This window comes from Poeciliopsis prolifica, unplaced genomic scaffold (assembly GCF_027474105.1).
Source record: "Poeciliopsis prolifica strain line A6 unplaced genomic scaffold, Auburn_PproV2 SCAFFOLD046, whole genome shotgun sequence".
NCBI lineage: Eukaryota > Metazoa > Chordata > Actinopteri > Cyprinodontiformes > Poeciliidae > Poeciliopsis > Poeciliopsis prolifica.
This window is the reverse complement of record NW_026562421.1, coordinates 2,618,336-2,843,938: the sequence shown is the minus strand read 5'-3', so window position 1 is coordinate 2,843,938 and position 225,603 is coordinate 2,618,336. Positions and strand designations below refer to the sequence as shown.

The 225,603-nt window shown below is 38.9% G+C and overlaps 12 protein-coding genes, 1 long non-coding RNA gene and 2 pseudogenes across 27 annotated transcripts; 8 read left to right on the top strand and 7 right to left on the bottom strand.

The window, feature by feature from the left end:
* Positions 1 to 274: 274 nt before the first annotated feature.
* On the top strand, positions 275 to 2,719 carry LOC129376970 (tripartite motif-containing protein 16-like; annotated as a pseudogene).
* Positions 2,720 to 3,374: 655 nt separating this feature from the next.
* Positions 3,375 to 5,338, top strand: LOC129377120 (tripartite motif-containing protein 16-like; annotated as a pseudogene).
* A 1,883-nt stretch (positions 5,339 to 7,221) lies between these two features.
* tspan31 (tetraspanin 31) lies at positions 7,222 to 12,809 on the bottom strand. Its single transcript, XM_055056865.1, has 6 exons — positions 12,664 to 12,809; positions 11,304 to 11,471; positions 10,536 to 10,616; positions 10,280 to 10,420; positions 9,728 to 9,838; positions 7,222 to 9,505 (listed from the first exon to the last, which is right to left on the bottom strand). Exons 1-6 carry the CDS (start codon positions 12,724 to 12,726, stop codon positions 9,431 to 9,433), a joined length of 639 nt encoding a protein of 212 aa, XP_054912840.1. The 5' UTR covers positions 12,727 to 12,809; the 3' UTR covers positions 7,222 to 9,430.
* Positions 12,810 to 14,285: 1,476 nt separating this feature from the next.
* Positions 14,286 to 60,633, top strand: agap2 (ArfGAP with GTPase domain, ankyrin repeat and PH domain 2). 5 transcript variants are annotated; one of them, XM_055056886.1, is made up of 19 exons: positions 14,286 to 14,601; positions 28,743 to 28,801; positions 31,069 to 31,156; positions 31,260 to 31,345; positions 32,503 to 32,638; positions 33,024 to 33,158; positions 33,234 to 33,352; positions 52,099 to 52,242; positions 52,358 to 52,432; positions 53,491 to 53,595; positions 54,199 to 54,379; positions 55,297 to 55,422; positions 55,508 to 55,630; positions 55,857 to 55,916; positions 56,123 to 56,274; positions 57,326 to 57,416; positions 58,098 to 58,320; positions 58,459 to 58,717; positions 59,373 to 60,633. In XM_055056886.1, the coding sequence occupies exons 1-19, from the start codon at positions 14,439 to 14,441 to the stop codon at positions 59,577 to 59,579; spliced, it is 2,532 nt and encodes an 843-aa protein (XP_054912861.1). In that variant the 5' UTR covers positions 14,286 to 14,438; the 3' UTR covers positions 59,580 to 60,633. The 5 variants fall into 5 exon arrangements, with proteins under 5 accessions (XP_054912861.1, XP_054912862.1, XP_054912858.1 ...); XM_055056883.1 differs by lacking the exon at positions 14,286 to 14,601 and adding an exon at positions 20,939 to 23,081; XM_055056887.1 differs by lacking the exon at positions 55,857 to 55,916.
* Positions 60,634 to 61,659: 1,026 nt separating this feature from the next.
* On the top strand, positions 61,660 to 68,676 carry LOC129377199 (zinc finger and BTB domain-containing protein 39). Its single transcript, XM_055056992.1, has 5 exons — positions 61,660 to 61,764; positions 62,695 to 63,278; positions 63,828 to 64,311; positions 64,694 to 65,047; positions 65,848 to 68,676. Exons 2-5 carry the CDS (start codon positions 62,728 to 62,730, stop codon positions 66,736 to 66,738), a joined length of 2,280 nt encoding a protein of 759 aa, XP_054912967.1. The 5' UTR covers positions 61,660 to 61,764; positions 62,695 to 62,727; the 3' UTR covers positions 66,739 to 68,676.
* Positions 68,677 to 70,223: 1,547 nt separating this feature from the next.
* Positions 70,224 to 74,222, bottom strand: gpr182 (G protein-coupled receptor 182). The gene is made up of 2 exons (XM_055056993.1): positions 74,108 to 74,222; positions 70,224 to 71,753 (listed from the first exon to the last, which is right to left on the bottom strand). The coding sequence occupies exon 2, from the start codon at positions 71,748 to 71,750 to the stop codon at positions 70,662 to 70,664; it is 1,089 nt and encodes a 362-aa protein (XP_054912968.1). The 5' UTR covers positions 71,751 to 71,753; positions 74,108 to 74,222; the 3' UTR covers positions 70,224 to 70,661.
* Positions 74,223 to 77,742: 3,520 nt separating this feature from the next.
* pip4k2ca (phosphatidylinositol-5-phosphate 4-kinase, type II, gamma a) lies at positions 77,743 to 90,752 on the bottom strand. Its single transcript, XM_055056926.1, has 10 exons — positions 90,291 to 90,752; positions 87,842 to 87,939; positions 87,663 to 87,759; positions 87,417 to 87,566; positions 83,765 to 83,911; positions 83,487 to 83,525; positions 83,298 to 83,411; positions 82,030 to 82,294; positions 80,752 to 80,855; positions 77,743 to 80,599 (listed from the first exon to the last, which is right to left on the bottom strand). The coding sequence occupies exons 1-10, from the start codon at positions 90,450 to 90,452 to the stop codon at positions 80,519 to 80,521; spliced, it is 1,257 nt and encodes a 418-aa protein (XP_054912901.1). The 5' UTR covers positions 90,453 to 90,752; the 3' UTR covers positions 77,743 to 80,518.
* A 996-nt stretch (positions 90,753 to 91,748) lies between these two features.
* igfbp6b (insulin-like growth factor binding protein 6b) lies at positions 91,749 to 98,964 on the bottom strand. 2 transcript variants are annotated; one of them, XM_055056782.1, is made up of 5 exons: positions 98,487 to 98,964; positions 96,546 to 97,053; positions 95,878 to 95,912; positions 95,181 to 95,300; positions 91,749 to 93,319 (listed from the first exon to the last, which is right to left on the bottom strand). In XM_055056782.1, exons 2-5 carry the CDS (start codon positions 96,880 to 96,882, stop codon positions 93,206 to 93,208), a joined length of 606 nt encoding a protein of 201 aa, XP_054912757.1. In that variant the 5' UTR covers positions 96,883 to 97,053; positions 98,487 to 98,964; the 3' UTR covers positions 91,749 to 93,205. The 2 variants fall into 2 exon arrangements, with proteins under 2 accessions (XP_054912757.1, XP_054912756.1); XM_055056781.1 differs by lacking the exon at positions 98,487 to 98,964 and having other exon boundaries at positions 96,546 to 97,169.
* A 165-nt stretch (positions 98,965 to 99,129) lies between these two features.
* Positions 99,130 to 144,414, top strand: spryd3 (SPRY domain containing 3). The gene is made up of 11 exons (XM_055056780.1): positions 99,130 to 99,218; positions 100,255 to 100,382; positions 102,118 to 102,193; positions 105,786 to 105,910; positions 107,576 to 107,711; positions 108,872 to 109,060; positions 120,448 to 120,597; positions 127,935 to 127,992; positions 134,736 to 134,861; positions 135,091 to 135,218; positions 140,909 to 144,414. Exons 2-11 carry the CDS (start codon positions 100,255 to 100,257, stop codon positions 141,041 to 141,043), a joined length of 1,251 nt encoding a protein of 416 aa, XP_054912755.1. The 5' UTR covers positions 99,130 to 99,218; the 3' UTR covers positions 141,044 to 144,414.
* On the bottom strand, positions 108,738 to 133,621 carry LOC129377067 (uncharacterized). Of its 2 annotated transcripts, XR_008607880.1 has the most exons (4): positions 133,458 to 133,621; positions 127,055 to 127,246; positions 125,820 to 125,872; positions 120,930 to 121,127 (listed from the first exon to the last, which is right to left on the bottom strand). It is a non-coding gene; the product is annotated as an uncharacterized LOC129377067 (long non-coding RNA). The 2 variants fall into 2 exon arrangements; XR_008607881.1 differs by lacking the exons at positions 120,930 to 121,127; positions 125,820 to 125,872 and adding an exon at positions 108,738 to 109,033.
* A 2,261-nt stretch (positions 144,415 to 146,675) lies between the features above and the next one.
* lima1a (LIM domain and actin binding 1a) lies at positions 146,676 to 173,091 on the bottom strand. Of its 5 annotated transcripts, XM_055056874.1 has the most exons (12): positions 172,964 to 173,091; positions 171,482 to 171,544; positions 166,293 to 166,443; positions 164,183 to 164,228; positions 158,779 to 159,141; positions 152,295 to 152,364; positions 150,877 to 150,950; positions 149,913 to 149,978; positions 149,429 to 149,480; positions 149,257 to 149,318; positions 149,028 to 149,161; positions 146,676 to 148,251 (listed from the first exon to the last, which is right to left on the bottom strand). In XM_055056874.1, exons 3-12 carry the CDS (start codon positions 166,415 to 166,417, stop codon positions 147,393 to 147,395), a joined length of 1,851 nt encoding a protein of 616 aa, XP_054912849.1. In that variant the 5' UTR covers positions 166,418 to 166,443; positions 171,482 to 171,544; positions 172,964 to 173,091; the 3' UTR covers positions 146,676 to 147,392. The 5 variants fall into 5 exon arrangements, with proteins under 5 accessions (XP_054912849.1, XP_054912848.1, XP_054912847.1 ...); XM_055056873.1 differs by lacking the exon at positions 171,482 to 171,544; XM_055056872.1 differs by lacking the exons at positions 171,482 to 171,544; positions 172,964 to 173,091 and adding an exon at positions 168,306 to 168,530.
* Positions 173,092 to 175,118: 2,027 nt separating this feature from the next.
* Positions 175,119 to 182,969, top strand: LOC129377147 (excitatory amino acid transporter 3-like). The gene is made up of 13 exons (XM_055056913.1): positions 175,119 to 175,254; positions 176,489 to 176,629; positions 176,901 to 176,993; positions 177,094 to 177,211; positions 177,528 to 177,570; positions 177,668 to 177,733; positions 178,436 to 178,623; positions 178,902 to 179,009; positions 179,539 to 179,661; positions 179,757 to 179,951; positions 180,114 to 180,248; positions 181,807 to 181,911; positions 182,812 to 182,969. The coding sequence occupies exons 1-13, from the start codon at positions 175,197 to 175,199 to the stop codon at positions 182,942 to 182,944; spliced, it is 1,506 nt and encodes a 501-aa protein (XP_054912888.1). The 5' UTR covers positions 175,119 to 175,196; the 3' UTR covers positions 182,945 to 182,969.
* An 819-nt stretch (positions 182,970 to 183,788) lies between these two features.
* LOC129377085 (excitatory amino acid transporter 3-like) lies at positions 183,789 to 203,483 on the top strand. The gene is made up of 13 exons (XM_055056808.1): positions 183,789 to 184,024; positions 186,410 to 186,550; positions 186,880 to 186,972; positions 187,078 to 187,189; positions 187,595 to 187,637; positions 187,720 to 187,791; positions 189,420 to 189,601; positions 189,707 to 189,814; positions 191,650 to 191,772; positions 191,864 to 192,058; positions 192,194 to 192,328; positions 192,971 to 193,075; positions 202,769 to 203,483. The coding sequence occupies exons 1-13, from the start codon at positions 183,976 to 183,978 to the stop codon at positions 202,884 to 202,886; spliced, it is 1,476 nt and encodes a 491-aa protein (XP_054912783.1). The 5' UTR covers positions 183,789 to 183,975; the 3' UTR covers positions 202,887 to 203,483.
* Positions 203,484 to 206,567: 3,084 nt separating this feature from the next.
* LOC129377082 (excitatory amino acid transporter 3-like) lies at positions 206,568 to 214,624 on the top strand. Of its 2 annotated transcripts, none has more exons than XM_055056802.1 (13): positions 206,568 to 206,721; positions 207,505 to 207,645; positions 207,957 to 208,049; positions 208,144 to 208,255; positions 208,447 to 208,489; positions 208,578 to 208,640; positions 209,503 to 209,684; positions 209,840 to 209,947; positions 211,046 to 211,114; positions 211,203 to 211,397; positions 211,988 to 212,122; positions 212,484 to 212,588; positions 214,275 to 214,624. In XM_055056802.1, the coding sequence occupies exons 1-13, from the start codon at positions 206,673 to 206,675 to the stop codon at positions 214,429 to 214,431; spliced, it is 1,452 nt and encodes a 483-aa protein (XP_054912777.1). In that variant the 5' UTR covers positions 206,568 to 206,672; the 3' UTR covers positions 214,432 to 214,624. The 2 variants fall into 2 exon arrangements, with proteins under 2 accessions (XP_054912777.1, XP_054912776.1); XM_055056801.1 differs by having other exon boundaries at positions 206,569 to 206,721; positions 210,992 to 211,114; positions 214,275 to 214,623.
* A 2,402-nt stretch (positions 214,625 to 217,026) lies between these two features.
* LOC129377086 (excitatory amino acid transporter 3-like) lies at positions 217,027 to 224,362 on the bottom strand. Of its 4 annotated transcripts, none has more exons than XM_055056810.1 (13): positions 223,815 to 224,360; positions 223,468 to 223,608; positions 223,126 to 223,218; positions 222,649 to 222,760; positions 222,105 to 222,147; positions 221,969 to 222,025; positions 220,878 to 221,059; positions 220,549 to 220,656; positions 219,346 to 219,414; positions 219,063 to 219,257; positions 218,339 to 218,473; positions 217,930 to 218,031; positions 217,027 to 217,292 (listed from the first exon to the last, which is right to left on the bottom strand). In XM_055056810.1, exons 1-13 carry the CDS (start codon positions 223,861 to 223,863, stop codon positions 217,166 to 217,168), a joined length of 1,413 nt encoding a protein of 470 aa, XP_054912785.1. In that variant the 5' UTR covers positions 223,864 to 224,360; the 3' UTR covers positions 217,027 to 217,165. The 4 variants fall into 4 exon arrangements, with proteins under 4 accessions (XP_054912785.1, XP_054912784.1, XP_054912786.1 ...); XM_055056809.1 differs by having other exon boundaries at positions 219,346 to 219,468; positions 223,815 to 224,358; XM_055056811.1 differs by lacking the exon at positions 223,126 to 223,218 and having other exon boundaries at positions 219,346 to 219,468; positions 223,815 to 224,362.
* Positions 224,363 to 225,603: the final 1,241 nt, after the last annotated feature.

Genomic DNA, 225,603 nt, shown 5'->3' with positions numbered 1-225,603 from the left:
ATGACGTTACATTTTCACACAAAATCAGTCAGCTAAAAGTGAAGGAGTCTAACTGAAATCAAATAAATCTGTGGTTCTGAATAGTTGACTGATTTGACAATTGTCTAAAACATTCTTAAAAAAACAAAAATGGTCAAAAATGGAAAACACACTTTTGCCATGTTTGTATCATCAAATAAAATCCTTTATTACGTTGCTGCATTGTTTACAAATATAATATTTTCTATGTATTTTGGAAATAGACTTATTTCTTCGAAAATGCGTTCCATTACATCATATCCCTGATATTCCTGTTCTACCTGCTCTGAAAAACACGTTGAATATGGGTGGATCCAGAATGTGCTGAAGGTGAGAGCTGATTGGCTGTGACCTCTCTGGACTGAGGTCAAGATAAGAGCATAAACCTGTTTCTGCTTTCAGGAAGTGAAACTCACAGTCAATCTGACTGAAGCAAAATATGGAGCAGAATCAGCTGGACAGAGAATCTACTGAAGGATCCGGTGACGACCACCTGTGGACACAGTTACTGTAAGAACTGTATTAAAACCCACTGGGATGCAGAGGATCAGAAGAGAATCCACAGCTGTCCTCAATGCAGGGAGACATTCACTACGAGACCTGTACTAAACAAGAACACCATCCTAGAAGATGTAGTGGAGCAACTGAAGAAGACTGGACTCCAAGCTGCTCCTGCTGATCACCGCTATGCTGGACCTGAAGAGGTGGCCTGTGATTTCTGCACTGGAAGAAAACTGAAAGCCATCAAGTCCTGTTTGGTCTGTCTGGCCTCTTATTGTGAGAAACACCTTCAGCCTCATTATGTTGTGGCTCCATTAAAGAAACACAAGCTGGTGGAGCCGAACAAGAACCTCCAGGAGAACATCTGCTCTCGTCACGATGAGGTGATGAAGATGTTCTGCCGCACGGATCAGAAGTGTATCTGTTATCTCTGCTCTGTGGATGAACATAAAGGTCATGACACAGTGTCAGCTGCAGCAGAAAGGACTGAGAGGCAGAGAGAGCTGGAGGAGAGACGAGGAAACATCCAGCAGATGATCCAGGACCAGGAGAAAGATGTGAAGCTGCTTCAACAGGAGGTGGAGGCCATCAATCGCTCTGCTGATAAAACAGTGGAGGACAGTGAGGAGATCTTCACGCAGCTGATCCGTCTCCTCCAGGAAAGAAGCTCTGAGGTGAAGCAGCAGATCAGATCCCAGCAGGAAACTGAAGTGAATCGAGTCAAAGATGTTGAGGAGAAGCTGCAGCAGGAGATCATTGAGCTGAAGAGGAAAGACGCTGAGCTGGAGCAGCTCTCACACACAGAGGATCACAACCAGTTTCTCCTCAACTACCCCTCACTGCCAGCACTCAGTGAGTCCACACACTCATCCAGCATCAACATCCGTCCTCTGAGACACTTTGAGGACGTGGCAGCAGCTGTGTCAGAGCTCAGAGACAAACTACAGGACGTCCTGAGAGACTCATGGACAAACAGATCACTGACGGTCACTGAGGTGGATGTTCTACTGTCAGAACCAGAACCAAAGACCAGAGCTGAATTCTTAAGATATTCATGTGAAATCACTCTGGATCCAAACACAGTAAACACACTGCTGGTTCTATCAGAGGAAAACAGGAAGGTAACAGGGATTTACAAACATCAGTCTTACTCTAGTCATCCAGACAGATTCACTGATCTGTTCCAGGTTCTGAGTAGAGAGAATCTGACTGGACGTTGTTACTGGGAGGTGGAACGGAGCGGGTTATGTGTTAATGTAGCAGTCGCTTACAAGAATATCAGCAGAGCAGGAAATACATGTAGGTTTGGATGTAATGACAAATCTTGGGCATTAGATTGTTACACGTCTGAGTTTGGTCACAACAACATCTGGACCTCAGTCTCAGGTCCGGTTTCCTCCAGAGTGGGAGTTTACCTGGATCACACAGCAGGTATTCTGTCCTTCTACAACGTCTCTGAAACCATGACTCTGATCCACAGAGTCCAGACCAGATTCACTGAACCGCTACTGGCTGGAGTTTGGGTTAGAAGTTTGTTTATTCCTGGAGATTCTGCCAAATTCTGTAAACCCAAATAGATTTTCACTCTGGTTGTTGATCAGGTTTATGGTTCTGATGTCTATGATATTCTTTTCTTTATTTTTCTGGTTTCATTGTATTTTATTGAGTTCCAGGAGCCATAATGGAAATTATTATTTATGTTTTCTTTCATTATTTTAACACAGAAATATTTCTCCACATTAAAATATAAACTTTTCTCGTCTCTAACAGGTTTTGCTTTAATATTAGTGTTTATGTATTTTGATTTAGTTGTGGTTCTTGTTTAAATCATTTGAGATTGAGGTGAACTGACATTTTTTTCCTTTAGTTTGATCCACATAGTTGTACAGAATCACCATCCAATCAGATCTGATGCTGTGGTTTTTCTAAACTCCTGAAACAGATCAGAAAAATGAATGTCTGCTGCTCCGTATCTTTGACTTTCTTCAATAAAGTAAATTATGACAAAGAAATTAGCAAAGTTTCCCTTCATTGAAATTATAAGTTGTGAGTTTTCTCATCTGAATTGCCAAAACATTTCCTTGGAAGCGTCTCATGTTGTGCTGGTTTAGGTCAGATGTTTGGTTTGTCCTCCATTCATCAGGAACTCTCTGCTTCCTCCACTGCAGAGAGATTACAGAAAGAAAGCCGAGCTGGAGATCCTGGCAGCAGGAATGAAGACGAGGATGAAGCTCCTCCACTGGCAGTTTGTCGAACGCTGAGATTTAAACCTGCCAGAAACCACAGAGACGTGTCTTAAAACGCAGAAGAGCTGCTCAGATGTTCAACCTTCAAATAAATGAACATGAAATGTAGAAGTAGACCTCTGACAGAAACGTTTGGTAGCAGAAGCTCTGTTTGCTGTGAGTTGAGTTAAAGTTTTACAGCTTTTATGAAACGATTCTTTATCAGCAACAGAGAAACTAAACAGATAAGCATATGATGTAAACTTTCTACTCTCTGTCCTGCTGCCATTACAGTTCAGTGAGGAAAAAGGCAACAGATTTTCCTGAGCAACCAAGATTTCCACACTGTGAAGAAATCAGATGTTAGAGATCTGAGTTTTGGTGACTCAGTCAGTTGTTTTGATCAGAAAACTGTTGAGAAAACCTTCAAGTGTTTTACGTTCAGATCCTCCTCTTCCTGTAATCTGATATCCCTCCCTCTTCTTCCTGGTTTCAAACACGCCTTAAAGCTGAAGGTGGAAGCTGATTGGCTGCAGCCTCTCTGCACTGACACCTGATTGGTAGATCAGAACTCAGCCTTGTTTCTCTGACGAGGAAACGAAACTAACACTCTCACTCTGACTGAGAGGAAAAATGGAGCAGCAGGCAGTTCAGCTGGACCCAGAAACTTTCTCCTGTTCCATCTGTCTGGATCTTCTGAAGGATCCGGTGGCGATTCCCTGTGGACACAGCTACTGTATGAACTGTATTACAAACTTCTGGGATGGAGGTGAGACCAAGAAAAGCTACCATTGTCCTCAGTGCAGGAGAAGCTTCACCCAGAGGCCTGACGTGGAGAAAAACACCATCCTAGCAGCTTTAGTGGAGCAGCTGAAGAAGACTGGACTCCAAGCTGCTCCTGCTGATCACCGCTATGCTGGACCTGAAGAGGTGGCCTGTGATTTCTGCACTGGAAGAAAACTGAAAGCCATCAAGTCCTGTTTGGTCTGTCTGGCCTCTTATTGTGAGAAACACCTTCAGCCTCATTATGTTGTGGCTCCATTAAAGAAACACAAGCTGGTGGAGCCCGAACAAGAACCTCCAGGAGAACACCTGCTCTCGTCACGATGAGGTGATGAAGATGTTCTGCCGCACTGATCAGAAGTGTATCTGTTATCTCTGCTCTGTGGATGAACATAAAGGCCATGACACAGTATCAGCTGCAGCAGAAAGGACTGAGAGGCAGAGAGAGCTGGAGGAGAGACAAAGAAACATCCAGCAGATGATCCAGGACCAGGAGAAAGATGTGAAGCTGCTTCAGCAGGAGGTGGAGGCCATCAATCGCTCTGCTGATAAAACAGTGGAGGACAGTGAGAAGATCTTCACCCAGCTGATCCGTCTCCTCCAGGACAGAAGCTCTGAGGTGAAGCAGCAGATCAGATCCCAGCAGGAAACTGAAGTGAGTCGAGTCAAAGATGTTGAGGAGAAGCTGCAGCAGGAGATCATTGAGCTGAAGAGGAAAGACGCTGAGCTGGAGCAGCTCTCACACACAGAGGATCACAACCAGTTTCTCCTCAACTACTCCTCACTGCCAGCACTCAGTGAGTCCACACACTCATCCAGCATCAACATCCGTCCTCTGAGACACTTTGAGGACGTGGCAGCAGCTGTGTCAGAGCTCAGAGACAAACTACAGGACGTCCTGAGAGACTCATGGACAAACAGATCACTGACGGTCACTGAGGTGGATGTTCTACTGTCAGAACCAGAACCAGAACCAATGACAAGGGCTGGATTCTTAAGATATTCATGTGAAATCACTCTGGATCCAAACACAGTAAATAAACAGCTGGTTCTATCAGAGGGGAACAAGAAGGTAACATATATGAATAAACCTCAGTCTTACTCTAGTCATCCAGACAGATTCACTGGTCAGTTTCAGGTTCTGAGTAGAGAGAATCTGACTGGACGTTGTTACTGGGAGGTGGAACGGAGCGGATCATATGTTTATGTAGCAGTCGCTTACAAGAATATCAGCAGAACAGGAAATACATGTGGGTTTGGATGTAATGACAAATCTTGGGCATTAGATTATTACACATCTGAGTTTGGTCACAACAACATCTGGACCTCAGTCTCAGGTCCGGTTTCCTCCAGAGTGGGAGTTTACCTGGATCACACAGCAGGTATTCTGTCCTTCTACAACGTCTCTGAAACCATGACTCTGATCCACAGAGTCCAGACCAGATTCACTGAACCGCTACTGGCTGGAGTTTGGCTTGGAGGTTGGCCCAGAGATTCTGCAGAGTTCTGTAAACCCAAATAGATTTCCACTCTGGTTGTTGATCTGGTTCATGGTTCTGATGTCTTTTCTGCTCTGCTCTTTATTTTTTAGTTTATAAGTAGTTCTGAAGTCCAGGATCAATAAAAAAGAATCTTTTTTCTTTCATTCATTTATGACAGAAATATTTCTCTACATGAAAATCAAAACTTTTTTGGGCTCTTAAATCTTTTGCTTCAATATCTGTATTATTGTCTTTCCGTGTTGTTGTAGTTTAAATCATTTGATATTGAAGTGAACTGATTATTTTCTGTTTTCCATATTATGATCCACATAAATAAACTGAATTCACCATCCAATTAGATCTCATTCTCTTTCTTTTTAAACAGACGAGGAAAAATAAGTATTTGCTGTTGTGTATCTCTGACTCAGTAAAATTACTGAATTACAGAGAAATTTCCAAAGATTCTCTTCATTTTTAGAATAAATTGTGAGTTTTATCCTGTGATGGACTGGCGGCCTCTCCACCGTGTACCCCACCTCTCGCCCTTTGACACCAGGAGGCACTGAGGGCTCTTGCATAAAGGAGGCGCAGTTTTCACACTAAACTTGGTGCACAGACAATCTATAAAAGTGTGACACACAGACCAATGCGTTACATCTTTATGGGACAAAAAAAGAGGAAAATTACTGCTTACCTTTGAGTGAGGTGTCAGGGTTAGGTTGACGTTACCTTACCTTGCCATAATTCTGAGATCAAAATCAAAATTTAGAGTTTCATATCAAAATTCTGACTTATTGAGATTGAAGTCAGTTTTTTTATATTAAAATCAACAGTTTGAGGGTGAAAAAAAGTAAATTCTGGGTTTAAAGTAAGAACTTTGTCTCAAAATTATCAGAATTTGAGATTTAAATCAGATATTTTTTTCCTCCAATGTCCCTAATCTACATCAGATGGAGCAGCTATTGATTAACTACATTTATCTGATCAGAGTGATCTATTTAAATGGTTTGTAAGAAACCCAAGCATTCATCAGATAACGTCCTGCTTGTGTTTTTTAATTCAGCCTCATGACAAGTGATGCATAATTAACGGCGCCCATGGAGGAAGCGGCCTATTTATGATATACGGGACCAAATGTTTTAAGATCCTGCCTTCCAGAGCCTGAGCTATATCGGTGAAAGAACAGATGGCCGTCCCTGTTGGTGCGGCTCTCCAAACTAATACACCCGGCATATGGGCCTGCATCACAAGGTGCGGACGGGCACTATGCTGACGGGACGGGGCCGCTCCATATCCGCCGGAAACGGTGCAGACTCTCAGATTTTAGCCGCCCGGGTGGATACAACGAATGAGGAAGATCGAAAGATCTTCTTCATTCAGAGCCACTTTGGTTGAAAGGTGTGGAGATCATTTCGATGTCTCCACTTGAGCTTTCCTTCTGTCTGCTCCACTCATTCCTGGATCCCTCCCAACTGAAAGGATTAGCAGACTTCAGAAAGACAAAGAAGAAAATCTCAGAGTGGATTAATTTCACACCTGGCAGGTCGATAATATCCACACCTGAGCTGGGATGATGGGAGGAGAGGAAGAAAAAGCACCTGAGCATCTAAAGCCTTTGTGTTTCTGCAGGTATTTAAGATACCCTCTACTGCCACCATGTGGCCAAACAGGGGGATAGTCAGCTGTTATTCTGCAGTTTTATCCAAATGGAATTGCAAGAATAGTTAAAATGAAGAATAATGTGGTAATAATGAGAATAAAGGCATAATTTTACCAGAATAAAGCTTGCACAATCGCATCAAAGTCACACAATTGGAATAAAGTCATCATTATGACTTAAGTCTTGAAATATATTAACATTAATAAAAATAAATTTACTCTCAGAATAAACTCAAAATAATAAAGCTGTATTACAAAAATAAAATCATATTCTGACTTTATTCTCGTAATACCATTACTTTACTCTCATATAAGAGTTCATTGTCATTCTTTTTTCATTATTTTTTCTTAGCCTGGTATTAATATTTAATCTCAAGTCATTTCATCTTTTAGTTTCACATCTTCACTCTTAAGCAAAATATTGAAATGGATCAAATCAGACAAAACATCTGATTTAAAGCTGGACTAAAAAATGTTTCCCAACAGATTTAAATGTTTTGCATTTTAATTAACATTTTTAAGTGTTTTTCAGCTTTAAGACAAAAAACAAACAGTTTTCCAGTTTAAAGTTTTATTATTTGGAAAATTAAGTCTCAAAAATTCATACATTTCAATAACAAGTGCACAGAAATTCAAAGTGGATACATGTAATATATGGCATTAGGGTCTGTCATAACATTTACACCAAGTCCAAATCAGCAGCAAGAAATCCACATCAGCAAAGATGACAGGTTCAAGTAAGACAATTCATTACAGCTCGCATTAGTCCTTTAAGTTAAAATCAAAAATAATAAAAACACATAAGCAGGAAATGTCACATACCGAGGAAAATTATAACAACATCTGCTTAATGTGCACTAAACTTAAATATTCTAAAAATATCCAACAGGCATTATTCTTATATTTTTACAAAGCATTTAACACTGATGAATGAAAAGACAGGCGGCAACAGAAAAAAAAAACACTAGTTGTATTTAGAGGGTTTTAAAATAGCAACAAAGAGCACATTATCACAATTAACACAATAAAATAAAATATTTGGCAAAATATGGAGAGTGAAGAGTGCCAAATTATAACCTGTTAAAACAACTTCCTGTGAATTTGTTTTAACTGAGTCAATATTTCCACTGGAAATGTCGAAATAATTTCAATAAAGTGTTGTAATGTATTTACTACAAACTCTGAGTGAACAACTCAAGCCTTTATATTTCTAGTTTGGGCTTAAAGGTAATATAATAATTTCACCAAATGTCTCACTGTGATGCTGCTACACACATTAGCGTCGCTAACACCAGCTAGCTTAACTTATTTCAGACCAAATGAGATAAAAGGGCTGGAGATGCTCATCCAGGAAGTTTTTAGTAAATAATTTATCAAAATTATTTATTCACTTTAAAATATTGACCCAGAATGAAGAAGTTGTCTTGACCACTTAGCCAATCAGACGTCAGGATTTCCACTAATCCCGCCCACTGAGTTTAATGAAATTTACGGTTTTAAATCATGATCAGCAGAAGAACATGACATAATTAGATATAGTTTTTAAAATAAAATCAATACAATTAATCGTGGTACATATAATCAATTCTGTATTTATTTTCAATTTTTAAAAATGAACATTTTAATAATTATTTCCATTTATTATTAATAACAATGGTAGTGGTATTATATTGTAGTAAACAGCATATTACTATTAATAACATTTTTTATTAATATTGTCATTAATAGAAATATTTACTATTACTGTTACAGCAATAATAGTTATTGCTATGACAATTGTTATTATTGTTGTTAGCAACAGTAGCATTGTTAATATCATTATTGCTGTTAATATTTTTGCCATTACTCTTTTCCGTATGTTTTATTGATCTGTTTTTTCCTTTCCATATTTTTAATGTTCACTGATCAGCACTTTGTCACAGCTGTTAATATTGTCATTAAAAATAACATCAATATAATTTTGTTGTTAATAATAATAAAAGATGTATTATTAATTGTAATTTGCCACTCTTTACTCTCCATCAAAAAAAAAGCCACTTCTCTTTTTTCTTATTTTCCTGAAATAAATGACATGAAACCGTTTTCGCTGTGATTTCCTACGGCTGCAGCGGGATCTAAACTACACGCCGCCGCTCAAACACAGGGATGCGACTACTTCTGCCGATCCACCGAGCGATTCAGTATTTTAAATAATAATAATATATGTACAACATGAAGGCTGCAGTCTGTGGCATGTGAATGTCGCTGACTGAAAGTTAGCTGGCTCAGTTACAGTTCACAAACATCTGAAACTAACCCAAAGGACGAGCAACTGCTACCTAAAGATCTACCTCCTAGGCTCCCCACCGACGCGTTTGGGGAGTGAAATAATTACACTACTTTACATCACCGCTTCAATGCCTCGTTTTTCCCCGTCGCATCGTTTGGCGCATTTCACCGACAGAGGGGAACGTTAGCCGTTATTACGCTAGAGACAGGAGGGACATTTCAAGGTGCACACAGGCTATTAGTGATGGAGTCGTTGGTTTGTGTGAGAGTGTGGGTCGGTTGGGACTTGGGGGGACATGCAGGACGTCTGGGACTCAAATCAAGGCTGAACCAGTAAGACTCACCAGCGTTACCAGTCATCCATTCATGCACGAGTATCCAGTTCTGAGTGGGTTGTTGTGCGCTCGTCCATTTTCTGTGTGTGTGTGTGTGTGTGTGTTGTACCAGTGTGTCTGCAGGGAAAACAAGTGCCTGCTGTGGGACGCGAGGGGCAGACTATAGGAAAGCACTCGGGTTTGCTCGAGGATCCTTCTGGTTCCGGTAGCGCACAGCGAGCCACACGCCAAGGATCTGAGGTCAGAGATGAGACACGTTAACGAGACGCAGCGTCCATCAGCAGGAGGACAAGATGGACAACGGGATAAGGCAGAAACTCTTAATATAACATAAACATTCACTATGGCGACATTTCCATGATGAACAGAGGGAAGGGGGATGGATGGAGCTAAATGCCACGTCTCTACTCAGAGAGGAAACGTAAGCAGCATCCGGCGTGTTGGGAATCAAACTCACCTCTGAGAAGCTGAAGAAAAGTCCGACGCCTCCGAGGATCTTCAGAACTTCTGTTGCATGATTCAACATCTTATCCCCGCAGCTCGGACAGGCTCCTTTACCTTTGCATGACTGGAGGGGAACAATACAGAAAAAAAAACACTTCAAATTGGTGTTTCTGACAGGAGGAGTCAGATTCTTAATCTGTATTTTTGTCTCATTTATTAAAAATTGAATTAAGCGGGTAAATTAAGTATTAAACACATAACTTTTCAAGAAAACTAGATACATAAGCCTGTCAAAATAAGCAATCAATTCCATAAGAAATGATCCTGGATATACTTCAACCTTTTGTAAATATTGGAATAAATGTTTGTCTCTTATTTCTACTTGTTTTATTTTTTCTAAACAGTATGGACTAGCCTTAATGGATTACTTTAGTTGTTACAAACACCAACAGCACCTTTAGAAATATAAAACTGTACATATTTTACCTGCAGTAGGTAGTAAGTATAAACAGTTTTCTTCTGCACTGCAGAGAATAAAACAGGAGAAATAACATTTCATACTTACAGCGTTACAGTTTCTCACGTCCTGTTCAAACTGTGAGCGGCTGTTGGAGACGTTCAGCAGGCCGCAGCAGTCCAGTTGCTTCTCCAAGTTTTCCTTGGTTTCATTGTGTAACATTCCCCAGGTGGAGTTCAGAAGAACCACCTGGAAATTTAAAAATGAACAAACAGAATCCGCGTTTGTCATCAGGGAAAAATACAGTTTGTTACGCATTCAACAAACTGTTACGCATTTAAACTCGGACAGGATGTTTGCTGACCTGCTGCCCGCGGTTCATCGCCAAGCAGGAACAGGAAACTCCAAACTGGAAGAGGAAAACGATGAAGAGGATGACCATGTACTGGGGGAAAAAGTCAAGAAAACAATGCAGATGCAAAAAAAAAAAAAAAAAAAAAAAGAAACTTACTGACCTACAAATGCCTGTCATAATAACAAATATTAATGCACAATGAACATATAAAGTTATCAGATTTTTTATAGGGAGGGGATGTGAAAATTACTGCATGTAAAAATTTAGGATTTTTTATGTTTGTAGGGCTGAAAAAATCAGATTAGTCATGATTATTTGTGAATGTGATGAATCAATCATTTAAATTGTCTACTAATTTAATAATCAATTCATCGTTATTGTGATGACAAATTTTTCTGGGGAATAATTTTTACAAGCAGTTATTACTATAAAAGATAATATTGTTATTTTGAAACCATTTTCAAGTGAAATAATGTGATAATAATCCAAGAACACATTTTCAATGTTGATTAAACTTTAATCAACATTTAACTTTAGAACTGGAAGACACCTTAAATATACAAAATAAACTAAACAAAAGAATTATGAAATCTCCATTAAACTGTAAAAAAAGCAGACTAGTAGCAGACTAAACACTTTTGCCATCCAGTTTTTGGTAGAAAGAAACAAAATGAAAAAATAATAAATCACACAAATGGAAATGATTGAGCTTGATTTAATTTATCATGCGATTAATTGATTTCTTGCTTATTGCATTTGAGTCCAGAGAAAGGATACAAAGAAGAGCATGACTTGGTGGTGGTGAATGGCTCCGACGAGGCCAACGATGGCGATGAGCAGCAGGAAGACGCCCACCGCTATGACGCCTCCGATGATGTGGATGCTGGACACCAAGCCGAAGCCTTTCCCCCAGACTGCCACTCCAATGAGCAGCAGCCCAACCAGCTGGAGGGACAGAAGGAGAGAAGTTAACCACGGTCAGCTGAGGCGCACCAGTATGACTAGAGTTCAGATCAAAGTGCTACAAGGATCTCACTGCTCACTCACAAGCAGCATTTCAAAGACACTTTTGCACCTCAAAACGTCTCAATTAAAGCTCTACATATGAGACTTATAAATTAAAAATAGTAATTAATCAATGATACTTACATTTTTGCTCAATGTAAGTAGCTGAAGTTGAATAAAATTAAAGTATGCGGCTTCTGCAGTCGTTAGGAGTGACTCAGTCAGAGATAAGCATCGTGACTCAGTGAACAACAATATGCCTGAGTGAAGCACATGTCTTGACTGTGTCAGGAGTTTTTAGGGAATGCAAGTTCAAATGGGGCATAAAGCTCCGTACGTACAGTTAAAACCTCCTCTACCTACACAGCTTTTAAAGTGTTATCAATATTTTAAGGTAATTTCACTACAATTTGTAATATTTTAATGTTTCACTACAAAAAGCAGCAATACCATCATAATACCATATTCTGCAATAAGAAAAATTGAATTAAGTACTGTAACAAGACAATTACATTATTTTTTATACCACCAAATGTAAGTCATGGATTAGAGATTGTTTGTTCTCTTGATGACTACATAATCTTTTCAAAGTAAACAGAGACATAAATCATCTGAAAATTGCCAGATTTAAACAGCAGTAGCTGTCAAAGATGTCACCGGTATTCCTTCACATTTCCCTTCGAGATTAAATCTGGGTGAGTCTGTTATGACACGAGTAGGTTAAATCAAATTAAGACTATCCTGGGTGACTGCTACCACAAAGATAACCAATTTAAACACGCCAGTCGCTCAGCTGACGGCCTAGCAGCTAAGGTAGCATTGGTTTGCATAACAGCTACGGCTAATATGCTAACGATAGCCGCTACTCTACGTTTCTACCCAGAAGCCAAAGCTATACACAAACTGGGAGTTTCAATAAATGAGCAGAATACATACCATTCATTTATGGACAAGAACCAGAGCGCATGCGAAGCAAAATGTTTACATAATCAGAACTTTCTTGAACGCTGCGAGCTAAAACAGGTAGCTAGCTCGCTTGCTAACTAGTTAGCTTTTCGTCAGCATTACGCCACTTCATTCAGCGGCTGCCGCTTCGTATCGAACCCAAAGTTATCATCTTGCCAGCACTCACCATGTAAACCACATTCAGGGAGCAGAGGGCGTTTTTCGAACAGGTGAAACCGCCACAAACCATATTAGAAACCGCTAAAGCCTTCAGAGGAGATGAACAATAACGGTTGCTATGCGGCTCTGAGCTGCGCCGACGTCTTCTGGACTCAAACAGCAGAGAGGGCGTGGCTGATTGCGTCAACTGACGTCTGACGTCAGATTCTGACGTCTCCCCAAATCTGTTTCTGTTTTTTCAAACGTCCTTCCGTGAGGTTCAGTGGATGTATCACTACAACCGAAAAGGTTTATCCGAGTTCCTCAACATGACATTAACTGACCTTTTCTACACGGAAGGCAGTTTTTCTATCTGTTTTTTCAGTCAAATGTTTCATTTTGAAACTTGGTTTATTTTTACTGCTCACTGATGGAAATCACACGGTATACCTAAGAGTTAGTGTTATTGTTACATTTCTGCAAATGAACATTGAAGTGTTAAGTGTTTATTTATTTATTGCATCTGTATTTTTTTAGTTGCTTAATTTTTACAGCTTCAAAGTAAACAGAGACATAAATCATCAGTTGCATCAGTTTCTTTTTTCAGACTTAAAGCAAACTTTCAGATTTGAACCAATAAAATAAGTGAAACAATTTTGGCAGATTATAATACACATATCTGAGTTGAAGTTCAATCAAATTCAAAAATACTTTATTCATCCCAAATGTAACTTAAATTTTGTTCAACGATCTTCACAAATTGTTGTGGAGGGCAATGCAGTAGCAGTCAGTCTCGCAACATATTTAAAGAAGCTTCTGATGAAATAATGTTGCTGTATGAGTTTCATTAATGTCATGATATGTCAGCAGGTCAGTTTCTGGACACCAGAAAAGATATTCAAAATGTTATTGGAATATTGATTTATGACAACATTTAGTCCATAAGTTGTTGTTTTTTTAATTCTAATAAAAATATAATAAAATTTGTTATCAAGAATGATGCTAAAATTCATTCGAATTTAACAATTCCTGAACATTATATTTGCAAAGCAATATTCTTTATTAAGCTATTAAATCATTTTAAAGGCCTCAATAGTTGTTTTATTTTCTTTTTACGCTAAAACAATCTAATCTCAAGAGACCTGTATAAACAAATATCTGCAGTGTGCTGGAGCTATATTTTGAAAACAAGTCAGGTAGAATTTCTTCAGAATGATAGGAGAGACTGATGAGGTCATAAGGTCATCAAGTGTTAGATCCTGTTATTATAATATGCCCTTTAGCAGCGAAACATCCCCAAATAATGACACCTCCACCTCCATGCTTCAGATTTGAAAAGACAAGAATGTTGGTTTTTGTTTATGTGAAACTGATTTGTTCTAAAATAATTCTGTCTATGTTCTCTCTGTCTTAGAGGGGGGAAAAAGGTTGCAAAGTTAAATTTACGATGCCTCTTTTAGTTGTCACATTCTGGATTTTGTACTTTCTGTTTTGCTACATTTCAGTTGCAGACTCAGTACATTTTCAGGGTTGGCGTGCAGAGGAGAGCACAGTTTGAAACAGGGAAGTGATTTCAGTTGGGCTCAAACCTGCAGAGGAAGCTGAACACGTTGTCATGATGTGACTTTTGTGGTTTTGAAAGAGAGAGAAAGAGCGAGAGAGCGACACCCTGAGTTGACTTCACCTCGTCTTCTGGTGCCTCTTGGTCTCAAGCTCGAGTTCTTCATGTGGAACCAGCAGCCGGGAGTTCAAATGGGCTGAAGCATCTCGCTGCTTCGGTTCACGACTTATCTGTGCGTGAGGATGACCAGCAACGTTAAATCAGCTTACTCCTCTGCGATAAAAGCGGAGATCAAGAGGTATGACTCCCTCCAGAGTGCAATCAACAGACTCTTCAAGCAGTTTGAGAGAGTGGAGAACCAAACTCTGCGCTCGGGCCTTAAAGTTTACCTCCACAGCATTCAAGGTGAGCTAACCTTTAATTAGCATTATGACTCAGTTTTAATCATCTCATTCTGCATGTTGAGGAACACAAAAAGCTGTTCTAACCTCATGAAAGTTCTCATTTCACATAACAACCATTGAAAAACGGCATGCATACATCAGCTTCGTTAGTTTTTTCATCAGCTTTCTTGCTGTGATGCAAGGAAATAAGACTGTGTGGGTGACTGATATCTTCTTTTCAGCTTCCTGTCACCGTCTGTGTGACTCGGTGTGTTTTCCTGAGGTGAAGGTGTTCGAGTTTGTGCTCAGTCCTCTCTTATTGTGAAAAAAATAAATCACCTCTTGATACCTGTTTTGCATCAGCATTAAGCATCAGTCGGCCTCTGGACATAGAGACTAAATGGCAACATCCTTTAGCAGCCATCGCCATAGTAGCAAGATGAAACCTGCTGTGTGGCCTACTTCCTGTCTGCCAATCTGCAACTGCCCTCAAAGCCACTTCCTCTCATGCGAGCAAGGCTTTTACTTGAAGCTGATTAGTTTTACATCACATCCTTGAGTCGCTACTTCCTACATTTCTTGTTAAAGTGACAAAATGTGACACATAGATTCTTTAGAAATGAACGTCACATTTTCTTTCTCCTGTTGTTTGTTGGGTTTGGCCTTCAGAGGAGGGAAGTTCTCAAATTGCACAGCTAAAAATGATAAAGGCTTATTGGAAAGATGAAAAACATTGTAGTTGCGGTATTTGTCTGTGATCTCGCTGACTAATGGAGCTCGATTTTGTTGCGAAATGCATTGTAACCTCTACATTTATTTGCAGTTTGAGTTAGCAGCAACTTTTAATCTTTTAGAAATGAACTGCAAACAGGCAAAATCAAGTTAGCTTGAGAACAAAAGTCCTCAAGGGATACATGTTTTTTTACTCAATTTAAATTGTGTCACTGTAAGATTATCTGGCTGAACTTTACATTGTACGCTACAGATTTAATCTTTCGCACTACCTTACGGTTCCTATGGAATTCTTCTCTTTTGTGTTTTTTTTGGTGCCAAAATTAAACATTTTAGATGCAAAATGCAGTTTTCAAATGAAATATTTAGATCTCACGTTCTTTGCAGAACTGTTTTACTTCATCACCGTCAGAGGTTTTATGGATGAATGGTCAAGTTGACTCCAAAGCAGACACAAAATCTAAACTTTGACTAGCCCAAAGTGCCTTAATTATCTTTATTTTTAAGCCATTTAAAGAAAGAATTTGAATGACTAGTAAGATTGTGCAAAAACACAAAATTTTACCAAGCACTTTTTGTAGTTTCTACTCCACATAAATTAAGAAAACTAATTTACAAGAAAATTTAGAGAAACATAAAGCAGACAGGCAGGACAAACAACCACGCACACACAAACTCAGGAGACTTTAGAGACCAATTAACCTAACAGTCATGTGTTTGGACTGTGGGAGGAAGCCGGAGTACCCAGTGAAAACCCACCATGCACAGGGAGAACATGCAAACTCCAGGCAGAAAAACCCCTGGCCGGGAATCGAACCCAGAACCAAGTGAAATTCAGCTTTCCCAAGGAACAAATAATCATAGCTATTTCATGATTTAACCAGATCTAAATGGACCAAATTAATTAGTCCAACAGCTGTTATAATAGTAATTAAAGTTAATATTATCCTGAAAGTTCATTGAGAGCTAAATAATTGCTGCTTTTAATTTTCAGAATAATATTGAATTTAATTACTGTTATAACAGCAATTAAAGAGACAAGCTAACCTTTAGCATTTGTTTAGAAGAGAGAAATCATGGCAAGTTAATCTAAGAGGATTATAAAGTTTCAGATTAGAAGAAAACATACATTGTACACACAAGTGATCATAACTAAAATACACAGAACTTGGAATAAGAAGATTTTATTTTGGGCAAGACTGCAGCCGGAGTTAGCGTCAACTTTTAAAATCTTTTAATATAAGCTTTTACAAAAAAACAGGAAAATAATTCTGCTGATAGGATATAGCTTATGGAAATATTTCAGATACTCTTCAAGTTTCAGAATAAACATTTGTTTGTTTTTTTAAGAGGGGAGAACAAATAAAGAAGTTAATATTTTAGCCAGTAACTGAAAAACACAGAAACTCAGTTTCTGTTTTGATCATTTCTTTATTGTTTATTTGTTTAGATATAATAATTTTAGTTTATTTTTTGTGTTCATTTATATTTCAAACTTGTTTCCCAAGATGAGTGTTTCTTTCTGATTTCTGTTCATGTCATTTTCAGATTTTTCCCTCAATTTCTCTCTGCTGTGTTTATATTTTGTTTCCTTCAGCCTGCCAGCTAATCACCACTCCAGTATTTAAATCGTCCTTTATTCAGTTAGTTTATTGCCAGATCTTCCTGTCAGCAGGAAGCTATTTGGAGTGCTTTTGAAAACAATCCAGATTTCCTCCAAGATGGATATTTAAGTTGTGCAGATGGACTCAAGGCACTTAATTTTCAAGGAGACATCATAAAAATAAAAACAAATTGGATGTCTTGTCAAGTCCAAAACAATTAGTAAGCAAATTAAATGATTCAGGTAACGAATATGGACATTTTCAACTCACGTAGGGCTGAAACGATTAATCGCCGATTTCTGTTATAGTCAATTAGTTAATGAATCGTTAACTGGACTGGAAATAGTGGTAGTTTTCTGAAAAATCAAATAGGGCAAGGCAGAAATTCAACTAAAAATGTACATAATATACATAAATTTTTACATTTAAGATGCATTATCCCTATAAAACACCTCTGTGTGTAAATATGAAAGACCCAAAACTTCTCAAATGGAATAGTTTGACTTCCACGTTGCTAAAATCCATTAAAATTCAGTACAGGAATGTCATGTTTTTGCATTTTTGTCAATAAAATATCCAATTTTATGTTCTGAAAATTAACTAAATTATGTGTTTATATTCTTCTTTTAATGCATTTCTGATATAGTATAAAAATGTCTAAGTAGTAAGAATGTGCCCATTTTTTTATCTAATTAATTAATTAATCATCAGTATAAATTATAGAATAATTGATTACTAAAATGAATGTTTTATGTACAAAGGGGATAACAGATAAAAAGCAAGTTTCTTTCTTTAATTGTCCTTTTCCAGATTCAGTCACAATATTCAAATCTTTGGTTTGAGTCTGAGGAAACTAAACGTGTCGCCGGTGAAATCAGAATATTTAGTTTATTTCTGAGGGCAGGTCTGGCTTTCATTGATGTGTTTTTAAGAACTGGATGATCTTCATACATTATGAAAGGTCTGACCTCCATATCATGAGTAGAAAACTGTTTTTGTATAATTAGTCTGCTTGAGTGTCAGCGCTTTAGCGCGGATCAAAGCTGGAGAATCCTCGCTGGGACCCGGCTCTAAAAACAGAGCCGGCGCTCTGGATGTAGTCGAGTGGCTGGAAGTCAAAGGAACCATGAAAAAAAGATGAAAATAGTAGATTTAAAAAATGAGGAGGTTCTCCTGGGAGCTATGGAAGCTGAAATGTCAAAAACTACTGCAATATTGAATAAAATAAAATATTTTCCAAATAAAAAAAATCTCTTTACATGTTAAACTGTGTGGAGATCTGAAATTTGTTACACAAAACCTGTTATCCGAATTATTACTGCATCACATTATTTTTATGCAGCTAATGAAATATTTCTTACATCGTATACTTTAAAATTTTATGATTAAGTGGAGTAGAAATTTGTCATAACAATGAATTAAAATTCTCATCACAAAGGCATTTTTGATGATATGTAAAAACGTACAATAAGTTCCCACCATGAGTAAAACAATTAGCTGAAAAAATGCAATAAGGTTTGATTATAATTGTTTATTTTCTTTCTATGACATTGTCCACAGTCAGAGAGACATACTGACAATATATGGGAAATATCATCATATATTTTCCAATTATTTGTTCACATGTTATATTATTACATATAATAAATGATCTTTATTCTTGTACATATATGTGTGTGTGTGCTGCTTACTGCAGCATGGAATGGAGAAATATGGCAGCAGCTCACAGTGAAGGAGAAATGAAAAATCACCCAGCATGACCACTGCCCTTGGCCACCGGCCAGCTGACAGCTCCCACCCAAATGTGCAAGTGGTGTGTCGGGGAGGCAGCGTCGTTTGGACGTGTGCATGCGTTATTCGGATAGATGTGTCACAATAAGGAGAATTTCACAGTGCAGCAATGCAACCTGCAGCATGCGCTGCATCTCGTTCAGACTGTGTTTTACATACAGCCAGAAAACACAGCTTCAGCTCTCTGTTTACTCTCTGTTTCCTCTGAGGATGTGTAGCTTCCCCTTGAGCCAAAGGCAGTTTTTCAGAGCTCCTTTGTATTCAGCATGAGTATTTAATGCCCTCTCGCTGACTGAGGCAGGGAGGGGGACCAGGCGGAGCAGGTGGACCTCCACATCCTGTATTATGAGGAGATGGCTGCTATGCACTGGTGTGTTAGGAAATATTTCACATCAAACTGTTTATTTTTTCCCGTCTCCCGGAGAATAATTAACATGAAATTGCAGCCGGTAATAACTCAAGCGATCGGTGTGTAATCCTGTTTGCTGCAGTGTGTCTGGTGTTGCTGCAGTTCATCTTGTATAATTGGTTTCAAAGACGTAGTTTACAAAAGGAAACCAGAATATTTATTTACTCCTTGAAAATAATCAGAACGTTGCTGCTTAATTACTGTCAAATATATTTTAATCATTTCTACCTACTGGGTAATTTTTCAAGCTCTGATGGCTTAAAGATTTTGTGCAAACCTGAGCAAATAACGACTAAGATATGCTGAATACAATCAGAACTCCTAAACTTCTCACTTATCTCATATTTTCTTCATGTTTTATTAGTTTATTCCTTATGTGAATGCGAAGTGGTGCATAATGGTTGTTTCAAAGTCCTGCTGCTGCTGATGATGATAATTTAATGGTGGAGTTTTAAAAGAGGAAGTATTTCCTTATTTGTCAAACTGTCAACAACATGAGGCTTCAGAAAGTGATCATCATTTCAACACAGCAGTAACTCAGCTTGGAGTTCTCATAAAACTTTATTCTGGAATTAATTCAACTTAAAAAATTTTATTTCTTTATTATTATAATATTCCAGTATTATTTCAACTTTATTCTAGTATTATTACGGTTTTATTCTACAACTATTACAAGATATATTGATGGAATTTCATTCTTGCAGTAATATAGCTTTATTGAGGTAATATAATGACTTTGTTATAATATTATTACACATTTAGTTTTGTTATTTTGAGTTTATACTCATTCTTACAACTTTACTTTGGTTTTATTGCAACCACTTCATTCTCATTTTATTACAATGTTTCCCTGCTATTATTACGACTCTACTCTTGTATTAATTCTGATTTTATTACATCTTTATTATCTCATTATTGATGTGATAATAAATGTGTCATTAATGTGTTATTCTGGAAATATTGTAATTGTATTATAGTATTATTACAAGTTTATTTTCATATTACGTTGAGTTTATTCTCGTATTATCATGACTTTATTCTTACGACTTCATACTCATATTATTATGACTTTTCCTGGTATTATTATAACTATTTTTGTATTACTTTGACTTTATTGTCATAATATTATGACTTTATTCTCGTGTTATTATTCTCATATGATTTTATCTTACCATAAGGACATTTTACCTCCTAAGTTGGTAGGATAAGTTTGTGTCTCTCTTGAATTGAGAAAATGACCCACTGGATTCACGTTGGATGACAAAATATGAAGAATATCAAAGCATATATTACTGTTTGCAAAGTAAAATGAATATTTTCATGACGTTTGCATTGTGTCTGTCTTCTATTGACGTCCAACATGCTGTCAATATCTCACGCTGGGAGCCAAGCGCTCACCCGCTTTGACTAATGAACACACACTAGTAGGAAATAGACTACAGATCAATAAACTCAGCAGAAATCTCTTTCATTCAGCACACTCACTCACAGATACAAACACCGTTTTTATACCCTGGGAGAAATTACGACACAGAGGATGGCAGAGGAGGAAGAGGATGAGGATGAGGAGGAGGGGATGATTGTGCCACCAGAGCCAGGAAGATTGTAACACCTTAGCAACAAATAAGCCAAGCCTCCCACTGAGGAGGAGCCACACACTTTTTCACACAAACACGGAGAGGCAGCTGAAGACCCATGAAGGATGGTGATGAAACCGAGGCAGCAGCACCAGTGATGCACAAAGAAAGAAAAACACAGAGAGAGAAAAAATCATTCCTCTTTGTTTCCTGTCTCCTTCTGTTTGTCATTGCTGTTTAACCTTGCCTGCTTGCCTCTCCCTGTCACTGATCTTTCCTCCTGCAGTGTCGCCTCGTTTAGCAGCTTTTTCAGCCACTGTGTGTGTGTGTGTGTGTGTGTGTGCGGGTGGGTGGGTGTGTGCACCGCTGGTTTACCACCAGCCGAAGGGGAGGGGATGGAGATGGGATGAGCAATAAAAAAGCAGGGACGGTCTCAGTGGTTGGGAAAGGAGAGGAGAAGAAGAAGAAACACGGATCTCTGCATTGTATGGATTCCATATTGGATCGAGGAGGGGCTTGGTGAGGGAGGGGCACCGGAGACTCCTGGTGAAACGCAGAGGAGGGAGGGTGTGATGCGCTCCGGACCCGCTGAACCCGAGTGACGGCGCTTCGGAGCGGAGACTCGCCTCAGCCTCCTCCGCGGTGCCATGCTCGGCAACATCGCCCGACGCGCTGGGAGGACAGAGGTGCTCCAGGAGTCGGAGACAGGAGCGTGATGGACATCTCCACATATCCACCCGGACTCCTGCTGGCTTCTCCTCCGGATCCCCTCCGGCACCTCCTCTTCAGCGAGGCTGCGCACTCTGCCAGACTCACCCATGGTGATGATCACGGTTCGGGTGTCCTGTGCCATGCTGCTAATGAATTTTCACCTGACCACTTAACAGCTGCTCTTCCTCTCGTTATTGATGACGTACACTGCAGGGCACTTGCTATTCTGATCTGAATCAAGTTTTTTTTTTATTGCTGCATGGACCGAACAGCCCTCCAGAATGGGTAAACAACTGCCATCAAGAAAAGGATCCATCGGGCATGATAATGAAGACGAGTGCCTGAGTGGCGGTTTGCATCTGCAGTGATTGGTTTTAATTGGCTGTTTCCAGGAACAAAAGAGCTGCTTGGGCTGAACTGGCAGAAAGGTGACAGAGTTTTTGCTCAGGGTGACGATCGGCAAAGAAATCTGTGACTGGAATCAAGAAACTTTGAAGCAGGAATTTGAGGGATGGATGAAACCAGTCGTCCTTCTGCAGTTGAGTCTTCCGAGGAGTTTTTTGTCTCCGCTGAGCCGTGGGAATCCTTCATACCTCAACAAACTGGCAAACTTGTTCACGGTCTTCTATCCGGTTTCATTCATTGACTGGAGATCCACCAAAGCCTGACCCCATGAGTGGAGGAGGCGCCCTGCAGCAACGCACCACCTACCTCATCTCCCTCACCTTGGTGAAGGTAGAGGCTGTGGAGGAGAATGGCGGGGAGGCCCAGAAAAGCACGCAGGAGAAGGAGGCAGAGGCCGACCAGGAAAGAAGTCCAGGGGAAGAGATTGGAGCTCCAACCGTGGCTGAGAATGGAGCTGGAGAGAGAAAACCTCGTAGTCCCGAGAGCGATACCGTAGATGCTGCAGGTAAAGCCCCCGAAAAGCCACCACGCAACCTCTCAATCCCCCTACCTGCTGAGAGAGGTACGATCCAGCAGACCAGGTCTGTAGACGCCGTTGAGTCAATGCAATGCTGGTCTCCGTCACTGATCACAACACCGCCAACGGAGCTGGTCGAACCGAGCCGAACTCCCACCAGGACCAGCTTCCCTATCCGGCCAGCGGGACAGCGGCCCGTGAGTCTGCTCAAGTCTCACAGCAGCGTGGCCACCCGAGGGCGCGACTCCAGGGAGGGTCGGGAACGCAGCCCTACCTCGGCCCAGAGCCTCGACCGGAAGGACTGCCGCGTGACGACGCGGTCACCGGGTCCCTGCCGGGCATCATGGGCCGAAGCAAGCCGACCGGAAGCCTGGAGGGACCTACGGGACGAGTCTCAAACTGGGATGTCTCTGGACATCGGAGGTGGTGTGGGCGCGGTGATGAGGGACATCCCCAGGAAGGACCGGCTGAAGACGGGCTCGGCCTCCCTACCTGCTCCGGCCAACCAGGTCCCCAAACCGGCGCGTAAGGGCAAAAGCCGCACGCTGGACAACAGCGACCTGAACAGCCTTTCCGAGGACCTGGGGCTGGCCAGGGACGCCCAGCAGGCGCAGCAGAGTCAACGGGGCTCTGCTAAAGACAGGAAGATGCTCAAATTCATCAGTGGCATTTTCACCAAGAGCAGCTCAGGGGCGGCAGGGCCAACATCCGCAGCTCCTCCAGTCTACATACAGAGAGACTCCAGCGAGGAGGAAGGTAGGAAGTCACAAGCACTGCAGGGCTGGAGATACGCTTAACATAAAATCTGTTCTCTGGTTTCGGTTCAAATTGATCTTGTTTTCTGTTAATATATTCTCAGAATTAGACAAAAATATCGTAGCCTGACCTAATGCGTAAAAAAGCTGCTATATGTTTTACAGAAAATAAAGAGGAAATCGATTAATCAGAAATTTTATTTGTAAGTCGTATCGCCCAGGCCTAACTAGCAAAACATGGGGCAACAGCGGCAGGTGTTGCCGGTTCGATACCCGCCCTGTTCTACACCAGGGCAGCTGCTGCTACTATATCTCATCTTAAGACATAAAGGACATTATAAATAAATTATTATCATTACTATGATAGTTATTACTACTACTAAACATACACTAGTTGTTTTCTGTACTTATTTTCCAAAAAGGGAATTAAATGACAGGAAATATTTTAATTTTGAGAAAATTGTCATAATATTAATAGAATGAATCAAAAATGAACTAGAAGGTCTTAAGTTATACTTTTGCATCAGTTTTACAGATTAGGAAATACTTAAAATTTGAACATAGTCAAATTATTTTCAGGACTTTGAAACGAAGAAAGAAGCTGGTCGCATTAGATATCATAAACGAGAAGCTTTTTTATACTGAAACGACGTTTTTCTCATAAAACGCTCAACATTCCTTATTTAAGTTTTGCTATTTTTCATGTCTGAGTTCCTATAAACTTATTATTTAAAGCTCTGGGAAATAGTATCCTGGTAATATTAACACTTTATTCTCGTGCTATTGGGTACTTTATTATGTACTACTACTATTGTATTCTTGGAATATGACTTTTTGCTAGGAATTAATGTTTTTAGAAGCTTTTTATTTATCTCAATTGTCCCTTCTGTGAGTTGTACATAACTAGAGTACTTAACTAGAATATAGTCATAATATTAGCTAAAAAAAAAAACAAATTTTACCAAAAGAATGTCTTAAAATAATGAGGAAAAGATTGTTTTAATGAGAAACGGCCTTGTATAATTAATTTCTTTGCTCTTTTTTTCGTGGCCAAGACTTTATTCAACTTCATACGTGTGTATTTTACTGTCATGGGACTGTATTCTCGTAAATAAAATAAAAATAATGATTAGTCTAACCTATATATTCCTGAGTGCAAAGTTTAAATAAATAGTTTTGATCAAACAAGATGGCAGCCTTGGGCGCTTGAATCAGTCTGAACCAGGAAACCCAAAGAGCACATTAGTTTAAAAACATCCAAGTTTTCTAAAAACTACATCTTCAAAAACCCAAAGATTTGACTAATTGATGAATAAATTGATTTATCGTAAAGCCCTACATCCCTCTGCAGCTCATGATCTTCGCTAAGCGTCTTTTCTGCAGAATTTTTTCTGAACGAGTCCTCTTCCTCTGTGCAGAGGCATCCATTTGAAATGAGTCAGGCTGCAATTGGGTGGGGTTGATCTTTTTTAGAGAAACCTCTCACAGGCTGTAATAAAGTCACGTGGCTTGGGAACATTTTCCTGCCGCCATGTGCATCTGGATCCCCAATGATACAGGAAACGAAAACTACCGCTTGGTGCGACGATTGCCAAAAGAATCGTCTTAATCTAATTCCCCTCAGAGCGGGGGCAGATTTCACATGGCTGCAGGGGTAATCGGCCCTCACACAACCTGACACTGACACCCCACACACTGGTGCACCTTGTTTTCTCCCAGTGTGGGTTTAAATCTCATAATGTCACCGGAGAATCTGTTTGGCGCCACAACCGATCGGGAACATTTCTAATCCCGTCTTTGATATTTTCCACCCACCGCACCTTCTGCAGCTGGAGATTCGTTTTCTCTCCCTCTCTTTCTCTCTTTGTTTCAGTCTGGTTTTATTTTAAATCACTAGGGGAGAAAACATGCGTAGCGTTTCAGGGATTTGAATAAAAATAGATTTAAAGATTTGTTACATCCAACAGAGCGTGCCCTTTTTTATTTCTTATTCGTTTTCTCATTGTGCATTCACGCCGTTTCACACACACCACACACACACACACACACACACACACACACACACACACACACACACACACACACACACACACACACAGACACGCACACACACACGCACACACACACGCACACAAACTAGCCTCTGTATGCACGGCACACACATGCACTGCACACACACACACACCACACACACACACACACACACACACACACATGCACGGCACAAGCTCAGGAGCAGGAGGAAGTGTTGCCATGGCAACCGTCAGACCCGTGCCGCCCGTGCTTCAGTGGCAAGCCGTCGTAACATAAAATCAATTTTCCCTCCCAAAAAATGTTTTTTGGGTTTGTTTCATTAAAATTTTAAAATGCTGCTAACTAGCTAACTAAAATTAGTTTGTCCTAATTGTAGATGTCATTCTGATTAGTCAGACTGTTAATTAAAAAGTGTATGGAAAGCCTTTTTAACATAAAATCGTTTTCCAGCGTAATTATGATGATGATTAGTTGGTTTATTCAACAGACTCATGGTCCACATAGACATAAAAACAAAGAGACATGACACACAATAACAGAAATGAATGCAAACTTATAAAACACATGCACACCTGTGTTCCCAAAATTATGACTGGTAGCATCATTACAATAAGACATTCTATATTCTAGATATCTATACATTCATTTTTGACTGTTCTAAACTGTAATTTAAGATATTTACATTCTGACTTGTAGGAATAACAATTCAAGATCTCTTCAATTACATTTTGACTTGAACATTTATTTCAAGATATTTTAAATGGCGTCACCAGGATTTGACATTTAATGAGTCAAACATCCATAATTACAATTTAAGATATCGCAAACGCAATTACGACTTATCAACATTTCACTTCCAGATAGCTGAACTAAAAATTATGCCTTTTTTGCTGTGCAATATCACAGACTTTGTGAACTTGAAGACTGCTTTTGAAATCTACAAAGAATTCCCAATTTGTCATTGATGCATTTTTAAAAATCTTTTGTCTTTTTTTTCTTCAATTTTTCATTTTTATTTAGCTTTCAAAATGCTACATAAATATGCAACGCTTTAACTAAACAAAATACTAATTCAAGATATCAGTAATAACTTTCTGAGTAGCTATAATGTTAATTAAAGATGTCTCAAATAGATAAGATATAAGATATTTCTTATTTAGCTTTGCCTCATCATTATTTGCTTTCAATATTTTTGCAACTTAGTTTGCACCAGCCGAAACTATCTAAAAATACATTTAAGGAATCTTGATTATGGTGTCGTTCAAGATCTTTCATTAGATCAGGATCTGAGATATCTTTAATGTACTTTGACTAGTCATAATTCAGTTGTTAATATTTGACATGTGTGTTTCTGATAGTAATTCATTGTAGATATTTTGAATTAAGGCTCCCATATTAATTAATTGTAAATCTAATGTCATTTATACTAACCTGTATGTAATTATCTCAAATATGCATTTTGTCCAGTCAAAATATTATTATAATTATATATATAAATCTTAATTTACTAATACGTCTGGTCAGAAACCAATTTCAGATATCTGAACTGTAAGTGTGGCGAAACCGATTTTCTGTTAAATCGACCTGCCATATTAATATTGCTGCTGTTACAGAGGCTGCAGCACCTGATGGAATGGAGAGAAGAAGAGGAAAACGAGATGTGAAAGAGGATGCAGTATGTTCGAGATAGATGGGAAGGTTTTAAGATTTAAGAGAAACAGAATATTGTTGAATATTTGAGTGTCCACACATGAACAGGATGGCTGAAGTGGAGGTAATTGGGATTCTGTGGAAATGTGTGCAGCGAAGCAGCTGAAGAACTTCACTGTCTGATCACTTCTGGCTCCATCACCGGGCCATAAAAAGGGCTTTCAGTCAGAAAGACACAATGAGACAGACTGTCAGTGTGTGTGCCTGTGTGTGTTTTGTGTGGTAGGGATTGCCCTTTTTGTGTCAGACTGCAGCAGCAGCTCGCATGAAAGCCCACTTTCACCAAGCATTCGTCTGCCACAGATTTAGTTTGTATTTGAAAGACACAAACAGCCACACCTTGTATCTGTTGCTCTCTTTACTATCAGTTAGAAATTATAAAACAAGTCAATTTGGGGAGGGGGGATTGAGAAAGTTCACTAGACCTTTGTGACTGTTGCCTTTTTTGGGAGTTGACTTGCAGAATTTGGATTCAACAAACCTGGAGTATTTTCACACCTAATAGTCCGGTAGACTTGTTTCGATTGGGAACCAAAATTCACCTGTGGGGGCGCCACACCAAGAACCGCTGAAGGAAACAATACAAAAACCACAGAAGAAGACAAGAGCCCGACTTCCTTCTCGTAGAAATGTAAACAAAACTGGAGTAGCGTCGTATTATCGCAGCTGTAGCATCTCTCTGTTGTCTTTGGCAGAAACTATTTCTCTAAATAGTGCTAGAGTAGCGAGTTTGTTTCTGTTATATTTACCCAGAATGCCCTGCGCCGTAACTCATTTCCGACTTCTGGAACTTTCTCTTCAAATGAACTAAACAGGCTTGGTGTAAATGCATCCCGACGTCTCGGTTTGGATAAAGAGAACTCTGGTACATTTCGAATGCATATGAACTCCAAGCAGACCAGAGACTGCTTCAAAAGCAGGAAGTGAGCTATAGAACAGGGTATTCTGGGTAATTTCAACCAGAACGATCAGTCTAGAGTTAGCAGGAGAAATGGCTCGTAGTCTTTTGCCAGAGGCAAAAAAAGAAATCCTACAACTAAAATCTGACGCCACTGTTTTAGTTTACATTTAGTAAAGAAGGACGTTGTGCTCAGGACTCTTTGAAGGTCCTTGTGTCGTTTCCTTCAGTGGTTCTTGGTGCAGCGCCATCACAGGCAAGGAGGGGAACAGGTTTCTCAAAGCGGTTGGTTTGTTTAACACAGTGCAAAGTGAACATGATTATGTAAAAATGTAACAACCAGGAGTATTCTGACCCCTAATCTAATCGCGTTTATCAGACTATCTGCTGCCAAGTTCTCCAGAATCCTAATCATGTCATTATTTAACTCAAGCATGCTGAAGGTGAACACAAATAAAGTTTTAGATGTCTTCAGCTGCATTTAAATCTGTCTTATCGTTTTGGCAGCAGAGGGACTTTCTGGCCTTTGCAGATCATTTTTCTGATGTGGGGAAGTACTTTCAAGCACTTTTTATAGTCTTTCACTTCTGCTTGCCTTGTTTGCAGTGACTCATTGTTATTCCTGTTAGGGGATCACTAAAATGATCGATTTTAGCTTTGTTTTCTACTTTGAGGAAGGAGACGGTGTGAAAAGCTAAAACATTTTTGAACAGCAGATGAATGAAACCATCTGGTTTCAAGCAACACACTGCTTTTAACACATGCTTTAAATAAAGGACAGCTAAGTGGATAAAGAGCAGCATGGTTGCAGCTTACTGGTTTCCCTGCTGTGAATTAAAGGTTATATTCATAACTGTGACCTGCAGGACCAGCCGTGCAACTCATATTGCAGATGTGTGATTTATCACCTCTTCCAACAGGCAGTTAAGATGGCTGCCCTCCTCTCTATGTAATCAACATGATGAATCCCCTCCCTGTGTCTGCAGCTCGCTGAACGTTTGTCTCTGCCTGTCTTTTTAGTAAATATCGCCAACAGTCAGGAGTGGATGCTGAGCCGATCCATCCCGGAGCTGAGAGTGGTGAGTTTCCATCACTGCAACTGATGGATCACACATTCAGCTCACAGTAAAAACTCATTCTGACTAATAAAACTGTAGGGAAACTGGGTTTTTTTTCTTGCACAGTTCAGCATAACGGGAAACATATTATAGTAGCTGATGTTTGGTTTTCTGCTGAGTTGCAGCAGTCACTTTTCATCCCAGTAAAATCCATTTTAGCATGAACTTCCCAAGTTGGAAGTTCCTAAAATATGTCATTATTTTACTAATCAAAATCACATTTACAGTAAACTAAACAAGTCATATTTCAATTAAACATATAAAATTGTCTCATTCCATTTTTTAGGAAGGGGCAGCTGTTGTATTTATTATATAATTTATCATTTATAGTGAAAAATCTTGATTTATTGTTATGATACGTTTCAGTTATTAGTGATAAACAAAAAAATAGCACTAACAGTTCAATATGAAATGTTAATTTTGCTTTTTTATTCACCATTTGTTTCATAAAAGCACCAATTTGAAAATATGATTAAATGCAGTTACTGTGTGCAGATTAGTGGCAAAAATAACTTTTTTAAGAAACAAAATAAGCCTTTTTCAAGCATAATATTTGTGCTTGAGACACTGTGAATGCTGTGCCATGCAGTCACAGCCATACAGTTACCTGAAATAAGCATACAATAGTTTTTTAAATCATAATATTTGCAGTTACCACAAAATATCATAATAAAATTCTAAGTCCATATTTGCAAATCATTTTACATCCAACACACGTTTGTGTTGCGAAAACAATTAATCAGATTAATCGTAATGAATCAAGTATTGAAATAATCGTCAACTAATTGAGTAACTGATTAATTGTTTAGTTTCACTCAGTTAATAAAATGTCATATTAACCACTTTTACTATTCATTTATTAATCAATCAATCAGAAAAATAATCACCAGATTTACCAGAGACTGTTGATAAATCGAGCACACATGATAAAGTCTCATGTTGACTTCAGCAGTCACAGCTTCTTATTAAAAATGTGGCTTTTGCAAACAGTACAAGGAGATAATGCATTCTGAGATCATTTACCAAAGTATTTTCTGACAACAGTTATAAAGATGTAAAGACAGCCTTAAAATATGCTTTTCTTTAATTAAAGCAGCATAGTCTCCCACTGAAAGAGAAATCCAACATTAATTTAAGAACATGTACTCTGCAGGGACTAAAATAGCACATTAAGAGATAATTAGTTATAAAAAATTCACTGGTGGTCTAATTGTTGCTGCAAACTCCTGATTTATACACTGATAAGCTCCAAGATTATCAGTGTATAAACGTTTGACACATTTTAACTGAAGTTAGACAAGAGATTTTTATAAATTAAAAATTATATATTTGTTAATTATAGCAAGAGTTTTGCACATTTGCCTTTAAATTTTGGGAAATCAATTGTTTTCTGTTCCTTGGATTTTCAGCTGCCTGTGCGACAATAACCTGATTTTTGATGCTCTTTACCCTGAAATGTTCAGTTTGTGTCTGTGATCTTGTTCTCTATTACAATAGATGCAAAACATTTGATTAATAACAGAAAAAATACTTTGTGTTTTATCTAAGTGTCTTCCAGCTGTCATTGTTTAAGCTCACTAAACCTGCAGCTACCAATTATTTTAATGATCAATTATTCCATAGATTATTATAGTAATTAATCGATTATTATGATGACTAAACAGATTTTAAAAATGCCATATTTGACAGATTTTTTATTTAACCACTTTAGCCTTTCTATACACAATATCTGAAACATTAAAATATGCAAATAACAATTTCTTTTTAAAAGAAATTGTTGTTTTCTTTTAGAAAAGAAAACAACAATTTTATGTCCGAAAATGCAAGAACGTAGTATTTCATTAATGAACACTTGACCATTTGTTGCAAAGGATGCGTCTGTTACTAAAAATACTACCTATTGAATTCATAAATGAACAGCAGGAAGGTGCTGAGTAGATTTTTTTTTTACTCCAGTTAACAATTAATTGATTACTAAATGTAATCAATTAAAGTTTCAGCCCTAATCTTATTTAGCGGCGATAGTTTTGGTGTTAGACTGTAAAGAACGCTGTTTACCCAGAGCTGTCACTGTTACAAATTCAGTCAGAGACGAAATCAGTAGGTGATAAAGGACCTGAAAGTCTGTATTAAGGTTTTAATTAAGTCTGACTGTTTGGTTTGAGATGTTCTCCATCACTGACCATGAAGAACTTCTTTTTAATGTATTTTCTTCCTCTTTCTCTCAGGGCATTCTAGGCAGCCTGAAAAGTGGAAAGTCTGCGCTGGTGAACAAATACATCACAGGCAGTTATGCTGCGATTGAGAAGCCTGATGGTAGAAACGGTTTTGTTTTAAATTAAAGAGTTACCTGATTGGCTGTTCTGCAGCTCAGTGGCCTGTTAAATTACCTTCCTGTTGCTTTTGTTGTTCCTGACAGGCGGAAGGTATAAAAAGGAAGTTCTGGTGGACAGTCAGAGTCACCTATTGCTGATTCGGGAGGAAGCTGGAGCTCCTGACGCACAGGTGTGTTTCACGTACACATGTAGGCCTGTAACACCTGAATCATCTGTTTGGAGCTACGCAATTCCTCTCAACTCTAATCCTGCTTCACTGTTCCATCTGCATTTCCTCCCATTGACTTGGATTACTCCGATAGAAGTTCAACTGGTCCAATCAGCAAACAGAAAGAAAAGTTGTGAACGATTATGTTGCTTTTCTGCGCTACTGTGGAATTGAAGTCTGCCTGTAGTTGCAGCAATGAAGGGAATGAAGCAGCTCAGTTCGCTTACAAATATCAACATTAGCAGCCATCTTGTTGGGCTCAGCACTTCTTTGTTCGCAGAAGATGATGGTTGTTTATGATCGGGCTATGTGATTCTTACCAGGCTAGCTTGGAGCTAATATTTGGTTCTTACCAGAGTAGCTTGGAGCTAATGTTTGGTTTTTACCAGGCTAGCTTGGAGCTAATGTTTGGTTTTTACCAGGCTAGCTTAGAGCTAATGTTTGGTTTTTACCAGGCTAGCTTGGAGCTAATGTTTGGTTCTTACCAGGCTAGCTCGGAGCTAATGTTTGGTTCTTACCAGACTAGATTGGAGCTAATGTTTTGCTCTTACCAGGCTAGATTGGAGCTAATGTTTGGTTCGTACCAGGCTAGTTTGGAGCTAATGTTTGGTTTTTACCAGGCTACCTTGGAGCTAATGTTTGGCTCTTACCAGGCTAGTTTGGAGCTAATGTTTGGTTTTTACCAGGCTAGCTTAGAGCTAATGTTTGGTTCTTACCAGGCTAGCTTGGAGCTAATGTTTGGTTCTTACCAGGCTAGCTCGGAGCTAATGTTTGGTTCTTACCAGACTAGATTGGAGCTAATGTTTTGCTCTTACCAGGCTAGATTGGAGCTAATGTTTGGTTCGTACCAGGCTAGTTTGGAGCTAATGTTTGGTTCTTACCAGGCTACCTTGGAGCTAATGTTTGGCTCTTACCAGGCTAGTTTGGAGCTAATGTTTGGTTTTTACCAGGCTAGCTTAGAGCTAATGTTTGGTTCTTACCAGGCTAGATTGGAGCTAATGTTTGGTTCTTACCAGGCTAGATTGGAGCTAATGTTTGGTTCTTACCAGGCTAGATTGGAGCTAATGTTTGGTTCTTACCAGGCTAGCTTGGAGCTAACACTTTGTTTTGTTTTCCAGTTCTGCAGCTGGGCCGATGCAGTGATCATGGTCTTCAGTCTGGAGAATGAAGCCAGTTTCCAGGAGCTTTACCAGCTCTACAGCCAGCTCAGTGCTCACCGCTCCGACATACCGGTCATCGTGGTGGGAACCCAAGGTAATCTCACAGATTACACCGGAGGATTTACTCATCCTGGGATTAAACTTGATTTGACGCACCAAAACAGATGAATGTGGGAAAAACTTTTGCATTAACAAACTGTTATTTAGTCAGAAAGACTGGATTGGATAGTTGGTCCAGCCTTACAGTAATCTTTTTCCCAACACCATAATTTAGCTAACACTAGAAAAAGTGTGAAATATTATAATTTCAATATTTTTTTTATAATTTTGACCAAAATAAAGTTAATAACTTTTAAATCATTTTAACCATTATTGTTATAATTTTCCAGTATTCATTTGTCATTTTGGAAAAAAACATTTGTATGTCATCAACAAATATTGTTACATAATAAATATATATTTTTATCTGGATTGATCAGATAAAATAAGCAGCACCAACCCCCGAGTGATCGAGGACCAGCGCGCCCGGCAGCTGTGCATCGACGTGAAACACTCGCTGTTTTATGAGACCTGCGCCACCTACGGGTTCAACGTGGACCGGGTCTTCTCCGAAGGTGAGCTCATTTCATCCTGACCGCCGTCTTAATCAGAGACGAAACATTTCAACCGGAGCTCTGTGTGGTTTTCAGCCGCCCAGAAGATCGTAGCGCAGAAGAAACAGGCGGCGCTGCTGGCGTGTAAATCTCTTCCCAACTCGCCGAGTCACTCTGGAGGATCCACACCTGGATCTGCTTCTCTGCCCGGACAGGTACCACCAGGGCGGTTTCTAACGTTATCGTCACTCCGTTACGTCACCGTATGGCTACATATGTGCTAGCAAGAGAGCTGGCACACTCGCTAGCATGAGAGTTAGCACACTCGCTAATGTTGACTGCTAGCAAACTAGCTAGCGTTATCTACTAGCACACTCGTTAGCTGCTAGCACACTCGCTAGTGTTAGCTGCTAGCATACTAGCTACTGTTAGCTTCTAGCACACTCGCTAACATTAGCTCCTATCACACTAGCTAGCCCTAGCTGGTAGCTCATTCGCTATTATTAGTGCTAGCACACTCGATTGCTTTAGCTGCTAGCATACTAGCTAACCTTAGCTGCTAGCTCACTCTCTAGCATTAGCTGCTAGCACACTCGCTAACGTTAGCTGCTAGCATACTAGCTCAAGTGTGTAATTTTCCTCCATCAAAAGGTTCACAAAGACCTTTTCAACGTTTTCTCTCTGCACAATGCAAATTATTGTTTGCCTTTGCATTAATATGAAACTGAATTTATTTACTTTCAGTATCACTCGCAGCTTCAAAGCTGAGTTGTTATTCTGTATATTAAAATATATTGACAAATATAGCACACAGTATTTAGGGAATTGACACTTTAATCTATCAGAAATAAAACTACTATTGGGTAATATGCTATAAAATTGTCATATTTTCCAGTACAATTTCCAATAAATATTTTGTGCTATGAATAAGTGTAATAGTGAATTATTAATCAATATCAGTTGATAAATAAAGCAGCATCTTTCATGTCATTAAATCACTTTGAAATAACATAAAAATCTAACATTTATGAGATGTAATATATGGCAACATGTTTTTAATGGCTTAAAAAATTCAAAAATATTTTTACTTTAGTTTCTAGTGCAAATATCTTGGTATAGTTGAAATGAGACAAAATAACCTGCAGATAAAATTTAATCCTTAATATTGTTAAAGTTCCAATTTCAGATTAAAGCTGCAAGCAGCCTCGAACGGCCCTCGCAGCCAAGCGCCGCTCCGGCCTATTGCCACCGCGGGGTACGAGCAACCGCCGCCTCACGCCAGCCACCACAGAACCTCTCACGCAGTTTTCAGCGCCTCCGCCCGCACCGCGGAAGCTGTTGCTCAGTTTAAACTTCTCCAACTCCGGTCCAACAGAGCCTTCTTGCTCAAAAGCGTGGTTCGGATTTGCAACTCCAAAATCCAAGCAAAATGTTGAGCGTAGTCCAGTTCTGTGGCTCCAAAAAGCAGGCAAAATGTTCAGGAAAATTTCGCAGCTCCAGCTGTCGCCAGCTGACTGTTATTACGTAGCGTCGATCTGTTTTCTCATTGATGGAGTACCACTGCCTCCTGCTGGGGCAATACTGGTATTGCACTAGCAGTACCAGTATATCGCCACAAGGTGCCAGTGGTACTCCATCAACACTGACCCCCGTGTGTTCTTACTTTGCTGAATGACTTTTGTTTGTATTATTTCTAGCAAAAATGAATGAATGTTTGTACTTTAACCCACAAAATAACTTATATATATATAAAAGTTATAATAATGTATATTTAAATAATTAATAACAACATAACCTATGGGCTGCTGTTTTCTAGGGGGCGCTATAGAGAAATTAGGCCACGCCCACCAAATATTGTGATGGATTCCTGTCGGGGAGTTGATGGGAATCCATCCTTGTGAGTTTGGAGCAGCTGGGCCCAAAAATGTGGAATTGAGAGCCAAACGTATGGCGATGGCGTTACAGGTCACTTCGCCACGCCGCCACGCCCACCTGCTCCATCGTAGCTGGTCGGGGTTGAAATCCTCAATACACCAACATGTCTTCGGTGTCTGGTCACAGTTTCATGTTGATGAGGTCAAAAGGTTCAGATAGCGACCGTTCACAGTAAAACATGACACTTCCTGTTCTCAGGGGGTGTGGCCTAAGTGATGTCATCACTCGACCATAGGATGTTGTAGGACACCCGATGATGTTCAATCACTGAAACTTTGGTGCCTTTGTGAGTTTCTGTGTAGGAGATATAGCAGTTTATTTTTTATGGGGAGTAGGTGAACTTTGACCCCTGCCAACCCCCATTCAGCATACTCAAAAACTCACCGTTTTGATAACTTTAGATGGGACATGCCTTATGAGCAGACTGACCGAGTTTGAAGCCGATCAATCAAAATCCCGGGGAGGAGTTCGATCAAATACGATAGCTGCAAACTGCAAAAATGGGTCAAAATCCGAACTTCAATCTAAAATGGCCGACTTCCTGTGGGGTTTAGACCATGGCTCCAAGAGACTTTTTTGTAAGTCCTGACAAGGTACACACGTGTACAAAGTTTCGTAATTGTAGGTTAAAGCATGGCTTGGGGCTGATCATTTAAAGTTTTCTAGGGGGCGCTATGAAGAAATTAGGCCACGCCCACCAAATATTGTGATGGATTCCTGTGGGGGAGTGGATGAGGATCCATCTTTGTGAAATTGGAGCAGCTGGGCCCAAAAATGTGGAATTGAGAGCCAAACGTATGGCGATGGCGTTAGGTAATTTCGCCACGCCGCCACGCCCACCTGCTCCATCGAAGCTGGTCGGGGTTGGAATCCTCAATACACCAACATGTTTTCTGTGTCTGGGCACAGTTCATGTTGATGAGGTCAAAGGGTCAGATAGCGACCATTCACAGTAAAACATGACACTTCCTGTTCTCAGGGGGCGTGGCCTAAGTGTTGTCATCATTCGACCATAGGGTATTGTAGGGCAGCCGATGATGATCAATTACAGAAACTTTGGTGCCTCTGTGAGTTTCTGTGTAGGAGATATAGCAGTTTATTTTTTATGGGGAGTAGGTGAAATTTGACCCCTGCTAACCCCCCTTCAGCATTCTCAAAAACTCACCGTTTTGATAACTTTAGATGGGACATGCCTTATGAGCAGACTGACCGAGTTTGAAGCCGATCAATCGAAATCCCTAGGAGGAGTTCGATCAAATAGGAAGGCTGTAAACGGCAACAATGGGGTCAAAATCTGAACTTCAATCTAAAATGGCCGTCTTCCTGTGGGTTTCGACCATGGCTCCAAGAGACTTTTTTGTAAGTCCTGACAAGGTACACATGTGTACAACGTTTCGTAAGTAGGTTAAAGCATGGCTTGGGGCTGATCATTTAAAGTTTTCTAGGGGGCGCTATAGAGAAATTAGGCCACGCCCACCAAATATTGTGATGGATTCCTGTAGGGGAGTAGATGAGGGACCATCCTTGTGAGTTTGGAGCAGCTGAGCCTGAAAATGTGGAATTGAGAGCCAAACGTATGGCGATGGCGTTACAGGTCACTTCGCCACGCCACCACGCCCACCTGCTCCATCAAAGCTGGTCGGGGTTGGAATCCTCAATACACCAACATGTTTTCTGTGTCTGGGCACAGTTTCATGTTGATGAGGTCAAAGGGGTCAGATAGTGAAAGTTCACAGTAAAACATTACACTTCCTGTTCTCAGGGGGCGTGGCCAAAGTGATGTCATTATTCGACCATAGGGTATTGTAGGACACCCAATGATGATCAATCATAGAAACTTTGGTGCCTCTGTGAGTTTCTGTGTAGGAGATATAGCAGTTTATTTTTACGGCGAGTAGGTGAACTTTGACCCCTGCTAACCCCCCTTCAGCATACTCAAAAACTCACCGTTTTGATAACTTAGATGGGACATGCCTTATGAACAGACTGACTGAGTTGAAGCCGGTCAATGGAAATCCCTAGGAGGAGTTCGATCAAATACGGAGGCTGTAAACGGCAAAAATGGGCTCAAAATTGGACCTTCAATCCAAAATGGCCGACTTCCTGTGATACTTGCACTATGACATTAATTGTAAATTTAGAGCATCTTGGGGAGCTCTACAAGTGTACCAAATTTCATGTCTCTAGGATAAAGTAAGTGAATAGCAAAGGGTCCTTTGAAAATTTGTAGGTGGCGCTATTGAGCCATTTCTTATGGGATTTTTGCGATGACCTTAAAATACAAAATTTTGAACCTCCCTCTACGCGTCCGCCAAGTTTGGTGAGTTTTTGAATATGATAAAGCCCCCAAAAAGGCCCCTCTTTAGGGGGGCAGAATAATAATTAAAGCTGCAAGCAGCCTCGAACGGCCCTCGCAGCCAAGCGCCGCTCCGGCCTATTGCCACCGCGGGGTACTAGCAACCGTCGCCTCACGTCAGCCACCACAGGCTCTCACGCAGTTTTCAGCTCCTGCGCCCGCACCGCGGAAGCTGTTGCTCAGTTTCCATCAACGCTGGCCACGTGCTAACACAGAAGTTGTTGCGCAGTTTCCACGCCCGTCCACCAGGCCGTACGCACTGATGCGTTTGGAGGCGCTCCTTGACGATGCAAAAAATGTGGTGCAGATTCATTGGTTTAGCGAGGAAATATAGCTGGCGGATTAATGTAGGACGCGCAGTGGAGCCAAAATATATATGGCGTCAGTCGGAAGATCCACGTCTAATTTACAGCCGATCATATGCACATGGCGAAGTACTACAGTTCGTCATTTTTCATCATTTTCAGCTGTGTTTCTAAAGCACTCTATTTCATTGTTAGAGTAAAACTTACTCAGAGTGGCGAATTACTGAAATGGTTTGTAAGAAGTAAGAAAACGCTACATTTACTGCATGATTTAATTCAACAAAAATTATCTGAGATATTTCTATCCTTTAGAAATTTCATGGCAACGCTCTCACAAAGTTTTCGCGCCCATCCGCCCATGGATCTGTCATTGGTGGAGGAACACTGACACCTACTGGCGAAATACTGATATTGTTCTTCATCCTGTTTATCTACTGTTTCATTTGTGGAGCAATACTGACCCCAAGTGGCGAATTACTGAAATGGTTTATAAACACCAAAAATAGGATCAAAATCTGAACTTCAATCTAAAATGGCCGACTTCCTCTGGGGTTTAGACCATGGCTCCAAGAGACTTTTTTGTAAGTCCTGACATGGTACACACGTGTACAAAGTTTCGTAATTGTAGGCTAAAGCATGGCTTGGGGCTGATCATTTAAAATTTTCTAGGGGGCGCTATAGAGAAATTAGGCCACACCCTCCAAATATTGTGATGGATTCCTGTCGGGGAGTGGATGAAGATCCATCCTTGTGAGTTTGGAGCAGCTGCGCCCAAAAATGTGGAATTGAGAGCCAAAAGTATGGCGATGGCGTTACAGGTCACTTCGTCACGCCGCCACGCCCAGCTGCTCCATCGAAGCTGGTCGGGGTTGGAATCTTCAACACACCAACATGTCTTCTGTGTCTGGGCACAGTTTCATGTTGATGAGGTCAAAGGGGTCAGATAGCGACCGTTCAGAGTAAAACATGACACTTCCTTTTCTCAGGGGGCGTGGCCTAAGTGATGTCATCATTCGACCATAGGGTATTGTAGGACACCCGATGATGATCAATCACAGTAACTTTGGTGCCTCTGTGAGTTCTGTGTAGGAAATATAGCAGTTTATGTTTTTATGGCGTGTAGGTGAACTTTGACCCCTGCTAACCCCCTTTCAGCATTCTCAAAAACTCACCGTTTTGATAACTTCAGATGGGACATGCCTTATTAACGGACTGACCGAGTTTGAAGACGATCAATCAAAATCCCTAGGAGGAGTTCGATCAAATACGGAGGCTGTAAACGGCAAAAATGGGGTCAAAATCTGAACTTCAATCTAAAATGGCCGACTTCCTGTGGGGTTTAGACCATGGCTCCAAGAGACTTTTTTGTAAGTCCTGACAAGGTACACATGTGTACAACGTTTCGTAATTGTAGGTTAAAGCATGGCTTGGGGCTGATCATTTAAAGTTTTCTAGGGGGCGCTATAGAGAAATTAGGCCACGCCCCACAAATATTGTGATGGATTCCTGTCGGGAGTTGATGGCGATCCATCCTTGTGAGTTTGGAGCAGCTGGGCCCGAAAATGTGGAATTGAGAGCCAAACGTATGGCGATGGCGTTAGAGGTCACTTTGCCACGCCGCCACGCCCACCTGCTCCATCAAATCTGGTCGGTTGGAATCCTCAACACACCAACATGTCTTCTGTGTCTGGGCACAGTTTCATGTTGATGAGGTCAAAGGGGTCAGATAGCGACCGTCCACAGTAAAACATGACACTTCCTGTTCTCATGGGGCGTGGCCTAAGTGATGTCATCATTCGACCATAGGGTATTGTAGGAGACCCGATAATGATCAATCACAGAAACTTTGGTGCCTCTGTGAGTTTCTGTGTAGGAGATATAGCAGTTTAGTTTTTTATGGCGAGTAGGTGAACTTTGACCCCTGCTAACCCCCCTTCAGCATACTCAAAAACTCACCGTTTTGATAACTTTAGATGGGACATGCCTTATGAACAGACTGACCGAGTTTGAAGCCGATCAATCGAAATCCCTAGGAGGAGTTCGATCAAATACGAAGGCTGTAAACGGCAAAAATGGGGTGAAAATTTGACCTTCAATCCAAAATGGCTGACTTCCTGTGATACTTGCACTATGACATTAATTGTAAATTTTGAGCGTCCTGGGGAGCTCTACAAGTGTACCAAATTTCATGTCTCTAGGATAAAGTAAGTGAATAGCAAAGGGTCCTTTGAAAATTTCTAGGTGGCGCTATTGAGCCATTTTTTATGGGATTTTTGCAATGACCTTAAAATACAAAATTTTGAAACTCCCATTACGCGTCCGCCAAGTTTGGTGAGTTTTTGAAAATGATAAAGCCCCCAAAAAGGCCCCTCTTTAGGGGGGCAGAATAATAATAATTAAAGCTGCAAGCAGCCTCGAGCGGCCCTCGCAGCCAAGCGCCGCTCCGGCCTATTGGCCACCGCAGAGTACTAGCAACCGCCGCCCGACGCCAGCCACCACAGAAACTCTCAGCAGTTTTCAGCACCTCCGCCCGCACCGCGGAAACTGTTGCTTCGTTTCCATCAACGCTCCCCACGTTCTAACACAGAAGTCGTTGCGCGGTTTCCGCGCCCGTCCACCAGGCGGTACGCATCGATGCGTTCGGCGGCACTTCCTGACGACGCACAAAAAATGTGGTGCAGATTCGTTGATATAGCGAGGAGATATAGCTGGCGTATTAATGTAGTTGGCGCAGTGGAGTCAAAATACATTTCAATGTTGTTGGGGTGTTTAGAGGTCAACAAAGGTCATACATATCCAATTTGGCGCCAGTCGGATGATCAACGTATCATTTAGAGCCTATCATATGCACATGGTGAAGAACTGCAGTTCGCCATTTCTACACCCCAATGCGGTTTGGTCAGCAGCCAGCATTCACAGAGTTCATCATCTTGTCGTTTTAAGTCAGTATTCACATGATGAAACAAATATATATGATAGAATAACAGTAAAACTCACAGGAGAAAAAACTGGTGATTGCCTTTGAAAAGTGGGCGGGGCTAGGGTGATTTCATCAAGTGACCATGGAAATGTGTTCAGGGCTGTTCAATAGAGAAACACAGGAAGTGTGATGCAGCTGTGATCTTGCATTTGGAAGTTTTTTAATGTTTATGTTTCATGGCAAATAGTGAAAGTTTTACACTAAGCCACACCCACATGCTTTGATGTTAACTGCAACTGAAATGCAGTGCAACTTTAACATTTTCCTAAAATGAGTCAGGAAAATGGTAAAGGTTAAGATGTATCAGTTTAATAAACCCTTCTGATCAGTAATAAACCAAGGGCAATGCACATTCAGAGAGCACAGTTAACTTTCAGTACATTAGAACAAAAGCACAGGTTTAATCTCTCTCAATAATTAGGTATTAATCACAGCAAGTGGTCCAAGTAAATATTACAACCCCAATGTATCAGTTTAAGAACCCAGAACGTTGTAAGATTGTCGCTCCCAACAATCGTAACCGATCATCCTGTAGTGTGTGGTGTGTTACGACCGATCGGGTCCAGTCGGTGGAACGTCGGGACCGCTTTGATCTAAAATCGGGGATATTGACTGTCTTTAATCATCTTTGCTCATTCATCCAATCTCTGTGGTGTTCCTCCGACTTTTTTTTTATCTTTTAATGAAAGATAATTATAAAATTATTGCACAGAGTACATCTGGTTGAGAAGCACATTCCAATCTTTGGTTGAAATGGCGCATTTGATTTTATTCTGCAGTCATAATACAATTTTAAACAATATAATAAGTTTCAATGAAAGGAGCTGGAATAGGCTACGTTAAGCTTTCGCGGTCAGTTGGGGAGAAAGGATAACTCCCATTTGATTTTCTAAAAACATTGAAAACAGTATTTTTTATGAAAAAAAAAAACTCACCTCCATGTTGCGATGCAACAAATATAATCCTTGCTTACGATATCTCCAGTTCTTAATCCAAGGCTTTGATTTTTGGTTACGTCTTTTTGGGTTAAAATAAGTCCGCAAACTAAAGTTACCAATTCAACGTCGTTGTCCATGTTTGTTTGTTTACTCCAAATTCAGCTGTGGTAGTGCAGAATTTTAATTTGAAGGTATTTCGTAGCTGGTATTAATGTGTTCGAGTGAAACCTCACACTCTTAGAACGAACCCGTTACACCTACGATTTTAAATAGGCTAGTGTGTGTTCTCTCACGTTTTCAGAATTGGCCGACTTTTCTAAAATCGTGTAGTGTGAACTGAGCTTCACTCACCGCATCTCCAGTTACCACTTTTAAGACGAACGGCAATAAAACTCCTCTCCAACAGACCGTTCCGGCTCATGAGCGTCATTCGGGTCTGCAGCTCCAAAACCGAAGCAAACGTTAGCGTGGTCCGGTTCTGTGGCTCCATAAACCAGGCATAATGTTCAGGAAAACTTAGCTGCTCCAACAGTTTAGCAAAAAAAATGTACAGTCCACAGCGTAATGCGCCGAACCTCAACCATCTACGGTCTCCTGCCGACTGCCAGTACTTACAGTAAGTATTAGCACAGCTACAGAACGTGCAGTCCTTCTCAACCAAATTGCTTAAATTTGTTTTTGCCCTTGACTGGCCATTAAGGCAGAGACGAGGGAAATGATGCATTTACTTGCGGTAGGAAATAACAGTCATTAACAAAACGCTACATTTACTCCGTGTTTTAAGCCAACAAAAATTATCTTAGGGCTTACATATAACATTTCAGGTTAAATGTAATCGCTGTCCTTTTGGAAATCTCACGGCAGACGCGCTGGAAACGTTTTCACGGCCGTCCGAAAAAACCGAACTTGATTTGTTTTCTCATTGATGGAGTACCAGTGACTCCTGCTGGCGCAATAATGGTATTGCGCCAGCAGTACCAGTATTGCGCCACCAGGGGCCAGTCGTACTCCATCAACACTGACCAGAATGTGTTACTCAGCGGAGCTGAGTAACACAATAAAGGTTTTGCTGAATGACGATGTTTGTATTATTTCTAGCCAAAATTAATGAATGTTTGTACTCTAACCCACAAAACAAAATTATTAAAAAAAATAAAACTTTAAAAATAAAATTGAGAGCCAAACGTATGGCAATGGCGTTACAGTCACTTCGCCACGCCGCCACGCCCACCTGCTCCATCGAAGCTGGTCGGGGTTGGAATCCTCAATACACCAACATGTCTTCTGTGACTGGGCACAGTTTCATGTTGATGAGGTCAAAGGGGTCAGATAGCGACCATTGACAGTAAAACATGACACTTCCTGTTCTCAGGGGGCGTGGCCTAAGTGATGTCATCATTTGACCATAGGGTAATGTAGGAGACCCGATGATGATCAATCACAGAAACTTTGGTGCCTCTGTGAGTTTCTGTGTAGGAGATATAGCAGTTTATGTTTTTATGGCGAGTAGGTGAACTTTGACCCCTGCTAACCCCCCTTCAGCATACTCAAAAACTCACCGTTTAGATAACTTTAGATGAGACATGCCTTATGAACAGACTGACCGAGTTTGAAGCCGATCAATCGAAATCCCTAGGAGGAGATAGATCAAATACGAAGGCTGTAAACGGCAAAAATGGGGTCAAAAACCGAACTTGAATCCAAAATGGCTGACTTCCTGTGGGGTTTAGACCATGGCTCCAAGAGACTTTTTTGTACGTCCTGACAAGGTACACATGTGTACAAAGTTTCGTATTTGTAGGTTAAAGCATGGCTTGGGGCTGATCATTTAAAGTTTTCTAGGGGGCGCTATAGAGAAATTAGGCTACGCCCACCAAATATTGTGATGGATTCCTGTTGGGGAGTGGATGAGGGTCCATCCTTATGAGTTTGCAGCAGCTGGGCCCGAAAATGTGGAATTGAGAGCCAAACGTATGGCGATGGCGTTACAGGTCACTTCGCCACGCCACCACGCCCACCTGCTCCATCGAAGCTGGTCTGGGTTAGAATCCTCAATACACCAACATGTTCTCTGTGTCTGGGCACAGTTTCATGTTGATGAGGTCAAAGGGGTCAGATAGCGAACGTTCACAGTAAAACATTACACTTCCTGTTCTCAGGGGGCGTGGCCTAAGTGATGTCATCATTCGACCATAGGGTATTGTAGACCCGATGATGATCAATCACAGAAACTTTGATGCTTCTGTGAGTTTCTGTGTAAGAGATATAGCAGTTTATTTTTTTATGGCGAGTAGGTGAACTTTGACCCCTGCTAACCCCCCTTCAGCATACTCAAAAACTCACCGTTTAGATAACTTTAGATGGGACATGCCTTATGAACAGACTGACCGAGTTTGAAGTCGATCAATCAAAATCCCTAGGAGGAGATAGATCAAATACAAAGGCTGTAACGGCAAAAATCGGCAAAAATGGGGTCAAAATGGGAACTTCAATCAAAAATGGCTGACTTCCTGTGATACTTGCACTATGACATTAATTGTAAATTTTGAGCGTCTTGGGGAGTTCTACAAGTGTACCAAATTTCATGTGTCTACGATAAAGTAAGTGAATAGCAGAGGGTAAAAAAGGGTGTTTTTCCAATTTCTAGGTGGCGCCGTAGAGACATTTCTGTTGCAATTTTTGCTACGACTTTAAAATACGTAAATTTTAAACAGGCTTAAGGCCTCCGCCAAGTTTGGTGAGTTTTTGAATATGATAAAGCCCCCAAAAAGCCAATTCATTTGGGTGGAAGAATAATAATAATAATAAACAATAGGAAAACAATAGGCCTTCGCAGCGCTTAGCTGCTCGGGCCTAATAAGAAACAGTACAGAAACAATAGGCCTTCGCAGCGCTTAGCTGCTCGGGCCTAATAAGAAACAGTAGGAAAACAATAGGCCTTCGCAGCGCTTAGCTGCTCGGGCCTAATTATGTGACTTATAAGATGAGAAAAATGTATTGTTATAAGTTAAATTAAAGCTGCAAGCAGCCTCGAGCGGCCCTCGCAGCCAAGCGCCGCTCCGGCCTATTGCCACCGGGGTACGAGGAACCGCCGCCTCACGTCAGCCACCACAGAAGCTCTCACGCAGTTTTCAGCTCCTCCGCCCGCACCGCGGAAGCTGTTGCTCAGTTTTCATCAAAGCTGCGCACGTGCTAAGACAGAAGTTGTTGCGCAGTTTCCGCGCCCGTCCACCAGGCGGTACGCATCTATGCGTTTCGGCGGCTATCCTTGACGATGCAAAAAAATGTGGTATAGATTCATTGCTTTAGCGAGGAAATATAGCTGGCGGATTAATGTAGGACGCGCAGTGGAGTCAAAATATATTTCAATGCTGTTGTTCTCTTTAGAGGTCAACAAAGGTCATACGTATCCAATTTGGCGTCAGTCGGATGATCCACGTGACATTTACAGCCGATCATATGCACATAGCGAAGTACTACAGTTCGTCATTTTTCATCATTTTCAGCTGTGTTTCTAAAGCACTCTATTTCATTGTTGGAGTAATACTTACTCAGAGTGGCGAATTACTGAAATGGTTTGTAAGAAGTAAGAAAACGCTACATTTACTGCATGATTTAATTCAACAAAAATTATCTGAGACATTTCTATCCTTTTAGAAATGTCATGGCAACACACTCACAAAGTTTTCATGCCCATCCGCCCGTGGATCTGTTTATCATCGGTGGAGGAACACTGACACCTACTGGGCGAAATACTGATATTGTTCTTCATCCTGATTATCTGCTGTTTCATTTGTGGAGCAATACTGACCCCAAGTGGCGAATTACTGAAATGGTTTATAAACGCCAAAAATGGGATCAAAATCTGAACTTCAATCTAAAATGGCCGACTTCCTCTGGGGTTTAGACCATGGCTCCAAGAGACTTTTTTGTAAGTCCTGACATGGTACACATGTGTACAAAGTTTCGTAATTGTAGGTTAAAGCATGGCTTGGGGCTGATCATTTTAAATTTTCTAGGGGCGCTATAGAGAAATTGGGCCACACCCTACAAATATTGTGATGGATTCCTGTCGGGGAGTGGATGAAGATCCATCCTTGTGAGGTTGGAGCAGCTGCGCCCAAAAATGTGGAATTGAGAGCCAAACGTATGGCGATGGCGTTACAGGACACTTCGCCACGCCGCCACGCCCAGCTGCTCCATCGTAGCTGGTCGGGATTAGAATCCTCAACACACCAACATGGCTTCTGTGTCTGGGCACAGTTTCATGTTGATGAGGTCAAAGGGGTCAGATAGCGACCTTTCACAGTAAAACATTACTTCCTGTTCTCAGGGGGCGTGACCTAAGTGATGTCATCATTCGACCATACGGTATTGTAGGACACCCGATGATGATCAATCACAGTAACTTTGGTGCCTCTGTGAGTTTCTGTGTAGGAAATATAGCAGTTTATGTTTTTTATGGCGAGTAGGTGAACTTTGACCCCTGCTAACCCTCCTTCAGCATTCTCAAAAACTCACCGTTTTGATAACTTTAGATGGGACATGCCTTATGAACAGACTGACCGAGTTTGAAGCCGATCAATCGAAATCCCTAGGAGGAGTTCGATCAAATACGGAGGCTGTAAACGGCAAAAATGGGGTCAAAATATGAACTTCAATCTAAAATGGCCGACTTCCTGTGGGGTTTAGACCATGGCTCCAAGAGACTTTTTTGTAAGTCCTGACAAGGTACACATGTGTACAACATTTCGTAATTGTAGGTTAAAGCATGGCTTGGGGCTGATCATTTAAAGTTTTCTAGGGGGCGCTATAGAGAAATTAGGCCACGCCCACCAAATATTGTGATGGATTCCTGTCAGGGAGTGGATGAAGATCCATCCTTGTGAGGTTGGAGCAGCTGGAACAGAAACTGTGGAATTGAGAGCAAAACGTATGGCGATGGCGTTACAGGTCACTTCGCCACGCCCAGCTGCTCCATCGAAGCTGGTCGGGGTTGGAATCCTCAACACACCAACATTTCTTCTGTGTCTGGGCACAGTTTCATGTTGATGAGGTCAAAGGGGTCAGATCGTGAAAGTTCACAGTAAAACATTACTCTTCCTTTTCTCAGGGGGCGTGGCCAAAGTGATGTCATCATTCGACCATAGGGTATTGTAGGACACCCAATGTTGATCAATCATAGAAACTTTGGTGCCTCTGTGAGTTTCTGTGTAGGAGATATAGCAGTTTTATTTTTTTACGGCGAGTAGGTGAACTTTGACCCCTGCTAACCCCCCTTCAGCATACTCAAAAACTCACAATTTTGATAACTTTAGATGGGACATGCCTTATGAACAGACTGACCGAGTTTGAAGCCGATCAATCGAAATCCCTAGGAGGAGTTCGATCAAATACGAAGGCTGTAAACGGCAAAAATGGCCTCAAAATTGGACCTTCAATCCAAAATGGCCGACTTCCTGTGATACTTGCACTATGACATTAATTGTAAATTTTGAGCGTCCTGGGGAGCTCTACAAGTGTACCAAATTTCATGTCTCTAGGATAAAGTAAGTGAATAGCAAAGGGTCCTTTGAAAATTTCTAGGTGGCGCTATTGAGCCATTTCTTGTGGGATTTTTGTGATGACCTTAAAAATCAAAATTTTTAACCAGGCTTAAGGCCTCCGCCAAGTTTGGTGAGTTTTCCAATATGATAAGGCCCCCAAAAAGCCCCCCAAAGAGGTGGGAAGAAAAATAATAATAATAATTAAAGCTGCAAGCAGCCTCGAACGGCCCTCGCAGCCAAGCGCCGCTCCGGCCTATTGCCACCGCGGGGTACGAGCAACCGCCGCCTCACGCCAGCCACCACAGAAGCTCTCACTCAGTTTTCAGTGCCTCCGCCCGCACCGCGGAAGCTGTTGCTCAGTTTCCATCAACGCTGCGCACGTGCTAAGACAGAAGTTGTTGCGCAGTTTCCGCGCCCGTCCACCAGGCGGTACGCATCGATGCGTTCGGCAGCTATCCTTCACGATGCAAAAAAATGTGGTATAGATTCATTGGTTTAGCGAGGAAATATAGCTGGCGGATTAATGTAGGGGCGCAGTGGAGTCAAAATACATTTCAATGCTGTTTTGCTCTTTAGAGGTCAACAAAGGTCATACGTATCCAATTTGGCGCCAGTCCGATGATCCACGTGTCATTTAGAGCCGATCATATGCACGTGGCGAAGAACTGCAGTTTGTCATTTGTACACCCCAATGCGGTTCGGTCAGCAGCCAGCATTCATAGAGTTCATCATGTTATCGTTTTTAGTCAGTATTCACATGATGAAACCCATATAAATTATAGAACAACAGTAAAATATACAGCAGAAAAAACATGTGACTGCCTCTTAAAAGTGGGCGGGGCAGTGAGGTCATCAAGTGACCATGGAAATGTGTTCAGGGCTGTTCTCTAGAAAGACAGGAAGTGTCATGCAGCTGTGATCTTGCATTTGGAAGTCATTTAATGTTGATGTTTCATGGTAAATAGTGAAAGTTTTACACTAAGCCACACCCACATGCTTGATGTTAACTACAACTGAGATCTAAATGCAGTGCAACTTTAACGTTATCGTGAAATGAGTCAGGAAAATGGTGAAGGTTAAGATGTATCAGTTTAATAAACCGCACTGTTCAGTAATAAACCAAGGGCAATGCACAATAACAGAGCACAGTTAACTTTCAGCACTTTAGAACAATAGCACAGGCTGAATCCCACCCATTAATTAGGTATTAATCACAGGAAGTGCTGCAACTAAATATTACAACCCCAATGGATGGGTAAAAAGATACTTAGCATTTTCTCAGAGCTCTTTGAAACGACATTTTAAACATCTTCTATACATAATAACAAGTCTGAATGTATGAAACTGGATGTATCACACACACTATTCAGTTTATTGAATTAGTAAAGCGCTTCCTTAGCATTAAAAACGTTGCAGGCCTCGGGCATTGGGTTAGCATCCTCCTCAGAATAACTGTTCCAAACATGACGGCTTCCAGAACCAGCAGGAAGGAATAAATTACTCACCGCACCGCGAGTTACGACTGTTTAAACGAACAGCAATGGGCTCTTTGCACCTGCCGCGCTGACGTCACAACTGTATACCCGAATGCGGCTCTTTTTTCCACTTTCAGAAACTATGACTGCTATAAAGACAAAGTCGTACTTAAGACACAAATAAAACAATACTATGTACTTTGTTTGAGTTTTCATGGATTTCCAAGCGATCCTCAATTAAGACAGCTTGTAAATATTCGTTGCTACAAGTTAAAGCTACCTCTTGAAGCTAACGCCGTACACACCACTCTAAACACCGTCTTAATGAGCCATTCACAACAAGCATGCAAAAGTAATAAAACAAAATAACACAGAAACCTTAAGCAGCACGGCCATATTTTTCTAAAAGTAATAACTCTGAATCTGAACAGTCAGCTGAACTAGAACTCCGATACCAGAGTAAGCTCTGTGCTCGTTTTTCTTCGTCATACTTCAAGCAAAAACTCTGAACTGTAATCTGCCCCCGCCCCCCTCCCCGCTGCTTTATTGTCGTTAACAATAAACACACGTAATATGCTTGAAAATAAGGCACAGTGTCCGTTAGAATGGCTGAGAAATCTTTAGATAATTAAATAGTAGATTTTTACTAGAAAGCTAGCAGGCTTGTGCTAGCAGTTTAAAGAAAATAAAACTCACCTTCATATCTGTGAATGTATAACGAGGCGAACATCTTAAAACCTTTCTTTGCCTTACTTGTTGGGGTTTCGGATCGATGTACATTATTAATTGTTACCTTGGAAAAACATTTCAGCCGTTATTCCCGAACGTGTAAGCTGAGGTGCAAAGAGCCCATTAAACTTCTCCAACTCCGGTCCAACAGAGCCTTCTTGCTCAAAAGCGTGGTTCGGATTTGCAACTCCAAAATCCAAGCAAAATGTTGAGCGTAGTCCAGTTCTGTGGCTCCAAAAAGCAAGCAAAATGTTCAGGAAAACTTCGCAGCTCCAGCTGTCGCCGGCTGACTGTTATTACATAGCGTCGATCTGTTTTCTCATTGATGGAGTACCACTGCCTCCTGCTGGCGCAATACTGGTATTGCACCAGCAGTACCAGTATATTGCCACAAGGTGCCAGTGGTACTCCATCAACACTGACCCCAGTGTGTTCTTACTTCGCTGTGTCATAAGTTTTGCTGAATGACTTTGTTTGTATTATTTCTAGCAAAAATGAATGAATGTTTGTACTTTAACCCACAAAATAAACTTATATATATATATATATAAAAAGTTATAATAATGTATATTTAAATAATTAATAACAACATAACCTATGGGCTGCTGTTTTCTAGGGGGCGCTATAGAGAAATTAGGCCACGCCCTACAAATATTGTGATGGATTCCTGTAAGGGAGTGTATTAGGATCCATCCTGTGAGTTTGCAGCAGCTGGGCCGAAAATGTGGAATTTAGAGCCAAACGTTATGGCGATGGCGTTACAGGTCACTTCGCCACGCCGCCACGCCCACCTGCTCCATCGAAGCTGGTCGGGATTAGAATCCTCAATACACCAACATGTCTTCTGTGTCTGGGCACAGTTTCATGTTGATGAGGTCAAAGGGGTCAGATAGCGACCATTGACAGTAAAACATGACACTTTCTGTTCTCAGGGGGCGTGGCCTAAGTCATGTCATCATTCGACCATAGGGTATTGTAGAAGACCCGATGATGATGAATCACAGAAACTTTGGTGCCTCTGTGAGTTTGTGTGTAGGAGATATAGCAGTTTATTTTTTTACAGCTAGTAGGTGAACTTTGACCCCTTGCAGCCCCACTTCAACATACTCAAAAACTCACCGTTTAGATAACTTTAGATGGGACATGCCTTATGAACAGACTGACCGAGTTTGAAGCCGATCAATCGAAATCCCTAGGAGGAGTTCGATCAAATACGAAGGCTGTAAACGGCAAAAATGGGGTCAAAAACCGAACTTGAATCCAAAATGGCCGACTTCCTGTGGGGTTTAGACCATGGCTCCAAGAGACTTTTTTGTACGTCCTGACAAGGTACACATGTGTACAAAGTTTCGTATTTGTAGGTTAAAGCATGGCTTGGGGCTGATCATTTAAAGTTTTCTAGGGGGCGCTATAGAGAAATTAGGCCACGCCCACCAAATATTGTGATGGATTCTTGTCGGGGAGTCGATGAGGATCCATCTTTGTGAATTTGGAGCAGCTGGGACCGAAAATGTGGAATTTAGAGCCAAACGTATGGCGATGGCGTTAGAGGTCACTTCGCCACGCCGCCACGCCCACCTCCTCTATTGTAGCTGGTCGGGGTTAGAATCCTCAATACACCAACATGTTTTCTGTGTCTGGGCACAGTTTCATGTTGATGAGGTCAAAGGGGTCAGATAGCGACCGTTCACAGTAAAACATTACACTTCCTGTTCTCAGGGGGCGTGGCCTAAGTGAGGTCATCATTCGACCATAGGGTATTGTAGAAGACCCGATGATGATCAATCACAGAAACTTTGGTGCTTCTGTGAGTTTCTGTGTAGGAGATATAGCAGTTTATTTTTTTACGGCGAGTAGGTGAACTTTGACCCCTGCTGACCCCCCTTCAACATACTCAAAAACTCACCGTTTAGATAACTTTAGATGGGACATGCCTTATGAACAGACTGACCGAGTTTGAAGTCGATCAATCAAAATCCCTAGGAGGAGATAGATCAAATACAAAGGCTGTAAACGGCAAAAATTGGCAAAAATGGGGTCAAAATGGGAACTTCAATCAAAAATGGCTGACTTCCTGTGATACTTGCACTATGACATTAATTGTAAATTTTGAGCGTTGGGGAGCTCTACAAGTGTACCAAATTTCATGTCTCTACGATAAAGTAAGTGAATAGCAGAGGGTAAAAAAGGGTGTTTTCCAATTTCTAGGTGGCGCCGTAGAGACATTTCTGTTGCAATTTTGCGACGACTTTAAAATACGTAAATTTTAAACAGGCTTAAGGCCTCTGCCAAGTTGGTGAGTTTTTGAATATGATAAAGCCCCCAAAAAGCCAATTCATTTGGGTGGAAGAATAATAATAATAAACAATATGAAAACAATAGGCCTTCGCAGCGCTTAGCTGCTCGGGCCTAATAATAATAATAATAATAAAAACAGTACAGATACAATAGGCCTTCGCAGCGCTTAGCTGCTCGGGCCTAATTAAATTATCTGCCCGGGTTACTAGATTTTATGTCTTTGCAGTGAACATAGATTTTAAATATAAATCAAGTCTTTAAAGTCTAATTTTACTCCACCTCAGACACGTTTTATCACCTCATCACTCACTCACATCATCCTCACTCTCTCCATCTCCTTCTTCTCATCTCCATTCCCATCTTGACCCTGTGACCTCTGGGCTCCCCCTCCCCTCTCAGGCCAGTAATGGCCCCAGCAGCGGCTACGCCTGCTCCCTCCCCTCCACCCCCGTGGTGGGTCACAGAGACCTGAGGGCGGCTCAGGTGGAGGGGGGCGGCAGCTCGCGTCTGAAGTCCATCCCCAGGCGACCTTCCCTGTTTAAGGTCAGTCCCCCTCCAACCGTTCCCTCTCCTGTCATGTCACTCTCATTTCCATCCAGCTCCCCCGTCGTTCATCTCTGTTGGGATTAAAAATTGCTTTCTACGGGGTTTGTTTCAGAACCGGGACCCGGACAAGAAAGCAGGCGATTCGAAGGGGGATCAGAGCGGTGTGCGAGGCGTCCCGCTCAAACAGGTTTGTGTTGTTCTTGCTAGCGCTGAAACGATTAATCGTATTAATTGTGATTAACCGATTGTTTTTTCTAAATGATCGATTCTCATAGAAAGGTTTTCCAGGAAAGTCCCTGTTGTGTCACAGCATTGGGTCAGATAGGGCTGAAATGATTAAACGTGATTAATCGATTTTCTTTTTTTTTAAATGAGCGATTCATAGAAGGAGTTTCCAGAAGGATCCCTCCTGTCTCACAGCTTTGTATCAAATAAGTTATTTATGATTAACTGACTATTAAAATAATTGTGAGCTAATCTAGTAATCGATTAATAATTGGATTTGCTGAAAGAACACCATAAAGTAGTAATTGAGCCAAGACTACACACAGTCTGCATGCATTTTGCATTTAAGATAATGAAAACTTTTTTGGTTGTGAATATTTTCTACCTAAAGCCCCTGAAATGGCAGGTTTAGCTTGACCTAGTTCAAATTATTTAAATAAATCTCGTATTAAACACCTTTTGCTATCCTATTATTAATTGGTTAATCCAAAAAATGCACTGCATTAATACCAAGTCTTTTCACACGTTGATGTTAGGAGTATTTTTTAGATGCAGATGTTTCCTTTGCAAAGCTTCTATTACATTTCAGGCAATACAATGTCTATTTTCTTATCTTCAAAAGGAAGATAAGAAATACTGTACATGAAAAACTTAAATGAAAAATCTGCAGTGAGGCAGTTTTTTTATCCAATTAATTTAGAATTGTTCATCAATTGATTTTTCTGATGGTTATTTGTTAGAATTATTGATTAATCGATGACTAGCTGTGACTGTATTCTTTACAAACAGAAATACAGAACTCAGAGGAACTAAACAATTTATTCCAGTTCCCTTTTCAGACAGGAGAAGGGAAGCAAAATGAATGTATCTGCTTTTCGCAGCAGCTTTCAGTTTCATCTTTTCTAACCTTTCCCCAGCGTGTTTCTATTAATACAGGAGCTCTGAGTTGCTTTGAAGGCACTAGTTAAATTTAGCCAGACTGTGTGTCATGCTAAATCTGCAATTGTCTGTTTTCATCAGGGCATCCTGTTCAAGAGGAGTGGCAACTCTCTGAACAAGGAGTGGAAGAAGAAATACGTCACCCTTTCCAACAATGGCACGCTGTCTTATCACTCCAGCTCCAGTGTAAGAAAAACAGCGTCCAGCCCTGATCGATACAGCCGTAAAGCACCAGCAGCGCCTCTGGAGAGCGCTTATCTGCAGATTTACAGTCGCAACGACACCTTAGACGACACATTCTCGTTTTGTGCAGCTCTAATTTGAACTCTTATTGATTTCATAGAAAGGATTCTATAAAAAAGGCTTCAAATTGTTTGTTGAATCGTTTCTATTTTATATATAAAATATTATATGTAGAAATCTGAGCAGATTTGACATCTAGAATCCCTGTTGGTTATGTTTAAATTGTAAATATAATTTTGAGGCTGTTGAGGCAGAACTGGAAGGGGAAAAATTAAGAGTTTGAAAAAATATCTGTTTCTAGACTTTATTATTTTTCTGAGATCTTGTAAACATGTAGCTGGGTCGTTACAAAAACAAATGTTTGGCATGTTGCTTAAAATAAATAATATTGTACACACATGGGAAAGGGCAGTGCAATACGGCTTGAAAGAAAAAAAATACTTTATTTGTTTAATTTTAACATTTGACTCGACAACTTTTTTCCTCCTCTAGAGTTTTATCATTTCACAGAACCGTAACATGTCACTAAACATGTCATCATCACAGGATTACACGCAGAACACCCATGGCAAGGAGATCGACCTGCTACGTGTGACGGTTAAAGTTCCTGGGAAACGCCCGCCGAGAGCCGTCGCGCCTGCCGGACCCTCAGCTGCTCCCCCGGCGTCTTTACCTGGAGTCAACGGGATCAGCAAGGAGCCGGCCGCAGCTGACGGCACCAGCACAGGTACGCTGAATCAGTTCGCCAATTCAGCTGGGCATTGAACAGATGCTTGTTATACTTTTAATTCATATTTATTGATATTAAGGCAGAATTTTGTAACTGAATAATTTGTTTAGTATTAAGTATTTCGTAACTCAACTCTCCATGTTTTCTCTTTTCTTAAATATTTTTTTCGAACGAAAGAAATAAACTATATTTTAGAAAAAGAAGCATAGTCTGGCAAACTTTTTTTCTATGGGAAAAAAACTAACAAACCAACAATAAGATTTTTTTCATAAGAGAAAAAAAAGGCAGATTCATTCATTCTCTAAAGTCATATTTTTGCCAAGTTTTTTCATTCATTTACAAATGTCACAGTTCAAAGCTAATTATTCAGTTAGCAGGCTAAATAGTTAGTTTACTAACCATATATTTTAGTTTTAGCAAAATATTCACCTTGCTAATTAAATATTTAGCTTGCTAATTAAATATTTAGCTTGCTAACTGAATATTTTGTTTGAAACTGACATTCATAAATGAATGAAAAACAATAGTAAGTACAATATATTGCCTCTATTGATGTTTCTGATGAGGCAAAATGAAACTCAGACCCTACAGAGGGCTGCTGTTTATGAAAAAGAACAATTTAAGACAAACTACTATTTCCACTGACAGATTATTTCACTTATAATATGACATTTTTTCCACATTATAAGTGAAATCATCTGCAAGTGGAACCAGTACTTTTTTTAAATCAATATCAAGAACATATTGACTGAAAACAAGCTAAAAAGTTGCTTTAAAGTTGTTTTGTTCTAAGATGTTTACACTGGAAACTAGACTAAAATACTTGGTATCATTTGATGTTTTTGCAGTGTATTCTCAGGTGAAATGTGTTATTCTTACTACATGATAAACAGAAAACCTTCACGTTCTCTCAGTTCCTCAGTTGTGTCCGCCCACTCTGTCTGTCGCCGACGAGCGGCCCGGCGCTTTGTCGCCACAAGGAGGCGAGAGAGGACTGCAGCGCTGCCCTTCATCGCTGTCCGCTAAAGCACAAAGTGTTGGCAAGTGTAACGCACAAGATTCAACCTCAAATGTCTGCCACCGCCGCAGCAGCTGATTATTCTCTTTTCTCCTTTTTAATGTCAGACGGCCTTGAAGGGTCGGCCGGAAAAGATCCGGGCCAAGCGTCTCCCATGAGTGACAGGAAGAAGAACAGGAGGAAGAAAAGCATGAATCAGAAAGGGGATGCAGCTGTTGGCCAAGCTGATGGTAAAGTCGCTTTTTCTGCGAAATGATCTGAACATTTTGGAAATCTTCCGCTATACTGCACTCTAAAGATTATTTTGTTTCACTACAAACAACTTATTCCTAACTGCCTGTCGTTCCAGTCTAAAAATGGATTATAAAATATCTGTTGAGATTTCTTGACAGCTTATTTCCCGTCTCTCTGTTTCTCTGTTTTTCCTTTCCCCTGTGCGTTTCTCTCGCTTTGCAGCCAAACGCAAAATGTGGAAATTAAAGAGCTTTGGTAGCTTGAGAAACATTAATAAGACAGGTAACACATGAGGGTGCAGTCTTTCCATCCCAACCATCCCAAGCATGTGTTCATCCAAATAACCCCGACATCTTTTGTTCTTCACCTCTCAGACTTTAAGCCATTTTGTGTTTGTTTTTGATAAATCTCCACAGATTATCCCACTATGACCATGTCCAGTGTGTGCAGATGTGACCAACAGTTGTATTGTTCTCGTGTACTTGCAGAGGAAGAGAATGCCGACTTTATTATAGTTTCCTCTACCGGCCAAATGTGGCACTTTGAGGCGCAGAGCCTGGAGGAGAGGGATTCCTGGGTGTCAGCAATAGAGAGCCAGATCCTGGCGAGCCTGCAGTCCTGTGAGAGCGGCAGAAATAAGGTAACAAAAAATAAACATTTTTTAAATAAATAATTCCCCAAAACACTGGAACATGTGCACTTTCTATAGAACAGAAAATCAGAGGTGTGACTCCTAAGATAGACTATAAATTGTACCAGAAGTTATTGTGAGACACGATAATATTGTTGTTTTGAGACCATTTTCACTGCAAAAGCACAAAACCTTACCAGGTAATTTTGGTCTGTTTTATTGTGAAAATATCTTAGTACCTAGCAACTCAGGCCCCGCCCTGTAGCCTAGCAATCAGCTGGAGTAGCCAGCCTTATTTGTATTTATTTAAAGTGACAGAGTCCCTAAACCAGCTCATTCTGAAAAAAGCTCAGTGAGGTTTTTTTGTTTTTCCCATTACAGAAAATGAATGCATCAGGCATCTTTTTGTAAATAGATATATTTTTTTCTTTGTTTAATTACCTAAAAACAGAAATAAAGTGGTGGTTCTATAAAAACAACCCACAAATTTCCTAGAATAAATATTTATCAGACGTCTTAACGTTGATTTTGTGGCTGTAATTGAGTTTAATTTAGCTGAACTGGGGCAAAAAATGTCTCTTTGGTTTGGAAATTTTCCCTGATATAAACAGAAGCTCCTCACCAGAGTTCGGGTGTTTTCATTTATTTATTTTGGATATTTAAGATATCTTCCAGTTGTATTGTTAAATGTTCATTAGAATTGAAAGTTTATTGTTTTGAGACTATTTCCAAGAAATGTGCTGATAATAATGCAAGCACATTCTCTCAAACAACAATATTGTCTTTTATAAAATTTATTAAATTTCTGGGGTAATTCATCATCCAGCAAAGTCTTGCTGGACTTGATGGAGCCTAAAGCTTTTGTCTTCATCTTGGACCCTGGTGGATGTCCAGTTGTCTTCCTGTGTGGCTGAACTTGTAGCTCTGCATCTGTAATTTAAATAAGTTTGCTCCAGATTAATAAATTTTTGCAGCAAAACAAGATCAGCTTCCCTGAGGTCAAATGTCGCCCAGTTTTGTGTATTGTTAGACTGAAAGGGTTGATGCTTTCTGTGGCCAGGCCCGGAGGAGCAGTCAGAGCGAGGCCGTGGCGCTGCAGGCCATCCGAAACACCAAAGGAAACAACCTGTGTGTGGACTGCGAAGCATCGAGTGAGTTCACGTTCTACACTGCAAAAACACTAAATATTACCAAGTATTTACAGAAAAAAGATCTTAGTGCATTTCAGAAAATACAAAACTAACGTACAAGTAACTTTTCAGCTAGTTATAGGACAGAGGTGTCCAAAGTGTGGCCCGCAGGCCATTTCCGGCCCTCTGGAGGATTTTTATGGCCCAAATGGAGCAAATCTGGCCTGCAACCATAGGTGGTTGGTGCAGATGGACACTTAGTAAAATGATTACAGGGTCATTTTACTAAGATCAAAATTGTTTAGTTTGTTGTTTTCATCTTCATTCCAGATGAAAGCAGGGCGTCTTCAGTCAGAGACATCTTCAGATTAGCTACAATACAGACTGCTACAGGAGATCTTTCCTGTTGACATCATCACTCTCTGTTTGAAGAATCTGAATTAATATTAATAACAACATTTAATTTCCCTTTGAGAAGTTCTACTTCCACTAATAGATTTGTTTTTACTTAAAACAAGACATTTTCTACATGTTTTAAGTGGAGTTAGCTTTTTATTTTTTATCAATATGAACAATTTAACCTAAAATAAGCTCCTCTAACATGATGAAAAGTTACTTGTCTGTAAAGTCGACCAAACGTACTTGCAGTGTTATGATTTTGCTTCAGTGCTGCAACCGGACTCAGCTCTCTTGTCCCTGCAGATCCCACCTGGGCCAGTCTGAACCTGGGCGCCCTCATCTGCATCGAGTGTTCTGGGATCCACCGGAACCTGGGGACCCACCTGTCTCGCGTTCGCTCGTTGGACCTGGACGACTGGCCGGGGGAACTCACGCAGGTTCTGGCTGCCATCGGAAACCACATGGCGAACAGCGTGTGGGAGAGCTGCCCCCAGGGCCGGACCAAACCCACGCCGAACGCAACACGGTGGGTTGAACCAAACCAACAACTAACCAACATGGTTTAGCTTCAGTTTAATAAATAAACCTTTTAAATGAACATGGAGGTTTCTCTACGTCGTTCGATGTTTTCATGTGCGCTCTTGTGATGTTTCCGTGTCACCAGAGAGGAACGAGAGTCCTGGATCCGGGCAAAGTATGAGCAACGCGCCTTCGTTGCTCCTCTGCGGCCGGCCTGTGAGGACAGCGTGCCGGCGTCGCTCCTGTCCGCGGTGACCGACCGGGATCTGCCCCGGCTGCTGCTGCTTCTGGCCCACTGCACCAAGGAGCAAATCAACGCACAGCTGGCCGCCGCGCCGTCGCGTACGGCTCTGCACGCCGCCTGCCAGCTGGGAGACGTGGTCATGACCCAGCTGCTCGTCTGGGTGGGTGTATTTCTGTTTTTACGTCCCGCGCTAGTCTGAAAGAATCCTTAGATGTCTGGTAACGTTTATTTTTAGAAGAACAAAAGAAGCTGCATATTTTCAAGGATTAAAACAACAGAAATGAACTAGAACGCTGCTGTTTTTTATGAGTAATCAAGTTTTGCAGAGAAGAAAAATAAAATGGAGAACTTCTTTTGTGGCACTTTTTGCTCTCTTAACAAAAGCTCCAGAAAATAAAGAGAAAAAAAGATTTTAATCCAATGGATTTTGCTTAATTTCTTATTCTATAGTAACTATTAAATCCTTAAAGGAACAATATTATCCAAAGTCGACTGTTTTTGGGCTTCATATCAGGTTATAATCTTATTCCCTCATTAAAACATGCAGAGTGTTGCCTTGATTCTTTCATGCATGTTTGAGAAAGCCTTTTATCTCCATGGCAACCATGGAATATGGGCGGAGTTTCAGAAAGAGCAGGAGTTTCTTAAAGAGACGGAGGCCCAATTTCAAGCTGTTAAATTACATAGTTACATTTCATATCTACATTTTTGCAATAACTGAAATGTTATAAAATGACTGTTTATGCCTGCAAAACACATAACACTGCCCCTTTAAGGAATTTTAAGTGTTTCCTCTTATATTTATTCTCTCACAGTATGGAATCGACGTGAAAGCGAAGGACAGCCAAGGTCAGACGCCCATGATGATCGCCAGAAAAACCGGGAGCAAAGGCTGCATGGATATTTTGCTCCAACACGGATGCTCCAACGAAGCGTCCCCCGCCGCCGCCACGCCGGTCCTCTCCCGTCGCTCCAGCACTGCCAGCCTGGGCCGGACCAGCTCCAGGAAGTGGGTGTCGTAGCCCGGACGTACCGGACGGACGCCCAGAAGTTCATGACGGGATGAAACAATGTAATGAGTAAAAAGACAGAAGAAAAAACAGTTACTGAAGACTGAACAACATATCAAACAACGTGAAAGCAATATTCATCTGGGGAGTCAATCACTGACGTATTGCTGAAATGCCGTCCTGTAGAGCCGTAGCCGTCTTCTGTCATTCTTAGCACAGCCAGCCAGTCTGTCCGCTTCAGTCCCACTTCCTCCTGATGAAGTGCAATAATCCAGCTGTGATGATGAAGAGCAACGGCTTTAAGTGTGAACTGCATCAGCCGACAGCGTGCTCATCATCCGAGGATTTTTCTTGTGACTGGACCAAATTTTTGTTTTTCTTTGGCTTTAAAAATGAAACCTGAAAACAAATCGGCGGAGAAAATACAGCTAGAAAACAAAATCTTTGTTCCAAGCAGAGAGCAAAATATATACAACACCTGCAAAGTTCAGCGAAAACGCACCCAAAGGGACTCAGCTTTGTAAAAAAAAAAAAAAAAAAAGTTTGTTGAAAATATGTTGGGTTTGTTTTTCATTGTCTTTTATAATTTCTTATTGCCGTACATTCCACGAAGCGCAGTGAGCAGATGTGAACATGCAGTATGTAACCATGTGTTGAAACATTTTATTCTGGATCGCAGAGACGACTACATGAAGATGCTACTCACATTTATATTACTGTTGTGTATTGATCTCATGGTTTTAAAAAGTCAAGTATGAAGAAGTTTGGGACACTTTGTGAATCATGTGAATTCCTCATGACTTAAATGAAAATAAAAACATTTTTTATTAGCAATAACGGGATTGTTTTGTTTGTCTTTCCTTTCACAGTTTGTAGTTTTGCCTTTCTGAAATGAATTTCCTTGTATGTTGGTCGTTTTTGTTTTTTATGGAGGCGGTTAGTGGTTTTATGGAGTTTATTGACAAAGATGTTATTCTTGACGCATTACTCTGGAAATCAAGTATGGAGCACGATTGTTGAGGCTCACTTTCTTTTCTAAAAAATAAATGACATATTCCTGAAAATATCTATAAACTGACTTTTCTCATTCCTTCTGTGAGCGTTAGAGCCAGGCCACAGACATTTTTTAATTGTTTAATTATGACAACATAATTATAATAATAGCAGAATAAAGACGCTATTTTATCACTTATGCTGGCCTTGATATTCCATTGCAGAGCTTCTCTGAATTCAAAGTCAAGATAAATAGATGCTTTATGGTGAGCTGTTTCTAATGGGGGAGTCTTAATGATAATAATAGTAATGACAGTAACAATGATGATGAAGCGTCAAACAAGATGGCTGCTTTGGATGCTGAGAACTTGAAGGAATGCATCAGTAAAAAACAAAACAAAACATTTTACAAAATTAAATCTTCAAAAGTAAAACAAAAACTTGACTAATTGATAAAATAAATTTATCACTCAGTCGTAGTCGAGGTCAGAAACTAAACCGGAGGGAGAGATGGCTGTTAGCAGATTATAATAATCAGAATGAGAGGACCATGTCTTGCCTTATAAAGGCTAAAACTAGAAAGGTTTTATCCCCTACATCCACTTGGATTTTACACACAGAATAGTGCAAAATCAAACTGTCTATAACTTGTGCTTCTATTTAGAAATGTATGCTTGATACATATCAGACTCTGTAGTTTGTTGCTGTTGTTCCCCCTGCTTAGTGAGGGACTTCCTTTTCCTGAGACACATCAACATTTTGTAAACAGTATGCACCTTTTTAAATATTCTGTTCATTTTTAACACATATTCACATGATGATGTCTGAGCTCATTTTGTATTCATTTGTGAAAAAATGATTTAATTGCACTTTACCTTATTTTAATTATAATCAAATATATATTATACATATATAACAAATATGTATTATAGTTGAGGAAAGAGTTGGGACATCCTATCCTGGTGTTATAGGGTGTCCTATAGCACCCTATAACAACAACTGCAAGTGTGTTGCGCTGCTTTGTTGTCTGCAGCGCGACCTCCAGACGGAAGAGGGCGACATCTCCGGTTCAATCTCAGCGTCATATGTCATAAATGTGCGACGGCTCGTCAAAACTGCGCTATAATTAACGTGGAGAGACGCCTGAGTCTGAAAACAAAGGAAAACAGGAGCTTTTTGTCTGCTTGGACGCCTTTTGTAATGGGTGAGTCTTCATGATAATAATAACAATAACGACAGTAACAATGATAATGATGTTTTATTGATGTAAATCGAGCGTTAGCGGCGGGTTTGAGGTGTTTGTGAGCGGAGATGTCTGGATGTCTCTGAGCTCCGTTAGTTTTATTCAAAGCAGCAGATCGAGTTCTGTAAAAGTTGATTTAAATCAGTGTATCTTTAAAAGTGAAGCTCACATATTCTATAGATTTAATTTAAGTATTAATTACTGGTTATTTTGTGTAGGTAAAGCTTGTTGCTGTAGCTGTTTTTGGTCCACTGTGTGTAATTTTAGAGCAGTTTCTCTTGTGAAAAGCTTTATGAAGGTTCTGGTTTCATTTGCGAGCAGTACTTGGGTCAGGAACCGATACTGGGCTGATTTATCATCGTGTCGCGGTCCTTGATGTCCAACTGGACGGACCTGAACCTCACTGAGACTCTGTGAGGTTTGATTATGTCAAGAGAAAGTCGCGCTGAAGAGCTACTTACTAATGAAGAAATCCGCTTCTCATCCAGACTGTTTAATTCATGCAAAAGGAGCCTTGACTAAGTGTAGCAGAGAGAAAAATGTGTTTGTGTATATATGATAAAATGATTGAATTTTGCACGAAATAATAACAATAGTAAAATTTATTTGTGGTGAGATTTTTTATCCTTAATTATCTTTGCATATTTGCTTTTATTGATCTTAAATGTAAAACCTTTTTATTTTTTTTACAGTTTTGGTTTAATGACTGCATTGAGTGTGTTCTTTCAGTATTTGGTAATTTCTTATCTTATATTCTACAGTTAACGATTAATCATTTACTAAATTAGCTGATGATTCTGTTTATAATTGATTAATTAACCCTGCATAATAAATCAGCTTCAGAGAAGAATTGCTGCAGTGATGAGCTAACCTGTGCGTTTTTCTCTCCAGGAGGTCAGTAGGAGGTCAGCGGCGGCAGCAGGGATGCGGATCCAGCTGAAGGCTCCCGGCCACGCCGCCACCCTACTGGCAGAGCTCAACCGCTGCCGGCTGACACGTCAGTATTGCGACGTGTTCCTGCAGGTTGGCAGCCGGACGTTTGCGGCGCACCGCGCGGTGCTGGCCTGCGCCGGCACGTACTTTCACAACCTGTTCAGCCGGGCGCCGACCACGATGTCGCCAGCATTTTCACTGGAGTTTGTCTCGCCGGCCAACTTCGAGAAGATCTTGACGTTCATCTATGCCGGGGAGATCCTGATCGACCTTATCGACGTCGGCGTGCTGTACGAGCTGGCGGAGAGGCTCGGTGTCGGAGAGCTGGTGCGGGCGTGCCACACCACCTTTCCGGACTTGCAGGTTTCTGCTAAAGTGGGTCGAGATGGAGATCTGCCGTTGGACTCGGGGTTGGTCAGCGGCGGTGTGACCTCTGATCCATCGTTGTGCTCCTCCGCAGCGTCCTGCTCTTCCCTCTCCTCATCGGTCGGTCAGTCTGCGGCGCCGACACCCGCGGCAGCTCCTTCACCTCTTTTCCAGAGGTAGGCAAAGAACACAAAAAATTGTATTTCAGTAAAAGTAAAAAATATCCAACCAAAAAATTACTTGAGTAAAAAAATTTGGTAAAAGGTCTACAGAAGTATTGAGTAACTGATCTAATGATCATTAATGTAATATTTAAAAATTACATCATCAGACAGAGCAAAATGTAAAGTTAAGTAGAAATTCTGGTATTTTAACAATAAAAATGACAATAATTCATGTGAGCAACAAAAAAATAAAATCAGGCAAAATAGTTTTTTTCTCAATAAGTTTCTTTCAAAAATAAAAGTGATGAAACTTTAACAGACTGCAGGTTGTTTCTGTGTCTGGTGAATTTTCTGGTTAAAACATGTTTGGTTTTCGTTCAGTGGGAAGAAAATCCAGAAATCTTACTCATGTAAGAGTAGAGATACTTCATAATGAAATTACTTGAGTACATGTAAAAAGTACAGTGTAATAAAAATACTCATAAAAATAACTTTATTCCAAAAAAACGTTACTCGAGTAAATGTAACTAGTTACTGCCTCTCTGCTCTTTTCCAACCAAGAACCGACAGGTTAGAAACCCAGGAAGCAGATCTGACTCTGGACCTGAAGGCCGAAGACTTCCAGTCCCACATCGGTTACGGACAGATGCCGAGCCGCCCGGCGCTGCAGCTGAAAACCGAGCAGAGCTGCGATGACTGTGTGACGCGTTGCAACCCTGCGCCCTCTGACCTCTGCTCCCTCCCGGACTCCTCCGCTCAGCTCGGACCCGAAGCTCCGACCTCCTCCTCGGGGGAGCCTCCGGCCGGCCTGCAGGGGGCGCCGGTGATGAGCAAACAGGGAGACTGTGTGCTGATGTTTGAGGAGGTTGAAACGAGGGAGAGTAAAGGTGAGATGGAGGAAGAGGAGTGGCGACAGCTGGCTGGAGAAATAATTGAGCTGAGCGACGATGAGACCTACATGGAGGAGGAAGATGAGGAAGATGATCTGGTGTATGTGGAGAACGGCGCAAGAGACGAAGGGAGCAGAAGCGGCCTGGTGGACACGGTTTGTTGCTTAGCAGCAGATTAGCATCACACTTATAATTAATCGGATTAAAGAAAAGATTAAAAAAACAAGGAAGTTTTGAGATTAATCTGACATTTTCTAGAAATTTTTTGGAGATTTCCAAGTTTGAAAAGATAAAAATGTACTAGAAAAATGTCTGGTATTAATTTCAAAAGTTCAGAAGTTTTGGAAAGTTTGAATTTGACTTTTGGACATTTTGTTAAGTTATAAAGTCGAAAAATGTCATTGTTTGAAAGTCACAAAAAAAGAATTCTATAAAATTTCAGAAATTAATCTACAAATTTCCAGGGTCTTTTTGGCATAAATGTACTTTTTTCTTTTTTTTTCTCTCTACATTGACCTTTGTGTTTTTCTCCTGCAGGTGAGCAGAAACCAGCTGTCGTGTAAAGCCTGCTCTGCGCCGCTCCCTGCAGACCCGGTCGCGGTGAAGCGGCACGCCGAGGCTCACCTGACGGAGCTGGGCCTCTGCCGGCTTTGCGGCGCCTCGTTCCCGGACCGGGCCGCCGCCGTGGCCCACTCCCTCTCCCACGTCAGCGTTCAGCTCTTCTCCTGCGAAATGTGTCGGCAGGAGTTCTGCAGGCAGAGCAAACTGCTGCACCACCACCACCAGACGGCCGCCACCTACAGCATCCCGCAGGGGGCGCTGATGAGCGGTGGACAGGGCTCGGAGCTGAAGTGTGCGGTGTGCACCAAAACCCTCAGCAAGGACTTCCAGGTAGATGTTAAAGATAGAGATGTGAATATATTAAAATTTAATGGGTTTTGTTGGAGTTTTTTGTGATAAAATAAAATAAAGTGGTAAATAATTGAGAAATATGTTCATAGGCGTTTACCTTGTTTTTTTCCCTCAACATCTGGAGACAAGCAGACTATTTATAAAAAGGATTTTTTCCCCATAAGAATAAATATAAAGACACAATCAGAATAAGATTTTTAAAATTGAATTTATCAAAAAAAAATTATTTATTAAAATTTTTAATTAAACAAAAATTTAGATACATTTTTTTACATGATTTGCAAAATTCTCATTTGCATGTTTTGTACTTTCATTTGGATTTGCCTGAACAGCCAGATGTTTTTTGGAGTCTGGAAATTAATTTAATTCAAAAATAAACAGAGTTTCCCCCGTTACTTAGCAACAGGAGCACGTTTGGTCAGCTGCTTTAACCACTGCATCTGATGTACAATGGCTGCTGGAAAAGACTAGTGTTTTGTTGACTTACCATCCTGAAACCAGTTGCTGCATCATTGTTGGTTGTGCAGGAGGCTCCACTTCTGCTCTTCAATTTGCAGTCATTTTAAACATTGAGTTGGGGGCGTGGCCAGAAGAATTTGGATTTAAAGTGACAAGACGTCATTCTGACTAAAATCTCTTTCTCTAAGAATGATTTGTGCAGGAAAAATGTAATAAACATGCTTTATGTTGCTCATAGACCTATCTTAACCTGATCAAGGAACCATAATGGGTCACCTTTAAAGCTTTCTGGGTATTTTTGTGTTTCTGTTTCTCCTCAGACGCTCAGAGACCACCTGCTGAGCCATGTGTGTCTGCAGACCCTGACCTGTGGGATCTGCCACCTGCCTCAGCTCTCCCTCTGCTCCCTGCTGTGGCACACACTCGCCCACCTCTCTCTGCCTGTCTTCACCTGCCCTCACTGCGCCTGCTGCTTCGTAGAGCGCCCCCTGCTGGACAGACACATGGCAGCTCATGCCGACGAGGCGGCTGCTAGGGAGAAGAAGCGCCTGGCGCACAAAGCGGAGGAGATGCATTGCTTCTTGTGTCGACAGACGTTCGTTTCCTCCTCTGCCTTCCAGCTCCACCTTGCAATGCACACCTCAGAGACCCTGAACGATGGCGCCGGCGGCAGTGGCTGCCTTGGCAAGCGGAAAGCCGACCATTCCCTGGACTGTCCTCCATCTTCCTCTTCCTCATCTCCCCGTGACGTCGGCGGCCTCTCGAAGATCAACCTGGGTTTGGGGACGGCAATCGGCTTCAGCGTGCCGGAGAAGCTCGGCTTCCCGTCTGCGGCGGGGCAGGACAGTACCGCCGTGGACGGGGCTGTCCGTGGGAAGTGGTACCGCTGTCGCTACTGCGGCAAACGCTTCGCCCACTCGGGGGAGTTCACCTACCACCTGCGGATCCACACCGGAGAGAAGCCGTACCAGTGCAAGGTGTGCCTGCGGTTCTTCAGGGGCCGATCCACCATAATCTGCCACCTGAAGACGCACGCCGGAGCCTTGATGTACCGCTGCACCGTCTGCGGACTCTACTTCTCCACCCTCAAGCTGGTGTCGTCGCACATGGAGCTACACAAAGGCCATCTGCCGGCCGACTTCAACATCGAGCAAACCTTCATGTACAACGACCACTCCAAGGAGCCGCTGCTGCCCGCCGCCGACGCCTGACACACCGAACAGAAGATTTAAGATTAATCTCAGAACTCATCAGCAAAACATGGAGATTTCTGAGCTTAAAAAGTCAAAAAGGTGATAGAAAAATCAGAAATGTTGATATTAATGTTAAGCAAACCTTTTTAGTTTGAAAGTCAAAAGTGTTTCTGAAATCAAGCTTGAAATGTTATTTTTCAGTGGAAGTTATTACTATTTTATTACTATTTTTTATTTATCATGGCCCGTCAGTTTATGTTCTTTATGCTTTCACCATTATTCAATCAGTTTTTCCAGTCAATAGATTCATTCGTTTGTCTCTTTAATCATTTGTTTGCTCAACAAAAACAAATCCAAACAAAAAATGTTGCAGCAAAAGAAAAAATGCCACAAATGGCAAAACAAAAACAACTGAAACTACAAAATGCCACAAAGCAGAAATGCTCCAGACCAGTAGGGGGCACCAACCACCAAATCAGACTGTAAGTAAAGATTTTATGATTTAAATTGGATCTCCAGAAGGAACTCAGAAAATGTGGATTTTATTTACGTTTATTTTTCATACACGCAGTTTTTTACCCTAATATAGAACAGCCACATATTTACGTAGGTAATGTAGCATACTCTAGACTCCCCCTAGTGGCTGGGATGATTCCTGTTTTGTGCAGCAAGTTTGCAACATTTTAAACTTGCTGTTTTTGCTATTTGCAGTATTTTCACTTTTCCCTCCACTTCCAGTGGTTGCACCATTTTTCTGTTGCATTTTTTTGTTGTTTGTGTGTTTTACAGTTTGCATCATTCATCCAAAAATTTTGCAAACATCTGACAAATTAATTTTTATTTTATTTTTTTCAAATATATATTTTAGAATGTTCTGGGAACTCTGGCAGAAATTTTGACTCGTAGTGAGAATTTTCAGCAATCAATTAGTAAAACTGTTTAAAAATTACGTTTTGATTTTTTTTTTTTTGTCCAAAAAATTTCACAGCAAAATTAGGAAACTGTCAGAAAACCTAAGCTATAATCAAACACTTTTTGCATTATGTGGAGGATCCATTGTCGTAGTTTTGTACTTCTGTGTTTGTTTGTGGAAGAAAGAAAAGTCAAGTTGCACTTTTAGGATCTGGTTGAGGTGAAAAGTCAACAACCAACTGGAATATCTCATTTCTCATGTGCCTGTTGAAGAACTAAACATGTTTTTATGTGTGTGAATAAATCCTCTATGTAAGACGTTGGTGAACATGTGTCCTTACAGAAGGCCAGTCAGGTTCAAACTGAAGCTTTTTATCTCTTGAAACACAGAAAGCTGTTGTCTTTATCAAAATTAATCTTTCTAAAAGTTGGGTTTTATTGTCAGTGCGTCATATTTACACTACAGTGTTATTAATACAGCTTGTCATTGTAGCATCCAGAACTAATGTTTTTCTTATTTTTTTGTTGGAGTCCTAAAGTAAAAAATTTTAAACTTTACAGTAAACTAAAGAGTCCATTCCTGATATATTTTTTCTGACTTTGCAGAAAGGAATTTGTTTAGAACAAGGAAGCCGTTCATACTGTAACCATCAACACGTTTCTGTGGTAAATGCCTGTCTTAAGTCATATTTATAGATATTTATTGTTTTTATGCCTTTATACTTTTCCATATCACTTTGTTTTAAAAACGAATAAAATTGATGCCTCTAGGAATATTGTTTCCTATGATTAATTGCCGTTCAGAGTGCCATAAAACCAATCTGTCATCAAATTTCTGCTGATGAACCTGTGGAAGAATGCCGCTGACCTTTGACCTCTTTGGAGCCTGGTCCTTTCCTGCTATTGTGCCGCCTGTGAACTGATGCTCCTCTTCCCCCTTTTCTTTCCTGCTTTCTTCTAAACTGTTGAAACATTCCAGAAATTGAAGTTAATGTTATAAAGATCAGTTGAATGGCTTGTGAAAATAAACACTAAGCTTCCTCACATGTTGCTCAGCATCTTTGATCTCTCCAATAACATTGAAAAAAGAGCAACGTTTTGCTTTCAGGCTCATATTGTACACCTCAAAACCTCTTTATTTTTCTGTAAACATTTATGTCTGATGAAAATAACAGCTAAATACATTTTCAAACCAAAGAAAAATTTTAATTTTAAAGGATCATTTCATACTTTTGATACCTAAAATTAGCCTGATTACAATACAACTTGTTGGTAATATTTGATTCTTGGCTAAATGCTAACATCAAGTGTTGAACTTGATGTTAGCATAGCTTGAAGTGTTAGCATACAAGTGTTGGGACATTATGCTATCTTTCACATAAAGATAGCATATTGCGCTTATCAAAGTGGATTTTTCGTAATAAAGGAACTAGACTGCTAAAGTTAGCATTTTAACTGCTAACAGAAGTTCCTTTAGCTTTAGCCTTGATCGTTAAAGTCATCCAAAATGTAATGTTCAGTACACGTGCTACATTTTATCTAACTATAAAACATACATTTCAGTTAGCAAAGTGGAAGAAGCTAATTCAGTTTAGCTAACATGCTACTGTTATTGCATGCTAACTTTTTGGCATTTTTGAGAGTATAAGAATTGAAATTAGAGTAAAGGAAAGTGCTACCTATTCAATTCAGTTAAGAAAAACAAATGTATTAATCCCAAATGGAAACTAAATGAAACTAAACGTCTTTAAGAGTTGTTGTGTCTAAGGGTTGTTATGTATGTTATTCTGTGGACAGGAAGGATTTCAGTCTTGGAACGAGTGTGAAAAACACAAAGACTGTAGGACATGTTATTAGCGCAGTACTGACAATGTTCCACAGCAACATGTCCTAAATGTTGTTAAAGCCAAGAAGAGACGCTGAAGTAGGGGATGTAATTGACGGGAGACAGTTTGAACTTCTTCCTTCACTCTGTTCCTTGGTCCTGCTCTGCATCCATGTATCTTCATTTGAAACTCCTTCAAGGTTAAAAACACTTTTTGCATCATAACTTAAGTTAGGCGGATATCAGCAAAAGCAAATTACCTAACTTCGTAGAATTTCTGAATGCTAAGTAGACGTTAGCTAACATGTTAGCTAATGGATAAAATGTTACTTGCCGCTAAAGTTATGTAATATGAATTCTATCTTATTCTGATATGTTTGCTAGTAAAACATTTACTAGCAAACATAGTGAAATGCTAACGTTCCAAGTAAGAAGTAAAATGCTAAATGATCAGTATTTTAAAATTGATCAGATTAAAACTAAGCAAGTTATTAAGAAATCTTTTAAAATGCATTTAAGTCACTTCAAAATAAAATGTTTGTTTACTGCAAAACCACATTTGAAAATCATCTGAATGTTGAAGTAGTCATTTTGATGGCTTTTCAAATTAAAGTTAACAGAGTCTTTTCTTAACAAAGGTGACTTATTATAAATCTATGGTCCAAATTTCTTAGTCTTTAGGCATGGACATTAAAACCTCATCTGCAGTTTTTCTAGTACATTGTTGATGGTGATTACAGTTTTTCCAATTTAAACAGAGACGGTCGATGTTTAAAGTGTTTTTTATTCCATATACACAGATCATTACCACATCAGAAATGTTAAATAACCATATAGTGATGTATGCCCTGATTTTATCTGCAAATAAACAGCTGTATTTTTTTGTTTTTCAGTTTAGAATCTCACAAGGTGTCTGACTCCTCAGATGTGTTGTTTACACACATTCCTGGTGTGGCAATATTCTTCCTCTTGTGTTGGAAGATTACAGACATTGGCTCAGGGTCCTGTGGGAGCTGAGCAGCTTTGCAGGAAAAACAAATATTTCCTGCCCTGCTCTACTTAAAACTGATGACATTCATGCACGGATAGTAAGCAGGAAGTGGGATATGAGAGGAAGTTGTGTCCATTAGTTGCCTCTGCTAAACGCCAAAGTCCAGATTTTGCTGAAATAACTCAAAATGTCTGACTCCTGATGATCTTTTTCTTATGACCCGACGTCAGACTGGCTGGTGCTCGCGTTACTCATCTTCCTCTGCCTCCCCGGGTCTTCTTTGCCCCCATTGGGAGTGTTGGGCTTCGGCCCCACTTCCACCTGTTTCGCCATTTCGTCTTTGGGGATGTAGCTTATGACGGTGTTGATCAGATTGCGGCGAAAGCTCTTGCTCAGGAAGTTGTAGAGGAGCGGATTGGCCACGCAGTGGAAAAGCGAGAGACCCTGCACCACAATGAAGGAGAAGTAGAGGGCTTCCACCACGTTGCAGCTGAACATGAAGGGGTCGAGATCGTCAATGATCATCAGCAACATGACCAGGTGGTAGGGCAACCAGCAGGCGACGAACACCAGCGAATACACGTGGACCAACCAGACGTCCCTCCGGCCCTCCACGTCCGGGGCGGTCCTGACCGCCCGGGCGATCAAGACGTTGCAGGTGATGATGATGGCCGCCGGGCCAATGAACTGGAAGATCGTACAGAGGAAGGCGACGGAGACGAACCACTCGGTGAAGTTGTGCTCAGGCAGCATGTAGCAGCCCGGTTCGTCCCACTCTAGGATATCCACATGGACGTTCTCCAACAGGGCCAATAGCAGCGACAGCAGCCACAGACCGGCGCAGATGAGCCACCGCTGGCGGCCGACGACGGGGAGCAGGGTGGGCAGCGATGGTCTGGTCAGCGCCAGGTAGCGCTCCAAGGTCATCAAGGCCAGGAAGAAGGAGCTGCTGTAGAAGTTGACCACGTAGATGAGGTTGGTGACTTTGCAGAGGAAGCTGCCCCACAGCCAGACCTTGTCCAGGGTCACCTCCATCATGAAGAATGGCTGGATAACGATCACCATCAGGTCCGACAGACTCACGTTGATTATGCAGAAGAGGACGCCGCTGGCGGAGTGGCGGCGCCGCCAGTTGACCCAGACGACCAGCAGGTTCTCCAGCAGGCCCACCATGAAGATGAACAGGTAGATGAGGAAGAGGGCGATGCGCCTGTAGTTGGCGTCCAGCTCGATGGTGCACTCATAGATGAACCACGGCGTGCCGTTCAGGAAGTCCAGCGAGTGGTTGTGGTCGAAGGTCATGATCTGAAGGGAGGGCAGAGGAGAAATGCTTTATATCTGGACTCAGTTTTGGTTTCGTCAGAGATAATCTGATTAAACGTTTCAGACGTTATGCAACCGCAGGCGCTGCAGGGGCAGCGGGCGTGCCAAGCAAAATGTTAGGAAAATACAGCAGGTTTAATAACGACCACATTCTGTAAAAACTCAAAACATCAACAAGTATTTTGGTCTAGTTTCTACTGCCGATACCTTTGAACAGTTTCAAAAAACACAAAACTAACTCACAAGTAACTTTTAAGCAAGATATAAAGTCAAAAATGTCTTAATATTCATAAAATATTAAGAAATTAATATTTTCTTAACCCTCCTGTTGTCCTCGGCTCATGTCGACCGAGGACAAGCCCTTAAAAAACATTTTTTTAATTGCAGCTGCATACAGCAACTTTAAATCTAACAGTCCTGCATCAGAACTACGGTGTTCACAACTCAGGTGGAATTTTATGCTGAAGCAATTCAAATGTGAACTTGACGAAAAAAATAAAATAACCAAAACCAGGCCTCGGGTCAAAATGACCCAAAGACTAAGGAAAATTTCAGCAGGAAAAACAAACAGTCTGGAATGGCATCATTGATCTCCATAAAACTGATATTTTTTCAAGTTTGTCCTCCCCTCCTTGGTCCTCAGGTCGACATGACCCGAGGACTAAGGTTGGGTAAGACATGGTTTCCATTTTATAAGTGAAATAATCAGCCAATGAAACTAGTACTTTTTAAATTAAACTAGTACTTTTTAAATTAAACTAGTACTTTTTAAATTAATCACAATTAATCAAATGCATTTGCACTAAAAATTAGGCAAAGATGCTTTGTCTAGCATTACTTTAAACTGAACACTTTAAAGTAATGCTAACTTCATGCAGTGTTGCAGGTTTACTGCAACCTGCAAACTCAACGTTTTCAGCAGTTTTCAGTTCACTGATGTTTTACAGTTAAAATGCAACTTTTGGTAGTTTTTTTCTAGTAAATCTGTCTGTAATTTTACGTTCCTGAAGCTTTAAACATCTCAAAGACTCGGTTCAATCCATCAACTGAACATAGAAAGAGTGTCAACCCCAACACTCTTGGGGTTGACTCCATTTTGTCTCCTCAGAGCAGAATTCATCTAAATTTGTCACTTCTCACATAATTCACCTAGCATGTATTTTAAAGGGTTTGCTTATTTCATAGCGACACAAAATAGTGAATAACACACATAAATATAAAAGGCAAATATGTGGAAGACACTGAAAACATTTAGTAGGGATGAAATCTATCCCTGAAAACTAATTTCACTCTATAAAGCATGGTGGTGGCAGCATCATGCTCTTGAGATTCTTTTCTTCACCAAGTAAGACGAACATAGCATGGCAAACAGTCAGAGCTAGTTTCGGTGACGGCAGAATGGCCTAGTCAAAGTAAAGGCTGGTCACATATGTTGTCACATTGAGCTTGATATACAAAAATAAAAAATAGAAAACATATCTAGATTCCACACCCAAAAAAACTTGCAGCAAAAATGGGATCCTCAGAGTTTTTGTTCAAGATATCGATTGCAAGAGCATGCCACACTTTTCAGATTTTTATCATTTTCTGTTATCACATAAAATCCATTTCCTGGAAATGGCTCACAGATGTGACCTTTTACACTGCGAGAACAAAATATTACTGAGTATTTTTGGTTCAGTTTATCATGCAAATATCTTAGAATACTTGAAATGATACAAAGTAACTTTTTGTGTGAGAAATAGTCGCTGGTTTTAAAAATATATTTTCTTAATATTGTTGAAAAATAAAGCTCAAGTCCCACTGGGAGATTATTTCACTTATAATAAAACATTATTTCCATGTTATAAGTGAAATAATTAACATTTTTGACCTAAAACACGCCGCTGTCTTGCTGAAACGCTACTTTGGAAGTCAGTACAAACAAAACTACAATATTTACACTAGAAATTAGACAAAAATACTTGGTAAGATTTTGGTTTTTTGCAGTGAACAGCTGACAACCAAATCTGCACAAAATCTTTTCATCTTAGTACATTTGAAATATGTCATAACTAACTTACAAGAACCATTTTAGAAAGAAATATTAGCTTTTTTTAAAGTAAACAATTCCTTAATATTGATGAAAACGCACTGGTTCTACTGGTAGATTATTTCAGTAATACAATGGGAAAAATGTCTTGTTAGAAAAACAATAATCTGCTGGTGGAAATATTACTTTTTAATCAATTTGAAAGAGTTATCCAGTGTTATGGTCAAATTTTAAGCATTTTAATGAACATAACAAAACCTTTTTATCCGACTGAAACATTTCCAAACATAAAACTTCATCCTACCTTTCTGTGGAAGCAGGTTTTATTGATTTGAACTCGTGTTTTGGTTTTCCTTCAGCAGGTTTGACTTTTCCTCCCTGCCTGGAGCCGATGCCTTCCAGCTCTGATGCTTCGGCAATCTGAGGGATCAAGCAGACGGGAGTCTCTGCCCTCCCACTTCCCAAGAACACACACACAGATAGCTGGCAGGACATCCTCAGCTAGCGATGAGAAGAGGGACTGAAGTCCAGGAAAACTCAATGAAACTAAGAAAATGTCTGTTTTGCCTTTTTTTCCCCTTCATTTTGTCTCCTCAGAGCAAAATTTATCCACATTTGTCACTTCTTACATAATCCACCTAGCATGTATTTTAAAAGGTTTGCTTGTTTTATAGCAACACAAAATAGTGAATAAAAAGAGAAAAATGTATAAGTTGATGTACATCTTCTGGTCACTCAGGTTCTGGACTTTGACTAAGCCATTCTATGACATGGATGTGCTTTTAATGAAACTCCTCAAAAGTAATTTTGGTCTAATTTCTAGTGGAAATATATTACTATACTTAAAATAAGATATACAACAAAATCACAAGTAACTTTTCAACATGATATAGGAGCTTGTTTTAAGTCAATGATTCCTTAATATTGATTAATTTAAAAAGTACGTTATTTCACTTCTAACAAGACATTTATAAGTGAAATAATCTGCCGATAAAAGAACACAGAGTTTCATTTAATTTCAATGGACAAATAAAAATAGCAGAAAATGTAAAATATCTTAAAAATATATCTGCAGAATTCACACAATCAGGTAACTTCTGAAAGTAATTATAATGGATTTTATTTAATGGCATCATCATTATGGGGACTGACACCACTCTTACTTTTTGAGTAATATTTAAAAAATATTTGATATTGAATATTGAAATATTTGAATAATATTCCTCCAAAATCAGTAAAAGTTTGTGGTTGTAAATTTGCAAAATCAGAAATAATTTTAGTGGTGCAGCTTTGCAGGATACAATAAAAGTAATAGAAAAATCATAAAGGCAAGAATAAAAACTACTGATGGGACTCGATTAAAATTTTTAATCAAGTTATTTTCAGGCTGTTATTAATCAAATTTTAATTGATGACCATCTATGGAAAAAATAAGCAACATTTTCAATGTAAAAACAGTGCAGCTGCTAAACTAGTGATTAAATAGACATATAAGCGCAACAGTAAAGATATTTATTGTTTTTTTATCATTATTGCATCAATAACTAATGCGATTAACTAATCTAAATTTATGCATTAAAGTCTCAAACCTAATGCAAACCAAACAGAATAACTAAGTCAGCTCTGATTTTATGGGAACGTGATTAATTTTCAACCATTTTGTCATTTTAATTTCACGTTGAAATGATTCAGAGGAATCAGGCAGAATGAAGGTGTTTCGGAAAGAAAACTGCATGTTTTTTTCATGACCTTGCAGGAATCTGAGGCACAAAGTCCTGACACAAGAGAACAATGCCAGGAAGCTGACAAGCTGAGAGCTTCAGCGGCCTGAAGGGGTCTTTAACCTCGAACCGGCTGATTTAAACTAAAGTTTCTCCTCTGATTGAAAACGGTGGAGCAGGTCCTCCTGACTGAGCGGAGGTGGAACCGCTGAGCTCAGCATCCCATGGAGATAACGCAGAAACATTTGTGTTGGCTGAGTCCCAGCCTGATTAACAGGAACGAGTCTCTCTGGTGTTCTCACTGGACCATAGATCAGGAGCTGACTGACCCCTCCAGCGATCCCCTGCGTCTGTTCCACGGTCATCCTGCCCGGAGGCCATTGAGCAACTCCACTCTGCCTTTTAGTGCAACAAGTAGGAACCTGTCAGCAGATCTGCTCTCCTTCGATGAAACGGGAAGGAAGCGGTCAGCAGAAACTGACATATCCCAGCAAACCTCGCTGAAGAGGTTTGGAAGAAAACCACAAAACTGTCCGGTGGGCGCCGGGCTGCAGAGGGCGCCACAGAGATGACAGAATAATTACTTCTGGACGGGGATCCAGAGAAAGGAGCAACGAAATGCATTGAATGGTAGCTTCCGGGCTACTTTAGAAGAATAACAGCACTGTCATTGTTATTTTACTGTTTTAATGTCTGGAGAAATGTGGCTAAGTCACATCTCTAGAAATGGGACTAATAATGCTTTTAAATATATTTTTTAAGTCAATTACATTTCTAAATTCGAAAGGACAAAAATTTGTTAGAATAAAAACTCAAATTTTCAGATTAATGTAAAACATTTGCTAGTAAAAACAAGGACATTTCTGAGTTTGAAACGATAAAGATTTGCTTGAAAAAACAAATTATGAGGTTAGTGTCAAAAACAAAAAAACATCTGTTTGAAGACAAAAATTTGCTAGAAAAACTCAAATTTAGATTAATGTAAAGAAATGCTATTAGATGGAAAACAAAAGGAAATTTCTGAATTTGAAAAGATAAAAATTTTTATAAATTTTGAGATTAATCTCTGAACATTTCTAGAAAAATATGAGTTTCAAACATTTTTCACTTTTCAAAATCAGAAAATTTTCAAAAGTTGACAAACTCAGAAATTTACTATTTTTTTCTCTCATAAAATTTCTCAGTAATTCTGACATTTTGGACTTTTTAGACTCAGAAATTTTCTTTTTTTCTTGAAGAAATTTGAGATCAATCTAAAAACGTGAGTTTTTGGGTGTAATTTTTTTATTTTAAATTATCTACAGTCAGCCTAATTAAGTTGTATTAACTTATAGAACTCATATTTTAACAGACATAATTCCAGTAATGCTGCATGAACTCACTACTAACTAAATGCCCCATGTGCAATAGGGGTCTCATTTATAAAACAGTCATATTTGTATAAATAAGCTTGAGGAATAATTTAAGAATAATTTGGTGAAAATTTAAACACATTTTGTGCCACTTTTCAAGACTCACCGTTACTTCTCTGAATATCTTGTTTATTCTAAAACAGCAAACTGCATGAGTCTGTACAGCCCATCGATTGTTAAATGAATTGATGATTATTTCCATAATTGATTAATCAAACTGTTTTAGGCAGTTTTATGTAACAGAAAACCAAATAATGTAGATTAATAATTAGCAAACCGTTAAGGCAGCTCACCATATTTCCATAAATGAATGTCTTTGGAAAAGAAACGTCAGACCTTCATCTTTAAAGCTAAAGATTATGACAGGCTGTTCACTTCTTCTGTTTGACAAGAAAATACACAAAAGGAGGATAAAATATTTAACTTCTGCATTTAATTTCAACATCTTGAAATAATTTTTAATTACCTGAAAGGAAACCTAAAGTGGCATTTTTTTTAACAGCTCCATAAAAATGCAAAATAGTAAACATTGTTTACCAATTCCATTATCCACCAACGAGTGTTTTCAGAAAACATGAATTTACCTTTCTGTGACTTAAGAGGAAAAATCGGGATCATAAGGGTTCCGTGTACAGGTTACACCGCCATCTAGTGGTTACAGACTGCAAATATCCTATTGTAACATCTGAAACGTGCAGAAAAACAAACTAATTTCAGCTGTGAAAAGCTGAAATCAGCTGCTTCACTGCACAAAATGTACAAAGCTGGAAGTTCAGATTCTAAATGTTCATTCAAGCACATTGAAATCAGAACAAAATGTTTATTTCACCTTAAATTCAAAGACAAAAATAAAATAAAATCACTATTTGCTTCACACAAAACTGACAGTTTTTAGTGTCAAAATAAAAGCAAAAACAAAGTTTACATGTTTTATACGTTTCCCCCTAAAAATAATTTTCTTACATGTAAAAGCTGACACTTGCACACTTTTACTTTAGCTTACAAAGTACATGAAAAACACATTATCCAAACAAAAAAGGAAGAAGTGAAAATTATGTTGAACAGATGATTCATTGGATAAAAGGAACGATGTCAGAGGAAACGTTTTACAACTACAACAAAAATCAACAACGTTCCTCTGGACATTTAAAAACTTGAGGTATTTCTAAGAGGAAAGTGTCACACGAAGTCGATTCACTCTAAAACCCACCAGCAGATCCAGAACTCATTTTCACCGGTCATCAAGCGCTCGCACACGTTTTCCAGGGAAATACGTTCCAATCTTTGTAAAATATAATTTGGTCCAAGAGCTAATTTGCAAAAAATACATCATGTGCAGCTAACGTTTTGACGAGGCATCGTACAGACGAAGTATCTGCATTCATTCTGCCTCACCTGCTGTCAGGAAAGCTCAAAAACCTCACTGTGTTAAGGCCAAGCTGATAAAATGTAGTGTGACCCTAGAAAGTTATCACCTAATTTTAACCTTAAATCAGAATAATAAAACACATTTGCCACTTAAACGCACAAACCACCACACTGTTCAATCAGAACCAGGATGGAGAATCGGCAGCCCAGAAACTGGACCAGTCTCCTCACAAACGAGCTCCTCATTAGTTCAGACGCTGAAACAACTGGAAGACATGTTCACAGGCTGAGATATGATTGCTTAGTTTCCGTCAATCTCTGACAATATGCTACAAATTTAGCTAAAAAATACAACCCCCCTTAAAACAAAAGAAAAAAAGGGCAGATTAATTGGCAAAATGTGAAAATCTGCTGTGATGAAGCTTTTGGCACTAAGAACTACAAATACTAGCTTCTATGGATGAATGTTTACTAAGAGATGCTTTATTCTAAATAACAAGTATATTACTCATTTAAAGATTTAGGTAATAATTCTGGAAAACTGCTTGTGTTTCCACAAACTAATCATTAATGTTTAGTTTAGCATAAAGACTGGAAGCTTCAAACAGCTCAGCTCTGTCCATAATTAACCAGTTCCGAGTATCTTTGACTCTTACAGGTTATTTTTGTTTTGGCGTCTGTTTTCAGTTAAAATATGCTGAGATTGGAGCTTTGAGACATTACTGGGAACAAAGACGCTCTTGTGCTTCTGTCTTTAAACTTCATGTTTGGCTCAGCTGTCAGAAATCCTTCAAGATTCAACCACAAGCGATTGATCGTACTTCACACAACGTAGGGCTTCGTTTCCACTGAGCAGTTCGTCTGTTATCTGTTGTAAATGAGAATTGAATTAAATCATTCCACAGTTGTATTATGCTTTGTTAAACAGGCTAGGATGGATCACAGAACATGTTACATTGCATTTTTTTTTTCCACAAAATCATTTTAGTCAGAATGAGCTGAAAATGGCTGCAAACAGATGCAGTCATACAACTGTAAATCTTTGAAAAGCAGAGGTGGAGCCTCCTGTACAACCAACAAGAATGCAACAAGTGGCTTCTGGATAAGTAAACAATCTTGTCTTTTTCAACAGCCATTGTACAGTGAATACAGTGATAAAACCAAACATCCTGGAACTTTGGATTGCAAGTCTTGCAATTCAAATCTTGATTGCCAGGTTTCCCTAATCCAAAAGGTATTATTCTATCATAACTTCCCAAATCAGATACTAATTTAGGATCAATAGTATTGATATTTTGGATATTATCACCGAACCACTCAGTGGACACGAAGCAAAAGAGAACATCCAACCAGACTCTCCAAACCAGAGCTGTTCTTTTTTTAAAAACCTAATGTAAATATTCATTGTGCATTGACTATTTATCATAACTTCATTTATTTACCGTATTTTTCAGACTATAAGCCACTACTTTTTTCCATGTTTTGAACCATGTGGTTTGTAGCCCCGTGCGGCTTTTCTGTGGACATTTCTTCAACCACCAGGGGTTGAAGGAAGTGAATCATTGGAAGTCAAAATTAGAAATCAAAGAAGAAATCGCTAATTTTCATTTAGAACAAGCACATGCTAGCAGCAGACACGACAGAGACATTTTTTCAAACTCATACCCCCTCATCATGGAACCCACACAAAGACGTTCATATGATGCAGCTGTTAAGTTGAGGGCGATCGATCTGGCAGGACAGGAGGGAAATGGAGCCACTGCAATGGCTACCTGCTCCGCTGGTAGTCATTGGAGCCCTGCGTCTCCAATGACTACCAGCAGCTTATAGCCCAGTACGGCTTACAATAAGTACGTTTTCAGTTTTTAATTTTTTAAAATAACTTTGGCTCATACTAAGGTACGCTCTATAGTCCGGAAAATACGGTAGTTTAATGTTTGAAAACCAAAATGGAAAAAAACCCCAAAACAAAATAAATCAAACCTCCATAAGTTCATGATCAAAAATGCTCCCATTCCCCACACACACTACTGTTCCCAACAGTGTTCAATACCTAAAGAAATATATATATATATCTTCAAAATAAATATATGCATCATAATGCTACAAGTTTTGACTTGTCACCTAATTTACATATTGATCCATGTGTGCATACTAGTGTTGATCTACAGTTGAAGGCTGGAATGACTTCTGGCAGCGTCCGCAGACGGAGGCTTAAGCGAAAATCTTCGAGATGAAGTCCCGAAAGCGTTTGGCGTACTGCTCAGGATGGACCGTGGAGATTTCAGCCCCGGCCTGCGGCGGACATAAACGGGTCAGAGTCAGAGCGAAGAGAAGAGCGATGTATGTTAATCAATTATATGTTACCGATTCGAGCATTTTCAGGGATTTCAAGGACCCATATGAACTGTATGAACATGAGTTTGTGAAGAGAACGACTGACTCACCCCGTGCTTGACCGTTTTTGCAGCGTGAGCGGCTTTCTTCTTGGTGTCGTATTGTGTGAGAACGTCTATCAGGCCCATGAAATAGACCTCCCTCTGCGGAGCGCCTGAGGTTAAAACGCAGAGAAAGTCACTTGGATGGACGTTAACTTCTGATTTAAGGGCTCAAAAGATTAGTCGCGATTAATCAGTTATGGAAATAATCGCCTAGTAATTTAGCAACTGATTAATCGTTAATTGGAATAGGCTCAAAACACGGCCATTTGCTGAAAGAACAGACTCAGAGCAACAACCAAGTCAAAACTGTTCATTTTATTTATATATATGTTGCATTCAGCACTTTTCATTTTACCCAAAACTCTTCAAGTGGAATCAAGTTTCAGCTTCACCTAGTTTGCTCCCATCTATTAATGTATTTCTAACATTGTTTAAGAAAGGCCTGATTGGTTAAAAGAAAAGCTGCAGAATGTGTCCAATTTTTATCTGATTAACCCATTAATCAATTACTAAGATAATCATTAAGTACAGACCTACAGGATTTAAATATCAGATGCTGGAGCTCAAGGAAAATATGATCAAGGAAAAAGAAAAAGAACCAGAAATTGGGGGTTTATTATAGAGCCACAATTAATTGATTAATCTACGGATTATTCAAGCGATTAATCCGGTAAAAAAATTGGCCGTTGTGCAAATATTTTAGGTTCTTCAGACGTTTTTACACATTATAAATATATTAGAAGATGCAAATAAGTCAATAAGAACTCTTGAACTCTTGATAATTTATAACAAAGGATGTGTTTTCAGTTTTAAAAAAAAGACCAACATAAACATGTGAAAGACTCATCAACACAGTAGAGTGCAGCACTACTCCAACAAAACAAAGGCCCAAAAATAATCTATGGATTATTTAATTTAGGATTAACTGATTAATACTTGGATAGCAAAAGATGTTTCATGACTTTTTTAACAGAAACTGTACCTGGTGAAGCTAAAACTATGCCACACGAGTTCGAGGTAAATATCTTTGAAAAACAAGCAGTTTTTTTTTGTTTTGAATCCGGTATATTTTGTACAGTTTTGGCTTAATTATTACTCTGAATAGTTGTTCTTTAAGTATAGTAGCTTTTTAAAGACTGCATTCTTCACTTAATCAGTCGATTAGGATATTAGCTAACAATTCTATCAATTATCACAATGAATCTGATTAATCGTTTCAGCCATTAAAGTCTGGACTAAAGCTTACTCCATCTAAACCTGCAGTTAACACGCCAACTTTTTTACCTGGGCAGCTCTGGAGGGCGTAAACATCCACGTAGGGGTCGAACTCGCCCGGCCCCAGAGGCTTGCAGGACGACATGTAACCAGCGATCCCTTCAGGAGACGTTCCGTAGGAACCTGCGGCGGGGCCCGGAGCCAGCCCGTTCTCCGACTCGGCTTCCTCCTCGTTGGACACCTCCCCGCTCTCCTCCTCCTCCCGCTCGGCTCGGCCGATGTCATGGATGCCGAGCAACAGGCTGTAGTCCATGATCTTCAGCTTCACCAGGAACTGGAAGAGAGGAAATAAAACGGCTTGCTCAGAGGATTTCACATAAAACATGAAGAAAGAGAAATGAAAGCAGAAACAGGCAGTTTTGGTATTGGATTGGGATCAAGGCATCACTAATCAATATCAGAGTCACTGGGACAGGGAGCTAATGTAATTTCTAAACTTAAATATAGAATATCCAAATAAAGTGAAGCCAGCAATTTTCAGAAACAGTAAAATTTTACCAACAAACCACAGAAATATATCAACATCCACATTAAAATCTTAATATTTATAAATCTGCTCTTACTTTTATACATTATTTTTAAAAATCTCATGTTTCAAACAGTAAAGTTACCGGTGGTTTGTTTTATTTTCTTAGAGAAATCCTTAAATCAAATTAAATAAACTATCTAAATTTAGAGCTCCATGTTTATGTTTCTGTGCTAATTAAGAGACTTTTGTGTAAATTTGCTTTGTTCCTCATTATTTTGCCTGAAACTGTCCCCAGTGCTGCCATCTGTAGGTCAGATAATAGCAAAGCAGTTGAATTCTCCTGTTGTGTAAAACATTTAATCACATACACAAAACCATGTCACTCAGACACACCTCTTAAAATTAAGATTATTTACCTTTTAAATCAAATCTCTATTATTCCAATGACAGTTTTATGTTTTTTTTTTATGTGTCATATTATTAAGAGCATTTCTGGTATGATAGAATTATGATTTGTGTTTTTTTTTTATTACTTACATCTTTTTATTCTAGTTCCTCAATATTTACCATGTTATCAGTAATAATTGTTGATTGTTTTACTCTGAAAACTGTTTTCTGTTTTTTCTCTATAAAAATTTCTTTGTAAATAGAAATTTAGTAAGATCATAGTTTCATTAGTTTAGTAAGATGTAAATTTCTCCGTTCAGCAGATAGCTTCAGATCTGACATCTTGATCCTGTAAAGCGGCAGTGCAGCTTCAGTTATTTTTCCTCCTTCTGCTGTAAAGTGGAGATAATTATCGGCTCACCTCAACATCTCTGTTGAGTTTCTCCATGAACTTCTCCTTCTCCTCGTCTGTAACGTAAACCTTCTGCATGTTGTTCCTGAAGTCCATGTCCTTAAAGGTTGGAAGCTCTTTTTCCTTCGCATCAAACAACACAGTTCAGACATTTTATACATAACTTTAGCATGAATCGATGCTAAAAGATATGCTTACCCTTTCTTTGTCACTTGCTTCACGATCAACCAGAGAGCCCTGTTGTTTACAACAGACAATTTTCTGTTATGAAAATGACATTTTAACCATTTATCTTTTAATTTCTTTAGTCAATGACATGCAAAACCTTTAGGCAGAGTATTTGAGACAGCAGGATGTCTTTTTATTATTTGTTTAAACCTTTTGTTAAATCAACAGCATACTTTGTTTTTTTCTGACTTCCTCTTGACTTTATAAACCGGTACGGTTTGAGCCAACGCCCAGCGGTTCTTCCTTACCTTCAGGTCGTACTTCCTGTGCACCACCAGTCTGTGGCTGAACATGTTTCTCATGACGATGAGGTATGCCTCCTCGCTGTCGACGCTCACCCGGTACATTCCCAGGAACTGGGGCAGCAGCGTGCTGCCGTGGCACTTCACGATGTGCTAAAGGCAGAAAGAGCAGCCATTTTAAACCATGTGCATTTAAGTCACTTTAACTGATTCAGCTCTCATTACACACACAGAAGGAAAATGATTTAAAAATGGAGCAAAATCAGGAAGATCAAGAGCATAAAATGTTATTCTAATTGAATTGGCAAATGCAGAACAAAATAAAGGCTGGACTTTACAAGTTTACACACAAAACATTTCCTTTATATTTGATAGAACTGAATATTTTCTAGCAAACTGCATCTCAACAGTTTGCTAGAATTCTGTTCCATTCCTCCTGTTTATTTCTTTAGCTCCACCCACTTTATGTCTTTGTTGTTTATTTGCATGTTAAGTATAAACGATAACATTTATAGTCTTAGCTTATTCGCAATGTAAGTCCCCCGATGGGCTTTTATCAGTATAAATCAAATAATTGTTTTTGTATCAATGTTTCCAAATGATATTCTTTGTGTATTTGTTGAAGTGCAACAGTTCCTCCAACTGTAAAACGTACCTCGTGCTTTTGTAACTTCAGTTTTAGCTACATAAGAAGGGAAATGTCTTTAATATTGCAACATTTGCTACATTTTCAGTTGATGCGCTTTTCTTTCATACTGCTCTATGTCAAACAAACCAGACCCTTTGGAAAACTTGTTCCCCTTCTCGCCTGTGGGGGCGCTGCACCAGAAACCATTGAAGGAAGCAACAAAAACATCTGAAGGAGACACCGAGCACAACTTCCTTCTCGAAAAATAGAGTAGCATCAGACTTCAGCGCTTGTAAAATTTCTCTTTCATCTTTAGTAAAAACTGAGCCATTTCTCCTGTTAGCACTTCTCCTGTGTTTGTTTTGTTGTTGGATTGCGCATTCACACCTCCTCAAAATAAACCAGACTTTCTAGACAAACGACCTGGAGTTTCATTATAGTAGACTAAACAGGGCTGGTGTGAATGCACCCTAAAAGTTATAGCAGTAGTAAACCAAGATTCATACAAATCAGAGAATACAACAAAAGTGAAAACAATAAAACAGTTCATAATTGGTTTGACTGTGGGAGAAAATTATAGTTTGGATGATGGAGGCTCAGTCGTTCCACACACAACAATGAGATCTACACATTGTTTCCGTTTCCCCAAGGAAGTTTGGTGTGAATGCACACATCCTCATTCTCCAACAAAACAAAGGCCCAAAAGCCAGATTCAAATGTTTCCACTTCACAGCCCGACTTAAAAAATCTGCAGGTCTCAAAAATCTGCAGCAAACAGAGAGCAAAGAGGGAAACCTTGATCATTTCCCTCTGACTTAAAAATAGACGAACATTTGAATATTTTCAAAATACCAACAATCGCACACAAGAGTATTTGTTGCTGGTCTAGTGACGCAAAGCCACAACATTCAGCCTGCAGAGGAGATTCAAATCTAACTTTAAAAGCCTGACACAATATCTAGCATTTAGAAATCTACATTTTCACAGCAATAATATGCAGCAGCATCTATAAATGATTCTATTTAGTTTGAGTAGAGCTGTAACAAATGTATAGGAAGAGTGAAAAAAAAGAAGAAAATGTCATTTAAAGCAACCATGAGTTCACAACACTGCACTCTAAAAAGCATGAGTGTCAATTTTGTGGAATGGTTTATAAATTAAAATTTAAGCCAAGTAATAATATTGCACAATTCAAGTAAAAAACTTAAATACCTAAATAAAAAAAGAACGAGATAAAATGACAAACGCTATTTCAATTTATGTTAGTTTATCTGTAAAGACATTTAATCTGAAAAAAAGCTCAAAAAAGGAAATAAAAGAAACAGACAAGGAACAAAGAAAAATCAAAAGAAGCTGATAAAGAAACAAAAAAGAAACAAAGAAAAAAGTATAACAGAGAAAGAAAGCCTGGTTAAGCCAATTGATGCAATAATTAAACTCTTGAGACAAAAAAAGACACAAAGATAAGAACAGAAAGACCCAAGATGTATGCATGGCTGCAGCTACGCTCTGCTTTCTGAGCCCTTGGAGGTTTTTAATTAAATTACTTTCTGTTTTCCTTCAAAACATGCATCAGCACACACTTACTAGATTACCAACTTCTACAATCACCCAGAGCAATAAAAACAGCATTCCTGAGTGTTTACTCATTGTCTGACACATAAACGAAGACTCCTAATTAAGGGGAGGAGGCAACTTTTGCACGTTTACCTTCAGCAGACATTCTTAACAACCAATTCTAAATTTGATTTGTAGGTTGAATCACAGCTGGTTCCACATCAGCTCAGCAGGCCTCACTGACTCTTACTGGAGAAAACCTCCTGCAGCATGCAGCAGTCCCAGGGGGAGGCGACAGATGACAGATGTGGCGCCTGCAGCCCTGGGATGGTGTGAAGCATTCAGATGCAATGCACTCAGCCGGCGTGGTTTTTATGAGCTGCTTTGAATTGCTTGTGAAAATAAGGAGAACCTATGCAAGTTCTTTTTTTAGAAAGGAAAAGAAAGATGCCTTGGGTTCTCCACGTAACTGCTGAGGTCAAAGGTTAACAGCAAGAGGTCAGATTGCCAAACTATGTATTTTCACTAATTTCAATGTCATGAGATGTTTCTAGAACTCGTCAGGTGTTTTATTGGCATTTATAGCATCAGGGCAGGGAAACTTTATGATTGATGTTCCCTCTAGGCCAGAGCTCAGCTAACACAAACACAAATAAAAAAGCAATATGCAAATTTGCTGCCTGAGAATTTTTTTATTTTTATGAAATTAACTGAGTAACATTGACTTGTTCAATTTTAGTCAGCGTTATTTAAGTGGAACATATATCCAGATTATTTTTCCGCAGTGCATTTATAAAATATTCAAATGAAAATCTGGAAAAGTTGAGATACTATAGGTGATGCAACTTGACACGTCATCATTGGCTGCCGTCTGCAAAGCAGCCAATCCAGAAGCGGCATAAATGTGCCGTGCCGCTGATTGGCTGACTGAAGACGATAGCTTCTGCTTTAGGTGCTAACATGGTTTCCACTGTGCGTACTGAGGTACATTCGGTGTCTGAACTTAAACTGCCCCTGGTTGCCATGGCTACCCGTATCCATCTTGCTGGCTGTGCGAGCTGAAAATAATTTTATTAGCAGAATTGTAAACAGCTTAAATAGTGATGATCAGTACAGTGGGTATCGACGTAGCGTGACATCAACAGATAATCCCTCTACAGATAAACCAATCACAGCAGGCTATTAGTCACCATGACTTTAATTGCGATTAAATTTGTTAGTTTATAAAACAATCTAAACCTTTTTCTGCATTTAAAAGAATTTTTTTGTTCATTTATACTTATCTGGAATAGTTTTGTGGCCTGAATACTTAATTTCATTTTTATGCAAATAGAGGCAGATATTGCAAGTTTATATTTGTTTCTACTCCTTTTCATTCATTGTTTCTTTGAGTTGTCAAATTAACTATTTATATTTATTATAGAGTGAATGAAATAAAAAATAAAATGAGGTGTATTTAAATGCTTCAGTTACCTGGTGATACTCTGACAGAATGTTGTGCATGTCTGCAACGTCTTCGCTGGAGATCTGCTTGATGACAAGAGTTCGGTCGTAGGAGTTGAGGAGGAGACTCTCTCCCTGATCATCTGCACTTCTCACCGGGGGGCTGCGGGTTAAAGACACCTGAAGAGAAAACGACAAACGGCACAAAGTCAGAAAATGAGGACATTTTCTGTATCGTATGGGAATAATAATAGTAAAAGATTAAAACATTCTCACCTGATAGTCCAGATCCTCGATACCAAAACGTTCTCTTAGATTTCGAAAGACCTGAGGACAGTATTCTTTAAACTTAAAATGTCCAGGAAGGTTTTCTCTGATGAAAGGAGAGGAGGTGGAAATGTTAGAACATTAATTCGCCTGATGGTCTTGAAGAAAAGTATAAGTGAGCGTCTCACTTGTTGAAGAAGTGGTTGTTGACTTTGACCTTAGTGTTGGCTTTGAAGTCATCAGGCAGGAGCATGACAGGAACAGGAACCTGGCTGAGATCATTGACCTTCACAAAGGACAGACATATATACAAATTAAAGGTTTGGGATTGCACAACATCTTATCATTCTTGAAGAAAAATGCTTCCGTCAGACCCTAGATACAGAGGCACAAGCAGCAATAGGATAGAAAAATTTTAGTTTCCAATGCAAAAGCTTTTTAAAAAACAACTATATGTGATTTGTATTGTTTTCAATTGTGTAGGATGTTGGGTGAAAGTTTTGTTGATAAAATATATACTGAAGAGGTAATTTAGCCATTTAAGACAATGTGTTGGAACAAGGACACATGTAAACCCAGCAGGATACCGAGCCTTAAGGACTAGAGTAGGAAAATTAGGTTATTCCAATATTTTCTAGATCAGGCTTGCTCTAAGGCTCTCTGAACCTTTCACAGTGGCTTTTGATATTTGGCAAAAATGGTGCAGAAACAACAACTCTTCTGAAATATAGACATTTTAATGCAGGTTTTAGCACCTTTTTAAAAAAAATCCAGAAATGAATTTCCAAGAAAAAAATTATAAGTATCAGCTGTTAGGTTTATTCTTCAAATAAACTCTGAAAGAATCACAATGGGTGCAACATGAACATTTCCTAAACCCACAATTACACTTCAACATCTGCCACTTCTGTTTTTTACTTACTTTTTAATGTTTTTAAAAATTTGCAATTTTTTTTTAAAGTTGTTGTTTCTCTCCTAAAGTTTTAAAATGTTATGGAGACATTTAAGAAATTACATTTAAAAGAAAAAACCCCACAGTAATAGCAATTCTTACTGGCAACCCTGTGAAAATGTGTAAAAAAAATACCCTGCTGCATCTTACATTAAATATTCTAAAACAAAATCCAAGTTTAATGAAAATAAATGTGGAATAATTCCTACAACTTAACCTTGTAGTCATTAAGGTAGACCAGGATTAGAGCTGCACAAAATCATCTAAACATGTTACTACAAAAGTATTTTGATGCTAATTTCACTGTTTTCCATTGTTTCTATAATCATAATCTGTCCAACACTCTCCGTGAGCGTAAGCATCACTGCTACTAAAAATATAGCCTCCCATAAGAACTTATTTTATGGATACACTGTCCTACAAATTTAATAAGAATCCTTATTGATATCCCGACCGCTTTGTGAAGAGAATAATCAGTGAGAACCGCAGCAAAAAGCAGCATCGGAGGCTCCAAAAATCTCATTAAAACAGTTTAACCCAGAGTTTAGCATGATTAAGCTGAAGAGGATAAGGCAAGAGCAGGAGTGTCCAACTGCAGTCCTTGGGGGCCAGTGTCCTACATGCTTCACATGTGTTCCTGTTCCTACACAGCTGATACAAATGGTGACATTACCTCTTCAACATTTTTCTCTTCATTTCTGGAGAATGTTTAATTTAAGTTTGCTGATCCAGGGAACAGTTTAAAAAACGTAGGTTGACCTTTGACATTGGATATGTGCTCCAATCTCGTGAGATGTTCCTGTCGTACTGGCAACAACAAATTTTACCAGAAAGAAACAAAACAAAAAAAGTGCTTCAGTTGTAGCAATAGTTTTTCCATGCAACTTAAAAAGAATTTATTTCACCGAGAATTGTTGCAATAGAAAAGAAAAGGCAAAGTGGAAAAAATGTGTTTTTAGTTACATTTTATATTAACAAGAACACTGTGATATCAGGCTTTTCCAACCCAGTGCAGCTCTTCAGAAGAGCTTCAAAGTCTGAAAACATAAAAGCTCTAGCCATGAAGTAAAAAAACACAATGATCAACCTCATGAATAAACAACTTTGCTTTAGTAGGGGAAGTACTGAGATCAGGAGCAGTGACCTTTAAAAAGCTGTAAAACTAAATATTTTTTAGGAGTTGGACTATTTATTGCGTCGCAGACAAGTTAGTTGTATGCATTTGCAATTAATAGTTTTGTATAAAATAATATAAAGGGTAAATAACAAAGAAATGATTAACATGTTGACATATTTTTCAAACTGCCAAGCGAGAAATCTGATGATAAATGTAAAATTAAGCCTACTCCTAACATACATATTTTAACACAAATAAAAGAAGGAATTTATGTTATTTAAACTGTAACTTAATGCTAAGTTCAAAATAAACACATTCTAAGTCCTATAACCGCCTGTGCAAACTAAAATAACAACCCACAGATCAGATCACTCCCTTTGTGCCATGAAGACATGTTGGTCATTATTTCTTTTAAAGATGACCAAATTTTATGTCACAGATTCTGCTGTCATCTCTCCGAAACGCTGAAAAAAGAGTGATCTAATGCTAACACCGAAGCTACACCGAGTTAGCACATTCCAACTGAGGTGATTAGCATGTAGTGAAACGTTAGCTTCCACCGACTCACCGAGTGATTCACGCCCCAGATGAACACGCTCACGACGGGCTCGCTGGCTCGAAACACCTTCACCTTCTGCTGAACAAAGTGCTTCTTCTTCGTCTTCGTCTTGGGCGCCAGAACCACCATCGGACTGGACGTAACAGTCCCCGAGTTACCGAGGGCAGCCATGGCCGCGGACCGTGTTCTGTCGTCCCCTGCCGAGAGAGAGAGAGCTCCGAGCGGGCGGTGACGCGTCTTCTTCTTCCTGATGATGGTTTAACGGCTCCTTCACGCGCCGCTGACTGTGACAGCTAAAGTTCACGCGCCTTGGCTCTGGTCACTCTAACCGACGCTGCTTCTTCCAGGGTTCAGCTTAACGTTTAAACTATCGACATGAATCAATACTCAGTCTCCCATAACCACAACAGAAGTGTTTTCTTAACCTCACTGACAGTTTACAGTCCACCACTGCCACCTCGAGCTCAACCGCGTTATTTTCAATTGACCGAGCGGTGAGTGTGTGATTGACAGCTGACAGGGACCAATCAAAATATATCTTTTGGAGTCAGGTGACCAAAATGTGGGCGGGAACTTACACTTTTTTTTTGGTCTGGTTTTTTTGGTTGTTCCGCGGAAATTTATGGAAGTCCAATCCTGCCACTTGAAGACATGACTACGGCATTCAAAACGGTCTTGTCATAGTTTTCGGATTTAATTTCAAGTTTCAATATAATTATTTCAACTTTCAAAGTCACTTTAAACACAATTTTCAATCTTAACATCATAACGTTGACTTGTAAAGTCATAATTTTTATATTTAACATAATAATTTCAGTTTTCAAAGTTATATGTTTGACTTTCAAAGACATACTTCCTGTCAAAATCATAATTTAGACTTTCAGTCAAAATGTTAATTTTTGATCATAATTTCAACTTTCAACATCATAAATATGACTTGCAAAGTTATAATTTTGAGATTTAAAGTTAGAATTTCAATTGTCAAAGTCATATGCTTAACTTCCAAAGTAATAATTTCTTTCAATATGATTTCAACTTTCAATATCATAATTCTGAATTTTCTCATAATAACTTCGAATTTTAGATTTACAAATTGTAAATAACTTAGGGCACAGACTAAAAACTTAGTGAAATTCTGGATTTCCAGTTCAGTGAAATTATTTTTTGTGGTAATATTTTGAGGGTCCCATAAACTGTTTATTTGGTATCAATATTACTGCATGTGACAGTAGTTGTATTATGCATGTAATTAAATAAAATTAAACAAATCTGTATCTGCAAAATTGAACAAATAATTGTTTCCGACCTTATCAGTACCCCATATTGATGCGAAGAAACTTTCAACAAACATTTTTTACAATATCACTGCAACTCTATTTCTACTGTAGTTTCTGTTAAGCTACAGTAGTGATGTTGTTTTATTTGCCTCAGCTTTGGTGAAAAGAAAGAAAACATTCGACACCAGGCTTTCTATTAATATATGTTTATTCTTCTCCATTTTTACTGTCATGTTTTATTTTTGAATTTGCAAACGTTTTACAGGTCCTCTGTGCAGAGACCTATCACAACAGCACACACACTGGCACAACAAGATTGGTCAGAAACAGCATTAATTTCATTTAGTAGCACACAGATTTTGGGGGACTTTTGCAAGGACACAGCAGAGACATACCATAACACTAACAAATCGTATTTATTTTTTCAGCTTTTTTCTCGTACTGAAATAAAAAATGATGTTTTGACTTGCCGAAATAAAACAAAGAATAATCATTCTCATTCTTAACCCCTTAAAAACATAACTAAAAAGAAAAAATTAAGAGATAAACATGAGTTAGAACCGTTACATGTCATGTACAGCAGTTTAATGGAGATCTAATGAATACATTGTGGCCGAAAAAGGCATCTTCACCCCGACATGAAATAAAATAATCTCTGTATTTAAATAAGAAACTGCTGACAATATAAAAATACATGGCATTGTATTGTAGCTTCATTAAATAAATCAACAATTCATATATATATTTATATATATATAAAATATTATACTGACGTGTAGAAAAATATGCCTTACAACTTTTTTTTTAAAGAGTAACAGCTGTAAGCTTTTTGTCTGCCACTTCACCACAAAAATGAAACATATGTACAAAGAAACAACTGACAGGCAGTCAGAATGAACCGATGCACTCTTAGAGATATTTTTTCTGACTTGACATGTATTTATATATCTATATATATTTGATACTATAAGATTCAAGCAGTAATTGATGGCAATACATACTCAAAAATAAGTTAATAATAAAAAAAGAAGTATTTTTTTGTCATTTATGGCGATATCAGTGTATCTTTGGAGAGCGGGAGAGAGAGGACGGTGAGGGAGACACGTTTTTAATTTTGAAAATTTTTTCCAGACGTTTTTGTGTCACATCACCTGCCTAACAGTATTTCAGCCCACTGAGATCAGAACAAACATAGGCAGTGTCAGCTATCCCTAAAAAGTGAAAAAGGAAGAAAAAGAAGAGAAAAGCCGGGACAAGAGTCAGGGAATACGGAGGCTCGTTTTGTTTTTCTGCTGAGACAGTTCACGGAGCGTTAACACAAGCAGGCAGCATGTCACAGAGACTAGGCAGAGGACGCTGCTGCAGCTGTTTGACATTCAGACAGATGTTACTGTTGCTGACGCTTGACCATAAAAGAGAGTATCTTGCTGCAAGAGACAAGAGACAGAGAGAAAGAGAGGGCATGAATGTGTATTTTTCCCATAAGGAGTGGTTTATCCCTGTTACCTCCTGTCCAGGCAGTGTCTAGCACATGCTAAAGCCACCCGCCCTCTCCTCCCTGTGCTCCAGCTCCTCCAGCTCCTCCACCCATCAACCACCACCACCTCCTCCTTCTCCAGGCTCAGAGCAGTCGGGCAGACGCGTCTCTCACTCCCCATCGCATGGTAAAGTGCCGTCCTCTCTGGCACGGGAAGGCAGGGGCGCGCCGAGCTCGTCTACGCACCAGCAGTGGCCACGCTGCATGCCCTTGGAGGAGCGGCACTACAAGGAGAGAGAAAGAAGTGGATACAAAAAATTTACTTTTTCATGTATTTTCTTTGGAATTTATAGGGCTTCTGAAGGTTACACCAACTCAGCTGTAAGACTTTTTAAGACCTTTATTAAGATCATTAGAAAATAAATTCAACGGTGGCTTCCTTTAACAGGTCTATCAGTTACAAGTTATACAAAACATTTGCCCTCTCATGTGAAAATGGCTGAAGAGAGAAGACCAATTATAGAACCCTCCATCTTTGAAAAGCTTTAGTAGAGCCTCCTGCACAACCAACAAAAATGTAGCTGGTGGTTTCAAAGTTGTTTCCAGCAGCCATTGTCCAGAGCATACAGCAGTTAAACCAGCTAACTAAGTGTGCTGGAGCTCAGATATGGTTGCTAGGTAATGGTGCAGTATGACTCAACAATCAGGAAGTTATTTTGAAATGGCTTGATTTCCATACTTCAAAAAAACATGAACTAAAACAAAAACGGCTGGATGACTCTTTTTGAGCTCCTGGACTATTTTCAAAAGCAGTGGAAAAGTACAAAAATCTGAATGTTGCATAAGCTTTAAGACTTCTGAATCACTACAGAAATGTACAAAAGAAAAAAAAATTACAAATAGATAAATCACATGGACCAGTAGATAAGACGAACATCGCCCAACCAACTGGCAATACATTCGCATTTAGCCATGATGGAGGTAAAGAAGCTAACTAACTTTTACACTTTCTAGCTAGCGGTAGCTGCTACTGCCTCAAGTCACAGAATGTAGTGAAAATGTTTGAACTACTCAAAGATTTGTGTAGTCGTGAAGACCCGCAAGGAAAAATAAATAAAACTACATAGAATATTTTAGATTAAATAGGCCTTCCACAACAACAATTAAGAGCTATGAATAACATATTTAAATCCATTTTTGTTCTCAATGAACTTAAAACAATTAAAGACTTTTTAAAATGAAACTTAATGATGATTTACCTGATGGACAAAAAAAAAATGGACAAAAAGCAATGGAAAACCTTAAAAGTGTGGCATGCAGTTGTGTTAAGCCTGTCTGAGTCAACACTTCGTATAATTGATACTGCAATGTTTCTTCTATTGTTGTTAGATGATTTTTGTTTTTCAAAGTGGAGCCACAAGAGGGGGCAAGATAAGCTCAGAAAGTTAAAGGGTCACCTATAATTTTTGAAATCATGAAGTCTAACCTGTATTTTAATTATAATTCTAAAATGTAAATTAAAATGACATGGAAATGTTATTTACATTTACATATCCTTCTGATTGACTCAAAATTAAGCTGCTTTGCTCTTCCAGTTAGCGTAGCAGCAAGATATGGAAAAGTTTCTGACAAAAGACAGGCAGAAGAAACAGTTCAGCAGTCCTGCTGTGGAGGACACCTCTGGAAAACCCTAATAACTCAGGGCCGACTAAAATCAGAAGGTATGAGGTAGCATCAAACAGAAAAATTGAAGTCAATTTAAATGTTCTGTAGTAGCATTGTCTGTGGATTTGCAAAGGGGATCTCCGGTTAGAAGTTAATGCAGTTTTGGAGGAAATTACATGAAAAGGTTTGGAACTTCTGGGTTGATACTCATTTTTAACACATTACCTCACTTGGATTTAGGTCTGGACTTTGACTGGACCATTTCCAAAACATGAATGTGGTTATTTCCATTATTTTAAGCAGTTCAGGATTTCCAGCGTTCCCCCACAGCATGATGCTGCAACTACTGTGTTTGCACACATGTAAATGGTTTTACTGGATTTTATTTAAGGTAAAAAGGAGTAAAACAACAAAAAAATCCTCCATGCACTCATGCAAATTGTGCAACACCAAACAGAGTAAAGACCTAGAAACCTCTACCTGCTTTTTCCTGTAGAAGCCCCGGGTGTCACAGTTGGGAATGTAGATGTCACGGTCAGACTGGAAGATCGTCAGCTCCAGACCCCTCAGGACGCTATTGAGCAGCTTGCGACAGGGTGCCTGGAAAAAAAGCAACGCAGAGGACGACTTTAAAAGCCCCAGGGAAGCAAAGACAGAAGCTGGGTGGCATTTAAAAGCTGCTGGCTCCACTCAGAAATCCCTCGTCAGTGTTAGATTAGCAGCTGTTTTGCATCGTAACAAGCAGGATCATTTATGTGTATCAGATGTCACATATTGTGTGACATTATATAACGTTTTGTTATACAATGCTTCAGCTTTTCAGGTCACAGAAATGACTGTGCATTTTTTGGGTGTGAAATGTGACTGTGTCATCTCTTTCAACAGCACACATACCACTTCTGAACATACAGATTTCTCTTCTGTTTGAAATAAATCTGTGGCTGCAGCAGCCAAGTCCAAACTTTCCCGATTCACATCATGCTCAATTAGTTCTGCCGCATAGCAGCACACACATCATGCACCATAATGCATGGCGTGTGAGCAGCGTGTGTACATGTCGCTGCAACACCCTGAACAGCAGCAGATCCGTGAGGAAATGAATTGCACTGCATCCTTATTTCTTTCTTCTTTTTTTTTTTTTACTTTGCAGAGATATAAAAGAAGGGCTTAAACTTACTTTTTCAAGGTCGCCAAAGTGTGAGGGATGTGGACCTGGGAGGAAAGGAAACGCCATGATGAGAATGTGACATTAAGACAACAGCGCTCTCCATTTATCAATTTGTTTTACAATTTGCGATGGACTGCTGCATCTTTACGCTAAACAAGTCCACTGAAGACCTCCTGCTGTGACTGAGGCACTGATTGCCATCAGTACGCTCCCTTTTTACATGCCAGTTAATCGCAGTATCTCAGTTTGAACAGCAGATGGTGATCACTGCAATAAATAGCAGCCTGATCAGGATGTAGGTGACACTGTGACAGTTTCACATTCCATCTGAATTCCCTGCGGAGAGGCTGACTTGTAGGACAAATCATTGTCATGAGCCTTAGCATGGCAATGGATGATACATCTGGATGTGTTACAGCTAAAAAGAACTAAAATCATTTAAATACATCTTTACAGGCAAACTGATGCTGAAACGGAACCAAAAGTGTAATAGTTTCTGCAAAGCAGCAGAATCATGAATGAGTTTCTGTCTATGGTGATCCCAGAGATGCTTCGGCTCTAACTGGTGACACAGCATCACATGCATGCAATAAAAGAGCGAGTCTGCAGTATTCATTGTAATATAACACCAAACGTCAAGCTGAGTTTGTATGTGATTTCATGCACTTGTGTCTTACCTGTGGGGTGGGGCCTCACGGTGGGACTAGTTCTGATGTGCTTGGCGCAAACGCCTCGTCCCTGCAACAGAGCCTGCAGGGGGCTGTGCTCCCTGGGTGGGGGCACGCAGCGGAGCCCCTTGGCACAGCTCAGGGTGTACACGCCACACGGCTCCCCCTGGGCCAAAACTGTCGTGCTGCCGGCGACGTCGTGGTCCCTCGGGGGCCGGCCTGCCCCCAGGGGGTCCTTGCAAGAGGGACAGACCTTGAAGGGCCCCCAGCGGCTTCCCCCGGCCCAAGATCCGCAGTGGGCGATCAGCAGCAACACAACGGCCGTTAAGTTAGAAAGGAGAGGCATCTTCTGTTCAGGTCTCAGGTTCTGCACACTGTCACTCCCTGTCAGTTAAATGTGGCCGATGCTATTTCTGGATGTATATCACTCTTGTCTTTTTTCCCCCCCTGCTTTCCTGCGTCCGTTTCTTGCTCCTAAAACAGTGGATTTCCTTGGCGGTTTGCCGGCTGAGTCCCCCTGCAGTGCCAGAGGACACAAATGGAGATTGAGAGAGACACAGCAAAGCGCCAGCTTTTAAAGATCTGAAAGGCGGTGATCGGGAGTGAGTGAGTGAGTGAGAGAGAGGGAGAGAGAGCACAGTTATGACACCTTCAGGGGCTGGGACTCAAAGAGAGAGAGAGGAAGAGAGAAAAAAAGAGAGAGAGAGAAGGAGGGGGGAGTAAAGGAAGGGTGGATTATATTCCTTTTAGAAATTATCAGGATCTCTCCACCCAATCACCATTCATGCTAATCTGCTCCTTCAACACGTCCAGAATCACTTGGTCAGTTCTGTGTACTTTAATTTCAGTGTCAAAGATCCATCTTGAAGGTTCGCCATGGTAACAAATATAAATGTTCAGCACATGGGCGTACACTGCAATGCTGTTCCCCCTCTGCAAAATGCATATCCAACTCGAAGTTCTTTTCCCGCGGTGGAATCCTCTGTTAGATTTCCTGTCTAAACATGTAACTGAGCTCCACAATTGTAATAATCCCTATAACAATCTTTATGTTTAGGACTTTACAGAACACTGATTTAACGACTCAGATGGTCACATACTGATATAAATTAACTCTTAAACTGTAATCGAGAAGATTAAATGCATCCTGAGGAGCAGTGAAGCTCTGCAAACCACTAACTGTAGCTTCAGAGTTTTAAACAGCAGTGTCCCCTGCAGCTGAAAGCAGAATTAAAAGGATTCAATGCTCTTTTATTTATATACTGCCAATTTACATCAGTTATAATCCCAGAGCACCATGCAAAACAAACAGATCTGATTCATATACAGCTACAGCTCTAAATATAATAGGAAAGCAGAGTCATTTCTGCAGAAATGTTCACGAGATAATTTTAAAACAATAACATGCAAAGCATTTCGTTTGGATTGTACACAGTTTTTAATGCAGATTCTTACCCTGCAGCGACTGATCCTGACTCTTTCATTTGCCACGCAGTTAAAGATCAACTGCATCAAAAATGACATATGGCAGGATTCGTATCAGATGCAGAAAGACACAAACTACTCTAGTTTAAATCTCTGCTTCACAATAAAGCAAGAAATTAATTGCGATTTTGTCAGAAAGATTTTGAGTAGAAAGATTTACACTATGACAGTTTGAAAAGCTTTACTGCTGCAGTAAAATGTTGAGGCTGGATTTCTAGCCCAGCCAAGAAATTTCTGTCTCAAATGTCCTTGTTACACGATAAAAGTTCTGCAGTTAAAAACATTAAAGTTATGATGCTCGAAAGGAAAAGTTGACAGAGTGGATCCTTTGGCAGTGACACCCTGTATTAAGCAGCTTTGCTGTGAAACAGCATGAAAATAAAACATTCTGAAAGTTAAGGGTTAGACTTGATGCCAGACGTTGGTCTTATGGATCCAGCAGAGCGCAGTGACTCAGTGACTGACCTGTTCCTGCTGAAACGCCGGGCTCCATGGGGATGAAATCTGCCTCGCCATCAGCCGCCTGGTGTCCGGATTATGTTTGGCACTGAGTGCACAAATCACCTGCCGCCTTGTGTTCCCATCAGCTCTCAAGCTTCTGCAGGGCTCATATCAGGAGAATGTTCCACGGTTCTTGCCAGACCAGCAGGGGCCTTCTTTTCCACTCTGCTTTGGACTGTTCTTTTTTCTTCCTTGCTCGGTGTCTCTGGTTCCAGTCTAACCCATCTGGCTCAAAAAGTATTTCTTGTCTCTGTTTTAAAAAACAACAACAAAAAAGCCCCACTACAACCATCTGGTTTAAAACAACCCCAATTACTGTTATAATTGCTTTATTAACAATGCATTTTAAGGTAACTAAACCTCAAGTGATCATAAAATGCTATTATTTAAGCAAACTGGTCGAAACAAAAACGTGGAGATGGAAATAATTAATAAGATAGTGATAAATATCAGGATTTTTTGTCTCCATCAGATGAAATCAGGATGAACCCAGAGGGTCGCACGCACACTCATCCGGGAGTCAGGATTGGTCAAACCCTTCACACCGTTTCTCAACTCATGCTCCTATTGGCTGTTGAAAAGAAGGAGACTGTGACGTCAGAGGGAAGCGCCGAACTCCAGTTTCCAAAGTTTAGAGTGATGCTAAGGTTAGCCGATGGACGGCAGTGAGTCTCTGTCCTCATTAACGGCGCACAGGTAAGCGAGACACTCACCGTTATCCGAACGCATGACTGTATGGAGAACTGATTCCTGTTGTGGATATGTTTTATCTGTAATTTTGGTTTCTTACGCGGAACCAGACCGCACCATGCTAACCGCTAACGATGCTAACCCGGATTTAGTTTCACTAAGTTCTCCATTCTTCCGCCACCGAGCAGCCGTTAGCTGTCTGTTTCAGATGCTATCCGGCTGAATAATGGTGATAAATGACGAAATATAAATTGTCGTGTTTTTATTTCTGATGGTCAGTTGGTAGAGGATGCTGGCTGTCGGATGTAAACAGAGACACGCCCCCTTCCCATCGTCAAATTTCACGTTTCCACTGTGATTGTTTGTGGAGGGTTTAAACTACGGAAGAGGATTAGGGCCACTGGAAAAAAAAACAATTAAATCAGACTTAATTGAAAAAAATCAAAATCAAAAATTTGAGAACAAAGCCAAATTTCTGAGATTACAATCCAAATTCTGAGGGGAATTTGGATTTTTTTTCTCTTTTTTTCCTCAAAATTTAGACTTTGGAGAGTCAGGACTTTCTTACTGCAACAACAGTTCTACTTGCTCTACAGTCCCATTTTCCTCCCCAGATTTTTGTTTTTTATAATTAATAAAAAGGGTGTTTTACAACATGTTTACACTATAAGTAAATTGATACACTAAAACAATTTTTTTTCATTAAGTTATAGAAGTGTACAATGTGCATTAGAGAATCTATATTTTGCCTAAGATATTATGTTCCTTCTTTGAATTGTTAAACAGTTGATTTTTAAAAGTGTTGTTTCAGTATTTGTATAACCTACAGATAATTAGATTCCACTACTATTCAGGCATGCTGAAAGTCACTACTTTGTAATAAAATGTCCAGACTTTGATTGAAATGCTGAAAAAAATCTAGAAATTTGAACTTGGAAAATTATGGAATAATATTAAGAAATATGAACCTTGTTGATATATTTGAAGCTAACTTCCTGACAGATTGTTTTCTCTTCTTTTTTCCCCTTTGGTCTTCATTTAGATGGATGACATCAATGTTTTACACCACAGATGCCTTCTCAATTTGAGGCGTAGAATTCGAGACATAGGAGATGGTCGCCCAGCACAAGATCGATGCATGAGGTTGCAGAAGGATGGAGACACACTTAGGTCAGCCTCTCTATAAAGATTTAATCATTCTTGGTCATTTAACCTCTCTTTTTAATGAACATTAATGATAGTAATTTGCATAAAAGTCAGAAAGTTAAGTGTTTTGATGATCAAAATTTGTTTCAAGAAACATTTAAAACGAGCTGACCTTATTTGGCCTATCAAAAGTATACACCACTCTTCCCATTTAGTCATGTTTAAGGAATTACTTTTTCCAAACTTTGGAGCCCATATTTTTACAAAAGATGGAGGCCATTGGATGGACCTATAATTTTATTGCTTTGCATTGGTAAATAAAACTGAAACCGTTTTTGAAGGATTGTGTAGTTATCCTTGGGCGTCCAAACATGGTGGGACAAAAAATAAACAAGAGAAACATAACACTTTTGGAAAGAGATCAGAAAGAACTGGCTGAATCTTCTGACTCCCATGTGTTCCTCCTTTTCTTCCTAAGGTTTATTTTATTTTATCCTGGTGCCACTGTAATTATTGTAAAATTATAAATCTTAGAAATTGTTGCTTTTCAACTTTTATTTTAAATCTTAGTAAAACACAGTTTCAATAAAGTTTTCCAACACAAAAAGCTTTGGTAGAAAAAGTGTAAAAGTTAGTTGCACTAACCCTAAAGCACTAATCATAACCATTAGTTTTGCTGATGCTAGCACAATACGAACATGCTACTTAGTGGAAGCTAATGCTAAAGCGCTAATTACTACCACAGTGATAATCTCCAGCTGTCAATGACACATGTGTTAAATTCACCCTCAACACGATCAAATATGTCATTTCAGAGCTATTTGAACTGCACTTCAGGAAGCGATTCTTTGGAGCAGATCAAAAGTTGTTGAGTTTTGCTGTCGCTAATTTTGGCTAATTGACAACGGTAGGCTTACGGACAGAAAGTACACAGGACATCAGTAGATTTTAAACTGCTGTGCATTCTAGGTACATAATAGATGTCATTTGCTGCACTGCATGATGGGTGGAGAATGTAAAGAGAGGAAAATTCTTCACCCACTTCAAAATAAGAGCATAAACATAAACAAATTCCTAAATGTCGGAACCAAAAGTTCAATGCAGACGTTAAACTTTATTCAGCTGAAATAAATTGACACTTTGGAATGCATTTGGAAAAATTTATCTAGGGAAAGCTAAGAGCATTAAAGTTTTGTCAAAGTTATCAAAAATGCTTAATTGCTTAACAAAAACATTGGAACAAGGGGCTGGTTATGAGCCGTTGTTGCTGCAAACAGTAACAATGACTATAAGATGAATGAAAACTCCCGTTTTAATAATTGTGTTTTATTCTTGAATCCTGTTGAAACACACCTTTCATGAATTTCTCTTAAAAAATAAACTCCAGCAGTCTCCAAAGTTTTCTGATTTGAGTGACTGAGGATCCTAACAGAGTCTCTGGAAACCTAAGAAGCTCTGAAATAGAAAAGTGGAAGTTTTATTCTGTATTGCTGTAATGTAATATTTGTTTACACGTTAAAATCAACAACAGTAGACCAGTAAATCCTAATATGCAAAAGAAATGCTTCAAACAGACTGTGAAAAATATGTGTTTGGCTATTATTTCAAATCAGCATCCTGGTGAATAATGGCTAGATCTATTTCTCATTACATCTCTAACATGTTGGTGAATGTACTTCGATCAAGGGTTTTCAGGGAGCTGATGTTTAGCTCAAACAGAAACTGGGCCTATTGTTAACCTGTAATTTCCTCCCTGTAGTTACCAAGGGAACTCCGAGGAAGTGGGTTGCTATGTGGCTGGCCATCCTTTATCAAAGGGAAATTGCTACTTTGAGGTGAGGCACCTTGACATGTTGCAACTGAGCTGCCAGATGTGAACTGATCACTTTAGTTTATATTTAATTTGCTGTAACTCTAATTGATGCATGGTAATGGTGAACCACATTCCCCACACCATCAGCCCTGGTTATACCCAGGAATGCTTTTCCATCCAACTAGCAATTTTAATCATTACAGTCCAATTTTTGGTATTTTTTCCTCGGCTTTATATTAAATTTAAAGTAGCCCCCCAGGAGTTTAAGCTCTCCATTGAAAAACCACTATCCCAAATTAAGCATGGGTGAGTGTGAGATTTATGTTTTATTGTAATTTGCTTAGTTAAAATTACTCATGCACACGCTCACTGACCATTTCGTGGCTCAAAAGGCATGTCATGTAATGTCTGAAATGTCTGGAGCATCATAGGAAATCCTGACTGGATCGACCTCCATTAACCCTCATGTCAACTTCAAGTTAAGCCGAAACGAGATTTATGTCTAGCCCTGAAACTGAAATCAGTCCTGTTACAGATAGAGATGCAAGTTGATTAATAAGTTAATCAATTAATAAGTTAATCGAAAGTTGATCAGTTAATCCACTAGATTATTATTATTCAAAAACTTGAGTTTATTTTTGTACAAAGAGGCCCGACCGTAATATATTTTCATACTATGCTGAATAATACTAATAAGAAAACATTACATTTTAAAATAGTTTCGTGTCAGCTGTATTAAACAGTGACAACAGAAACTTGTGGTTATCTCACATTAAGATGATGAAAGCATGGCCTCGTAGCAGCTGAATAGGAAAATAAAAGATTAAAATAGTACAATATATGAAACACTTACAGAGACGAAGCGTGTTTGGATGAGCGCTATTAATATGAAACTTAAGGAGCTTGTCGGTTTCAAAACAGAACCGCAGAAAGCGCATTTTCCACCCCACATTTTCTGTTTGGACCATTCTATTGCGTCAGCCATCTTGTATCAACTGGTTCTGCTTAATGATGACCAGCAGCGCCCTCTGCTGGATGGCAGCCAAACTGCAACATTAAGAGAAGGTCTAAAAGCGACATTAAAAGTTAGTCCATTGGAACTAATTTAATCTAGTAACCATTTATTGATGATTAATCAGAAGTTCATTAATTATTTGCATTCCTGTAATGTTTGGGTAAGAGAAAAGAAAAACTATTTACTGTGGATTCTTTGAACTTAAAATAGAGCTGAAATTGGCTCAGTAGTGGTAGTTGGACCAGTCGGATAACTCATGACTGGACATTGAGCATCTTTTCTCCACACTGCTCTTATTATGTCACATTTAACCTTTTTGTAGATTAAATATATGTCAAATTTCCCGCACAATAACGATGATAACAAACGACTGTCTCATTTTGAGCGTTGTGGATCTCCCTGACATTTAGAACAAGTAGATTTTACCTGGGTCGTAACCCAGAGGTTGTGCTACATTATTCTCTGTTCTGTGACGCACATGCTGTCAGTTTCCAAGATATCTCTTAAATTTGGGAGCATTTATTTTGCTAAAGGTCAGACTTCTGTCGACATATGCGTCACTGCTTCCCTCATTTCTCCTTGTTTTGCTTTCAGAAGGAATCCGTTTCACCCCGGCTGTCAGTACTCCTCTGGTTTTTTCAGGTCTTCAGGCTTTGATTCCTGCTGAACAGCTGCTCCATTTCGCTTGTTTTAATAGTTTTTTTCCGCCCTCATTTTAACCTAATGGCACATTACCAGCAAATTCCTTCACCGTATGTGATTGATTTTATGTTTTTGTGACTTTTATTTAAATCATACGGACAAAGGAAATGTTATGACAGGGTGTGCCGAATATTTTCTTTTAGGTCCCAAACTGAAAATAAAGAAGTGAAGAAAGCAAAGGTCCAAATATGTGATACATTTTTGAGATATTTTCCATAAAACCAAGGTTTCTCTCAAGGTGAACATGTGATATTAGTGTTTGGCTGTAAATCTGGGTAGCTGCTTGTTCATGTTGTTACTAATGAAATTAGCTTAGATACAATAACCACCAAACCTTTTGGTCCACGGTTTAGATATGTAAAAAACCTCAAACTCTTCGTTTGTTTTCTGAGAAAGTTTGGTTTGTTGCAAAATCAAACCAAAAAAAACGAACTGTGGTCCGCCAAACCTCAGTCTCGTTTCGATTCAAGTGAACGCTGGTGCTTGAATGTTAAGCGGACTGGTGACCACTCCAAAAGCTGGAAATGGACAATACCGCAAGGCATTCTGGGTGAATATAAGCAAAACAAATGTACTAGCCCAATGCTAGCAGGATCAATGGTATATGGTCTTTACCAAAGAAAAAGAAAAATCCTATGACTGACACCACTCCAGTTTTGTTTTCATTTTGTGAAGAAGGAAGTTGCACTCAGTGTCTTCTTAAGAAGTTTTTGTCATCTCTTTCAGTAGTTCTCGTTGCAGCGCCCCCGCAGGCGAAGAGCGGAACAATAGCTCAAAGGGTTTGGCTTGCTTGAAATAGTGCAGTATGAAAGTGAAAATGTTACAAAAGTTGCAACGTTGGTCCTCAATCGAAACGAGTCTATCAGACTATCAGATGTGAAAACACCCAGAGGACGAGTGAGAAACAGAAAAAATCAGCTAAGACTTCATGATCCCAAGATGCCACTTCTTTGTTTAGCTTAGATTAGAACTTTAATCTAAAATCTCACTGATTTTAGATTAAAGTTGCAACACAAAATTGTTGGGTTTTCTTTACATTTGACCATCAGAAAGCCACGATATTAGTCACATAGATAGTGTCTTGGCAGAGCTGAGAAGGTGTGACCGTTGAACTTTATTTAAGTACTGTGGATCTGTCAGGAATGTGCCAAAATTCTAGCAATCTACAATACACAGAGAAACTTGTTGAAAACAAGAAGTTTTTAAAACAATTGACACAGTGTAAAAGGTATTTCTACCATTTCTATAGAAATTGTTATGATGTAGATCTAAAACAAATAATCAGATTAATCATGATTAATCAGTTCTTGAAATAACTATCAGCTAATTCACTAGTTGATTAATTGTTAACTGGAGTAAATTAAAACTGCTAAAACTCACCTTTCGCTACTCAATTGTTAAACAGTTAATCCTAAAAAAACACTGAATTGATATTAAGTCAAGCAGAAAGGCCTGAACTTTTCATTCATTGATATTTTATATAAAGTATTTTTTTTTTTGCTGCAGATGCATCTTTTACTACAAATGATCAAGTTTTCAATAACACTGAAGGAATTTCTATGTCATTATATTTTAGACAATGAAATGCTCATTTTCTTATTTAAAAGTGGAATTTAATTATTTGTTTATTTGCATCTTTTTATGCATATCCAATATTGAATGAAAAATTCTTAAATGAGCAAATTTCTTTATCCGATTAATCAATAACTAAAATAAAATCCTTGCAGCTCTATTCTAATGTTTTACCAATGGAAATGGTTTGAGAAAGACGGAAGAGAACGGGTTTTGTGTCTGATCTGTATGTAAATATCCTTTTCCAACTATTTGCAAGCAAACCTAAATTGCATTTGTGAAATAAATCACCTTTAATTGGTGCCAACGTTTTGTGCATCTGTAGGTAACAATAGTGGACACAGGAGTGAGGGGAACCATCGCGGTGGGCCTGGTGCCTAAATTCTACAGGCTGGACCACCAGCCTGGCTGGCTGCCATACTCTGTAGCTTACCATGCTGACAACGGCAAGTAAGTCGACCACAGATCTCCTTACCCAGCGGAGAAGCATTTGGTTCCTGCATCAGCTTAGACAAACTCATTTTCCTGCTGTACATCCACAAAAATACACCAGTAATCCTTCAGCGCTTTGACGCTGTCATTCTAAACCGATGTTTCTCCATTATTTTCTGTCATGCCTCCCCAAGGGATCATAAATTGCAATACTGGCACCAGCACCATATGATCTGATTATTAAAACAGATTAATAAATTGAGCTGCAACAACTTAGACATTAAGTTATTGCAGATTGATTTATTGTTCTAAGTCAATCGATCAAGTGTATTTTTGTAGCACATTTCAGCAACAAGTGCATTACATCATAAAAACATAAAAATACAAAGTTATAGAACATACAGTTAACAACTGAATCATTATACTGAATCATTAAACAATTTCCAAATTCAGTTTTTAACTCTATTAGTAACATTCAATTAAAACTACTCAGTCTATGTGATTTTAAAGAGAAAAAGTGCAAATGATTCATAGTAAAACTTTTTAAAATTGTAAACAATTGAAACTTCTGAGCTTCTTATGCTTCTTCGTTTTCAGAAGGCATATAGTTTTTTTTTTTACAGTTTTTGTGCAAAATGTCCAAAAATATTGCATGTTGGAAGAGATTAAATATTTTGTATTCATTGTAAATAGACTTAGGGCCAGACTAAGGGCGTTTTTTGTTTGCTAGTTTTTTCTTAGTACGAGAATAAAATTGCAATTTTATGAGAATGCTACACCAAACTGTGTTAAAATGATGAATACTGAAACACATTTTGTGCCATTATAGTTGGTATTGGTTTTACAGCCAAGAAAACACTTAATCTTTCAACACATAAGGATTAAGTTATTATCTCTAGCGGGATTGTTTAAATGGTTGAGTCAATTTTGAGGAAAGAACCACAGACTTGATGCAGATTCATTCTTTGTTACAAATGACCAAGAGCTCGCTAAAGAAATGCCTTGTTGCTTTTTCGGCAAGAACAAAAGTTCATTTTCTTATTTTAAAAAGGAATTGAATTGTTTATTTGCATCTTTTATTGCATTTTGTGTATTGTATAAACAGGTAGAAGTGGTTAAATGAAAAATGTGCAGTATGTGACAATTTTATTTGTCATAATCGATTACTACAATAATCATCAGTTGCAGTTTTAGTGTTTTCTCCTTCTGTTGGATGCATACTAGTTTCATGACCCTGTTTGACCTCACAGAGACAAAACCTCTGTGGCCCACCAGCTGTTTGCAGTTTGAGGTGCTTCACAGTTTATTAGAGAGCTTAGTCAGATTCGTGATGCTAGCAGAGTTCAGTTGTGTAGAACTGAAAACTAAGCTTGTTTTTCTGAGGCAGACAGCTGTAGGGTGAAAAGCAGCTCCTTGTAATGATCTATGAGCAGTCTGTCCAGACAAGACAGAGGACATTGACTCATGACGGATCCTCCACATGCAACAGAAGATTATAGGAATACAGATGAAAGAGTACGCAATTGTTTTAAAACCTCCTTATCAGTCTGGCTCTGAACCCTCAATTATTTGCCGGCTTTCTTGTTTGTTTTTTGTCAGCTTTTACATGTAAAATGAGAACCAGAATTAGTTATCAGTTGTGTTATTAACTGGATTTATTTATTTAATGTGTTTGTGTTACAGGTTGTATAATGGTAACCCTGTTGGAAAGCAGTTTGGGCCAAAATGCGCTCGTGGTGACCGCATTGGCTGCGGCATACACTCAGAAAACACAGAAGCTGGTCTTACTACTGTTTTCTTCACCAAAAATGGCAGCGAGGTGAGTGAGGCTTTTAGTGTTTGAAATGTGTGCATGAAACAATGACCATTAAATCTTAGTCTTGGTATAAATAAATGCATTAAAGAGACGGTTCGACCTACTTTAGCTTATAACAACTATCTTTTAAAGAAGAATCTAGATTCTTTGCTCTTATCTTCCTGTTTTTGTTAGGTTATTTTCACAGCTGCCATTTTTAATCCACTTTAATCCGACTCTTGTTTGTTTGCCTAGAAAGTCAGATCGCATCAAACTCTGATGCGAACCAAAAAAGTGAACTCTGGTCCGCCTACAAACATAGATCTGGATTCAGTTGAAGTGAACTCTGATGCAGTTTGAATGTTTATGTGAATGGAAAATTGACTGGAGATTCCTCCAAAAGCAGGATGTGAACAATAGCGCAGGGCATTCTGGGTAAAAACAATCAAAACGAACACTAGTGTCTTTTAGCGCTAGTGGGAGAAATGTCTCGTGGTTTTGTGTCAATGACAACAGAGAAATTGTACAACCACTAATATCTGACTCTGCTCCATTTTGGTTTATATTTCATGGAAAAGAGATTTTTGCGTAATTTCCTTCAGTGGTTCTTGGTACAGCGCCACCACTGGTGAGGAGGGAAACAGATTTTTCAGAAGTTTGGTTTGATTGACAGATTGCAGTGAACCTCAGCAACTGAAAATGTAATAAATGTTGCAATTTTGTTTCCCAATCGAACTGAATCTATAGGACTGTAAGATATGAAAACACCAAATAGATTAAAAAAACAAGAATATACAGAGAGAGAAAGAATGATGGTAACGGACAGATAGCGAGATAGAAGGTATTTTTGCTTTAGGATTGTTTTTCTTTCACAAATGTAAATTGTTATCTCATTTAATTTCTGAAATAGAATTAAAATATGTTTTTAATATTTTAAAAACATATTTTAAAATATTAAAAACATTTGACTTTACAATAAAGTCAAATAAAATTGTCAGAATATTAAAAATAAAGCCAGACAATATAAATTCCATACAATTAAAATGAGAATTGATTTCAAAGACAACATTTAATGCTTAATTTTGAAAAATAAAACGGTAATATAAACAAGTTTGTTATACATCTGTTGTTTTTATTGATTTAACAGACATTTTGTAAGTTTATTTCCTGTATATCTTGTCCAGGTGGGTTCAATAGAGGTTCCTGTGTCGTCTGAGGGCCTTTACCCGGCTGTAGGTATGCACTCCATGGGGGAGGAGGTGAAGGTTGACCTGCGGGCGGAGTGGCTCTTAGAGGAGGATGATACCATGATGATGGTTGACAGCCATGAAGATGACTGGGGACGGCTCCATGATGTCAGAGTCAGCGGCATGGTAAGAAACAGAAAACGTCTTTGGTTGGACTTCTATTATTTATTTATGGATTTTAATCAATTCTGTCCAGCAGTGTGGCTCTGAATAATTATTGTCTAATTGTCAAAAGATTTACTTTCACAAGTGGAATCATTACTCCAGTATAATGCTCCATTTGATGCATAAATAAAAGTTCTAGACCTTTGATTCTGAGTCATAAACAAGTTATTTAACTAAATTAATGACATTTATTAATACCTTTTAGTGATTAAAATGAATTCTGACTTTAATCTCAGAAATCTGACTTTTTCTGAGAAGAAAGATCAGAATTGTGGGAAAAATACATATTTATGACATTAAAGTCAAAATTCTAAAATTAAAGTCAGAATTTTGAAAAAAGTTGAATTCTCAGAGAAAAAAAATTTAATTCTGAAATTAAAGACAGAGTTTTGAGATAAAAAGTAAAAATCCATAAATTAAAGTAAGAATTCTGAGAGAAAAAAGTCAGAATTCTGAAATTAAAATCAAAATTCTGAAATTAAAATCTTAATTCTAAAATTATAATCTGGATTCTGAAATTAAAATCTGAATTCTGAAAATAAAGCCAAAGTTCTGAGGAAAAAAGATTTTAATTCTGAGATTAAAGTCAGAATTTTGAGTAAAATGTAAAAATTCTCAAAGTCACAATTCCAATAAAGGTTAGAACTCTGAGAAAATGAGGTAAAAATCTGAAAGAAATAGGTGAGGATTCTAATATTAAAGTCAAAATTCTGAAGAAAAGCCAGAAGTCCGAAAAAAGTCGGAAGATATTCTTACATTTGCCAGAATTCGGAGACAAAAAACAAAATTCTGAAAAAGGGTAATAAACAATATTTACTGAAACAAATTAACTTTAAACAAATAAATAGCAACAATGAAATGTGAAGTAAATTTTGAAAAATGAGTAAAATGATACTTATTTTTTTATGTATATAAAAACCTGTTTTTATATACAACAAAAATTACCTATATACTAAACAAATGGAACATTACAATCCTGCTTTAAAATATTACATGAGTGTCATCAGATTGTTAAAATAGCAACATATTTATTTAGCTGTATAAAAACAAACTTTGTGTCTTATGTATATTCAGGCTAAATATGTGAACATATGATCATAACACTATACAGGTAAGGTTTGACAAGCTCTTTTGAGTTGAATATAAATTCAAAATTATTCTAAATGGGAATAAAGGAGCAGAGCCTCATCCTCGCTCGAAATTTTAGTAAGTATTTTTGCTTTGTTGTGTTCTTAGGGACTATGGAAACATTTTCCCATTTTGATTTGCGCATGTGCATGCAGCACTTTTCCAGTCTTTGTGGTTTCTGTGGAATTACCGATCTGTCGTTGGATTGCAGTAGATGTTTTGCACCTCTTAAGCTCCTCCTGTGATTTCACCCGCAGCGCCTCTTTAATCTTTGGCCTAAACCGTGGAAGAGTTTTTACACGTTCCTGTTTATGTAATCGCTGTTCCGTATAATGGCCATCTTTACAAATTAAGAAATGGGGAGCAAGTTGACGGGAAGATAAATAGCAAATCTAACTGGTATGCATTTGATGAGGCATCACTGACAAGTTCAAAGGCACAAAAAACACAGAGTAAAGTAGTGATGGTAGTGACTTGTCTACAGTTAAGTCTTTGCTTTTGTGAACATTTACATTACGATACAGAGGATGGACGCTCCTTTTTGGAGCCAAAATTCATCTGCATCTCTTCCTGCACTCAAAAACACCAAATCTTACCAAATATTTTTTGGTCTGATTTCTTCACTTGAAATAAGACAAAACTAACATACAGGTTCAACAAGATGTTAACCTTTGCAAGTATGTCACTTAATAATTTGAGGCAAGTGGTTACGATTGACATCTGCTGTCCATCACTGCCGTAACTTTACTCATTAAAAGTTATAAATATATATATATATATATATATATATATATATATATAGATAGATAGATATATTCTCTTTGTAAAACAAACTCATAGAAATTTTTGAATTTTCATTAATCCCACATTGCTGTGACTAATGATCCAGCTAAATGCAATTATTGTAATTTTAAAGTTAATGAAAGTTGATGAAAAATAACTCAATCACCAAAACTTAATTTGCACTGTGTTTCCAGTTCTGCCACAAAATGACCTTTCAGTAATCTCATTGAGCGCTCAGGGGGCAGACGCTAACGACAACAGGGCAGCTGGTACCACTCTGTCATTCTGACTGAATTAGTTGAGCAGAATGGCTGCTTAACATCATTCTACTTCATCTCTGCATCAAAAAGATCCTACAGACAAGAAAACCGATGCTTTTATTGCACCCAATTTAAATTTAGTATTGAAACGTTTGACTTTCCAGTTTTTTTCTTTGTTCTTCCAATAAAACGACTGTAATAACGCTTAATGAATCCAGTGGATTATTTGTAGACAAGCGCTTTATATTTGTTTGTAAATTGTTTTGGATTTATGTCAAATGAAATGGACAAGAATGTAAAAGAAAGAGGAAAAATAAAGTCAGCAAGTAGTGGGGTACAAACCTAAAATGAAAAAGAGAAATAAGAATAGAGGAGAAACAATTAAAGTGAATAAAAGAAAACACTCGTGACTCTGCTTCCAGGCCTGCAGAAAGAGAAAAACAAACCCGACAAACCACTTCTAGAAAGACATTTTCCTCACATTATAACTTCATTTATCTGCCAATGGAACAAGTACTTTTTCAATAATATGAAGGAATTATTTACTTAAAACAAGCACCCATTTCTTGATGGAAAGTTACTTTTAAGTAAGTTGTCTTCTTTCAAGTGTATTATGAAATTTTCTCTAGAAACTAAACTAAAATGACTTGGTGAGATTTTGTGTTTTTGTAGTGATAAACTTTTAAATTCCAATGAACATTTAACACTGGAACTGGAAGGCATTTAATATTTCCTAAATAAATAAATAAATAAATAAATAAAACAACATAAATAACAAAATGAATTAAGAAGTCAAAACAAAATTATCTATAAAAACTCTTCACCTGACCTTGTGTACCAAAAGACTTGTAGACAGACAGAAAACACATAAATTAAAAAGCCTCCTTTATTACACTTCTTTTCTAACAATGGAGGCCTCTCCCACTTCTCAAACCTTTGACTGATCTGTTTGGTTTAGGTTTTAAAGCTTCTCAGAGTTTACCACCAATCAATTAAGTGTGGTCTTGAATGTGATCGGCCTCTTTCGTTTCTTTAAGTTTACTCCTGCACACATGGATCCATGTATTTGTTTTCTACCTTCATCATGACTGCTCAAGACAAAGGTCTCCTATGCAAACACGACCTGTGTGTTTGGTCATAGTCCATCTGAATGAGGCTTTTCCAGCTCGCCACCCTGTTTGCTGTTTCACCGTTTCTCTTGAGAGGAAATATTTGGCTGGCGTTCCACTGCGTACGTGCGGCTCACTGCGAACACGAGCCTGCAGTCCCTCCGCCTCCTGTTGTCACAACGGTCTCCCTGCCCACCAACTTAATCCCGTCAGCTGCGGATGAGTGGGCCGATAAGCAAAGTGGACGCCATCTAAGGCTGTAGTTGTCCATTCCCCCAATCGTCCAGTCGTTGCTTTTTGAGCATCCGTTCCTCTGTGTGACTTCTTTACGCCGGTCATGTTGTTGTCTAGGAGGTCATCTGGTCTCTCATGAAAGGAAGAGATGTATCGATAATAAGGCAGGGTCTTCACCAGAGCATCAGCTGATCTGCCAACACCATCATCCATCCTTCGTTCCTTCTGTGTCTATCTTTCCTTTCATCCTTCTGTCTTTCATTTGTTTGTTTTTCTTTTGTTCTTCAATTCTCTTTTTCCTTCCTTTCTTCCTACATTCCTATTTTTCCTTCCTTTATAACCTCCATTCCTTCCCTCCTTGCACCCATTTTCTTCATCCTTTCTTATATTGTCAAAATCAGTTAGTCAGTTTTCACTGTTCCTTCCTTCTTTCCCTTCCACTTTCTCTCCATCTTTCCTTCTATATCACACATCTCCTATTGTGGGACATCTCAGGTCCTCCAGCTTTCAGGAACCATTTACTCTCAAACACAGACAAAAAACATTCTGCAGCTGCATCAGTATAAAAACTGAAAGTCAAGAGTCAAAAGTTAACTTCTAACTGCAGCGTGGTGCAATCCCAATATTGACCAATCTAGTCTCCCAAGACTCTCTTCAAATACCTTTTGAGCAGAGGTAAGTAGAGAACCCAAAGATTTTTGACATTTTGAGTTCTACTGGATCCCAATCTACTTCCTCTATCACCAGTAAAAACCTCATTAATGTTGTCAAGCTATATGTACTCAGGCAGTGATTTTCTGTTTCCCACAGGAGCTGTATTCACAGTATATTATGTCAATGCTTTGTTGTGGCATCAACCTGCACCTCTCCATCAGTAACAACATGAAAGCAATCAGCATCATTTTTGACATGGTAGCTGTCATTCTGATGTAATGGGTGCTGTGTGTCAAGACATGAACGCGGGACCTCTATGTATGTCCTGCGGTGTTTGGCACCGGTGCTGGCAGCGGCTGTTTGGGTTCTGTGGGTTAAGGCGTTGTTCTTGTGTGGCTTGTTCCAGCACATCCTGGAGATTATTTATTGTATTGAGATGCGGTTAGCTTGGAGGGTGGATTGGTGCTATTTGCAAGTTTGTCATGTTCTTCTAACGTGTCGTGAATAGCTTTTTTCAGTTACAACCCATTTGAGAAATTTTACGGCTTGTTTCCACTGTTTTCTGTCAATTCTTGTTCTGATTAAGTTGTCAAAGGTTTGATTATGCCCACTTTCCCTCCCATTAGAGTGAGCTCAGGTATTTTACGAGACACTGCTACATATTCCATCAAATTTTCTTGGTGCCTCTGATTATTTTCTTAAGCTGCCCTTTGAGGCTTGATTTGACTAAGCGTTGCAGTAAAGTTTGATTTATGGAAGACTCACCTCTGCAACTTGTTGGGCAGTCACTGTTTAACTTGTTCTGGCAAAGGAGATTCACTGACTGATGACATCTCATACAGAAGCTACTCCAAAAAAGTTTTTCTAAAACTGCACTCCAATGATTCCCAATCCTTATAATCTAATCTACATTTTTCTAATTATGTCAGAACAACTTATAAAGAACACAAATCTTTTGTTTAACTTGTGCACAACTGACAAGTGAAATAAATCAATTGTTTGTGAACCTCAGTACATTTTAGATTATGGATTTAAAACTATGGCACAGTTACCAGTCATTTGTCTGCTCTGCTAATTAGAAATGATGATTTGCAAGGTAAATATTACTTTAATTGTGCAGCATAGGATGAGTGAATCAGGAACAACTATCGGTGGCTACTTGATAAGTCATAAGTTAAATTACTTATGATGTTTAAACTTGGATTTGAGAAGGATGTTGGACCAGACATAACTGTAATTGATTTCTTCAGTAGCCAAGCTAACTGGTTTTGGCAATTTTATATGACCCGGAGTCCTGACAGTTTTCCTGATAGATGGGGAAAAGTCCTTCTGTTAATCTGATTCCCTTTGCATGTATTAACAAATTACATGCTGCAACCCTGTTCTGCCTGCACTTGTCTTTCTTTATCCCATTGCACAGTCTGTCATCTGGAGGTATTCCCTTGTATTCATAGTCAACACTGTGGTGGAAGTTCCAGTTTCAAATCTTCAGTTTGTTTGCTTTCCACTCTCTCCTACACAGGTGATTGTGAGCTATGTTTCCATAGAAGTGTTTGGAAATTAACCTTGTTTCATAACGATCTTGGCATTGATCAAAAATGTACTGGCTATGCTGCATAGTCAAAGACGTAGTAAAGAAAAACACACATGGCATTTGTATTTGTATTTACAAAACTTTAAATTTGAATGGATCCATTCCACTATTAATTTATTTTAGTCTCTACTAATGTGAATACTTAACATCTCTTTGGGGTTTTATTAATAAATATTAATTGAAAAGTATAAAAAACAGGATGAGATTTTGACAATAACTTTGTCTCTTCAAAAATGTAATAGAGCTTGGTCAGACAGTGAAGTCATTATTGAATTGTTTACCTTATTGTAGCTCCTTAAACAACTATGAAGGCAGTTTTAGGAAGCGAGGCATCATCAACATGTTTGAAAACTCAAACATGTTGATGATGTTTTAGTTTTGTTGACAACAATTTTAGTTTAAAAACTAAAATTAAAAACTAAAATTTTTAAACTAAAAACAACAGTTTTTTAGTTTAAAAACAAAACTAAAAATTGTTTTTAAACTAAACCAAAGCTGCATGTGAATAGGTAAAATCTGTAAATGCTTAGGACACCCTCTAGAAACTCTTAAATCTACCAACTAAGACCAAAAATACTTTAATTAGCATTAACTCACAATGGAAACTATCTTAGCACGACTACAGAAGCTAATATGTGAAGTCTGGGGTTGGGATTCAGCCAATCAGCACAAAGGAAAATAAATGGCGCTTCTAAACTTGCTATTTTTCAGATGCCAGTCAGTAGTGTGTCTAGTAGCACTGCATTTTTTTGTATTTCAGCTTCTTAACTCTTTAGGATATTTTAGATGAGCTCTGCAAAAAAAAAAAAAATTGGAATTGGGATATTTTCCACAAATAATTTAAAGTTAAGTTCCACATAAAAATACTGAACTGTGAATATACTGGCCTTAATTTGCATTTTGGATGTTTGATGCTTAATTATATTCATAGAAACAACTCTTTTCTGCTGTAGCTTCTTAAAGTTTTGAATCTTCTCTCAGTAACAACTGCCATTAAAGACTTTTTTTTCCCCCCCAGGACAAACTAATAACGTTAAAAAAACAGAAATAAAATCTGTTTTGCTTTTTTACTGGACACTCTGGTCAGCCTGAAAGTCGGTCACTTCAAGTCACCTTCTGGTTTAATTTTAGAGCATCCCTGAAGCTATCTTGCAGTAATTACTTGCATTTGGTCATGTTTCTATTAACATTTATGAATCCTTGTTTTATCATTGCAGTATTTTTTTTTTATTTAGTTGTCAAAATGCAGACAATCAAAATACTTTTTTTAGGGTTTACTGACTTTTTTCCATGACTTTTAATTATAACCAAAACATTTTTTGTCTTTTGGAGTGCCAGGTAAATGCAACAACAATAGAAATCGATAAAAAATATTACTTGTTGCTTAAGCGAAAGATTTTATTTCAGTGAAATCTTTCCAAAGGAGAATAATGTTAGTTTTGCCTTCCTTTAAGACTTTATAGGTGTGAGAGGAAACCAGCAGGACCACTCTCTGGGTGTTGCATCTGTCTCCCAGGTAGCAGCTCAACAAAACAAGGCCTTGCACATTACCATCACGATTCACACCTGTCAAAATTAAAGGAGCGAGACGGCAATAGAAAAGAGAGGGAGCGAGATTGTTGGCTATACCAGCGAGGCATGCTTCGCTCAAGGCTACATCTCTCTTTCAGCTCGCTGGTCTCGCTCTCTGTTACTCAGCAGCAAGAAGTAAAGAAGAAAGGTGTGACTAAGAGCTCACCACATTGAAACTCTTTTCTCCTCTCCCTAAAGAAAAACAGTTGTCCAGGCATGAAAGTACAGCGGGTTAAGGAGACACAAGGGTACACACGAAAGGGCAGTCTGCAACAAAAAAAGCAGAGGATAATGTTGAAACCTGTTTTGGCTCTGGGGAATGTGAAAAGATTAAATTTTTGTGCAGAGAAAATGATTAAAACATAATATTGTGAAACCTAGTTGGTTGCTGTGTTTTGGTTTTTCTTCCATCTTTATTATAATCTATTAAAAAAAGAGAATAAAATTTTCCTAAGATGTCTTTTTGTAAAAAAAAACAAAAACAAAAAAAAAAAACGGTTGCATTAATGCGCATAAATTACCTATTTTACTTTGTTGACATTTTGTATCTGTTTTGCACCAAGAGAGACAAGTTGTGGCCAATAGAGTTATGCTACTGTAGCCAAAGGCGTTATTATTATCATCATTATAAGGCGTAATTATCCTGTAAGGCCAAGTCACTTTACTGTATATGTATTTTCTACATAAGCTGTGATCATTTAAATGTCAAGGTTCTCTAACTGGTTTCCCCTTAGGGCTCAAATCATGTCAGAATATTTGTATGAAACACTTTGGTTTAAAAAAAAACGTGCAGCTAGGTTGGATAAATTAAAAAATGTAGAAATTACTCAGGTGTATGTGCATAAAACAGACTATTTGAAATAAGTTAGAAAAACTACAAGCTTTTTAACATTTATTGAGTTTGTTTGGCGCAAACTAAATAATAAATAATGGTTTTAAATAATCAAGTCTGCTGGGAGGAATAATCTTCTATAACGCTCCTTTGTTCACCAAGGATGGAGCAGGAAAGGAGCTCTCCATTATGCCAACTGGCGTCAGAGGATTTGAGAAAGGAAAGACCAAAGTTGGCTCATGCCGAGACTATAACCTCATTAAACCAGGTCACAGTGCTCCAAGTTACTTGTTTTATTGCTCTTAGCGGTGCAGCTGCATTACGCATCTCCTGCTGCGGATATAATTAAAAGGAAGCAGCTGAAATGAGCCATCCATGATCTTCACAACAGTAAATACAGTGCCATGATGACCAGGCTCTTTGCCAACAAAGATGCACCTGAGCTGGGTTTCCCAGCTGGGACAAGCACACATGCCTCTAATTTGCACAGATAGGCTGGTCGCTGGGAGACAGAGTGCAAGTTGTGAATTTTTAGTATGCCGTTTAAATGCTAAATATATCTTGTATTGTATTCAGTGATGAGAAGTATAAAGAGGATCTTATAAAATCGAAAATGCAATCTTATAAGAGTTGCAGTGACAAATAACTACTTCAGGCTTCAGAGCCTTGGTTTGGTCGCCTCACTTTAGTGAAAATCACATTTTGAATTTTGTGCGCATGATTCCTTTGACTGTGTGATTTTTACATTTCACTGTCCCATGTTAAACTTTTGGTTTTGTGTAGCGCTGTGCCCAAGAGCATTATTGTTTATTAATACTGCATTTCTAGCCAGTTTTTCAAAATAAAAGAAGCAGAATAATACATTTTATTCTAATGGAGACTAATCAAGGACCTTAAAATGACTTGGTGTGGATGTAGGTGTGAAATGGCCAGAGTGGTATTAGGAAGGGAGCCAATTCATTTGGGATACCCCAAGGTTTAATCCTGGGACTCCTACTACTTAATATAGTCCTTTTGGCTGAGATTATAACAAGTAATACAATCATTCATCATAACAGATGAAATACAGCCTACATTACAATGTTACCATGTGACACTGAACCCGTCCAAGCACTGAACAAATGTTTGAAACAAATCAGTGTGTATGGATGTTAAAACTTTATCCAAAACTGAAGTTATGAAGATTTATACATGATTCCTACCAGGAGATATGCGATTCAGACTTACATTTTCCCGCAGTCAGCAATGGGATTTCTTTTATTGCGAAGGTTTGGAGAGATCAGCCATGATTATGTTTGTACAATGAGAAAACGTTTCTTTTAGAGTGGTTTAACTGATGCTGGTACTTACAATTACTTGGCAAAGATTGCACAAAAGAAGGAAGTTGGTTTTCTCAGTAAAGGTTTTGTCAAACCTGGGACTTCTTTAACACAGATGATTAAACTCTTTCCATGGGGTGTGTCCGTTAAGTGTCTGGCTAGTGACAAGCACTCCCAGGTGGGGTTGCACACTCAGAAAGACAAAGGTGTAATATACCGGCGATTTTGTCCACCCCCCATCTCATCTGTCATCTCAGCCTTTCACCAGGGGCTGTTTTCATTTCTGGATACTCACTCTCAAATACCGATGTTGAATGGAAACATTTCTCAGCCTAAAGGCTTTGTGGTTGCTCAGCTGCCCTCCTGCTCATCCAAATCCTCACGTCTATAATAAAATAGATTAAAATAGCCTGGAAAGTAGTAGCATTAGGATATACATCCCTGTCCATACTTGTAGGTAAGTCACCGTGGGCGTTTTGGTGGGGATTTTACTGGGTTGGACGCTTCAATTTATCACAGTGCCCACTCATTTAGGAAGCACCTGCAAAAGCTAGCTCTGTGGGTAAATCCTCTGTGTCAGTCTGGTTCCCTTGGAGGAGGTAAGTCATGAAGTTCAAGTTTGATCAGGTGTGTTTTCCATTTAACCTGAACTCAGAGAATGAGTTGAATCTTAGGGATAGTCCTGTGTTCAAAACAAGGGAAAAAATTATACTTATTGCCATCACCACCTGGCTGCCTTGCCCTTTTGTTTCAACTGACACAATGCCATTGGAAAATAACACTCCTATTACCTTAAGTCGCTTTTGACGATGTAGCATACACTATTTGTTTAGCAAATAAGCCTAATTTCTTGGGGAAATTTTTGGACATGTTGACAAATGAACATATTAACAATTCTGCAGACCACACACATCCTGGACGCTAACTGTTCACGTTTTAACCTCCAGGTTAAAGTGCTACAGAGCGTGGTTTGCAGAAACCAGCCACCACAGAAAGCTTTAAAAAGGGAAATATTTGGTGTACACACTGCAAAAACACAAAATCTAGACCAAAAGTTTACTAGAAACTTTTGGTCTAGTTTCTAGTAAGACAAAATTAACAGTGACGCGTTAGTTGACGGGTTGTGAACAAGACTGGCAAGTGCCATGATTTACCGAATGACACATTATCACAACAGTGATAATGAATATTCATGCCTTACTCATGTTCATGACAGGTGTTATATCATGTTTATGACAGTGTCATGACAGTCTCATTCATGACCCATCAAATAAAGTGTTACCAAATTAACTTAAACATAACTTTTCACAAATAAATACATCTGCCAGTGAAAAAATAAAAAATTTCCCATATTATAAGTTAAGATGTCTTCTTCCATTGGCAGATTATTTCACTAATAACTAGTGCTTTTCCATAAATATTTAGGAATGTTTTACTTAAAATGAGCTAACAATAATATAGTTTAGTGTTGTCAAATTTCATTACATTTTCCCCAAGTTTTAAATGAAATAATCTGCTGATGGGATTGGAACTTTTTCTTGGATATTAAGTAATTATTGACTTAAAGCAAGTTTCTATATCTTGCTGAAAGGTTTCTGAAAGATAGTTTTGTCTGATTTGAAGTGTATTAAGATATTTTCTCCAGAATCTAGACCAAAATACTTGGTACGTTTTTGTGTTTTTGCAATGCATGATCCTTGGAAATAAAAACTCACAATCTCCAGACCAAGACCTTGTTTCTGGTTACTGAACTGGAAACACAGTAAATAATAACAACCTTTGTCGCATTAAATTGGTGCACCTGACTATGGAAAACTTAATAAAACCTTTTTTTTTCTTCTTTTCTCTGCAAATCTCTCTCAGCTCCTGGAATATGTTGGCAAAGGAAAGAGCATCATGGACGTTGGTTTGGCTCAGGCCCGCCAGCCGCTCTCCACCCGCTGCCACTACTATGAAGTGGAGATAGTTGATGCTGGGGAGAAGTGCTACATCGCCTTGGGCTTGGCAAGAAGGGTGAGCTGTCAAAGTAAATGCTTGGATAACTTCAGACACACCTGTGCTCAGAGGGGTACTCTCCGTACTCTCCTTTTCTTTAGCATTTGGCCATAACATTTTATTTCTACTTAGTGCAATAGAGTGACAACAGTGTAGCTAAGCGGAGGTTAGTTATGTAGATTTCTTCTTCCAACACTATAAAGTCTTCCTCAGACTCCGTTGTAGGAAATTTTTGCTTTCCATTTCTCAGAAATGGAAAGCAATTCTCTCCTTTCACATAAATAACAAGCTGATTTGATGGAGACAAGATGTTGATCATAAAACCTTTTTGCACTGAGGGCCAAAATCAGCACATTGAAAATACTCATAAAGCCTTATTCCTTATTTAAGTTAGTTTCTTTTTACAACTGCAAAATAATTTCAAATATTCTGATAAACAGAAAATGACAAATTATTGTAGGTGGGATAGCATTGAAGATGTTTACCTTAATACAAAGAAAGCTGCACTATTTCCTTACTTCTTTGGTTGAATATTTTGCTGGTCTTCACTGCAAAGACACAAAAGTTGTTTTAGTCCAAATATTTGAGTATACTTGAAGTAAGACAAAAAGTTATTTTTCAGCAATATATATTGCTTTATGTAAATGATTTCTTAATGTTGTTTCAACAAAAATACTAGATTCTTTTAGTTGTAGCCCAGAAAAAATGTCTTGTTTTAAGTGAAACAATTCGCTGAAGTATCTGGTACTTTCAACCAATATTAAAAACTTTTGACTTAAAACAAGCTCATATTTCTTGCTGGAAAGTTACTTGTAATTTGGTTTTGTCTTACTTCAAATGTTCTAAAATGTACACAAAAATAATTGGTAAGATTTTCTGTTTTCTGTGCAAAAATGACTGACATTTGCAGACATGAGGTCTGATGAGACAGAAATTGAACTCTTAGGTGTGGTGGTAAAGAGCAACTTCATTACATGCATATCGATATGCTATTTATGCTTTTTTTTAAAATCAAAACCACCAAGGCAACTACCCTTACAACCCAAAAGCATTATGCTGCCACCACCATACTTCACTGTAGAGATGGCTTTGACTTGGTGATGAGCTCTGCCTGATTTCTCAAACTTTTCATCTTATACATAATGAAATTAAACGAGATGAGTGCTTCTTATTAAAATATCTAGAATGTTGTAAAAAAAAAAAAAAGCAAAAATATTTCGAGACCTGAGTCTTTATTTATATATCTCGACTGAAAGCACTTAGTCTTAAAGTGAAGAATGCTTAGAAGCTGATAACTCGGACAAACAAACTGTGCCAATAGTAAACATTGATGTGAATAAGCAGCCACTTGAATTAAAGGAACAGTTCACTCTTTCTTAGAAGTCAGGCCAGACGTCTTTGTGTTTGATTCAAAGTCAAAGCTGCATAATTTCTACAAAGTTACCCAATTAATCACAGAAATGTCACTTTTTGTCATGTTCACAAATAACTTCTTTGTTCTTTGAAAGCTAAACATACACATTCACTCCTTGTATTTTAATGTTTACTTTAGGTTACCTGCAGCCATTCCTTCGAGCTCAGAGTTCAGCACTATTTTACTTTATTAATTCTCGTGGTCCTTTTCCTGCTGCATCTGGCTTCTATTATAAAGCCATCAAGGAAAAGTGGCGTGAAAGTTGCAAGACGGTTTCCAGGTTTTCCATGTAATCCGTTTCACACAGCATGCAAACAATACAGGCTGGAATATTAACACAAATCACTTTCCATTTAACCAGGAACTCCCTGCCGCTGTTTCTGCTGGACATGTTGACTTAAGGCTTTTTTTTCTCCCCCTTTTTTTATTTTGCTGGTTAACTTTCTGAATAGACATGGCCAGCTCAGCCTGTGGAAATATTGCAACAAAAGTTGACAGATAAATTTGTATCACACATTCATGTAGGAGTCATAGCAAACTCCAAACGATCCAGATTTTCCTACCAACTCCCCTGCACCCCTCACACCATTATCTTGTCAAATTGACAAATACCTGCTAACCTGAAGCCAGTTTCACTCATTAAGTCAAACAATGCCTATCCCAGTCCTCCACCCCAAAGCCTAATTACTCATGGACTCAACTGACAGCTCAAATGGCTTTGGTATGGTAAGGAGGAATTGGAAATAATTCAATGACCTGCCTTTCAAAAAAAACACCCTCTTCCATTTTATTTTCATATCTCCAGTTGCAATAAACTACATCCTAATGCTTTCTATGATTTGGCAGTGGGAATACCCTGAGCCCTCACATCCACAGCTTGGCGTTTGCTCACGCAGAAGTTCAGATTTCATCCAGATCTTGTTGAGAAGCAGCAGGAAGGCCCCGCTCTCCGCTATAAATAAATACCTCTTTGACACCTGTGTGAGAGCGAGGCTGCACATGAGGCAGAACAGGAAGATGAAGTGCCATGTGGAAATGGGTTTTGTTTACGCCACGTTAAGCGTTTCAAATGAGGCTGCAGACTTGGCACTGAGGTCACACTTGTTCAGCTGAAAGCAGATGTTTACATACACTTCCTCAGAATTTAGTAGCATTTAGTTAAACACAAAATCTCACCAAGTATTTTAGTCTAGTTTCTAGTGCAAATATCTTGGCTTTCTCTTATTTCAAGTGTACTAACTTAAAAGTTACTTTTCAGCAGTATATTGGAGCTTGTTTTAAGTCAAAAATTCCTTAGCATTGATGAAAAGGTACTTGTTCCATTGGCAGAGTAGGCTATTTCATTTTTAACAATATATTTTTCCGTTGTTACAAGTGAAATAATCCACCAGTGGAACTAATATTTTTTCATAAACATTAAGGAATTATTGACTTAATAGAAACGCCTATGTTTTATTTAAAAAGTTACTTTTGTCTCATTACAAGTATATTAAGATATTTAAACTAGATACTAACCCAACAAACTATACTACAATCCAGGAGCGCCATTTGCTTTTTTTGGGCACTGATTGACTGGAAAACTGTTGACGTTAGTAGTTCTTGGTACCACAGGATGGAAGGGATTGTTCAAAGAGTGGGTTGGTTTGACACAGAGGAGTGTGAAACAGAACCGCAGCAGCTGAAAATTTAACAAATATTGGAATTTTGGTCTCCAATTGAATTAGGTGTACTGGAATATTCGGTGCAAAAACATCCTGAGTGTTTCTTTCCTCTGCACCAGCAAAGACATGGTAATATGATGACATTGGCTGCACCAAAGTGCAACAAATAAGCAGTAGGCATGTCACAATGAGCAATAAATCCATTAATTGCACAATAAATTATAACAAGCTCAATAATTTCCATTTTCGCAATTTGTCAATTTTCAGTTTTCTCTCTTTCTACCAAAAACTGGATGATGAAAGTCTTTAGTCTGGTGCTTTGGTCTCTAATAGCCTGTTTTTGAATGGCAGTGTTGTTTACCGAGACTTCATAATGTATTTAATTTGGTGTTAGGTTTATTTAGTTTGGATATTGTCATGGAAAAGATTACAATAAGGTCACATCTGCTCGTCATGTCATATGAAATCTTAGTGAACTCTATCCTAAAGAACTATTTGGGTTACATGTACGAGGTTGAAAGCAACTGCGTCAGAATCAGACCGTCTTGTTCCTTGTGATTAATTCCTTATCATGGTATAAAACTCGTGTTAGCTCTGCCCGGCAGAGCTTGGCATCCAGACTTGCTTCATTACTGATTGTTTTATGAGCTCTCTGTATTGTGCACAATATATGAATAAACCTGATTGAATGATTCTATCTGAAATGTCTTTCAGTTCCAGTTAAATGGTCAGTAGCATTAGAAGTTTATTGATCTTTGACAATATGTTCTTGCATTATTATGCCATTATTACCATTATATTGCTTTAAAATGGTCTCAAAACAACAATATTGGCATTTATCGTAATAACTTCTCAATCCTCAGGATTGAGATAACTTTTTTAAAGCATTACAACAACGAGAAACATTGGTAGTATCCTTAGCATGAAGTTTGCTTTCATGTTTTCAACTGAGAGTACTCAGTGTTTGGACATGATGTTGTGTTTGAGCAATAGTTTGGATAAAATTACACAGCCTAATCTTCCCTATGATCATTATCAGCAATCCTGTCAGCAGCAGAGCAAATTAAGTAAGTTGTCTGTTTTTCTTTTTCCGCCCTACATCCATAAAACTTTAGGGAAACGCCAACACAGATGCTTACAGATCAGAGAGTCATTGTTGTGCTGTGGGGGCCTGGAGGTTTCAGCCCGATGACATGAGGCTAAACAAACAGACCTGCATTAGTTCTCCGCATGGTCCCTGCCCAACCCCTATAAGTCTGGCACGTACAAACAGAACCCACTGCTTCACCCTCCCATATAGTGTTCCTTCAGCACACACACAACATACTCTCACGTCTGTGGTAATACCTGGCTTAAGCTTTATATTTAGACCCCTCTGTGATATGTCAGTGTGATAGCTGCAGTTGATGATTTGTATCTCCTTTCACATGGTTTTCCTCTCAGCCCGCACCTTCACTGTCACAGGTTTTTCCCCTCGACCTGTTTACTCTTCCACAGAGTGGAAAGCTCAGATTCCACCTTGATGGGATGACCTGATATTGGTGGTCCTGCTCCACCAAGCTGTGGACGCCACCCAGGACTGCCATTTTTTTTTTTTTTTTGTATTTCTGCTAGCAAACAGGTGTCGGACTGGTGTCGGATAAATCATCTCCAGAACAAAAGCCAAAGCCTATGGGACAGTGTCATTATCCCTCGTGAGACGTGTTCTGTACCTACATGTCCCGAAAGGCCAGGTTACGCTTTCCAAATGCACACAGAGGAAAAAAACTTCATTTCTGGAGACATTTCCTTTACTTTGATGAAACTAAAGTGGAATTGTTTGGACATAACGACCATTGTTACATTTGGAGGAAAAACAAGGATCCTTCTATCATCCAAACTGTGATGCATGGTGGTGGCAGCATCTTATTGTGAGGCTGTTTTGCTCAAGGAGGAACTGGTGCACTTCATAAAATAGATGACACCATGAAGGAAGAACATTATGTGTAAATATTGAAGCAACATCTAAAGGAAGATTGGTCTTCCAAATGGACAACAACCCTCAGCTTCTGGCCAAAGTGGTTAAAAAGAGGCTTAAGGACAATAAAGCCAATGTTCTGGTGTGGCCATCACAAAGCCTTGTGGGAAATCGGAAAAGGTGTGTGTAAACGAGGCGGCCTACAAACCTGACCCAGCTCCACCGGTTCTGTCAGGAGGAATAGTCCAGAACTCCAGGAAACTATTGTGAGAAAGTTGTTGAAGAAAACCCAAAACATTTTATCCAATTCATATATTTGCTGAGGAGGTGTATGTAAACTTCTAAATCTGTAACATCTTCCTCTCATTTTTATGGCTTTTGGTAAATGGAAATAATTTTGGTGAATCTAAGTGACCTAAAGCAAGATTAAATTTCAAGTATTGAGAAAAAAAAGTGGATGTGTCTTTTTGTTCTGTTTATTTAAACTTTGGTTGTGTTGTTTGTTTTTTCTGCACCTATAGAGAGTTCTTATTTAATGTATAAAGCACACCAACACAGTAAAAGTGATGTTCACAACAGTTACTACAATGATGGAGATGAAAATAGACATTTAATAGCTGGTTAGAGTTCTGTGGTCTGAACAGAATCATCATCGGATTTTCTAAACTTTTTTTTTTAGTTTTTCTCAAGCCATTTCTCCAAATTGCACATCATATTGGTGTCTCAATCAGGAGGCAAACTCTTGAGACGTTGCTCTTCTCCACATGGAGATGCAACCCACATGTCAGCGAGCTGGAGGAATCGTCGGGCTTGTGGTTTAGAAGCAGCAGACTTGGTGGATGAAGAGGTTTCAGGTTTGCAGCTGCATTCCTGTGTCTTCTTGTCTTTGTCTACTGATGTCTTACTCTGTCCTCTGTCTTTCTTTCTTTCTTTTTCTCTTTGCATTTCCATTTCTTAACAGATTCCCTGCTGTGTTGTCAGATAAGATCTATGATGTTCCCTTGAAATGTTGGCAGTCTTAATTGTAGTTATTTAGTCACTCTTTTGGTGAATATCCATCCCAACACAAGTGCTAATAATAAAAATGTAATCTGCTTTCTTTGGTTTTGAGAAATTAGTCTGACTTCTCCAGCTTTTCCGGATGTTTGGTTAATTATTTTTCTTCCCTTTGGCCATCCACTGGGTCTGACTTATCATAACACAGAAATGAAAGGTCTTTTGTTGACCTCCTCTTTCTGCTAATAATAAAATAAGTGCAGTAGAGTTTACACAACAGTGAGAACAGAATGGAAAAAAGTAAGTAATCATTTCGAAAAAAGGGCCAAATGGAAGATGAAAGATCCTGAAGTCATTGCCCCGTTAATCTTTCCTCTTGTTCAGTGGTGTGTTTTTACAATAATAGAGGTGCAGCCTAGAAAACAGATAAAAATCGCTGGTAATTACCTCTGAGTCATCCCTTGATCTTATCCGCAAGTGGGCCGATGGTTATTTCTCTTAGGACAGAAGAAGCACTTATCCTGCATCTATCTGATGATGGAAACAGAGCAAGGCGATCTTGAGAGTCGGAGTAGCTACAGACCGAAATCAGTTTCCAAATGGTGAAGATGGTGTCCAACATCATTCCTCGAGGAGCATCTGCATCGACAAATTTTAGATGTTTAACATCTGAATTACATAAATTAAGTCAAGTTTATTTGCAATTCATATTTCAGCGTCAAGGCAATTAAAAGTGATTCACATCATAAAAACATCATTCAATCATAATTTATGAGACAAGCAATAAACAATACATTTCGTAAATGTTGTCATCCAAATCACCTAGAAAATATATATCAAATGTATTTATTAATGTTTCAGTTGCTATGAATCAAATTCAACTCGAAACAAGTAGGTTATTAGTCTTGATCTGAAGAAAGTCAGTGTTTCGGCTGTTTTTCAGTTTACTGGAAGTTAATCCAGATTAGTGAAGCTTAAAAACTGAAAGCTGCTTCTCCATGTTTGGTTCTGGGGATGTAGAGTTGACCAGAGCAAGAAGTTGATACAACCTTGAGGACATTAGTCCTTTAATCCTGGAAATGACCTTCAGGTGATAGAAGGCTGACTTTATAACTGTCTTTATGTGGCTATGAATGCTGAGAGTTAATAGTTTCAAACCCATAATCCCTTTGTCTATCAGACTGTCAGTAGATTACAGAAAAAGCAGGCATCAGATGTATTGATACAAGGATGATTTGAAATGGTGAAGGAGCCAAATGTCTGGCGCTCTTATGTCTTCTGAAGGTACAGAATCCTATAGCGACAATTTCTTTTGTTTTTCATTCAGGATTATCCCAAGAACAGACACCCTGGGTGGAGCCGAGGGTCCGTCGCCTATCATGCAGGTGAGACTTTCTCATGATTTAAGAGAAATTAATGAAGGATGCTTTTAGACTTTTTGCTGCCACCCAACCACAAATAAAAAATAAATTAGGACAAAACTACAACTTCTAAATCACAAGCTACTAACAAAACACAAAGGGATAATCCCTTCCAAGCTTTCTAGTTTACTGTTTACGTTGATGGTAAATAGAATCGGATCGACTCATTGACACCTATGTGCAGGCAAATATGTTTTTAGTTGCTGGAGTAAAACTTGGCTAAATACAGCAAGTGTTTTCAATTGAACACTGACCTTGTTTTCATCAAAAATGGCTTACATAGTTATTTTAAGAAGGTATCCAAAGACAATGAGAAATTTTGAATTTATCATCCCGTACCTCCACAAAAAACATATTAAAATAGACCATGCTTAGTTTGTTGTCAAGTAGGTAAAATAATAAGTTAAAAAACACATTTTTGGTGATTTTAGTTTTGAAATATTTTTTTGAGTACTTTCGAGGCAATAATTTTGGCCCACATGACAGAAGCTCCATTCACACTGCAGCCGGAAGTGACCCAAATCAGATTTTTTTTTTTTCCTTAATGCGACCCGTATCTGACCTTTCATGACACCCTGAACAACACAAATCAGGTTTTTTTTAAGGTTACATGTTAGATATGTGGTCCGTATCTAATACATGTCTCATCTTTTCAAATGTCAAAAGAGAAGCCAGGTCACATTCATCCGATCTCAACGTCATAGATACCCGACAAACGTCCCTATTCTGCCCCCCCTGATACACGCAGGCGGGGAAAAAACAGCCATGGCGGACCATAAAGGATTAAGTCGTTAATGTTCTGGTCCTTGTCGGACACAAGCTACGCTCCTCTATTAGCATCCACATTTACTTCTGCAATTGTAAGCACTTCTTCTTATTCTTCTTTTCTCAATGGCGGTTGGTAATACTTTGAGCATGCTCTCTAAGTGTGACTTTATTGCGCCGTATACTGCACATGCGAGACATTTTTAGCTTGTTTGCTGTTCACACAGGAAATTGCATACAAAAAATTCATATATATATATCACAAAAAAAAAAAGAAATTAAAGGCTGCAGTGTGAATGTAGCCAAAATGTTAGCACACAAATGCTTTCGATGGAAACCTATCAATGAACAACTTCACAGGAATGTTGAGGTCTCTAACACAAACAGCTGAAGAGAAAATAGAAAAGATATTGTCAGGTTGAGATGGTGATCATATCGGCGAAAGCTTGGAGTAAATAAAACCCGCCGTGAGTCATCTGTATTGTCAGAGTTTGTTTCCTGCAGATCGTTGAAGATTATCTCTGTAGGGATCTGAATAAAACATCCACAGCTTCCCATCCCAGGCTTCAGCACTCTTCACTATCTGAGCTGTGAGATGAGCTGCCCTGATACGGAAGCACCTCATAGACGGTTGTTATTATTCTGAACAAGATACCATTTATCTCACAATCAAAGGTGGGTAGAAAACCCAAAAATTATACTCAAGTAAGAGAATTACTACTTCAACATATTTGTACTCAAGTAAAAGTAAGAAGTCGCCATCCAAGATAATAAAACAAGTATTTAAGTAAAAAGTTTACTCAAGTTTTGAGTAAACTTTCATTTAATATTTAAAAATTACATAAGCTGACGGATCTAAATATAGTTAAGTGGAAATTTTTGTGTTTTAAGAGTGAAAATAATTCTTACAAGCAGCAAAAAAATGATAAAATTTTTTCCAAAGCAGTTTCTTTCCCAAAAACAAAGTTATGAAACTGCAAGTCTGTGCCCGATGAATTTTTGGTTAAAACATAATTGTTTTTCATTCAAGGGGTAGAGAATAGAGAAATTTTATGCAAGTAAGAGTAGCAATAAATTACTCATGTACTTCTATTACAGCGTAATAAAAGTATATTAAAAAAAAATCCTCAAATAAATGTAATTGAGTAAAAGTAACTAGTTACTGCCCAACTCTGCTCACAATGCATTGCCACATCATGTTTGTCCTTATCTGTCCAGAACATTTAGGAGACACCTGGACTTTATCTTTATTGTAAATTTTTGTAACTCTAAAAATGGCATAAAAGACACTTTCTGTTTGCTGGTTTTTGCCACGTTATTTTTGGAGGTCGCATCTGTTGTCGGGAGAAGCAATCAAGGAACATTTTCCCGTCCACTCTGCGCATTCCCGGCATGTTTTTAGTTCAAGTTTATGGTCTTAAATCCGTCGTATCCCACTGCAGATTGCAGTTATAGTTCCGGATGCATTAGTAGTAATAACAGTTGATGCTGGACGTCCTGCCGGAGTCTGCGGATGATGCCTTCGTGCCGAGTGACAGACAGGACCAGTCATTTAGAGGCTCACCGTGCCAGTGCCAGAGCTGCTGCACTGCGGTCCGTCTGGTTTGGCCGCTGCTTGCTGGACGCCACAGATATGCGCACGCCCCTGCAGAGCCACCATTAATCTTATTTGTTAGTGACTGAAAATGATCCGTGTGGTTTTCCATGCCGTGTGTAAGAGGTTTGTCTTCCCATGCTCGGGATACGGTGAGAGCTCCGGTCCAGCGGCTCCTTCCTCTCCTTCCTCTCCTCTCTGTTTACAGCCCAGCAACCTCAGGAATCGCATGTGGACATTATCTGGCAAGGGGGGGGGCAACAAATGCCTAATGCAAAAACAGCTTTATATGCACCGCAATGTGCCTTTTCACCACAGCATGCTTCAATAAGAGATTATTAAAACTTTAATTCCCTTATTTTCTGTCTGCTGTTGCTAAAAAACTCATGTGTTTGCATTTCACTCAGAAAATCTCACCAAGTATATCTGGTCTAGTCTCTAATACAAATCACTTAGCACACTTAAAAACAGACAAAACTAACTCATAAATAACTTTTTAGTAAAATATAGGAGCTTGTTTTAAGATTATTTATTGACTTGTTACATTTTCCCCATTTTATATGTGAAATAATCAGTCGGTGAAACTTTTGATTGATTTAAACGGACACCACAAATTATAGCTCACTTAAATAGACACAAGAAAAGACAAAATCTTACTAAAACTTTGTCTAAGAGTATGCAGTGTGTCTGATCTTAGCGTGTATATGTATTTAAGCAAATAATTTCTGGTATGTGTGTTTATTGTCAACCATTTGCTGCAAAAACAAAAGTATATTTCATTTAGTTTATGGCGCAAATATTAGGACACTTGAAATACTAACATATATATTGACAGCTATAAATCTTTAAATTGAAAGGACTCCCAATTTTACCAAGGCTGTCCAAATCTAGCTTACTTGGACTCCATGTAACGTTATGATGGCGTCCACACTGCATTAAAATGTGGCCTAAATCCATTTTCTTTCCCCTGATGTTGTTATTTTTTGTTCCTTATATAAATGGTTGTGATTTTGGTCCTTAAAATACCAACATTTCCACTTTACTTTACATTTTGGTCCATCTGGTGCTGTAATTTTAAAAAATGTTTCTTGATAAAGCCATGTGCCAAAAACATTTTTACTCCTATAACAAATATGTTGAAGCAGTGATTCTTTGACTTGAGCAAAACTTTTTGGTACTCTGCCCATCTCTGCCTGGTGCAGGTTAGCGGGTCATGGGGCCGTTAACCTTTTGAAAACCTCTCTTCTTAGACTCACTCGTGCTGTGACTCAACGCCCGCAGCTGAAGGTTTGGCCCGACCACCATCGCCCCCATGCAGCCGCAGATAAAGTGTTCAGTCTAACCTGTGTGCTCTCCATCAGTGACATGCTCTAATCTGATCTACGTCTCCAAAAACAGCTGTCCAATAGCAACATGTCATCAAAGAAGAATGATGCCTTCTTACCTAACAGGGCGTTAGGGGTTTGGATAACATACTTTTATAACAGTTAAAGGGGGCACTTTATCTGAATTGATCCCCATCTTTCAACAAGGTTGATGTCATAAAAACTTCTTCACCTCAGTGGAAAAGACATGCCGTCCATGTAATGTCTGCAGTTCTGATTTGGTAACCAGTTGATCACACCCTGGACTCTTTTATTGTCTTTTTAATGACCCACAATTAATCCAAATCAGGGTTTCTTTTCAGTCCACAAGACTCATTGATTAACTACAAATTTAAGAAAACAGCACTGAGGAATGTGGCTCTTAAGCTTGCAACTTGGAATTGAGTTGCACATAAACCAAAGAATTATGCTTTGAAGAGAAACTAAACTCCAAATCAACTCGTATGTTTCTGTGCAAACTGTGATATTTGTATGAATGCTTGATTCATTCTGCAGCATTTGTCTTAAACTTGTCATAATGCCGCCATCTTTGAGCCGATGGGCGTTCTTAGTGCCGTTCCAGTCAATTCTGAGGCTGTTTTCACACCTGTTGGCCCCGTAGACTTGGTTCAATAGGGAACAAAACTCCAACATTATTTTACATTTTAAGCTGCTGCAGTTCACTTTCACGCTGCACTGTGTTAAACAATCCAAACTAATTACTAAACTGTTTCCCTTCCTGCCTGTAGGGGCACTGCACCAAGAACAACTGAAGGAAATGACAAGAAAATCTCTAAAAAAGACACTGACATTATGTGAAGACGACTTTCTTCACATATGATCAACAGAATGCACTTCACTGTAGTCCATTTCCTGCTTTTGGAGCTGCCTTTGGTCCGCTATTTGATGCTTATGTCAACACATTGACATAGGCGTTCAAATCGCACTTCAACCAAACTGAGACCGAGGTTTTAAGACGAACCACAGTTCGCTTTTTTTAATCAATTGTGCATTCACACTTCCCCAAACAAACCAGACTTTCTAGAGTTCAATTAAAGCGGACTGAACAGGGCTGGTGTGAGTTCACCCTGAATCTTTTCTTTATGTTCCAGTGATATTGGTAGATAAATATCCAGTACTGAGCATTTAAATTCAGCTGATCAAGTTGTAAAACGTCCAAGGAAGCCCAGCCAATAGTATTGGATGCTTTTGGCAACTGCGGAGAAGAACCACTCCCTTTTAACCAGCAAAACTCCAGCAGAACCAACACCAGGCTCGGTTTTGATCAGCCATCTGCTTCGACTGGAATAGAGTTGAAAAACAAAAAGGAGAGACAGAAAACCCAAATGCACTGGGCTTTGAGTACTTTCTATGAGAAAGACAAACAGTTTTTGACCTGGAGACACACCTGAACACAGAATCCCCGGAACATGAGAAACAAAAATGAATCCAAAATAATCAAAATGGGACCAACAGAGACAGAAACAACCCTTCTAAACATGAGTGTTAGTAAAAAGGAACCTTATAGCCCCAAGTGGGGCATCAATAACATGAAAAAAGCATTTAAAATACTGATTAAACCTCTGTTCTGGGTGGTCTGATCCCAGAACACATCTCTTCTAATTATCCTTTTCTGATTCATCGAGTTTAAGAGGCAATTATTTCTTCTTCTGTGACATCTGATCATGTCTGCCTGCTCGTCCTACCTTTGCTGCCCCATTACTTCCCACCATCCAGGCCCAAACCTGGATCTCTGCATCCTCACTTCCAGTTTCAGTCCTTGTCGCGCTCCAAAAAGGCCTTGTATTTTTAGCCTGCTGGGCTGTGCCCCCTCTGTTTGCCTTGTGCGCTTTGTTGTTACAAGGGCCCACATGGGAGCTGTAATGATACAGTGTCTGTCTGGCTCCCAGTGCTCCGATAGAGGCTGTTTAAACAGTATCCTGAGCTGGGGATGGATCCCATGACAACTCCATAAATATTTACAAGCAGCAGCCATCCCGCTCTGCTTGAGGAGCACTTGTCTGCAGGCTATCTCTGCAGTGTTTTTCTTCTTCTTTTTGCCCTTTTGTTGTCTCTAACAACTGTAGGATGTGTTGTTTTGATGATTTTCTTTGGATGTTTTCGATATCTTTTTATTTTGGTTGTACTTGACTGTTTTAACAAGCCCTGCTTCTTCTGGCTTTTGCTCATCGCCTGAGTGGAATGTCGTGATGTTCTGGATGTCGGGTTCCTAGTGTGTTGAACCTCATGTGGAAAATTGCAAAACTCTGAACACGATTGTGAAAGAGTAAAATATGAAATATGCACAGTATCTTCCTTCTCAAGGTGTTTTTCTTTTTGTGTCATGCAAACATTTCTGCAGTTTTTGAGATTTACTTTGTCCTGCAAAAGTATTTATTCTTCAAGAATATTTTCACATTTTGCTACTACCAAAAAAGTTGGCAGAGCGTGTTTTATGTAATCGATCATTCTGATGATTAAATGATTTATCAGTTTTTAAAAATTAAATTGATTAAATTCTTCAGATTTTTCATTTAAACCACTTTTCATACACATTTTCTTACAACCAAGAAGTTGGCAAAGTGAGATTTTGGCACAGAGGTGCAACTAAAACTTTTCTTGCAATCAATTATTCTGATTAATTGATTAATCTGTTAAAAAATTGGCACATTGGCCAGATTTTTCATTTAACCACCTTTTTACACACTGATAGGAATACAATAAATGATGGAAATAAATAAATATTTCAATTATTTCTTTAAGATAAGAAAATAAAAATGTTATTTCCTAAAATGCAATACCATAACATTCCTTTAGTGTATGTTTGATGTATGTTATTGTCAAGTCATGTGAAGTCCAGATAAAATACATAGATCTTTATGGTAGAGATTTGACAAAATGTGGAAAGTTAATGGGGCGGAAATGATCTGAAATGAAAGTGTGATCAGGTAATCCTAAATTAATCAGATGCATATTTTTGACAGATGATGGGAAGATCTTCTATGGCATCGGAGTTGGAGACGCTTTTGGGCCCCGCTGCTTCAAAGGGGACATCATGGGGTGCGGCATCATGTTCCCACGTGATTACAGCCTGGACGGAGACGGTTCAGGTACCAGAAATTACTGTTTCACTTTTACTCTGAATCTGTCTGCTGCCGTTTTCTTTGGGGTGTAAAACGTTTTCACAAAGGTACATTAGCTGCTTTGAAGCCTTCAGAGTTGTGAGATTAGTCAATGTCTTTAATTTTCGTTGCAGTTTCTTTTCTTACTTAATCTCTGGTTTTACTGACTCTTGGTTATTTAACTCTCCCTCCATTTTTTGTTCAATTGACGTGGAAGACTTGGGTCAGCTTGAGGGCCAACCCAGTCAAGATGGCGTCCAGAACGTTATGTATCTTAATGGTGAAGACGAGGAAGAAGAGGAAGGGGACGAAGTCGCTCAGGAACAGCAGGGAAGGAAGGTGACGGTGAGTTTTTTATTTTTATTTTCTAATGTAAAATAAATACCATTTATAAAACACACCAAGCCAACTGCTCAAAAAATAAAAAACCTCACAAACTGCAACTTACGGATAATTTTTTTTGTCAGTTATTTAGTAGTTTTGTAAGCTTCTTTTGTTTCTTTTCTGCATGTTTTTTTTATTGTGCAATAAATACCCTTTAGAGAAGCTACACAAAACGCTCACAATCGGAAACTTCTACAGAAAAAAATTAATTGTAGTTTTTTGTCAATTTTATATAGAGCAGTTCTGTATGTTTATGTTTGCTTTTTTTCCATCAACTATCTCGTACTTATGTATTTTATTTGTCTGTTAATTAGTAGTTCTGTATGGTTTTTTTCTATTGCAAATTAAATACTATTTATAAAACTGACACAAAAAGTTCACAACCAATCAGCAACTTCTGGAGAAAGAAATTACTGATAGTTTTTTTCCATCAGTTATTGAGTAGTTCTGCGTATTTTTCTATTCTTACAGTTTAATTTATTCACAAATTAGTGCATATAAAACAAACAAATTTGCCTATGAAAAACATGTGTTGATCTATGAAATAAATAACCAATTAGGTAAGAGAATGACTAACAAAAATAAAATAAACACATTTAAAATAATTTAAAGAGGAGATAACTGTGAGTTTAACAGCATGACTTGTGATGAATACACAACAAATTAAAACGTTAATTTGCTGACCTAGATGATGATAATTATTAGGATTTCCAGCTGCTCTCCGAATTTTTTTGACAACAAAAAAACGACTTTTTATGTACTTTTCCCATAAGAAAGAGGATCAAAAAGCCAGCTCAATGTTGAAGTATTTAGATGTTAAAGTCCATAATAAGTCAAAGAGTCCAAGACTAAGCAAGTAATTCTTGTTGGAGTTGAAAAGGAAACTTGGCGGTACGTCTTTAAGCTTGCAAAGATACATCTGGACGACCCACATGTCTTCTGGAGCAACAATGTCCAGTGGATGGAAAAACAGGTAATAATTAACATGTTGCGATGGCCCAGTCAAAGTTCGTGCCTAATCATGATTGAAATGCTGAAGGTAATGTTTGCAAACCATAATGAACTGAAGTAATGCTATCTCCACAACAGTGTGGATGTTATGGAGACTTTATCAGAGTTCATCTCCCAAACTGGCTGCTGGTTGAGCAGGAAGGAACCTTGAAACTGGAGGCTGTTCCTCTCATTGTAGCGCCGCTAATTCTGAGAAACATAAGCAGCCACACGTTCTGAGAAGGAAATGTTCCTGAGGTGAAACACAGAACAATGGTGTGTCCAGGTAATAAAATCTGCTCTCTGAGGGCTTATATTTAATTAAAAAAAAAAACTGGTTTTATTTGATTTCAGTCAGCTTTCATGCCACAAATACAAACTCCGGCTTGAAAATGTGAAAAGATACAAATTCTAAGATGACTAAAATTATTTTTACCGGTTGACTGTGGTCTAAAATTTTCATACCCAAATATCCGGAGAAGGTCCATAGTTCAGCTTAATAATGAATTAAGCTAATTAATAGAAAAACAGTCTGAATTGCAACAAACACAAATTTTAGATCCACAGAAAGAGACAAAGATTGATGAGATCACAACTGGTTTTAGTTGAAAACATCAGTGCTTTGTCTACTCGTTTTTCTGCACAAGTGTTTGACTCCAATGTTGTTAGATTTGACAAGGGTGGGGAGAAACTTCACTCAGGCATGAATCTCTACAAGACAAAATGAAAAATCTGGGTTTGAGTCCATCAGAACCAGAACATCATCAGAGTCGATGGCTCAGACGACAGTGACGAACGGACCGTAATGGAGACGCTGGAATACAACCAGAGCTGAAAAATGCACTTTCTACTTGAGTAATTTTATTATGAAGTATCTCTACTCTTACTTAAGTTAATTTCTAGGTTTTCTACCCACTGAATAAAAAACATGTTTTAACCAAAAATCACAGACACACACCTGCAGGTTTTGTTAAAGTTTTTTTCTTAAAGAAAATAATTTGAAACATTTTCTTTTGCCTGATTTTGCTATTTTTTGTTACCTATATAAATTATTGTCATTTTAGTCCAAACTTCCACTGAACTTGAATAAACTTTTTACCAAATGGTTTTTTACTCTTGAGTAATTTTTTTGACGGCTACATTTTACTTGAGTAAAAATATGTCAAAGTCGTGCTACTCAAGCCTAACCTTTGGGTTCTCTGCCCTCTGAGTAGAACCGAACCGAACATTGACCGTTTAGATTGCGACCTGCCAGTGGGGGAATCGTCTCAAGGTGTTCACCAGAAAGGATTCACCGCTCTTTGAGCGAGTTCTGGGTCTTCTGAGTGCCAGGAAAACCTGGACAAACCTGTTCAGTGGACGAGCCAAACCACACTGGAAAGATGGCTGTGTAGGAAATGAGCAGTTTGTACTTTTTGAGTTACTGCAGGAAGTTCCAGTCTTTGCTGGCCCTTCTTCAAATTTAATTTATGTATTTTATTTGGGAAGCAATTTGTTCAGTTTTTTAAAAACTTTTGTCCTGTGGTAGAGCTTGAAAGTCGGGGACGATGAGCAGTTTGCTGCCTTTCTTTGGCGCCACCTGTTGACCATTTGCTGCATTGTCCCCGATCCAGGAACAGAGCCCTTTCTCCTGAGCGCAGCTTTAAAAACCTTCATGAGGCACCTTTAACCTGTCGCCTTCCTGGCACCACCGCAGAGCGCGCTGCTCAGCAGGACCGCACCAATTATTTCATACGAGTCTGGAGGCCAGGAACCGCCGCACAATGCCTACTTTCACATTTTTAATGCAACCTGGATCTTTGTTGGACTTACCAGTTAACCAGACCTGGCGCTCTGCAGGTTTCTTCACAGCAGGGATGTCCTAAGTGTGGCCCTGGGGCCATTTAAAGAGGATTTTGTTTGGCTCCTACGTCCACAATTCAAGAAATTAAATAAAATCTTTGTATGTTTATTTATTTAGACACAAGTATTTTTTTTTATTTTATTAACTATGTTTCTGTTTTCTTTGATTACACTTTGCTAAAACCACCAAGCGCCACTCAACTTTTGGCAACAACAGTTGGGCCAAAAGTTGGCCCAATACATTAATAATGCCCGGAAGTTTAGTAAAATATTTACCTGTCATTTAATACATCAGCTGTTTATACTTTGGATCAACAATGATTTACATATTAATTTTCTTCAAAAATTAGACAACTTTGCCTTCATAGTAGATTTTATTTATCATTATGCCCTTTATATCTTTAAAGCGCAGATGTTCTGACTTTATTTGTTTATTTGGAGAGGTTTGCATGAGACTGACATGACACCATGACAGCTGTCAATTGCCTGAAGAAGTCCTTGTGAATGATTGCTGCCAGGAAGCATCATGTGGTAATGACACTTTAATGAAAAGTTTATTTAAAACTTGCACTAAAAGTTACTCTAATATTGTCAGCTGTGATATTTTGGTAAATATTGCAACTTTTAATAATTAAGAATTTCATTAAAAGTTACATTAAAAATGTCAGCTTTGCATTATTTCATGAATGACACTTTTAATGGAATTTTTATTTCAAAGTTTTATTAAAAGTGTCATTATTTACCAAATTATTCTTAACAACAGTTAGAGCCATTCATGAAGACTGCTTCATGTTCATGCCCAGTGTTGTCTCACGTTTATGTCATGTCAGTCTCACACACACTCCTTCAAATAAAGTGCTACTTTACTTTACTTTGGCCCTAATGCTGCTGTGCAGTCAAATCCTCCTACGAACCCGGGGTTGCTGGAGTTTGGAGTGCAGAGGCTCTGACTTTGTCTAGACTCGTCTGCACGCTTGTGCAAGCGGAGACCGGGTGAGGGGGGGGTCAATGAGAGGCGGCGAGGCTGACCGAAACCCAGCTGGGTGAGAGAGCAGAACGGGCCGGGATATAATCCAGGGATTTGTCCTTATTTATTTAGCAGGACACATTAGTCCCGGTGCGGCGGCACGGCACGCACTGTTCTGCTGTTGTTCGAGCTAATGACCTCTGTTTCTCTGGCGTGCAATTAAACAAGTTGGAGTGGGTGGCACAGTTCATGTTTGATATGTGACTCAGTCTCGTTTGTCAAAGACGCACACTCGGCGGTACTCCACGTTGTTGTCTTAGTGCCGCTGTTTGGGACCAGACTTTAGAGAGAAGCCGGCCGTAGTAGTGCTGAAAAGCTGTGGCGATGTTCTTCAGGGAACAGCTGGATGATGTTTGATCAGTGGCTGATTTAGTAGAGACATGTTCTGTAAACATTGACTTTCTCCCCCTCAAGACGACAGAAGTTACACTCTCACCTATTTATTCAGCCATATTTCCTAATTGCACGTAATTCCTGGTTGGGACTGCTGAATCGAGCGCTCTCTGGCAAAAAGATTTTCTCTTTCTTTTTATCCCTTCAGGGGTTTTACATCAATGAAAGCTTGAGTTTGGGATGGAAATGAACATTTTCTTCCAATTATTTAAACAACTTAAGCAGTTATCCGTCTTTTCTTGGTATCAGTGTCCATCCATCCATCGATGTCCTGTCCATTTGACCTTCCAGTTATTCATGAGTCCATCATAAATCTGTTCTTCTGTTCATTTTTCCATTAATCCATCTGTTCAACCATTATCCATCCATCTTCCTGTCCATCTAACATCAGTGAATCAGCCTTGAATCTTCTGTTAACAACAGCCAAATAATGCAATATTTGTTCTTGTCAGCCCAAAATCTAGATTTACTAATTAAATCAAATCCTGTAGTCATTTATTTCTAATTCTGGGTAAAAAAAATAGGAATAATTCTACATCAAGGCAACCATAGTTTGATCGCTCGCTTATATAAATCTGCATATGTTTCAGGATGTTGTGCATCACTTCAAACAATCAGAACAAGTGCAAATATAACTATTTTATTAGAGCATGTCCAAAAAAGTTAGTTTTGTGCTTATATACACAAGACATCACGACCATTCAGTAAATAATAACATTTAAAGACCATTAATTTAAGAAACTTTATTAGAAAACGAAACATTGCATAGATTATTTACACACAGATGGGTATTTGAAAACCTTTATCGCTGTTGGCAATGATGACTTTACCTTTGCAGGTAATGACATGATATTAAAATTAGCATTAGCATCAGACCAACAAATAAATCTATTTTTAAAACTTGCTTAAAGGTTGGTATTTTTGAAAGGTACATTTAATCTGACAAACAAGTCATTGGGACTGATATTAACCTGCAAAAATGTTAGCTCTCTTGTTTTCATTACTGAAGATGGGTAGGCTAAGCTAACATTAGTGCCTCTCTGTTTTGATATGACTTGTTGATTATTTAGTTTCTCACAGGGCTAGCTAATCCTAAGCTAGACTGACAGTAGCTCCTCTTTTCTTCTTTCTGTTTTCATATTGTTAGTTGATTATTCATCTCTGAAGAGGGATAAGCTAGGCTGATGTTAGCTCATCTCCTTTCTATTTTGATATGACTTACTTAGCTTGTATCAAGCAAGCTAAGTGTTAAATTGAACCCGGTTCTCATGTGCAGATTGTTAACCTGTATTGTGGATTAATGGTTTTAACAGCATTTGGCCAGTGGTGGGCACTAATTTCCACCCCTGCTAGTGGTCTGTGTGTTTATTCTCACTGCTACGCCCTTGCTGTCCTCTAGGTGTTTTTCACCAGGAACGGGAAGCTGATGGGTCGACGGGAGATGGCTGTCCCCCCTGGTGGTCTGTATCCCACCGTGGGGATGCTGAGCAGCGGTGAGAAAGTCAAGGTGGACCTGCATCCTCTCAGCGGATGAAGCGAGAGGTTATAGGGCAGAGCACGCACCATCCAGCTGCACACACGCACGTCTTCCTCTGCACTGCACCAGATTTTATTTATAAAACTAGTAATCGCAGTAAGAACAAACCACAAGCTCTGGCAGCAACGATTACTTCTATGCAATCTGCTCTACTACCATCCTCCTCCTTCTGCATGCACTTTGTCTCTGAAACATTGAGCTGGTAAATGCTCTCATCTGGACTCGCTTTTTCCATTGGTCACGACCCCGAGCAAAGCGGAGAGAGGCCAACGTCAGTTTGTTTCAGGGAACAGGACTCCCTCCCTCTGGGCGATCAGGGACCTCACATGCTGCTCTCCCAGAGCCAGAAGTGGAGCTGCTCCGTTTCCTCATAGCTGCATCGTCCTCCTTAAATCAGTATTGTGAGACAAACCAAGCGTTCGGCGCGTCTGCTGAGACGAGCTCAATTTGCAGCCAAAATCCAGATAAAAACGGGTCAGCAAACATTTTATACATGTCATTTTTGAAAAACAAATATTTAAGTGAATTTATCTCATTCAGGGAATATTTGTGTGTTTTAGCACTATGATAGATAAACTTTGGCTTTATTTTCTGGATCCAAACTGTGAGCAAAGGTAGAAACTTTAACCCTCTCTAGGCAGGTGTTGCAGATTTGCAACAAGTTAGCCAGTCTTTTCAAGTAATTTGAGCCTGAGAGGGACCAGTCCACTATTGACTGGTCCCAATTTATGCAATCCACATAAAAAAGTGTAAATAAATGACCTAATGTTTGGAAAAAAAGATTTCAATCTGCTCAGTTTTATCTCCAACTGCAGTCCTGAGAATTGCTATCCACCAACCTCCAGATGACCATTCACCTCTGCAGGGACCTGATAACAACACATTCCTGGACTTCAGGTGTTTTGGAGAAGGAATGAATCTAAACGTTGCAGAATCGTAGCTCTCAGGACCGGATCTAGACACCCAGCTTAATGTGAAAAAGATGCTGCATGATGTTTGTTGTTGCATGGTTCCCTGCATTTCACTGAAGGGTGACAAGAACAATTCTGCATCACAGAGTTCAGGCTGATATTTCCCTTTAAATGCTGCCAGATTTCTGCATTGAGCTGTTGAGTCTGTTTTCGTTCTCAAATTATTAAAGTTTGACGAAACAAGACAGGTCAGCGATATTAAAGTTTATTAATTAACTAACAAGAGTCTCGGAAGAAAACTCCTGGTTACTCATCACCGGATTGGTCACACTCTGATGCCCAAAAGTATTAATAGCCTGGCATATATTGATGAAAAACTATTTTGAAGTGGCACAAGCATCTCTCAAAAAATAATAGGACAATGTATAAGTGTGTCATAAATATATATATTTATATTTTAAAGCTGCAATATGTAACTTGTTGAAACTGTTACTCTGTCGTAACAGTATCACATGAGATAGATAATCTGTGAAAAATCGATCTCATTTGCCTTGTCTCAGTGTTAACCAGAAACAACCAATCAGAGCCAGGAGGCGGGTCTCAGCGCTGTCAATCATCCTCCATGTGGCACTGCTAGAAGCTAGCAGAGCCCTTTGTGAATGCTAAAGCTAGTGAACGTGGCAGGTAAATGGTTTTTCTGTAATGGTGGGTTGGGTTTAGCAGTGATTACATGAAGTTGATTAGCAGAGCCAGGACCCTCCTCTTTGCTCTGATTGGTTGCTTTTGGTCAGGAGCGAATCATTTCTTAAACAGAAGCTTAAACCTAAATCACTTCACAAATTTAGCCAACAAAAATCAATCAGATCAATGGATAGTAAAGGCAGGGAGGCATCCTGGGTCGTAGGAAACAAGCAGCATCAGCAGCGTGAGGTGAACTGAAGACTGGCTTTCTGGTTCTGAGACATTTAAAAGAGGACACCGACTCTGCTGACCCGATTACGTCAGGCAGCTTCAGGCAAAGTTCAGCGGCTGCAGCCACAGTCGACCCGCTAGTCGGAGAACGGTGAACCGCACTCAAAAAATCAGTTCTGAGTGGAAAAAGTCTCCCATAATGTGGTGTTTAATTCTCAGGTTCTGCTGGGTCGAATCTGAACGCTGTGATGCGGAATCCAACATCAGCAAAAGCTTTGTGATGAGTCTGGTGGAGCTGGTTTCCACATAACTTTATAGAACCTGAAAATAATCGAATCTGTAAAATTATACCAACCTGGCCTGTCATAACAAATTTTACTGGACGATAAATTACCCAGAAGATATCGTAATAAACGATAATATTGTTGTTTTGAGACCATGTTCAAGTAATATTATGGTAATAATGGACTAATAATTCCAGAACCCATTTTAAAAAATAAATAAATCTAGTGAACATTTAACACTGGAACTGGGAGACATTTTACATTTCCAAAATAAAGAAAACAACAAAAACAACAAATAAAATGAATTATGAAGGTTCTGTTTTGGTCTCAATTATCCCTTTTTCTGAAGTTTTGTTTACAGACTTTTATCCTCCAGTTTACGGTAAATTAAAAAGTTTAATTTATAATGCGATAAAATGGTTTATTGCTTATTGTAACAGGCCTATTGTCTTCTCTAAACTCTAAACAGAGTTCATGACACAAACCAACACAAAACTGTGAAGTGGAAGTGAAATACAGTTTTTTAAATTCAGTTTTTACATGGAAAATGTTGGCATGTATTTGTATTAAACCCCTGTTGCTCTGATACCATGAAGAAGATCAAACAGTGTTCCTGTTTGCACTTCAAAACAAGCATTCAGATCAGAACTAAAATACAAATTTATAAAAATCAAAAGTATTTAAAAATCAAACACAGAAAAACTAATTTATCTCCATATTTACACATTTTTTAATTAAAATGAAATGTATATGCCAATAGTCTGACTGAGATGAGCAGAGCTAATAGAAACACATATGCATGCCACACTTTTCAGATTAAAAGTCACCAGAAATATAACCAAGGTTCCTTTTTCTTTCACTTTGCAGTTATGCACTTTGTTTAGGTTCATCCCATAAAATACCAATGAAAACATTTTATTTTGTAACGTCACGAAACGTACAAAACATTCATGGGGTGTGAATACTTTTGTAAAACGTGACGTAAAGCTTCTGCACAGCATAACTTTGAAATCACATCTGCTGGCATCTCAGTTTCTAGCTGCTATGTTTTTATTTTCTGGAAAAATAGAATATATTCAGCTTGAATCAAAAAAAAAAAAAAAACTGGAAATAAAAGAAAATGTTGCTCAGATTGGAGCCAAACATGATTTTAATTCATTTTCCAAATGCAGTCGTTCCTGTTGTAAAGTTCTGACTTGTTCAATTGCACTATGATATCCTGATTCACATGCTCATCAATAAATGTTTTATTAATGTTAAAGTATTTACTTTCTCTTTTGTGTGCTCAACTTGGTTATTTTAAAGAAATTTGCCTATTTTCCGGATTAAAATTTTTGTTCTTATTGGTTCCTCTAATGCAAGAGAGACCAGAAGAATCATTCCTGAAAACTAAAATCGCATAAATGTTGTTTTTTTTTAATGCTATTGAACAACAAAACCAGAAATGAAAGAACAGGATATTTTTTTTCTTGTTATATAAAAGCCGATTAAAGAAAACTGGAAGAAAAAAAAATTGTTGGCTGTTCTCAGCAATAAAAACAGGATCTGTGTCAGACTTGATCTGAAAACGCTTTGCTGTATTTAGCAACAATTAAAAGCAGATTTGGCTGCACCAACATGTACTTTAGAAAACGAGTCAAGGAGTAGGGGTGGTCCTGGTTACCATGACAACGGAAAGAAACAAGATGATCGCTTTGTGTCTCAGCTAACATTTTAGTAAGCAGATTTTGATTTAAAAGTTGTAATTTTGTCCGAATTTATTCTTGAATTGAGGTTGGGAGGCCCTAAAAATCAATCCAGGGGCTTCAAATGGCCCCCGCACCTCAAGTTGAAAACCGTTAAGTTATTAAAAAATCTGAGTTTCTAAAACTTTAGGAAGAAAGCGTTACCGTATACGCACTTTAAATGGATTAGCTGTATTCTGCCCCATTTTATTGTTTATAATGAGGCCAGAAAGGGGAATATTTAATATGGATGATTAATTGAAGCTGTTTTATGATGATGATGATGCAGAGGATTTATTGTCAAATACAGCTCAAAAAATTACAAATCATGATTTATTGCACCTAAAATTTTACTTTTCTTAATACAGTTTATGAACAAGAGATGTACAAGGTAACATGTGGAATGACTTTGGTCACGTCTTAGGTGAATTTTGGACTTTTAAAATATTATTTTTCTATTTTCACTGCATGTTTGTGCCGTAAAAATAGTTTTACTACCAATATGGAGCAAACCAAATATTCATATAACTGTATCTCTGACTGATCTGCACTGAACTCAGATTTTATTGATCTAAATTTGGTCGATGCTTTCAGAATTAAAGCAATAATTTGTGGCAACTACTGACACCTAGTGGTCAGTTAACATATAGCCATTCGTTGTATTTTTTAAAAACCGTTTTGGTTATTGGACTTAACTCAGTTTTTTTTTTATCCTTCTCAGCTAAGAAATTTATTTTAGGTTAAGAAAATGACTAACACAGAACTGTGTTGTGAAAAAGATCAACAAGAATCTGAGCAGAGAAGGTAATAAAGCAAAACACAAACTTACAAATAAATTAGGAAGGACAAATATGAACATCTCTTTTCATTATTGTTGATCCTGCCTCTGATTGGTTGGGACAACACCATTATCAAAGAAAGGTAAGAGCAAATATTACTTCTGTATCAGGTTTGGTGAGGAACTGATTTTAATCAAAGTTTTTGATTAAAATTCCTTGTGTTTCCATTGTTTAGTGATGTAATCACACCAAGGTATGTGATTAATATTTGATTATTTTTTATTAAACATTTGTTTGAATATATTTTTCAATATTAGAAATGTATTTAATGTATTAAATATATAATTTAATACACATTTTAATAAAATATTAAATATTTTTTCACTTCAAGTGTAGTCAGTAAAGAATCACTGTTTATTTAAAAAGTTGAATGTATAATTTGTTTTTCAGCTTCAAAGTATTTACAGATTTTTAGCCAAGAGAGCCACATAAAAACTTATGGCAGGCTAGATTTGGCCCACAGACCCCGACTTGCTTTAACTTCCTCACTATATTCTCAATTCCTGAAAAACTGAACTTTGGATTTTCAGGAATCTCTTCCAAAACAATCAAAGCTGCTTGTGTACTTTTTTCCTTCCACCCAACTTTCTTTTAAAACGGCTTCTTTTAAAGAAAACATACTTTTTGTGAACAAGTCAGCAGTTCTGCCCATCATAATCCTTGTTAATTTTTTTTTTAGAAAAACTAGGGTTTTATTGAACAATGAATTAACTGAGTAAGAATAAACTGCTGCATTTGTAACTGCATAGTTTGTACAACAGAGGGCGCTGAAAGAGTAGAAAACCATCCAAACAATTTGTTTCTCATCTTCAGTCACAAAGCTCATTACCTTTTATCTGCAGAGAAAAAATGTTAAGCATTTAGGAGCCAAACTGTCCAAAATACTCAAGTTCAGCAAAATTAAAGTTGCGATTTGTGAAAAAGTTTTGACTTTTTAATCAGAACTCGGACACGATGACTTCGTATATAACAATTTATTTAAACAGCAACAGTTGGAGATTTTCTAACCCCGGCTTTAAAAAACAAACCATCATCGTTACATCCAGTTATAAATTTTTAAAAATAGAAACAAAAGATTCAAAGTGACAAAAGACGAAGACGAATTCAGAAAGCTGAGTCTGAGAATCCAACCGACCCGCCACAATAAGAACTGATACACTGCATACACATAAAATCTTTAAAGTGTTTTTGGTCTAATTTCTAAAAAAAAAAAAAATGTTTGTATGTTTGAAATAAAAAACAATATAAAGGTAACCTTTAAGGAAGATTTGACGTTATTTTAAGTAACTAATTTCTTAATATTGGTTAAAAAACAACTAGTTCCAAATATGTGTGAAAAATTTCAAAAGTAAAATGTACTATTTTAGGAATTATTGACTTAAAATAATCTCCATCTTGCTGAAAAGTTACTATTGAGTTAGTTTTGTTTTATTTCAAGTATACTGAGATATTTCCATTTGAAACAAGACCAAAAATACTTGGTGATATTTTGTTTTTGCAGTGCGCTTCAAGCAGATTACTGAATATTTTAGTGAAATAGAAACAAGTCGTCCCAAAAATTTAAAAATGATTCACCAAATTTGAAGAAATGCTTTAAAACGAGAAGTTTATCTCTAGTGGAAGTGGTTCAGACTGTTCAGCGAGGCACACGATGAGTAGAAGACAAAGAAATCACTTTATACATCCTCCACCTCATCTTCCTCCTCCTCCTCCTCGCCGTAGTATCTGTTCCTCTTGATCATCTCCTCCACGCTCAGCGCCTCCTTTTCCTCGCCTTTTTCCTCAACTTCATCGCTGTCCCAGAATCCCACGTCCTGAGACGACCGGCTGGCCTCCACTTCCTCTTCGGGGGAGGAGACGGCCGTCACTTCCTCTTCCTCCTCCTCCATCTTCTGTGGCTCCTCTTCCTCCGCTGCGTCGCTCTTCATCTCCTCGCCAGAGCTGCTCTGGACGTCCACGCAGCTGTCTTCAGGGCTGTCCTCAACGGCGGCGGGACTCTGGCTGCGATTGTCGCGTGAGAATGCAGCGCTGCGCTCCTTCAGGGAGGAGCTCTGCAGCAGCGAAGGAGAACCTCGACTCTCCTCTTCCTCCTTTTCCTCCTCCTCTGGCGGCCATTTTGCTTTGATTGGCTTCAAGGCGGCGGCGTCAGCGACGGCCTCGCTGCGGCCCGGCGCTTCCTCCGGCTCCGTTTTGGGAGGCCAGGAGATCTTGAGGCGGCGCGTTTCCGCGGGTTTGTCCGTCTTCTCGGGCGTCGCCTGACCCAAAGCCTCCATGGTGGCGGTCAGAACCAGAACCTTGGCCAGCGGGGAGTCCTCCACGCTGGGGCTGGACTGGTCCGACGGCGGGCTCTGCGCCTTCGGCTTGGTCCCGGGGCTGGACCGGTCCACGGCCTCGTCCGCCTCGCCTTTGCTCTCCCAGAGCTCCTTGTGCGGCCGGTGGCCGAAGCCCTCGTCGTAGTTTCCTTTGGCCTTGAACAGCTGGCAGAAGTGAGGCTTGCAGTAGATGTTGTTGTGCAGCGAGGCGTAGTTCACCAAACTGGCAGAAAAGAGACAAAAATTAAAGGAAAAAATTAGAAAATAAAAAAACTAAAAATTTTCAGATTTGACATTTTCTAGAAAAAAACAAGATGATTTCAGAGTTTGAAAAATCTAAAGTTTTCTATAAAAAAAGAAAACTTGGACATTTCTAAAATTAATCTCAAAGTTTATAGATATTTTTTTTCCTCTGGCCAATTTTTTACTTTTGGAGCTCAGACATTTTTTCTTTTTTTTGCTTTGTGTTTTTTTAATTTTCAAACTTTCAAACTCAAAACTTCCCTTTTTCTGAGCTGAATCTCAAAATGTTTGGGTTTTTGTCTTGTGAATTTTCAACCTTTGGACCTCAGAATTATTTTCAATCTCAATTTCAGTTTTTGTAGGAAATTTTACTTTTCAAACTCAGAAATGTCAGAAAATTTTGGAGCAAGAAAATTTGAGTTTGATTTGACAAAATTGAGATCTCAAAATTTCTGGAATAAAGTAGAACATTTTTGAGTTCAAAAAGTTTAACAAATTCGAGGAAGTCTTTGTCTTTGTGTCATTTCATGGTTCTTGGTGCAGCGCCCCCCGCAGGTGTGGAGGGGATCAGGTTTGACATGATGCAGAGTGAAAATGTTGCCATTTTGCTTCCCAGCCAGTCCGAGTCCATCAGGTGTAGTTTTGCCCTACAAACTCTACCTCCAGGTCCTAATGTGGCAGTTTCTTTAAAATTTGAACTTTCTAGGTTACGACTGTATCGTAGTTACAGAAAACCTTGTGATTCATCAGCCTCACCTCAGCTTGGTGTTGCAGTGCGAGCAGCGGAAGCACGAGCTGTGGTACACGTCCTTGTTGGCCACCAGCCTCTCCAGAGGATAAACCGTCTTCTGACACGACACACAGGTTTCTCTCACAGGCAGGTGGAAGCTCTGCACACAGAAAACATCCAGTCGGCTGCCATTTTGCTTTGATTGGCTTCCTTCACGTTGGACTTATTTGCCCGACGTTCCCTGAGTGGACTCACCTTGGGGGGTTTTGAGTGAGAAGAGTCTTTCTGACCGGAGGATGGAGTCCCTGGACCGGAGCCTGAGGGGACACACATTTACCAATGAGATAATTCAGAATGACCACCAGGGGGCGTGATTTTCACACAGTTTCCATGTCGCAACAGTTTCAAAACAATGCAGTGGAATTACCGTTGCTGTCTGGAGTAAAGGCTCTCCTGCCGTTTGGTTCAGAATCTGGACTCTGAAAAATAAAAAAATAAAATAAAAACATCACAACTGACCTGTCCAGACAGGCGACTAACGCAGAAAACATCCACTGTATATATAATAATAATGTACTTTGAATTGCTGCTATACAAATAAACAAGATTTATTGAAGTAACTTTTCAGCAATATATGGGAGTTTGTTTTAAGTAAATAAAATTGATGAAAATACTTGTTCTATTGACAGATTGTTTCACTTCTAACACATTTTTTCAATGTTGCATATTAGGGAATTATTTATATGGAAGCCTATACTTCTTGCTGAAAAGTTACTTGTTAGTTAGTTTTGCTTTATTTTAAAACGTATGAAGATATTTGCCCTGCAAACTGCACAAAAATACTTGGCAAGATTTTATGTTTTTGCAGTGCAGAGAGAAGCTAAAGCGAGGTGGAAAGATTGAAATCTCACAATTTCCAGAGAACATGGAGGGACGTTCTCCTTCTGTTTCCCAGCGAACCCGTCCAGATGATCGCTCTGAGAGGACAGCAAGAGGACAGAGGAGGTTCAGATACCAAATACTCCACATGAAACATCTGTTTCTCACACTGATGTGAACTAGAGTTTAGCTTGAATAATGAAGAATTAGCATCATGAAGAACATGATGTTTCCTGAAAACTATGTGTGTGACCAAGTGATCACATGGGGTAAATACTCGTGGTCCCTTTTGTGCACTTTTTAATGAAAAAGAAAAAAAACAAAGATGAATTTTACACAGTTTTGACGCCTCTTCATGTGCATGCGTTTAAGATGTAAAGCCACACCAGAAAACTAATTTTCTAATTAAATTCAGTTCTTTCAGCTACAAATGATTCAAAATGTTATGCATGCAATGTGTTTTTTAAGATTGTCTGGCAAACATTTTACATTTTTTGCAAATCAGTAGAATAAAAAGACTGAGCTAACGCCCCCTCAGCTCAGCTAGCTCACGGTTAACGCCCCCTCAGCTCAGCTAGCTCGCGGCTAACGCCCCCTCAGCTCAGCTAGCTCGCGGCTAACCTTTCAACCAGTAATTGCCAAAAAAGAAGGAAAAAACAGAACAAACTTGCTTCCTTTTAGTTTATTCAGATAATTTGTTTTACAAGCTCAACTGGAACAATTGCCACAAAGCTTTAGTAGTAATAATTCAGAGCTGGTTGGATATAATAATATTCATTTACATTTATATCCTATTAATAATCATATTTTATCACAATAAGCAGCATTTAACCACCAGGAAAGAGTTAATTATTTGATCCCTTATAATTATTGCTTAATCCCCAATCAGTTTAGACAGTTTCTTTTCTTTCAGTACAGATGTTTATTATTAATTTTTTTCTCCATAACATACCAGTAGCTTTTGGAGGCACCAGTGGGATAAACATGCGTACTCACATCCTGTTTGGAGATGGCAGCTTTGTAGAGGGCCATCCTGTCACGGAGAGGAGTGGATTCAGCAAGACTTCCATCTGTGGAAGCACAGGAATAAAAATGTTAGTCTGCTAGATTAAGACCACTTTGACACCTCCAGTTTTATCCATTTAAACCAGTAAAACATTCCAGTTTCTCCCTTTCAGGCATGGAAAACATCACATTCATCTGCTCTTTCCCCCCCAGTTCAGATCCCGTCAGGAATGCTGCTCAAGATAAAAACAAGGTTATGATATTGTTTTTCCTCCCAGTTCAGACTGAGTGCAGCACCAACAGGAACACAAGGTCAGCAGTTGTAGAAGAAGGCAGGATTTTGGGCTGTTTCCTGTCCACTTTTAAGCAATCTGCTGATAACAGAGCACCATTTGTCACCTCTGAACCTCCTCCTGAATTTTGGGAAGGATGTAATCCATCCGAAGGAAGTGAGGAGAGCAGATTTCCAAAACGTTCAGACCTTCAGGAGAAAAGTTTACTGGATCATTGTAGGCACATAAAAATGTCCTGGGAAGAGTTCGACAGAAACAAGGTCTGCAGCGATTAATCGTATTAGCCCTGATTGATCGATTATCAAAATAGTTATCTCATTTTAAATTAGTTTATCATTTCAATAACAGATTCATCACAATCAGTAGAGCTGAAAATGTTCTTGTTTTTTCAGCAAACGGCCTCATATTAGATCTGTATACTTCAGCTCACGATTAATCGATTAGCTGGATTAATCGTCCATTCCAAAATACATTTGACAAAAAAAAAAATCATATATATATATATATATATATATAATATATATATATATATATATATATATATATATATATATATATATATATAAAGAGCAGTTTCAGCCCTGCTGGTTGTGATTAGTCAGTTATTGAAATAAACTAATTTAGTAATTCATTAATCATTAAATGGAGTATATAAAAAAATATTTGCTGAAAAAATAAATAAATAAAAAAAAGATAAAAACCCAAAGATATTTAGAGCAGTTTCAGCTCTACTGGTAAGTGCCACAAAGTGAAAAGAATAATGTGGTTTCTGGAGGTGCAAAGATTTATACAGTGTTCCAAATTACTATGCAAGTGATATTTTCTCAGATTTTCTTCAATGGCCAATGCAAATGATGGTCAGTATAATTTTCAAGTCATGAACTATTACAGTGTAAATCAAATTTTACTGAACAAAGTTCCCTTTGAGAGCAGAACTTTTTCAAAAATAATCTCAAAATGCACTGTTCCAAATGATTATGCACAGCAGATTTTCTAAACATTTAATGGATTATAAAGAACTGCAAACAGTCATTATTTGAATGTGCAGCATTATGTGGCATATTTTAGGGTCAAATTTTCAGCAACAATGATGATTAACAACAATTATCCATGTACCTCCTAGTAGCTGGTCCATGTTGGAGGAGTTACCACCGGAGCTTCCTGGACTCGTCTGCTCTTTGGATCCCTGAAATAACAAAACAGGATCTTGTCAGACGTTGGACGGCAAGTCGAGCGGCGACGGCAGCCGTCTGATGCTCACATGTTTCAGTCAGTTGAGCAAAGAGACGGGAAGTGGCTCCGTCGGCCCTTCCAGGCAGATTGATTCAGAATTAGACAGAGGGAAAAAAATAAAAAGCAAAAGAGTCGAGGACAACAAAGGTGAGGTCAAGTGTTTGCTGGTCCAGTTCAAACCAAGCCGCTTTAATCCCCTTAAGAGCTCAGAGTCACAGGCGCCCCATCTGTCCTGAGATGGACCCAAATAACCTAAATTACATTTTTTTTTTGTTTTAGTTCAACCCCCCAAAAAATAAATACATGAGCACATATATACATTTCAGCAAACAGTTTGTGGTTTGTGCGTTTAAGTCTTAAATATTCGTTCAAATCACTGCAGAAGGAAAATCTTTTTGGTCAGTTGTTGAGAGCAAATATCTTAGTGCACCTGGAATGAGCCAGAACTTAAAGTAACTTTCCACCAAGAAATAAGAGCTAGTTTTAAGTCTAGTACATTTTCATCAATATTTAAGAATCAGATATAAAATGTCAACTAGCAGATCATTTAGCTGGTACTTTTCATGAATATTAAGGAAGTATCGATTTAAAACAAACTCCTATTCATTGCTGAAAAGTTACTTGTATGTTACTTTTGTCTTATTTCAAGTGTCCTAAGATGTTTGCACTCGAAACTAAACCAAAATGCTTGGCAGGATTTTGTTTTCGCAGCAGTTTGTCAGACTTAAACACCACAAAATATTACTTTCTTACACACCCATACATACATATATATGCACTCACAACAGTCTCACTGCATACTCTTACACAAAATGCGCTCACAGTTTCACAACATATTTTCATTTTTTCCCCAGCACTCTGACTTTGATTTGCTTGAATTAAAATGCTCATATTGTGCAACTTAATGGAAAACCGGGCATGTCTCTGAGGCATGCACCCAACAAGAAAAGCTGTGCATGCAGCGTTCTGCTAATAAAAAAGGAAACGGTTAATGTGGTGAGACTAAGCAGTCCGAGGTGTTGGTGCTGGCCTCCGTCCAACACTGCAGCTCAGATTACACAACAGAGCAAACCGGCGTCTCATCCTCCGTCCACAAGCATCACATGTCCGACACTCGCTAGGGAGGATTGACCCCTGACCTCTGAAGGCAACGTTCTGCGTCTGATCTCTGTTCAGGCCTCTGGTTTGGACACCTGAGCTGCGCGCTGAGGGCGTCTGCAGGCTGCGGCGTGTCAGGCTGGAAGAAATGGATGAGCTGGAGGTGAAAGTACGTCTTGCATAATCAAAGTCGGATGAGCGTCAACTTGTCTGGAGCAGAGCAGCTTGTTGCTCGTCTTCGACTCTCTGCTGTTCAGCAGTGAAACTTCAACACAGTGAAAAAAGTACAAACGGCTTTGGTTTCAGGAATCGTCAGTCCGATTGACGAGGTCGGGTCAAGAGGTCAGCAGGGAAGAATCTGTCAGGTTTCGAATGTTGACCAACAACACGAAGGGCTTCGGAGTCACATCTTCAGATCAATAAATGGTTTGATTTTTAAATACATTTATAGATATTGTGTCCTTAAAAATCCTTCAGCAGGAAGGGAAGAAGGTTATTAATGAGTTAATCTAAAGTGAAATGATCTGATCGGTAGATTAATAATTATTTGGTTAGTGGAAATTTTCTTAAAAATGTGTTTTCTCGTCTCAAAAGGAGGAAAAAAATACAAGAAAATACAAATTTAAATTCTAACATTTTGTGTCAACAGCATCAAATACATTAGCTGGAAAAAAAGTCAAATGTTTTGATTCTCAGAAATTTTCTAGAAAAGAAAAGATTTGAGCTCGAAATATTTGAAATTTCAAACTCTGATTTTCTAAAAAGAAAAAAAAAGCCATTTGTTACAGCACATCATATAGCAATGAGCACAGATTATTGAGATTATTGTAAACATTTCTTTTTCAAAAGTCAACAATTTTCAAGGATTTTACTTGAAATTTCAAAGTTTTTTTCCACATAACATTTCTGAAAGTCTCAAAATTTTGGAGTAAAAAAAAAAACTTTTTTTTTTTTAAAATGCAGAAGCTTTTCGAAAAAAGGTTTGAATAATGATTCTGTTTCGGAGCTCAGATTTTCTTGTTTTCTTTGTAGAAAATGTCTGCGTTTTTTTTGGTGGAAATTGACTCTTTTGGTCTGTAGTGGTCCAGTTGTATTTTTTGGCTTTGTATTTGAAATGACTGGACAACAACAGATCTAAAGCAGGTATTTAACTGAAGACAACGCCAGAACAATGGATCAACTCCAGAGGATGGCTGATCCTCCAGAGGCCCGGGTGGAGCTCTGTTGGGCCGACAGCAGGGGTCTGATGATGGTTTGCATGCATCAACACATGGGGGGTGTCAGTGTAAACAAGCAGCACCGGCCAGACAAAGGATCCGATGCTAATCCGAACCCCATTAAAGCTCTGCTACAGACAGACAGACAGACAGACAGACCGCTCCCAGCCTCACATAAACACACAGTTAACTCAGAACCACAACAAAGAGGACAGTTCAGTCTGCAGACGCAGCAATGCTCCCAGATAAAACACAACTGATAAAGTCCAACAGAGGAACTTTACAGAAGGAAAATCATAAACCTGAGAGAGAAACACGATAGCTACCTTCAGCGCAGACAAAGCAGGAGGTAAAGCGGCGAGGAGGAAGCGGGTCGCTGTGGCTCTGATGGAGATGTGGGTTACGGTCTGCGTTGGACCAGGAGGAAGAGGCAACGGGGGGAGCAGGTGTTCAAAAGGAGGGAGTGGCTGAGGTGGCGTTATTAAAATAAAACCGGCTTTAGAGGGAATCCTATGGGGGGAGTGATGTGGGACAGGAGGAGCAGCTGGTACGGGTGCGACTGTGGGAGTAACGGCGGGGAGGAGATGGGGTCTCTCAGGGAGGGAGGAGGGTCAATTAATTTCAGAGCGTCTGCCGACTCCATGCAGAGAGAGAGAGGGGCGAGAGAGGGATGTTTAGATAAGAGGAGGAGGAAGAGCAGACGAAGAGTCTGGACCCAAGCAAGCCGAAAGCTCCCAAAATGATTACAAGATCTTAGCTGCAAAATCCAGGATCAAACGAGTTGATTTAACCAAACACACTGCAAAAACACCAAAGCTCAACTATTCTTTATGTAGCTTCAAAATATCTGAGCACGCTTGAAATGTGACAAAAACTTTAACTTTTCAGCAAGAAATAGCTTTAAGTTAATGTGTCGAATATTTATGAAAAGGTTCTAGTTTCACTTGTTCACTGCAACAACAAAATCTTACCAAAATTATATTTAAAAAAATAAATAATTGGGACATTCTAACTGTCATTAGTGCCAAAAATGTCAAATTGAAAACACATTTAAGACTTTTGCTTTTATCTCTTCAGTAAAGACAAAGATCAATGTGATGTTTACAGGTGGTGCAGCGCTGCTGAAAGTAACTAAAAAAAGTTACTTTTAACGTAACTTTGTTACTCTCCAAATCAAGTAATCGGTAATCTAACCAAGTTACTTTATCAAGGAGTAATCAATAATCTGATTAAAGTAACTATGCCATCACTGATTACTACTTTACTGTCCTAATTTAAATATTCCTTCCTTGCCCCAATATGCTCTCATAACTACCGATAGGTTGATTCAACAAGACTAGAGTGGAAAAGAGAAGTTTCTGGTGCTACCAAAAGCAGCATCAGAAGGGAGGGACGGCCGGTGAGATGAAACAGGGTTTAGGTTGACGAGGAGGGAGAGAAGCTCAGGGATGATCGATGATGAGGAAGAGGAGGAGGGGCTTTTCTGGCCTTTGGAGGGGGAGGAAGATGGTCTGAAGAGGCAATAGATCAGCTGTCTCCAGTCATGAGCCTGCAGCATTACATCATCCATCCTCTGAAGCTCAACAAAGCAGCAGAGGGGTTCGGTCATACAGTGGAGTCCATTGTGTCGATTGCACACGCTGATCTGGATCATGGAGTCCAAAAAAGACATTTAGCAAAAAGCCTCCCAAACCCCGCAGCGTGTTCCCAGCTAATGTTTCAGAAGCCTTCACGGGAGTTTGGTGGGATGTGGAGAGTGAAAACAGGAGTCAGGAGGTAAAATACGGTCAGAAAAGAAAATTATGACCAAACTAAAGTATCATCTGCATATACTCTACTCGATTAGGGCCAAAATTGTTGACAAAACTTGTAAATTTTATTTTATTTTTTTTAATCAAGACAAAGGTTTTATTTGTTGCTCTAATTCCAAAGTGACGTTTACCTGGCTGTTTTGTAAACTTTTAACTCAATAAAAAGGTTTTGTTTTCGACATAAGAATTATTGAAGAGGTTAATATTCATGCTTTTACTTTGAAGAGGGTGAAGACTATTCCATTTGCAGATTAAAATCTATTATTGTGCTGCATGCAAAATTGACAGTTAGCAATGCACACTATAAAACTGAAATCCCGAGTGAAAAGTCTGTTCCAAAGAATCACTTCCTGAAACGCATGTAGTAAGTTTGACCCGTTTGAGGTAACATAAGTCACTGATACACGGTGGGTGTTAGCACCTTAGCTAAGTACAATGTTTCTAGCATATAGTGATTTATGTTTAGTGCTTTAGTGTTAGCAGGTCCTACCACTGATTTGGAGTGACTACATAAGATATAAAGACTAACTACTGTGTTAAAGTCATTTCTGTAGCTGTAGCTTTTTGTTTTCTTACAAAAATCACTGAAAATTATTTAGAAAACATTCCAGTTTCACAGTTATACAGTCTGGTGGGACAGTACTTTGTTTTTAAACCATAACTGCTTTAAAACAACTATAAGGCTAAACTGGCATAATTCCCCGTATTTGAGTCACATTTTGCTGATGCCTGTTTCCAAACCTTCTGCCATCTACTGAATCAGCCTGACTTTGGACCCTGGAGTGGAAATGTTCACAACTGACAGGTGAAAGAAAAGATTTCAATAATTAAGCTTTAGAGGGAAAAGACATCAAACTGCAACATTAACAAAAACTTTGCAGACTTTTCCAGTTCAGAAACCCATGTAACCTACAGTTATGATACACCTAAAAAATAATTTAGCTAAAGGAAAACCTCCAGGAAAGACTGGGGATATGAATAAAAGATCTGACTAAAGATGAATGCATGTGACGTCATGCATTGTTTATCTGATTAATCAAGACTTTATTTGAGCGACGGCCGACCGGCTGCAGAAGTTAGAAAAACCACCAGCATTGCACCATGTTTTCACATCTAGTACAACATTTTGCAATGCCTTAAAGAAAATGCATGACCGGATGGTAAATTCCTCCTTTTTTATGCTCAACAATCAACAGAAAGCAGCCTGAGGGAGCGTGAAGCAGGAGTCGGTCCGAGATGCTGGCTGTCAGCTGAGTCAGGGTGTGTGTGTTCAAGCAGAGGGGCATGCAGCGAAGCTGCACCATGTGACCAAAAGCATGAACACACCGGAAAGAGTAGACCTCTGGAAAAAATAGTAGTGCTGCTTCAAGAAGTTAAACTGCATTTTTAACTTCAGAAAAACATGAAACTTTCGCCCGTCGACTCACTTTTTAAATGGCTTCCTGTCGACTCTTGTAAGCCGGATGAAGCATTACATCATCTGTAAAATGTTGCTTTGAAAGGATGAAAGTTTTGATCTGTTTTGGATTGTAGCATTCCTTTTTAAAGTGTGTGAGACCTGAGCTGTTTTACCTGGGTCTCTTAAACTCAAATGTATAACTATTACATTCTCTTCCTTACAAAGTCACTCCGGAAAAGTTGAAATGTGACCTGAAATTTTAAAAGTAAACATTCATATATTTAACCACATTTACTGAGCTTCTATTTTGGCCTCTACTGCTTCTACAAACAGTACTTAAAAACAAAAAAAAGAAGAAGAAATTTTCGGCAATAACTTGATGTCTTTTTATGGTTGGGAAAAGAGAGCCATTTCAAAAACCTTCTGAATATAATGTCACAAATCAGAAGGCACTGCGCCATTACCCAACAACCCCAGCACAGCTCAGCTCGTTATCTAGCAACCAAGGCTGAGCTCCAGCACAGCTGGTTTTCCTGCTGTGACATCTGTACAATGGCTGCTGGAAAAGACAAGCGTGTTGTTTACTTATCATCCAGAAATCACTTGCTGCATTCTTGTTGCTTGTGCAGCAGGCTCTACTTTTGCTTTTCAAACACATACGGTTGTATAGTTGTGTGCCACTATACAAGTGTAAACGTAAACTGACCAGATTAAAATCTGATTATTTAAGAATAATTTTATCAAAAAAAACCAAAAAAACTTTAAAGTATTTCGACCATATCAGGTCACCGTTAAGTTTATACATGCGCTCACGTCAACCTCACTGCAGGAAAGTGACTCGCCTTGTCTGGGGTGTCTCCTCTCTCAAACATCATCTTCAGACTGTTGATGGGAACGCTGGGCTTCTCGATGTCAGACGTCTCAGCTGCTGCGGCCTCCTGCAGGTCTCTGCTGGCCTTCGCCTCCATCTCCATTGGGTCTTCGGCCTCCTCCGTCAACGGGTCGGGTCCGGTCTCGGGGAGAACCTCCAGAGAGGATCCTGTGGCTCTCAGGACCTTCGTTTGGGTCTGGAAACGGGACGTGGGTTTGGCGAGCGGTGATGAGCTGGTGTGGCTCTGGGAAGTGGAGGCTTGCTGCTGCTCCCAACGTTTCTTTAAAACACTCAGATTTCCACCAGACAGTGAGGATGGAAGAGGCTCCACAACCTGCAGACAGCAACAAAACATCCACTTCAATCAGATCACTTTGTTATGCATCATCTGATTTAAGGATTTAACTCCAAGGCTGCAAAAACACAAAATATTACCAAGTGATTTTGTCTTGTTTATGGTGCAAATATCTTGGTAGACATAAAATAAGTAACTTTTCAGCAAAGATATAGCAACTGGATTCAAGTAAATAATTAGTTAATGTTGATGAAAAAGTTCTAGTTTCATTGGCAGATTATTTTACTAATACGACGGGAAAATATCTTGTTATAAATGAAATAATCTGCCAGCAGAATGAGCACATTTTTATCAACATTATTTACTTAAATCATGCTGCTACAAACACATCAGCATCAAATTATTAGCAGGATTTTGAAACAGTTGTGTAAAGAAGAGTTTATTTAGGAAAAAAATGTTTACACCAGATCTTGAATACTTATTAAAATAACTTTTTGATGTTTTTTTTTGGGTAAAAATGCAACTTTATTTGCTAAAATAAGTATATTCTTGTAATATCCTGCTCTTATCAACAGAAGAGATGTTTGAAATAAAAGCCACTTTTATAAATTTGTAAATTTTTTGGGAAAGAAATAAAACCCCAAAACCAATTAAAATCTGATCTAATGTGGATTTAACAAAAAAGATTAAGTCATGTCATCCAACCTTGATGTGAATCAGCAGAGGTGAAAACATGAATTATTCCAAAACCTTGCAGAATCAAACTTGATCCAACTAGAGAACAAGTGTCAAACTCCAGTCCTCAAGGTTCGCTGTCCTGCAGTGTTTAGATGTGCCACAGGTACAAAACACGAGAATGAAATGGCTTAATTACCTCCTTCCTGTGTGGTTCAGTTCTTAATTATTCTGTTCAGGTGTGGTGCAGCAGAGGCACGTCGATCCTTGACGACTGGCGTTTGACACTCCTGAACTAGAGGGTTATTTTTTTAAAACTACACCGACAGATTAATGGTGAAGTGCAAAAGAACAACTTTCCTTCAAAGTTTTCCCATTAACTAAACACAGAAAAATCAGGAACAAAATACCTGAGACCAGCTGCAACTCGCCCTCAAACTCCATCATTCAAGAATGTTTCATAAGAACCTGGATCTCTGTACGATCTCCACCGTGTCGACACACGTTTACCAGAACCGGTCGAGATCAACAGCAGAAGAGGCTGAAAGTTAATTTATAAACCTGATATAAACCTAAACTAAGGCTACTACTGTAGCTCTAGATTCAAGGCTGTCGTTCTGCTGGAAGGAGTCAATATTTAGCTCCATTCATGTTTCCAATCAACTCTGATCAGCTCACCTGCTGAAGAAAAACATCCAAACTAGAGCTGGAATAATTGATTACCTTAGCAATCAATTATTCTAATTGGAAAAATGGCACATTTAACCACTTAGGCTTATTGGATAGACTATTAGAAATGCATTTAGATGCAGCTCCAACAATCATTTCTACATTTTAGAAAAATAAATTTGACCAAAGTAAACTTGTTGAATTTATTGTGCATTTAGAAACAAAATTCAGTTCCTTATTTAAGAAAAAATGCCTAAAATTTAAACATAGCATTCCTTTAGCTTGCATTTGCAACTAAAAATATAAAACTTCTACATGACAATTTAATCCCTTTCTGTTCAACTCAACAGTGTATTTATGATCTGTTGATTTTTTTTTTTTAGAAATAATAGACAGCAAAAGGTGCTTAATAGGAGATTTGATAGATTTTGAACAAAGTTTTAAGAGCATTTAGAAAGTATTTTTTTTATTTCTTAAATGCAAAATGTTTACTTTTTGTACATTTTTGGCTTAATTACTGCTCTGGTTATCCTGATTTTTCAGTAAATAGCCTTTTTTCCAGTCTGTATACTCCAATTAAATAATAGGTTACAAGTTGGTTTAATTATTTCAATAAAATCACAAGTGAAATTGTTTCAGCCCAGATCCAAACATCATGATACTGCCACCGCCATGTTTTACAACAGGAGGGGTACAATAAGGTCAAGCTCCTTCCCGATGTTTAAAAAAAAAAAATGTGTGGCGTTCTTGACCAGTAGCTGCCAACAGACTGGAGGAGCTGCAGAGATCCACAGCACAAACCAAAACTTAGTGCACTCAGTTTTGGTTTGCCGCTGTATCAAACTTTTCCCATCTTCCATTTTTTCCTCAGAACAGCTGGATCTAAACAGAAATTAAAAAATACCCAATTTGTTGCGCCGGATTGACAGAGAGCCCATGAATAATTCGACTTCCACGTCACATTTCTGCAACACTTCAACACTTGGTGCAGTCCCATAAAACCCCGACTGAAAACACACCGAAGGTTGTGTTGCAACATGAGCGAGCATTAAACATCCCCAACATGCTCCTGCTTTCTTTTATTGGCCTTTTTAATTCTCCTGCTCATCTGGACGCCATTAAAAGCTGCAGAAAAACGGTGTTAAAATACTTTACTCTGCAGCAAACTCAGCTAACGGTCTGTATTGTTTCCTCTGACTATGTCGCACAAAGACTTTCTGCCTGCAGATGTGGAGATTAGCAGTGATCAGATGACGCTGCAGCATCTCTTAGATCAACAAAACCAGATAGTCTTCATATCAGCTTTGAATTACAGCTGTGCAGCATTAAAAAGACAACTTTCAGATGCACACACACTCAAACAGAGCGGAGAGGCTCTTTTTTCTCTGCCAGCTAAACAAACAAAACGGTCCATCATGACTCATTATCAACCCAAACCTTTGTAGACAGAAATCCAGGCGCCAGGGTTCAGCTTGCTCAATAATGTGCATCAGCGTTGGACTTTCACCACCTGATTCTCTAAAATCAGCTCAAACTTTTGTCAGAGTTTGCGAAAAAGAAAGTCTGCAGAGGAGGAAAAGACAAGAGGAAACAGAAACCACAAAAAAGTCTAATAAAAAAAAAGCTGTGAGCTGCTCAGCATGACTTTGCAGCTGCAAGACTTATTAGAAAAAAAAAAAGAAAGAAAGGAGGAAAAACTTTCTATCAGATGGAAAGCAGAGATGTAAAACCTGCGAGTGATGCGGACGCCCGGCTGTCCGGTTCCCGACGCGGTCGTGTAAAACGCTGTGGCAGGAAAACGCCACAAGTCGCCCCAGATGTGAAAGGCTTGAGAAATGATCAGAATGAAGCAGCATGAAGCAACTCGCCCACCCCCTACAACACGCAGGGAAGAAGGAAACCGAAGCGCGGGGGAGGTGAAGGCAGGCGGGGATGGGGAGAAAATCAGAAACAGAGACAGTCAGTGAGGAAAAGAAAAAAAAAAAAAGTCCAGGAAATGAGGAAAAGGTAACACTGGAAACCTGGGGGAGGAGGAGGAACTGGAGAAAAACTCCAAGAGCAGCAAAGATCCTGAATCTGGATGTTTGGTAATCCTTCTTTGGAAATTATTTAATTTAAACACAATGGCTTCAGACAGGACAAACGTCAGAAAACAAACGTAAACTCAAAGTTAAATGCAACAATGACAGCAGCATGTAGAACATCTGCAGCAAACCTTTTCCATTTAGACTTAGGTCTCTAAATAAACTTGTTGCTGTGAGATTAGACAGATTGTGTAGAAATGGAGAAAACCTGCAGCTTTCTAAACTTTCATAAAAAAAAAAAAAGTAAATCAATCAACATCTCATCTGTGACTTCTCCAAACTCCAACATAAACTCAGACAAGAAGAGCATGCATAAATCACAAACCGAGTTAATCTGAAGTCGTTTGAAGATTTGAAACAAAATGAAGCTGCAACCTCTTAAACCTTAAGTTGTTTTGATAACCAGGTGATTTATCTGTATGCACATAAATCAGGTTCTAAGGAGTCTTCCAGTTCATTGATGTTTATGTTGTGAGACAACGCTGCACTGCAAAAAACTAAATCTTACCAAGTATTTTTGGTCTACTTTCTGGTGCAAATATCTTACTACACCTGAAACAACTAAAGTAGCTCACAAATAACTAAGATATCGCAGCTTGTTTAGAATAAATAACACCAGTAACACTTTATTTGAAGGAGTGTGCATAAAATTAACATGACACTGTCATAAATGACATAAACGCCTGTTCTTTATGAACGTCTGTCTTATTTCTGTCATGTCAGTCTTATGTGCACCCCTTCAAATAAAGTGTTGCAATAATGCCTTCATATTGATGATAAAGTACCACTTCCCAAGTTATATCAGTGAAATAATCTGCCAGTGCAACTACTGTAGTACTTTGACCTATGAAAAGTATTTTAAGCTCAAGAGTTTTGTAGCAGTAATTAAAACCGACTGGTTAAAACTGTTCAACCGGCTGCTTGTGAGCCGAAACCTCAGGTGACCCGACAATGTGCTGGTTGTGGCTCAGCCGACAGCCCACAGGCCGAGCGCGCTGTGTGCAGAAACTGATCCGTTTCAGGACGGCTTTCACTCTGATGTGAATCAGCCGGGTGAGTCAGAACCAGAGGTTGAGAGAAGCGGCCATCTTGTTACGGTGGAAACAAACCGGAGAGCAGCTTGTGTTCGCAGAAACTCTGCTTCACGTCGAAGAAAAAGCTGCTAGGAGTCAGCGACGCCGAGGTCGTTGAACTTTGAGCGTCATCAGCTGCTTCTGAAGCAACACTATTGGTTATAATTTTATCAGTCATCTAAAAACTAAAGGTTTTTGAAAGTGGCGACCTTAGAAAAGGGAAGCTATAATAAAAATATACTGTTTTTGGTCCTAAATTGCTCTGATTGATATTTTTGCATACAGAACAAAGGTAAAATAAACATGTTGTATACACAATAATCTTGAAGATGCATGTTTGAGAACAAAGAGCTAAAATCAGACCGGATGAGGCGACCTTATTGAACAGTGAGGAAAAAAAAGATAATAGTTTAAATATGTTGTGTCATTTTCTGCAGGTTTACAAATTATGTTTCCAACCAGAAGCTAATGCTGTTTGGGAATCCCTGATCTACCGTTCGTCTTGTTATTCAGCTTTGACATACTTTCACTTCAGAAAGCTAAAAGGTCCAAAAGCTGTGTGTCGATTCAATCACCAACCGTTTTTTTCCTCTCTGCATTTCCTTCCTCTGCTGCCATTTGGTACCTGGAGGAAAAAAACAACAACATGGCAGACATTAATGGACAATGGGGACCAGAAGCAGCTGATCCAAAGATCATTTCCAGACTATAGGAACCATCCAAATAAAAAAGAAAAAAAAGAAAAAAGAAAGAACACCAACTTTAAGCTGTGTTAAAGTTGAATATATTGTGCAACTGTTAGAGAATTTGCATGTTTATTATCGTAAAGACGTCATCTGGACTGTTTATTAGTGAATGTGGCCAATATTTACATTACTTGACAGCTGTTAAGATTTTTTTTCCAGCCAACTTTGTTTTTCTGCACATTTCTATTTGATTAGATTAGATTTCTTCCAGCTGATGCATTTTGGAGGTTTTGTGAATGTCATGGATGACTGAGCAGCTTTAATTTTCATTATTTGAATTAAAAATTCAAGAAACATGGAGTAATATCTGATTTCACCGACCGCTTTAAATTCAAATGGAGGCCAATAGTCCTTGACATGTACCTGTCTGAAAACTGCAAATAAAGACCACTTAAAATAATATGACCATTTTACATACATTTGAAGGAATCATTTGAATGCTTAGAAAAAGACAGCTGATTTCACAGTTAAAAAAGTAACATTTTTAAAAACTAAAAATTACTTTAATTGCTCTAAAATGATTAATGCACCGCCATGTCTCATAATTTGCTCACAAACCAATAAAATATTTAAAGCAACAGTTCTCTCGGGTGGTTTTATACAAACTGCTGCATCCGCAAGCAGAGCAATAGTGGCCCCTAGTGGCCGAAAGCATAAACTGCAGCCAATTTAAGCACCAACAGGAAGCACTTCTACAAAATAAAGTTTATAAACCCGAGAAACTGGAGCAACCGGTTGCTAGGCAGGTTTTTTAAAATAACGGAAAAGTTTTTAAAAGTTGCCTGAAGTAATTTCCAAGTCTGGATAAACGGTGTTAACGGAAATATAGTCAGAAAATGACGCGTTTCTCTCTCAACCGAAAACTGGGTTTTCTAAAATAAAACGCACACAAAATCATTTCACAAATTAAAATAAATATGTCAACTGTTGGTCCTCATTATTAACTTTAGGATTTTTCCAAAAGTGTGTCAACGCGTTATTAATTTTCCATACCGCACGATTACAACACAAAGTGGAAAAACACACACACACAAAAAAACATCAGGTGGTCGAACTTAAATCTATTGCATTAATTAGTCACAAGTATCAAATGAAGTTTACCCATGTTAGTTAATTAAATAATCAAGATGAACTTAAATATATTTATGATAAATCTGGAGCTCCAGTGCATTCCTTGATTTAAAATATCCAGAGTTGCGACATTTTACCCCATTTTTTTTCTTCAGATATAAACAAAATGTCTGAATGTTGCATCTGCAAATTCCAGACTGCAGACAAACAAACTGATGAACAGATAAACCGAATGATGTTTACAACTTTTAGACAAGTTATTTTTGCTTTGTTAACATATTTATCCAGATCAGTTAATTCTTGACTCTGATGAAATTGTTACATTAGCCACTGTTCTTCTAGAAATCAGAGCTAAATAAGACGACAAACAAACAATAAATGCACTCATTCACAGGCCGACATGCAGGTCGGGAAGCAACTTGACACGCAGCTGGAGAGGCTTGAATGGTGCCAGATTGATATCATAAAAAATATCAAAATATTTACTAGGAAACAAAATTGTTTTAAAATAGAAAGTGTTGATGAACTCTGTAAAACTGAGCAAACAGGGAAGTGAAAGCAGCTGAGCAGCAGGATCCGATTCGGTTTCAGCAGCTGATGAGTTCAGAGCGACGCGACGGTTCAACTGCTGATGAATTATTAAACTCCCGGATCAGAACCAGAAGTTTACACAGCCAAAACAGAACCTTACCAAGTATTTCTGCTCAAATATCTTAGTAAACTGGAAATAAGATTAAACAAGTAGCTCTTCAGTGGAAACGAGCTTCTTTTAAGTCAATAATTCTTTAACATTGATGGAAAGGTTCTAGTTCCACTGGCAGATTAATTCACTTGTAAAGTGGGGAAAAAGTCTTGCCATGAGGAGAACTTACTTGGAGAAGCGCTCTGCGATGGCGGTGTTTTTCCCCCGGGTGGAGACGATGGACAGCTCTTTGGCCGTGACCCTGAGTGACTGCGATGTCCACTGCCTGCGGCTGAACGGCGCGACGGAGGCCATGTTTGTAGTCTGTCCAGGAAAAAGTTCTGAAACAGAGGAAAACGGAGCAACCCATTAAAGTTTAACATTCCTTGAACAGGTTATACAAAACATGTTTGCCACATTTTTCGTACAAAATCATTCTCAGATAATGAGATTTTTATCAGAATCACTTGTTTCAGGGCCTCCTGTAACTTTAAATGCAAATAAGCTGCTGCTGGCCACGCCCCTAATCCAACGTTTACAGTCCCATGTGAAAATAGCCACAAACAAATGCACATTTCTGCAACTGCACATCTTTGAAAAGCATTAGTAGAGCCTCCTGCACAAACATGAATGGAACTCAGCTTGGGTAGCTAGGAGACGAGCAGAGCGCCACTAAATATATAACTTGGATTTTTAGAAGCAGTTGAAAAAAAGATCAGAATTGGCAAAAATTCTGTAAAAATAATCGTTTTGGTTGAATAAAGCAGCCTAAAACTCACTCAATCATTTCCAAGTTATGTTTCACAAATAGAGTTTTATATATTTTCCATAATAGCATGTTTACCAGTACGTTTACATCGTTAAGCTGCTGTTCCTCGCGTGGTTGAACTGGGCTTTAAACAGCAGGATCCTCTGGACTTTGATGTGTTGAATCGATACTTTGAGCCAGACTCCATATTTGCCTGCAGCGGCTCAGAAAGTCAATAGAGAGCGTGGAGCGACCATCTGTTCCCTGCGTGACAGTGCTCAGTCCGGGCCTTGACCAGACAGCAGAACCTCCCGCTGCGTCACAAAAACAACCTGCTGACACTTTCACCAGACCCAAAAAAAAAAAAAAAGAAAAGAAACGAGTCTCTGCCTGTTTTCACCTCGTCTGCAACAGCCTGCAGGGCGCCGGCGAGCAACCGCACGCAGATTTCAGTGGCTAACCGTCATCGCTTGAGTTTTACTCACAGTGATGAAGCAAACAATGAGACAGGAAATTACAGTGCTGACCGGGTCGGTACCGGTACCGTCACTCAGCAGGTCAACTATTGAAGGAAGAGCTCCAATTTACTGTGCCTTACATGTTTTAGGCTGAGAAAATAAAGATACATTTCATTAGAAATGCAAAGAAGAAATGAATGAAACTTCCTGGTTTGACTTTTTGATATGAACATTTAAAATTGATGTTTTGTTCTCTTAATTACCTGAAATCTACTAATAAATTAAAGTGAATCCGTAAAACATTTAAACTAAACATTTGATGACCAAAGAAAGCAGCTCAGTCATTAATCCCTCCAGCTTGTTTTTATATATAAATAATAAAAAAACAAAAAAAAAAACAATATCAATAATTCACGTTTTTCAGGATGGACGCTATAATTTCAATACCTTTAAATAATTTCTAGTAGTAAAACACACTTAATAGAAATGTTTAAATACAAATAACCAGGTATATATATAAATATATATATACATATTTTTAAAAGTATTACAAATATGGAAATTTACAAACAAAAAGTAGAAAAATGGACAATGATAGAATTTAAAAAATGTTCTTATGTCACCATCCAGAATGTTTCGACAAGTCAGCTTAGTTTTCAATTTTTGTTCTTAAACATTTTAACGGTTTTTCATGCATCTCTGTTGATAAGTAGCTTTTTAATTCTCCCAGTCGCTCTGGGATCCCAATCCTTTTCCCAAATCTGATGATTTCAAACCTAACTTACTGTCAAATTATTTTCTTTAATCATTGTGTTTCAAGAGAAAAAGTCAGTCACAAGTACCAACATAAATTTCTGCCTGAAGCTCCTGACAGTAAAATAAACACAAATGAAGTCAGATAATCTTGTGAATGATTCACGTCAGAGTGAGATTATAAACAAAGCAGAAACTGCCTCCATGTTCAGCAGCTGCTAAATACTAAGACAAATCCACCTACCTCAGGTTATTTCTGACGGTTTTCTCGCTCTGATCACCAGTCCAGATCTAAAACATTTCCTCCTCCGCTGCTTTAACCAGCACTTCAGACCCTAAAGGGAAATGTGACGAGCCCCCCTTAAACTCCTCCCAGCCAATAGGAGAGCAGCACCGCTTACACCTGACAGGTGTTTTCTCCCCTCTAATATTGAGGATGACCTGAGGGAGCGCGACAAGCAGGCAGAGCAGGGACAAAGACTCAAGTGGAGCAGGAAGTGGAGAGGAGGAGGAGGGAAGTGGGAGGTCTGGAGGGGGGAAATCCCACTGTGGATTCCAGGAAGCCGAGCGAATCCTGGCTGCCACTTTCTCACAGGGTCAACAGTCTGCAGGATGTGACTCGCTCACAATACCAGCTGACTTCACCAAACTGGAGGACGAGTCGGGTCAAATCATGAGCAATCACAAAGTTACTCAACACGGAGACGATCCTCCCCCAGCATTAAAAGAAACTCAGTAAAAAACAAAGACCAGGGTGAAACAACCGACAGTTTCAGGCCGTTTTTGCTCAGTGGTGGCATAAATGTCATTTGTTTTAACTGAAAATTTGATTTTCAGTATAATTTTACAGAATATTTGCCATTTCTGAATCTTTTTGATGGAGAGAATTTTTTTTTTTTTAAATCACATTTTTTTAATGTTTTTACACTGCAGTTTGGTTTCAACTGCTTCGAAGAACATCCCAACCTCCTAAAATAAACATATCCGGCCATTTTTTAGAAATATGTTCATGTTTTCTGGGGTCTGGAAAACTTTCAAAAACCTCCCGGTCATTAAGTGGCTTTCCAGTTCGTGGATATTGTGCCATAACTAGCAACTCTAGAAAAGCCCAGGTTGATACCGAGCAGCCCACGCTGAACTCCAGCATGTTTGATCAGCTGTTTTTTATCATTATTATTTGTTATTTTTTCAGAATATATCTCAAGTTATTTCCCTAAGGGTAAATTGCTTATTGACTCCATCCCAGGTGTTCAGTATTAGTAAACACAAATAAGCGATATATCAATATGTATGATTTGTGACACACTGTACAATGACTACTGGAAGAGACAAGTGTTTTGTCGTTGACTTGCCACTCAAAAATCACTTACTGCATTTGTTTGGTTGTGCAGGAGGCTCTACTAATGCTTTACAAAGATGTTGGGTTATAGATTAGTGCATCTGTTTGTAGCCATTTTCATGTGCGAGTGCAAACCTTGAGTGGCCAGCAGCAGCTTATTTGGATTCAAAGGCTCTAAAACAGATCAATCTGACTGGAACCTCATTATCCAACGATGATTATGTCCATAAATGTGATGAATATCTTTTGTGTAGCATATAGACCTATCCTAACATGTTCAATGAATCATAATAGGTCACTTTTAAAAAATTACACCAAACCTGATTTAAAAAAAAGAACATCGGAGGAAATAGAACAACACAAATCTACTGACCAGATACAAACAGTAAGCACTTTTAACTGCTAAACTCAACTTCCTGTTGCTTAATATGAGATTCTGTTTTATTAAAGAATTAGAACCAAGTGAAGCCAAAACCATTTCACCATTAAAAATAAAATGCATCATTTTGTACAGCTTCGAATGTGTCTGTGTTAGTCACTTACTAACTTAGTTTATCATTTCAATGAGATTCACCACAATGTACCATTTCAGCCACAATCCAAGTTACACATTGCATGTGCTTCAACAGGCAGATTAAACCATTATTAAACTACTTCCTGTTTGTTTTTATCCATAATTATCAAATACTGGAGGAAAATATGTTATCAGACTGATAAACGTGTCAGTCTGATACTAAGCCCCATCAGTGTTAAATATGAAAGTTTAATCCCAAACACATGACTCCTCTGTGAGTCTGAAGGAAAAAAACCGTCTTCAGAAATTCCCGGACGCTGCAGCCTGCAGGATTCCTGAGGAATTCCCAAGAAAGAAAAACAACAAAACGCTTCTCTTGGTTTCAGTGTTAAGTGACAAACCAAAAGGTGGAGGCGAGTTCATCTGAAAGAAATGCAACTTTAGTTTCTCTTTTGTTCTGAAGCTGTAGCAAAACGAGAGAAACAAGCAAAGAAGCAGTTCAGAAATAAGATCTTTGACCGACGCAACAATTTCCTTTATTTTGTCTCTTTACATAAACTCACTTTTATTTCTACAGTGAATGATGTCAAAAATAAAAAAAACACTCAGGAAGTTAGCAATGGTTTATCTCAGATTCAGAGACTTGATGTTTTCACACCATAAAAAGAAAACATGAGAAATTTTCCCCATTTCAGTCAAAACAACAAATTCCGATAACAAAAAGAAACAAAATGGATATAATCATCCAACTCCCAGTTAGACTTGACCAGTGTGGAGTTTAAAAGAAAAATTCAAATCAGTTTCCACCTCTGTTTTCAATTACAGAAGATGTTTATAAGAAGTGTTTTTTCATTCAATCATTCTTTCTCAGAGTTGTTAATTAATTACAAGAACAATCATATTAGCAGAAAAAAATGCAATTTTTCCAAAAAGAAAAAAAAAATCTAAAAATTAAGAGAAAAAAAGTTTCTTTAATGAGGACCAAAAACTTTGTTATCAGGATCTGAGGTGAAATAATTATTTGTCAAAATGCTTCTAAATCCTGCTGCTGGAAATGACCTGAACTGTAAAACCGATGCTAAATGTTAGCTTCACAAGAAGCTCAACGTTCCTCATTCACATTGTTTTTTCATGCAGAAATTCTCAAAATTACTTCCTTCTGTAAACTTAAATCTTTATTCTGGTAAAATTAATGCTTTATTTTTGCATTATTTTGACTGTTGTCTTCCTACGACTCTATTCTTGCAGTATTATGACTTTATTCTCACAGTTGAAAAAAAAAAAAAAAGAACAAAACAGTTTGCCAAATATTCTGTTAGAGTTTACCTGAATTCAAAGTCCAAGCAAATAGACACTGTAAAACATGGTGGTCAAACTAGATGGCCGCCCTGTGGGCAATGACATCACTCTGAACTATCAAAACCCAACAAGTGCATTGGTAAGAAGAAAAGTAAATCCTTATTTTGCTAAATTAAAACAAACAAAAAAAACATTTGATCAATTGAATTATATTTATCGGCCAACCTACCAAAATTACTTAAAAAAAAAAGTTTCCATAATTACCCACCAGCTTATGAAGGAGTTGCGTGGGGACGATTACAAGAAATTGCACACTTTCAAACCGGTCCACCTGTGTACAAACGAAACAAACTTTTGAGCCATAATTCAAGCTGCGACCTGCAGATCAGACGCTACGAGCAGCTTGACAACATCATCAGTGACTCAGAGCCTCACTGGGAAGACGACAGGATGAGTCAGTTTAGATTCACACAGAGTCATCTGCTTTTGAAACCGGAACCAACACTTCACACAAGAAGACCTGAGCGTCCTACGCAATCCCTTTGGCCTGTTCACTTTATGTCAAAGTATTCAGATGGATTTCATCTGGTTTAACAGAAAATAAAGACAGTCTCTCAAAGAATCTGCAACCTGATTACATCTTGGAAGGAAAATACAAAGTTCACTTAAACATTAAAGATCCTCTAATATATAAACTTAGCTGATATCAAATCTTTAGTCCTGCTGGTAAAAATAATATAAATACATATAAATTTATAAGTTTCAGTAATTCCTCTCCATGCAAATCCTTTCAACTGTTTTTCCATCCAACAGATCAGTTTCTGGACTGACGTTGTGTATGTTTAAAAACACTTATAAAAATAACATTTACAGTTATTTTTCATGACATCTCTGACTGGCAAACAAGCATTCAAGACCGATAAATTCTGGATTCTCAGACAAACAAAATAAACATTTGAAAAATGCACCGACCATTTGGAAGAGATTGGAATCAGCGAATTGAGACGCAAGTTTTGATGCAAATGGAGATAGAAATACTCACTCGTGATTTTAGATATATAAAAGATAGGAAACAAAATATTGGTCCGGCTACTATTACTTTGTACAGCGCCCCCCTCTGACATACTGCAGTACTACATTTGCAGTTGCTAATAGTGTATTTTGATCCAGATTTAGTTTTCAAATGGATCCTAAAACAATTTGCAATACAAGAACCTACATATTAAAAAAAAACATCTTGCATTTCATTATTTAATAAAGAAAATGGGAGGAATCCGCACATGGCCTTCATTATTAGGGGATTCCTCATCTGCAAATACTGTCAACAGGTTGAAGCCATTTAAGTATTTTATAATAAACTGATTCTTTTGCACCGGTTTAAGTGATTTCAGCTTTTTTTAAATAAGCTTTAAATTAACAAGTTAGGGGGGGAATGTTACACATGTGAGTTATCTTTGTTAATTTGGAAAAAAACTGAATGAAAACATTCCAGATGTTGGCGGTTTGCAGCAGAAATTTACTGAGAAAATGCTGAAGCTGCAGCCTGAATGGTGAAACAATAAAAACATCCAAAAGCATGCAACTTCCACTAGGAAATCACGAGCTGTCACTGTGAGACAGAATGAGCTCAACAGTTTGAGTCATTGCTCCGCTCGGACAGGTAGCAGCAGGGGACTAATGACTCAACGCGACTAAACTCACTTCGTGACAACTTTCATCTCACATCGACTCAGACATTAACAAGTCTTACCTCACACTTGACAGGGAGAGTTTTGGTTCGTCACCTCTTTGTCTGAGCGCAGTTAATATAAAAACAACAAAATCCCAGCTGCGCTTCAATAAACTGATTTCTCCCCCGGTAATTAGGTCCAGATATCCCTCCGCTGCCGGCGCTGCGCTCGGCGCAGTAATATCTAGATGTCCGAGGCGTTCTGCGGCCGAAACTGTGGATTGCTGATGGATTCAAATGGTATTTTATAAAATTTCTGGTAATTTTACTTTTTTATTTTACTTTAATTTTATAATTTTACTAATTAAAGGAGCACAGTTTTGCCATGAATAAAAAAAAAACTAACTGTTTTGAAAAAATGCAAGTGATTTTTTTTTTAATTATGACTTGTTTATGTTGAAATGTGTTTAAAGTGTTTGAGATTTTATTCATTAAACTGAAGTTTAATTATAAAAAAAAACTTTTAAAAAAGTAATTATGTCAGACATTGTACAACTGACACAGCAAATTTTGGTAATTTTGCACCAACACTGTGAAATAAATTTAAATAACATCACACTTGGGCTTTTATTTTGTTGTAAATATTCTATTTTTTTTTTATTATTCTACTAATATGTAGTTGCAAATTTTTTTGGATTAAAGAACATTATTTTTTCATAACTGCAGTTTTTACATTGCAATTTTGCTCCCGCTTTACAGTTATTCTTAATTTTGTTCTGCATGTTTATTTTATATTTTTATCTTTGTGTGAATCTACTTTACTGAATTTTTCCCGACTGTAGAACAATAAAGGAGATTTATATTTTATAAAATAAGGTATTATGAAATTGAATTAACAGTTTTGTATGTCACAAATTATAAAACTTAAAAAATGTAATTTACAAAAAGAATGTGATTAGTACCAGACCACCGAGTCAGGCAGCCAGACTGAGGCACAACGAGAGGATTGACGGATCTGGGAGGTCTGGGTGTCTAATTATTAACAAGGCACAGTTTATGTTGATTAATATTGACTGAACTCAGTCATTAGCTGGTGGGTAGAAAGTCACTAACTGCTGACATTCAACAAAATCTCTGGAACATCTTGTAATGATTATTTTTTAATGCAACTTTTTTTCTCCTGAAAGGGGAATTAATTATTTTTATTTTTTCCTCAAGTATAGTCTCCTGACTTGCAGCAACTAACCACTCTTCCTGGGGAACTCTGTAATTTAAATTATTAAAACCTATAACACATATAATAATGTGGATTCTCCCATTTTCTATTCAATTTTCCCATCTCCAATATTTCACTCTGTAAAGTCGATTGGATGATTTTAAAGTGTAATTAGGCAACACAAGCCAGTATAAATTATTTTAATCACTAAGCAAATTAAAGTTATTTTAAAGAATATTCCAGTTAAGACAATTATGACACATTTCCAATTACCTTGATTATAATGGCAAAAATAATAGTCGGCATTAGAAGAATAATCATAAGTACGTTGAACTAATGGGGACAAACCTGCAGCTTTGCTGCTAACGCGGATGAGCAGAACAATTAGATGGCTGCCCAAGTGTATTTATAATTATTTCTTTAGGTCTAAATTTCTATTTCTCAATATTACTTTCTCATACTTAATAATAAATTCATACATTGCCTTTCCTTTATTAATTTAAATTGATTTCTAATCTTGTAGTCTTCCATCAACACGTTTTAATGTCAGCATCTTGTGACGTGTCGAAACAAAAAAAAAAGTCAGTCAAGTTTTTTCCATGTTTGGTCAAACATTAATATCTGTGACTGGGTCTAATCTGCTCATTGTGCACACATTGTCTTTTTAATTTTTTGAAAAAATTATGATCAACATTGTTTAGATTATCTGAACCTGAATCTAAGTATCCCAGGAGACCAGACATGCCTTTCTCTGCATTTTCCAAAAAATGGAATCCCAGAACTGGATGCCAACATGAATAAAATCCTCCTAAATCACTTGAACACTGTTTAACTTGAAAGATGTTTCGGTGAACAAACAAATGAATCAAACTGATTCAATGGAAACGAGATTTGTTTTCAAATTACTGAAAATCGAAGGTATTTAAAAAAATATATTTGTAAAGTATTATTTATTGTAGCAAGGTACCCATGGAGACCAAGTATGGTTTTTCAGAGCATTTTTTAAAAGGGGGACAAAAATGGCATGTAGTTTCCCAGCAACTGATTTTCTCCAACGGCTGCGTTTGAAGGGCACATCTGTCTCAGCTCCACCGTGAAATGACTGTACTGAAAGAGAGCCTGTTTCAGGGCTTTACCCTGTTTATGATTGCCTTGGGTAAGTACTTTTCTACTTCTGTGATTTCTTATCGTTTATTTCATAAAGTCTATTTCATAAAGTCTATTTCATAGACTTTATTTTCATGATAAAATGTGTCATGCACCTTTTCACAGGTGCTCGGCCCACATGGGCTTTCAAGACACAGAGAAACACATACATACGAGTCAACACACATAAATACTCTTTAAATAAAAAGTGTCCTATTTTTAAGGTGCCAGGCCTTCATCTCTGATATAAGATATCAACTGCACACTTATACTTATAAACTTCAAAAATAAACCTGTTCAAGCTGATCAGTACATTCCTATAAATGTATAGAAAATCTGAATCCTCAGATATCTTATCAGTTTCTCTGGCTCAAGTTTGTGGCATCTGAAAAAGGAAATGTTACAATGAAAATAAGACTTCTTCTTATAACTGATTGTGTGAATTTTCTAAATTACTTCTCATTTCAATTTATTATACCCTTCTTCGATTGGTGGAAAAATTTGTGAAAATAAAAGAGGTGCCAATAAGATGGTTTCATAGTAAGGGAGAGAGAGAGAGCGAGCCCTGCACTGCAGCTCATAGTGAAGCGTGGCCCAGGGTGGCCACCAGGGGGACCCCAAGAGCAATTATTATTTTCTTTTGGCCAATACAAAGAATGATTTCTATATGGTCAAATATTATATAAAAAAACCCCACACATTTATAATAAAAATGTGTGTTTTTGTTAATGTAATCTCATTGAAATTATTACTAAATGAACATTTCCACTTGGGGTGTAACTGTGAGGCCTCCTAATGGCTGCTTACGCAGTCACTAAGTTTTGTTTGTGTTGAAACAAAAAACATTTCATGTAACCCGTTTTGGTGTATTGTAACAAATGACACAGACAGACAGGAGGGAAGCAGAGGGTTGTCCCATCAGACCATCAGTTCCCAAAACCACCATCTCAAAAAAAAAAATTACAAATCTTGTAAAGCGCACATTGGGTCAGTGTCACCCTGTTGCACCACACAAAGGGAGAAAAAATTATCTATACTGAAGTTGTTTGTGTCAATAATCTCTGGCCAATATTGCTCCCAATCAAAGATTTAATATGTTAGAAAACATATAAATCATTAACCATTTATGTTAAAGCACCCCCATTTTTTTTACATGATTGTTATGAAGTCTGTCAAAGCTTAGGTTGTTTTTACATCTTGATGTTATTTTTTATTTTGTGTCTATTGTATTTGTGAATTTTTAGGGTTAGGCGTTGGGTTGTTGCTGAAGCATGTGGTTCCTATCACTCAGCATCAAATGGACTGGATGAAAATCCCGGGAAATTTGCTTCTTCAAATGCTGGAGTTATTTGCTGCACCTCTCATTGTGACAAGTGTGATTGCAGGCAAGTTAAAAACCCAGACACTTTATGTGTAACCTTGTAAATGTTTGAAATAGATTTAAAAGATGTCAACTCTTTTGTGGATATTATTTATAAACAATATCATACATAAGAATTATCTGATATTCTTATCATTTATTTTTTGTGGCTAAAATGTGTTGAAAGATGAAGACCAGTTCAGACGTTTAGACTATTGGACACGCATGAACTGGTATGTTGTCTTGCTCATTGCTCAGGCACCAGGTGAACTTCTGGTTCTGATCTCTTTTCTCAGGAATAACTGGAATAAAAAGCAAATTGCCTGGGAAAACAGGCTTCTTCACATCAACGTACATCTGTGTCTCTACCATTCTGGCCGTATCTATTGGTGACTTTATAATGGGCAGCACAGTTTAACATAGATTTATCAAAACAGTCAGTGTGTATTGTGTGATTGTTTTGAAGAACCGCCTGTGACTGTGTTGCAGGAGTGACTCTAGTGATCCTGGTCAAGCCTGGTATGGATAACACGGAATTGGGCAGAAGAACCGTGAACATAGACATGTCATCCTCCTACATGCAAGTGCTTTTTATGGATCTTATTAGGTGAGAAGATAAAACTCCTGGTTTGCATATTCAGGTTGTAATTTGAAGAAGTTAAAATAGAGATTTTTATCTCTGACAACTATAAATCAAAACTTTCTGGGTTTTTGTGAAATTCTCATAAAAAAAAAAAAAACATCCTCATGTTCCATCCATTCATTATCAAATACGATTATCCCCAGTGGGGTTGCGAGGGGCGCTGGTGTCAACGGGTTAGAAGCGGAAAGGACGCCAGGCCATTTCAGTATCCTCATGTTTTCCATCTTTAAAATTTAAAATAATTTATTTTTTTTGTCTGACTCTCCTCTGACTCGCATAGGAACATGGTTCCAGAGAGCTTCGTTCAGGCTTTCTACGAGAGGGTAGGTTTTTAATCAGCTCCACAACTCACTGCACAACTTTCCATGTTGGATTTGGAAAGTTTTAAAAAAGTTTCTTTTTTTTTTTTTTTTTTTGCAGTACCAGACAGAGATTATTCAGGTTAAATTAAGAACTTCTAGAAGACTCACCCTTGATCCCACAGTAGTGAGTATTTTCTTCTGATCTCTGCTCTTAGTCTAGAGAACCTTCAGAAAGTATTTATAACCCTTGAGCTTTTTCACATGTTGTCACATTGCAACCACAAACGTCATTCTGTAGTGGTCATCGGGTGTGAGGAGGGATACATCACCAGGGAACAGACAGACAAGCAACAATGCAAAACACTTGAACCTGTTGACGTGTTGACCCGACAGTAACGTTTTTTGGGAAGAGGGAGGAACATCAGTTTTCACATTTTGCCACTCATTTTTTGTTGTACTTAAGCCAGGATTTATTTATTTTTATGCAGGGACCCATAATATGGATATGCTTTCACCTGAACCATTCCATTGTAGATATGGACTGAATGTGGCTGTTTGGCTGCAAGGGGAATGTCATAATTTTCACCCTAGATCTGTTCTATAAACAGATCATAAGGAAAACTAATACCATTCTTGCTGACAAATCTCACGTTTACATGCAGAGTTCCAGTTTCTTTATTTTTACATGTGAAGGTTTTATAGACCTTGAATTTATCTCACAATTATGCAGTCCTTTGGAGTGGTATTTTACAAACTAAATGCAAATAAAACACATCAAAGTTCATGGCTTTAGTGTGACTTTTTGTGGAAAAGTGATATGTACAATGTGCTGCACTCCTATAAAACTGCTCTTAGAGAGTTAGGTCCAGCACATTTGTGTTTCTAGGAACATAATGGCACTCTGACACGACTGACAGGCAAATATGTTGCTGGAGCCAACATGATAGGACTGATCTTCTGGTCTTTCATCATCGGCGTCATGCTAAACAGGGCAGGAATCAAGGCCAAAGCCACGGTGAAGTTCATTAAACTCCTCAGCAATGCACTAAAAATCATATTCAACTGGATGATGTGGTAAGATCGAGCACTACATCATTTCTCTCTCTTTTTTTTTTTTTTTTTACCAATTTGGTTAAATTCTAATTCTAAAAAAAATATATCTTAATTAGTTCTAGTCAGACAAAAAGACAAATCATTGGGGCCATACCACTGAGATCTGATTCCAGTTTTTGTATTTACATAAGGAAGCTGTTTTTTAAATTATTTTTATTAACAAACAGGGAGTTGAAATAATTTTGAAACACCAATTTTCTTTTAACCTTTTTTTTTTTTTTGACTGTCCTTTGTTTCAGGTACTTGCCAATCGGCATTTTGTTCCTGGTTGTGGAGCTTGTGATGGATGTTGGTGACTGGAGCGCTATCATGAAAATTGCCAGACTTATAGGGGTAATTTTGCTGGGGTAGGTCCACCTTGTCCATCGCAGCTTCGTTTCTTCTGCTCCTGAGGTGGCAGCGCTGAACTCTGCATAAAAAGGAAAGAAATTTACTCCTTTCTTATGCTTAGAGGATAAAAAGATAAATTTTTATAAATACAATTATTTTCAGTCCAATTCAATCAGTTTTCTCCAGACGTTCTGGCCCTAAGAGGTTTTGTTATGTTTGCCGGTGAACAAAAGGCATCATGAAGACTGTTACAGTCTGTAAAGCACAGGGATAAATGTATATAAAAAATATTCTGTTTTTATTTTTCAAAAAATGATCAACAAAAGGCCTTAAAAAGCAAATCTAAAAAATGTAGGAGCATGGACCCAAAAGAAAATATCAACTAAGTAGATGCAACTGTGCAACCATGCATCATTTTCCTTCTACTTTACATTACTGTGTGTTATCATATAAAATCTCCCAAACACATGAGGTGTCAAAAAGTGTCAACACTGAAAGCTAAGTGAATGTTTTTAACAATGATCATGATTTTGTTGTCTCTTTCAGGCTGGGAATGCACTCCTTTCTTGTTCTTCCATTGATTTACTTCGTGTTCACCAAACGGAACCCCTTTCTCATCTTAATCCGGGTTTCCAAGGCTTTGTTCACCTCAATGATCATGGCGTCCAGGTGAAATGTTCTGTTTGTTTGTTGTCAAAGTGTGACACTCTTGTAGTTTCCTCATACAAACGGTTTGCCAATAAAGGATGTGCTTTCTGTCAAAGCGTCGCCACTCTGCCTGTCACCATTCAATGCTGTGAAGAGAACTTGAAGGCCAACGCAAGATTCTGCCAGCTCATGTTGCCATTAGTCGCCAGCATGAACATGAACGGGTTGGCGCTGTATGAAGCGGTCTGTATCATGTTTGTTGCCCAGATGCGTGACAGCATTTTGGATGTCAGCCAGTTCATCACCATTTGGTAAGCTGCTTCCTACAAGTACCTGGAATTGAGAAAAGATGCATGCTGGAATTGTTGAGAGGAATACAGTTGTATGTTGTAGTTGAGACAAAAATGCTCATGAGCATTTCCAGCTGCTTGGTTTGCAGATGGTCATCAATGGAAATTGTGCTTGGTTTGCAGCTTGACCAGTTGCATTTCAAGCTTTGGAGCTGCAGGTGTTCCAGTAACGGGATCTGCAACCACTATCCTGATTTTGACATCTGTGGGACTCTCTGCACGTGATGCACCCCTTCTGCTGATCTTTGAGTGGTTTTTGTAAGTTTAACTTGATACTCATCACCTACTATGCTGTGTGCACAATTATTAGGCAATAGTGAGTTTTGACCAAATCATCATTTTTATACATATTTTCCTATTCCAAGCTGTGCAATCTTGCATGATTTTAGAACACACCATGTCAGCCGGTGTGTATTTTTTTAATGAGGGAGTGTGGGTCTAAGGAGATCAACACCATATATCAAGTTGTGCATAATTATTGGGCAGTTTCTTTTCCTCAGGCAACAAATGCCAAAAAAGAGATTTAAGTGACTCTGAAAAGTCCCAAATTGTAAAAAATCTTTCAGAGGGATGCAGCACTCTTGAAACTGCTAAGATATTTGGGTGTGATAACAAAACCATCAAATATTTTGCTGCTAATAGTCAAAGGGACACAAGAAACATGTTGAGAAACAAAGAGGTAACATAATTGCCAAAGATTTGTGAAAAATCAAACGTGAAGCGACCAGGATCCCGTTATCTTCCAGTGCTGTGACATTCCAGAAATGCAACCTACCTGGAGGGCCAAGGAGTACAAGATGTTCAGAGCTCAGAGACATGGCCCAGGTAAGGACGCCTGACCACCGCTGAACAGGACACATGAGTTGAAACATCAAGACTGGAGCTGCAGGTCCACATCTGAAAACAGATTTTTTAACGAACTGATGAGATAAGAGTGACTCATGACGAATCAGATGGATCGACCCGTGGCAGGATCAGTAATGAGCACAGAGCTCCACTTCACATCAGACGCCAGGAAGGTAAAGACAGTGTACCGGTACGGGCTGGTATGACTTAAGATGAGCCATTTGGATCTTTTCGGGTTGAAAATGGACTCAAAATCTACTCCCAAACCTACAGCCAGTTTTCTGAAGACACATTCTTCAAGCAGTGATTTAGGAAAAAGGATGCATCTTTCAAGAAGACCATGATTTTTATGCAGGACAACGTGTCATCACATGTATCAGAGTACTCCGCTTTGTGGCCAGCCAGTAAAGACCTTAAAGATGGAGGAATAATGAAGTGGCCCCCCTCCTCATCAGACCTAGACCGCATGAAGAACTCGTGGGCCCTTCTTAAACGGGTTGGATTGACAGAGAGTTCTGTAGTTGTTCTATAATAAAATGAATCCTCAAAACAACAACTTGCATAATAATTATGCACACAGTATATGTTTAATCATCATGTAATGTAGTCATTTTGGATGGAGTTACACTTGTCTGCTATCAAAAGCTTGCAGTTATTTCTGACTGGGACATAGCCCAACAGACTGCAGCTAGAACTGGAGCAAAACGGTCTCATTGAGGCTGAATAGAGATGCACAAACATCTCCATTCAGTTTTTTCTGCAAACGAAAATACTAATATGAGTCTTGAGTCGCCTCCTTGTGGGGAGAGCCTGTATAGCAATGATTGGAGACTAATTTTGTTTCCAGGAACAGCCTAAGCTGGAGAAGAGCTGGAGCATCTGGTTGTTGTAGACTGAGGGACAGAAAACCTTCAAGAAAAACATAGTTGAGTCTGACAGCATATTTGTTCTCCTCTTATCTGCTCTTCAGAGGCCATTTCACTACCATAGTCAATGTGCTAGGAGACTGTTATGGTGTGGCTCTCATCAGTCATCTGTGCAAGGAAGAGCTCTTGGCCCTGGAGATATTACTAAGGTAAATGAAATCATTAAAATGATGTGTTCATCTGCAAAGACATAATGTTGACGAAAGTATTCACTTCCTAGTCCAAATCCATCAATTCAGGCTTTCCAGTGCTTCTCACTGCTACATGGAATCCAACACTGAGGCTGAACTAATAGGGTGATCTCAGGAAGAACAGTGAACTTGAGCGTGGTACCATGATGTGATACCACCTGTACACTTCCACTTTTATGTTTTACTCTGCGGGAGCTGCATCGCGTTCTCACTGATGTGGTGATAATAATACGTGTTGGTGTTTGAGCTGTACAGGACGGCGGGGTGGGATTCATCATTTGGTACCGTTCACCAGCAGTCGGGCTCAGCCCATTTGTTTAAGGGACTGGAACTCCTAATGATTTAGCACACCAAGGTATTCTTTACGATTTCAAGCTCCCATCCTTGTGGGAACAGTTTGAAAATGGCCTCTTCCTGTTCTCACATGACTTTGCACCAGTGCACAGAGCAGCTTCCATAATATAGATGAGTAAGTTTGGGGTAGAAGAACTTTACCGGTCTGCTCACGTCATAGGATGGATTGAGATTAGGATGTTGCTCGGGAATGTGTGTATGTGAAGGCAGATAAGTGAATACTTTTGTCAACATTGTGCACATCTAATTCTGAACTATTCTGTAGTCAGAGAGCCACATAAAAATGATCTAAATGCTTCAGAGCCTCTTTAAGTTAGTTGTAATTTTATATGAAATGTTGAGTAAAATATGGGCTCTAGTTCTTGTAATGTAATAAAGTATATATCTGGGATATAGACTATTATAAGTCATTTTCATTGAGTAGAAAGAAATGAGATATTTTGGTCACAGTTTGCCCAGATCGCTATTAACCGTGTTTTCCGTTTTGGCTCGAATCCTTTCCAGGGAAAAGATGCGATCCGCCAGTGACCTCGAGTTGGACTTAATCTGTTTGGAGCCCGATGACGAGCTCGTCCCTTCCACTTCCACAGAATGTATATCACCTAAGAGAGGGGATAACGGAAATTTGGCTGATTGATACAATGCTTTGTAAAATAAATACATTTCTTCATGTTGCATGAACAGATTTACTGCTTTCAAATTCAAAATAACTGAATTAAATCTCAACGTCATTTTTATAAGTGAACACGTGAACATTGCATAAAATATTTTCTTGAAATCAGCTGATTTTAATAAATTTCCAGTCAATTTAAAAGTTAGTATTTAATTATGTGCAAGACATTTAAAAATAATTTAGCCTACCACTGTCATTAAGTGTTCATGAAGTGGACCCTGAAAAGCAGGGCACAGAAAACAGATCAGCCGAAAACTCATAGTGGAAAATAGAGCCCTGTCTTTACTATACTGGTAGGTAGGAAAGAAGGAAGCAAGGAAGGAATGTAGGAAAAAAGGAAGGAAGGAAGGAAGGAGAGAAAGAAGGAAGGAAGAAAAAAAGGAAGGAAAGAAGGAAAGAAAGAAGGAAGGAGACATCCTTCTGTACTTGAGCAATATTTTTCAGACGGGTCAAAATACTCAGTTTCATGAATAAAAAGTCCATAAAATAAATAGTTTTGTGATGTGGTGATATTATCAGAAACACAATGTCTTTTTACTTTTATTTGAAATAAATATCATCCTTGTTTAGCATTTGAACCAAAATCAAGGTATCCAAGGAAACCTGGAATTCTTTTCCCGGCATTTTCCAAAACATGGAATCCAAGGACTGGATGACAAAATGAACAAGATCTTCTAAAACCTGTTTAAATCGCTTAACCACTGTTTTTAAATCAAAATATTTAAAAAATATATATTTTTTCATTTTTTTTAAATCAAAATATTTAAAAAATATTTTTAAAATAGAAAACCGATTGATCCAATGGACTCAGTGCTCTTCAAACACATCAAATTACTGAAACCAGTCATAAGTTATGTGTGTTATTTATGTTGCCAAGGAACCGACTGAGACTGAACGTTCTTTTCTCAGTTGCCCAGCATTGGACACCAAACAGTAACTGAAACAGCTGCCATCGACCCGCCCGTCTGCTTCCCGAATCACAGCGAAACCAAACGATGGAGGAGGGAATATTTCAGGTCATCTGCCTCCTGTCGGTTGCTTTTGGTGAGTCCTCATGTCAGGAGTTTTTGGGGTTGGCTGTTAAACTCGCGTGCTCAACCTGGGGTTTCAACTGAAATGAGTTCAAACGTACTTTGACTATGCTAACGACATGTTCAGTGTGCGCGTATGAAACTTTAAATGAAGCTGGATCAAGTGCAGAGTTCTGACAACTGCAGGGAAGAAGAAGCTGTTTCTGTAACACGCCAAACATGTTCACATTTTCTGATGACACAGCTGTAATCTGCCTCATCACATTTAACCACCGACAGCAGATTAAAAACTGTTTTCAGTGGTGGTCACAATTTCTAATTCTTAATACCTAAAGATCACAGGAACGGGGTTGTGCCCACCGGGGCAGAATCGGCTAATTGCCCAGGTGGGTTCCGACCAATATCTTAGAATACACATTGACAATCAACTCTCTCTGCAGCAGCGACTGCATTTCCTGTGCAGGTTGGGGGCGTTTGGTGTTGGTCAGACAGTGATGCTGTAGATCAGCTCAATACGTCGATCTCTGCAGCAGGTGACCAACTGAAGGACGCTGAGAGCAGCACTTCCTCTTCTGACAAGCTCATCAAAAATATTCACCAAGACCCCAAACGTTTGTGGCTCCATTAAAGAATAATAATAATAATAATAATAATAATAATAATAATAATAATAATAATAATAATAATAATAAAAAGATCAACAAAACGTGTTAAAATTAATAATCAGTAATTATTGTTTCAACTAGGTGTTGCGCAATTCAGTGCGTTTAGGTTCCATTAACAAAAAAACAAACAAACAAAAAAAGGACTGAAAGCCCGACTGACTAGCAGAGCAGGAGCTTAAATTACGTAATTATTATTAATTATTAATAATCGAGAACTAAACATCAAGCCTGGAAACCTGATGTCGTAACGGACTGAATGTTTTTAACGTCATCTCCGCTCTGCTTGCGGGGCGCAGGTTGCGGCCCGCAACGCGTGTGTTTCACGACAAAGAGTCGGAGAGTGAAAAGGTGCAGGTTTTGGGTTGATCAGCTGTTCGGGTTGGTTCACCTTTGTTTACCGTCGCTGTGGCTCTTTACAGAACGTTCAATGAACGACAAACTTGGACTCATTACCTGTTTCAATTGCAGTAAATGTCACAACAAACATCAAACAGGACAAACATATATCATGGTAGAAGCCATTGGTTTAACAAACAAATGGCTTTACCTCTGCAGAGCTCTTTGCTTCCTCCTATCAGTCTGTAGTTTCTCATATTGACGTCATCAAACCAAATTTCAGATCTACCAGAACTGAATGACATCTGCTGACGTCTGGTTTGCAACCTGACTGAGGAACCAGTAACCTGCTCCCAGTGTCAGACTCTCACTGAGGTTTTCTATCACTTTATCATTTCTGAGATAACGGATGTAAAATCGAAAATGAGCCAATAGGGTTTGATTTACCATTTTTATGTCTTGGTGTCATGAGGTAGATCTCGGCTGGCTGATGAGAGAAAAAGTAGATCTTGGTGTCAAAACATTTGAGCTGCCCTGACGTAGAGAAACCAGACCTTCATTGGGTTCAGCTGGTCTGTCCAAATGAAGCCAAACTCATTAGTCTCATGCAAATAGCTATGAAGCTAATGGAGGTCAAGCAGAATGCCTCACTTCAGAGGCATGAAAGGTGCTGTAGGTAAACAAAATGTTCACTTTAGGTAAATTACCTACAATTTACTGCAGGTAAACTAATTGCCCAGGTGCCCAATTTACCTACAGTAAATTGTGACTGTAGGTTGTGGTGTTCAAAATGTTAACATGCTTCTTTTATGTTTTTATATCTGTGTTGATTGATTTATTATAGAAGTGGTTTTATGCATAAAGTCTTGGTTTTGGATGATGCAGCAGCCAGAATTTGTACCCAAGACAAATTTCCTTTGGGACACTAAAGTTAGTATCATCCTATCTGAAGGTTGGATATGAACTGATTTGTCAGTCACAGCTGACAGCAGACAGTACCTGCAGGCCATGTTCTGCCACATATTCCACTATTACAGTGAACCTTGTTTTATCTGCTATCTTACACTAACTTTCCTCCAGTTATCGAGTGTAAAAAAACTAAATGTAGTAAATGATTATTTTACACATGTTTAGGAAATAAAGGCCAGATTTCCTGTTTTACTTGTGCAGCGTCATCTTTGGCACGACTATTTTGGCCATAATTCTTGGTAACCTATTCACAATAAACTGAAAAAAAAATTAAAAATAAATAAATAAATCTACAATAGATATTTTATATTTATGTGAGAGCACTCCCATTTCTCAGGACTGTTATAAAGTATTTCATCGCTTAGGTTGTTTCTACATCTTGATGTTTTTTTTCTTCATATCTATTATGTTTGTGTTTCCCCCCATAGGCTTAGGCACTGGATTTCTGCTGAGGTTTATGATATATTTAAGGGAAGAACAAGTAAAATGGATCCGAGTGCCAGGGGATATGCTTATCAGCGTGCTTCAGATGTTTGCTGTACCCCTCATTGTGACAAGTGTGCTTGCAGGCAAGCTAAATATAAATCTAAATACTTGAAGTATTAATGTATCATAGTTACATCTGTAGATTTGAGCATCCTTCAAATCGACAGAGATAGATTTGAAGTATGCTCACTCATTTTTTTATGGATATTCTGTATAAATATTGTTCAAAACCCTTTATAATATATTATATCTAGACATTAAGCTAAGTTCATATTCACACCATTTCGTTCCTGTGCTTTTAAAACATTTTTAAAAGATGAAGATTAGTTGTTAGGACACATATGCCCTGGTATGTTGTCCTGCTCATTGCTCAGGCACCACTTGAACTTCTGGTTCTGCTCTCTTTTCTCAGGAGTAACTGGATTAAACACCAAAATGTCCAGAAAAACAGCCATATTCACAGGAACCTTTATCTCTGGCACTACTATTGTGGCCATAATTCTTGGTAATGTTATTATGGTCAGCAGTTATTAATGAAGATTTATGAGGGCTGAGATAGTTTGCTTTGTGTTATTGCTTTTGATATTCTGTCTGAGATTTTGTGTTGCAGGACTGTTTCTGGTGCTCACAATCCAGCCTGGTGCGGGAGAACAAAGTTTCCAGGAGAACATTAAGGAAATGCCACCCTTCTCCATTCATGTGATCCTCATGGATCTTTTAAGGCAAGAGGACAGACAGTTAGACACAATTCCTGCGTTTGTGCATATTGTCACCTTCCTAACATAATGATGGTCTAAATATATATATATATAATTTTTTTTTTTTTTGCCAAAAGTTATTCTGGCAAGAAAAAAACACACAACTTCTCTATTGCCAACAGATGATTTAGGCAAAGAGAAAAATTACTTTGGGCAAAATATGATAGGCCATTACTTTTAGGAAGGTGATTATATTCATCTTGTAGTTTTTTACATAGAGGGTAATTGACTTTTATTATCTAAAGTAACATTTAAAACTATCTTCACCTATGTGAAATGATAAGAAAATAATATTCACATGTATTTTTTCTTTAACATTTGGCTCAGTATTTTTTTTTTTTTTTTGTAATTTTCCTTTCACTCACATAGGAACATGGTTCCTGAGAGCTTCGTTCAGGCTTTCTATGAGAAGGTTCGTTTTTATTCACAACCGCAGCTCAGTGTGTAACTTTCCAGGTTTGGACAGTTTCCTAACAGTTTCTTTTTTCTCCCAGTATAAGACTGAGATTATTTACATTAAAAAAGACCTTCCTGAAGGCACTTCTGGCACTTCTTTTCTACTATTAGTGAGTATCTCTTTCAGATTTTTGTTGTATGGCCTTTCAGTTTTTCACATGTTGTCACATTATAACCACAAACTTCAAAGTATTCTGTTTGGTTTGAAGTTGTCACCCAACACAAAAGAGTTCTTGATTTTGAAGTGGAGGATAAATGATGGACGGCTGTGTAAATTAAAGCCAGAAAGGAGAGGTGGTGTTTTCTTTCACCTGAGGGGCAGTTGTACCTTCCTGTAGTGGCCCGTGGGTGGGGGGTGGAGTTCATCACAGGGGAAAATTAAGACCCAGCATAAGCAACCATGCAAACACTCGTTGTACCTATGGGTTTCAACAAGAACAGTTAATCCTACAGTAATGTTTTTGGGCAGTAGAACATCATTGCTCACATCTTGCCATGGAGTTTTGACTAGAGTGATTTGACTAGAGTAATCGTCTGATTATGCTTTTACCTAGAGTGACTGTTCTACTGCAAGGGGAAGATCTTTGCTATTCTCAAGTCTTTTGCACCCCTGAAACAAGTTTTAATCCTAGATTAATCCGTCTGTGTTCCTATGAAACAGGCTTGGTGGGATTGGGGGCCACTGCCCACTCAGAGTCAGCTGTGTGGTGGCGCCTGGAAGCTGTTTTTTGTTGTTGTTGTTTTTTTACCTGTGAGTGGCCAACTTTCTTACAGATGGGGCTCCTGCACTTTCTGTGCATGTCCCCGCTGCCCCATGCACTTTTTTCGGCCTTTAAAACTGTTTAATCAATTGCTAACGTGGATTAAACAACATGTTTTTTTGAAAACATGTTGTTTTCAACATGTTTCTTAGGCATCATGAGCCCTAAGACGCTGGCGCCAGTTGTATGTGCTGTGTGGTGAAGGAGACATGCTGCTGCTGTGCAGAGACGCGTGTATTAGAAAAGGCAAAGACTGTTTGCACAGTTTTTTCCCCTTAAGCTAACCGAGTGAATTGAGTAATGCTGTTGGATGCAGATAATGCCAATGCCAAATTATTACATTAAGCTTGATAGCAATTTTGTTGTTATCTATGTTCAAAAGTGTGTATTACTGATTACATTTACTTCAGTAACCTTTTGGGCAAAAGGTACTTTTTAAGAGTAGTTTTAGTGCTCTGTACTTATTTCTTTTACTAGAGTGGTATTATTATTATTATTGCGTCTCTGACTGGGAAAGATTGATTATGCATTTACGTCCTTATTGTTTAATTTTCTATTAATAAACATGGTTATTTTATTTGAAAGGTAACATAAGTGTTTATATATTTACATTAAAGTACAAGTTCGCTTACTCTCCCCTACCAAAATAAGCGAATGTACAGGAATGTATTGGATGTGCAGGGCGACTGAAGAGGGTTTAGCTAAAAACACAAATAATTATATGGGTTCTATGTACTGTAAATGTTTTTTTTTTTTTGTTAACAGTTTAATTTGTTTCTTTATATTTCACAATTACACAATGCTGTGGATTGGTCCTTTCCAAAAAACAACAACAACAACAAAAAAAGCAAATGAAGTTTATGGTTTTAATGTGACTTATTGTGAAAAAGTGAAATGCATTGTACAACAAGGTGATGTATTCCTACAATATTGCTCTTAGAGAATTACAGCCAGCATTTCTGTGTTTCTCGGTGCAGAACGACAGTCACATTAAACTGGTGGGCACTTATGTTGATGGACCCAACATGCTAGGACTGATCATCTGGTCTTTCACCTTCGGCATCTTGATAAACAGGGTGGGACAGGTGGCAACAAGCACTGTGAAGGCCATTCAAAGCCTCAATGATGCAATAAAAATCATATTTAACTGGATTATGTGGTAAAATAAGAGTATATAATTTCACTCTTTTACAAAATTGGATTCATTAATAATGTACAAAACATCCCTGTAATCAGTTCAGTGTTTCTTGTTTGTTTGTTTCAGGTACTTGCCAATCGGAGTTTTTTTCCTGATCATAGAAAACGTGTTGGATGTTGAGGACTGGGGCGCTGTCATTAAACTCGCAAAACTTTCAGCTGTGATTTGTCTGGGGTATGTCCACCTTTTCTGTTAAGATTTACTTTAGTTGAAGGGTTGTGCATGAGACTGTCATGACACTATCATAAACATGACATGAACACTAAAAGTTGCTTTAAAAGTCCATTAAAAGTGTGAACTTTGAATTTCTCAGTCAATATAATGATGCCATTAATGCAAAATCCTATTAAACTTTGCATTTAAAGTTCATGAAAAGTGCATTAAAAGTGTCCTTATTTACCAAATGACACTTCATACCAACAGTCATAAATATTCATGACCGTCATGTTTATGCACACCCTTCGAATAAACTGTTACCAACTTTGTTACCAAACTGATATCACTGCTGCTAAGGTAGTTTGTTTAGAGGACGAAGACACTGCAAAGATTCGTTCTTATGAAAACAATCATTTTCAGTCTCTTTATTCTGATATCTTCAAACACCCAATTCGGGTCATTCAGTTCCCTTCAGACGTTCTGTTTGGCCTCAGAGGTTGTCTTTTTTTTTGTGAACATTAAGCGAACAAACAGCATCATGAACACCAAGGAACTCAACAGACAGATCAGGGATAAAGTTAGCTTAAAGAAGGGTTAGTTTCTAAAACTTACCCAAGCTTTCAGATGAATAGTGACTTATTGGATGATGCTGCAGCTGTAAGAGGGCTGGGTGTAAAAATAAGTTCATACTTCTACCCACTCCTTTGAATGTGTAAATATACTTCACTACTGTCACTCTTTTGTTCTGTTTGATTTTATTTTCAATTTATTTTGTTTGAACAAAACTTTGTTCATTCTAATTCAATGAAGACAAACCTAAACTCAACTCATCTCAGAGTTTGAGCTTCATAAAGGTCAATGTTAGACCACTTCAGACTGTAGCGAGGTCATCTGTCAACACGATGACTCTAAGGCTGCAACTAAAGAGAGCATGGGATGGATTAGATCAGTTGTCTCGAGCTCCACTCCTCAAAGGCCTTTGACCTGAAACGTTTGGATGTCAACATTGATAAACAGATCTGCTCATTGGTAGATCTCTGTAGATCTTAATTGCATCCTACTGATGCAGTTCAGCCATTTCATTCAAGTTTGTTTGACAAGGAAAACATCTGTAGTAACAAATACCTGGTTCACTGGCCATTTGACAATCTGTTGCAAGTTGTGAAGCTTTGTGTTCACCCTCAACATCCATGGCAATGTTGGTCCTGTTTTGCGGAGAAGAATGTACCAAACTTTTCTATGAAAACGTAAAGCTGGTGGAGACAGAACCCAACAAGCTGCAGCTGGATCTGCAGCAATAAGTTGATCTGAAGTGGACTCAGGCAGGATGATAACAAATGCACAAACATCTTGATAGATATTGTTGTGCAACCAGGCATTATTTTCTTTCCACTTTACAACAATGCGCTATTGTGTTAGCATATCTCTCTCTCTCTCCTTTTATTCACGTCAACACACTTGCACTCTTTTATTTAAAAAAGACTCATAAATTTCAGCATTATTTTTTCCCCAGCCTTGCATTCCCAAAGTGCAACTGATAATTAATTCCAAGTCACCGTGAAGATGACAGGGTTGTGAATTTCTAAATAAAAGAGCGAAAATGTGTTGATGTGAATGAAAGGGGGGAGAGAAAGAGAAAGTTTTCTCAGTTATAAAATCTCTCCAAATACTTTGAACTCTGTAGTTTTACTGTGTGCCATTTGAGATCCCAAGATATAAAATGTGTTCCAAGTCAAATTAATTATTATTTACCATTATTATTACAAAATACATAAAAGTGTCACAGATGAATACCAATGAATACTTTTGCATTGCATGTCTTTGACACTGAATGTGATTATTGTCTCTTCCAGGCTAGTAATCCATTCCTTCATTATTCTTCCCCTGATCTTCTTCGTGTTTGTCAGAAAGAATCCCTTTGTCATCCTAAAGAGTACCACTAAGGCTTGGATGACTGGATTTATCATTGCGTCCAGGTAAGATGTTCTGTTTGTTGTCAAAGAGAGACACTTTTCCAGTTTGCTCGTATGAACGGTGCACCAATGAAGGATGTGTTTTCTGCTATAGCACTGCCAGTATGCCTGTCATCCTCCAATGCTGTGAAAATAACCTATTGGTCAATGGGAAACTCTGCCGCCTCATGTTGCCCATTCTCACCAGCATTAATATGAATGGGACCGCGATCTACGAAGTGATCGCTGCTGTCTTTATTGCCCAGATGAATGACATCACGCTGGATGCTGGCCAGATAATTGCTGTTGGGTAAGCTGCTTTCTTGAAGGGCCAAGGAAGCAGCAGTTTAATTTATACGAATTTGAGCTCCACGGAAAGGCTTTATTATGGCTGTGTGTTGTACTTTAGACAGCAATGTTCATGAAGACTGTGCTTGGTTTGCAGCTTGACTACTTCCATTGTCACATTTGGAGCTGCAGGAATCCCAGCAACAGGAGCAGTGACCACTATCCTGATTCTGACAGCTGTGGGACTGCCTGCCAGAGACGCTGCCATGCTGGTCGTAGTGGAATGGGTTCTGTAAGTTCAACTTGAAACTCAGAGTTAAAAAGTACTTTCATCGTCAAACCATCTGGTCAATCTAGGTTGAGTTTTGCTGATCTGCAATCATGAAACTTACAAGTGAGTTTTGTCCCAGTCATGATTTTTAACTTGCATGTCATCAGGTATTGGGCTGTTTTCAGTTGTTTTGGTGAATTTACTCTGATATTATCATTCTTTGATAATATCAGCCTTATTTCTGTTTTACTTTAGTTCATTTCTTCTTAGTAATTACAGTTTATGTTTATTCATTTCCTGAGTTTAGTAATTATTTGTTGCTCTTAAATACATTCTCCTAGTTATCATATTTACTCTCCCTCACCTCTTGCTGCCATTCTTTCTCTCCTCACACCTGCAACCTGTCAGCCCCATTCAATTGTTCCAGCATTCAATCTCCCAGTATGTATATACCTCTTCTCCTCTTAAACCTTATCAATACCTTGTTGTCTTTACACCTGGATTCAAGTTTTTGTTCTGCCCTGGCTCCCTGTGTTGCATGTAGATTTGTTTTTTCTTTTTCTTTATTTTTTTTGGTTGTGGTAGAGTAAGGAAAAGAAAATCTTTGAGAAAAACATGGTTGAGTCTAACAGCATATTTGTTTTCTTCTTCTGTGCCCTTCAGAGACCATATCCTCACCGGGGTGAATATAATTGGAGACTGCTTTGGTGTTGTTATCATCAATTTTCTGTGCCATGACGAGCTGGAAGACCTGGACAAACCAGCAAGGTAAATGAAATCATTAAAATTATGTTTATTTGGAAAGACATGAAAAGCATCCCGATCCAAATGACTGACTTCAGGTATTCCAGTGGCTTCCAGCAATGAGCCTGAACAAATAGGCTCTGAGATTAAGAGGATGCCACCTGTGCACTACTTCCAGTCATTGCATTTCGTAAAAGGGACTCCAGACCAGTGTGGACGTGTTGTCTAGAGTTTGAAATCCTGCTCCTCCCCAAGTGGAGGAGTTCAAGTATCTGGGGATCTTGTTCACGAATGAGGGAAGAAGGCAGCAGGAGATCGACAGGCGGATTGGTGCAGCGTCCGCCGTGAAGCGGGCGCTGGACCGGTCCATTGTGGTGAAGAGAGAGCTGAGTCAAAAAGTGAAGCTCTCGATTTACCGGTCGATCTACGTTCCTACCCTCATCTTTGGTCATAAGCTTTGGGTCATGACAGAAAGAACGAGATCGCGGATACAAGCGGCCGAAATGGGTTTCCTCCGTAGGGTGGTTGGGCTCTCCCTTAGAGATAGGGTGAGAAGCTCGGTCATCAGGGAGGGACTCAGAGTAGAGCCGCTGCTCCTCCATATCGAGAGGAGCCAGTTGAGGTGGCTTGGGCATCTGGTTAGGATGCCTCCTGGACGCCTCCCTGGTGAGGTGTTTCGGGCACGTCCACCGGGAGGAGAGGAAGACCCATGTAACGCTTTCTTTTGATGCGCAGATCTGACTGCAAGGTATAGTGTTAACCAGTTTGTAGATCAGAAGTAGGTACGACATGGAGTCATGATTGGGTGAATAATTAATACAATTGATGCCAAAAAAGGTTTGTTAATACTGCTATTTATTGCAGTGGCAATAATAATAATAGTAATAATAATAATAATAATAATATAATATATAATAATGATAATGATAATACCAAAACACAAAAATAAATAAATAAAGTTCTCAAAAAACAGGAAAATAGAAAACAAAACACTTGTCAGTGACACTTCAAAACCTAATAGAGTCCACAAGAGGTCCAAAAATGAAGGGAGAATAGTTATTTTCCCTTTTTTTTGATACTCCTTAGAGTCTGTTCAGTTCCTATATGGAAAGTGTAGTTCTGTTTCCTACCACCAGATGGTGGGTAGGTAGCTCGCCATCTTCCGTCATCCAATGTATCCATGCAGGAGTCCGGAAGAAAAAAAACCTGACCGTCGAGTAACGGATTGTCTGAGGAGGTGGATGCAATGGTAACTTGTTCAATTCAGGAAGGTGTTCCAGCAGAAATCTTCAAAGTTGAGTTTAGATTAAATGAGTGATGAGTCGATTTATAACTTCAAGTTGTTTTATCAACAACGGACGCGACAACCAACAGTGAGCAGCAGCCAACCCGGAAACACACATGACAATGAACTTAAAGGGATGGGCTTAAAAGGGAAGATGATTGGGTCATGTCGGTCACATGGGTTACAGGTTCCCCCCCTGATCTCATGCACGTCCCCGTACATGGACCGGGTTGCGTTTGAATGACAACAGGAACAGTCATGGGTTCATCCTCCTCATTCCCTTCAAGAGCATGCGTAAATGCAGTGGTCAGCCCATGAAACAATAACTGGATGCTCTTCAACAGTGGGTGACCCAGTTGAGAGTACTGTAGACGTTCTGGTGGTCTTCTTGCTCGGACTGACCTCCGCAAAGATGTTCTGATTCGGGGCTTGATGGTTCTGTTTCAGGGGTTGATGGTTCTGTTTCAGGGCTTGATGGTTCTGTTTCAGGGCTTGATGGTTCTGGGTGAACATTTAAGTCCACTTCTAGTTCAATATTGTTAGTGGAAGGCTCTGGAGTGACTGGCTCAGGAGCAGGACTTCCCTCAGCTGCAGGGCCTCCTGCAGCATCTCTTGCAGAATCATCAGATCTTGAACTGATGGATATCACCTCTCTGTCCAAAGGTTGAAATTCCCTTTGCTCCTCTGTAACCACTAGAAGTTCCTGTTCTAAATCCTCTTCTGCAGCAGAGGATGGGGGCTGATCAGGAACTTCAGGTAGATCTGCAGGTGGAACAGATTTCTGGACAGGTGGCAATGGTAAATTAACAGCAGTGATGAATTTCACAGGCTCGAAAGAAAAGGGATCATATGAAGGTGAGATCATCTCATCCTCAAAAGTTTCTTCATTGTCAGGATCAGGTAAGTTCACAGGCAGATGTTTTTCTTCTTCATAGTAAGTTTTTTTCAGAGCTCTGCTCAGGTAAGTAATTACAAGGCAACAAAAGATACGATGGAGTGTTCTGAGAGGTTTATCCTGGTTCTCTGGTTTTACAGTGTAAACAGGGAGATTGCCAGCCCTCTCCACCACTACATACATATCAGGTTCCCATTTGTCAGCCAATTTCTGCTTTCCTCTCAGTCGGACGTTCCTAACAAGGACCCTGTCTCCCACGGCAAGTTCAGAAACAGTGACATGCCGATCGAAGGAGGTTTTGTTGCGGGACATCACTTTCTCCGAGTTCTTCACAGCCAACTGATAACTGTCTTGTAGACGTGCTTTCAATCCTTGGACATATTGCAGGTGAGAGGTGGAGGTATCCTCTTCCAGCGGTAACCCAAAAGCCACATCTATGGGAAGACGAGGTTGACGACCAAACATTAGTTCGTATGGCGAAAACCCTGTGACATCATTCTTAGTGCAATTATATGCATGCACAAGTGGTTTTACAAAATCTTTCCATCGTGATTTATTCTGCTCACTTAATGTCCCCAGCATGTTAAGTAGAGTACGATTGAATCTTTCCACAGGGTTACCTCTCGGGTGATAGGGAGTTGTCCTTCCTTTATGGATGCCAGCAATATCACAAAGTTCTTTGATGGTACGGGACTCAAAATCCGGTCCTTGGTCACTATGTAGTCTCTCTGGAATGCCATAGTGGACAAAGAAATTTTCCCACAAGCATTTAGCATCAGTTTGAGCTTTTTGATTTGGTGTTGGAACAGCGACAGCATATTTTGTGAAATGATCTGTAATCACAAGGATATCTTTCACTCTTCGGTCTGGCTCCAAAGACAAGAAGTCCATGCACACTAACTCTAGAGGTCTTGAAGTCTTGATGTTAACGAGAGGTGCAGCCCGTTCTGGTAAGGTTTTCCTTTTTACACATCGTTCACAGGTCTTGATTTTATTATAAATGTCAGTAGACATTCGTGGCCAGAAAAACCGAGAACGAATTAGGTCTAACCCTAACCCTAACCCTCGATCCCAAGGTGGCCCATACGATCATGAAGCTGAAACATCACCATATGCCGACACTCTTCTGGTAACACTAACTGATATGTCACACTGTTTCCCACTTTCTGTCTCCTGAGAAGAAGGTTGTTACGGAGCTCCATTTTATTTACTTCTCTCAACAGGAGTGGCAGATCTGGAAGTACATCTCTCAGTGCTGGCGGTGGAGATTCCCCTCTCTCAAGCTGAGCAATCACATGTTGGATGGTGGAATCAGCTCGTTGTTTGGCAGCAAGATCAGCAGTGGAGAACCGAGGGAGAACAGAGGTGGCAAATTGGGTGTCGTCTGTGTAGCTGTCAGGTAGACTTTCCACATGAGCAGACAAAGAGAGAACAAGGGCATGGTCATTGTTTGAGCTGAACACCAGTTGGCGGTCACAGATGGCTTCAACCATTTGTTGGTCAACTGAGGTGCAACCTGGTTCCTCGAGATGATGTTGAACGAACTTTAACACACTCTCCCTTTCTTTACAAGACTTAAAATCATCAGGCATTTCAGAATGTGGTTGTCGGGACAGCCCATCAGCATCAGCATTCAGTTTTCCTGCCCTGTAGACAATCTTAAAGGTAAATGTGGACAGAGCAGAGAGCCATCTATAACTTGTAGCATCAAGCTTAGCTGATGTCAACAGATAGGTCAACGGGTTGCTGTCTGTGACCACAGTGAATTGTGTGCCATAAAGGTAGTCATTAAACTTCTCAGTCACTGCCCATTTAAGTGCCAGGAATTCTAATTTATGGGCTGGGTAGTTTGATTCACTTTTAGACAGACCTCTGCTTGCATAGGCTACAACTCGATTTTTTCCATCATTTTCTTGATATAGCACTGCTCCAAGGCCTGCTGAACTGGCATCAGTATGAAGAATGTATGGCTTGCTCGGATCTGCAAATACCAATACAGGAGCAGTAGTGAGTTTTTCAATAATGGTTTTAAATGCATGCTGACAGGATTCAGTCCAACGTTCAGCAAAAACCTCTTTTGGGTTAAAATAATTCTGGGGTTTCAACATAGGTTTTAGTTTCTTTCGGCTAGGTGGATAGCCAGCGGTAAGGTCATGTAGTGGCTTGACGATTGTAGAATAATCTTTCACAAATCGCCGATAATACCCTGCAAATCCCAGGAACGATCTTAATTCCTTCAAGTTTTTTGGCACCGGCCAAGATGCAAGAGTGGAAATTTTATCAGGATCCGTCTCCACACCATCCTTGGACACAACATGGCCAAGATACTTCACTGAAGTTTGGAAGAAGACACATTTTTCAATGGACAGTTTTAGTCCAAAGTCCTTTAATTTGTTTAGGACTTTCATTAATCTTTCTTCGTGTTCTTCAAGAGTTGGTGCGAAGATGATCAAATCGTCAATAAAAACCAGGACTTCTTTCAGATTGAGCTCACCCATACATTTTTCCATAAGTCGTTGAAAAGTGCTTGGAGCATTGGTTACTCCCTGTGGCATGCGATTAAATTCCCAGAAGCCTAAAGGACAAACAAAGGCTGTTTTGTTCTTATCAGCTTCTTCCATTTCTATCTGGTAATATCCAATTTTAGGTCCATCACAGAGAACCATTTAGAGCCTGCCAGTGCAGTGAATGCATCTTCTAGCTTCGGAAGGGCATAAGCATCTTTAATGGTTTGCATGTTGAGTTTCCGATAATCAATACAGAGGCGTACAGAGCCATTCTTCTTGCGAACCACCACAATGGGTGAGGCAAATGGAGACTCCGATTCACGGATTATTCCAGACTCAAGCAATTCTTGCAGATGTTTTCTCACAGCATCCACATCCTGTGGATGTATAGGACGTGGTCTTTGTTTAAACGGTGTAGGGTCAGACAATTTAATTTGATGTTCACCTTGTCTGTTCGACCAAAATCAAGGTCGTGTTGGCAAAAACCTCTGGTATATTGTTGAGCTTTGAAATAATCCGACTTTTCCATTCTGTTAGAGGTGATTCTCCAAAATTGTATTGAAGCTGAGTTGTTAATGGCTCTGCAGACTTATGGATTTTAACATTGTGCTCTTTGGAAATAACAGACTGGAACGCAGCAATCTCTGCAATCGCTGCTCTTGCGGGGATGATGACTGGATGGTCTGACTCATTAGTTACCACAACTGGCAGGTGACAAGGCCGATGTTGAGGTATGTTAATGAGACAGGTATTAACCATAAGCCCCCAGGCAGACAGGAAGAGGCTGGGTATTCGACAACAACCACCTTCTCTTCCTTCAATGACTGTGTGGTCAAACATCCCTCAAGGACAACAGTTTGGCCAGATAATATCATTTGTGGTTGGTCAGGCTGCAGAGTTAGGACAACTGGATGTTCAGATGCAGTTTGAGTATGCCTGTGCTGCAGGATCTTCAGGACAGTTTGATACCCAAAGGCAGTGGGTTTAAAAGTAGTAGCCTGGCTCTCAAGGTGCTTCTTGTAAGCAATGTCAAGGGTATTTGTGCCTACTAGTAGAAGTGGATGTGTGGTTTTGATATCTGGGACCACCAGAGCTAAGGTGTCCACTTCAATTGGTGAACCAAGAAATTCAGGTGGAAAAGTCAAATTTAATTCAATGTACCCAAGGTATGGTACATTTTGGCCATTAGCACCCTCCACTTCCAACAGATTGTTCAGAGGCATAATTTCATGGTCAAAAAGGTGCATATTATAAAATGAATGGGGTACTGTAGTGACTTGCGACCCACTGTCAAGAAGACAGCTGAAGGGGGTTCCTTATTTGAATCTCGCCCATGCTCTTCATACCAATGAGACCCTTGGGTAATACACAGGACAATTCAGAATGGGATTCGGGACAGCTGATGGTAGCAGCTCCTGAGTGTCCCTCAGCAGGAACTGCATTTAGTTTAACTGCTGGCTCGATTTCTTTTCATCCCATGCTTGTTGTTTCTGACGAAGCTGTTTCTTCTTTTGTTCCACAAGGCTTGGATTCGCTTTGTTATTACAATGGGAAGAAATATGGCCATCTTCACCACAGTTAAAGCAATATCCTGCCTTTGGTCTTCCAGCGGTCTGAAATGAACTATAATTGGTACTTGGCTTAAACTTGGTCTGCTCTACCTCTGATTTTTTACTAACAGGTGTCTTTCTGGACATGAGGGAAGACATCTGCCTTTGGAGTTGTTGAATCTGCTTTTTTAATTCTTTCAGCTCTTCATTAGCTGTCTCATGACCACAAGAGCAAGTACTCTGAGACTGAATGGTCACTTTTTGTTTAGATGACTGGATATGCTTTCTCATTAGAGATTCTTTAGCAATTTGTCTGTCCTCTTCTGTCCGGAGTGACAACAGGAGTTCAGAAAATGGTGGGGGATTGCTTTTCTTCTCCACAAGCTGCAACTTAGAGATGACTGAATTGTCCCAGCATCCACGACAGAACTGCTTAAGTAAATATATGTCCTTGTCTCCTGGTAATATTCCTCCTCTTTTTATTACAGTGCTGAGAGTAAGCTGTAATCGCTGGAGGTAAGAGGATGGCCGCTCTCCAGGATTCTGAAAATGTTCAGAAACTGAGCAAAAAGCTCCTCTCCATCCTGTACTGTCTGAAAAGCTGAATCAAGGACTTCAAGAAGAGTGGAAGGTGATGCACCAGGGCTCAAACATTTAATCAAATCAGCAGCTGGTGATAACAAACTTTCAACAATTCACCGATTAATATGCAATCTGGAAAGGCTGGGATCAGCAAGCAGCAATTCAATCTGGGATCGCCATGAGTCATAATCCGCTTCATTGCTTGGTTTAGGAATTTTTCCTGAAAATGAGCGGAGTCTAAGTGAAGATGTGGAAAAGTCGCTATTTTTTACAACATGCTCCACCAGCACTTTTTGAATATTCTGCGGAATAAGGTCATTCCCCGATAAAGAAACCCTCTGGGTTGGTGGTGTAATGGGGCGGCTAAATCCAGGTGGCGCCCCCTGCCAATTAGTGGACGAAATGGGGTGGAGGGGCTGAAAACGCTTGAGGCACAGTTCGCAGCGTCTGCTGACTCTGCACAGGCTGGGCTAAGTTGAGGATTTCATCTTCCTCATCTTCCTCCTTTCCATCACCACCATCATCATCATCCTCATCTCCATCATCGCCTCCTGCATTCTCCAAATGTGTGCTTATTTGATCCATCACACCTTTAAGAACCTCCTCAAATCGTTTTCCGCTTCGTTTAGCTATGTTCTTCAGCTCATCAATGTAGTCCATGGAAGGGTTGCTGCTACTCACTGAGGCTTCATACTCTGAAGCAAGAGAAGTAACACGAAATGTCACATCTAAGCCACTTCGGGAAGGATAATATGGGAAAAGGGGTTGTAAGGCATTTAAAGTAGAATCTTCTTCAAACTCGACAATCAGGTTTTTATAAAATGCACTTTGTGGCTCACTAACATGAAAAACATATTTTACTGCACCATAACATTCTAAACGTTCAATGATTTCTTTTTCGTCATCACAGCTCTGAGTGCCAGTAACTAACACAGATCGTTGGATGTTTAAACCCAACTGAGTAACAACATCCATTGTTTCTTTTTGTTAATGATAACACATCCAAAATCAAAGCACTGTGAAATTGTTCAATTATTCACCCATTACAAGACTCCTGGCTGGCTCGCCACATGTAACGCTTTCTTTTGATGCGCAGATCTGACTGCAAGGTATAGTGTTAACCAGTTTGTAGATCAGAAGTAGGTACGACATGGAGTCATGATTGGGTGAATAATTAATACAATTGATGCCAAAAAAGGTTTGTTAATACTGCTATTTATTGCAGTGGCAATAATAATAATAGTAATAATAATAATAATAATAATAATAATAATAATAATATAATGATAATAATACCAAACAACAAAAATAAATAAATAAAGTTCTCAAAAAACAGAAAATAGAAAACAAAAAAACACTTGTCAGTGACACTTCAAAACCTAATAGAGTCCACAAGAGGTCCAAAAATGAAGGGAGAATAGTTATTTTCCCTTTTTGATACTCCTTAGAGTCTGTTCAGTTCCTATATGGAAAGTGTAGTTCTGTTTCCTACCACCAGATGGTGGGTGGGTAGCTCGCCATCTTCCGTCATCCAATGTATCCATGCAGGAGTCCGGAAGAAAAAAAACCTGACCGTCGAGTAACGGATTGTCTGAGGAGGTGGATGCAATGGTAACTTGTTCAATTCAGGAAGGTGTTCCAGCAGAAATCTTCAAAGTTGAGTTTAGATTAAATGAGTGATGAGTCGATTTTTAACTTCAAGTTGTTTTATCAACAACGGACGCGACAACCAACAGTGAGCAGCAGCCAACCCGGAAACACACATGACAATGAACTTAAAGGGATGGGCTTAAAAGGGAAGATGATTGGGTCATGTCGGTCACATGGGTTACACCCAGGACACGCTGGAGGGACTATGTCTCTCGGCTGGCCTGGGAACGCCTCGGGATTCCCCCGGAGGAGCTGGAGGAAGTGGCTGGGGAGAGGGAGGTCTGGGCCTCCCTTCTTAAGCTGCTACCCCCGCGACCCGACCCCGGATAAGCGGCAGAAGATGGATGGATGGACGAGAGAAAAAAAAAGCAGCTAATTGTAGCATGAGTTATTCTACATAGTCAGACTGTATAAATATCCTTTTATTTTTATTATTGAATTCAATCTGTCTTTAAAATCCTTTTTTGTATTTTTAGTAGATTTACTGTGCAAAAGGTGCTTCTCATTTTCATTACTATGAAATTTTTACAATGAAAATGACAATGCACTTTGGTGTCCTAACAACTGGGTTTGTCAGGACAGTCAGTGGTTTGTCAGGATAGCAGCTCTTGTCATTTTCACTGATACAGAGTACTTTAATCACAGTTTGTCCAGGTCATTACACTGGGTTACCAAAAAATATTTTTTGGAAGTTGTCTATGTTTGTTTCAACTAAATTAGGATTATTTTGCACCACTGAATCCAAAAATGTCAAAAAAAATTAGAGAAATATGATCCTCTGACTGAACTGATTACATTTCTGTGACATTATCAGTTCAAATCGGTTCAATTCTGTTAATATTTCTCATCCAAAAAAGACTGCAGGAGAAAAAAATTGTTTTCCAACAAAATGTAGTAATTAAATGTTACAAACTTGGATTTCTTTAAATTGAAGAGTAAACACTGGTCAGGGTGAGTACATGTGAACATTGCGTCTGCATTGTACAAAATGCTCCGTCTCTTCTCTGTCCTGATGGAGTCTCTCCACTCATTGATCCCAGATTCTCAGAAATCTGATAAATATGTGAGAACAAGTCACACATATTGATGCTCATGTTGCATCCATAGTTCAGAAAGTCGACCTGATTGAAAACAATGCAGTTTTTGGATTCAGCACATGAAAATGGCCCTAAAAGAGATGAAAACCCCCAGACAACCTTTTGGCTGTTGACCAGTGTGATTGACCATGTTTTCCATTTTACATGTTAGCATTGACAGGGTTCGTCTCACCAGTGAGCTCGAGTTGGACTTAACCTGTTTGGAGGCCGATCTACAGCTCAACCCGTCTCGCGCCGCCTCCCCTGCAGGATCCCTTTCACCGAAGTGAAGGATCATCTCAGCACCACATTAACTCTGATATATCAAAACCTCAGGATAGGGATGTCACCATCCTGGAGTGTCTGAGCTGATCATTTCCTTGTTTGTGTATAATAATTTATATAAAATATTTTTATATATTTATAAAATTGTGCCTTATCAGTTTATTGATCTGTATTTAGTTTCTATTTTATTTCTGTTTTTTGCGATTTGTAAGTGATCTCTATTCCAAATTTATTGCTCTTTAAGTTGTTAATTGTTATGTGTTTGAAGATAATTCACCTTTGCTGTTGTAGATTTTGTATTTTTGCTTTTGAGTGTTTACTATGTATTGTCTTTTCTGATTTTCTGAATTTGTTCTTTGTACTTGTAGAATACAAGTAGGATGGAAATATTTCTCCACAGTTCCTCATCTTCTGTAATTGGTTTTCTCCCACTTCTGAATCCTCACTGTTTTATTACCAATAATTGGTTTTGACCTGTTACTTTATTTGGTTATACAGATAATTTAATGGTGTGTCTGTAGTAGTTGAATGCTCATCTTTCTGTTTTTAACCTCTGTAACTTTGCATTTGACTTGAGTGTATGACCAGTTCTCAATATACAACATTTGACTGATACAATACTTTGTGAATATAATCCTTTATGTTGCATGAACATGTTCACTGCTCTCAGACTGAAAACAATTGAATTGAATATACGTTTAATTTTTATGTGTAAATGCAGGAACATTACATAAAATCATTTTGTGAAAATAATTAATTTTTAACAAATTGCCAGTCATTATGCTGCTGTTGTAGGACAGCCTTTTTTATTATTACTAATTTATAAAAGAAATGGTTGAGGTATTTTTAAAAAATAATTCCAAAATATTCAAGTTACGTTATATATCTTACCAAGATTTCCATGGAGACCAAACATGTTTTTCAGGGCATTTTTTGTAAAGGGGATAAAATGTCAGATAAAATGTCACAACAGCAGCTAATTGTCTTTAACACATGTGAGAGACTGCCCCATCCGTCTCAGCTTACTGGACCACTGTGAAGCAATGAAAACAATAGCCACCTTGTTCCAGAGGTCTGCTCTGTGTGTGAGTTTCTTGGGTGAGTTCTGACATGTTTTCTCCTATTGCTGCTTCATGAGCTGAAGGTTAGCAGTTAAACTAACATGGGATGTTTAACTCAAATCAGTTAAAACACATTTAAAATGTGAAATCTTAATAGCTAATGAAATGTATAACATCTTTTTAATGTATTTTCTTCTGACACTATTGAGGTGTAGCTGAAGTTTGAATGTGAATTGATTTGTCGGTCACAGTAAACATTGGTCACGTTTCTCTGGTTAGTTTCTCTGTCCCTAGATATGCAGGATATTGCTTTGCCTGCAGACATTTTGCTTTATGAAAACTAACGTATTCATGTTAGAACATGGATGTAGCATTTGGAAAGACTTTGATACATCTGCCAAGTCAGTTGGATACATAGGGCACCCAAAAATTGTACAATAGTAAAAGTAGTGCATCTTGTGCGGACCGGCTCTGAGTCCAAGGATACGACGAGTGCTGAACTGCTATTGTAAAAAATGTTTGTTTTATAGGAACCCATGAAGGGGTTCTGATCTTTGTTTTTATTCTAGAGCACTTGCCAAATGTCTTTATAATCATCTTTATAATTTTTCACACGTCACATGACAATCATAAACTTCAATATATTTTGTTTCAATTTAAAGTAATCAAAAACACAAAAAAGTACTTGATAGTGAATAGGAAGTTAAAGGATGGGTTGGATTAAATTTCTTCTAAATTAAGACCTGAAAGGAGAAGTAGTGTTTATTTTCAACACACTTCAGGGCAGTTGTGCCATCCTATTGCAGAGAGGGGCGCATCACAGAATAACACTGAGACAAACAACCATGCGGAACGGGTAATAGATACAGAGGAAATTCTTGCTAAATAGTTTTGTAATTACCATGTGATGAGTGTTTTTTGGCGCCCCCTACTGGTTGCCTATAAATAGGAAGAGACGGGCAAAGGGGGAAGCAGTCACACATGCAAACACTCATAGCCACTGGTTATGAGTGGGACCAGTTAACCCAACAATAATGGTTTTTGGGAAATAGAAGGAAACCAATTTTCTTGTGTTAATGGTCTGTGCATTATTCACTCTCTTCACCTGCATAACAATGATCTAAAAAGTGCTCAGCGTGTCTCCAGTTTGTGCACTTTCCTTTGAAATATTTGATAAAATATTGCGTCAAATTCTGGTGGAAATAAATCTGGAAAGTAGATTGTTGTAAGTTATTTCCACCAAGTGGTAAGATATGGGGAACTTTAGCCACAGTGTGTTCAGATCGATATCGACCATGTTTTTTTTTTCTCCAGTTTGCCTGTTAGGATTCGTTCCATCAGTCAGATGCAGCTGGACTTGTCATGTTTGGAGCCTAATGATGAGATCAACCCCCCGCCACTCCTCATCTCAGCACCATATCAACACCATCAAGCTGAAACCTCAAGATTGGGACATCAACATCCTGGGGGGTCTGAGCTGATCATTTCCTTGTTTGCATACATTTTCAGTAGGATGTTGCCAGTTTATCCATTTGTATTAAACTTCTCTAGTATTTCAGTATTTTTACGTTTGCATGTTTACTATGTTTTGTCTTTACTGAAACATTTCTCCAGTGTTTGCTCAATAAAGACCTGCTGCCGCATTTCCTTGTCTTCTAAAGCTAATTTTCTTAATCCTCATTGTTTAAATATAAATAATTATTTGTTTTATTTATTTTCTTGACGTTGTGTGTCTAGTAGTTAAACGCCCGTCTTTCTGTTTATAGCCTGCAATTTTGAGCTAAACGTCAGTTTTGCTAATTGATACAATAATACTTTGTAAATAAAGCCCTTTGTGTTTTTGGAACAAATGTACTGCTATCATTTTAAAAATAATTTAATGTAATACAATGTTCAGTTTTATGAATGAAAGTATGAACATAGCATGAAATTATTTCTTGAGGTGAACTTATCTCAATCGGTTTCCTGAGAATCTGATCAATGAGAGACTTTTGCACAATCGAGGCACAATGTTCAGTTCACATGAATCAGTTATCAGTGTTTACTTTTCAATTTACAGAAATCTAAATTTGTAACATTTGAGACACGCTGTTAGAAAACAATTGTTTCGTCCTAAAACCTTTTTTTGAATGAGAAATATTAACGAAAATGAACCGATGTCACAAAAATGTAATCAATTCAGTCAGAAGACCGGATTTCTCTGAATCAAATTAGAATAAAAACCCAACCTGAGAAGAATGGATATCATTTTTGGACTCAGTGGTGCAAACTAATCCTAATTCAGTTGAAAAAACATAGACAACTTGCAAAAAAAAAAAAAAAAAAATTGTAGCCCAGTGTAATTTTTGATCAGTGTTTAGTTTTAATTAATTTTTCTGAAATACCGCCAAACTTCTGCTGTAACTTATAACAGTTTTCCCTCCACTGTGTTTATTTTTAAACAGTTGTAAGACATAGTGGTGTGCAAGAGATCTGTCCTTCCAACAGCCATCTACAATAACTCTTTGAAAATGTTTAATCAATATGAGTAACAACAACATTTAATTTCCCTTTTCAAATAATAAGATATTTTTGAATTTGAATTTGAAGTAGTGTTATTTATTTCACCAAGGTATCCATAGAGACCGAACATACTTTGCTGGGCATCTTTTGAAAAAGTGTGACAAATGTGTTGAACAGCTGCGAGTAACTGGTCTCTCTGTCTGACTGGACAACAGCAAAACAAAAACAATGAAAGAAAGCTTGCTTCAGGCCTTTTGCATGATAGGAGTCACCTTGGGTAAGTACTTACTTTCTTTCTTCTCGTGATTTTCACTGATTTCTCTTTATGGTGGAATTGCTGCTTGAAAACTAAAATGAGTAAAAGCGCACATGAAATATTACATTTAATGCACCAATGGAATGCCTAATATTTTTTAGTGTTTTCTCTTGATGCTATGCAGCTTAATACACTGTAATACACAAAATAACTACAAGTTCCAATTTTCTGATGACACAGCTATTCTCTGCCTCATTTCAAACAAATCAACCACTGACAGCAGACTAAAAACTTCAGTCCTCAGTGTTGTGAGGAACATTTTCTCTTCCTTAATGTCCAAATATCACAGGAACGTATTTAGAGTCTGAAGGCAATAGGAGATTATTCATCCATTGCATCTATTTGCCGAGGTGGATTCTTACAAATACACTGGAATACAAATTGACAACACACTCCAATGAACTGCTCAGGTTGACTCGGTCTGTAACAGCGACGACACTTTCTGAGCAGGCTGACGGCCTCTTGTGTTAGAAAGTGATGCTGCTCTTTCAACAGACTGTAATATAGAAGAAGGCATCGTTTGGTGCATCATTAGGTTCAACATTTCTGCCTGGTTTCGCCGCTTGTCTGTCCAAATGAAGCCTAAACTCTCTCATAAAGCGCCATGAAGCTGCGGTTGCTGGGCGTCAGGCAGTACGCCTCGCATCAGACAATTTGGAGTGAAACAGGATCAGAACATCATCTCAAACCTCCGACATGTATATTCTGTTTATGAATTTTTTTTCTTTTGTTTCTGCCTGACAGGGCTAGGCTTGGGGTTTCTGCTGAGGGCCGTAGTTCCTATTACTGATGAAATAAAAGACTGGATCAAAATACCAGGGGATATGCTTCTACAAATGCTCCAGATGTTTGGTCTCCCCCTCATCGTGACAAGCGTGGTTGCAGGCAAGCTGAATATGAATTCAGATATGTGATATATTAACTTATAATTGTCATAGAGCTAGACTGAAAATAAGCTCACTCATTTTTTTGAGGATATTTTGTATAAATGTTGATTAAAACATGTGATTACATCTGTATCTATGTACTAGACTCATCTGATATTCTTACATTTATTTCTTATAACTAAGCAGTTTAAGAACATGGAGATCAGTTCTGAAATTTAAGATTATTGTTAGGACACACATGAACTGGCATGTTGTCCTGATCATTTCTTGGCCTTCAGAGGAAATTCTGGTTCTGTTCTTTTTTCTCAGGAGTAACTGGATTAAACACCACAGTGTCCCGGAAATCAGCTTTCATCACAGGAGGCTTCATCTGCGGCTCCACCTTAATAGCCGTAATTCTTGGTAAATTTATCATGGGCAATAGATTTATGAAGACCGTTATTGTTTGTACCGTGTTATTGCTTTTTGCCATCCTGCCTGACATTTTGTGTTGCAGCAACGTTTCTGACTCTCACAATCCAACCTGGTGCTGGAGAACACGAAGTACACATTGGAGAAGAGAGTCAGGCAAGCTACGTCTTGCACGTGATCTTGCAGGACCTTATAAGGTGAGACAAATTCATGATGATTCTGCATTTTCTAGTTGTATGTTAAATTTAAGATTTTATCATCTTTGACTACTACTGGTTAAACTATCTAGGTTTTTGTGAGATGAGACTCTGGGTGAAACGATATCCTCAGGTTTTTTGTCTTTAAAGCTTATCTCGGTTTTTTTCTGACTCTCCTTTCACTCACATAGGAATATGGTCCCAGAGAGCTTCTTTCAGGCTTTCTATGAGCAGGTACGCTTTCATTCTGGCCCACAGCTCACTGTAATTTCCCATTTGGGGTTTGGGAATTTAACACCGTTTCTTTTTTTTTTTCTCCCAGTACAAGACTGAGATTGTTCACGTTAAAAAAATAAAACCTGGCCCAATACGTGAGCTAAACACAGTGAGTGTTTTCTTCTGATCTTTGCTTTCAGTCTAGAATCGTCATTTTACAGCCACAAACCTCAAATAGAAGAGGAAGAAAACGAACGGCCTTGAGTTTCTTCTAATTTAAAGCCTGAATGGGGAGGTGGTGTTTGCCAATGTGACAGTAAGGTGCTCCACAGTTGTAATAGAGCAAACATTAGGACAAACAAGCATGCAAACATTTATACTGCCAGAATCTTGGGTTGTTTGAGTTTGTTTTGTCATTGTTTGTGTTCCATACTTACTTCGTTCTGCCTTGTTTCTATTTTTACATCAATTCCTTCTTAGTGTTTCTAGTTATATATTTTTAGTCTCTAGTCCTTTCCTTGGTTACTCTAAGTTTCATTATGTTTCTTATGTCTAATTATTTTTGTTGGATTAATTTCCTAGTCCCAAGTCTGCTCTCCCTCGGCCCTTGTGCCACTTCCACTGTCTCTCTCCTCACACCTGCAGCACATTAGCTCATCAGCCCAGATCTTTGTTCAGCATTCAACCAAACAGTAGTGATACACCTCTTTCTCAGTCACTCCTTGCTGGTTTCCCTTCTATATTCCATGTGGCTCCATTTCCCTTCTGTTTGTTGCTATTTTTAATAATTTAAAGGGTTCAAATTCAAGGTTTTTAACCCTTGAATTTGTGCCTTTCCATTTTACAATTATGCAGTGCCTTGGGGTGGTCTTTTACTAAATAAATGCATATTAAGTACATCAAATTCAATGATTTTATGTTGACTTATTATGAAAAATTGACAGGTTTTGTCCAGCAAGGTGATGTAATCCTACAACATTGTTGTCAGACAGCTGGAGCCACCATACTTGTGTTTTTTTTTTTTTGTGCAGAATGACACTGAGACGAAACTAATAGGCGGGTATGTCGATGGACCCAACATGATAGGACTGGTCATCTGGTCATTCACCATCGGCATCTTGTTAAACAGGATTGGACCAATGGCAAAAACAACTTTGGAGGCCATTCAATGTCTCAATGATGCCGTAAAAATCATGGTCAACTGGATCTTGTGGTAAGATCAGACAGTATCTGAGCAGATGACATTTCTTTTACATATCCAGTTCTATTTACATAAGACAGCTGCTTTGACTCTTAATAGTTAACTTAAAATATATTTGTAACGCCCTTTTCATTAAACCTCTTTTTATGACTGTTTTTTTGTTTCAGGTATTTGCCAGTCGGAGTTCTGTTCCTGATCACAGAACATGTGTTGGATGTGCATGACTGGGGCGCTGTCCTTAAGCTCACAAAGTTTGTCGGAGTGGTTATGGCAGGGTATGTTCAACCGTCTTTTCCTTTTCATCTTTGGCACCAAATTGATATCACTGCTCCTGCAGCAGCAGCACTGAACTCTACATGAGAGACATGAAAAGAAAACTGTGCAATGAACATATTTACAGAACAGTTTTACATATTTTACTGAGATTTTTCTCATTTATGTTTGGAGATCAGTTTTCATCAATGCAATTATTGTCAGCCTCTTTACTCTGATTCCTCCAAACAACTGGTCCAGTTCAAGCATTTCCCTTCAGAAGTTCTGTTTGGCCTCAGAGGTTTGTTTGAGAACATGAGCGAATAAACAGCATCATAAAGACCAAGAAACTCAGCAGACACATCAGAGAGGAAGTTCTGGAGATCTTTAAATCAGGGTTCATTTCTCAAACAATATACCAAGCTTTCAGATAAGAAACTACACTACAGGCTTATTAGCAGATTTCTGTTGAGCTTGACTGACTCCTGGTTATGAAGTTTAGCCGTTTCCTTGAAGCTTGTGGGTTAAAGGAAACATCTAAAAGTTGCAGTACACTGACCCTCGAGGTCTAGAGTTTCAGATAACTGGTTTAGGTCAAAGCTTATTCATGTGCTAGAATGGAATAGAAAAAGTCCAGACCTGTGTCTATTTGGTAATAGGTGGCAAGAAGCTGTGTGTTTCCACTCTCCATTAAATCTTAGCTTGTGCTATTTTGCAGAGAAGAATGTGACAAATGTTTTTATGAAAGAGCGAAGCTGGTGGAGACATAACCCAACAGGCTGCAGGTGGAGCTGTAGGAAAATGTTTGTCTGCAAAGTATGGATTCATTGTGGCTGAATAGAGATGCACAATCTTCATGGATGTTTCTCTGCAAGCATGTATCATTTTCATTCAACTTTGCTGTGATGGACTACTATATGTTAGCAAAGCATATAAAATCCCTCCAAACACATTGATCTGTCAGGCTTTACCATGACAACATGTATCAATGTATGAATAAATGTTTAACAACCAGTGAATACTTAATGCATCTCTAACACTAAGTGTGACTTTGTTCTGTTGTTCAGGCAAGCAATCCAAGCCATCCTTGTTTTCCCCATGTTTTACGTCATTCTCACCAGAAAGAACCCTCTTCATATCTTCAGGAATATCACTAGGGCTTTGACGACAGCATTTATCATCGCGTCCAGGTGAAATGTTCTGTTGAAAAAGGATGACACTTCTCTAGTTTGGTCATATGAACGGTTTCTCCAATAAAGGATGTGCTTTCTTCCAAAGCGCCGCCGCTCTGCCTATCACCTTGCAATGCTGTGAAGTGAACTTGAAGGTCGATAAGAAACTCTGCCGACTTATGTTGCCCATTCTCACCAGCATCAATAGGACTGCGACGGCATTCTATGAAGTGTCCGCTGCCATCTTTATTGCCCAGCTTCATGATATAATGCTGGATGTCGGCCAGCTGATCGCCATTGGGTAAGCTGCTTCATATAAGTGCATGGAATTGAGAAAAGGTGCATGCTGGGATTGATAAGAGCAGCAATTTGCCAAATGGGTAAAATTTCCCCTCAGCAGGGACCCAGAGCAATACATAGTTGTCATGTGACATCACACCTCTGTTAACTTTGTAACTGACAGCCATCTTGGCAGGCGGCTGCTATCATAAAAAAACTATAATATAATATAAACTTCAAGTCTACAAACATAAAACGGTAAAACAATTTTGATATTCAAACCTGAAATTTCTGATTGCCTCACCTGACAAAATATGACCAACCTGTAAAACCTGAGTCCAGGTCAGCAGCTGGTACAGTAGAATCACAATCATTACGCTGAATTGGGCAGAGTGGTGGCTGCACTGAAGGTTGAAGCAGCATGTCAAAGACTAAGCTCTCCATTAATTCTAACACTTTAATCTTGAGGTGTTTCACGATATTTATAGACATTTTCACTATACATTTTGAACTGAAGCAACTGGACAGTAAGAAAGGATTGGTAAAGTTGCAGATTGCAGCATTTCTGTTGCTGGGACAAAGATGCTAATTGAGACTGTGCTTGGTTTGCAGCTTGTGTAGTTCCATTGTCGCCTTTGGATCTGCAGGGATCCCAACAACAGGAGCTGTGACCACTATCCTGATTCTAAAAGTTGTGGGACTGCCTGCAGAGAATGCTGCCCTTCTCATTGGGGTGGAGTGGATTCTGTAGGTTCAACTTGATTCTCAAAGCCTGCTACTTGTGTTTACAGAGTACTTTCACCATCAAACTGTGAGGTTTCCCTGGATGGAGTTATGCTGGTCTGTTGTCAGACTGCTTGAAATTATTCTTGACCAGAACATGATTTTTAACTTGCACAATAAACTAATTTCTAGGATCACCTAATAGTGGAGAAAGCCTGAGGAGAGCTTGTGTGGTAATGGTTGATAAAACTACACTTGGAGACTGAAGTCACCATCAGTCTGAAGACCTGGTGCATCTGGTTGTTGTAGACTGAGGGAGAGAAAAGCTTCAAGAAAAACATAGTTGAGTCTGACAAGCATGTTTGTTCTCTTCTGTTACCTTCAGAGACCATTTCATTACCGTGGTGAATGTGCTGGTAAATGTCTTTGGTGTTGTTATCACCAATCATGTGTGGCATGATGACCTAGTAAGCCTGGAACACGTACCAAGGTAAACTAAATCATTAAAATAATGTGTTCATTTGCAGACACAATGTTGCCAAAAGTATTAGCTCCCTGATCCAAATGGTTGAATTCAGACGTTGCAGTGGCTTCCACGTGTGTCTGAAACCCACGACTGAGACTGAACAAATCGGTCACTCTCAAAGGCAACAGTGAATTTGAGACTAACGCCATGATGAGATGCCACCTGTGCACGACTTAAAGTCAATACATTTCCTCTACCGGACTCTAGACCGGTGTGGACATTTTGTCTGAAGTTCCAAATCCTGCCTCAAATGTAACAACAAAAAAAGAAGTACAGCAGCAAAGACTTTTGTCGCCAGACTCCGGAATACAAGCCGGCTGTCCCTTTAGTTTCTCCTGGCGCTGTACTTTTTTCCTGGCACATTATCGAAATTTATAAAATCACATATGTTCATTGATGCTTACCTGAAGAGGAAGGTAAGCTTCATATGTGCAAACTGCAAAGAAAAAGGTTCTCTAAAGGGTTATTGCCACTGAATAATTGGCCACTCCCTTCCCTATCCCAGTGAACTCTACCATTCTTGTTGTCTCAGTAAATAGAACAAAAAATATCTAAATCTATTTAATCTTCAGGTAGAAGACTGAAACAATAAGAGGTTGAATAAACAGGCTTGACAGCAGTTTTTAACTCTGCTGGTTATTTTTGAACTGTTTCAACTAACAATTATCTGATTGTAGCAGGAGCTGTTCTACTCGTAAAAACACTCAGATTGTGTAAATATAATTTCATTTTTTACTGTATTGTTAAATAAACATCCTCACATCCTTCCTGTGAATCTCACCTTCACACAAGTCACTTCTTTCGAGCCTGTGGTTCTCCAAAGCCAGATCTCTGGTGCATAAAATGGATCTTTAGAAAATGAAACTCATTGGAAATCGCCGTGTTCGAGAGTGTTGCATTCTGATCATTTCTGGAGTGATACGACGTTAGTATGCAACGGGCAGCTCGCACTTTGCGCTGCGGTGACAGGACTCTTGGTAAACAACAGAAACGAACAATAGGGGTCCTGAGTGCACAGATGGTAGAGGAGCTGAACTGCTTCTTTGCTCTCTTAGAAACCTATCAGCAGTTCTCTCCTGCTCCAGCCCCGCCCAGCCCCGCCCAGCCCCGCCTAGCCCCGCCTAGCCCCGCCCAGCCCCAACTGGTTTCTGTATCACTTCACTCCCCGTTCATGTCAGACTGGCGGTTCTGAACCACAGCATTCTTTTTTTTACCATTTCAAGATCCCAAACCTGTGGGAACAGTTGGAAAATGGCTTCTTCCTGTTAGCACATGTTTACTCTCCAGTACACAAACCAGAGTCCATAACATGTATCATTACATTTTGCGTGGAAGAACTTGACCGGTTTGCTCATATCTAACCCTGTGGGCTGAGAATAGACATCTCTCCAGTTTCCTGTGTGTGAAGGCAGATGAAAGATTACTTTTGTCAACATTGTGTGAATCCCTTTCTGAGCTGTATCAGTGGTCTCCGCATTATTCACTCATAAACCCATAACAATGGTCTAAATGTATCAGAATGTCTTCAGTTTGGAGAAATTTGAGTATAGATCGTTATAAGTCATTTACACTGAGTGGGGAAAACAAGAGGTACTTTGGTTCCAGTTTGTCTTGAACGTTATTGACCATGTTTTCCATTTTACCTGTTAGCATTGATAGGGTTCGTTCCATCACGGACATCGAACTGGACTTATCCTTTTTGGACTCTGATGAAGAGTTCGTCTCCTCCATCCCTTCCTCCATCTCAAGTTCCATTTCACCTACGAGAGGGCATCATCTCAAAAGCATAGTGACGCCAGCAAGCTGAAACCTCAGGATAGGAATGTTATCATCCTGGGGTGTTTGAGCTGATCATTTCCTTGTTTGCCTATGTTTTTGTTAGGAGGAAGATGCCATATCAGTTTATTCATGTGTTGTTGTTTTTTTTGTTGCAAATATGAAATGATCTACTCATATCTCCATATTTTATTTAGTTAGTAAGTATAACTATTGTTATGTGTTTGAATAAAATAGATCTTTACTACAATAGATTTTACTGTTGTTACTTTTCCTTTTGCATGTTCCCGATATTTTGTGTGTTTATAAATTTGGTCTTTCTCAAATGGCTGGTGAAATTCACTCACGTTGGACCCCTTCAGAACTGCCTTACTCCTTTCTGTCAAAGACTCAACAACTTCCTGGAAACGTTCCTCAGAGAGTCTGATCCATATTGACGTAATAACATCACACAGTTGCTACAGATTTGCCGGCTGAACATCCGTGATGCGAATCTCCTGATCCGTCCCACATCTCTAAATGTTTTTATGAATTGGACTGAGATCTGGTGACTGTGGAGGCCAATCGAGTTCAGTGAACTCACTGAAACCAGTCTGAGATGATATGCACTTTATGAAAGATATGGCACATTATCGAAATTTATAAAATCACATATGTTTATTGACGGTTACCTGAGGAGGAAGTAAACTAACATAATTCATAACTTAGAAAAAGAAATGGAGAATTAACATCAGATCACATGTTGTATCAGGACTAAACTGAATTTTGTAACAAATAAAATCTAATAAGTGAATAATCATCTTAAACTGTACAATTCTACAAAGTATTTTTTTTCAACTCTGCAATTTTTCAGAATATAAACAAAAGTCTACCTGACTTCCCCATTTCTATAGTGCAAATAAAGCTTTTTTATGTAACAAGTTTTGCATTTTACAGCACCATCCAGATAAAACTAGACATGATCACTCTTGTGTTTGTAGTTGGTGGCATGAAGCAAATTGTGGATTTTTCAGTTTCAAAGTTATATGGGAAAGTTAATTCTGCAGCAACATACACAGCAATGTTTAATGAGCTAATAAGTTCTAATTGGAGGTGAAAAAAAATCTAAATTCAATTAACTTTTTTTTGTTTGTTTCTTCCTTGGCGAATATCTTGCCAGGTTTTATTTGGCTCAGCGTTTTAAATGTTTTTATGCATAATGGAGACCCTGGTTTTCCTTTCCTCCAGACCATTTGGCCCAGACTAAAGACAGCAGGGAGTTTCTTCTGCAGTGGAGCGATCCTCCGCCAGTTCCCCCTCCGGATCTAATTGATCCATCTTTGGATCCTTTTACTGACCTTAAGAACGGCAAGAGGAAAAGAATAAATGCTCCACCACACAAAATAAGGATTGGCGATTTTAACTATTGTTCATTAATAAGAACTCATCAGGACTTCCATCAATATGTCACCTGTCCCACCAGGGACCTGTGCTATGGTTCTGTGCCTCTCTCTGCACTGGGTGGAGCTGATCGTAATTGTGTGCAGCTTTTACCAGCTTATCGTTCTGCCTTCAGGAGAGGTGAAACCATCACTAGACAGATTAACGACTAGACTGATGGCTCCAAACTCATCCTGCAGGATTGCTTTGACATAACAGACTGGGACATGTTTAAAGACTCTTGTAGTAATATGGATGAATTAACTGGTGTTATTGGTAGCTATGTGACTCACTGTGAATGCTGTGATTCCAAAGAAAACAGTCCAAGAATAGTGATTAGGACGTCTTCTGCTCTTCCAGATGTCACTTAACCAACAGAGGGTACCAAGGAGCTGGAAGCAGTTCACAGTCCATAGACTTCCCTTGTCGTGAAATCTTTGGAATAATTGATGAAGAGATATCTTCTTACCAAGACTGAACATTTATTGGATCCTTTACAGTTTGCCTACAGGGCCGGCCGGTCGATGCCACTGCCTGTCACTTTCCTAAACTGTGTTCTTGAAGGTGACAAAAATCATGCGAAGTTATTTGTAGACTTTTCATCAGTTTTTAAAACAATATAGAGTTATACGCTGAAACACGTATTTTCTGCAATAGGGTAAAGGGCAATATCTGTATCTAAGTTGCGATGCGGATCCTTAACCCAGAGACCACGTAAAGGTTAAAATAGGTTTTGGGGTGGAAGCTGCAGTATAAGGGAACAATAATAATAATAATAATAATAATAATAATAATAATAATAATAATAATAATAATAAGACGACAAATGGAAAAACAAAGTGAAAAAAATAGGATTCCCCAGACTGTAACAAAATGATTGAGATCAAAAGAAAAACTTTTTATAAAGTACCTGACCTTTAAATTGCTGATGTTGTCAGATCTTATAACCGGTTCATGACTCGTCATAAATCAGCACCAGTAAAAATCTAAAATGGTGTGTTTACCACTGATGCTGGCTGACTTATGGGCTTGACGTGCGCCTCACAGATCGAGGATATGAAGTGTTTTAACTGCGCCAGTTAATTTCACCTCGGCTGATTAACTCATTGCTAATCTTGAACAAATGTTAAAATGATGCATCACAAACAGTTTGCTAGGAGCAGCATGTTCAACAATACAAAGCAAACATGCAAAAGTATAAACAACATTAAAATGCAGAATAGTAAAGTTTAATTATGTATGACACCATCCAACTAGCAATAACTATAAGCGAACAGGGAAATGATCAGCTCAGACATCCCAGGTCGCTGTCCTGAGGTTTCAGCTTGTTGGTGTGAATGATCCCCTCACTCAGGTGAAATGGATCCTGCTGGGGAGGCGCCAGACGGGATGAACTCGCCGGACGGGAGTTCGGCGAGTTCATCAGGCTCCAAACAGGCCAAGTCATTTTCGGTGTCTCTAATGATTTCAGCACTAACAAGACAAATAGAAAATGTAATCAATAATAACCTGGATTAGCTGTGACTGTTAAAAAGTCTTTAAAATACAAAGAAAGACTTTAAGATTAAAAAACTATAAGGATACTGACAAATTCAGACTATTTTATACCTCCTGCTACATTCAGAGTAGTAACTGCTAGTCAGTTCAGCAACAACCTGAAATTATTACATCCCTTTCTAAGATTACATGTCATTTTCTCCAAAAGTGCACAGCTATTCATCTCCAAAAAACAAAACAAAAAAACATTTAGATATTAATAGAGAAGGATCAGAGTTCCATGTAATAATAATTCATTTTCTGGCCACAAAAATGGCCATTTAGAAAAAACTTTATCTAAAACTTGTTTAAGAATTTCTCAATTTTCAAGACTCCCTTGGAATTGCCATAACTATTCCCTCTATTCGGCTAGAAGTAGCACACAGGAGGCATCCAATGTCGGTTTCACTATTTCTTCTGATCACTCTTTTTTCCTCAGTGCAGGATTTCACACAACTGTTAACCGTTTAGTTCACTGAAAAATCTAAATTCAGTGATTTGGATCGGGAAGGTAATACTTTTGGCAATAATGTGTCTTTGCACATGAACATGTAATTTTAATGATTTTATTTACCTTTCGTTGACGTCGGCCTCAAGCTCATCCTGGCACAGATGATTGATGACAGCCAAAGCAAAGAAGTCTCCCAGAACATTCAAATAAGTGGCGAAATGGTCTCTGAAGAGCACAGAGGAACAGGAGAATCATGCTGTCAGACTCAACTATGCTTTTCTTGAAGGTTTCCTGTCCCTCACTCTACAACAACCAGCTACACCATTGTGTGACGTATAGAGGGTAAATCATAAACAAGTGATGGGCGATATGCTGCTGCAGATCAAGGTGAAAATGTCTATTGTGCTGCTTCTCTTCTATCATTTCTAAAAAGCTGTTCTTTAAATCATGTAAGTGGTTTTATCATTTCAGTGACACTTCAAAGTAATTTTGAAACAGGAATATCAGGCTGTGAGCATCAAGTTGAACTTACAGAAGCCATTCCACCACCAGCAGAATGTAGGCATCCTCTGCAGGCAGCCCCACAGATGTCAGAACCAGGATAGTGGTCATGGCTCCTGTTTGTGGGATCGCTGAAGCTCCAAAGCTGATAACGGAAACAGTCAAGCTGCAAACCAAGCACAGCATTTTTGTATCAGGTACAACACACAGCTGTATCAAGCCTTTCCTCTTTAAGGGCTTAGTGTTATGCAAAATTTCCCTTTTTGAGCTTAAATCATGTTATAATGTTATTTCCTTATTAAAAATAAATCTGGAGTGTTGCATACCTATATGCAATTTTTTTTTTTTTTTTGGAGAAACCCCTGAATCTTCCATGCAACCACTGAGCTGTGCCTCTGTGAACTGATCAGCACGTTCAGGCAAAGCTCTGAAAGTGGCAGCTTGGAACCTTGGAGCTGCAGTTTTCAAGGTTCTGAGATTCTTCCTCACACTCAGCTCATTCAGACTAGCCAGCAGCAATTAGCAAACACGCAGGACTGTGCATTTCCTGAGCTCAGTATCTGAGCTACTTCTGAGTGCAACACAAGTAGAAACTTAAAAGGTTAATAGAGGAGTGCTGTTGTGATGACTTTCTGAAGGCAGCGTTTCAAAGAGTATAATTTTTAAAGAGACAATTGCCCAATTTCAAGGCATTAAATATCGAAGCTGAATTTCTTTGCTTTCTCATTTCCAGGCACATCTAGGAAGTAGCTTACGCAATGGAGATTATTTGGCCAATGTCCAGGTTGATGTCATTTATCTGGGCAACAAAGACGGAAGCGAACACTTCGTAGAGCGCGGTCCCATTCATGTTGATGGTGCAGGCAATGGGCAGCAGGAGGCGGCAGAGTTTTGCATTCATCTTCAACTTCTCTTCACAGCATTCAAGGGTCATGGGCAGAGTGGCGGCACTTTGGCAGAAACACATCCTCTATTGGAGCAGCGTTCATATGTGGAAACTAGAAAAGTGTCACATTGTGACAATGGAGAACATCTCACCTGGACGCAAGAACAAATGCTGTTATCAATGGCTTTGAGATCTTCGTGAAGATGACGTAAGGGTTCCGTCTGGTGGTTATGAAATAAATCCCAGGATGAATAAAAATGGAAAAAATCGCACACCTGAAAGAGACAATACAGTTATGCTCAGTGTTACTAAGTATTAAAGACCAGTATTCACTAGCCTTTAACTTTGATAATTTTATACATTTTGTCATGATAAAATCAGACACCTTACTGTGTTTGAAGGGGGGATTATTATGTATAATATACTAATACACTTTAGTTCATGATTGTACAGTGGAACGAAAATGATGCATGGTTTCACAGTAACCATTCATCTAAGAAAATGTTCGTACATCTACATTATGCATTATAGATCAAACTGTTGCTGCAGTTCCAGCTGCAGCTTGTTGGGTTATTTCTGCACCAGCTTTGCTCTTTCATAGATCAACATTTGTGACATTCCTCACTGCAAAATAGCGGACTGGATGTAGAGTATGAAGAGAAAACTTCTTGCCACAAATTATCAAATGATTATACTGTAGGTCTGGATTTGACTAGACCTTTCTAACACATGAATAAGCAGGTGATCTCTAGCCCTCAAGAGCCAGTGTACTAGACTTTTAGTCTAGTGTACTAGACTAAAAGTCTAGTACACTAGACTAAAAGTCTAGTACACTAGACTAAATGTGTGGACTCAATCAAAGTGCACATCAGGGTTTGAGTGGTCAGGTTACAAGCAGGCAAAAGTTAGAGAATTGGGACAATACGCCCCTGAGTCGAAATGTCAATATCCAGTATCGGTATTTTTGGTTTCCAAAGTCGTTGCTGGATGTATTTGCTGGATGTGTTTCGTTATGACTTGTTGAATACAGAGCAAAATTTGGTGTAAGCACACAAGTTCAATAGAGTGAAACAAAAACTAATTTGATACTTTACTTTTGAAAACTGATTTCTTGTTCTGTGACAGACAACTGTCTGTGTGAACATTGTGATATTTCCAAGATGGCAAAAAATAAAAAAGCACATTAAAAGGTAATAATAGTCAATTTAACACTCTGGAATTTGACTAATTAGAGACATAATTAATCAGTTCTGTAAATAACATTCAAAGCAGTTTCTCTTCTTCTTATGTCGAGTTCAGTGCTGCTACCTGGTTTCAATTTATTAATAAAGCTGAGACACAGGAGATCTACATACCCCAGAATAAATACCCCTGAAAGCTTTCCAAGTTTAACGATAGAGTTCCACTGCTTAATCTCCAGCACCTGGCTTGCAACCAGGAACAACACTCCTATTGGCAAGTAACTGAAGCAAAAAGCAGTCAGAAGGTTAAATGAAATAGGTGGTTAAAACTTTTGCTTTACTAATTTTGTGATTAAAGTTAACAGTTATTCTTGCCGTAAATACAAGAATTGAAATGACATTTCAATGTTATGGTACTGGTGACTTCCTCTTATGTTTGACCAGAAATAAATGAGGGATCTAATTTGGTAAAAGAGTGAAATTATTGTAGTGTTTGATCTTACCACAAAAACCAGCTGAATATGATTTTTATTGCATTGTTGAGGCCATGAATGGCCTTCACAGCGGTTTTGGCCTGGCCTCCCACAATGTTTAACATGATGCCGATGACAAAAGACCAGATGATCAGTCCGAGCATGTTGGCGCCTTCAACATAAGTACCTATCAGTTTTATCTGACTTTCATTCTGTGCAAAAATCAAAACATAAAACAACATAAATATGCTGGCTCTAACACTCTTAGACCAATATTGTACAAGTTCATCATTAATGGACCATAAATATCACTTTTGCATAATATGTCACATTAAAATCCCAAACTTCAATGTATTTTATTTTGATTTATTTTGTAAAAACTTTATTTAGCAAAATAACCAGTCCAAATTGTGAGATGGAAAGAAACAAATTAATTAGAAACAATCTTTATTTATATAAAAACCTAAAACAAAAAAAGTATTTGTGTATTTAAACAATTTTTTTAAACTTAAGTCTTTCAGTGTTGTTTCAACAAATGGATGGATGTGTGTGATGTGTGGTTTATTAACAGATGATTGAATCTCAATCATCCGAATGGGTTGTGTTGAGGCAGGGAAACATCTAAACCATGCAAGCCAGTGTGCCTAAAGGAGAGAGGTCGGGAAACACTGCTCTAGAGTCACGTTAATGACCCGATTCAGGTGTGCTGAAATGGAGACACATCTAAAACCTGCAGGTCTTCAGTCCTTGAGGGCTGGATTTGAGAACCAGCCCTCAGACAACCTCAGAGAAACATGCTCTCAGTGCCTGCATGGTCGTCTTTCCTGTGTGACTCTTTGTTCCCCTGTGATGTACTCCCCACCCACTGACAACTCCAGAAAAGTCCAGCTGCCCCTCAGGTGGGCTGAACACAAACACCACCTCTCCTTTCTAGTTTTAAATTGGAAGGATTTTGAAGCCATTCGTTCTTGTTCTTCCAGTTCACAATTAAGTGCGATTACTTTAAATCAAAACAAAATACATCAAAGTTTGTGGTTGTAAATTGACAACATGTGAAAAAGCTCAAGGGCTGTGAAGACTTTAGGAAGTTGGCATAGAAAAAGACGAGAAAAAATACTCACCTGACTATTGTAAGGGACAGATTGGTCTCCTTTAACACGAACAATCTCAGTCTTGTACTGAGAGGGAAATACATAAACTTTCCAAACTCAACATAGGAATTTGCACAGTGAGCCGTGGTTCTGAATATGAACATACCTGCTCATAGAAAGCCTGAAAAAAGTTCTCCGGAATCATGTTCCTATGTGAGTCAAAGGAGAGTCACACAAAAACTGAGCTTGTAGATGTTAGTTTTTCTTAGTCGTTTTGGTGCATTTCTCAGATTATTCTTGACATTTGCAAAAAAAATGTGTGTTTCTCAAAACAGTTTCTTCAAGCAGCAAAACAACTTGGATTTTCTGCAAAAGCCAGTTTCTTTCTCAAAACTCAACATCTGAGTCAATGAATGTGCCAATGCCTCAGAATTAAAAATAATCACCTGTACAATTTGAATTGTATCATTTTCTTTCTATTTCACAAATGTATATCACTTTGGCCTTTCACATAAAATTCAATGAAACACATTTATGTTTGTGATTGTAAAGTCACAAAATATGGAAAAGTTCAAGGAGTATGAATACTTTTGCAAGTCATTGTGCTTGTTAAAGATTATAAAAACATTTATTGGATCTTTTCTATGCAGGAACTATGACATTAATATGCAGAAAAGCAGGAATTTTGCCTGAACACTGAACAGTCTCACCTTAAAAGGTCCTGAAGGACCAAATGAATGGAGAAGGGTGGGGCATCTATTTCTTTATTGGATGAAAGGTCTTCAAGCTCACCAGGCTTAGTTGTCATCATCAGAATCATCCCTACAAAACAAATAACCTACAAAAATATCACCTCACTCTGACTATTGACAGCTGGTCTAAAAACCCAACCTTTTACACAAACCTATTCTTCTCAGCTTATGATGTTGCTATTGTTTTATGTTAGCTTTTAACGGCACAGCCATCTTGATTGTCCTGAGATGCACTTTGGAATGAACGTTTTTTAAATCTACAGTTTTTAAGTGAACAAGTTTCAGGCAGCATGGCAAAACAATAACACAATACACTCTGTGCTGGTCTTGATAAATCCATCCATCCATTGTCTGCCGCTTATCCGGGGTCGGGTCGCGGGGGTAGCAGCTTAAGATAAATCTACATTAAAATTTGCTACCTATAAAAAACGTTACCAAGAGCTATGGCAATGAGGGTAGTGCCACAGAAGTAGGCTCCAGCGATGAAGCCCATTTTCTTGGACATTATGTGTTTTAAATCAGTTACACCTGAGAAATGAGAGAAGAACCAGAAGTTCATGTGGAGCCTGAGCAATGACGAGGACAACATGTGTCCTAACAACAGTGTAAATGTCTGAACTGATCCTTATCGTCTTATATTTTTTAGCCACAATAAATAATCGGTAAGATCACCATATGAATCTAATGTCCAGATACAGCTATAGTCAAGTGTTTACCCACAATACAATAATAACAATAAGTTAGTACATCAAGTATCACGGTTCATATTTAGCTTGCCTGCAATCACGCTTGTCACAATGAGGGGAACAGCCATCATCTGGAGCATGTTCAGAAATATTTTCCCTGGCGTTTGGATGCAGAGAAGGTAATATGGAGTTAAAGGAATTTGAAACTTCAGCAGAAATCCAAGGCCTAACCCTACGAAGCAAACAAATGGTATACTTTATGACAGCCAATAGAAATAAATGGAAATGCTGTAGGATCAATGATAAATAAAATATTCTTCACAGTTTTTTTCTCTTCAAGTAACATTGTACCCTGATGCTAGGCAGCAATTCAACCACACATATAAAACAATAATAATAAAATATCACAGGATGTAGAAAACTAAAGCTAGTTCTTACCCAAGGCAATTGAAAGCAGGGTCGTGGCCTGAAATATTCTTTCTCTCATTGTCTTTGTTTCACTTCAGTCCAGTGAGCTGAAACAGGCGGGCCAGTCTCTGGTCCAGATGCTCAGTTGCTTGTTGGTGTCCAGCGCTGGGTGTTTGGATGACATTTGCGATTTGGAAGCAGCGGTTGGGAACCGTTGGCTGCAAACGGTCTCACCTCACTGCGAGGGAAAAGACAGGCAAGAGAAGTTTTTATTCCCTGGATTGAATATTTGGACACAGCAGTGAGACGGAAAGGATCCGGTCCGAGTCGGATGTTTGTTCTGTGATCGATGCTGCAATTGGCGGCGACGGTTCGGCGGGGGATTCCGGAAAGAACCGAGCGTTAAACCTGGGATCCGAGTCTGGACGGTTGAGGGCGGTTAGCCAGACAGAGCAAGAATAAAAAGAAACGCAGTGATTCACTGCAGGAGATGCAGCCGGACGAGACGGAGAAAAGTAAAAACAAACCAACAAACAAACAGTTCAAAGCGGAAAGGAGAGAGAAACAGGAGGGGAAAACCTAGGTGTGGAGCCAGTAAGATGGCTTTTAAATCGTCTCTATTGAAACTGGACTCCAGCCCAGAATCAACAACTTCTGACAAACCAAAATATTCAGACCTTTCGCAAACTTTATGCCACTGAGAAGCCATAAGGTTGATAAAACAACCACAAATAAAAATCACTTTCAACAGGATACTGTCACTCTGCTGAGTGACTGGCTTGCAAAGAAACGACGAGCCACAAAGGAAAAGAAGAATACAATAAGCGGAAGACCAGGACACCAGTCAGTCCTCGGAACAAGATGCATGAGCACAACTACAGCGATGGGATCACTGATACCGATCCTGTGATATTCCCGGATTCTCCTATCAAGAGCCCAGCTGCCAAGAAACCCTGCGGCGATGAGCCTCAACCTCTGCACGCCTTCTGAACCACAGAGCGGATGAGGTAAAGGCTGACAAAAAGGATATGAAAATATCCATTGAGTTCATGCATGCCGAAATTGAAGCCATTTTGAGGTCAAAAGATAAAGTGAATATTGTATTTATACTGCCACCAAAAGTAGTTTTCCTGTTCTGTGAAATATAGACATGATCTGCTATTCGTTTTACTTTCATTAATTTTATATGAAAAATATTTTTGTCTTAGAAATTCTTTCTACTTTTTAAATTTGTCATTTTAGTTTCTACTTTGCTTGACTCGTTTCTTGGACGACGACTTTTAAATATGTTTAAGTAATAATACCGTATTCATTCAATAAAAATGAATACTATTAACTTAATCATTTTTGCGTGACTCTACCCACCTCTGACAGTATCTGATTTTTCATTATTATTATTTTTATTAATAATGAAGCCTGATTGAATTAATTAACGTCAATGCAGTCTTTTCTCCATCAGATGGCAGTATAATAAAGATTGATCATTTAAACTATTCGTGTAATGAGACTATTGGGCCAGTAGATGGCAGAGATCTATCTATCTATCTATCTATCTATCTATCTATCTATCTATCTATCTATCTATCTATCTATCTATCTATCTATCTATCTATCTATCTATCTATCTATCTATCTATCTATCTATCTATCTATCTATCTATCTATCTATCTATCTATCTATCTATCTATCTATCTATCTATCTATCTATCTATCTATCTATCTATCTATCTATCTATCTATCTATCTATCTATCTATCTATCTATCTATCTATCTATCTATCTATCTATCTATCTATCTATCTATCTATCTATCTATCT

Coding starts and splice junctions, on each gene's coding strand:
- tspan31 (XM_055056865.1), bottom strand. CDS start 12,726: ATGGTTTGTGGCGGTTTCACCTGTTCGAAAAACGCCCTCTGCTCCCTG. Junction 10,617..11,303: donor ACCAAGTCATGCTCTTCTTT/GTATCCTTTCTC, acceptor TTTTTCCCCCAG/TACATGGTCATCCTCTTCAT. Junction 9,506..9,727: donor TTTTCTTCAGCTTCTCAGAG/GTGAGTTTGATT, acceptor CTCTGACCTCAG/ATCCTTGGCGTGTGGCTCGC.
- agap2 (XM_055056883.1), top strand. CDS start 22,076: ATGAGTGGAGGAGGCGCCCTGCAGCAACGCACCACCTACCTCATCTCC. Junction 52,433..53,490: donor GAGGCGTCCCGCTCAAACAG/GTTTGTGTTGTT, acceptor TGTTTTCATCAG/GGCATCCTGTTCAAGAGGAG. Junction 58,321..58,458: donor CCCACGCCGAACGCAACACG/GTGGGTTGAACC, acceptor CCGTGTCACCAG/AGAGGAACGAGAGTCCTGGA.
- LOC129377199 (XM_055056992.1), top strand. CDS start 62,728: ATGCGGATCCAGCTGAAGGCTCCCGGCCACGCCGCCACCCTACTGGCA. Junction 64,312..64,693: donor GAAGCGGCCTGGTGGACACG/GTTTGTTGCTTA, acceptor TTTCTCCTGCAG/GTGAGCAGAAACCAGCTGTC. Junction 65,048..65,847: donor CCCTCAGCAAGGACTTCCAG/GTAGATGTTAAA, acceptor GTTTCTCCTCAG/ACGCTCAGAGACCACCTGCT.
- gpr182 (XM_055056993.1), bottom strand. CDS start 71,750: ATGACCTTCGACCACAACCACTCGCTGGACTTCCTGAACGGCACGCCG.
- pip4k2ca (XM_055056926.1), bottom strand. CDS start 90,452: ATGGCTGCCCTCGGTAACTCGGGGACTGTTACGTCCAGTCCGATGGTG. Junction 87,940..90,290: donor TCTGGGGCGTGAATCACTCG/GTGAGTCGGTGG, acceptor TCCTTTGTGAAG/GTCAATGATCTCAGCCAGGT. Junction 83,526..83,764: donor ACAGGAAGTACGACCTGAAG/GTAAGGAAGAAC, acceptor TGTAAACAACAG/GGCTCTCTGGTTGATCGTGA.
- igfbp6b (XM_055056782.1), bottom strand. CDS start 96,882: ATGCCTCTCCTTTCTAACTTAACGGCCGTTGTGTTGCTGCTGATCGCC. Junction 95,913..96,545: donor CGTGAGGCCCCACCCCACAG/GTAAGACACAAG, acceptor CTTTCCTCCCAG/GTCCACATCCCTCACACTTT. Junction 95,301..95,877: donor ACTTTGGCGACCTTGAAAAA/GTAAGTTTAAGC, acceptor CTTTTTTTCCAG/GCACCCTGTCGCAAGCTGCT.
- spryd3 (XM_055056780.1), top strand. CDS start 100,255: ATGGATGACATCAATGTTTTACACCACAGATGCCTTCTCAATTTGAGG. Junction 100,383..102,117: donor AAGGATGGAGACACACTTAG/GTCAGCCTCTCT, acceptor TCCTCCCTGTAG/TTACCAAGGGAACTCCGAGG. Junction 134,862..135,090: donor CCTGGACGGAGACGGTTCAG/GTACCAGAAATT, acceptor TTGACGTGGAAG/ACTTGGGTCAGCTTGAGGGC.
- lima1a (XM_055056874.1), bottom strand. CDS start 166,417: ATGGCCTCCGTCGCGCCGTTCAGCCGCAGGCAGTGGACATCGCAGTCA. Junction 159,142..164,182: donor ATGCAGAGAGGAAAAAAACG/GTTGGTGATTGA, acceptor TGCTGTCTGCAG/GTTGTGGAGCCTCTTCCATC. Junction 149,162..149,256: donor CTCACTCAAAACCCCCCAAG/GTGAGTCCACTC, acceptor TTCTGTGTGCAG/AGCTTCCACCTGCCTGTGAG.
- LOC129377147 (XM_055056913.1), top strand. CDS start 175,197: ATGACTGTACTGAAAGAGAGCCTGTTTCAGGGCTTTACCCTGTTTATG. Junction 176,630..176,900: donor TGTGACAAGTGTGATTGCAG/GCAAGTTAAAAA, acceptor CTCTTTTCTCAG/GAATAACTGGAATAAAAAGC. Junction 177,571..177,667: donor TTCAGGCTTTCTACGAGAGG/GTAGGTTTTTAA, acceptor TTTTTTTTGCAG/TACCAGACAGAGATTATTCA.
- LOC129377085 (XM_055056808.1), top strand. CDS start 183,976: ATGGAGGAGGGAATATTTCAGGTCATCTGCCTCCTGTCGGTTGCTTTT. Junction 189,602..189,706: donor ATATTTAACTGGATTATGTG/GTAAAATAAGAG, acceptor TGTTTGTTTCAG/GTACTTGCCAATCGGAGTTT. Junction 192,059..192,193: donor GGCCAGATAATTGCTGTTGG/GTAAGCTGCTTT, acceptor CTTGGTTTGCAG/CTTGACTACTTCCATTGTCA.
- LOC129377082 (XM_055056801.1), top strand. CDS start 206,673: ATGAAAGAAAGCTTGCTTCAGGCCTTTTGCATGATAGGAGTCACCTTG. Junction 209,685..209,839: donor ATGGTCAACTGGATCTTGTG/GTAAGATCAGAC, acceptor TTTTTGTTTCAG/GTATTTGCCAGTCGGAGTTC. Junction 211,115..211,202: donor GCATTTATCATCGCGTCCAG/GTGAAATGTTCT, acceptor TTTCTTCCAAAG/CGCCGCCGCTCTGCCTATCA.
- LOC129377086 (XM_055056809.1), bottom strand. CDS start 223,863: ATGAGAGAAAGAATATTTCAGGCCACGACCCTGCTTTCAATTGCCTTG. Junction 223,609..223,814: donor CCTGCTTTCAATTGCCTTGG/GTAAGAACTAGC, acceptor TTTGCTTCGTAG/GGTTAGGCCTTGGATTTCTG. Junction 219,258..219,345: donor GCATTTGTTCTTGCGTCCAG/GTGAGATGTTCT, acceptor TTTCTGCCAAAG/TGCCGCCACTCTGCCCATGA.